This window comes from Podarcis raffonei, chromosome 2, assembly GCF_027172205.1.
Source record: "Podarcis raffonei isolate rPodRaf1 chromosome 2, rPodRaf1.pri, whole genome shotgun sequence".
Lineage (NCBI taxonomy): Eukaryota > Metazoa > Chordata > Lepidosauria > Squamata > Lacertidae > Podarcis > Podarcis raffonei.
Genome location: NC_070603.1, coordinates 117816745 through 118066536, shown reverse-complemented (window position 1 = coordinate 118066536; position 249792 = coordinate 117816745). Strand labels below are relative to the sequence as shown.

General features: G+C 47.3%; 13 protein-coding genes and 3 long non-coding RNA genes across 28 annotated transcripts; 6 read left to right on the top strand and 10 right to left on the bottom strand.

Moving 5' to 3' along the window:
• Positions 1-3788: 3788 nt before the first annotated feature.
• LOC128409252 (zinc finger and SCAN domain-containing protein 21-like) lies at positions 3789-11840 on the top strand. Of its 2 annotated transcripts, none has more exons than XM_053379579.1 (4): positions 3789-3883; positions 7432-8316; positions 9688-9802; positions 11170-11840. In XM_053379579.1, the coding sequence occupies exons 2-4, from the start codon at positions 7555-7557 to the stop codon at positions 11826-11828; spliced, it is 1536 nt and encodes a 511-aa protein (XP_053235554.1). In that variant the 5' UTR covers positions 3789-3883; positions 7432-7554; the 3' UTR covers positions 11829-11840. The 2 variants fall into 2 exon arrangements, with proteins under 2 accessions (XP_053235554.1, XP_053235553.1); XM_053379578.1 differs by having other exon boundaries at positions 11167-11840.
• A 10165-nt stretch (positions 11841-22005) lies between these two features.
• LOC128409306 (zinc finger protein 436-like) lies at positions 22006-40935 on the bottom strand. The gene is made up of 5 exons (XM_053379659.1): positions 40859-40935; positions 39914-40367; positions 37980-38115; positions 35227-35952; positions 22006-22685 (listed from the first exon to the last, which is right to left on the bottom strand). Exons 2-5 carry the CDS (start codon positions 40322-40324, stop codon positions 22165-22167), a joined length of 1794 nt encoding a protein of 597 aa, XP_053235634.1. The 5' UTR covers positions 40325-40367; positions 40859-40935; the 3' UTR covers positions 22006-22164.
• LOC128409298 (uncharacterized) lies at positions 23247-28796 on the bottom strand. The gene is made up of 2 exons (XM_053379650.1): positions 27973-28796; positions 23247-23362 (listed from the first exon to the last, which is right to left on the bottom strand). The coding sequence occupies exons 1-2, from the start codon at positions 28673-28675 to the stop codon at positions 23340-23342; spliced, it is 726 nt and encodes a 241-aa protein (XP_053235625.1). The 5' UTR covers positions 28676-28796; the 3' UTR covers positions 23247-23339.
• A 1291-nt stretch (positions 40936-42226) lies between the features above and the next one.
• Positions 42227-53700, bottom strand: LOC128409282 (zinc finger protein 879-like). Of its 4 annotated transcripts, none has more exons than XM_053379630.1 (6): positions 53260-53700; positions 50347-50468; positions 48660-48786; positions 44871-44966; positions 43848-43958; positions 42227-43211 (listed from the first exon to the last, which is right to left on the bottom strand). In XM_053379630.1, exons 2-6 carry the CDS (start codon positions 50419-50421, stop codon positions 42544-42546), a joined length of 1077 nt encoding a protein of 358 aa, XP_053235605.1. In that variant the 5' UTR covers positions 50422-50468; positions 53260-53700; the 3' UTR covers positions 42227-42543. The 4 variants fall into 4 exon arrangements, with proteins under 4 accessions (XP_053235605.1, XP_053235603.1, XP_053235604.1 ...); XM_053379628.1 differs by having other exon boundaries at positions 50347-50471; positions 53260-53699; XM_053379629.1 differs by lacking the exon at positions 53260-53700 and adding an exon at positions 52792-52929 and having other exon boundaries at positions 50347-50471.
• Positions 53701-55669: 1969 nt separating this feature from the next.
• On the top strand, positions 55670-61644 carry LOC128409224 (zinc finger protein 271-like). Of its 2 annotated transcripts, none has more exons than XR_008329203.1 (2): positions 55670-55916; positions 57466-57645. XR_008329203.1 is itself a non-coding variant. In XM_053379516.1 (2 exons), exon 2 carries the CDS (start codon positions 58666-58668, stop codon positions 60673-60675), a length of 2010 nt encoding a protein of 669 aa, XP_053235491.1. In that variant the 5' UTR covers positions 55846-55916; positions 58655-58665; the 3' UTR covers positions 60676-61644. The 2 variants fall into 2 exon arrangements, 1 of the variants encoding a protein (XP_053235491.1); XM_053379516.1 differs by lacking the exon at positions 57466-57645 and adding an exon at positions 58655-61644 and having other exon boundaries at positions 55846-55916.
• Positions 61645-63080: 1436 nt separating this feature from the next.
• LOC128409314 (uncharacterized) lies at positions 63081-64027 on the top strand. The gene is made up of 2 exons (XR_008329215.1): positions 63081-63201; positions 63743-64027. It is a non-coding gene; the product is annotated as an uncharacterized LOC128409314 (long non-coding RNA).
• Positions 64028-65427: 1400 nt separating this feature from the next.
• SURF2 (surfeit 2) lies at positions 65428-66754 on the bottom strand. Its single transcript, XM_053379639.1, has one exon. It carries the CDS (start codon positions 66737-66739, stop codon positions 65897-65899), a length of 843 nt encoding a protein of 280 aa, XP_053235614.1. The 5' UTR covers positions 66740-66754; the 3' UTR covers positions 65428-65896.
• A 2518-nt stretch (positions 66755-69272) lies between these two features.
• LOC128409222 (zinc finger protein 250-like) lies at positions 69273-81008 on the bottom strand. 2 transcript variants are annotated; one of them, XM_053379510.1, is made up of 5 exons: positions 80845-81008; positions 75765-76392; positions 72469-72595; positions 71202-71321; positions 69273-70947 (listed from the first exon to the last, which is right to left on the bottom strand). In XM_053379510.1, the coding sequence occupies exons 2-5, from the start codon at positions 76293-76295 to the stop codon at positions 69590-69592; spliced, it is 2136 nt and encodes a 711-aa protein (XP_053235485.1). In that variant the 5' UTR covers positions 76296-76392; positions 80845-81008; the 3' UTR covers positions 69273-69589. The 2 variants fall into 2 exon arrangements, with proteins under 2 accessions (XP_053235485.1, XP_053235484.1); XM_053379509.1 differs by having other exon boundaries at positions 80849-81008.
• Positions 81009-83229: 2221 nt separating this feature from the next.
• On the bottom strand, positions 83230-85190 carry LOC128409315 (uncharacterized). Its single transcript, XR_008329216.1, has 2 exons — positions 84733-85190; positions 83230-84283 (listed from the first exon to the last, which is right to left on the bottom strand). It is a non-coding gene; the product is annotated as an uncharacterized LOC128409315 (long non-coding RNA).
• Positions 85191-86361: 1171 nt separating this feature from the next.
• Positions 86362-105274, bottom strand: LOC128408793 (uncharacterized). The gene is made up of 7 exons (XM_053378815.1): positions 105062-105274; positions 102251-103215; positions 100929-101055; positions 98467-99308; positions 89397-90320; positions 87944-88070; positions 86362-87673 (listed from the first exon to the last, which is right to left on the bottom strand). The coding sequence occupies exons 2-7, from the start codon at positions 103031-103033 to the stop codon at positions 86820-86822; spliced, it is 3657 nt and encodes a 1218-aa protein (XP_053234790.1). The 5' UTR covers positions 103034-103215; positions 105062-105274; the 3' UTR covers positions 86362-86819.
• A 1393-nt stretch (positions 105275-106667) lies between these two features.
• LOC128409305 (zinc finger and SCAN domain-containing protein 2-like) lies at positions 106668-127988 on the top strand. The gene is made up of 5 exons (XM_053379658.1): positions 106668-106951; positions 109458-110352; positions 111625-111754; positions 111913-113242; positions 127220-127988. Exons 2-5 carry the CDS (start codon positions 109609-109611, stop codon positions 127899-127901), a joined length of 2886 nt encoding a protein of 961 aa, XP_053235633.1. The 5' UTR covers positions 106668-106951; positions 109458-109608; the 3' UTR covers positions 127902-127988.
• LOC128409307 (uncharacterized) lies at positions 116078-118816 on the top strand. Its single transcript, XR_008329207.1, has 3 exons — positions 116078-117378; positions 117932-118270; positions 118632-118816. It is a non-coding gene; the product is annotated as an uncharacterized LOC128409307 (long non-coding RNA).
• A 6265-nt stretch (positions 127989-134253) lies between the features above and the next one.
• On the bottom strand, positions 134254-142222 carry BRS3 (bombesin receptor subtype 3). Of its 2 annotated transcripts, XM_053379620.1 has the most exons (4): positions 142123-142222; positions 141496-141937; positions 137814-138165; positions 134254-134660 (listed from the first exon to the last, which is right to left on the bottom strand). In XM_053379620.1, exons 2-4 carry the CDS (start codon positions 141927-141929, stop codon positions 134265-134267), a joined length of 1182 nt encoding a protein of 393 aa, XP_053235595.1. In that variant the 5' UTR covers positions 141930-141937; positions 142123-142222; the 3' UTR covers positions 134254-134264. The 2 variants fall into 2 exon arrangements, with proteins under 2 accessions (XP_053235595.1, XP_053235594.1); XM_053379619.1 differs by lacking the exon at positions 142123-142222 and having other exon boundaries at positions 141496-142007.
• A 23920-nt stretch (positions 142223-166142) lies between these two features.
• Positions 166143-207552, bottom strand: LOC128409199 (adhesion G-protein coupled receptor G4-like). 3 transcript variants are annotated; one of them, XM_053379441.1, is made up of 23 exons: positions 207416-207552; positions 204809-204880; positions 202342-202797; positions 199772-199866; positions 198686-198750; positions 197135-197174; positions 194462-194487; positions 193218-193360; positions 190952-191084; positions 188452-188570; positions 184667-184877; positions 181105-181270; positions 180698-180847; positions 178652-178765; positions 176733-176778; positions 175142-175245; positions 173949-174061; positions 172888-173156; positions 171314-171410; positions 170351-170640; positions 168745-168843; positions 167283-167426; positions 166143-166286 (listed from the first exon to the last, which is right to left on the bottom strand). In XM_053379441.1, exons 1-23 carry the CDS (start codon positions 207540-207542, stop codon positions 166159-166161), a joined length of 3207 nt encoding a protein of 1068 aa, XP_053235416.1. In that variant the 5' UTR covers positions 207543-207552; the 3' UTR covers positions 166143-166158. The 3 variants fall into 3 exon arrangements, with proteins under 3 accessions (XP_053235416.1, XP_053235418.1, XP_053235419.1); XM_053379443.1 differs by having other exon boundaries at positions 178688-178765; XM_053379444.1 differs by lacking the exons at positions 171314-171410; positions 172888-173156.
• A 9543-nt stretch (positions 207553-217095) lies between these two features.
• Positions 217096-246208, top strand: LOC128408792 (uncharacterized). Its single transcript, XM_053378814.1, has 10 exons — positions 217096-217431; positions 221735-222730; positions 225187-225286; positions 226822-227566; positions 236023-236593; positions 239111-239257; positions 240447-240529; positions 241706-242000; positions 243010-243130; positions 243711-246208. The coding sequence occupies exons 2-10, from the start codon at positions 221873-221875 to the stop codon at positions 244721-244723; spliced, it is 3933 nt and encodes a 1310-aa protein (XP_053234789.1). The 5' UTR covers positions 217096-217431; positions 221735-221872; the 3' UTR covers positions 244724-246208.
• Positions 235489-241551, bottom strand: LOC128409211 (zinc finger protein 436-like). 4 transcript variants are annotated; one of them, XM_053379488.1, is made up of 4 exons: positions 241429-241551; positions 238922-239795; positions 237936-238056; positions 235489-237153 (listed from the first exon to the last, which is right to left on the bottom strand). In XM_053379488.1, the coding sequence occupies exons 2-4, from the start codon at positions 239684-239686 to the stop codon at positions 235691-235693; spliced, it is 2349 nt and encodes a 782-aa protein (XP_053235463.1). In that variant the 5' UTR covers positions 239687-239795; positions 241429-241551; the 3' UTR covers positions 235489-235690. The 4 variants fall into 4 exon arrangements, with proteins under 4 accessions (XP_053235463.1, XP_053235460.1, XP_053235461.1 ...); XM_053379485.1 differs by lacking the exon at positions 241429-241551 and adding an exon at positions 240660-240781; XM_053379486.1 differs by lacking the exon at positions 241429-241551 and adding an exon at positions 240458-240633.
• Positions 246209-249792: the final 3584 nt, after the last annotated feature.

Genomic DNA, 249792 nt, shown 5'->3' with positions numbered 1-249792 from the left:
TCCTGGCTGCTGTGCACATAAGTGGGACATGCACAAGTCCGTTCTGCTCCTGCCCCGCCCCCTTTCGGCACCCAAAACTGCACATCAGCAGACCACCATGTGCTGATCGCACGTGAGTGGCAAGGTGCCTGTATTACTATATCAGCACTGACTCTGAAGCAAAGCTGCAAGCTGCCCTTCGCGTTGGCACCTTTCATAGAATTAGAAATACATTCAAAATCAGTTCTTTGGTAAAAAAAAAAAATTCTTAATAAATCCAAATTAATGCATGTATAAAAATATATCTGCCTATGAGACAGCAGGGACTATAGAGTTTTTCCAAAATCAGTGCTGACTCATAAATGACTCATAAAGGCAGTTTCAAAGCTAAAGTCGCCCATAGGTGATGTTACTGATACAGAATTATGAGAAACTGAACTTTCCATTACAGGTTCTGGCACCCTTTTGCTGACTGAAACAGGATAACAACCCAAAATCTTGGAATGTATAAGAAATCCAGAACAAATACAGTGGTGCCCCGCAAGACAAATGCCTCGCAAGACGAAAAACTCGCTAGACGAAAGGGTTTTCCGTTTTTTGAGTCGTTCCGCAAGACGAATTTCCCTATGGGCTTGCTTCGCAAGACAAAACGTCTTGCGAGTTTGTTTCCTTTTTCTTAAAGCCGCTAAGCCGTTAATAGCCGTTAATAGCCGCTAAGCCGCTAATAGCCGTGCTTCGCAAGACGAGAAAACCGCAAGACGAAGAGACTGGCGGAACGGATTAATTTCGTCTTGCGAGGCACCACTGTAATAGCCAACCCACACAGCCCAGCTGCAAAAGCTAAATCAGGTTATTCTGCAGAAACGCTGAAATAAAATAGCAGTTATGTAACAGGATGAGGGGCACACGGGTGGTGCTGTGGGTTAAACCACAGAGCCTAGGACTTGCCAATCAGAAGGTTGGCAGTTCGAATCCCCACGACGGGGTGAGCTCCCGTTGCTCGGTCCCTGCTCCTGCCAACCTAGCAGTTCGAAAGCACGACAAAGTGCAAGTAGATAAATAGGTACCGCTCTGGTGGGAAGGTAAATGGCATTTCCGTGTGCTGCTCTGGTTCGCCAGAAGCAGCTTAGTCATGCTGGCCACATGACCCGGAAGCTGTACGCCGGCTCCCTCAGCCAGTAAAGCGAGATGAGCGCCGCAACCCCAGAGTTGGCCACGACTGGACCTAATGATCAGGGGTCTCTTTACCTTTAACAGGATGAGAGAGATTGAAGGACATGGGGAAACAAAAGCAAGCTTTTGCTTGGTGCCAGGAAAGCACAAAAACAGGGTCCATGTTAGCCTCTTCAGAGAGAGCATTCCTCTTCCCTCAAAACCACTGTCAATTTCATTTTGAAAGGATGCTCGATGGAAAAGGCTATAGATGGCCAATAGATTGATTTTTACTCTACTGACTCTAGGATCAGATGCAGCCCATCTCTTCATACCAGTTTCTGGGGTACAGGAGCAAGAAAGGACTATTGTGCACATTCCCTAATTGTCAGCTACTTCACAGAGGTATATTATCGAGTTGGCCACTGTGGGGAACAGGATGCTGGACTAGGTGGGCTGCCTGGTGCAGCAGGCTCTTTTGATGGGCTAGAAGTGTGGGGTAACCAGCCTCCTATAACCAACATGCTTAAGTCTAATTAATGCATGAAGGGGTTAAGACCGTAGAGAAAGCTATCCTGCCAGGTTTAGCTCAACCTGGGAGGAACTAGGTAATCAAGCCTTTGTCCTCCTTCCAGTCTACCTGAGAAGCTCAGTGTGTAAAGAGGTCTGAGCTGGGGCTAGAAATCCAGCCAGATGGGTGGGCTATAATAATTTATTATTATTATTATTATTATTATTATTATTATTATTACTACTACTACTACTATTATTATTATTTATACCGTGCCCATCTGACTGAGTTTCCCTAGCCACTCTGGGCGGCTCCCAACAGAATATTAAAAATGTGATAAAAGATCAAATATTAAAAACTTCCCTAAACAGGGCTGCCTTCAGATGTCTTCTAATAGTCAGATAGTTGTTTATTTCCTTGACATCTGCTGGGAGGGCATTCCACAGGGCAGGCACCACTATCGAGAAGGCCCTCTGCCTGGTTCCCTGTAACCTCAATTCTCGCAGTGAGGGAACCGCCAGAAAGTCCTCGGAGCTGGACCTCAGATCTAGGCTGAACAATGGGGGGTGGTAATAATAATAACTATTATTATTATTATTATTATTATTATTATTATTATTATTATTATATTATTATTATTATTATTATTATTATTATTATTATTATTATTATTCCAAGCTCAGACTGCATGGCTCTAAGAAGCCATTCGTGAGTAAACCATTAACTTACCAAATGTGTCATCTTTTTCTATGTTGGGGGAAGAGGGAAACTTTGGAGGGAACTCACAAGGAAATCTTTTTTTTAGTTACTCTACAGCAGGTATGGAGAACCTTAGGCCCTTCAAATGTCACCAGTAAGCATGGCCAAAGGTCAGGGATGGTAGGATTTGCAGTTTAGCAACATCTGGAAGGTTGAAGGCTCCCCCATGGATGCTGCAGGGGGTAGGATCCAAACCAATGGCTTCAAATACCAACAAAAAGAGAAATTTTGACTTAACGTTTGGAAGAACTGAAATGTAAATGCTACTTTTGACAGTGGAAAATACCATCTTGGCAGGTGCCGGGCTCTCCTCTGTTAGAGGCCAGATGCCAACTTAGCCAGGATCATAGCTGTCAAAGTTTCCCTTTTTAAAAGGGAAATTCCCTTATTCCGAATAGGATTCCTCGGAGGAAAAGGGAAATTTGACAGCTATGGCCAGGATGCTGTAGCTGTGCCTTGCCCCTGCCTTGCCAGCAGGATGGACTAAACAGCCTTTGAGGATCCCTCCCCAAGTCTATGATCCCAGGACTTTCAAGGTTTTGATACCTAAATTTAAAAAGGTACTGCCACTGAGAGTCCAGAGGGGATGCAGTTAAGCCAGGGATGGGGAACCTATGGCCCTCCAGACGTTGGGGGACTCCCGTCGGCCAAAACCAGTATGGCCAATGATCAGGGATGATTGGAACGGGGAGTCCAATAATATCTTGAGCACCACAGGTCCTTCGCCCTTTATATAAATGACAGTGATCGCAGCCAACAGGGGACATGAATGGGAAGGTGATCGCTACGTCAGAGACCTCTAGCTTTTTCGGACTCACAGTGCAATTGTTTAAGAAAGGTATCATTTTTATATTTTTATGCTGTGAACTGCCCTGAGATCTTCGGATGAAGGGCGGTGTATGAATTAAATCAGTCTATCAAATTGAAATATCAGAAGGGGGAGCGTGCAAAAGGCGTACAAAGAGCCCCCTGGATTAGGCCAAAGGCAGCCAGCATCTGGTTCTCACAGGGACCGACCAGATGCCCGGGGGGAGCCCCAGAAAGAAGGCTTTTCTCCCGCCTTACAGCCCCCAGCCCTTCCCTCCTCCGCCTGACACCCTGCAGCGCTGCTGCCAGCCAGAGCAAGCAACACTGGGTCAGGCGGACAAGGATTCTGATCGGCACAAGCAGGCTTCCTATACACCCCAAAAAGAGGCCCTGCGTGGTTCTCTCTCGCAGCTCATAATTCCAGAGCTGCCAGGAAGAATATTTCAGCCATCAGTAGCAAACCCCGCTTTGTATTTCATCTAATTGAATTATTCGCTTTCCAAGGGGTTAAAACGAAAGAGAGGCGCGGTGTGGTTTCCTAGAGCGGACCGGATGTTGTGGCCGGAGGGCGGGATGTAAACAGTGGCGGTCACTTCCTGCCCCGCCCACCGTGGCTAAGTGGCCTTTGAATTTCCCAGATCCTTCCGTGCTTGTTCCTGGGGAGGGGGAGATCAGGTGAGTTGGGGTGGGGTGGAGCGGGTAAGTGATCCTCTTGGGGGGCAGTTGTGGGGGGAGGGATCCAGGGTGGGAGGTGGGAGGTGGGCAGGAAGCCCAAGGGAGCGGGGGGGGGGGCTACTTTGCAAGCTCAGAGGTTGCCAACTTCTCCCTTTAACTCCTGCTCCTCTGCCTTTTAAGAACTGCTTGATTTGCAGAAGGCGGTGCACTTTCCTCCCTCTGTGCTGTTTGATCAAGGCAATATGCAAATTAATTAACATAAAAGCCCTCAAACTTCAAATGCTGCTGGTAAGTTCTGGGCGCTGCTCTTAAAGGAGGATGTGGCCACATTTGCAGTGGGGTTGCAGGAGGTCTTGGATGGACCCTGGCCAGGGGGTATGAGTTGTGGACGCCGGCAGGTTCAGGGCATAGCTGTCAACTTACAGATTTGAAAATAAGGGGCCAGCAGCCTTGAAAATAAGGGATCAGCCGCCAAAATAAGGGATTTTAGTCAACCTGCTGAAATACGAAGTTAAAAGGGACCAGATAATTTGGGAGAGCAGCATCGCTTTTTAGCCCTGCGTTTCCAGAGGTCCTGTCCTGTGCTCACAGGGGCTAACCAGAATCCTCATAGAGAAGCCCAGAAGCAGGACTCGACTGCGACAGCACTGTTCTCCTCAACTTGTGATTCCCAACAACTGACATTCAGAGGCACAAACTACCTCCGAACATAAGAGGAGCTTGGCAGTGGGGCCGATTTCCTGGTTTGAAAATGGAACCAGTTACAGCAGGGAAGGGCATCTGCTTTGCATGGAGAAGTTCCCAGCTTCGAAACCTGATTATCTTTGGGTAGGGACGCCGGTGGCGCTGTGGGTTAAACCACAGAGCCTAGGACTTGCCGATCAGAAGGTCGGCGGTTCGAATCCCCCGACAGGGTGAGCTCCCGTTGCTCCGTCCCTGCTCCTGCCAACCTAGCAGTTCGAAAGCACGTCAAAGTGCAAGTAGATAAACAGGTATCGCTCCTGCGGGAAGGTAAATGGGGTTTCCGTGCACTGCTCTGGTTCACCAGAAGCGTCTACGTCATGCTGGCCACATGACCAGCTGTACGCCGGCTCCCTCGGCCAATAAAGCGAGATGAGCGCCGCAACTCCAGAGTCGGCCATGACTGGACCTAATGGTCAGGGGTCCCTTTACCTTTACCTAGGACTGGGAATAGCATAGAGAGCTGCTGCTGGCAAGTTTAGACAACACTGAACTAGATGGACCAACGGTCTGACTCGAGATAAAGCAGGTTTGTACAGGGTGAGTCTTTTAAAAAGAGGCCTCGTGGAACATGTGTACTCCGTATCCACAGGGCCTCTTTTAAAGGACTCACCCTGTATATACCTAGAGCAGTGGTGGAGTCTCCGTTACTAGAAGTCTTCAACCAGAGGCTGGGCAGCCATATTTTGGGGAAAAGTTCTAGTTCTGGATTTCTGGCACCTAGCAAGGGGTTGGACTAGATGACCCACAGGTCTCTTTTCACTTCCATGATGTGGATGTGAAGCCTGTGCTTCTCTAAATATTGCTGGACCACAACTCCCATCACCTCAGATCATTGGCCAGGCTGCTGAGGCAGATGAAAGTTGCAGTCCAAAAAAACCAGCTGGAGTCACAGGTTTTCTGAGCCCTGCATTATATCTTGGTAGAAATTAGTTGGGCAGCAAAGCCAGTCCAGTAATTGACAGCTGTCCTTGGAAGAACTAGTGGAGATGAACATAACTCTCAAATAAACATAAAAATCCAAGGGTTGTGGGTAGTGCAAGTTGGATCTACATAGATACTTAGGTTCTGAACTGACTCTTGAGTAACTGGGAAAGAGATCTGGGAGATCTGTTTCTTGTATGCATTTGTTTGCTAAATAGGTTAAAATGATGGTTTGCTGTATTTGTATTGGGTTGACCTGTGGGTAAACAGAGTTTTATTCCTTCAAAATTCAGTAGTAAATAAAAATAAGGAGTGACGTTCATAAAATTCTGCATAATGTAGGAATTGGATAGCTATGTCTCCGCTCCTATTATTAGAAGGTAAGGTTATTTATGAGTCAAGAATCAAAAGAGTTGAGAGGAGCTTTGTATGCCATCTAGTTCAATTCCCTTGCTTGAAGCAGGAAACCCAGAACTAGATTATTCCCAACCAGAAACCTCTGCTTGAAAACCTCCAGCTGGAGGGAGAGCACCAGCCTCTCTAGGAATTGGTCCCATTGTGCGACTGCTCTTACCATCAAGAAGTTCTTCCTGTCCTTCAGCTGCAATCAGCCCTCCTATAACCTGATCCCATTAGATCTAGTCCTCCCCTTTTCTATGCGACAGCTTCTCAGGTGTTTGAAGAGGGTGTCTTGTTTTCTCAAGGCTAACTGATGCACACCACACTATTTAAAGCTCCTGACTCCCCCTGCGGAAGAATTCTGGGAACTGTAGTTCATTTAGGGTGCTGGGGATTGCAGTGCTGTGAGGGGAGAATTACAGGTCCCAGGATCCTTTGGGGGAAGCCCTGTGCTGTAAATGGATGGTGTGGCTGTGACATCAGCTCTTTCGAGGGTTCTCCATAGGACTTATTTTCCAAACCCTTGGCCACACTGATTGCCTCTAAACATGGAGGAGAAGGCTACTGGCCATGATGGCTATTGTCTGCCTCCACGGTCAGTTGCTTGAAACTACTAGTGGGTCGTGTTTGCTTGGGTCCTGCTTCTTGCAGGTTTCAAACAGGTATCTGGTTGTCCACTGTGGGAACAGGATGCTGAACTACAGGTGAAACTTGAAAAATTTGCATATCGTGGAAAAGTTCCTTTATTTCAGTAATTCAACTTGAAAGGTGAAACTAATATATGAGATAGACTCGTGACATGCAAAGCGAGATATGTCAAGCCTTGATTTGTTATCATTGTGATGATCATGGCGTACAGCTGATGAAAACCCCAAATTAACCATCTCAGAAAATTAGAATATTCAATGAAATCAGCAAAACAAGGATTGCAAACAGAGCAATATTGGACCTCTGAGAAGTGGAAGCATACCTCGCTTTGCATGTCATGAGTCTATCTCATATGTTAGTTTCACCTTTTAAGTTGAATTACTGAAATAAAGGAACTTTTCCACGATGGCCTAATTTTTCAGGTTTTACCTGTATATGGGCCATCAGCCTGATCTGGACTCTTCTTATGCTCTTAAATTCTCCAGAACAGTAGCTTTTTTCTGTTGAACTTCAAAAAAAAGGCATCAATATGCTTTCCTGAGAATCCCAGCACACCCAGTGGAGCTTACTCCTGAGCAGACCTGTGTAGCCTTATGAACTCTAATCTGAGCTGGCCATGGGAAGAATTGGAAGCTGGGCAGTTTTTATTTCAGATTAAATGATCTATAACATTATTTGCCTCTGGCTGTGCCCACCATCAGTCCTGGCTCTGACCACTGACCACCTGCAACCCGCAAAGGATGACCTCTGAGGCAACCTGGCTTTTGGGTAGAAAAGGCTGCCCGCCCTTGACTAAGCTTTCTCTGATTCTGGCCTCTGGTTTTTCTCTGTTTCAGGGGCCAGGCCTGTTCGCCGTTTGCTTCCCCCTGCACACAACTTCCTTGCGTTGAGAGTTCAGGACTTGGTGGCGCTGCCAGGGCTGACCGACAGAATCGACGGAGGGTGGGGTGGGGGTGGAAATGGCTGCGGAGTCCAGAGATACGTCGGCGCCAGGTCTTCAGCAGGCCGAGCAAGAGAAGAGGGTGGGGGAGCAGAGCCCCGCGGGGCCCGAGGCGGGGAAAGACGGAGGGAGGGGGCCTTGTGTCATCCGTGCGGAGAGCATCCGAGATTTCTGGGAAAGAACTGTCCCCGAGGAAGCGATCCGGGAGCCCCGCAAAGGCCTGCAGCAGCGGTGGGAATCTCAGCTGCAGGAGTTCCTGAAGGCCTTGGAGTCCCCCCATGCGGTGGGGGGCAGCCCGCAGCTCCCGAGAAACAGTGCGCAGACTTCCCTGACCCCTTTTGACAGGATGGCTGACACCAGCCGGCGGCCTAGGTGGGAGCCAGACTCCCAAACCCTGCCTGGTCTGAGCGGAGGAGCCTCCCAGGCCGAGAGGGGCCTCCTGGCCAAAGACAAGTCGGACTGCAGGAAGGCCCAGGAGGCTGCCAGCTCACGGGAAGAGTGCCGCCTCTTCCGGCGGTTTGGCTACCAGGAAGCGGAAGGGCCCCGCGAAGCTTGCCGGCACCTCCGGAGGCTTTGCCACCAGTGGCTGAAGCCGGAGAGGCACACCAAGGAGCAGATCCTGGAGCTGGTCATCCTGGAGCAGTTCCTGGCCATCCTGCCCACGAAGATGCAGAGCTGGGTCCGGGATTGCAGCCCCCAGACCTGCACCCAGGCGGTGATTCTGGCGGAAGATTTCCTGCTGAGGCAGCGGGAGGACGAGGGGCGGGTGGGAGAGCAGCAGGTGAGTGTGGCTGGCCCTGGAGGTGGGGAGGGCACTGGGGACCGGAGGTTTCTTGGGAAGAGGGGAGGGGCAAGCTTTGGGTTTAAAGCGGGATGGGGAGCGAAGAAGACTCAAGAGGAAAACGAAGGCAAGAGGAGGAGGAAGACTTGCGATTCTGGATATTATGAAGTGCTGATTTAGGCTCAAATGAAATATGCCTTGCGCCAAGTCAGGCGTTAGTTTTTCTAGCTGCGCGTTTTCCACGCTGACGGCAGAGCCTCTCCAGGGATTCAGGCGGGGGTCTCTCCCAGCCCTCCTGAGATTCCAGGGCTTAAAACGGGGGCTGTCTGCACAGAGAGCAAATGTTCTACCCTTTGAGCTGTAACCTCTTTCCCTTGGTTTCCCCTCCCTTAGCAGTGCACTTGAATGATTGAGGGCTGTCCAGAATAGAAGGCTAGATGCTGCTAGTTTTGCCACTACTCCATCTAGGCATCTAGTGGGTTGCCGGCCTGACTTTTTGCTTGAAAGCACTCCTTGGCTACACTGATCTGGAAAATGCTGTTATTATTATTTTTAAGAACCCCACTCTCTTTCTATCCCAATGCAATTTCCCATTGGTGACAGATCACTGCTCTGGTGTCACATTTTTATAACACACGTTTAATGTTATAACGCACCAGTTGTCAAGTACAGGAGCTCCCTCATCCCTTCTTGGTAGCTCACCGATAAAAATTAATGAGTATTTGGTAGATTTGTAGTCTTTTTATTATAGTATCATGTTGTAAGCACAGAGTGGCTACTCTCTGCAAGGATAGCAGTTGCCTACTCTGACTCCTCCCCACTTCTGCAGCAAGAAGGGCACAAACGGGATGTCCCTCTTCTGTTCTCTGACTCGCTCAGACTTCTGAGTTTGGGGGGGAAGGAGGGAGCTCCCCCCACTCTCAATTGATGTATTGCCCAGCTGCTCCCTCCCTTCTGGTTGCTTAGCTACTATCTCAAAGCTGGGTAGCTCCTCCCTCAACTCTGCAGCTTCTGTCTCTGCCTGTTTCTCTGCTTCTGGAAACGCTGAGAATGGGGGGCAGGGATATTCCTCTTCCTTTTTTGTTAGGAGCTGCTCTCCCTGTGATTGCATTCCCCAGTCTTCCCATCCAGATCAGCCCCTGGCACCAGTGTAGTTTAGTTCCTTGTTTGGATAAGCGTTTGCTCCAACACAAGGGCAGCCCCATGGGGAATGTGCTGCAGTAATCCAGCTTGAGAGTTCAGTAGCGCCTGAACCCCTGCAACATGATTCCTCCTTTGTGGATGTGCTGCTGGCAAGGTAGTCATGGGGGGGGGGGAGAATCCATCCACTGTTCCTGCCCCCTTGAACGAGATCCTCTTCCCTGTTTTCAGGCAACCCGCCCGTTTGCGGAGGAAGACTCTGCGGAGAAGGCTCCTCTGAACACCTGGCAGAGGCCGCTGCTTGGAGGGATGAAGGAGGAAAGCGAAGGAGACGCCCCCTTGCTGCGTAAGGATCTCTGAGGGGTCGTGGTTGCTTGGTGGCCAGCTGAGCATCGTCATGGCCTCCTTTGCATCCCAGTGACTGGGGACATGGGAGGCAGGAGGCTCCACCGGTCTACCTGGCTCAGAATTGTCGACATTGATGGCCAGTGGCTCGGTGGGCAGGGAAAACTCTTCCAGCCCTACCTGGAAATGCTGGGGACTGAATTTGGGACCTTTGGCTCTTATTTGGGTACCATGGCCAAAAGCTGGGAAAGCACTAACTGGGCTTTGGAAAGGAGGCAGGAGGACCCTAGCGCCCTGTCAGAGCCCTCACACCTCCTTCTGAAACCCCCCTTGTGCCCAGTGTGTGCTCCTGCTCTGATTCTTCCCCCTTGTGGCCTTTGGGAGACGTCCTGCCAAGCCTGATAGCTCAATGCTGTCCTTGTTTTCTCGCGAGTAGGGAAGAAGGGCAGCCTGATGCTGGCATGTGCCACTTCTGACCGTGCATATGTGTTTGTGTGTGTATGGAATGTGGCAGAGGGAAGCTTGGAATCTTAAAGTGTTAAACTTGGAAAGGTCCCCCAAGGGTCATCCAGTCCAACCTTGGATTGCAGGAATCACAGCTGCAGAATCCCGGACGGAGGACCAGCCAACCTCTGTTTAAAAACCTCCAGTGCTTGAGGGTCCATCGTCCCCCAAGGGAGCCCATTCCACGGTCAAACATTCTTCCTTGCAAAATTGGATGCTCCTTGATACAACTCCCCACCCCAAATCTTAGTACTCAGAACAGCAGCATGGCAGGGAGAAATCTAGGCTATTGAGCCCATTTCCCTGTGTTCTACTCTTCTATGTGTGGGGATTTATTATTACAGTGGTACCTCTGGATGTGAACGGGATCCGTTCTGGAGCCCCGTTTGCATCCTGAAGCGAATGCAACCCACGTCTGCAGGTAGCAATTTGCCACTTCTGCGCATGACGTCATTTGAGCGTCTGCGCATGCGTGAGTGGCGAAACCCGGAAGTAACACGCTCCGTTACTTCTGGGTCACCACGGAGCACAACCCGAAAACGCTTAACCCGAAACTACTTCAACCCGAGGTATGACTGTATTATCATCATTATTATTTTCATATTGAAAAGGACTTCATCCTAGAGCCACTGCCCACACTGGGGGCTGATGGGAGTTGGTGTGTGACAGACTCTTTATCTCACGGCCCTGGGTTCAAGCCCCACATTCGGCAAAAGACTACTGCAATGCAGGGGGTTGGACTAGATGGCCTGCGTGGTCCCTTCCAACTCCTATGATTCTTTGTGTCTATGAACATTTGGAGGGCTACAGGCAGTTCCCCACCCCTGTCCTTAATGAACGCCATTCCTTTGCCCTTTCTAGCAGGTGACGAGAAGTTGTGCAGCCCGGAGAAGAATGACCCGGAAGCTTCCGGAGAGCTGGAGCCACGTTGGATGTTGTCTGGAAGGGTCGAACAGACCGTTCCCCACTGCCCCGGTCCAGGGGAACCTTCCGAGATGCTGTATGGTGGGAACTGCCTGGAGCGGGAAGCAGGGAAGTTCATCAACTCCCAGGGGACGTACGAGGACTTGGACGAGAGCGCCTTGCAGCCGGGGACCCTCCTCTTCCACGGCGAGAGGGACAACGCCTGCCATGTGTGCGGGAAGGTCTTCCGGCGGCGCTCCAACCTGATCGCGCACGAGAGGATCCACTCGGGGGAGAGGTGGTACAACTGCTCCGAGTGTGGGAAGAGCTTCGTCAGCCGGGCCGCCTTCCTCATCCACCAGCGGGTGCACACCGGGGAGAAGCCCTACAAGTGCTCCTACTGTGGGAAGGGCTTCAACACGGGCTCCAGCCTCATCCGCCACAAGAGGATCCACACGGGCGAGAAGCCCTACAAGTGCCCCGATTGCGGGAAGCGCTTCAACGACTACTCCAACTTCATCGTCCACAAGAGGATCCACACGGGAGAGAAGCCCTACGAGTGCTCTATCTGCGGCAAGCGCTTCAGCGACAACTCCAACTTCATCAAGCACCACCACTGAGAGGTCGGCGGGCTGTGGGTGGGGTGGGTTTTTTTGGGGGGGACTGGGGGGTTGTTTTGTTTGTACTAAACAAAAACTGGTTACAGACTGTATAGCAAGACTACAAATGAGCATCTCTGTGAGGGCCGTGGCAAAAAAGAGGTGCCCCAAAGCCTCTGTTGCCTTTGAAAGCAATCGATCGGGTAGTGAGGGGATGTCTGGGAGCCGACAAGGAGAGCAGGTTGTTTGCAGATCAGAGAAAAAGGAAAGCAAAACAAAGAATACATGGAGTCTTCTAAAGGTTGCTCCTTCTTGATGAAGCAGTTGTCCGGACTGGCCTGTAGCTCCCCCTTCACTCCTTGGGCCTCTGTGTCAGGCCCCTCCTTCTACCTACGGTGAGCTGCAAGGGACCCTCTCTGTGTCTGCCTGGCTCTCTGTTCGGCAACATGCAATAAATGCCTTGTTCTGGGGCGGGAGGGACCTGCAAGCTGTCAGCAGAGAAGCTGTAAAGAGTGGCTCTGTGGGAGAACTGCCAAGTCTAACTCCTGATTCAGGTAGGTAGCCATGTTGGTTTGATGCAGTCAAAATAAAAATAAACAAAGAATTGTCCAGTAGCACCTTATAGACCAACTAAGTTTGTTCTGGTATAAGCTTTCGTGTGCATGCACACTTCTGAGAAATACCCCACCCCACCCTCCCTCTATATATAAGGGTCTGGTGACTTCTTTTTCAGTGTACAGTCATATCTCTTGTTACGTTTGCTTCAGGTTACACAATTTCAGGTTGTGTCCCGTGGTGACCTGGAAGTACCGGAAAAGGTTACTTCCGGGTTTCGCTGCTCGCTCATGTGCAGAAGCACAAATGACGTCAGGCACATGCACAGAAGCGGCAAATCGTGACCTGCGCATGCGCAGGTTGCATTCTTCTCATGTTGCAAGCAGGGCTCCGGAATGGATCCCGTTTGCAACCAGAGGTACCACTGTATCTGAAGAAGTGTGCATGCACATGAAAGCTTATGAGAGCCAGTGTGGTGTAGTGGTTAAGAGCGGTAGCCTCATAATCTGGTGAACCTGGTTCGCGTCTCTGCTCCTCCACATGCAGCTGCTGGGTGACCTTGGGCCTGTCACACTTCTCTGAAGTCTCCCAGCCTCACCTCACAGAGTGTTTGTTGTGGGGAAGGAAGGGAAAGGAGAATTTTGGCCGCTTTGAGACTCCTTCGGGTAGTGATAAAGCGGGATATCAAATCCAAACTCCTTTTCTTCTTCTTACATCAGAACAAACTTGGTTGGTCTATAAGGTGCTACTGGACAATTCTTTATTTTGTTTATTTTTAAGTCTAACTCCTGTCCCTGCCTTGTGCTGCAGCACCTGTCTGATTCTGCCTCTTCACTATCCCTCGAACTCCTTGCCTCCAGTATTTCCCAGCTCATCCCCTCCTCTGGGATGGTGGCCGGTTTCCCATCACCAAGAGCCAGGAGCCAAATCCCCTCCCTCTGCACTTTCCATGGAGGGGGGGGTGGACTCTTGGTCAGACGGCTTCCCCAACTGCTCCTCATCCAGCCAGTCCCTGACAGGGGAGCTGGTCCAAAAGAGGCAGTGGGAGGTGGCAGGCCGGACTCCTTCCCCACTTCTGTCACCTTCCTTGTGCTAGTTTCCTACCTACCCCCCCTCCCCCATGTTCCCTTCCATCTAGGGCTGGCCCAAGACATGTTGCCACCTGAAGCAAAACAGAAAATGGCGCTCTGCTGCCACCTGAGGCGACTGGAGGCAGAAAACGGAAACCCCTGTGTGCTGAAAAGGGAGAGAATACGATGCTGGAGAGGATGTGGCCCCGCTCTTCCCAGGTCACACAACAGGAAGCAGCAAGTGGCGCACTTCTGGGGGGGCCCAGATCCGCTACCCCTCTCAGCTTATCTCCGGCCTGCCGCCTGAGGCGACTGCCTCACCAAGCCCAATGGGTGAGCGACCCTGCTTCCGTCATGCTTTCTGTTCCTTTTTCCCACTGTCTGCTAATCCAGCTGCTTGCTCTGGCCAAGAGGAGCATTTCTCAATGGTTTGAAGGAGGAGGGAGGGACTTCTGTGCTTCCTTTGTGGTGTAGTGGTTAAGAGCGGTAGTCTCGTAATCTGGGGAACCGGGTTCACGTCTCCGCTCCTCCACATGCAGCTGCTGGGTGACCTTGGGCTAGTCACACTTCTGTGAAGTCTCTCAGCCCCACTCACCTCACAGAGTGTTTGTTGTGGGCGAGGAAGGGAAAGGAGAATGTTAGCTGCTTTGAGACTCCTTCGGGTAGGGATAAAGCGGGATATCAAAGCCAAACTCTTCTTCTTCTCTTCTTCCTCTCCTTTCTGAGCCCCTTAACGGCCAGCAGCCATCTCTCTTCAGCAGGTGAGCAAGCCTAATCTCCCCTTGCCCACCTGTAGGCCGGGATCACAAACCCAACACCAGTATGGGGGGCAGCTCAAATGCCTGCCAAAAATACAACCAGCCAGGCAGAGAACGGAGGCTGGAGGGGCCAGAACCTTCCTACCCCCATTCTGCCCCTCCTGATTCCTGCCTCCTCAGTGGTGCACATAGGCTGTTTAGGCTGTGGACAATGTTCATGCTGCAGAAGGGTGGCCCAGGGAACATCCATTTTGGAGGGAATGTGTATTTCTTTCATAGGTGGCAAGCCGGCCGCTGCTGTGTTTGGGTATCCCTCCTGCTCATTCTGCTATGTGAGGCTCCAGACTGCAGGGCCCAAATGCCAGCCCTGATGGTGCCACAGTTCTGAGACTCCCCATAGCAATTTCCGCACCTGTGGCGGCTGCAGAGAAGCTTGCAACTGGCTCTGTGCTTGCTGCAGGCTCTTCCTCGGCCTCTGCTGCCCCTACAAGGGTCTCGCAGCCCATCACATTCTTCAAGAAAGAGGAAGGGCTGTAGGACCAGCGGTTAGAGTACATGCTTTGCATGCAGAAGCTCCCAGCTAAAACCCTTAGCACCTCCACCTGTGTGGCAAGGTAAAAATTTACTTCCACACTGCTCTGTTCATGACGCAGGTGAGGGACCACCTTTTAAATAAAAAATGGGTCCCAGGAAATTAATTCCAAGTCCAGCATCGAGGAGGGGCCCGGCGTTTATTATTATAGATACAGTGGTACCTTGGGTTACATACGCTTCAGGTTACATACGCTTCAGGTTACATGCGCTTCAGGTTACAGACTCTACTAACCCAGAAATAGTACCTCGGGTTAAGAACTTTGCTTCAGGATGAGAACAGAAATCCTGCTCCGGCGGCATGGCGGCAGCAGGAGGCCCCATTAGCTAAAGTGGTTCTTCAGGTTAAGAACAGTTTCAGGTCTTAACGGACCTCCGGAACGAATTAAGTACGTAACCAGAGGTACCACTGTATTGCCATAGGGCAGAGCTCAACTTAATGTGGCTGTTCTAGCCGAACCGCCACCTAAGAAGAAGTTTGGCGCAAGGAGCATCAGAACAAGGGCTTCATAGGCGGCACACAAAAAGCCACAAAACATCTAAAAATTCTTGAAACATAAACATCCTTCTACATACATCAGGAAAGGTTACAGGACATCAGAACTAAAACACACATGGCTCCATATCGGTATCTTCACCCCTGCAATCACCTTGGAGTGGCCCAAATGTGCCACTCAAATGTCCTCCTATCACAGTTTCTCTAGCAACCAAGTCTTCCTTGGGCTGTTGACATTCTTTCCCTTATCTGACTTCCCTTCCTTCTCTTTTCTCCTAGGAGGTTTTAATGAGAAGTTTGGATTTACACTGGTGCTAACTAGAACACCCTTAATGATGATTTGTAACAATTTCAGGGTTAGATAGAGATGGAATGCAGTATAGGAGAGAGGCTTGCGAGTCTCAAAATACACATAGGAATCATTTGTGGAAAGGTTAAATGCAATTAATACTGAAATATTATTAAAGTAAACAAAACACTACACTCTGGGTTACTTATTCTTACATCATTGGGAAGGACCTACCCTTGCCAGAGACCCTTTAGAAGTACTTCCATATATATATAGGTAAAGGTGAAGGTACCCCTGCCCGTACGGGCCAGTCTTGCCAGACCCTAGGGTTGTGCGCTCATCTCACTCTAGAGGCCGGGAGCCAGCGCTGTCTGGAGACACTTCCGGGTCACGTGGCCAGTGTGACAAAGCTGCATCTGGCGAGCCAGCGCAGCACACGGAACGCCGTTTACCTTCCCGCTGGTAAGCGGTCCCTATTTATCTACTTGCACCTGGGGGTGCTTTCGAACTGCTAGGTTGGCAGGCGCTGGGACCGAATGAAGGTAGCGCACCCCGCTGCGGGGATTCGAACCGCTGACCATGCGATCAGCAAGTCCTAGGCGCTGAGGTTTTACCCACAGCGCCACCTGCATCCTATATATATGGAGCCTGCTCTTCATCCAAAAAGGCTCCTGGAGTGGCTTTACATACAAAGAAAAAGTCAATCCTGACCCAGCAGGCTTACAATCTTTAAAACAAAGCACGACACACGAGGAAAGGGTGACAGGGAGGGAAGAGGAAAATCAAAGCTCAGGCTTTGATTTCTAAACAGTTGTTCCCACCATGACCAGCTGGCATGGTACAGGAGAACCGACCTTTCCACAGCCAAAAGAGCTACGTTTCAGGACGTACTTCCAAATGTTTTGTTGAAATCTCTCTTTGTTCTTATGTGAATCTGTTGGTTTGGGTGCTGTCCCCTACAGCAGAAATGGAGGAGCCTTTGCCCCTCCCTATGTTGCTGGACTACAAATCCTATCATCCCTGACTGTTGGCCATGCTTCCCGGCAACATCTGGAGGCCAAAGGTTTTCCATGTCTGCTGTAGAGCAACAGAAAATAAATTGGCTCCATCGTCTACCTGACAGCATTTAAGACTTGCAGGTTTGTCTCCTGTAATCACTTCATTGTTACTGGGAAAATGCCCCACAGGAACAAGGAAGTGGTTAACTGGGACCTGGGATCCAGTGCAGAACTGCGGGAGGCAGCGGAAGACAGGGGTGCCTGACGCGCTCTGGTCCATGGGGTCACGAAGAGTCGGACACGACTAAACGACTAAAGAACATCTCTGCCATTGATCTCACTGGCCATGTTCAACACTGACACAATCACATTGGCTCATCTTGACTCTCGGCAGCAGAGCGTGAACGGTTTTGCTTGTGGATTAGCAATAAATCGACTTTTTAAAAACAGTCAAAAGGGTTCTACATAGAACAAATCCCTTCTAGGCCTTTGGAAGAACCAATGACATGAAAAAAAATCACAGATTAAGTACATATTGGGTGGTGCAGTGGTGGTTTTTTAAAAAAATAAATGCAGTAGCCAAAAGAATATAAGTAGGTTGTTTTGTTTTGTAAGCCTACGCACTTAGCCCAGAAGACCTCCCTAAAAGCCACTGATGGAAAGCCCTTCAAGGGCTTTTGTGGTCTCTGACATTGTTCTTCTGGCCTTATTTTAGTTGGCTTACCAAGATTGTTTATTCTCAAGCAATATTTAATACCTCTGCTCAGTGGTCCAGAGGGAAAACAATTGTTGGCGCAGCTGCGATAGCATCGCCCTTGGTGCCTGGCTTAAGATTGACTGTGTGGACAAATCTGATGCATCTGGTGGACAGGATGAAGGAAGGAAGGAAGGAAGGAAGGAGAGAGAGAGAGAGAGAGAGAGAGAGAGAGCGAAATCTACATGCCTTTTGGGAGCATGCTAATCACAAGACACCTCCAGACCAGTGGTATTTTTTGTGTGTATAGTTTGCAGCATGACATTGACACAATAATAGAGCATGAAATGGAAAAATTATACTGGACCTTCCACACATCGTTCCATGTTATCAATTGTTCTGCAATGCCTCCCGATGTTATGGCACAATTGCTGTCTAGAGGGGCATTCTTATGCTGTGGTGGAACCAAAACAAGTTGCAGGATTTCCGCAGAGAGTTACAGGATATACATTCCTATAACTGTAGCGTTGGAAGGGACCTCGAGGACCATCTAGTCCAACCCCTTGCAAAGCAGGAACTTGCAGCTGCCCCGTACGGGGATTGAACCTGCGACCTTGGCATTATAAACAAGGCACTCTATATCCACCCCCCAAAAAACCTTTTCCAGGTGCAAAGTGCAATCATGTATGTTGTTGTTGTTCAGTCGTTTAGTCATGTTCGACTCTTCGTGACCCCATGGACCAGAGCACGCCAGGCCCTCCTGTCTTCCACTGCCTCCCACAGTTTGGTCAGACTCATGTTTGTAGCTTCGAGAACACTGTCCAACCATCTTGTCCTCTGTCGTCCCCTTCTCCTTGTGCCCTCCATCTTTCCCAACATCAGGGTCTTTTCCAGGGAGTCTTCTCTTCTCAGGAGGTGGCCAAAGTACTGGAGCCTCAGCTTCAGGATCTGTCCTTCCAGGGAGCACTCAGGGCTGATTTCCTTCAGAATGGATGCATTTGATCTTCTTGCAGTCCATGGGACTCTCAAGAGTCTCCTCCAGCACCATAATTCAAAAGCATCCATTCTTTGGCGATCAGCCTTCTTGATGGTCCAGCTCTCACTCATGTATATGCAATCATGTATAACAAGCACAAATCATTGTAAGGGCACAATATAAGAGATGTCTTCCGGGCCCAACATAGTAGATCTGTTGAAAGCAATGGACTTAAAAAATAATTAAGTGGGTTTACTCAGAGTAGCACCCAGTATACCTTGAAGTGGGTCTGGTAGCTCACTGGCAGGACTGGTGGCCTAAAATCAGAGCGCCTTCTCTGTCACCCCAGACAGAGCCCTGGGTTCAAATCTGCAAGTTTATGCAGCGAGCTTAACTGTCCTCACAGGGTTGTGAGGCTGAAAGGCAAGGCTGGTGAATTGGGTCTGTTGCTTTCTTGGAGGAAGGGTGGTTATTAAACCTTTTTAAATGATTGACATGAGATGTATAAGCCTGTAGAAAGAGTAAATAAGTCCCCCCCCCCCCGCTTGCTGTGAAAAGCTGGACTCAGCCCAGTGAAATTGGCAGGGGATGTGGCTTCAGGGAATGAAAAAAGGAGCCCTCCTTCACACACTAAACTTCCCTGGGATTGAATTCTGTAAGGTGCTATGAGGGCTGCTGCTTAGATGCCTTTGAACAGTTCCTGTTGGCTGGGGCTGAGGGGAGAAGTCGCCAAAATTATCTGGAGGGCACCCGGTTGGGGAAGGCTGGTAGACAACATGGAAGAGAGCTCTCTTGAGAGGCTATTGGCTGGCGATGCCTAAGAGTGGCGCCTCCTTTCCCAGAGGCTTCTGCATACTAAAAGGTTGGGGGTCCACCAAGTCCCCAGTGGGGAGCGGCCATCTTTTCCCCCCACGCCTTTCCTTACACCTTCCTCACAAGCTTTCCAGAAGCAGCGATCTCAGGGTAGCAAAGCAACCCGAGTTACATACAATTTCGGGGTAACAATACAACTGGTTTGAAGAACAGGTGGGAACAAAAAAGGATCGGACTTCCTTGCAGCACGTCGTTTGAGTGTTTATAAAGAAATAAAAATGTTTTGCTCAAGATGGTGTGCTTCATCTTTTCCTTTTCCTTTCGTAATGGTTTGTTTTGTTTTTCTGCCATTATTTCAGCTTCATGGTCCACCTGAGACCCTTTGGGGGCCGGTGAGATTTCCCCGGTCCACCAAGTCTTTTCCCCAAATGGTCTAGGAACGTACAGGGGCAGGAAACGTCATGGCCCTCCAGATTTCATTAGGCCCCCAACTCCCCTCAGCCCCAGCTAATGTGGCCAAAGGGCGGCCATGATTGTGGTTGCAGTTCAGCAACCTCTGGAGGACGCCTGTCAACTGTCTGAGAATGGGAATATATAGTCATACCTCAGGTTACAGACGCTTCAGGTTGTGTTTTTTCAGGTTACGGACTGCCGAAAGCCGGAAGATGCGCCGCTGCGGGTTGCGAATGCTGCGGGTTCCAAACATGCATCCCGCATGGATCACGTTCGCAACCTGAGCATCCACTGTATATACATACAGTCATACCTGTGGGTTGCGCGTTTTCGGGTTACAGACCGCGCCGAATCCGGAAATACCAGAACGGGTTACTTCCAGGTTTTTGCACTCGCACATGTGCAGAAACGCAAAGTAACATCACGCGCATGCGCAGAAGCGCTGACTCATGTCACGTGCGTGTGGCGCTGCAGGTTGTGAATGCTGCGGGTTCCGAACATGCCTCCCGCACGGATCATGTTTGCAACCCGAGGTATAACTGTATATATAAGGCATCAAAAAAGAGGGGGGAAACAGACAGCATTTGTTTTTAAAAATTTATTTTCACAAACACTTTTCTAGCTTCCCCCCACTGTGCAAACACTAATAGTTGAGCGAAATCTCCCTTTTGTGCAATGCGACAGCTGATACTAAGCACATGACAAAACCTGTATGGGGTGGCAGTGGGGAGAGTAAACCTTTTACCAAAGTGCATCTGTTGGGAGCCAGCCGGCACCAAATCACACAGGGTAAGCCAAAACTTAATTAGGATTAACAAGGTCTGCTCAGGAGCACCCGGCCCAATGAGCACAGCAACTCTTCTTGGTAAGTCAGTTGAGGTGCAAAACTCTGTTGACTAGCTATATATAGACTGCAGATGGGGACACACTTCTGCCAGCATGTAACTGTGGCTCTCAAAAGCTTGGGCTGGCTGCTTGGATGCTACTGGGCTCAGTTCAATATCCACATAATAATTTAAAAGGCCCTTAGCAGCTTGGGGCCAGGATAACTCAAAAGACTGCCTAATCCTTGATATTCCTGCCTGGTCTCCGAGATCTGTAGGGGAGTCTCCCTTAGTGGTTCTCCCCGGCTCAGATGTACAGCTCACATCCCCTAATTTGTGGGTCCAATTCTGTGGAACACACTCCCAGCTGAGTTTAGGAAGACCCCTCTCTCCCTGTTGAAATTTCAGGTGTTTGACGAAGGCCTTTCTGTTTGAGCAGGAATGTTAAGTTTCCTCCCATGATTTTCTGATTTATTGTAATTGGTCCTGTCCATTGTATGCTTTGGAATGTGAAATTTGGGGCTTCCCTTGGGCTTGATCCAGTAGTTGCAGTTGGTGCTGAATGCTGCAGCACGATTGCTGACAGGGCGGAGGCATTCTCAGCGTATACTCAGAGATCTGTGCTTGTTGCTGATTTGCTACTGGGCCAAGTTCAAAGTGCTACTATTAGTATACAAATAAATCCCTTTTAGAGACCCTATCCAGATTCGTAGAACAAGGATGTGTATTTTAACTTGCTTTTTAGTTTCTCACTGATTCTTTATTATTAATGTAATGTTTTAAATAGTTGTGTTTAACTTTATTATTTTCATGAACCTCTTTAAGGTTTTTTGCAATCAATGGTGTATAAATTTATGAAATGAATAAATAAAATTAATTTGGATGTATACCACTTAGAAACTTTGGCAATTAAGCAATATATAAACCCAGTCAGATGGGTGGCATATAAATAATAAAAAGTTTTATTATTATTGTTATTGTTTCCCTTTCATTGCTTGTCCGATGATAACCAGTAATGGCTGATTGCCTTAAGTAAAGGACCCCGCTTAAATCTTACAGTGGCAACAGAAGCAAGCAGGAAAAGGCAGGCAGGAGGACGACGATTTGATGAGTGTGTCAGGAAAATGCTCCATGAAAGGGGAGGTGTTGGATCGTGCTGAGGAGGGCTGCAATGAGGAGGAATGGTGGGAGCCTCTCCCTGCTCCTGATCAGGATCCTGACTCTTCCCAGGAGCAGGAGGACAGTATAGATTTGGAGTGGTGGTTCGCAGAGGGACTCAGTTTACAAGGCAGAAGCTGGGACATACTGGATGGGGAACAGCTAGGAGGAGAAACATTGGAAGAGAGAGGGTTAACAGATTCACAGTCTCTGGACAGCGTTCACCCTCCTTCTCCAAAGTCACAGAGAGCTCAGAAGGTGGCAGCACAGAAAGCACAGTGGTAGTGAGATCAGGTGGGTGACTAGGGAGGAAGTGGGTGGAACCCTTAATTGGAAGCACCGTCGTTCCTAGGAAATGGATTCTTTGTTCTCTTGCTGTGATCATTAAAGTTTCTAACTGGTGAGAAGACTCCTTTTCCTTTGTTCTGCTTATCTACTGCCAAAGGTGAAGCAGTTCCTGTGCAAGTGCTGCAGATTTGGCACATTACTCTAAACAGCTGTTCTCAACCTGTGGGTTCCCGATGTTGTTTGACTACAACTCCCATAATCCCTGAGCTCTGGCCTTGCTAGCTAGGGGTGATGGGAGTTGTAGTTCAACATCTGGAGACCCACAGGTTGAGAAAGGCTGCTCTAAATCCATATGGAAAAGAAACAAGTTTACTGCTGCTCAACAGCCCGACCACTAAAGAAGCCCCCCTCCTGAATGAGTCCTCTCGTGGATAACCAGGTGCGGCCGCTGGCTGAAGCTTTTCCCACAGTTTGTGCATGTGTATGGCTTCTCTCCCGTGTGGGTCCTCTTGTGCGTAATGAGGAATGAGCTGCGGGTGAAGCTTTCCCCGCACTCGGGGCATTTGTAGGGCCTCTCCCCTGTGTGGGTCCTTTCATGCACGGTGAGGGCTGAGAGCTGCTTGTAGCTTTTCTCGCAGTCTGCACATTTGTAGGGCCTCTCGCCCGTGTGGGTCCTCTTGTGCTTGACAAGGACGGACCTCTTGTTGAAGCTCTTCCCGCAGTCCGAGCATCTGTAGGGCCTTTCCCCCGTGTGGGTCCTCTCGTGGACGATGAGGGTGGATCGCTGAATGAAGCTCTTCTCGCAGTGGGAGCATTGGTAGGGCCTCTCTCCCGTATGCGTCCTCTTGTGCACTGTCAGTGTCGACTTGTGTTTAAAGTTTTTCTCGCAGTCGGGGCATTTATACTGCGTCTCTTCTGGACAGGGGTTCTCATGTGCCGGAAGGCTGGGCTGAAATAATTTGTCCCCTCCTGGACAACTCCTCTGTTGGCTCTCAGGGGCTGTCCTGTGCTGATCCAGACAGTGCAAAATGTGTTGTTTGCCCCAAACGCCACACAATTCCAGTTCCCCAGAATTCTCCGGCCTACTCGTCTGCCACTCCTCAGGCTTCTCATCACCTCCTGGAGCAAGAAAAGCATCTTAACATGAGTTTGGCTCATCCCCCAGTAAGAATAAATAAGAAAATCTCACAAAGGGAGAAGCTGCAGTAAAGAGCAACCCAAATAATGAGCAGGCTCGTGAAACTCTCCTAAGAGGAAATGTTAACAAGTTGGTGGCTTTATAGTTGTGAAGTTCTCCCTATTGGCAGTTACGCAAACTGCAGCGTGACAATAGCCTTACCTTTTTATGTATATAGGAAGAAAGGTCTATAAAATTTTGCATGGTGTGAAGAAAGTGGTTAGGGAGAAGTTTTTCCCCTCATGCTAAAGTGTAGGTGCCTTAAATAATAAATAACAACACACAAAGCATTACCTGACAGAGTGGCGTCTGCTTCATCTTCTTGTTTGACCGTGTCGAAGAGCGTCCCTTCCCAAGCCTGTGAGAGAGCTGTCTCTGTGTTCGGAAACTCATCAGCTTCCTCTTTGAACGGCGTCTGAGTAAACAGAAATCAGGGTCAATTGGGAGCGATTATGGCCTAGCACTACTGTTTGGCAGAGTGAGAAGGCCTGCCTCTATATACTGCCTAGGCTGTGAAGCTTAACAATAAGCCTTGAGGAAGTTCATTTCTTATTGCACCAAGTACCAGGACAACCTTCTCGTCAAGCGGCACAAAACTCTTCAAGCAGTCCAATAATGAGATGAGAACTTTATAATCAACCCTGAAGCTCACTGGATGGCTTTGGCCAAATCACCAAATCTGCTAGTGGCATTTATAACCCATATTCTTTCTGAGTTGTACAGGAACAGCAATAGGAAATAGAAATGCCTTTTTTTGGCATGGCAGGCCAGATTATTATTATTTATTAAATTTATCAACTGAGCTTCATCCAAGGATCACGGGGTGGTTTACAGTATAAAAACACAAAAAATATATAATATGATGACAAACAAAACCGCCCCCAACACACAGTTTAAAAGGCCTAGATTGTTTATTTAGTCAGAGGCCTGGGTGAAGAGGAATGCTTTTGCCTGCCACACATTTGTCCCCACCCTTCCGGAAGTGATGTCATCATGATATCAGGTGATGGACAGGTGGGCTGCTCCCCCCCACCCATCAAAGTTCCTTGCACAGCTGGTGGCCAGGTGCTTGGGAACCGCAGCACAAGGCGTTATGCTCAGTGAGAGGAAAGCACTGAGCACAGGGAGGACAAAGCGCTTTGCACAAGGCTTCAAAAAACACAGGAACTTGGTCCACCGGAAACTCGTGTGCAATCAATCCATCAGGCTTCAACTCAGCACCCATCAGTTGACGACTTGACCCCTGCTTTCTGTAGGGAGCAGCTGCGTGCATGATCAGATTCCCACAGAGAATTCAGCAGATCCAGCCACAGCTCTACATGCCTCCACCTGATGTCATCTATGATGTCTTAGGTGACGTGATGGCCTGGGTATCTGATTCAGAGGCTGAACCTGAGGAATCCCAGCCTGCACAGGAGTCCCTGCCTCCAGGGCCGACTGAGTCGGGGCAGGGGCTTGAATCTAAGGGCCCTCACCTGTGCCGGATCCTCAGGAGCAGACACCAGCTGAATCCACTCTGGCTCTGGAGGTGGTTGAGGACCCATTGCCTGCAGGTGCTCCTCTCCCAGCCCTGTCAGGGGAAGGTGAGGTTGCCTCTGGGTCCAGTAACCCTCCAGCCTCTCCTGAGCTGCAGAGGCTCAGGGCACAGAGGCAGAGGGTTCTCTCAGGAGGAGTGCTTGCCTCCAGGCCAGGGGAGGCGAGGCACCTGTGGACCAGAGCTGCCCTATGCCTCGGAGGAGATAAAGGCCAGCCCACCCAGTCCCAGGTTGTGGGAGCAACATCGTTGGTAACCTGTTCCTGCCGGCACCCTGACCTGCTCTCCTGAGTTCCTGACCATGCCCGACTCCTCGCTTTGGACCTCGCTTCGCCCCTGACGGACAGCCTCCTTACCCTTGACCTAGGACCGGACTTAGACCACGCCGCACGGTAAACCACCCCCAGGAACAGCACAGGTGACATGAGGTAGCCGTGGTTTGGTGAAAACAGCCTCACAGGCCAAATAGGGACCAATTTTGGGCCCCACTTTACTGAGGTAGTGTCAGGCTTCAAGGAATTGGCTTCCTCCCCCCTTGGCAGTAGATAAGCAGAACAAAGTTAGAAGTCTTTAATAATCACAGCAAGGGATAACGAATGTCTCCCTCTAAGAGTGGTGGTGCTTCTAATTAAGGCTACACACACACCCATCCCTCTCAATCTATGTCACCCCTACGTCTGGTAACCTCAGCTTGCGCTTTCTGTTTGGCAACTTTCTCAGCTAAGAAGAAGAAAAAGAAGAAGAAGAGTTTGGACTTGATATCCCGTTTTATCACTACCCGAAGGAGTCTCAAAGCGGCTAACATTCTCCTTTCCCTTTCTCCCCCACAACAAACACTCTGTGAGGTGAGTGTCGGAATTCATACCCCACAAAAATGCCTCTGGCATTCTTTACTCCACCTGGAGCTTCTGTTCTCATATGAGACCCAAACACCTTGAAATGGGCAACAGAAGGTTTTCTGTGGAACAGTTTCTCAAAAGGAGAACTTCCCAACTCTTTTGAAACCTTTCTCATCTTCGTATAACAGAACGACATTAGAGACTCGGCCCAGTACTCATGTGGCAGATGTGAACTTAGCAATTGCGCTTCCATCCCCTTTTGCAATTCTCTGTTCACCCGTACACAGACACCCCTGTTCCACGCTTCCGCTGAAACAGCAATCTTGTGTCTGATCCCCTTCTTCTGCAGGAACCTTTGGAAATCCTGTAAAAGAAAAATCTGCTTCTCATCTGTGAATAGACAATCAATGTTAGCATCATGCATACTCTTAACTTTGTCACAAAACTCCTGAAACCTCTCCAAGGCTTCCTTTGGCTTTCTCAACACATAAACCCAGACATAGTTAGAGAAATGATCCACACACACAAGATAATATCTTGCATTGCCTCTAGATGGTTCTAGAGGACCAATCACATCAGCATACACCCGCTGAAATGCTCTGTTGACTCCGGTCTTCTTCTTGCTCACACCTGCAAGAGAAACTAGGTTAGACACAGATGAATTACATTCCATGTAATCACTTTGTGCAAAAGTCAACAAATAAAGTCCATCCTTCTCCCTGGCTGAAAGAAATAGCTCTCCATCTTTGTAGATCTTGCAGCTCTCAGCATCGTAGAACAATTTCAGTCCTTTCTTTGCAATCTGCGAAACACTCAGCAGATTGAACTTCAATTCAGGAACCAAGTAAACATTGTTTATTGTCAAGTTCAGACTCTTAAGATAGACAGTCCCCACGCCGGCCGCTTCCAGCTCCTGACCGTTGGCCTGTGTCACAGTGAAGCTTTGCTTCTTAAACGTTGAAAAGAGTCCTCTGTGTGGGGACATATGAACCGTCGCTGCAGTGTCGATAATAAACGCGTTCCCAACATCTGGCGTGGTTCCTTTCGCCATCAATGCCTTTCCAGGTCTCACCGAAGTCTTGGTATGACCTTTGCCTGACGCCTCAGGCTTTGCTGAGCGGCCCTTCGCTCCTTTAGGCTGACGTGGCTTCTTGCAGTTCCGCTGAAGATGCCCAGCCTGTCCACAATTGTAACATCGGACAGTGTTCAAAGCTAGAGCTTTCTCTCCAGTAGCTTCATCTGCGGGGGAATTAGAACTCCGTTCCTCCCTCCCCCTGTCCTTTTCTTCCAGTGCAGCAAGCCGGCTGTGTTCATCTAGAACCACGGCATTCAGGGGAGGTGGACACGTTAACTCTCCCCCCTCCTTGGCATCCATGCTGAATCCAAGGGTCAGCTTTACACTCAATCTCAAGCCAGCTTTCACTTTTCAAGTCAGTAAACTCCAAAAGTCTCTCGGCTGTTTACTGCTTCACTGGCAGGCAAACCTTTGGGCTGTTTTCAAAATCCTTGCACAGCTGCGCAGATACACTTTCGATTTCCCAGGCTCTTTTTAGGCCACTCAGTAACTGGCAGACGTTGCCTAGCAACCTGCTCAGGACGGAACTCCTTATCTGACCACAGGAATTCCTGGTATGCAAGCCTGCTCTTTCAGAGCTGTTTTTCAAACGCAGCTATTGTGAACCAGAAAATAAGCCTTTCTGCGTTCATTCTCTCTAGCTCAAAATGCAGCATACCTTTTCTTGGTGCCGTTGCCTTGAAACACACTCCTCTCGGTGTCCAGCTTGTCTGTTCAGCTTCTGGCTGCAGGCAGACGCTTTTCTTTATCTCCTTAGGTGCAGAGGATGGCAACGATTCATCGACCTCTCACCTCTCATGCAGATTCTCATAGATCAGATAACCATCGGTCTGCTACCAGATGTCGAAATTCAAGCGAGCAGAGCCTCCAGCTCTTAGGAATTTGGCCACCCTCCAGGTGCCCGGCTTGAATCCTTGTGACCTCCCCTGCCAGCGTCTGCCGGCAAGATCAAGGGAGGTCTCTTCGGCGATCCTTTTCAAACGTGAAAAGAACACACCACTCCTCCCCCAGGGAGGGGGAAAGAGACAGACAGAAATATATTTACATGTCTTTATTTCTGTCTTTCAGCAGTACAGAGAAACATGTCTGCACTCTCTGATTGCAACTGCAGAGAGAGAATAAACTCCACCCATGTACTTCCAGTACAGGGTCATGTGCTGCTCTGAGGTAACATCCGGCTCTCAGAGCACTTTACAAACTGTCCCTGGTTCCCACGGTACAATCCAATAGCATCCACATCCTGTTTACCATTCCAGCCACCTGGTGCTTGCTTCTGCATTGCTCCTTTTTCGTAACAGTGAGTGGGGCTGAGAGACTTCAGAGAAGTGTGACTGGCCCAAGGTCACCCAGCAGCTGCATGTGGAGGAGCGGAGACGCGAACCCAGTTCACCAGGTTACGAGTCTACCGCTCTTAGCCACTACGCCACACTGGCTCTCCGTTAGATGGGCAAGTGACAGGGCACTTGTTGCGCTGACTCCATTTCTGGGACGCTTTAGAACAGCTCCTTTCCTCCATGGCTTTTCTCCATGGCCCAGGCTCTCTGCCCTATGGAACTGCCAGCATCAAAGCCTCTCACCTCCTCCTCCTCCTCCAGCCGCCTCAGCAGGAAATCCTCGGCCAGGGACACAGCCCGCAAGCAGGTCTCCGGCCCACCTTCTAGAACCCGGGGTCCGGATTTCACAGGGCAGGATGGTCAGGAATTGCTCCAGGATCACCAGCTCCAGGATCTCCTCCTTCGTGTGCCTCTCAGGCTCCAGCCACCGGTGGCAAAGATCTCTGAGCTGGCTGCACGCCTCTCGGGGGCCTTCGGCCTCCTGGTAGCGGAACTGCCTGAAGGATTGGCGCTGCGCTTCCAGAGCCCCGACCTCCTCTGGAAGCTCCTCCTTCAGCATCTTGCAGCCTGCCTTGTTTTGGGCCAACTGGCTATTGTTGGCAACCTGTTGGGCTGGTCTCTCCCCTCCAAGCTGCTGACCGGGTTCAGCCGCCTTCCTGGCACCATAAATGGGTGAGGTTCCCTCTTCCGATTGCCTGGACTCCACTGCCTTCAGGAAACGATGCCACTGGGCTTCCCAGCGCTGTTGCGGTCCTTCCTCTGCTTCCCCTTTCGCCTCCTCTGAATTATTTGTTCTCTCCAAATCCCCCAGGCTCTCCGCCCAGGCGGCAGGAGGGCACTTTGCTCCAAGCGCTGCAGCGTCTGATTCTTCCCTCTTCTTTCCTTTTTCCAGCACAGCTCGGAGGTGGAGACCCAGGGCTGCTATTTCCCCAGCCTCGGTGGCCATGTTGTCTTTTCAGGACATGTGGTCGTGAGGTCAGCGCTCAGGGCTGAGCAAAACAAGAAAAACTGGAATTAAGTCTTGAGAAGTCCCTTACCAAGAAAAATAAATAAATAAAAGTGTTAAGCATTCCTGTTACCGGAAAAATCCGAGGGCTCCCTTGGACAAAACAAAGACACCAACCAGGATAACTTGGAGCAAAACAGCAGCCTGTAGGCTTGGCCTTTATTGAACTGTTGCAACAGGGTGTTCCCCTCACTTGCAAGAGAGAGGAAAGACCAAGAAGAATAGTGTGCAAGGTCTTATAAAAACTTTTGAAATTCCCCTCCTCTAGGTCAAGCCCACCCCCAGAAACATCATGCATACATTACAGAAAGGAGGGGTTGAGGGAGGAGCTGGTGGTAACCTGAGTGTCCTGTCACCTGGCTGGTTCCTCCTTTCCCCCTCCCCATGAGTCATTTTCAGAGGACAAAAGGTAGTCACAGTTTCCTGCCCCCTGAGGGAAGATCTGATCATTGTCCTTTGTTTCAGTCCATGCTGAATCCACTCCCATATGCAAGTTCTTTGTGATCTTGTCTTCTGTCTGGGATCATCAGGGTTGGCATAGCAACTGGGCAGGGCTCCTGTGGATGTGCTGGGATGGTGAAGGGATTATGGCTGACCAGAACCAAGCCACCCCCTTTTGATAGTCCTTGTCACATGGAGTAAAATAAAAATGGAACAGTGCAAATCCAATGTATGGTTGATTTTTCTATGAATTTATAACAGAAGTGTGGCGTATGTAGTGTGTGAGTGTGAGTGTGTGTGAAGTTTGTACAAACAGAATGATTGGGGTGGGGGTTTCCTGCTACATTCCCAAAGGAGGAGTAGGGTGGGAGCACATAGAAGAATTTGATCCAGGTTGCATTTAAAAGCAAACGGGACCTAATCTGCCCTTTCTGAAATGACATGAGAACCAAACCGCAGCTCTCTTTGGAAATGTTTTCTGAATTTTGCACTGCTGTTCTTCAGCCATGCATACAAAACATTTGCTTAAATACATCTATTAGAGAAAAGAACATGTTAAAAAGCATTGCATTAAGGAGAAATGTTTATAGCGGGCAGCTTTGCATACAAACATGCGAGGAGCGATTCACAGCGAGGGGAAAGGACAGATTTGCCCCGTCCAGCTTCTGAGAAGACATGCACAGGACTGTGCTGTTGATTTTGCTTCTGAAAATTCAAATAATGGATTGCAGGGGAAGTGCAAGCTGTCAGACACATTTGATTAACACAATCCAAGGTTTGTAAGCTAGCAATAAACCATGGCTTATGAACATGGTTTGTGGTTAACAAATTATGGTTATACCGTTGGTGGCATGTGTGTTCAGACATTCAAATAAACCATGGTTTAGTGCAACATACAAACCACTGAAGGCTATTCTCCTCAGAGAGCTGCTGCTAACAGAGTCTCCTATGAAGAGAAATCGACTGTTAGACTACTCTAAGAACTGTAGTTCTGTGAGGGGAAAATTGTGTCTTTTAACAACTCTCAGCACCCTTAACTACAGCTCCCATGATGCTTTGGTGGGAAGCCATGGCTGTTCATATAGCATTGCTTTAAATATATAGGGCAGGTGGGTCCTGTATCTGGACTTTAATTAACATTTGTTCTGATTTCTTCATGGGACAGTTATTTGACAATCAGTCTTTGTCCTGCATTCATCCTTATTTTGCTTGAGAGTACCCATTCATTTATACTATGTTTTTCAATACATTTCCTTGTTGTTCTCCTAACCACAAAAATTCCTCTCTTTTATAAAGTAGATTTGCTGCTTGAGAGAAACAGAGCCCTTTCATCCACTTTCAAATGTGCAAACCTAAAGTTCTGATATGCACTTAAATCCCTCCTGCAAATAAGCAGCAGGCTGGTTGCCAACCACACATTCAAAGCCCCCCATCACAGGACCACTGGGAACTGTAGTTCGCCCCTTGTGATGCTGCAATTCGCAGCACCCTAAGCAAACTATAATTCCTTGGATTCCTTGAGGGAAGCCAACTGCACCATAAATTTAACACACATTCAGGCCCCTCCCAAAAAATAGCATGGAAACTGTAGCCCCTCACACAGCTGCAATTCCCAGCACTCTGAACAAACTACAGGTTGGGGTGGGTGTGGGCTAATGCACTTTAAATGGTGCGATCTGGAGGCACCTAAGGACAAATACACAGATACCAGACTCATTGGTCAGTTTTACTGACACAGCCGCTCAGCTGCCAAGGAAATCATTTTGTGAAATTTTAGTGGGTGCAAATGAAAGCACTGCCTTGGCAGCAGATGCCCACCCTGCCCGCTATCCTGCCATCCCAGGGGACCAGCCCAGCCACCTGGGTTTCCCAGGGGGCCACTCAGTGTGGACCAGTCACCTGACTCAGTCTAAGTAAGGGGGCATCCATGCAGCTGAATAGGAGTGGAGGGTGGGGGCAAAGCTTCATGGTCTTTAAACCCCCTGCCTGGATATTTCCCCCTCCCCTGGAGCCCCCACTCCTTAAAACGCCCCCTACCCTCTAAACTCACCTGATCCCCTCCCACTGCTAGTGAAAAAAATATCTCCCACTTGAATCCACACTTGGGAAATTCAAAGGGCAGGTCACGTGGGCAGGCAAAGTAGGAAGTAAATTCCAAGCAGCCCTCTTCTCTCTTTCCAGGAATGAGAGGCATCCAGGCCTGTCTAGGAACCGACTCGGTCATCTTAACTCTTAAAAGACCGAGGCTGTGGCCAAAACCATACACTGAAAAGCACATTTCACATTATGCAAAGAAGCACCTCTGTGGGGAGGTGAGACTAGATGGCTGGTTTACAAGACTGCCCTCCAATTTGATCATTTTGCTTTTTAAAGGAACTCCCAACAGGAACAGTCTCTGCTTCAGCTTCCCGGGGGCGTGGCGCGCGTCCTGGGGGCATGGCGCCCACCGGGTCGCACTACCTGGACGATGTGCTCCCTCCGCACTCCTCTTTCTCCGCCAGTGCTTAACAACCAGATAGATTGACATGTCTGAGCTCTTTGTTCCCTCCTCCCTCGGGGGCTGAGGAAATGCACACATCAAACGTATCTACTTATTTATTTCATCGAGAACCTACAAAGCAACACTAGATGTTGTGCTATATCGAGATTAAAAGGGGAGTGGGTTGCCTGCCTCTCAGGCTTACAATCTAAAAATAGGTCACATTTTTAAGATGACATTTTGGAAAGCTTCTCAACAGTCAGTCTAATATTTATCAGGCATTGTGATGTTACCGTGTTTGTTTTGCTGTGTTAAAAGTCTTTTTTGGGGGTGGGAATAGATGAGAAATGCAAGAATTTGGAATAAACCTATTAAACAGGCTTATAAAACCTGCTCCTCAAAACCACTAACTTGCCAAGAGGCTAGTTAGCTTGTGTTTTCATGTTGGCTGAGTAAAAGAGGGGTGAAGGATTGTAGCCTGTTAGCAGGCAAGTAATACAGTGGTACCTCGGGTTACAGATGCTTCAGGTTGCAGACTCCGCTAACCCAGAAATAGTACCTCGGGTTAAGAACTTTGCTTCAGGATGAGAACAGAAATCGTGCTCCAGCAGAGCAGCAGCAGCAGGAGGCCCCATTAGCTAAAGTGGTGCTTCAGGTTAAGAACAGTTTCAGGTTAAGAACGGACCTCTGGAACAATTTCTTGAATCGGGAAGTCAGGAAGGGAATTGGAGATAAGTCAGCCTGAGCTACTGATCCAAGGACATGTTTGTTTTTTAAAAAATAATGCAGAAACCGTTGTGTTGAACCTGAGGTACCACAAAGAGCCTTTTACCAAACAGACTGGCATCTAAGCAGCCCACCTTTCTGCAAACCCATTCACACACATGGAATTCCTGACTACCAAGGTCCACCAGGAAAGTGGTCAAAGAACAAGGCTGCGTTATGTTAGGCACACCTCACTACTTATTCATGCAGGGCCTCGAATAAGGAGGCCACACAAAAACATGGTAGTGGAAGGTTAACTAAGGTTTGGTTAAGTGTTATGAATCAAACGAACCATGGTTACAGTCAGCTTGCAAATCAAGATCAGAAACCGTGGCTTGAAACGGATTTGTAAACCATGGTTTGTGCTACGACCCCCCAAGAGGGAGAGTTTCAGCAAGCTGAAAATGGCAGCAAACAAGCAATTCTGAAGGATGGTTTGGATTGTAAACCATGGTTTGGCACAAACGTCTCAGCTAAGGCAGTGAGAAAGGGATTCAGCTGACAAGTGCCCCCAAACAGAAGCTCGTGTAAGGACTTCCGATAGCACAACGGGGCTCCCCCTTCTCCCCCAGAAACTGGTTTGGGGGACAAAGAGGAAGGATCATTCAGTCTGCCAAGCTGAAATGCTTGCCCTGATGGAACAGTAAGACCTAAATTCCTTTCCTGAAGCTTCTGTTCATTTTCTGCAAGGGAATCCTTGCACACCATACTTTTTTAAAGTACCATACAGCTTTTTTTGCTTTTTTTAAAGACACCCTTTGGTTTCAAATCCAGCACTGATGTAACAGGGAGGTAGGATTGCCATCTAAGTGCAAAACACCCTTAGGCACACACAACATCCCAGAAGGAGGTTCTTCAGATCCTCCTGGCCAAAGGTTGCTTGTCAGAGTGAATTTTGCCATGAGCCGATTTCTCTTAGGGCCGTTCAACACAACGGTTTCTGCATTATTTTTTAAAAAACAAACATGTCCTTGGGTCAGTAGCTCAGGCTGACTTATCTCCAATTGCCTTCCTGACTTCCCGATTCAGGAAAACCAGAGTTTATTACACGCTAACCACCAAACTGTGGTTAACAGGAAACCTGCTTAAACGGTGGTTTGTCCAAAGCAGGAAGTGAGAAAGCAGGAATCTACCAGCCATGACGGCTATGCTGTACATCCACAGCCGGGGGCAGTATAAGCTTCTGAACGCCAGTTGCTCTGAATCATGGAGGCTAGTGGTGTTGCGCTTGCAGGCTTCCCATTGGCGGACCTTGTTGGCCAATATGAGAACAGAATGCCGGACTAGATGGGCCCCATCTAGCAGGACTGTTCTGGATCCAAGCACGCAAGGTGGCAGCGCTCAGCACCAAAGACGGCCGAGTCAAGGGTTGTTTCCAAGGCTGGTCCCACTGAGAGTAGACCTACTGAACTAATGGACGCAGCTAATGATCTAGGTTCATTAGGGAAGTTTTTAATGTCTGATGCTGTATTGATGCTGTATTGTTTTTAATATTCGGTTGGGAGCCGCCCAGAGTGGTTGGGGAAACCCAGCCAGATGGGCGGGGTATAAATAATAAACTATTATTATTATTATCATTAGTTTCTCTGCACAGAACTCCACAGATTACATCAGTGTTTCCTAAAGTGGTCGATACCGCCTTCTGGGGGTCGCTGGAATGATGCAGAGGTGCAATTGGGGACCTTGAATAAAAACAGAGGGGGTGTGGAAGCATATGGAAAGAAGAAAATTTTGAAAAACTGTTCATACACATTTCATCTGTTGTGTATTGATGTTTACCGCCACGTTGGGCACCGTTGCAGGACGGTGACAACCCCTCCCCTGGAACCGGTGGTCATGAGGGGCTTTCCCAGGTTTCGGTGACCCCTTTCTGGCTTCACCCAGGCCCAAGAAATGGATCACAGCTTACCTGCCTATTTGGCCAATGGCAAGTGAGCTACGGTGTCAGCCCGACTCCTGGGGTGAATCAGAATGAGCCTGCAGGCTTCACTCTGGTCCGCCACCCCATGAATTTTTAATCCCAGGGCCTAGTCAATCTCTTCGTCCAGTTTTCACTGCATCTTTCTGTCTGTTTGTTTAAATTTGAAAATAGATTTCCGGTAGGGGGCAGCTCTGAGTATTTTTTTTTTCCTGAAAAGGGGGAGATAGGCCAAGTAAGTTTGGGAACCTCTGGGATACATCCAACGGATTTGGCATCTGAACCAGCCCATTATGGAAACCCAGTGGGTCACCACTAAATGTGCATTTAACCGAGACCTATAACCAATCTTAGGTCTCTCTGGTAAGTCTTACTTTCCTGATTACCTGTAGAACACACTTGTTTACTTAACTCACACATTACATTTTCCCAATGTACAAAAGAAGCCATCAAATACTTTAAAAGGTGTGGGGGGTGTTAAGCAGCCTTCTGTAAGGCTTCTTCTATGCAAAACCTTCATTTTTTAAAAAAACCAACACCCAATTCCACAATATATACAGTCATACCTTGGGTTAAATATGCTTCAGGTTGAGCGTTTGCAGTTTACGCTCCGCGGCGACCCGGAAGTAACGGAGCACGTTACTTCTGGGTTTCGCAGCTCGTGCATGCGCTCAAAACGGCGTAGCGCGCATGCGTGGAAGCGGCAAAGCACGACCCACGCACGCGCAGACGCGTGTTCCGTTCTAACTCAGGATGCAAACGGGGCTCCGGAATGGATCCCGTTCGCATCCAGAGGTACCACTGTACCGTTATGAACTCTGAAGAGAATACAGAATAGGGGAAAAGGGCAGCTTCACAACCAGTCAGCGCACTGGAAGGCCTTCTCACGGGTGTGCAGTTTCTGGTGGGTCATGAGGATGTCCCTGCGCCCAAAGCTCTTCCCGCACACCAGGCACTTGAAGGGCTTCTCCCCGGTGTGGGCCCTCTCGTGGATAACCAGGCAAGTCCTCTGGCTGAAGCTCTTCCCGCACTCGGAGCACTTGTAGGGCTTCTCGCCCGTGTGGGTCCTGCGGTGGGTGACGAGGAACTGCTTCCTGCTGAAGCTCCTGCCGCAGTCGGGGCAGATGTAGGGCTTCTCTCCCGTGTGGGTCCTCTCGTGCTTGATCAGATCTGACTTGGAGATGAAGCCCTTGCCGCAGTGCGAGCAGATGTAGGGCTTCTCGCCCGTGTGGATCCTCTCGTGCTTGATGATGTACGACTTGCGGCTGAAGCTCTTCCCGCAGTACGAGCAGGCGTAGGGCCTCTCCCCGGTGTGAGAGCGCTGGTGCTCTATCAGCTCCGACCGCCACACAAAGCCCTTCCCGCATTCTGGGCACTTCTTCAGGCGCTCGTCTTGGATCCGCGGCTGCACAGCCACTCCTCCCTTGGCCGGCTGGTAGCCCTGCGGCCCACAAACCAGTTTGTCCTTCCCATTCTCCGGGCGGCTTCCCGGCAGGCTCTCGGAGGCTTCCTCTGGATCGGGACTGTTCCACTCGGCAATCCCCAAAAGCATCTTGTGAGGCCTTGGATCTGCGGAACGGTCCGGGTCGTCCCCCCCGCACGCTCTCTCGGAAGCTGCCGGAAAGGAGGAAATCAAAACGGAAGTCATTCTGCCAATGAATTACAGTGGTACCTCTGGATACGAACGGGACCCGTTCCGGACCCCCGTTCGCATCCTGAAGTAAACGTAAGATGCGACTGCGTGCCTGCGTTTTGCCGCTTCCGCGCGTGACGTCATTTTGAGCGTCTGCACATGCGTGAATGGTGAAACCCGGAAGTAATGTGCTCCGTTACTTCCGGGTCTCCGCGGAGCGCAACCTGAAAATATTCACCAAACAATTATTTTCCCCAAAATGGGAAATGTTTAAGAGAGACTTACAAAAAAATAACAGTGACATATTATCTATGGCTTGTGTACATAAAATATTAAGAAATAAAGGAAAATGGGTACACTAGGTTGTAAGAAAGTATTAGAAAGTATATTAAATGTAAGGTAATAATTATAAGCACATTCAAAATCACAAATGTCAACTATATCGGGAAATGATGGGAAGTCTATATTTATTTTACTTCAGTTTGTTGTTGTTGTTTTGTTTTATTTTATGTACCATTATATGATTTTAGCTTAGCTGATATCTAAGTGGAATTAGAAGGTCAAATTAACATTCTAAGTTAAACTAATTTAAGAAAATAGATGATAGATAGATAATAGATAGATAGATGATAGATAGTATGTGTATGTGTGAAGTTAAATCTGTAATGACATTAATGAATTTCAATAAAGAATTTTTTCATCCAAAAAAACAAAACAAAACAACTCAAGTCATCCCCTGATATGGGGGGGGGGGGTTCTCAAGAAAGCTTACACACTGCCTGTTGCAGCATCTGACTAGAGACTATGAGGTAAAAGGTAAAGGTAAAAGGTAAAGGACCCCTGGACGGTTAAAGTCCAGTCAAAGGTGGCTATGAGGTACAATGCTCATCTTTCTTTCAGGCCGAGGGAGCTGGCGTTTGTCCACAGACAGCTTCCCGGGTCATGTGGCCAGCAGGACTAAACTGCTTCTGGCACAATGGGACACTGTAACGGAAACCAGCGCGCACGGAAACACCGTTTCCCTTCCCGCCAGAGCGGTACCTATTTATCTACTTGCACTGGTGTGCTTTTGAACTGCTAGGTTGGCAGGAGCTGGGACAGAGCAACGGGAGCTCACCCCATCACAGGGATTTGAACCGGGGTATTTTGGGGTTATTGTTTCTATTTGGATTTTATATACTGTGATCTTTTTATGTGAACCACCCTGAGACCTCCGGGTATAGGGCAGTATATAAATTCTAATAATAATAATAATAATAATAATATAAACACCACATACAAATAAATAAATAAATAAATAAATAAAATGAGAGTGCAATGCAAGGCTGTATAATTTAGAATTGCTCAAGCAATTGAAATATACATTTGTTAAGAAACCAGAGGCTTTTCTCTTAGGAATTGTTGGTGATGAAATAAATAGAAAGGATCATAAAATTTTCCAATATGCAGTGACAGCGGCAAGAATATTACTGGCCCAGAAATGGAAACAAGAACAAATACCAACGTTGGAGGAATGGAGAATGAAGCTGATGGACTATGCGGAACTTGATAAACTGACTGGAAAGATTAGATATCAACGAGATCAAAAATTCATCGAGGACTGGAGAAAATTAGTGGAATACTGGGAATGTATAAGTGATAACGGAATAACGTTAGTGGCATTTAAAGAAGCTCTGTAACAGAATAAGAAACATTGTAAAAAAGCAAAATATAAGAGGGGGGACGGTATAAAGGCAATATTGAAATTTGGAAATGTGTATTTAAAAAAATCAGAATTTGAATGATTGGCAGAGAAGCCGATGGAAGTCAAAAAACCGAAAAGTTTAATGTAAAATGTTAATGTGGCATAAGTGTATGGAAAATTAATAAAATATATTAAAAAAAAAAAAGAATTGCTCAAGCAAGGCAACCTCTCACTCATACCACCACTGCCTGACCTCACACCTCTTTAAACCACCAATACATGAGTCACTCACACTCAAAACAGCACAGAAGGAGGAGTCCTCACCCAACAAGGCTGAGTCTCTGTCGTCGTCCTCCTCCTCCTGCTTCATCTCCCCTAAGACGACCCTCCGCCAGGTGTCTGAGGAAGAGTCTTCAGCGGTGGGGAAATGAGCAGCCTCCTCTTTGAACGGGCCCAACATCTGAAACAAGAGCACAGGACGTTGAAAGGAGACGCGGCTGGTTGCTGGCGAGTTCAGAGGGGTGGTTTGAGTGAGCCCTAGAAAGCTTGGTACCTGGATACCTGAAAAATCATCTCTCCCTTTAGTGACCCAACCAGTCACTGCCCCACCTGCAGATACAAACTTATTTTATTTATTTGTTGCATTTTAATCCCACCTGTTTTCCTCAGACTGATAGAATCTGGCTTTGTCACGGTGTCCCGTTGCACCAGAAGCGGCTTAGTCATTCTGGCCGCATGACCCGGAAAGCTGTCTGTGGACCAACGCCGTCTGCCTCGGCCTGAAGCGAGATGAGCGCCACAGCTCCACAGTCATCTTTGACTGGACTTAATCGTCCAGGGGTCCTTTACCTTTTAGCTTAGAACTGGAAGGGACCCAAAGGTTCATCTAGTCCAACCCCCTGCAATGCAGGAATTCGTGCCCTGGGTGGGCAAGAACCACTAACCTTCTGGTTAACAGTCAGACACGTTGAACCACTGCACCAGCGGGGGAAGAGGATGCCTGTGGAATACCCACAAGCAGGACCCAAGCACAGCAGCCCTCTCCCCTGCTTCAGACTCCAGCAAACTGGTATTGAACGTGACCCGGAAAGTACAATTAATCCAGAATGCAGCAGCTAGACTGGTGACTGGGAATGGCCACCGAGACCATATAACACTGGTCCTGAAAGACCTACATTGGCTCCCAGTACATTTCATAGCACAATTCAAAGTGTTGGTGCTGACCTTTAAAGCCCGAAATGGCCTCGGCCCAGTATGCCTGAAGGAGCTTCGCCACCCCCATCGTTCAGCCCTGAGGTCCAGCTCCGAGGGCCTTCTGGTGGTTCCCTCACTGCGAGAAGCCAAATTACAGGGAACCAGGCAGAGGGCCTTCATGGTAGTGGCGCCCGCCCTGTGGAACGCCCTCCCAGTAGATGTGAAGGAAAGAAACAATGACCTGACTTTTAGAAGACATCTGTAGGCAGCCCTGTTTAGGAAAGTTTTTAATGTTTGATGTTTCATCGTGTTTTTAATATTCTGTTGGAAGCCGCCCAGAGTGGCTGGGGAAACCCAGTCAGATGGGTGGCATATAAATCATATATCATCATCATCATCATCATTTATAATATATACCCTGCCCATCTGGCTGGGCTTCCCCAGCCACTCTGGGTGGCTTCCAACAAAATATTAAAATATAGTAATGCATGAAACATTAAAAGCTTCCTTAACAGGGCTGCCTTCAGATGTCTTCTAAAAGTCTGGTAGTTGTTGTTCTCTTTGACATCTGGTGGGAGGGCGTTCCACAGGGCGGGTGCCACTACCGAGAAGGCCCTCTGCCTGATTCCCTGTAACTTGGCTTCTCACAGTGAGGGAACTCCCAGAAGGCCCTTGGAGCTGGACTTCAGTGTCCGGGCTGAACGATGGGGGTGGAGACGCTCCTTCAGATATACTGGACCGAGGCCGTTGTTTATTATTATTATTGTTGTTGTTTTGTTGTTGTTGTTGTTGTTCAGAAGCGTTACCACTTCCAACTGTGGAGACAGAGCCGGACCACCACGCTAGTAGCCATCGGTGGTCCAATTCATGCATTAGTGCAAGACAGTGTGCTTCTGAGTATCAGTTGTTGGAGACTTCAAGAGGGGAGAGATGCTGTCGCAAGCAGGTCTTGCTCAGGGGCTTCCCATCGGAGCATCTGTTTGGCCACTGTGGGAAACAAGATGCTGGGCTAGACAGAGCCCCTTTGGCCTGACCTCTTCCTGGGTCCTTCCCAACATCCTTACCAGCTCTTCCTGCCTCTCGTCCTCCTGCTGCCGCAGCAGGAAGTCCTCCACCAGGGCCACCGCCTGGGAACAGTTCTCCGGCTCCACGTCCCTGACCCAGTTCTGCACCTCCGGTGGCAAGACGGCCAGGAACTGCTCCAGCACCACCAGCTCCAGGATCTGCTCCTTGGTGTGCCTCTCGGGCTTCAGCCACAAGTTGCACAGCTCCCAGAGCTGGTTGCACACCTCCCTTGGCCCCTCGTTCTCCTGGTAGCCGAACTGCCGGAAGTGCTGTCGCTGCGCCTCTGAGCTGGCTGGCTCGTCCTCCAGGACCTCCTCCTTCACCTTCAAGCAGCGGACTTTGTCGCTGCCCCACAAGCCGCTCTCTGACAGCTGGGTTTCTTTACAGAGGTCCGGCAGGAGGCGGGCCATCCTCTCGCTCCCCTCCGAGATGCTGACAGGGGCGACAGCTGTGCTGTTGAAGGGAGAAAAGAAAAATTGGAGCTGGAAATATTCTTTGGCCAAAGGCTACCTGCCAGAGTAGGGGGAGCCTTGCATTAAGGCACCAGCCTGGTAGCCACAGAATCATAGAATCATGGAACTGTAGAGTCGAAAGGGACCCAGAGGGTCATCCAGTCCAACCCGCTACTATGCGGGAATATTTTTCCTGAACCCATGACCTTGAGATCAAGAGTTTCATGCTCTGTTGACTGAGCTATCTATCGGGCAGTGTGGAGGAGTTGTGGAAGTTTCTGCCTGAACTCTATGGAACGCAAATTGAAGTAGGATCAAGTTCAACGTAAGAAATAAAAGAAGCAATAAAAATATAACTAAAAATTGTCAGGACGTCTAGCACAGGGCATTGCATTTGCTACAAAAGGCAGAAAAAATAATTGAGGTGGTCCTCCATCAGCGGAAGGGGGGTGGGAAGTTTGGAAACCACTGGTGTAATAAACACGACTATACCTATGTCTACAGGAAAGATGCTCTTTATTTTAAAGAACGTGGGGTAGCATTCAAAGGCATGACAACCTGAGAGAGGAACCAGATTGCCACCCCCTCATTCTGCACAAAGACTCACTCTCTGCTCCACCTGAAGTGTGCATCATCCAAAATAAATAAAAAATCGAAGGGCTCCTCATTTTTCTGCCGCTCTCCCCTACCTGGCAGGCAGAAATCCAACCAAGGATGTTTTCCCAGCCTTCCTTCTCCTCCCCAGCCCCACGGCAGGGAAAAGCTTCTCCAGTTGCACTTCTGCCTGCCATGGAGCCCATTCGAGGCCCAGCACACCCTCCCTTCTCCTCCGTCCTTCCCACCTGCCTGGTTCTTTCGCAACCACCGGAAAAGTCCTTCCGAGCCCTGATTCTCTGCGCGTGGGAAAATTCAAAGGCCACTTTCCCATGGGAAGCGGAACAGGAAGTGGCATTTGATTGTTTTTGTTCCCCCTTTTCCTGCCGCAGAGGAGCTTCCGGTCTCTCTAGGAGGCGGTATTCCCTCACCTTAACCCTTTGCGGAGCAAAAGTCTTAATGCAGATTTGTGACAAAGCTCGCTGACATGGGAGCCCTTCAGCTGTTGCTGAACTACAACTCCCATCGCCCCTGGCTGGGGATGGCGGGAGCTGCACTCTGTTAATGTCTGGAGGACATGACATTTGAGACTAACACTGGGTTGGGAAACCTGTGGACATTGCTGGACTCAAGATTGCGTACATATCATACATTTTGAGTACATCTTCTTCCCCACCAAAGGGGGGCTGGTGAAACCCAGCCAGATGGGCAAGATATAAATAAAATTATGATGATGATGATGAATTATAGGAGCTGTAATTTTCTATGGGTGCTGGGAATTGTAGCTATTTGTGGGGTAAACTGCAGTTCCCAGGATTGGGGCATGTGTGTGGTTTAAATATACGGTTGATTCCCATCAACCCCAGCCAGGATGACCAACAGATGGCATAAAAGAGGCATAGCTGTCAACGTTTTCCCTTTTTTAAGGGAAATTTCCTTATTCCGAATAGAATTCCTAGCAAGAAAAGGGAAAAGTTGACAGCTATGAAATGGGGAGAGGAGACTTAGCTTCGCACAGGCACAGTCTCCAATTGCTTGGGAAAAACCCTGGAGGGGAGGGAACTTTCAGTCTCAGCAAGGGGGACGACCTGCCAGAGATCAGTTGCTGTGCTTATTAGGCCTGACACACCTGTGTTTATAGTGTTTTTGCTAATAAAGAGTTAACTCCAACTTGCTGAGTGTGTGTACATAGCACCTCCCAGGGCCTAGCTGCACTCCCGAGGAGGCTAGCGCATGGTGTTTTAAAAACAACAACCAGTAAACATATTTCAGTACAAAACCATCATGTATTTAATGCAAAAGTCAGAAACCCCATAAAACCACCCAGTCAAACCTTCATAACGAAACCAGATTCCTGCCCCAGGAGAAGGGCTTGCTTTCAGCACCCAAGGCAAGCCCTGCTTTTGGCAGTGATCAATGCTGCTCAGGAACTTCATAGCAGAACCAAGCACAGTGGGGCACGGCCAACAGTCAAGGGTCCAAGGAACTTGAGTCCAATAACACATTGAGGGCCACAGCTTCCCCTTGCCCCCGTAAGACAGGAATGTCCTAAGTTCATGACCGAGGTGGCCAGCCCATCTCTCTCAGGTGGATTCTCTGATGTCCTGTAAGGTTCCGCCGCTCCCTGAAACTTTCCCTGCTCCCAGAGAAGGCCCTGCCTTCTCCACCAAGTGGGTCATCTGATGCTTGGAGAAACTCGACCTGTTGCTGAAGCTGCTCCGGCACTCCAGGCAAGAATAGGACTTGTTCCCTGTGTGGATCTTCTCGTGGGCCGTCAAGCTGGAGTGGTGCTTGAAGCTTTTCCCACACTTGGAGCACACATACGGCTTCTCGCCCGTGTGGATCCTCTGGTGGTTCTTCAGGTCGACGTGTTGGCCGAAGCTCCTCCCGCACTCGGAGCACTGGTACGGCCTCTCACCCGTGTGGACCCTCTGATGGCGTGCCAGGATGGGCCTCGTGCTGTAACACTTCCAGCAAACTGGGCACCTGTGGAGCTTCTCCCTCGGAGGTTTCGTTTCCCGTGGGACGAGGAACGACTTCCACCGGTAAGTCCTCCCAGAATTGGTCCACACCTCTTCTCTTTCATCTATGAGGAGGCCTCCAGAGGCCTCACCTTTCTGCTCTAGTCTTCCCAAAGATTCCTCTTGTGTTCCTGGGTGCTCAGAACGGAGGAGTGGATCTTCAGCCTCGCCAAACATTCTTTTATTGCACAAAGAGGATGGGGAGAGACAATCCCAGCTCCAAGACTCCTCTGCAGAAGGGAGAAGAGCAGATTGCACCTTACTTGTCTCGGGGAAAAGTTTAAAAGGGAAGCTATCTCTGCCTCAGAAACATTCCCCACCCCCAAAAAAGTATCCTGCTCCCTTAAATAGCTCTTCTTCAAAAAGCTCTTGGTAACGATTACCAAAGGGACGCGGGTGGCACTGTGGGTTAAACCACAGAGCCTAGGCCTTGCTGATCTGAAGGTTGGCGGTTCGAATCCCCGCAATGGAGTGAGCTACTGCTGCTCAGTCCCTGCTCCTGCCAACCTAGCAGTTCAAAAGCACGTCAAAGTGCAAGTAGATAAATAGGTACCGCTCCAGCAGGAAGGTAAAGGGCGTTTCCGTGCGCTGCTCTGGTTCGCAAGAAGCGGCTTAGTCATGCTGGCCACATGACCCGGAAGCTGTACACCGACTCCCTCGGCCAATAAAGCAAGATGAGCGCCGCAACCCCAGAGTTGGCCACGACTGGACCTAATGGTCAGGGGTCCCTTTACCTTTACTTTAAGGATAACCAAATGATCAAGGGGATGGGTCAGCTCCCCTATGAGGAAAAATTGCAGAGTTTGGGGCTACATATGGACTTATCCCTTCTCATTTCCCCCGTAATGTTTTTAATGGGCACTTACTTGAAAAAGAAACATTATTCTGGGATCTTCTCATGAAAGTCTTGTTGGCTTCGAAGGAATAATCTTCTGGCCAAAGAGGCTTTTGCTTGATCTCACTCACCATCCCACCACCTTTTGGAAGAGAAGAACAAATATATTCACAAATGACAATTTAAAAACTTGTGAGACCGCACACACGCAGCACAACCATAGCTACTGGCTTCCAAAGCAGGTGGCCATTGTTGGGAATGGTTAGACTAATTCATGGAAGAAGATAGGTTTATAAGCCATGGCAACTAAATGGAGCTTCCCTGTTCCAAGGCAGGTTATCTCCAAATGCCGTAAGTACGTCAACAATATGGCCAGGGCTGTGGGTAGTGACGTCATCCAGCCAAGATGGCTCTCTACTCCTTTCTTTCCTTATATTCCAGCACCAAATGAACTGAATTAACACCTTTCCACTCACAACGGCACCGAGAATAAAGGTTTGTGGCTTCTGATACAACTCAGAAGTCTCACGGATCTAAAGAAAAGGACTTGCACTCTAATTTTGAATCCTGAGACTCACTTCTGTCAGCGGAGGGGGAGACCAACCAGGCAGCTGTCAATACAGCTCCAAAGAACATAAAAGGCAGGAAACTCAGTTTAGATGTCATGCCTGCTCTTAAGAGTTAAACTCTAGCTCAGATACACAAGAATACTGCTCTCTCTATGGAGCAGAAATAAAAAATATTTCAAGATAGGTCGCTGATTTCAAAAACCATTAATTGAGCAAAAGATCAGAGCATAAAGAATAAAAACCACTGTCACCAGACCAGCAATAAACTATATGGCTGAGGCTGATGGGAGATGTAGTGCAAAACATTTAGACGGCACCAAGTTGGAAAGGCTGATATATACATACTTTTAAAAACCAACCAACCCTGAGATACATGTTTTCTGGCTTTACATCTATCTTGTCAGGAAAAGAGTTCAGGAAATATGATGTTCTGACTGAACTAGGAAGATTCAAGCCTGCTGGCCACGTTCTTTGAACGGCATTACCTGAAATTCTCTCCATTTCCTTGGAGTCCTGTACACAGAGATTGTTGGTGCCTTTAGGCCTGGAAATGAGGGTCAGCTTGGGAAATAAACATCCTCCTTCAGAAGGGAAGACAAAAATACAAGTGGAATTAGGAAAAATTTACTCCTTCTGACACACTTCTCAATACCAACCTAGGTCCTAACCAGACCCTGAGATCATCTTTGGGGGCCCTTCTTCGTGTGCCTCCTCCACGAGAAATCCAGAGGGTGGCAGCACGAGAACGGGGCCTTTTCTGCAGTGGCTCCCTGTTTGTGAAAAGCTCTCCCCAGGGACATTTGCCTGGCGCCTTCATTATACACCTTTCGGCGCCAGGCAAAAACGTTCCTCTTCAACCAGGCCTGTGGCTGATGAACATTCTGTGTCCTTTTAAATGTGTTTTGTGGGAAGGAGGGATATTGGTTTATTTCAGTTTTCGTTCTCGTTTTTATTATGCATTTCGTGTTTTTATTTTGTATTTTTATGCTGTGAACTTGCCCGAGACCTTCGTATGAAAAGGTGGTATACAAAATGAAAAAACGAATAAATGCAGCTCCCAGAATTCTTTGGGGGAAGCTATGCCTGCTAAAGGGGCATAAGGGTAAAGATGGCGGCACGTGTAGATGCAGCGGCTGGTTGCTCCTTAACCCTTTATATTCTCTACACGTACGATTGTGTCGCTGCTCACCCTAGTAATAGGGTTGTCAAATTTGCAGATGACACAACCGTGATTGGGCTCATCCCTGAAAGGGAGGGTGAAACGGATTATAGAGATGAGGTGGAGCGGCTGACAGAGTGGTGCAGAGCTAACAACTTGCTCATAAATACAAGGAAGACAAAGGAGCTTGTGGTGGACTTCAGGAGACAGAAGAGCAATGTCCAGCCACTTTTGATTGATGGGGTCTGTGTGGAGAGGGTAACAACGTTCAGATTTTTGGGCATTGAATTACAAGAGGATCTGTCCTGGAGTGTCAACACAAGGGGGCTTGTGAAGAAGGCGCAGCAGAGACTACTTTTTGAGAATTCTAAGGAAAAACCATCTCCCGCAGAAACTGCTGCTTGCCTTCTATCACTGTGCCATTGAGAGCGTGCTCACTTATGGCTTATGTGTGTGGTACGGAAGCTGTACTACCCAGGACAGGATGGGGTTGTGCAGAGTTGTTAAGGCAGCAGAGAGCATTGTTGGCTGCCCACTCTCCACCTTAGAGCAGATTTATGCCACAAGGTGCCATAGGAAGGCACTGGACATAGTAAAAGATCCATCGCATCCTGGACACTGTCTCTTCGAGCTCCTGCCGTCGGGACGGAGATACAGGACGATGAAGACAAGAACGAGCCGTCTTAAGAACAGCTTCTTCTCCAGAGCGATCTCAGCCCTGAATGGGAAGCCTGGACTTTGAAAGTCATCTAATCTTCCTTGCTGTATTATACTGTATTGTTTTAATTAGTGTTTTTATGGAGCAGTCAAGTAATTTCGTTGTCCCTGAGAGGGGGCAATGACAATAAAGATATTTCTATTTTTCTATTCTAAAGGGACCCCTGACCATTAGGTCCAGTCGTGGCTGACTCTGGGGTTGCGGTGCTCATCTGGCTTTATTGGCCAAGGGAGCCGGCGTACAGCTTCCGGGTCATGTGGCCAGCATGACTAAGCCGCTTCTGGAGAACCAGAGCAGCGCATGGAAACGCCGTTCACCTTCCCACCGCAGCGGTACCTATTTATCTACTTGCACTGGTGTGCTTTCAAACTGCTAGGTTTGCAGGAGCAGGGACCGAGCAATGGGAGCTCACTCCGTCGCGGGGATTCGAACCGCCGACCTTCTGATCAGCAAGTCCTAGGCTCTGTGGTTTAAGCCACAGCGCCACCCGTGTCACAGGCTAAAGGGGCATAAGAATGCTTTAAATGCAACCCCCCTTTTTTTCTGCCTATCTGACGATATAAATTCATTCCCTAGTCTTTTGTTAATCAAAATTTTTTTATGTCTCCTTGCCACATGTGTTTCTTGTAAACAGATAATGTCCAAATTTTTCTTCCTTAGAAATTGTTCAATTTTATTTCGTTTTCTTTTATTGTTCATCCCATTTATATTCCAATTCCATAATTTAAGAGTCATATTGAAATCGAATTAAATAAATTTAATTTAAATTTAGTTATAATCTATCTTCTTTTCCTTCTTCTTCTTCTTCTACTTCCTCTTCTTCAGATCTCTTGCCCTGGTCTTCATCTTCTTCCGCCGACTCTGACTCATCTTTAGATCCTGCTCCTCCTCCTGCTCCCTTTTCCTCCTCATCTTCCACTTGCAGCTCTTTATATCTTCTCGTGAACTTCCCAATTTCTTCTGGGCTAGTCAGCCTGCGTTTCTTAGATTTGTAAAAGAAGGAGATTCCTTCTGGATACTCCCATCTAAAATCGATCTTGTTTCTCTTCAGCATCTGAACCAGCGGTTTGTAGGGGTCTCTTCGTTTCAACAACCTTATTGGTATAACTTTAAAGATAATTATATAACTTCCGTTGATATATAATCTTTTCTCTCTATTTTTTTGCAGAATCAAATTTCTCATCTCTCTGTCTTTAAACGTAATTAAACAATCACCAGGAAATTTCTTTGCCTTCGTCGTTCTTACTCTCATCCTAAATGCATTTTGTACATTTTCCCCCACTTCCTCTACTGGCAGCTCCAACCACTGTGCAATTTCTGTTATTAATCTCTCCTTAATATTTTCGTTCTGTGTTTCCGGTACTGATCTCAGCCTCAGATTAACTTCCCTCTGTCTCAATTCATTCATTGCAATTGTGTCCTTAATCTCCTCCTGAGATTATATACAGTCAAACCTTGGATCCTGAACGCCTTGATACTCGGATGTTTTGGCTCCCGAACACCGCAAACCCAGAACTGAGTGTTCTGGTTTGCGAATGTTCTTTGGAACCCAAATGTCCCATAGGGCTTCCGTGGCTTCCGATTGGTTGCAGGAGCTTCCTACAGCCAATCAGAAGCTGCACTTTGGTTTCCAAATGTTTTGAAAGTCGAACGGACTTCCGGAATGGATTCCGTTTGACTTCCAAGGTACGACTGTACAACAACAGAGAACATACAAACCTAAATAGATTAAAATTAAGCTCTATGAGTTAATACACGATAAATAATTCAAACTGCTAAAATATATAAGTTAAAGCTTTAATTGCTAATTTAAAACATATTAAGAAATTGGTGGTTAGATTCAGTCAACCTTGTCTCTTTAATTGTATAGCAGCAGCAGAAAATTTAGCCACTTTTAAGGTAATCTACAGTTCCCTGTCCTCTATTAAGTATTTCAAGTAATAATCATCAGTTCCGCTTGGGGTTTGCTGCATGATTTGAGCAATAAATACAGTGGTACCTCAGGTTAAGTACTTAATTCGTTCCGGAGGTCCGTTCTTAACCTGAAACTGTTCTTAACCTGAAGCACCACTTTAGCTAATGGGGCCTCCTGCTGCTGCCGCACCGCCAGAGCACAATTTCTGTTCTCATCCTGAAGCAAAGTTCTTAACCTGAGGTACTATTTCTGGGTTAGCGGAGTCTGTAACCTGAAGCGTATGTAACCCGAGGTACCACTGTATAGAGCGTATAACCTTGTAATAGTGACAATGTATGCAAAGCAAGTGCTCTAGCCACTGAGCTATGGCCCTTTCCTTACTCAAACTGAGAGATGGGAAAAGTAGAGCTATTATATGCTTCCTAGAGCCTTCCCAAGCCCTCTCAACACCGTTTATTGAGCAGCAAAGAAGGGATGCATACCCAGAGAGGCCCAGTTGAAGTTGTTCTCTACCATGACATCTATATAGAGAGCTCTTTGGTCCGGATCCAAAAGGGCCCATTCTTCCTCACTGAAGTGGATCGCTACGTCCTGAAAGGTCACCAAAACCTGGAAAGAAGACACAAGAACTTCGGAAGGGGCTTCATCCGAAGTCAGGTCATTGATCCGCCTAGTTCAGCAGTTTATAGACTGACCAACCAGAGGATCTCCAGGGTCCCAGGCAAAGAAATTGCATAGTACAGAGTCAGATCATCGGACCATCTATTATCTATGCCGGGGTAGTCAACAAGGTGCCCAATTAACATTTTGCTTCACTACAAATCCCATCATCCCTGTCCATTGGCCATGCTGGCTGGGGCTGATGGGAGTTGGAGTCCAAAAACAAATCCAGAGGCCACCACAATAGCTACCCCTGATCAATGCTAACTGGGTTTCAAGACAGGGCTTTTCCTGGGATGTGCTACATACAAAAGAGGTGCTCTACAATTGAGCTATATATCCCTTCCCCAAAGGACTTGATGCCTTCGCACAAGCCACACAGCTGATCCATCTAATTAATTTCATTTACTGAATTTACAGTCGCACCTCGGAAATTGAACGCCTTGCGAGTTGAATGTTTTGGCTCCCAAACGCCGCAAACCCGGAAGTGAGCGTTCCAGTTTGCGAACGTTCTTTGGAACCCGAATGTCCAATGCAGCTTAAGCAGCTTCCGATTGGCTGCAAGAGAGCTTCCTGCAGCCAATCGGAAGCCGCGCCTTGGTTTCTGAACATTTTGGAAGTCGAACGGACTTCTGGAATGGGTTCCGTTTGACTTCTGAGGTACCACTGTAAATACCGCCCTATACCCGGAGGTCTCAGTGCAGTTCACAGAACAAAATCAAAATCTAAAACCACAAAACATATAATCAAAATAAAAACAACAGCCCAATAACCCCCTCCCCAACCCCCCCCCACATTTTTAAAGGGCATAAGGTAAAGGGACCCCTGACCATTAGGTCCAGTCGTGGACGACTCTGGGGTTGCGGCACTCATCTCGCTTTACTGGCCAAGGGAGTCAGCGTACAGCATCTGGGTCATGTGGCCAGCATGACTAAGCCGCTTCTGGCAAACCAGAGCAGTGCACGGAAACGCCGTTTACCTTCCCGCTGGAGCGGTACCTATTTATCTACTTGTACTTTGAAATGCTTTCGAACTGCTAGGTTGGCAGGAGCAGGGACCGAGCAACGGGAGCTCACCCTGTTGCGGGGATTCGAACCGCCGACCTTCTGATCGGCAAGTCCTAGGCTCTGTGGTTTAACCCACAGCGCAGCATGTCTAATTAAGTATTTTCTACACTGATTGGCAGAGAATCTCCAGGTTTTGGGGTAGGGTCCTTACCAGCTTTATCTGAAGATGGCAGCAGTTGTTTATGGGAGACTCTCAAACAAAGTACTTGTGTTAGAAAATCCAACACATTCCCACTGCTCCTCTAACGAATTAAGTTCTTAACCCGAGGTACCACTGTACAATCAAAATCCAACAATTCCCATCTCTCCTCTAACTACTACACCTCACTGTCTCTCCATAGAGCTTCTCAGGAGCAGCAGGTGGGGCTAAGGCCACCTTTCATACTGAAGCGAAGGGAAATTGGTAGGTTGTCGCCCCAGAGCCAGTTGTCCCCTTGCCCACCTGAGCTGGAACCAGAGCAACTGTTGCCACACCAGCAGGAAGAGGGGCTGGCCCAGAAAGCGTCAGGGATGCCATCCTTCTGAACGCGGTGGTGAAAATGGGTTTGTTCCAGTGGTTGAGCGCTGCTGAAAGAAACAGAAGGGAGACAGCAGGAGAGGTACGCCTCGAGCATTGCTACAAAAGGGAATGAGGAAGGCAGAAGAGGCAAGCCTGAAATATTGCCATGGAATAGGAATGGGGACAACAGAAGAGGCAAGTTGCAGAGGTGAACCAGGATGGTGGAAGAGGCAAGCCTGGAATATTGCCATGGAATAGGAATGGGGACAACAGAAGAGGCAAGCTGCAGAAGTGAACCAGGATGGTGGAAGAGGCAAGCCTGAAATATTGACATAAAACAGAATGGGGACAACAGAAGAGGCAAGTTGCAGAGGTGAACCAGGATGGTGGAAGAGGCAAGCCTGAAATATTGACATAAAACAGAATGGGGACAACAGAAGAGGCAAGTTGCAGAGGTGAACCAGGATGGTGGAAGAGGCAAGCCTGAAATATTGACATAAAACAGAATGGGGACAACAGAAGAGGCAAGTTGCAGAGGTGAACCAGGATGGTGGAAGAGGCAAGCCTGAAATATTGACATAAAACAGAATGGGGACAACAGAAGAGGCAAGTTGCAGAGGTGAACCAGGATGGTGGAAGAGGCAAGCCTGAAATATTGACATAAAACAGAATGGGGACAACAGAAGAGGCAAGTTGCAGAGGTGAACCAGGATGGTGGAAGAGGCAAGCCTGAAATATTGACATAAAACAGAATGGGGACAACAGAAGAGGCAAGTTGCAGAGGTGAACCAGGATGGTGGAAGAGGCAAGCCTGAAATATTGACATAAAACAGAATGGGGACAACAGAAGAGGCAAGCTGCAGAAGTGAACCAGGATGGTGGAAGCCTCTGTTTTTCTGGCTCATACAGGCATCTTAGGAACCCATGACCTTGTAACTTTCTCCACACATCCCCCGAGCCACACCTGGGTCACATGCCCACAATTTATTCAACTCTTGACACAAACAGCGAGGTGTCATCCCGAATGGCGATTTACAGTATTTACACCATGTCATTATATTTCAAATGCCCCTACAGATTCTTGGCTCTCCTCTTGCATTGCAAATCCTCTAAGTAACCCTCCAGAACCCCCATTTCTTTTCAACAGAGCTATTAAGCATGTTTTAATAAAATGCCTTAAAATCAGAATTATAGCATTACAAGGGATCCAAAGGGATCCCAACCCCCTGCAATGTCATGAATGTCCGTCTGCTCATTCCCCAATCCTGTAAACCTACAATAAGCCTGCCATTCTCTCAGAGGCTGCCTCCTCGCAGTGCTGCTGTGCTTTTGACAGCTTCATAACAGGCAGAAATGCTTCAGGTGAAGCTTTCCCCCAACATATAGAAACAGTGAGCAGTTTCTGTTTTTTAAAAAATTTAGAGCTGCAAACTCCACCTTCCCCAAATTCTGGAAGTTTTGCCGTAGAGGTCCCATCAGCCCTGGTTGGCGTGGAGGTTGATGGGAGTTGTAGCGCCATCTGGGACTGATGGGAGTTGTAGTCCAAAAAATTTAGAGAGTGTACCAAGTTGGGGGAGCTTTCTCTAAATCCATTTCTTTGCAAAGTGAATTATGGTTGCCACATTTGTTCTGGCATGGCAAAGTCACTCTGTGCTGGTTTGTTTAGCAATTTGGTTTAAGAATACAGTGGTACCTCGGGTTAAGTACTTAATTCGTTCCAGAGGTCCGTTCTTAACCTGAAACTGTTCTTAACCTGAAGCACCACTTTAGCTAATGGGGCCTCCTGCTGCCGCCGCGCCGCCGGAGCACGATTTCTGTTCCCATCCTGAAGCAAAGTTCTTAACCCGAGGTACTATTTCTGGTGCTGGAGGAGACTCTTGAGAGTCCCATGGACTGCAAAAGATCAAACCGATCCATTCTTTAGGAAATCAGCCCTGAGTGCTCACTGGAAGGACAGATCCTGAAGCTGAGACTCCAGTACTTTGGCCACCTCATAAGAAGAGAAGACTCCCTGGAAAAGACCCTGATGTTGGGAAAGATAGAGGGCACAAGGAGAAGGGGACGACAGAGGACGAGATGGTTGGACAGTGTTCTCGAAGCTACCAGCATGAGTTTGACCAAACTGCAGGAGGCAGTGGAAGACAGAAGTGCCTGGTGTGCTCTGGTCCATGGGGTCACGAAGAGTCGGACACGACTAAACGACTAAACAACAACAACTATTTCTGGGTTAGTGGAGTCTGTAACCTGAAGCGTATGTAACCCGAGGTACCACTGTAAAAGGAAAACTCCCCTGCCTAAATCCAGGTTTGGGGCACCAACTGCAGCTTCCTGAAAGGCATGCAGAATTAGGAAATTGAGAGTAGAACAACGCCTGCCACCTGGGCTCACCAAAATACCAAATAAATCCAGCTAGGCGTGCTCCACTTTCGCTTGCCTCGCTCTTATTTCATAGAATGACAGAATCATAGAGTTGGAAGGGGTCCCAAGGATCATCCAAACCAACGCCCTGCAGTGCAGGAATCTCAAAACGCCCCCCCCCCATTTGAAACCATACAAGAGACCTTGCTTGTGCCAGAAGCCAATTGTTTAGTCGCAGGCTAGAACCTGAAGGCTTCAGCACCGCCCAGCCCTGCAAATTGCCAGGCGATAAAGGAGAGCTGTTCCCGGCTCATGTGCAGAGCGCTGTTCGATTCCCACCCACGTCTCGCTCGCGAGTGAGCCTTGCATGGGGCGTAGACTTTCGGGGATGATCGGGATTACAGAAAATAGATCTCCCGCTCCCTTAAAAACAACCCTCCGCTCTGTGATCTGCCCCGCCTGCCCGGTGCCCGATCCCTTTCTCTCCCCAGGATCTACCTCCGCTTCCTTCCTCGCCCCTCGTGGCGCAGGGCAGCGGGCGTCTTGTTCCACGCAGTGTCTCCCCGGGGTTGGCCTCCGCCTGCCCCCCGGCTACCCTCGGGGAAATCGAGACCACAAAGGAGCTGGAGGAGGAAGAGGAGAAGAAGTCACCGAAGCCCCGAGCCGCTCTGTTATGGATGAGATTCCTGCATTGCAGGGGGTTGGGCTAGATGACCACCAGGGATCCCCGCTCCCAAGTCTACAGTTCTGTGCCGCGCTTAAAACAGCTGCTTCAGGCTTCCGGTTCCCAGCTTCCGCCTCATCTTTGGCCATCCTGCTTCCGGAGAGGGGAGTTGGCTGGAGGAGGAAGAGGAGCGCAGGAGCTGCCTTGCCACCGACCTCTGAATGCTTTCCAAGCCGCAGCTCAGAGCAGCGCCGCCTATCTCCTGCGCATAAGCATGAAACTCTGGAAGGGACCCCTGGGCATCATCCAGTCCACCCCCTGCAATGCAGGAATATGCAGCTTTCCTCTTGCAACCTTGGCATGATCAGCACCATGCTCTAAGCGGCTATCCTCTACCTCGCCGGCTGTTTTGTGGCTGGTTCCTGGGAGGGGATTTGGTGAGTCCATAGGCAGGGAGTCCCAAAGTGTAGGTGCTGCCACACTAAAAGATCAATTTCCTTAATCCAGTTCACCGGTAATTTATTAGGGACTTTCCATCACTAGCTGCAAACTGTGGTTGCAGGTGAAAAATATAAGATCTCCTTCACCAGGCCCAGCTCTTGAATGTTCTCAGCCCGGACACTGAGATCCAGCGCCGAGGGCCTTGTGGCGGTTCCCTCATTGCGAGAAGTGAGGTTACAGGGAACCAGACAGAGGGCCTTCTCGGTAGTGGCACCTGCCCTGTGGAACACCCTCCCTTCAGATCTGAAGGAAATAAGCAGCTATCCTATCTTTAAAAGACATCTGAACGCAGCCCTGTTTAGGGAAGTTTTTAATATTTAATGCTGTACTGTTTTTAACATTTGATTGGGAGCCGCCCAGATTGGCTGGGGAGACTCAGCCAGATGGGCGGGGTATAAATAAATTATTATTATTATTATGTATTATTATTCTCTCGACTTCAGTCTGGCTCCAACCGGAAACCCACACCCAAGATAACAGATCCTGCAGCTGCTCATCGCAGTACAGTCCCTTGACTGTCTTGGAAAGGTCTTATATTATTGAAGACAGACAAAAAGCAGTCTTATTGTTGCTGATTCCTGCATCGCAGGGGGTTAGACTACATGCCCCTTAGGATTCCGTCCAACTCTACAGTTCTATTATTCTATTATTCGTTAATTCATCACCTTCCATGCAGACTCCCTTGAAATGTGTTGGACGCTCATTCACTGGAGGTTTTTAAACAGAGGCTGGGTGGCAATCTGTCAGTGATTCCTTATCTGAGATACCTGTGTGACAGAGGGTTGGACTAGAGGACCTTCGGAGAGTCCCATTCAAAACACTACTATGATTCTATACAATCATCTCAGCTGTACTCTTACATTTGTATAGAAGGGAACTATTTCTGGCAGCATATTGGAGATGTAATAAAGATAATGCTTCTTCGATACATATGTTTATGCAATATCCTATGCTTATGAAGTTTTGGGAGAAAGTCCCTGATTGTTATATTATAAATATTACTTTTTTGGCACGGGGGGGGGGGCGGGGTAGTACTGTCAGAGGATAACATTATTTTAAATTACGTTGGATTTGACAACCTGTCAACGTAAATGGTTTTGCTGCGCCCTCGCTATGGCTAAAAGACTGAGTCAGTGGAATGGTAAATCTATAGTCCCCTTTATTCTGACAACTCTTGCAACAGACAGACAGATAGCTTATAGACACAGATTGTGTCTGGACAAATAGAATGACATTTGGAATACATTTATTAAAAAATACAGTGGGTTAAATAGATAGATAGATAATTTATTACAGTCGGAGACCAGCTTATAAAACACACTTGGGGGTACAATCCCAGAAAGAAAACGAACAGTTAAAACAATGTACAACAATAAATTATAAATTTATAAATGTGATAAGCATATAGACACTTAAAACTTTAAGTTAAGCTACCGCATAGATATGACCCAGAGTCACCCATGGAAACGAGTTTGGGGGTTTTCTTCACGAACTAGTTTGAGTCGGGGGATGGTCTGCGCCTACAGATCTGTACACAGTGGGTTACAAATAAATGTATATGTATTAGAATAATAATTTCACTCATATACCTTTGTATTATGGAATTGTAGTGGTTGTTTCTTTTAATGCTCCTTTTCCTTTTTTCGCGTTATTTCGCTCAATCGAAATGTTTTCAATAAAACAGAGTTAAAATAAATAAACCAGCAGCAACATCATACTAAACGAACACTCAGGGCAAAGCTCCATGGTGCTGATGGGAGGGCACCAGCTTGGGGAAGGCTGCATCGTGGCATCTTACGTTGGCAGCCTTTCAGCTGTCACAAGACTCTGAAAATGCTTCTCCCACCCCACCGCCTTCCCCGCCTCCCGTTAAAAGGGTTAAGGAGAGCGAGCCTTCGTTCCTAGAGAGGGCGCGAGAGCCTCTTCCGGCTTCGCTCAACCTTGGCTGGAGGACCCGAGAGAGCAGGGCAGCTGGTGGGCGGTGATGTCGGTGAGTGTGAAAAGCGCCCGCTTTCGGGTTCAGCAGAGCCCTTCGTCAGGCTGGAGGCTAAGCAGAGCAAGGGGCAGAGGAGAGAGGAGAGGGGTGGGGGAAAGGCCCTGGCAATGTTGCGGCCACAAAGCCCGCATTTAATGCACTTAATCCCAGTCTTCTATGGGGAGGAGACTGCAAGCTCAGTTGGGTAAGGGCGTAGTAGTTTGCTCTGCAAGTTTCAGGTTACACCCAGGGCTGCTGGGAGAAAAGAACACACAATGGCTGACTCCTCGTTTGTTTTAAAATTTATATAGATAAAATAGATAAATAAAATTGACTTGTCTCCACAGCCCCAGATGGAAATCTGCAATCTCCTCCAACCCTCCCTCTTAAAGCTGTTACTAAATACTATATTTAATAACGCACACCTTCTTGTTTGCTTAGCAGGCAGTCTCTTGACAGCAGAAAGCGGAAAGGTTGGCCTCTGTTTTCCGATATTTTGGTTGTTGTGTCCAAATCGATGCCTTGCTATGTGGATCGTTTGAGAGGTCTTGGGATCGCTTCCAGACTTTCACTATTTTTGAGTGTTTGGGGGATTAAGCCACATCGGTACAGCCAATAGAGGTTTCCCAACTGACTTCACTGGCTCAAAGCGCAGCAAAATTTTTACAGTGCAGGGAGGAAACAGCAAAGTCATCAATTTTCTCATCTGAAATTGAAGTTTTTTTGTGGGGGCGGGAATGCAGATGAAAACACAGACATTCATAATTCAACAGCAACAACAATCTCTTCTTAAGATTTGGAAACATGCATTGTCACTCAATATTGACCTTATTCTTTGTTTCCATTTGGCAGAAGCATTCCCCATGAAGAATATTGATTTATGATTATACCCTGCAGAGAGAGGGTAATATTTTCAGGCAATGCATTGATTTTTGGAGGGGAAAAGAAGAGAGAGGAGGACCTTTAAAAGAAAAATATCTGCTTCAGATGGGAATTCCCTGAAGGGATTTCCTTTACTTATAAAGGCAAAAAACAGAGGTGTGTAGATTTAGACAGAACTACAGTCATACCTCGGGTTAAATGTGCTTCAGGTTGAGTGTTTTCAGGTTACGCTCCGTGGTGACCCGGAAGTAACGGAATGCGTTACTTCCGGGTTGCACCGCTCGCGCATGCGCACTCAAAATGACATCATGCACATGCGCGGAAGCAGCGAATCGTGACCCGCGCACGTGCAGAAGCGGGTTGCGTTCGCTTCAGGATGCAAACAGGGCTCCAGAACGGATCCCGTTCGCATTCAGAGGTACCACTGTACGGAAAACAGATTAAAAAGAAGGGAAATTACCAATTGCTTTTTTTATATATGATGTCCAACTTCCCCTCCCATCAGGGCAACAGTCAAAGCTTTCCCCCAAAGGATCCTGGGAACTGTAGTTTGTTAAGCATCCTCAGAGTTCGTAGGAGTCCCCTCCCCATATTTTCCTCACAGAGCTATAATTTCCAGAGTGGTCCCCTTTCCTTTTCTGCACCTCTTTACTGAACAAGATCTCTGCTGCTCTGTTGCTAGGTTCTGAGTCCGCAGAAGCAAGAAAAAATGAATCTCCCCGAGACAGAGGACGCTCTTCAAGACACTTGGCAGGGATTGCTCTTTCAGGATATCAAGCAAGAGGCCGATGATGGAGCTGCCACCTTCTCAGGCAAGGATCCTCTTTGCTTGATTTGCCCTCTCATCCTATCCTGGGCCTCCCCCCCCCCCAATTTGACCCCAAATTTGACCACTTTGGGAAACTGTGCTCTAGAGATGGGGAACGACAGAAATTCTGCTGTTAATCACCATGATTACTGGTCATTTACAGATCTAATCGCCATGAATTTAGAGTCACACATACCCTGGTTGGTTTGTTTTTAAAGCCGGAGATTATTTAATTATTTGATATATTTATTATCCCACCTTTCCACCACGGCAGCTTACAGGTCAGTACAACCAAACCTCGACTCCTGAACGGCTCTGTTTTCAAACGTTTTGGCTCCCGAATGCTGAAAACCCGGAAGTAAATGCTCCAGTTTTCTAATGTTTTTCGGAAGCCAATCGTCCGACGCGGCTTCCGCTTGAGTGCAGGAAGCTCTTGCAACCAATCGGAAGCCGTGCCTTGGTTGTCGGACGTTTCAGAGGTCAAATGGGCTTCCAGAATGGATTATGTTCAACAACCTGAGTTTTGACTGTATCAAATACAAAGAAGTAAAACTATCCTGACAAAAAACAATAGTTTAATGTACATTGAAACACATTTAAAACCAGGCTTAAGATGCAGTTTGCCCTGACAGAGGCCTAGGGGTCTGCATCACCTGCACCTTGGTTTTCAAAAGCCTGGATTAATAGGAAGACCTTAGGATAACAATAAGGAAGGCAGTTTAACATCTCCTGAGAGGGAATTCCACAGTGTGGGGGCTGCCACAGAAAAGGCTCTGTGCTTCTGACAGAGAGAATGGCCTCACCTGAGGATCTCAGCACCCAGGCAAGTTCGTGTAGGGAGCTATGATGTTTCAGGTGGGGCTTCCAAGCACATTTCAAAGGCAGCCCCACATAGAGCAGGTTACAGTCGTCCAACTGGGATGTAATTCAGCACAGTGGCCGTTTGCATGCAGCTGCTCCTAGTGTGTAGCCAGACCTCCTTGCTTCCTTCCTTCCTTTTTCTTCCCCTCCATCTCTCTCCAAAAAAAAGACACACATTGCAATTCTGTTCTTATTCCAGCAGATGACGCGTGGATGTGTGGAAATGAGCCAAATCAGGCTGGAAATCCTGCGGAAGTGGAACCACATGCGATGCTACTGAGAGGAGCGGAACAGAATTTATCTTGGAGCCCCAATCTGGGAGATGAAGCCTCTGAGAGCCAGCAGGGAAACTGCCTAGCAGAAGAGGAGGACAACTTGATTGATCACCAGGGCAGGTACGAGGAACTGGAGGACAGAATATTCCAGCAGGGTCTCCCCGAGGATCAGCACGAAAAAGGACCCCTTGGGTGTGTAAAAGTCTTGAGGGAGACGTCTGATCTTCTGGCACATGGAGTAATCCAAGCCAACAGAGCTCTGTTCAAATGCCCAGATTGTGGCCAAAACTTTAACAATAGATCGGTCCTCATTAAACATCAGAGGATCCACACGGGAGAGAAGCCTTTCAAGTGCTCCGTTTGTGGGAAGGGCTTCCGCCAACACTCTCACCTTGTGAACCACGAGAGAATCCACACCGGAGAGAAACCGTACAGCTGTCCCAGCTGCGGGAAAAACTTTGGTGACCCCTCGCACCTCATCAGGCACAAGAGGACCCACATGAGAGAGAGGCCGTACAAGTGCTTGGTGTGTGGAAAGAGTTTCTGCACAGGGAACGAGCTTCTTATGCATGAGAGAATCCACACGAGCAAGAAGCCGTGCCAGTGCGCTGCCTGTGGGCAAAGCTTCACCAGGATGTCGGTCCTCATTAGCCACCAGAGGATGCATACAGGGGAGAAGCCACACAAATGCTCCGAGTGCGAGAAGTGCTTCCAATACAATTCGCAGCTCGCAAAACATCAGAGAATCCACACAGGAGAGAAGCCCTACGAATGCTCCGAGTGCGGGAAGTGCTTCCGGCAGCATTCCCAGCTCGTGAACCACCAGGGCATCCACACGGGCGAGAAGCCCTACAAATGCCCCGAGTGCGGGAAGTGCTTCCGGCAGCAGTCGCAACTTGTGAAACACCAGAGAATCCACACGGGAGAGAAGCCCTACAAGTGCGCGGAGTGCGGAAAATGCTTCCGGCAGCACTCTCAGCTCGGGAGCCACCAGAGAATCCACACAGGGGAGAGGCCATATGCGTGTTCAGATTGTGGGAGGGCCTTCAGCGACCCGTCTCACCTCAACAGACACAAAAGAACCCATACCGGAGAGAAACCTTGCGAGTGCTCTGTTTGCGGGAAGAGCTTTAGCACCAGTGCCTATCTTACTACTCACATGAGAATCCACACAGGAGAGAAACCGTATCAGTGCTCAGAGTGTGGGAAAAGCTTCAACCACAACTCAGGTCTCCTTGCCCATGAGAGAATCCACAGGGGAGAGAAACCATATAAATGCCCGGAATGTGGCCAAAGCTTTAGCAGCAGATCAGTCCTCATTAAACATCAGAGAATCCACACGGGAGAGAAACCTTTCAAATGCTCTATTTGTGGGAAGGACTTCCGCCAGCACTCGCAGCTCATGAACCATGAGAGAACCCACACGGGGGAGAAACCCTTTAGCTGCCCCGACTGCGGGAAAAGCTTCGGAGACCCCTCACACCTGATCAGGCACAAGAGGACCCACACACGAGACAGGCCGTACAAATGCCTGGCTTGTGGGAAGAGCTTTTGCACAGGGAACGAGCTACTCGTGCACGAAAGGACCCACACGAGCGACAGGCCGTGTCGGTGCTCAGAATGCGGGAAGTGCTTCCGGAGGAGGTCGGCCCTTATCAGTCACCAGAGAATCCACACGGGAGAAAAGCCCTACAAATGCTCCGAGTGCGGGAAGTGCTTCCGAGAGCGCTCCCCGCTTGTGAAACACCAGAGAATCCACACAGGGGAGAAACCGTACACGTGTTTGGAGTGTGGGAAATGCTTCCGTCAGCTCTCGCAGCTTGTGAACCACCGGAGAATCCACACGGGGGAGAGGCCGTTCGTGTGTCCCGAATGTGGGCGGAACTTCAGCGACCCCTCGCACCTCTTCAGGCACAAGAAAATCCACCTAGCACGAGAAACCTTGTAAAGGTTTGCATCATCTGCCTTCTTCCTCATCTGAGAATCCAAATCATTGAGTTAGGAGAGAAACCGTATCAGCAATCCGAGAGTGCAGGGTAAAAGCTTCAACCACGTTTATGGCTCCGCAGCAGAGAGAAACTGTACAAAGGCACAGATTGCAGGAAAAGCTTCCATGGTGGCTGACGGATCATCGCACACAGGAAAGCAAAAACGGTGCAGAAACAAGATTACAGGGGCAGATTTTTTTAGCCAGGCTGAGCTAGTTTCTCACCAGAGCAGGGTTGGTCCCAAAACTGTCCACCTCCAGCAAACACTTAAAAGGGCTGAAACTTACTTAACCCACCAGCAACAAACGAGAGGCCCACCGGTCACAAGGTGCGAGGGCAGAGCCAGTCGCAAAATGGTGGCAGATCTGAGATGAAGTTCAGCACAATCAGCTGAAAACCACTGCTCCCTGATCTCCGTTTCTAAATTCTTTGCCTTAGCAATTTCCTCGTGACACAGAGTTCCACAGTTCAGCTTTCCTCAAGCTGTGAGCAGCATCATGTAAGTATCATGATAGCTTTGTTTTAGGCAGAATTTTGCTCTAAGTGGAGAAATCAAATTATTTTATGTTTCCTTTCTCTCCATGCACCTCTCACAAGTACTTTTATTCATCTCCTGCTATTTCTTCTCCTTTCCTCCCTTCACCGTTCCCTATGCCCACTCCAAGCTGCCAGTTTCTTTCATTCCTCCTGTAACAGCTTTCTTTCTTTTTTCCTTTCATTGCTATTCTCAGGTGTGTGGGGATTTCTTACGGGAAGGGCGAAATATTATTATTGTTATTTGAAATATTAACCTTTGAATATTTGATTTCCCTTAATATTTCCTCTGGCCGTTTCCCTCCAGAGGAAGGAGATCTTCATTTCTTCCTGCTCCTCTAAATTTCTGTCTCCCAGGAAACTTGACCCGGTGTGCAATAAAATTATGGTGCTGACATTGGTCCAACAGTTTGGGAACCAGGCAGGCGAGTGAGGAGAAAGCACTGGGCAGGTGATGGTGCTGAGCTCCACCTGAGAGTGGATTGAGATTCCTGGCCCGCTGTTTTAAGAAATAAGGTTTGCCCATGGGCAAAAGAAGCCTGATGGACTATTCCAAGTTTAATGAACACCTGTTTACACACAGAACATAGGAATAGCCTGCTGGATCAAGCCAGGGGCCCATCTAGTCCAGCATTCTGTTCTCACAGTGGCCAACCAGATGCCTCAGTGGGAAGCTGGCTAGCAGGACTGATAAAACGGTCCCTAAATCAGTGGGTGGCACTGTGGTCTAAACCACTGAGCCTCTTGAGCTTGCCAATCCTAAAGTTGGTAGTTTGAATCCCCATGACGGGGTGAGCTCCCGTTACTCTGCCCCAGCTCCTGCCAACCTAGCAGTTTGAAAGCACACCAACGCGAGTAGATAAATAGGTACCACTGTGGCGGGAAGGTAAACGGCGTTTCCGTGCGCACTGGCACTCGTCACGGTGTCCTGTTGCGCCAGCTGTTTAGTCATGCTGGCCGCATGACCCAAAAAGCAGTCTGTGGACAAACACTGGCTCTCTTGGCCTGAAAGCAGAAATGAGTGCTGAACCCAAAGTCGAATTTGACTGGACTTAACCAGACTGGACTTACTTTTACCCCAAATCGGCCATAAATATATAGGCGAAAAAGGTGTGGATTTTGGACTATTGCAGAATGGTAGGGTGTGTGAAAGTATGATGCTGAGACTGTTGTGGGTCAAAATTTTAATACCTTGGAGTTGGAAATAGATTAAAATTTTGATCCACAACAGTCTCAGTATCAACTTACTGGTGCTGATATGGTTGTTCAGGGTGGCTACGTAGTATGAATACAGAAGTCACACAATCCCTGCTGGGTTGTAAAGCTCTTCCTCCAACAAGGATGAGCCTGACAGGCTCGATTGGACAGGAGGCCCAGCCAGCATCCTGCTTTCCTAGTGCCCCAAAACGGAACCCCAAAAGCCGGACCTGCGTGCAATAGCACTTTGCCCACTTGCCATTCCCAGCAGCTGTTATCCAGAACTACCTCTGGCAGTGGAGGTAGAACTTAGCCAGCTTTATGCCCCATTAATGTGATTTAAAGCCATTGCATCCTGCAGCAGCGAGTTCCAAAGTTAAACTCTGTGCTTGCCCTGAATCTTCCAACTTCCTGCTTTGCTGGATGTCCCCGAGTTATTAAAACGTGTTCGGAGAATGTAACATCTGGATCAGGCCAAAGAGCCCATCTGGTCCAGCTTCCTTAATTCCTCCAAACATCCAGCCAGAGTCCTCTGGGTGGGCCATAGCTTAGCATAAAGGACACAGCCCTCCTGTGCAACCAATACCCAGAGGTAGATTGGCCCTAGAGATGGAGTCTCCATTCAGCTGCCTTTGCTTAGGGTTGCCAAAAGTTGTTGAGCTTTTAGACAACCCCCAGATTCAGGACAAAGCGCCACCATTCAGAGATTCACCCCAGACATCAATTCCACCTTTGAAATGTGAAATCCCAGTAATGTCCGGGAAAATCAGGATGCATAGCAGCCCTATCTTTGAAAAACATTCTCCCACACATTAGTTATGTGACTGCCACCTTTATTCTAGATTTTTTAAAAACCATTTCTTAACAGGTGTGGGTAGAGAAACCCCTGTAAGCTCATGTCAGATTGGAGAATTGTTCCTTTCCCAGTCATGAGAGCACTGTGTTGGTGGTTCAGGAGGGAGAAACTTGCAGGTGTGGTCCATTTTGAATTATTCCATATTTCTGAAGCTATGTATAATCCATGGAGAAATAAATATTTGCAGGGGGGGAATTCAGCATGAGTTTGACCAAACTGCGGGAGGCAGTGGAAGACAGGAGTGCCTGGCGTGCTCTGGTCCAGGGGGTCACGAAGAGTCGGACATAACTAAACGACCAAACAACAACAAGGGCGGGGGGAATTCGCTTTCAGGCACTCAAAATTCTTCTAGAACCTTTGGGGGAAGTTTTGCTACCTAAATAAATTATCATCTTGCTCGGCATAACCTAGTCTGCAGTTTATTTCTATTTTGCAAAAAGATATGGTAAATTATGGGGAGAAGGAAGGAGATATGCCGGACCCTGCAGCTACCTCCCAGCCCTGGGATCTGATGGACCCTTACTGGGTTCTGTGATTTCAGCAAGCATCACCCACATTGTCTTTCAAGCAACTCTGAATCCACAAGGACTAGAAATTTGCATTTTTAAAAGCTGAGTTCCTTAGGAGACTTGAGTTGTGTCTTTCCTCATATTCTCTTGGTGTGCCTACATTCACAGCCTGTGCAGAACTGTACTTCTGGTTTAACACACCATCCACAAATAAAATATTCTGGAAAGAGCAGCACAGATTTGTGTGTGTGTTTTCTTACTGCCAGTTTCGTAAGCTTTCTTCCAGCTCCCACCCAATTATATAACTCTTGATTTGTTTTTCTGCATTTTCTGTCCTGTCGTTGAAGCTGCAGGTAGTGACAAACTACCCAGACCTGGTTCCAGCCTCCATGTTTCCTAATATTTTACAGTGGTACCTCGCAAGACGAATGCCTCGCAAGACGGAAAACTCGCAAGAAGAAAGAGTTTTCCGTTTTTCGAGGTGCTTCGCCAGACAAATTTCCCTATGGGCTTGCTTCGCAAGAAGAAAGCTCATAGGGAAATCTCCGGGTACCTCTTTTAAAATGCTGGCAGTCGGGAGCAAAGACTTTCGCCCACCTCTTCTGAAGGCCGGCGGGGGGCAAAGGTCTTTGCTCCCGACCGCCTGCCTTCCCGGGATAGCGGAGAAGCGCAGCGCGTTTCTCCGCTATCCCGAGGGCTTTTGAAGTCTTTGCTCCCCCCCCGCCTGCCTTCCCGGGACAGCGGAGACTTCTCCGCTGTCCCGGGCGATCTTAAAATGCTGGCGGGTGGCAGCGAAGCCTTCGCTGCCGCCCGCCAGCATTTTAAAATCGCCCCGGGGAAGTCTCCGCTGTCCCGGGGGCTTTTAAAATGCTGGCGGTCGGCAGCAAAGCCCTCCTGTCCCCGGAGCTTGCGGGGCGGGAGGTGGGGAGAAGGGCTTTTCTTCCCACCGCCAGCCTTCAGAAGGCTGGCGGTGGGAAGAAAAGCCCTTGTCCCCCCCCCCCAGCCTTCAGAACAGGTCGGGGGACACACTGTCCCCGGACCTGGTCTGAAGGTGGTTTCCATAGGAACGCATTGATTGATTTTCAATGCATTCCTATGGGAAACCGTGCTTCGCAAGACAAAAAACTCGCAAGAAGAAAAAACTCACGGAACGAATTAATTTCGTCTTGCGAGGTACCACTGTATTACATTTTTAAATCCTGAACTGGGAGTTCTCCACACCGCAACATTTTATTGCAGAGCCCATTTGCTCCCCTCCCCTTTAACCAGATAGAATCATAATTATAAATGCAGCAATTGGAGTTTGCTTTAAAAAGGAATTCATTCCAGTTCAAATTTGACCCTTTACAAAACAAAGTTCACAGTTCATCTAAAATAGGGTTTCCCAAACTTTGGTCTCTCTCCAGCTATTTTTTGACTATAACTCCCATCATCTCTAGCTAGCAGAACCAGTAGTCAAGGATGATGGAAATGGTAGTCCAAAAAAACAGCTGGAGACCCAAATTTGGAAACCCTGATCCTTGGCAATCTCCCCCCAAAAGTATTCAGAAGTTCACATGCTGCTGGGCTGAAGTATAAAATATACTAAGACTAATAAAACATTGCCACACACACAGTGGAATATGAATGGTTTATTTCCCCCCAACAATTGCAATCTGTAAACTTAAAAGGCCCAAAGGGTTGGATTTCTGAAATAATGCCATGGGCCTCAGGTTGTGACCTGACAGATGGTCCGATGAACTAGAAATCACCCAAGATTTTTGAACTAATTCACTGAACACTGTTCAACCAATGCACTTAACCAGGACACATGGGAAGATGCCTGTTTTCCAGCTGGGGTTCATTTTTTAACCCTTAAGGTATGAACAATATCTACAACAGCCTCGGGCCTCCAGCTAAGGCTGGACTACAGTTCCCATCATCCCTAGCCACTAGACATGCATATATACATTTTGGGGTTTTTTTTACAAAATTAGGCCAGACGAAACCAGTCTTCTTTCCCCAGCCCCCGGCCGCACACAATCGGTGTTTTGTGGTGTCAAGAAACGTCTCCTTCCCACCGACGTCTCTCCCAAAGCTCCGATTTCAACTTTTGAACTTCTTCTTGCGGGGGCCTGCTTGTCTCTTTGCCCTTTTGGTGCCTGCTTGCAAATCCACCTCCATGGGATCCCCCCTCTTTCCCCCCGCGACACTTTTATCCGCCGCTGGCTCTGCCACCTCTCCGCCGCCGCCCCTTCCCTTGGCTGCTGGCTTTTTCTCCGGGAAAAGCTCAGGCGGGTACAAGTCGCTCATGCTGTCGTCCGTTCCGCTGCTCTCGCTGCTGGACGGGTGCTCCCAGGATCCCTTCCGATCGGACTGCCGGTGGATCCCTGCCGGTGGATCATCCCGGGCGGCACGGGGCTTCCGGAGCAAGCAGGCGGGGACGTACTTCGTGCCCTCCTTCTCGCATTCTTCGTACCGTCTCAGCGCCTTCTGATAGCGCCGGCCTTGCACGTGGCGCAGGACGTGCGCCGGGATCCTGTTGATGTGGCGGAGGGTGAGCTTGCAGAAGAGCTGCGCGGGGCTTTTGGTGCTGGGCACGATGTGCGGCCCGTACTCGCCGTAGTCCAGCGCCCCGGCCGCCCGGACCAGCCGAGAGTACTTCTTGCCATTCGTGTAGGCCTGGAGCTCCGGCAGCCGGCAGGGCAGCTCGTGGCCGGTCAGGGCGCAGCGGACTTTGTCCCCCGCGGGCAGGAGGCGCAGCGCGGGATGCTCCCGCAAGAAGCGCCGCACGGCGTCTGCCGGACCCTCGCGCGCCGCCTCGCACATGGCCGCTGTGGGAGGGGCTACGGCGGCCGCGAGGGAAATAAGGAGCGGCGGCAGCCAATCAGGGCTACCCAGGCTGCCGGTCCTAGAGAAGTGGGAAACGATCGCGGGCCTGGCATCCATCAACACCTCCGGCTCCCTGCCCTCATCTGCGCCATATGCGGGACGAAAAGCGAGGGTTTATGACGAGGCGCCCTTCCCTCCTGTGTGCGTGAGGACATGGTTTCTCAATAATAATAATAATAATAATAATAATAATAATGATGATGATGATGATGATGTTTGGGTGACAACTCTGTACAGGAATCTTGAAGAGACTTAGGCGGCGAAGTGGTTCCCTGTGTGTTTTGTTTATTGTTATTGATTAAATTTGTATATAGCCCTATACCTGCAGGTCTCAGGGTAATTCACTATCTAAAATCACAATATAAAAACAAAAAATGCGTAATAAAAACAAAAACAATCCATTAACCCACCCCATTTTGTGGCAGAAGCAATCTCCTCAATCCTTTGTGTTTTAACTTTTTGCCTGGGTGGGATTCTTCTTTATTTTAAAGAAATGTATTTTTATTCTAGATTTTTTTTAAAAAAAAATGCTGGTTTTATATACGTGTGTGTTTTTGCTTAAAATATTTTAAGTTGCTTTGAACTGCTGTGTCAAAAAACGGCTAATAATTTTAATAATAAGAGGGACAGATAGTTAACCCCCTCTAAAAACCACAGATCTGTGAGAATGATAGAGATCACCCAACACGCACCTTTAACAAACAACAGGTTCCCAATATTCTTTAAACAGTCCCATGACTGTAGCAACCCTGTAATGTTGCCCAACTGAGCATCTGGAGATCATTTGCTTCCTTTTAATCCGTTATTCAGGGTAGCAGACAGGGAAATGTGTGACTGGGGTGCATCAGGACACACTGCCTACAACGCATGTGCTTAAAAATGGGTCTGGGACTCAGTGAAATAAAATTCCTAATTGGCTGAATATTAGAAATCAAAAACTTTGTTTCCAGAAATGTGAGGCTGGATACCAGTAGTAAACAATATTCAATGATTTCCCAGGGCTGGAAATGTCTTCCTATACACATGAAAACGCAAGGCTGTCATTACACTACCGTTTATATGACTACCTCTCGGGGGACAAGCTATCTCCAACACAAAACAGCACGGCAGGCAGCTGAACGAACAAGCAGCGCAGACGGCAGGCAGCTGTTTAAAGAAGAGTGGGAGGTGCGCTGTGTTAAACACAGCTGCTGCCATCTTTAAAAGCCAGGGAGGTGCTTCTGAGATCCATAGAATTACGTATAAAATTGTAGAGCTGGAAGGGACCTCAGGGGTCATCCAGTCCAACCCCGTGCATTGCAGGAATCTCAGCTAAATCCACGACAGATGCCCATCCAACCTCTGCTTAAAAAACTTCAAGGAAGTCCACCACCTCCCAAGGTAGACTGTTCCCCTGTCAAACAACTCTTACCGTCAGGGAGATCTTTCTGATGTTAGTCAGAATCTCCTTTCTTGTAACTTGAAGCCATTGCTTCAGATTTTACCCTCTGGAGCACGAGAAAACAATATTGCTTCATCTTCCATGTGAGAGCCCTTGAGATATTTGAAGATGGCTATCATACTTCCTCTCAGTCTTGTCTTATCCAATCTAAACATACCCAACTTCCTCAACTGTTCTTGTTGTTTCCACCAAGAGCTCCTGAAGGAGTTTTAAACTCCAAAACCCACAGAGCAAGCTGCAATAAAGAATTTTGCTTCACCGGACACCAGAGCCTGCCCCCCCCCCCACTTTTTTTGTCCTGTCCTTTTAAGGTGTTTTGCTCCAGCCCCCATTCTGCTGCATACTCAAATCTTAGAGGCAAAACAAGATGTAATATGCATCCCTTTTAAAACAAGATCTTTTTATTTTTAATTTCCAGATTTCCTTAGTTTCAGAAGCTGCAGTCTTTGCCTATAGATACCAGGCTGCTTTGTAACTGATCCAGCACACATTCAAACTGAGGCACTTGCACCAAGGCCACCTGCACACAATCCATTTATAATGCACTTTCAAAAATCATGGCTTCCCTCCAAAGACTTCTGTGAGTTGCGGTTTGCTAAGGGTGCTGAGAGTTGATAGGAGACCCCACTATTCCCCTTCCAGAGTTACTATTCCCACAGTTATTATTATTATTATTACTATTTATTAAATTTGTACATCTGGGGGTGGAGCAAGGGTCTCCTAACAACTCTTTAACAAACTACAGCTCCCAAAATTATTTTTGGGAAGCCGTGACACTTCAAAGTGGTATCATGGCGTCTTAAAATGTGTGGCATAAACATGGCCAAAGTTCTGAAACTTAACAATTATGACTTGGGGTGGAAATGGGCTGCTAGAACTTTCTGGGGGTTCGAGGAAAGGCAAAACCAGGGATTGGGGGGTGGGTGGCCTGCTGTGAGCACTCTAAATGTTGCTGAACTACAATTTGGCTAAGGGGGGTTCAAATGGATAAGCGGTCTGAGGGGATGTGGCAGGTTTATAAGAAACAGCTTCTACCCCAATACAGTGGTACCTCGGGTTAAGAACTTAATTCGTTCCGGAGGTCCGTTCTTAACCTGAAACTGTTCTTAACCTGAAGCACCACTTTAGCTAATGGGGCTTCCAGCTGTGAGATTTCTGTTCTCATCCTGAAGCAAAGTTCTTAACCCAAGGTACTATTTCTGGGTTAGAGGAGTCTGTAACCTGAAGCGTCTGTAACCTGAAGTGTCTGTAACCCGAGGTACCACCGTACAAGAGTTTGTATTTCATTGACACAATGACCCTCTAGGTCTGTGTTGGACTCCAACTCCCTGGCCAGCATGGTCAGTGGTGGGGGAGGAAGGGAGTTGTAGCCCAGCAAAAATAATTGGGGGGGGGGGGGAAATCTGGAGCTCCACAGGTTCCCTTCCCCTGCTCTTATGTGACTTCCTTCTCGGAAGCCTCCTCCTTTAGAACGGCTGTTGAGCTGGAGTTTCCCTGCAACTGGGGCTGCCCCAGAGAATCTCCCCCATGTGGGTTTCTTCCTGTTTAATGAGCTGGGCTGGAGCTGGAAAGCTCTCCGGAAGCGGCTTCTCGCCTGTGTGGGTCAATTTGTGCCGCCGGAAGGACGTCCCGTCTCTGTAGCACCTCCCGCAGTCCGAGCACTGATAGGGCTTCTCCCCGGTGTGGATCCTCCGATGCCTCCGCAAGGACGTCCGGGTGCCGAAGCATTTCGCGCACTCGGCGCATTCGTAGGGCTTCTCCCCCGTGTGGGTCTGCCAGTGGATGACCAGGTTGGTCCTCTGGCTGAAGCTGCGCCCGCACTCCGAGCACCCAAAGGTCTTCCCGGCTCCCGCGCGTTTCAGGGCGCACTTGGCGAGCGAGCCTTCGCTGCACCCTCGGCCCTCACGCCCCTCCCTCGCGCACACCGGCGATTCCTGCGCGGCCGCTTCTCCTTCGCCAGGGGAGCCTCTCTGGTCCTGCTGCTGCTGCTCGCGCCGTTCCCTCACGTGCGTTATGCCGTGCCGGAAAAGGTACTGCGCCTTGCTGAAGCCTTGCGCGCAGACCGAGCACGTGTAGGGCTTGTCGCTCGGGTGCCCCTCTTCGTGCTTCAAGAGCTCCTCAAGGTTCTGGAAGCCCTTCCCGCAGTCGGCGCACTTGTGGGCTTTGCTGCGCATTTGGGCCGCAATGTGCCTCCTGGCGGCCGTCCAGTCGCTGAAGCGGCGCCCGCACTCGGTGCACTCGTAGGGCTTCTCTCCTGTGTGGATCCTCTCGTGCCTCTTGAAGGAGGTCCTGTCGCTGAAGCTCCTTCCGCACTCGGCGCACTGGAAGGGCCTCTCCCCCGTGTGGGTCCTTCGGTGGCCGCTGAGGTGCGCCTGCTGGCTGAAGCACTTCCCACAGTCGGAGCAGGCAAACGGCTTCTCTCCCGTGTGCGTCCTTTCGTGGATGATGAGTTTCCCTCGGCTGGCCAGCCTTTTCCCGCACACTAAGCACTGGTGCGTCCTCCGTCCCGGAAGACTCGCTTGGTTCGGGACAAGGAGGTCAGGATTCTGCATGAAGGCCTTCATGCTTTCGAAAGCCCCCTCACTCTGGAAGAGTCCCAGCTGGGCCAAATAATCCTCAGGCTTGCCGTAGCCTTCCAGGCAATTAAGGAACTGGACTTGGCTTTCATGCGAGCGGCTCTCCAGTTGCCCCTTGGCGTCTCCGGCCCATGCGCTACCGAGCGCATCTTCTGGCTCAGGTCTTCTCAACAAAACCTCACTGCACAGTTCCACGTCTCTAGAACTTTCCGGCCCATTCGTCTGCTTCTCATACCCCTTCTCAACCCCTGCCGGAAGAAGCAGAGAATTGTGACATAAGATTTTTGTTGGTTTTTAAAAATCTTCTGTCTGGTTTTTTTTTAACGCTGCCTGGTGTTTTGTTTTATTCTGCTGATAGCTTAGCAGTGTGTGTGTGTGTGTGTGTGTGTGTGTGTGTGTGTGTGTCTGTAGTTTTCATGTGGTTTGGACTTTCTGTAAGCCACTTTGGGAACCTATTAAAGAGCAGTGTGTAAATCAAATAAGAGTGAATACAAATAAATACCCAAAGAACTCCTTCCTCTTGATCTCTCCTCTCTTTCAGAAGCTCCCTGGACAAATATCTCACTTTCTTCTTCCTCTTCATCCAGCCAGGAGACGAATTCGGGTTTCAGAAGCCAAAGTCCTTCAGATGAAACAAAACGAAAAACCATCAGCACAACCTTTTTACTTTTGTGACTTCTCGAAAAGGGCTCCACTCAACCTTACTGGCCCTCTTCAGACACCAGAAAAGTGGCTAGGCTCTTCCACAGGAAAGCTACCTGATGCATGGGTCCATTTATCTCAGTATTGTCTTCACTGGCTGGCAGCAGCTATCTGGGGAATCAGGCAAGGAGCCTGTCCTAATCCTGCCTGGAGGTGCCAGGGATTGAAACTGGGACTTTGTGCTCAGCCACAGAGCTGCAACTCTTCCCCACTTTGCCATGTCCACCCTCAAACGTGGAGCTGACCCCAGCCACATTCCCCTACACATTTAAAGAATTCTTATACCCCTTCAGCAGCCACAGCTTCTGCACCCAAAACATCCTGGGGACTGTGGTTGGTTAAAGGTGCTGAGAGCTGACAGCAGACCCCTGTTCTCCTCACAAAGTGACAATTCCCAGACTGGTTTAACAATCAAGCCCTCTTCCCAGGGAATTATGGGACTTTTACCTCTGTGAAGGGAATAAGGTAAAGGTAAAGGGACCCCTGACCATTAGGTCCAGTTGTGGCCGACTCATCTCGCTTTATTGGCCGAGGGAGCCGGCGTACAGCTTCCGGGTCATGTGGCCAGCATGACTAAGCCACTTCTGGCCAACCAGAGCAGCACATGGAAACGCCGTTTACCTTCCCGCCAGAGCGGTACCTATTTATCTACTTGCACTTTGACGTGCTTTCGAACTGCTAGGTTGGCAGGAGCAGGGACTGAGCAACGGGAGCTCACCCTGTCGCAGGGATTCGAAACGCCAACCTTCGGATCGGCAAGTCCTAGGCTCTGTGGTTTAAGCCACAGCGCCACCCACGTCCCTTTGCGAGGGGAATAGGGGCCTCCTAATAACTTGTAGCACCCTTAATAAACTACAGATCCCAGAATTCTTTGGGGGCAACCATGACTGTTTAAAGTGCTATCATAGAGCTTTAAATATGAAAGTGTCATCAGTGGGGTCCGGTGGATTATGAATCTCCTGCCCCCAGCAGGGAAGGTCTTGAAATTCAGCTGCCAAAAACATCTTGAGATGAACCAAACCAATAACCAGTACTCATATTCTGTGCTTTTTGAACAGCGTCCTTACCCAGGGAGACCACGTTCCCGTAATTCTCCAGCATAACTTCCCTGTACAGGGCTTTTTGGCCGGCATCCAGGAGACTCCACTCGGCGCTGGAGAAATACACAGCCACCTCTTCAAAAGTCACCTGCTCCTGAAAGGAGAAAGCTCCGTCAACTTCTCAGCAGCGCGATTTCTCATTCGCTCACAAGCGAGGGCTGTGCCACTGTTTGCAGGGAGTGTAGGAAAAGCATGGGATGTGGAGCTGAGCAAAGAATGCAGCTTCCGCGCTTGTTTAAGGTTCTAGTCCTCATGGACACCGGTCTTGAAAGACCTACATTGGCTCCCAGTATGTTTCCGTGCACAATTCAAAGTGTTGGTGCTGACCTTTAAAGCCCTAAACAGCCTGGTCCAGTATACCTGAAGGAGCATCTCCACCCCCATCGTTCTGCCCAGACACTGAGGTCCAGTGCCGAGGGCCTTCTGGCGGTTCCTTCGCTGCGAGAAGCCAAGTTACAGGGAACCAGGCAGAGGGCCTTCTCGGTAGTGGCGCCCTCCCTGTGGAACGCCCTCCCACCAGATGTCAAAGAGAACAACAACTACCAGACTTTTAGAAGACATCTGAAGGCAGCCCTGTTTAGGGAAGCTTTTAATGTTTGATGCATTATTGTATTTTAATATTTTGTTGGAAGCCGCCCAGAGTGGCTGGGGAAGCCCAGCGAGATGGGCAGGGTATGTATGTATGTATGTATGTATGTATGTATGTATGTATAAATAAATAAATAAATAAAAATTATTATTATTATTATTATTATTATTATTATTATTATTATTGCAAAGATCTGCTAGAAAGCAGGCAGAGCTACAGTTCCCAGAGTTCCCCGTGAAGAGGGATTGCATGTTAAACCGCTCGGGGGATTGTAGCTCTGTGGTAGATAGGGGCCCCCTAAGAATTCTTTTTCTTATTTTTTAAATAATACTTTTTATTAGTTTTCCATTACAATCCAATAACAGCCTCATTACAGCCAGTTTACAATACAATTACCAATACAAATCATTCAAATACTGAATTATATAATTTAGATAAAGTGGGCCCCCCACATGCTAGAATTGATGGTTGATGAGTTTCTTTATTTCTGTGTTCCAAAATCTTATTAATTTCAATTACATGCCGGTCATAATAATAATCCCATTATACAACAACTGCAATATTAATAACTTCTATTCGTGTTGACACATTAAATGATTTAAAAAACTACAAGTGAAGCGCTCAAATTATAACCTTGTTCTTCCTGTGTGTGGAAATTATTCTGTCCATGTTATTTCTTCCTGTCATTGTAAAATATTACCGTATTTTTCGTCCCATAAGACGCTCCATCCCATAGGACGCACCTACTTTTTTGGGAGGGAAATAAAGGAAAACTTTTTTTCCTTTATTTCCCTCCCCCCCAAACCAGGTCGGAGAACAGCGGGATGGCGGCGCTGCGCCTCCCCGCTGTCCCCTGAGCTTGTGGGGCTGGCCGATGTCTGCCCGAAGCACGGGACTCTCTGCTTCAGCGTGCCCTGCGCTCTGTGCAGAAGGCTGCTATCCGCAGCCTAGGGAGTCCTGCGGGAACTCCCGCAGGGCTCCCCAGGCTGCGGATATCTGCCCGGTGCAAGGGGCGCTCTGCTTCAGGGCGCCCCGCGTGCCGGGCGGCAGGCTGCTATCCGCAGCGTAGAGAGCCCCGCGGGAACTCCTGCGGGCTACCCAGGCTTGCAGATAGCTTCCTGAAGGCTCTCCAACCGACCTGCACCGACCCCTCTCGCTCTCCAAGCTTCAGCGAAGGCCTGTATTCGCCCCATAGGACGCACACAGATTTCCCCTTCATTTTTGGAAGGGAAAAAGTGCGTCCTATAGGGTGAAAAATACGGTATGTCTATACGGTTGTTGCTGTTCTCCATCATGCCTTGGGCGAAGCTGATATTCCACTGTTGTTCCAGAAATTTCTCCCTCGCTCTGTCCTGTGCTTCGTTGTTTTGCAACAACAGCTGCAAATATCACTCTGTCCCAATAAATAACCTGTTTTCGCCATTTTCTGCAAACTGCAGATGACTCAATAATGAACCTTATCAGTTCCCTGGCAAGTTGACAGACTCCTTCCATCCTACCATCCCTGGGAAGTGTTTTTTTGGGTTTTTTTAGGATGCCCAGAATTGCCCCCTAACAATTCCGGGCATCCTAATAAACAACAACCCACTTTCCATGATTCTTCGGTTGAATTCATGACAGTCTAAAGTGGTGTCACAGCGCTTCAGAGGTAGGGCTCAAATGTCACCTAAGAATGCTCATTCCTCTATGGGAATATTTTGAGATTTTTCCCCTTTCAAGGTTTTCTGCACCCCCTTATACAGTGGTACCTCGGGTTAAGAACTTAATTCGTTCTGGAGGTCTGTTCTTAACCTGAAACTGTTCTTAACCTGAAGCACCACTTTAGCTAATGGGGCCTCCTGCTGCCGCTGCGCCGCCAGAACACGATTTCTGTTCTCATCCTGAAGCAAAGTTCTTAACCCGAGGTAATATTTCTGGGTTAGTGGAGTCTGTAACCTGAAGCGTATGTAACCCGACGTACCACTGTACATTCAAAGCAGTATGATACCACATTAAACAGTACAGTCGTACCTTGGTTCTAGAACGCCTTGTGACTCAAACATTTTGGCTCCCGAACACCACAAACCTGGAAGTGAGTGTTTCAGTTTGCGAATGTTTTTTGAAAGCCAAACATCCAACACGGCTTCTGATTGAGTGCAGGAGGCTCCTGAAGCCAATCGGAAGCTGTGCCTTGGTTTTCCAATGTTTTCGGAAGTCGAACGGACCTCTGGAAGGGATTCTGTTCAAGAACCAAGGTACAACTATAATGGCTTCCCCCAAAGAATCCTGGGAAATGTAGGTGGTTAAGGGCGCTGAGAGCTACTAGGAGGTGTCCTATTCCCCTCTCAGAGCTACAGTTCCCAGAGTTCCCGTGGAAGAGGGATTGATTGACTGTTAAACCATTGTTAAACTGTAGCTCTGTGAGGGGAATAAAGCCGTGTCGTCATGTGTGTGTGGAGTCTGTAACCTGAAGCATATGTAACCCAAGGTACCACTGTAAAGCCTTTTTGTACTTCTGCGGATAGACTGGGGTTACCTAAGCCTGCTGGTGCTTCCACCTTGTGGCTGGTGCTGTATTGGCTACTTAAGGAATGGCACCCATTTCCCGAAAATCAAGAAAAAGAGGAACGGCGCAACAGTGGTCAGCCAATACCTTCTCAACCCCTTCAGATTGCTTGCAGCAAACTGTTCTTACCTCTTCTTCTTGCTCCTCACCGCTTCTTTCCCTCGGGAGGAAATTGTCGGCCGCCGCCGCTCGCGAGCCACCCTCTGGCCCAATCGCCCTGACCCAGCTCTGCATTTCCGGGGGCAAGGCCCTCAGGAACTCCTCCAGGGCCACCAGGTCCAAAATCTGCTCCTTGCCATGTCTCTCAGGCTTCAGCCACCGGCAGCACAGCTCCCAGAGCTGCCGACAAACTTGCCGCGGCCACTCGGCTTCGTGGTGGCTAAATGGCCGGATATATTGATGCCAAGTGTTGGAGATGCTGCTGGTCCCATTCGGGGTATCTTCCCCGCTTCTCCTCTCAAGGCCCCACATGCTCCCGGCTTGAAGAATGCAAGGACCCGCAGCCCTGCCGGCAAGGTAGCTGGCCTGCTCCTCTTCCGCCATTTTCGCCCCCACTTTCGGATCCGCCGGCAACTGGAAGCTTGGGGTGTTGGCGCTGCCTTGTTCAGTGGCCATTTTGTGTCTCAGGCCAAGCCGGGCATGTGCAACCGGGGTGACCATTAGTCCAATGTTGACTTTTGGAAGGGTGGTTAGGCACCTCAAAACAACACACACCGCAGGCCAAAGAGGCCCAAATTTGTTCCCGGTGAACTTCTCCCTAAGGGAAGGAATAAGCACCATTAAAAAGGTTAGGAGAGACTAGAAACATTTTTATTTATTTTTAATTTCTATATCGCTTTATATTTTTAAGAAAAATCTCAAGGCAGTTTAAAGGTAAAGGGTAAAGGGACCCCTGACCATTAGGTCCAGTCCTGGCCAACTCTGGGGTTGCGGCACTCACCTCGCTTTACTGGCCAAGGGATCCGGCATACAGCTTCTGGGTCATGTGGCCAGCATGACTAAGCCGCTTCTGGTGAGCCAGAGCAGTGCAAGGAAACGCCGTTTACCTTCCCGCCGTAGCGGTACCTATTTATCTACTTGCACTTTGACGTGCTTTCAAACTGCTAGGTTGGCAGGAGCAGGGACCGAGCAACGGGAGCTCAGCCCGTCGCGGGGATTCGAACCGCTGACCTTCTGATCGGCAAGTCCTAGGCTCTGTGGTTTAACCCACAGTGCCACCCACATAAATTCACCCACTGTAAAGCGGTTTACAGCATATTAATTCAATAAAACATAAATAAAACAATCTGAAGAAAGTCAAATATAGAGTATACAGTCAAAGCAACATTAACAGAAAACTAAAATATTATCTTAAAGATTTCAGAATAAAACTTGCTTCTGTCTCCCATGGGAATCTATGGGACTTTGAGATCAAAATCAGATTGCAATGAAATCTCATCCCAGCTAACTTTACAATGATATATACTCTCAATTATTTTTTTCTGAAAACTATGTTGGCTCAGGTAGCCTAAGAGCATAGTACAAACCCTGGAACTGACCTGAGTTAGCTGTGCTGATGCCAACCAACCAACATGAGGCGAGGAGAGAGAAATGTCAGTGCAAAAGACCAGTAGTTGCAAAACCACCAAAGTTCATGGTGTTAACATATTATTATTATTATTATTTAAAAAATTAATTTTCTATTTAGAAATTTAAAATACTCATTTTAACATCCTTATAATATCAGTGACTTCTCTTCTTTCCATGGTTCATTTTACATATCATAAATCCTGCATATTTTATGTAAACTAAACCATTCAGTACTCCATTATTACATCCATCTAAACTTATTTACACTGTTGAATTTATCTTAATGCTGCCACTGTTTTCAGGTATCAGAATTCTTTCCCCATATATTCAATAAAAAATTCCCAATCTTCTCTAAACGTATGTTCTTCTTGCTTTCATTTTCTATACGTTAAGTCTGCAAGCTGCGTATATTCTGTCAACTTGAGTTGCTGTTCTTCTTTAGTTGGGACTTCACTCGTTTTCCCTTTTTTGGGCTAACAAAACACAGGCTACAGTAGTAGCATACATAAATAACTTTTTTGGGGACACTTGGGCATATTACTTTATTTTAAAATCTGCATTTACTGTTGTTTTGAACATGCATTTTACATTTGACTTCCTTTAGTAATGTTTTCTTTTGAAAAGCTTCCAATTTATTTTCTGTTGTTATCTTTGCTGCATTAAATGTGCATTCTGGAGCTGGCCTCCTTTCCAATGTTTTATTTTGATATCCTTAAGGTATTTTACCTCTGACTTTCTTCAGCAACATTTTATCCTGGATTTTTTCCCTTTAAAACTGTAAAGCAACATAGAACTGAAATAAACAATAACAATAATTAATATTAACTGGAGTCCCTGATAATTGAACCTGGAGCCTTCTCCTGTAAAGCAAATGTTCTGAGACACAGCTCACATCAGAAATCTCCCTCAAAGTTCAGAGTGGGGTGAGTGGAGAAGAAGGGCTTCCCAAATTCTGATAATCTCTCACATTCCAAAAAGAAAAATAAGAGTCAGTGTGGTGCAGTGGTTAGAGCATTGGACTAAGAACAAGGAGACCAGGGTTCAAATCCTGACTGGTCCATGAAGCTCAATGGGTGACCCAGGGCCAGTCTCTGCCTCTCAAAGTAACCTAACTCCCAGGGTTCTTGCTGGGGATTAAATGAGGGAGAACCATGTACGCTCCTTGGAGAAAATGGTGCGATACAAATGCAATAATAAAAATTCAAGACAATTCACCAGTTATTTCCTAATCTTTTGCTCCCCATGGGGGGGGGGGAATACCATTCACTGGGGATTATTAACAATCTATTTTCCTGACGAAAAGTATTGCGTCTGGAAGCAAAAGCAGGCAAAACAAAGGTTTAAGAAAGGCTACAATTTTACACACACCTACCAATGAGTAGGGACGCGGGTGGCGCTGTGGGTTAAACCACAGAGCCTAGGACTTGCCGATCAGAAGGTCAGCAGTTTGAATCCCCGCGACGGGGTGAGCTCCCGTTGCTCGGTCCCAGCTCCTGCCAACCTAGCAGTTCGAAAGCACGTCAAAGTGCAAGTAGATAAATAGGTACCGCTCCGGCGGGAAGGTAAACGGCGTTTCCGTGCGCTGCTCTGGTTCGCCAGAAGCGGCTTAGTCATGCTGGCCACATGACCTGGAAGTGTACGCCGGCTCCCTCGGCCAATAAAGCAAGATGAGTGCCGCAACCCCAGAGTCGGCCACGACTGGACCTAATGGTCAGGGGTCCCTTTACCTTTACCTTTACCAATGAGTAAGCCCTACTGAATACTGAGGAAATTACTTCAGAGTAATTATGCAAACTGATTGGTTCAAAATTGGGAAAGGAGTACGACAAGGCTGTATTTTATCTCCCTGCTTATTTAATTTATATGCAGAATACATCATGCGAAAGGCTGGGCTGGATGAATCCCAAACTGGAATTAAGATTGCCGGAAGAAATATCAACAACCTCAGATATGCAGATGACACAACCTTGATGGCAGAAAGTGAGGAGGATTTAAAGAACCTTTTAATGAGGGTGAAAGAGGAGAGCGCAAAATATGGTCTGAAGCTCAACATCAAAAAAACGAAGACCATGGCCACTGGTCCCATCACCTCCTGGCAAATAGAAGGGGAAGAAATGGAGGCAGTGAGAGATTTTACTTTCTTGGGCTCCATGATCACTGCAGATGGTGACAGCAGCCACGAAATTAAAAGACGCCTGCTTCTTGGGAGAAGGGCAATGACAGGCCTAGACAGCATCTTGAGAAGTAGAGACGTCACCTTGCCAACAAAGGTCCGTATAGTTAAAGCCATGGTTTTCCCAGTAGTGATGTATGGAAGTGAGAGCTGGACCATAAAGAAGGCTGATCGCCAAAGAATTGATGCTTTTGAATTATGGTGCTGGAGAAGACTCTTGAGAGTTCCATGGACTGCAAGAAGATCAAACGCATCCATTCTTAAGGAAATCAGCCCTGAGTGCTCACTGGAAGGACAGATCGTGAAGCTGAGGCTCCAGTACTTTGGCCACCTCATGAGAAGAGAAGACTCCCTGGAAAAGACCCTGATGTTGGGAAAGATTGAGGGCACAAGGAGAAGGGGGCGACAGAGGACGAGATGGTTGGATAGTGTTCTTGAAGCTACCAGCATGAGTCTGACCAAACTGCGGGAAGTAGTGGAGGACAGAAGTGCCTGGCGTGCTCTGGTCCATGGGGTCACGAAGAGTCGGACACGACTAAACGACTAAACAACAACAAAAATTATGCAAACAGAATTGGTTTCCAAACAGTCCCCTGGAACACATTTCAGAGAGGCTGACAGGTTTTCAAAACTGGTTTTAGTTCATTTTAATTATTTTTAAATGTTTTAAGCATTTTTTGTTTGTTTTTTATTTAAAAAACCCCTAATTTTATGGTTGCATTTTTCCGTAAGCCTCTCTGAGATTTGATGACAACCGAGCGTTGTGAAATTTAAATTAAATTAACTGGTCACCTATTCTTCAGAACAACCTTCCCTAAGCTCCAGATGCCCTCCAGATGTTTTGGACTGGCGCTGGCTGGAGTTGTACCCCCAAAACCTCTGGAGGGCATCATGTTGGAGCTACAGCTACCCCCAGCCCTACGAAGCAGGGCTGTTGGGTGTTGTAGTTCAAAGCATCTGCTGGGCACCAGGTTGGCAATGGCTGGCATTTTGTGGATTGCAGTCCACTCCTTCTCGTGCATGAAGTGTTATTTTGTCGTCATTATTATTATTATTATTATTATTATTATTATTATTATTATTATTTTCTGTCACATCCTTGGCTACCCCCCTGCACTCCCCCAGCTTTGGGGTCGCAGCACATTAAAGCCGTATACTGCTCCTGGATGAAAACGGGGCTGGCGAATCCCTCCCCTAAAACTCGGATTTTTTTAGTTTTTTTTTTTGCAAACGCCTTTTCTTCCAACCGCCTCCCGCTCCTCTTTCATTAGAACCATTGCTTTGTTCATCGCCTTCCAAAACCACGATCTGCACATAATTGAAAACAGCTGGAAACATGAAAATAATAAGAATATATGCATGCAAAAGTCCCTCCAGCCCCAGATCTTTTGCTCTCTCGCCTCCCTGGACTTTTCCCAGGAGCTTTGTTTGAAATCCCTCCCTCGGCAATTGCAACACGCCTTGCACTCACCGAGGAGCTTCTTGCAAAAGGTGGAGGGGGCGGGCAGGAGGAATCAACGGGGCATCGTGCCCCCCAACCCTCTTGCTGGGCTGCTACTTGGGGGGGGGCAAAGGACCCTGCCGGTGCCCCCAACCCCACGCCCCCTATGGCCGGCAGGATAGGAAGTGATGTCCTCGGTTCCTCTCCCTCCCCTTCCTCCCAGGCTGTTCTGGGAAACAGGAATCTGTCGCCTTAACCCTGAGAAAGTCATTTCCACCCCCCCAACTCCCCCCAACTCCCCAAAAAACCACAACCCTACTGGATAGGACCCCAAAGGCTCGCCTCTCCTTAAAAAGCCCAGCCTCCTCTTCTGACAGAAGACTGCAAGCGCAAGAGCCGCCGCCTCCTTTTTCTGTTGCAAGGATTTAGAGATAGACTGCCACTGGCCCTGGAGGCTCCATTTAGCCCTTGGGGGGGTCGCTAGCTGTTGTAAAATCCTGGCAAACGACATCCTGGTCGAATTCAGACGGTCGTGACATTTATGCTCTTGTTTTTATAATATTGGCATTTTAGTGATTTTTGTGCAAAGAATGTGCAATAAGGCCGGGGGGGGGGTGGACGAGGAGGAAGATAAGGAGATGAACAACTATATCACCTTTAGAGGACTGAAGCATAGCTGTCAACCTTCCCTTTTTTTCCAGGAAATTCCCTTATCCCAGCGCTGTTTCCCACTGCTATCCCGGATTTTTAGATATCCCGTAGACTGTCCCCGGGACAGGTGAGGCTGCTGATCCCTTATTTTCGAGGCTGCTGATCCCTTATTTTCAAATCTGAAAGTTGACAGCTATGATCTGAAGGCAGCTCTGTATAGGGAAGTTTTTAAATGTGTATTGTGCAATGTTTTACAGTGGTACCTTGGTTTGCATACGTCTTGGTTTGCATACGTTTTGGATTACAAACACGTCAAATCCAGACGTGTTTGTCCTGGTTTGCAACCTTTTTTTGGATTACAACCCTTTTTTTGGGGGGGGGAATACAATTAAAATTTTTTTTGGAAGCCCCATTGGCGAAAGTGCACCTTGGGTTACAACCTGTTTTGATTAGAAACGGACCTCTGGAACAGATTATAATTGTAAACCAAGGTACCACTGTATTATGTTTTTATATACATTGGAAGCCGCCCAGACTGGCTGAGGCAACCCCGTCAGATGGGTATGGTACAAATAATAAAATTATTATTTATTGTCTGTAAGCTGCCAGGGAAGAAGGTGGGGTATAAATAAATAAATGCACAACAACAACAACATTATTCTTGGCATCCATCTGTGGCTGTAGAGACCGATAGGGGAGAGACATGTTTTGTTGCAGCTGGGGCAGAGGAAGGGGTCCAGTTGTGCTGCTGCAGAAGCACTGCAACGTTTCTTCTCTCTGCACTCCTCACAGCGGCCATTCCTCCTCTGGTCACTGCTATGGATAGATAACCTCACTGTTTGTTTCCAGTCACATCCATTCAAGAAAGCGACTGGGGTCTGTTCAATCTGGCACATCTCTGCACCAAGAGGAAAGTGTCGCTGGTCCTTATCTGAGAGGGGTTGTTTGCAGATGACACAGCCTTGACCGTGCACTCTGAGGGAGCCCTACAGAGACTCATCATAATAATAGTAATGATAGTCTAACGCAGTGGTGGCAGCAGGCCCGGTGCCCTCCAGGTGTTGCAGCTTCAACTCTCATCAGCTCCCAGGGATGATGGGAGTTGTAGTCCAGGCACCTTGAGTAAGCCTGCTCTTTATAAGTTGCACTGAGCCTTCTCTGTGGTGGCCCCCCCAGTGATGGATTGCTCCTCCATAAAGGACCTCTTTGTTTCCAAGTGGATCTCAACTAGATCTGGAAGGTTCCACAGTGATTACCCTAACTCTAACCACTGCACTGACTCTCTTAACAAACAAACCACCACAGTATTAAGAGTTTACAATGATAAATACACTTTTCCTTTTCAAAGATATAATAATAATAATAATAATAATAATAATAATAATAATAATAATAATAATTTATTTGTACCCTGCCTCATCTGGCTGGGTTTCCCCACCCACTCTGGGCGGCTTCCAACAAAGATTAAAATTAAATTAAAATATCACACATTAAAACTTCCCTAAACAGGGCTGCCTTCAGATGTCTTCTAAATGTCAGGTAGTTGTTTATCTCTTTGACATCAGATGGGAGGGCGTTCCACACTACTTTGACATCAGATGGGAGGGCGGGTGCCACTACCGAGAAGGCCCTCTGCCTGGTTCCCTGTAGCTTTGCTTCTCGCAGGGAGGGAACTCAGTGTCCAGGCAGAACGATGGGGGTGGAGACGCTCCTTCAGGTATACTGGGCCAAGGCCAAGTATATCATGTCCAAGCCATACACATTTTTTAAGAATTCCTTTTTATTTGTTATAATCAGTGTTTCTTACATGTCCATAAAAACATTTTCTCTAAAATTCTTGGATTGGGAAAACAAACCAAATCTGATCATCGTAGAACCCCTAAGCTACCTAGGAACGAAAAAAATCTAATAGCTATGTGAGTCATACGTCTTTCTAATGACAAATTTCCCTATCCTAGGGCAAAGCTAATCCCAAAACATGGAGCCACTCCTGGAAGAATTGCTGACACAGAGGCTGGGCAGTGGGGGAGAAGAGAAATCTTAAGTTTAAAACTCTCTGCATATATACAAATCAGCATTCGTCAGCATCGCATTTCGTACTCTTCGCCCTTCAAACCCACCTCCCTCCTGCTAGAAGTGGCAAGGAACGTGTACATGCTACGGATTTATACCCTACAAACTTAAAATCTACTAGAAACTTCAGCCTGTACCCCTAACCGCTACTAAGCTACTACTAGGGTTTCGTTCCCCTTGCTAAAAGACATGTGTCAAAGGGGCAGTGGAATTGTGAACCGCACGCCACCGCTGCTGCCGTTTGCTTGAGGACTAGTCTCTTTGTCAGGGCTGCGGAAGCTGCGACCTTCCAGGTTTTTGTTGGAATATGACTCCCATCACACCCTACCAGCTCTGTGTACTTTTCCACCATCTCGCAAGAAAAGAGGGCCTTTCCTGAGTGGAGAGTCACAGGTGCTCAGTGGTCAGCAAAGCTTTCCACTTCTCCAGAAATCAGGCTGGAAGTTTAGCAGAGCAGAGGGCAGGAGGGAAAGGGCAGTGAGGAACCACTTAAGATGCCGTAGCCATGAAGTCTGCATTAAGTCACACGGCCTGGGCACACCTCGGCTTAATGTGGACTGTGAATCGCTTGCTCATCCTTTAATGATCCATGCCACAGTCACCTCCAGGCCTGATTATTGTAACTCGATCTATGCGGGGCTGCCCTTGAAGCTGACCCAGAAACTCCAGCGGGTGCAGAATGCTGCAGTGAGGCTCCTTACGGGGTCCTCGCCGCGGGATTACATTCACCCGGTGCTATACCTTTAAAGCCCTATACGGCCTAGGACCCTCGTACCTACGGGACCGCCTCTCCTGGTATGCCCCACAGAGGAACTTACGATCTTCAAATAAAAACATCTTGAAGGTCCCAGGCCACAGAGAGGTTAGGCTGGCCTCAACTAGAGCCAGGGCTTTCTCGGCTGCGGCTCCAATCTGGTGGAACGCTCTGTCACAAGAGACTAGGGCCCTGCGGGACTTGAGATCTTTCCGCAGGGCCTGCAAGACAGAGCTGTTCCACCAGGCCTTTGGTGAGGGCGCAGCCTGACTCCCTCCTTTGGCAATCTTTACAAAACTTTAGTTTATGGTTACCATCAATTTTGATTTCAATTAATTTTTATAATGTTGCACTATTTTAGTGTTGTTAGCCGCCCTGAGCCTGGCTTCGGCTGGGGAGGGCGGGATATAAATAAAATTTATTATTATTATTATACCAGCTGCACTGGCTCCCGGTGGAGTACAGGGTCAGGTTTAAGGTGCTGGTTTTGACCTTTAAAGCCCTATGCGGCCTAGGACCCACGTACCTACGGGACCACCTCTCCTGGTATGGCCTGCGGAGGACCTTAAGGTCCACAAATGACAACATTTTGGAGGTCCGAGCTTCAAGGAGGTTAGATTGGTTTCAACTAGGGCCAGGGCCTTTTCAGCACTGGCCCCGACGTGGTGGAATGCTCTGTCACAAGAGACTAGGGCCCTGCGGGACTTGACATATTTCCACAGGGCCTGCAAGACAGAGCTGTTCTGCCTGGCCTTTGGTTTGGACTCGGTCTGACCCTTATGTTTCCCTCCCCTTATGGTTTTGATTTATCAGCTACTTTAAAATGAGGCTGCATTTTAACCTGTATTTTAAATTATTTTTTCCCTCCCCCACCCTCTTTCCCCCCTATTATGTTTTTACTGTGATTTTATTGGTGTTAGTTGCCCTGAGCCCGGCTCTTGCCTGGGAGGGCAGGGCATAAATAAAATGTATTATTATTATTATTATTAATCCCCCCTCGTCCGTGTGGTGTTCTCCTCCAAAGGCTGCTGTCCCACAATTTCTCCTCCCTAATCCCAGAGATTCCCTGCGCATTTGCTGCGGCTTTCCTATTCGGATTTTCAAAGCATGTGACTTTGCGGCTAGACAGTGACCAAGCCGGCGATTCCCTCCCTCCCTCTCCCTCCTGCTTTGCTTAACGTCCAACCCGATGGAAGAGTTCTGTGGACCTTGAGAATGGCTTGCGCTTTTCTGGCATCTTGGTCGCCCTGATAAAGCTATTTATTGCCTGGTTGTGGACATGAGACGCTTTCTTGGTCTTCCCACTCAGCCATTTTGGCATGTGGTTCATATTAAAAGGCAGAAAGATGCATTTTTAAAAAGAGTCTGGGCGTAATCAGGGTGGGCCGTAAGGCAACTACAGCCGCATTCACACCTCTGCCGGATTCAAGTTACAAAAAAAGAGATTCCAACTAAACACCAGGAAGAACTTTTTGACAGTAAAATCTGCTTGACAGTGAAACGGTCTCCCTTGGGAGGTTGCGGTCTCCCCTTCCTTGGAGGTTTTTGAGCAGAGTTTGAATGGCCATCTATCATGGATTCTATAGCTGAGATTCCTACATTGCAGCGGGTTGAATTAGACGACCCTCAGGACCAACTCTACAATTCTGTGGTTCTATGAACAGTCATGGTTTCCCCCAAATAATCATGGGAACTGTGGTTTGCGAAGGGTGCTGAGAGGCCTCTATTTCCATTGCAGAGTTACAACTCCCAGAGTGGTTTGATATTAAGCAGAGGGCCTTCTTGGTAGTGGCACCCGCCCTGTGGAACGCCCTCCCCTCAGATGTCAAGGAAATATACAACTATCTGACTTTTAGAAGACATCTGAAGGCAGCCCTGTTTAGGGAAATTTTTAATGTTTGATGTTTTACCATGTTTTTAATGTTCTGTTGGGAGCCGCCCAGAGTGGCTGGGGAAAGCCAGCCAGATGGGTGGTCTATAAATAATAAAATTTCTTCTTCTTCTTCTTCTTCTTCTTCTTCCTCCTCTTCTTCTTCTTCTTCTTCTTCTTCTTCTTCCTCCTCTTCACAGGGAACTCTGGGAACTGTGGCTCTGTGAAACGAATAGAGGTCTCGCCTAACAACTCTGAGCACCTTTAACAGAACACAGCTCCCAGAATCCTTTGGGGGGAAGCCATGACTGTTTAAAGCGGTACCATAGCACGTTAAACGTACAGTGGTACCTCGGGTTACAGACGCTTCAGGTTATAGACTTCGCTAACCCAGAAATCGTACCTCGGGTTAAGAACTTTGCTTCAGGATGAGAACAGAAATCGTGCGGTGGCAGCGGGAGGCCCCATTAGCTAAAGTGGTACCTCATGTTAAGAGCAGTTTCAGGTTAAGAACCGACCTCCAGAACGAATTAAGTACTTAACCTGAGGTACCACTGTACGTGTGAGTGGCGTACATGTGTGCATCAAAATGTCATTTCCAGTAAGGAACTGTGAAACTCCAGTTTATGTGTTGTTCCCCACCACCACCTTTTCTAACACTTCCCCTCTTGGTGGGTGCTCTGGTGCCGCACGAGAAGCAAGCGGTCGCTGAAGATCTTCCCGCAGTCCGAGCACCTGTAGGGCTTCTCCCCTGTGTGGATCCTCATGTGGACCCTGAGATTCGAGTTGCCGCCGAAGCTCTTCCCGCAGTCCGTGCACGTGTAGGGCTTCTCTCGCGTGTGGGTCCTCTCGTGGACCAGGAGGCCCGAGCTCTGGCTGAAGCTCTTGCCGCAGTCCCTGCACTTGTAGGGCTTCTCCCCCGTGTGGATCCGCTGGTGCCGGATGAGCACCGGCCTCTCCCGGAAGCTCTTCCCGCAGTCCGTGCACTTGTAGGGCCTCTCGCCCGTGTGGGTCCTCCGGTGGACTATCAGGTTGGAGTTGTCGCAGAAGCTCTTGCCGCAGTCCGAGCACTGGTACGGCTTCTCGCCCGTGTGGATCCTCTCGTGGGTGATCAGGTACGCCCTCGTGCTGAAGCCCTTCCCGCAGACCGAGCACTTGTAGGGCTTCTCGCCCGTGTGGGTCCTCTCGTGGGCCTGCAGGTTGCACTTCAGCTGGAAGTCCTTCCCGCAGTGGGCGCAGGACTTCTGCCTCTCGTGACCCGGCTTCTGCGACTCGCTTGGTGCAGGGACGGCGAGCTGGGCTGCATTCCCATCAAATTCCACGTACCTGCCCTGGGAATTTATAAACTTGTCCCCTTCTTTCTTGGGGTACGCTTCCTCCTGGCTGGCAGACGCTTCGCCCCGATTGGGCCAGCCAGAGGCATTCTGCCCACCTCTTCCTGACAGCACCCAGTGCGGTTCCCGTTTCCTGGCATCTTCTTGTATGTTCTGCTCCTGCCCTCCTCCTGCTGGAATAAGGAGAGAATCTCAATGTTATTTGCTGTTTGCCTGTTAGCTACGAAGCCATGTTCAAAGGCTTGCTATTAATGTGCAGAGCCCTGGGGAGCTTGGCACCAGGTTACCTGAAGGACAATGTTCTCTGTTTAGACTTTGTTCAGTGTGAGGGCCACATTCCCTTCTGCAGAACCTTCTGAGGGCCATATGCCAGTGCTGGGCAGGACCAAAGGAAAACATGGGAGAAGCAATGTGGTTAAAACTCTGCCACCAGGAATCCTTACCCAGCAAGGCTGCTTCTCTCTCGCCTTCCTGTTTGATCTCTCTGAAGAGAGGCCTTGGCCAGGCACCCAAGGGAGACGCCTCCACTTCAGGGATCTTGGCAGCCCCCTCCTTGGACACCCCCAGCACCTGAAACAGAAGGAGAGATGGTTCTTACTTATCCAAACCCAGCCCGGTGGGCATGGCGCTTTGCCCCTGCCCCAAAGAGCTTACACTAATTTTTTTAAAATAAAATAAAATAGGTGGGTGGGAGAGGAAGGGGAAAATGTGTGATTATTTTAGTTACTGTAGGGCGTACTCAGACCATTCACAGGCTGGAAGCACACACCCACACCCTGGGTTTCAGATACCTGGGACCTTCGGCTTGCTAAGTGTGGACAATGAATTAAGTCTCTTCCCCATCTAGCTTAGTGTTGTCTGTTCTGACTGGCAGCAGCTATCGAGGTCACATGCAGAGAAGAATTATTCCCATCCCTTGTGGTCAGGCCCTTTTTCGAACTGAAGTTACCAGGGAATGAACCTGTGAATATTTCTGTATCCGAAGTAAGAGCTCTGCCTCTGAGCTGCCGTCCGTCCATTAAGGCCAATGTTCACCCCACTTAAAACACTATGAGACCATGTTGAATAGTCATGGCGTCCCCCAAAGAATTATGGGAGTTTGTTATGGGCGCTGAGAGTCGTTGGGAAGCCCCCTTTCCCCCTCGGAGGCCGTCAATTCTCAGAGCTCCCTGTAAAGAGGGATTGACCGTTAAAGCACTCTGAGAACAGCAGCTCTGTGAGGGAAACGGGGGTTTCCGAACGACGCTCAGCATCCTTAAATCACAGCTCCCAGAATCCTCTGGGAGAAGCCATGACTGTTATAGTGCCTTAATGTAGGCTGTGAATGTGGCCCGTCTCTGCCTCTCTGCAACTCCAAAAGCCTCACAGGTAGCAGGGAGAAGCAGAATACTCTTTGCCACAGGAGCGGCAAGGATCCTAACTGCTAAAGACTGGAAAAAAGAAATTGTGCCAACGAAAAAGGAACGGCAAGACAAACTGTTAGAGTATATTGAACTGGCTAGATTAACAGAGGCAATTAGAGACCACACTAGACAAGAGTTTCAAAAAGCATGGGGAAAATGCAAAGAATACTTCACAAAACAGTGCCTTAAAATACGTACCTGGACTTGTTTCGATTAATGTCTGCAGGAGACTTTGTGGATATTTAAGTTATAATTAGAAAAATCTTAATAATTATTCATAAAGGAAACAGCTTATAAGAAGTAAATAAGGAGGCCAGCTACAGGATAAAGGAAGTCTTTTATTTGGTTGTTTGTATTGTTGTATGTTATGCTTATTGTACGTTATGTTCACGTTTAATGAGGGTGGATTTCTGTATTGGGGGGGTTATGTTATGCGGTAAATAAAACTTCCAATAAAAGAAGAGGAAGGTAGCAGGGAGAAGCAGACACTGACCTGCTCGGGCCGCTTCTCCTCGGGCTGCTGCCTTAGCAGGAAGTCTTCCGCCAAGGCCACCGCCCGCAAACAGCTCTCTGGCCTGCCTTTCCTGACCCAGCTCTGCATCTCCGAGGGCAGGACAGCCAGGAACTGCTCCAGGATCACCAACTCCAGGATCTGCTCCTTGCTGCGCCTCTCCGGCTTCAGCCACCAGTGGCAAAGATCCCAGAGGCGGCTGCAAGTCTCTCGAGGCCCCTCGGCCTCCTGGTAGCCGAACTGCCGGAAGCGCTGGCGCTCGGCGTCCGTGCCAGTGGCCACGCCGTTCTCCTCCTCCCCCAGGACCTCCTCCTTGACTTTCCCGGACTCTCCTGTCTCTTTGGCCAAGAGGCTGTTAGCTGGCTGCTGGGCTTCTCTGCAAGACCCTGGCAGGAGAGGGGTTGCCAGTTCTCTCCTCAGATGCGGCCTGGCGCCATCCATTCCCACCGAAGGAGGCAGGACGGGGTGGGCCTCGTCCCGCAACACCAACGTCCGCTGCTGCAGGTTTCTCCCGTCGGAGTGGGAAGACTCCATCGCTCTGAGGAACTCCTGCAGCTGGGCCTCCCATGGCTGCTGCAGCCCCTTCTGCGGCTCCTGCTTGACGTGGCCCGACACGTTTCTCTCCCAGAATTCCCTGGTATCCCTGGCCTGCATGACGTGCGGGCCGTTCCCCACTCCTGGGTCAAGGGCTGCTAGGTCCGGTTGCTCCAATTTCACTCCCTGTTGAGGCCCAGCCTCAGGTTGGAGACCCAGGACCAATCCGTCCCTCGGCTTGGCTGCCATTTTATTTCTTCCCAGCAAATGTCCACCTGAGCCCAAGTTACCAGTTCTTTCTGCAAGCCCAGGCTGTGAAGCTTTTGACCTCACTGGGGTGCAGGGTATGCAGACATGCAAGCAGTTTGGAAGGGAAGTTTAAGCTTCCTGAGGAGGAAAAAAAAGGAGATATATACTAATTTCATAAGAATACAAGACAAGCACTGCTAGATCAAACCAAGGCTAAATATATGCACTTAATACCATTCCACATTCATGGCTTTCTGCAAAGAATCCTGGGAACTGTAGCTTGCTAAGAGTCTCCTAGGGACACGGGTGACGCTGTGGTCTAAACCACTGAGCCTAGGGCCTGCCGATCAGAAGGTCGGCAGTTCGAATCCCCACAACAGGGTGAGCTCCTGTTGTTCGGCCCCTGCTCCTGCCAACCTAGCAGTTCGAAAGCACATCAAAGTGCAAGTAGACAAATAGGTACCGCTCCAGTGGGAAGGTAAACGGCGTTTCCGTGCGCTGCTCTGGTTCCGCCAGAAGTGGCTTAGTCATCCTGGCCACATGACCTGGAAAAACTGTCTGTGGACAAACGTCGGCTCCCTCAGCCAGTAAAGCGAGATGAGTGCTGCAACCCCAGAGTTGTTCGCGGCTGGACTTAACTGTCAGGGGTCCTTTACCTTTACCTTTAATAGTCTCCTAACAACTGTCCTTGACTCTTAAAATGGAACAAGAGTGTTTTCAAATGGCGTGAATGTCATTCTCCGTCACCCCAGGGGATCGGACTAGATATAGGGCTGCCACATGTACTAGGATTTCAAATGCAGAATTGAAAATTTGCCCTTGATCTTAGGCAAGTGAATTGCAGAACCGTGGTTTTTTTGGAGGTTTGGTAAGAAAAAGGCTCAACAACTTTGGGGTCTTCCTAAAAAAAATCAATAACTTTTGGGATTTCCTGGTTTTTACTTTTTGAAATATGGCAACCCTAGACTAGAACCTGTAGGAGGAAACCGCAGGGAAGATGCAGATTTTGGATAAATATCACAAGAAACCAACGGCCTCTCCTTCGCTGGAGATGTTTAAGCAGAGGCCGCACAGGGACGCATTGAACAAAAGCATTGAATAGATTACCTCCCTGTTCATTTCTAGCTGTATAATTCTATGAACCTGGGACTTTCCACATGCAAAGCAGGGGATCTACCCCTGAGCTATGACATTTTCTTCATTTAGCAGAGATTTATTTCACCCTCCTGCCCATATTTCTCCTTCCATGCCTGTGTTCATACATATTCAATACAATCAACACCCACAGCTCTTTTAGGGAATAACACTAAGGCATGTTGGGCCAGGACCTGGGAGACCAGGGTTCAAATCCCCCTCGGCCATGAAGTTCACAAGGTGATCTTGGGTAAGGTTACCAGACGTCCCCGTTTCCCAGGGACAGTCCCCGGATTTACAAATCAGTCCCCACACAAAATCAATTGAAGTTGAAAAGTGTCCCTGGATTCATTCAATCTGGTAACCTTAATCTTGGGCCAGTCAGCAATTCTCAGCCTAGCCTACCCCCCAGGGACTGTTCTGAGGATAAATTGGAGAGGACTATGTCTTCCACCTTGAGTTCCACATAACACCGGTCTTGAAAGACCTACACTGGCTCCCAGTACGTTTCTGAGCACAATTCAAAGTGTTGGTGCTGAAGCTAAACGGCCTTGGTCCAGTATAGCTGAAGGAGCGTCTCCACCTCCATCGTTCTGCACAGACACTGAGGTCCAGCGCCGAGGGCCTTCTGGCCGTTCCCTCATTGCAAGAAGCCAAGTTACAGGGAACCAGGCAGAGGGCCTTCTCGGTAGTGGCGCCCGCCCTGTGGAACTCCCTCCCACCAGATGTCAAAGAGAAAAATAGAACGTTTAGAAGACACCTGAAGGCAGCCCTGTTTAGGGAAGCTTTTAATGTTTAATAGGTTATTGTATTTTAGTGTTTTGTTGGAAGCCACCCAGAGTGGCTGGGAAAATCCATCCAGATGGGCGGGAAATAAATAAATAAATAAATAAATAAATAAATAAATAAATAAATAAATAAATAAATCTTCCTCATAGGTAAGGTGGGATATAAAATATAATTAGTAAATAAATGGCCCATCTAGTCTGGAATTCTCTTCTCACAGTGGCCAAACCAGACACCCCAATGGGAAACCCCAAGCAGGACATGAGTGTAACAGCACTGACTCCTCCCACTTGTGATTCCCAAAAATTGGTACCAGAGGCGTACTCTGCCTTTGCCAGTGCAAGGAAAACACAGACACTGCGGCTGGCAGCCACTGAATGCTTTATCAAGCCAAGAAGCATAAAATCACAGAATTGCAGAGCTGGAAGGGACCACAGGAGTCACCTTGTCCCACCCCCAGCAATTCAGGATTTTTGCCCAAAGTGGGTGTCAAACCCACAACCCTGAGATTAATCATCTCATGCTCTACCGACTGAGCTATCTCCCTAGGTGCTTGATTCAGAGCGATCCAACAGAGGAAGGGCGCGTGCGCGTGCAAAAAGGCACCATCACCAGCTCACCCCAGTGCAGAAATCCATCAGGTGCAGCTGCTCCCAAACACAGAAATGCCATGATGGAGGAAAGCTTCACCTGTTCAGCTTCTGCCTGCCACCCAGTTACGAAAGGCACAGAAGCCCAAGCGGAGAATCTCTCTACTGAAATTCTCCATCTCTTCCTGCTGCAAACCCACTTTCCCCCACTCACCTGATCTTTCCTAAAAAGAACAAGGGAGGTGGGAGATCAGCACCGCTGCTCCTCCTGCAGCGCCTGGGAAATTTAAACCCCTGCTTTCCCACAGTAGGCGGGGCAGGAAGTGAGTTGCGCTCTCTTCGCATCCCTCTGCTCCCAAAGCCGCTTAGTATCTCTAGGAAATGCAAGTCTCCATGAACTTAACCCCTTTGGTGAACGGCCATAAAGCAAATTGCTCAGAAAGCGGAGGACCATTTCTGTTTAGCATCCCTTGGGACCACAGCCCAGCATCCTGTTTCAAGTCACAGTGGCCTGTGGGAAATCTTCAAGGAGGACCAGAGCAAAAGAGCACTTCGCCCCCCTCTGTGGTTTCCAGCAAATGGTATTCAGAGGCATTATTGCCTCTGCGTGGTGTAGTGGTTAAGAGCGGTGGTGAACCGGGTTCGGTTCCCTGCTCCTCCACATGCATCTGCTGGGTGACCTTGGGCTAGTCACACTTCTTTGAAGTCTCTCAGCCTCACTCACCTCACAGAGTGTTTGGGGAAGGAAGGGAAAGGATATTGTGAGCCGCTTTGAGACTCCTTAAGGGGACAAACCTAGACAGCATCTAAAAAAGCAGAGACATCAGCTTGCCAACAAAGGTCCGTATTGTTAAAGCTATGGTTTTCCCAGAGCGCCGAAGAATTGATGCTTTTGAATTATGGTGCTGGAGGAGACTCTTGAGAGTCCCATGGACTGCAAGAAGATCAAACCTATCCATTCTTAAGGAAATCAGCCCTGAGTGCTCACTGGAAGGACAGATCCCGAAGATGAGGCTCCAATACTTTGGCCACCTCATGAGAAGAGAAGACTCCCTGGAAAAGACCCTGATGTTGGGAAAGATGGAGGGCACAAGGAGAAGGGGACGACAGAGGGCGAGATGGTTGGGCAGTGTTCTTGAAGCTACCAGCATGAGTTTGACCAAACTGTGGGAGGCAGTGGAAGACAGGAGTGCCTGGCGTGCTCTGGTCCATGGGGCCACGAAGAGTTGGAAACAACTAAACAACAACGCTTATTATTATTGACTATACTGTTTATTCTCCCCTGGCCCCAGGGCACTGCCATTGGGTCTCACACCATCCTCACAGCGACCCTGTGAGGTAGGCTAGAAGCAGAGAGTTGCCCATGCAGGGGAAAAAAGCAGGTTCCTCTGGGGACAGCTTGATTTACGTCCGATCCCAGTGCTGGGGAATAGGGGGGGGCAGATAGGTGGGGTGTCAAAGGTTTACAGTTCCCCAGTGTGGAAAACTGGGGCTAGGGAGTGTTTCTGGATCTGTATTCAGAAATGTGGAGGGCCAGAGGCTCTGCTTCAGTCAGCCTTCAGCCCTCCAGATGTCCAACTACAATTCCCATCAGCCCCAGCAAGCACTGGCAATGGCCAGGGATGATGGGAATTGTAGTACTGCAACTTCTGGCGGGACAATGATTCCGCGCCACTTTGTACCTGCTGCATTAACTCACATCCCCTTCAGTTGTAGCTGCAGCAGAGCAGCTCTGTGCAGAAATTCATGGGGTGTGTAGGCAGCAAATGTTTGGGGAAGTGGCACTGGTCGAATTTCTGCCTGCACACATTCCGCCGCCACCACTCACCTAGTGGGGTGCACAGAACCCGATTTGGAACACAGCAAGGGCAGAGAACCATTTTCAGGTTTTCCCTTCTGGGGGCCACATGCAAGTGGTGGGAGGGGCCGGAGGCAGAAGTGGGTGGAGCAAAGGTGAACATTGCCTTTGCACAGTGGGCTGGTGTCCACACATGCGCACACGACCCTCTCCACCCTCCATCCAGGCAACCACTGGAACTCGAGGACACATCAGCCGGGCCCCAATACCCAGGGAGAATTTGAAGCAAAGTCAGCTGGAGGCATGGCCTGGGAGAGGCTGAATTTGCCCCCTCCCCACTGTCACTGATCATCATATCTGTCAGTGATGCTTTAGTTGAGATTCCTGCATTGTGTAGGGCGTGTTCTATGATTCTATGATATGTGAACGTATTTTCTGTTTTAGCAGAGCCAGCATGAAGGCAGGCGTCTCAGGCTGTGATCCGAACCCCACTTACCCGAGAGAAAGCCCCGCCGGATTCCATCAGGCTTCCTTCTGAGCAGATTTGCAAGGACTCTGTGTTGTTGATCTTTCCCAATAGATACCCTCTTTGCGTCACAAGTGAAAATATGCAAAACTTTTAAGCCACATGACTTTGGGAACCCGTGACAAACTGAGGAAGCTACCAAGCTGATTTTGATTGTGTTCTCTACAGAGACTGCCAGGGGCTCCCCAAGGTTTGAGAAGGGGAGGTCTCTCCCAATGTTACCTAGAGATGCTGGAGTTTGAGTCAGGAACCTTTCTGCAGCATCAGGATCCCAGGAGCTCAAGGTGGTTGAACTAGGTTTCCCTTGGGGTCCCAAATCTATGATTCTACGGTCCCAATGCTGCGTGGTAGCTTAGGCTGAGAGACAGTGACTGGCCAGCGAGTGTGATGGCCGAGTGGGGATTTTAACCCTGATCTCCCAAGTCCTAGGTCAGCACTCTAACCGCTACACCGCACTGACTATTTGCAAGTCAGATGCTCTACCACCTTCCTCATTGCCTGAAAGTCCAGCCAGTCAGATTCGCTGGATGACCCCTGTTTCTAATGTTATGAGAGAGAGAAAGCTTTTCGAGGCTTCATACAAGACACCATCTTTAAAGCACATTCAGAGCGCATTCTTCCCACCTCAAAGAATTCTGGACACTGTAGTTTGTTAAGGGCTGCTGGGAATTGTAACTGTGAGGGGTAAACTACAAGGCCCAGAATTCTTTGAGGGAAAGGATGTGCTTTAAAGGTACAGTGTATATGCAACCTTGTTCACCTTCACCATACGAGTCATGGTTTTCTAACAAACCCTGAGGTGTATATTTTCAGGACTCAACTTATTTTTTGTAATTTCAAGTTGTTTTACACTCTTTCTAAAATTAATGATGTTTTTTAATTGCTCTAACCTGCCTGGGATCTTAGGGTGAGGGGCAGGTAATAATTTATAATAATAACAGTACTACTACTATTACGAATACCCATGTAGCAGTTCGAAAGCACATCCAAGTGCAAGTAGATAAATAGGTACCACTCCAGCAGGAAGGTAAATGCCGTTTCCATGCGCTGCTCTGGTTCACCATAAGCGGCTTAAGTCATGCTGGCCACATGATCTGGAAACTGTATGCCGGCTCCCTCGGCCAATATAGCGAGATGAGCGCCGCAACCCCAGAGTCGTCCGCGACTGAACCTAATGGTCAGGGGTCCCTTTACCTCTTTTATGTCACACAAAGAAACACCAAAGCGGAGGAGAAAGAATCACAACAGAAACATTTGAGAAAGTGTGTTACTAATTTTACCAGCGTTTCCTAAACTGCACATAGAAGCACCAGCTCACAATGTTATGGATTGAGACCAGGGGGTTTGGGAAGGCACCCGCCAGTTCAGATCCAAGTTTTTCTCTAAAAACGTTCCCTGTGGCCGTTCATGCTTCCACCGTTCAGCTGTGATTCTGCGGTCAAAACGTTCTGAAGCCTTTCTCTCCATTATCAAGACTTTTAAAAGTGACTCTTGTCCAAGGCAAGTCCACATCTGGCCCTTGAATGGTTTGAGTGGTTTCTGTCACTGAAGTCACTGAAATCTGTTGGTGGTCGGCTGTGTAAATTGCTTCTCAAAATGTTTGTCCACTCAGCAGAGGGTCTCCCTGCTCAAATTAGCCAGAATAGCTTAGTTTGCACAAACAGACCATCATTCCTCACATTCAGACAAAAAAAGAAATGCACAGCTGTCTAGCCTTATGTGGCTACAAAGATTTTGAGCATACAAGGCTAACCAAAACGAGGCGATAGGTTTTATAAGCAGTTATAAACAGGATAATAGGAAGATGCCTTCTCCTGAACCTGGCTGTTGTTCCATCTACTTCAGTAGTGTCTACACTGACGGGCAGCTGCTGAGCAGGGTTTCAGGCAGGGAAACTCTTCCCTGCTGTACCTGAAAATGCTTTTGGCCAATTGAACCTGGACCTTCTGCATGAAAGGCGGATGAGACAAGGCCGTTCCACTGAGCAAGTGGATTCTCTCATGTCTGCAGGCTGGTGGGATTTTGGGGGCCTCAGGAGAGAAGCCCGGTGGCTGTGGTGTCTGACAGTGCCAAAGGAGAAGTGGATTTTTATCATGGAACGATAATTGTTCCTGGAGGAGTATCTCCACCTCCATCATTCAGCCCGGACACTAAGGTCCTCCTCTGAAGGTCTCCTGGCAGTTCCCTCACTGCGAGAAGTGAAGCTACAGGGAACCAGGCAGAGGGCCTTCTCAACAGTGGTGCCTGCCTTGTGGAATGCCCTCCTATGGGTGTAGCAGAGAGGGCAGGAGGGCAGTTGCCCCCCCCCCCAATCAAGTAAATAAATAAAACTTCTTAAAAGAAATAATCAGAATATTTGAAATTGGAACGCTCGCTGAGATCACTTGGAAGATGTGGTGCATTCTAGCAACTCAACTGAGCAATCGGCATGGCTTCCGTGAACTGACCAATCGCGTTGCAGATGGCTCAGTTCTGGAAGCTTCTCATCGTTTCCGGCATTTTCTCCTGAGAGCGCGCACCAGCAGGGCCAACCTAGAAACAACTGGAAGTTTCTATACAGCAGAAAGCCCTCAGCCGATGATGTTAATTTTTTAGTTAACTTCCTAGCTTTCAAATGACTGAAAGCTTTGACAGATTTTTCCCAAGCACTTGGGGTCAAAAGAAAGTACAGTGGTGCCTCGGGTTAAGTACTTAATTTGTTCCGGAGGTCTGTTCTTAACCTGAAGCACCACTTTAGCTAATGGGGCCTCCTGCTGCCGCCGCGCCGCCGGAGCATGATTTCTGTTCTCATCCTGAAGCAAAGTTCTTAACCCGAGGTACTATTTCTGGGTTAGGGGAGTCTGTAACCTGAAGCGTATGTAACCCGAGGTACCACTGTAATTTAAAAGAACGGTTGTTGAGACGTTTCATTCCGAATCTGCTGGACAGAGCCAGACAGAGGAGGATGACAGGAGCGTGTCCCTGCCCCCCCAAGATAAATCCTGGCTACACTCATGCAGCCTGCCCTCAGATGCCAAGGAGATAATTATACGACTTTCCATAGAGATCTGAAGGCAGCCCTGTGTTAGAAAGCTTTTAAGTGTGACGACCGTCTGTGGTGTTTTAGTATACAGTGAGTGGTACCTCTGGTTAAGAACTTAATTTGTTCTGGAGGTCCGTTCTTAACCTGAAACTGTTCTTAACCTGAGGTACCACTTTAGCTAATGGTGCCTCCTGCTGCTGCCGTGCAATTTCTCTTCTCATCCTGAAGCAAAGTTCTTAACCCCAGGTACTATTTCTGGGTTAGTGGAGTCTGTAACCTGAAGCATCTGTAACCTGAAGCGTCTGTAACCCGAGGTACCACTGTGTTCTGTGGGAAGCTGCCCAGAGTGGCTGAGGCAACTTGGTCAGATGGTCAGGGCATAAAAATTAAATTGTTATAATTATTTCTCCCTAGAGGATCCTGTCGCTCGTGTGGAGTCTCTGGTGTTTGGCGAAGTTCGACACATAGCGGAAGACCTTCCCGCAGTCCTGGCACTCGTAGGCGCTCTCTTCCGCGTGGACCCGTTGGTGCTTGGCGAGGCTTTGCTTGCTGCAGAACCGCCGGCGGCACTCGGCGCACTCGTACGGCTTCTCTCCGGTGTGGCTGCGGTGGTGGGAGACCAGGTGGGCCTTGCTGATGAAGGCCTTGCCGCAGAGCACGCACCCGTAGGGCCTCTCGCCCGTGTGGATCCTCAGGTGCTTCACAAACTCCTCCTTCCAGCGGTAGGTCTTCTTGCAGGCCGGGCAGGCGTAGGGCTTCTCGCCGGTATGGATCCTCTGGTGGTTGGTGAGCTTCCCCCTCTCGCGGAAGCTCTTCCCGCACTCCAGGCAGACGTGGGGCTTCTGCCCCGTGTGGATCCTCTGGTGGCGGATCAGCTTGTCCCTGCGGCGGAAGCTCTTCCCGCACTCCAGGCAGACGTGGGGCTTCTCGCCCGTGTGCATCTTCTGGTGGCGGATTAAGGTCGATTTGTGCTGGAAGTTCCGGCCGCATTCTGGGCAAAGGTACTTGACCGCCATGCTGTGGAGCGCCGCCTCAGGAACAGGCCCCTCGGCTTCCGACCGTTGCGACGGCTCCTCCCATGTCGCCGCGGGAAGCCACTCCTGCTGCCGCTTCGATCCGCAAGCTTCCTCAAAGCTCTCGCACCTCAGCGTGAGGCGGCCGGCGGATTTGCCCAGGAACATCCTGCGTGCTTCCGCTAACTCCGAATCTCTTTGCTGACCAACCTCTTCCTCTTCCTGGGACGTCGTACAGCTGTCTGAAGGAAAAGACACGGTTGAGTCATCGACACTCACCCACCCTGGCCAAATCATTTTTAGTTTTATTTAACAAGATTTAGATGCCAGTTAAGAATAGTCCAAAAACTGAAGCAGTTTCCCATCTAATGTCACTTCTTCCCGCCTTATACAGTGGTACCTCGGGTTAAGTACTTAATTTGTTCTGGAGGTCCGTTCTTAACCTGAAACTGTTCTTAACCTGAAGCACCACTTTAGCTAATGGGGCTTCCCGCTGCCACTGTGCTGTCGCCGCACGATTTCTGTTTTCCTCCTGAAGCAAAGTTCTTAACCCAAGGTACTATTTCCGGGTTAGTGGAGTCTGTAACCTGAAGCGTATGTAACCCAACGTACCACTGTACATTCAAAGCAGTATGATACCACATTAAACAGTGCAGTCGTACCTTGGTTCTAGAACGCCTTGTGACTCAAACATTTTGGCTCCCGAACACCACAAACCTGGAAGTGAGTGTTTCAGTTTGCAAATGTTTTTTAAAAGCCAAACATCCAACACGGCTTCTGATTGAGTGCAGGAGGGTCCTGAAGCCAATCGGAAGCTGTGCCTTGGTTTTCCAATGTTTTCGGAAGTTGAACGGACCTCTGGAAGGGATTCTGTTCAAGAACCAAGGTACAACTATAATGGCTTCCCCCAAAGAATCCTGGGAAATGTAGGTGGTTAAGGGCGCTGAGAGCTACTAGGAGGTGTCCTATTCCCCTCTCAGAGCTACAGTTCCCAGAGTTCCCGTGGAAGAGGGATTGATTGACTGTTAAACCATTGTTAAACTGTAGCTCTGTGAGGGGAATAAAGCCGTGTCGTCGTGTGTGTGTGTGTCTTAACAACTCTTGGCACCTTTAACAAACTACAGTTCCCAGGATTCCTTGGCGGAAGCCATGACAAGTGCTTTGAATTAGTGGTGTGGCCTACTTTTCGCTTACAAGTTTAATAATAATAATAATAATAATAATAATAATAATAATAATAATAATAATAGTAATAATAACAATTTATTTATACCCTTCCCATAGAAGAAGAAGAAGAGTTTGGATTTGATATCCCGCCTTTCACTCCCTTTAAGGAGTCTCAAAGCGGCTAACAATCTCCTTTCCCTTCCTCCCCCACAACAAACACTCTGTGAGGTGAGTGGGGCTGAGAGACTTCAAAGAAGTGTGACTGGCCCAAGGTCACCCAGCAGCTGCATGTGGAGGAGCGGAGACACAAACCCGGTTCACCCAGATTACCCAGTGCTCTTAACCACTACACCATACTGGCTGGGTTTCCCCCAGCCCCCAATAGAATATAAAAAACACAATAAAACATCAAACATTAAAAAATTCCCTAAACAGGGCTGCCTTCAGGTGTCTTCTAAAAGTCAGATAGTTGCTTATTTCCTTGACATCTGGTGGGAGGGTGTTCCACAGGGTGGACGCCACTGCCGAGAAGGCCCTCTGACTGGTTCCCTGTAACCTCACATCTCACAGTGAGGGAACCGCCAGAATGCCCTCGGAGCTGGACCTCAGTGTCCGGGCTGAGCGATTGGGGTGGAGACGCTCCTTCAGGTATATTTTTAGCTCCTCCCCCTCCTGCTAGTTAAGTGACTCCATACCGAGTGTTTCTGAATCTCTGTCACCCTTCTGCTTGATGTCCTTGAAGAGCGGTCTCTGCCAAGCATCCGATGGAACTTGCACTCCCTCGGGAGAATTCACCATCACCTCCACGAAGGGTCCCAGCTCCTGTAAGAAGAGTGGAAAGGTTTCTGTCAGAGCTAGGACAGGGAAAGGATCCACTAGAGGCAGCAGGGAGACCAGAGTGGGAGGAAATTTCCCCCAATTTTTGTTAAGAAATGCGTCATTTCATAAAGTAAAATTGCAATGGAATGTTTGTGATGGAGCAGCAAAAAGCAAGCTAATGCTATTCTAGGCTGCACCAACAGAAGTCTAGTGTCCAGATCAAGGGAAGTAATAGTACGGCTCTATTCTGCCTTTGTCAGAGCACACCTGGAACACTGTGTCGATCTGGGCACCACAATGAACCAATGGATTCAAGTTAAAAGAAAGGATATTCCAAAAAAGAAAAGAAAAAGGAGATTCCGACTAAACATCAGGAACGACTTTCATTGGAGCAGAGCTTGAATGGCATTATAGCTCTGTGAGGGGCAAAACTACAGCTCCCAGGAATCTTTGGGGGGATGGTAAAGGTAAAAGTAAAGGGACCACTGACCATTAGGTCCAGTCGTGACCGACTCTGGGGTTGCGGCGCTCATCTCGCTTTACTGGCCGAGGGAGCCGGCGTACAGCTTCCGGGTCATGTGGCCAGCATGACTAAGCTGCTTCTGGCGAACCAGAGCAGCACACGGAAATGCCGTTTACCTTCCCGCTGGAGCGGTACCTATTTATCTACTTGCACTTGGACATGCTTTCAAACTGCTAGGTTGGCAGGAGCAGGGACCGAGCAATGGGAGCTCACTCCGTTGCGGGGATTCGAACCGCCGACCTTCTGATCGGCAAGTCCTGGGCTCTGTGGTTTAACCCACAGCGCCACCCGCACCATGACTGCAAAAAGTGTGATGAATGTGCTTTGAATGTACAGCATGAGACTTTTAACCTCCAGGTCGTTGGTTTGAGCCCCATGTTGGGCAAAAGATTCCTGCATTGCAGGGGGTGGAAACAGATGGCCCTCGTGGTCCCTTCCACGTCTTCCATTCTAGGATTCTACAGTGTTTACTGTGGATGTGGCCAGAGTCCAACCACGACACCACCCTGCTCTACACACTATACCACACTTCCAGTTCACTCCCTCCCCCCCTTTGCCCCACCCACTCAGGTTAAACTCTGGTTTACCAACAGATCCAGGCACTCGGCCCCCACCTAATCTAGCAAATTCCCATGTGAACCTCCCAAACTTCAGACCGACCACCGCCCCAGTCACCTCCTGCCCCAATTGTTCTGCCTCTTGTTGCCTTAGCAGGAAATCCTCAGCCAGGGCGATCATGTGGGCGCAGGTCTCAGGCTCCCGTTCCCTGACCCAGCTCTGCATCTCCGGGGGCAGGACAGCCAGGAACTGTTCCAAGATCACCAGCTCCAAAATCTGCTCCTTCGAGTGCTTCTCCGGCTTCAGCCACCGATGGCACAGGCTCCGGAGTTGGCCGTAGGCGTTGTGCAGTCCCTCCGCCTCTTGGTAGCAGAAGCGCCTGAACTGCTGGCGCTGGGCCTCTGCCCCGACCGCACCGCTCAGAAGAACAGTGGCCTTCCCTTTCCTGCTGCCCCTCCTCGTTCTGGCACCGTTTGGCGTGCCAGTCGCTTGCTGCCCTTCCATTTCGGGGACGGGTGTCCTCTGTCGAGACCCCCACTCTCTGGCCAGCCATTTGCAAGTTGTGAGAGCTCCCTCAAAGGAGGCAGGGAACACTTTGACCCCGTCCCAAGGCAGGGCCTCCTGACACGGCGGCAGGCTTCCCCACCCTGAGCGAGGGGATGGCCTCGCCTTCAAGAACACCTCGTTTTCTCGGGTTTCCCAATGCACTTCCTCCAGTTCCGGCTTGACATGGGTTGAGGCAGTCCACCCATGAGGCTCGCCAACGCACACCATCTGGATATCGTGAGCGTCGGCGTCAGCCGGGTCCTGAGCCTCTGTTTTTATCCCGCCGTGCTGTTCGAGCGCAACCCGGAACTGCAGGCTCAGGGATGCTGAGGCACTTCCTTCCTCAGCGGCCATTTTGTCTTGGCCTTCCCTCAGCCGTGGCTCTCAAACTCGCAGGGCTTAGCACACATCCGAGGGAAACATTGTGCCGGGGCAGATGGCTAAGCATCCAAACATGAGAATCGGAGTCTCTTTTTGCCAAACTGGTACCGAAAGAGAAGTCGGGGGCCCTCTCGACTGGCGACTGGGCCTTCTCCCTGAAAGAAGAAAACCGAGAGAAGGAGAAAGAGCTGTTAAAGTGCTGTTACTTTTGGAGCAGACTGCTTTTGGCTTCTCACTGCAGTTTATTCAATTTCTCCTGTTATTTTGCGCATAATATTTGAGCTGCAATGCAATGGCATCGTTTAGCACTTGTTTCCGTGTCATTTGATTCCCAAATAAATCTGTTTGCACCCCCCTCAACCTAGTGGTGTTTCTCATTGCAATTTTGCCACCTTTTTCATGGGTTCAGGCCACTGCCACTCATGTTGCAAGATGTGAGGCGGCATGCTCTGCGCCCTCTTCCCATTTCAAGGTTCACACCTCTTTGTTTTTTGCCTGATGAGAAAGCATGACAATATTTTGGTGTACATTGTCATGCTGGAAAGGGAATTATCTGGCAATTTCCTTTTTAAAAAACGTTCCTTATGAAACTTTGTTACTGCCCATTTTACCTAAAGTAAACCTCTTTCTATGCATTTTTGCCTAATATGTACATCTTGGCAAGCGACTTTCACAAACAGAACACATTTTTGCTATATTCTATGTCTCACAAATATATGCAGTTTCGTACATATCCTTTCGGGTGGGGAACGGCACTGCAAATTTCGGATAAGTGCACATTTTGAAGGATCCCAGTGTTTTGGTCACATATTATTTCCTGGAAGTGTAAATTGGGAGGGCAGGGGGTTATTGGTTTGCTTTGTTCTTGTTTTCATTATGCATTTGTGTTTTTATCTTGTATTTCAATGCTGTGAACCTCCCTGAGATCTATGGATCTCCATGAGATCTATGGTATGCAAATGTAACTAATAATAAAAATTTGTGAACCAAATTTCTACCCTTGCCCTAGATGTAGAGCTTTATATACAGTACATCAGCCTTCTCCAGCACCCTCCTGACATTTCGTTTTGGACTACAACTCCCATCAGTGCCATCCTGCACTGGCTGAGGCCGATGGGAGTTGTAGCCTGAAACACCTGGAGAACACAAAGAAACAATAATGATAGTAATAAAATACTCTCCAGGTTTCTAGCTTTCCCCTTTTAAGGGAGAAGTATTCAAGACCCTTCTAGGAGAATATTTATTCATTTATTCAATACATACTCTTCCCTTCCCCCAAAGGAGCCCAGGGTGGAATAGGATGATCAAAATATGATTACAGCCGGGAAAATAAGTTTCTACAAAGAGAGAAGGAAGAAGAAAGGGGGATCAAAATATGTAGGGGCCACCTGAAGCCTTATATCCTGGCTCAGATCAGAGGGATCACATCCAGGATGAACTGAGAGCAGCAAGAAACGGGAGCCTTTAGGGTCATTGGCCCAATCCTGTGGAAGGCTCAGTAGAGACCCAATGGCTGCCTTCTCTTTAATCATTAAAAGTCTGCTGCGAACTTTCCCATGCTGCCAGACTTATGCAGACTACTAAAAATAGTTAGTGGGTGATCTTGGGTTTTCATTTTTACATGTTTCTTTAGTGTGTGTTTCTGTGCACTCGTTTGTTGTAAACCACTTTGATATTTTTTAGCGGCATACATTTTTTTTTATCGATCAGATTGGTTTTGTCCGCCTGCCAAAATATTTGACCATTTGCCTTTCTGCCTTATGATAGAACTGCACACCACCCTGTTATGCCAACGAAAGCAGCTCAAAAGGAACAGCGCAGCAGCCATGTGCCAGTAAATACAACTTTCTCTTTCCGGGCACATTTGGGAGGAATGTCCCTCTCTCTTTGCACGGAGCAAAAGGTAATCCCTTTCCCCCCAGCTGATTCTTTTCCTCTCCAACCCCAGTGAAACCTCCTTCCCCCCACAAAGACCCCCCCATTCTCCTTCCTCCAACTCACCAGCTCCTTGCAGCAGCTGCTGCCCTGCAAACCCTCTTGGGAATGTCCTGCCAAGGCTCTGGTTTTCCTCTGTGGCAAAACACAGGAAAGGATTCCTCGCCAGGGCATTGAAGGGAAGAGGAAAGAAGATCTTCCCTTGCAGCCTCTTGCCTTTCCTGGCCTCTCTAGGAAGCAGAGAACTGCCTGGGTGATGCTTTATTTTTTTAACCCTTATTGCAGACATCTCTCTCTCTCTCTCTCTCTCTCTCTCTCTCTCTCTCTCTCTCTCTCTCTCTTTCTGGGACAAGCAACCATCACTCTCACAAAGCCAGGTACTCCTTAAAAAAAAAACAAAGCCCTGGCCTTGAAGCAGCAGCGTGACAGGCAGACATTTATCAGGTGCAGCCAGGCACAGCATTGCATTTCCATGCCAGGAGAGAGCTTTGCCTGCTGAATTTCTGCCTGCCACTGTGCTATGAAAGACGCAAGATCCCTTAGTACTCCTTAAAAAATAAACAAAGCCCTGGCCCTTAAGTAGCACCGTGACAGGCAGACATCTAACAGGTGCAGCCAGGCACAGCATTGCATTTCCATGCCCGGGGAGAGCTTTGCCTGCTGAATTTCTGCCTGCCACTTGAAAGACGCAAGATCCCTTAGGGGAGAGGATGGTGGAAACCCCCATAACTCAGGAAGGGCTGTGTTTGATGTGCACTGCTAGATATTTATAATTTTATATTATAATTTTATTTATAATTTTGCTTATACCCCACCCATCTGGCTGGGTTGGCCCAGTAACTCTGGGCGGTTTCCAACACATGTAAAAACATAACAACAACAAATTGCATTCCCCCCACCTTCTTCTCTAAGGAGCTCAAAGGGGCATACAGCATGGGTAGGCAAACTAAGACCCGGGGGGCTGGATGAGGCCCAATCACCTTCTCAATCCGGCCCATGGACGGTCCGGGAATCAGCGTGTTTTTACATAAGTAGTATGTGTGCTTTTATTTAAAATGCATCTCTGGGTTATTTGTGGGGGCTGCCTGGTGTTTTGACATGAGTAGAACGTGTGCTTTTATTTAAAATGCATCTCTGGGTGATTTGTGGGGCATAGGAATTCGTTCATTATTTCCCTCCCCCCCAAAAAAATATAGTCCGGCCCCCCACAAGGTCTGAGGGACAGTGGACCCTGCTGAAAAAGTTTGCTGACCCCTGCTCTAACCACTACCCCACACTGCCTCTGCGTGAAGGTTTGGTCTTATTCGGACGTTCATGATGAACTAAGAAAGTATCACGACAGGCCGGGTGGTACCGTGTGGTCCTAAAGTTGCGTTGCTAAGCTTGTTCATTGGTGATTTAAAAGAACTAGTGTTTATTTAATTCCTGCATTGCCTTGGGGCAGGGCCAGAACCTGAGCTTGCTATTGATTTTTATTGCCCCTCTTAGCTATGCCCATGACAGCAACAATTAAAAGCCCAGCACTGAAAAGCAGCAGGCCAGTCTATAGCAGGGCGTGTGGCTGGAAAGAGTCTAAATGCAGCAAATTCAGGGATATAAATGCAACAAATAAATAAAACTCTGGCTGGCAGAGAGCGCTCCTTCTCCTCGCTCTGCCAATCTCCTTGATCCTTTTAACTGAGCTCTTGGCATGCTGCAAAGAGTTAAGTCAACAGAGGCTGTAGTTGCTAGAGAAGGGCCGGAAATCTGTTGGTTTTCCTTTCTTAAAAGTGTTTCTCTCTGTGTGTGTGGATGGGGGGTGGAGAGTGGGAAACCCTCCAGTCTCCTTCCTGCTCCACCTTCTCCAGGAGGGAACCTGCCTTTTGAATCGCCAGCCTCAGTTTGCACTGCGTTGCTTGGCTGATCTGCAAAGGAGTCTTGCTCTGGATTTATTTCTGCTGCACCTCTGGAAGGGAGGTGAGTTTTAAAGGGGTGGGTGCAAGACCAGAAAGGAGGGGGGGGCGACACCAGGAGAGGGAGGTAATGGGCTGCAGGGACCAGGCGCCCGCACCCACCCACCCTCCAGTCATTTAAAAAGCAAACAAACACCTAGACGCATCTGTGCAAATTTCACCTGCCACAATCAGCTTCTGCTTGGTTATTTCACCTGCTTCCTGCTTCCACTATGTGCTTTGGAGTCATCATAGCCGAGTAAGATTGTCTTCCATGAACACAGTCTTAACAGTGAGACAGTAAGTGACTGTGGAGGCCAATTCTGGATCCACACATCCTTCTACAGTGGGGACATTGGTTTCTGGGCAGGAGTTGATCACGGTGAGGGTTTGCCAAGCGTGCCTTCCTCCTAGCACGTTTCTCCCTTGCGTCCTGAGTTCGAGTGTCTTCACAGCCCATGACACCTTTGGTAAAGGCTGTTCTCCAATTGGAGCTCTTGCAGGCCAGTGTTTCCCAATTGTTGGTGTTTATCCAGTGGTATCTCTGGTTGCGAACGGGATCCATTCCGGAGGCCCGTTCGCAACATGAAAAGCCCGCAGCCTGAAGTGCCGTATCTGCGCAGGTGCGCGTGGCGTGATTTGGTGGTTGTGCGCATGCACAAAGCGCGATTTAGCACTTCTGCACATGCGCGAGCGGTGAAACCCAGAAGTAACCTTTCCAGTACTTCCGGGTCGCTGCGGGGCGCAACCTGAAAAAATGTAACATGAAGCAAACATAACATGAGGTATGACTGTATTACATTTTAAAAGATTGCCCTCTTTTGTTTTTAAACTTCTTTTGTTTTTGCCACCAGCATTGTGCTTTCCATTCTTAAGCTGGGAATAGAGTAGTTGCTTTGGAAGACAATAATCAGGCATCCGCACATCATGAATAGTCCTACGAAGCTGGTGTTGAAGTATCTTTGCTTCGACACTGGTATCTTTGCTTCTTCCAGTACACTGACATTAGTTCGCCTGTCATCCCAAGTGATGCGTACAATTTTTCAGAGACACCGTTGATAGAGCCTTTCAAGGAGTTGGAAATGGCGTTAATAAGTGGTCCATGTTTCACAAGCATACAGTATGGTTGGTAGTACAATAGCTTAGCATTTTGGTTTCCCTGTGAATATCCTGGTCCTTAAAATTGGGATAAAGCTGTGCTCGCAGAGCTCAGGCAATGCCAGATTTTGGCATCCATGTCAGCCCTGGTGGAAAGATACCGGTAACTGTCCAGGTAGGAAAAGTGATTCACACTTTTCAACGTTACACCATTAAGCTGGATTTGTGGCATTGCAGAGGGGTTGTTTTGTGCTTGTTGGTGCAGCACTTTGTTGTTGCTTTTTTAATTTTGAGCAATAGGCCAGGCTTTCCGCAAGCTTCTGCGAAGATACTGGTTTAGAGGTCATCCTCTGAGTGTGCGCACACTAGTTGTCATCAGCATACTGAAGCTCTATGAGGGAAGTTACGGTAACCTTCCTCTTTGCTTTCAGCCTACTCAGATTAAAGAGCTTTCCATCTGTTCAATATATAATTTCTACCCTGGTGGGGAGTTTCCCTTCAACAATGTGTAGGATCATGGTGATGAAGATAATAAATAGAGTAGCAGCTGGGGAGAGCAGTGCGCTTGTGTTCAGGTCTTACTTAGGTGTAAGAACAGGATGCTGGACAGGACTGGATCCATGGCTATGTCCTCCCTCCACTGTCGGAGGCAGTATACTGGGACTTGCAACAAGTGTGTAGAGACCCATCTTAACACACTTTAATCCCCGTCTTAACACTGGCAAAGATGGCACCTTTCCAATTTCACTATTTGGCAAATTACTTTTTGAGGTCTCTATTCTGATAAGCAACAATAGAAAATACATCTTAAAAGGGAAGAAAACTTTTAATTGTTAACTGGAGTATTGTTTACTGGAGTATTGTTTACTATTTGTAACTACAGTATACATGTATGTATACGTGTGTGTGTGTGTGTGTGTGTGTGTGTGTGTATACACACACACACACATACACATACACAAACTGTTTTATTTATTTATTTATTTTAAAATCTATTTTTATCAACATTGCTTTATTTCTGTGAAATTATTTTTATATATCATACAACATATCTCATACAAGTTGCCTCATACAATTTATATACTGCTCAAAGCAATACAAAAAGAATGAAACTAAAAGTGATCAGTAAAAACAGCCAACAGCAGTTAAAAGCAGCTGCTTAAAACATTCAATAATAATAAAAATTCGCTAAAAACAGATTAAAACACATGTAAATAGTCTACATATCTAGGTAGGTTTGCCTAAAGAAAAATGTTTTCAGCAGGCGCCAGAAAGAGTACAGTAAAGGGACCTGCCTGATGTCAATGGGATGGAGTTCCAAAGTGTCACACCAACAGGTCAATGGTTATTTTATATATATGTTCTGCATATATCATATTAATATATGAATAAAAATTAAAACAAACCAAATCCATGTCTCTTTCTCTAAGCAGGCCCATCATCTGTGAGTGCAGCTTGTTTGAAGGACAGAAGTAAGGTAGAGACACGAGCCATTTATCCGAAAATCTGAAGTTATAAAAAGGCGAGGAAGAGTGGTGTGAGGCTTGACTTGCGATAAGCCTGTCCCGTAGCTCAGGAAAGAAAATGGCCGACCAGCAAAGGATTCTGGGAGGCCAGGCTGCTCTGGATGAAGACAAAATGGATGAGGAGGACCTCACGGGCCCTGAACAAGTCGAGGGATCCGGAAGATGTGGGAAAGCACCTCAACCCATCCTTCATCCCAGGAGCGTCAGGAGAGTTATGAAGAGGATAACGATCCCCCGGGTTAAAGAGGAGGCAGAGGAGGGCCTGCTCCAGAGCCAGGGGTCCGAGTGGCTGGAGTCCCCCGGGGGGAAGCAGGCCCCTTGCTTGCAGCCGACAGAGCCCGCCATGCCCTGGGGAGACATCAAGGCCTTCCTGGCCTACTTTGAGGGGGCCGGCGAGGCCAACCAGTGGGCCACCCGGCTGGGAGAAGCAACTGAGGAGGGCTTGGGTGGCCCCAACGCCCGAGAGAGTTACGGGAAGATGAAGGCGGCCATCTTGCGCGGGGAGGCCAGCTGCAGGGAGTGGCAGCGCCAGCGCTTCCGTCTCTTCTGCTACGAGGAGGCGGAGGGACCCCGGGAGGTTTGCGGGCAGCTGCGGGATTTCTGCCACCAGTGGCTGAAGCCGGAGAGGCGCAGCAAGGAGCAGATCCTGGAGCTGGTGATCCTGGAGCAGTTCCTGGCCATCCTGCCCGTGGAGATGCAGGGCTGGGTGAAGGGAAGCGGCCCGGAGACCTGCGGGCAGGCGGTGGCCCTGGCGGAGGAGTTCCTGCTGAGGCAGCGAGAGGGCGAGCGCCAGGAAGAGGAGGTGAGGCTGCCAACAGGGAGAGGGCAAAGCCTGAGAGCTGCTGTTGCTCTGTACAGACCAGTATTGCTGGCACTGGTTGGCCAGCGGCTTTCCCAGCCGGGACCGGAGATGCGTGAGGCTGAACATTTTGCATCTGCTCTGCCCCTGAAGTTATGGTGCTTCAGACATGCAAGCTGGGCTGCCTTTAGCTCAGGGGTTGGGAACCTCAGGCCTGGGGGCTACTCACAGCCTCTGCTTGCCCCAGGCCACCTCTTCACTGCTCCTGCTTTCTAGTACAGTGGTACCTCGAGTTAAGTACTTAATTCGTTCTGGAGGTCTGTTCTTAACCTGAAACTGTTCTTAACCTGAAGCACCACTTTAGCTAATGGGGCCTCCTGCTGCTGCTGCACCGTCCATCGCTGCGCAATTTCTGTTCTTATCCTGAAGCACAGTTCTTAACCTGAGGTAATATTTCTGGGTTAGCAGAGTCTGTAACCTGAAGCGTCTGTAACCTGAAGCGTATGTAACCCGAGGTACCACTGTATTGTTGTGGTTGTTGCCTTCTCCCTAACTCAAGAGACATTGGAGTGTGACGACCTCGGGGCTCAAGCCTAGGTTGTGTGTATGGATGCCCTGGGCTGCCCAGACAATATGATTATTATCATTATATATTCATTCATATCCAGCTGTTTTTGGACTACAGCTCATTCAAAATACAGTCATACCTCAGGTTACAGACACAACCTGAAGTGGACCTCCGAAACCCAGAAGTACTGGAATGGGTTACTTCCGAGTTTTGGCAGTCGTGCATGCGCAGAAGTGCTAAATCGCACTTTGCACATGTGCAGAAGCCCTGAATCACAACCTGCGCGTGCACAGATGTGCTGCTGCGGGTTGCGGATTCTGCGGGTTGCGAACGTGCATCCCGTTCACAACCCAAGCGTCCACTGTATGCACTTCTCTGAGTTTTGCCATACAGTTCTCTGGCCAAGTGGCACGTACAGAAATGCATATGTCGGGGTAAAGAAGTATGCATAAAAATTAGTGAAAATAACAGCCAAAAATGCATTATATTGTTGTGGGGGGGCGGGGGAATGCGCTGCAAAAAATGTGTATTTTATGCAAACTTGCATACAAAAGTGTGTTGTGGTATCTCGTCCAGAAAAATAATAATAGCAAACTGACAAAGGAGAGTGAAGAGCTGAACTTTCAATTAGAAAAATGGGGAACTGAGAGGAACTGTAATTGACAGATTTGCCCGTCCTTACTGTTGGGTTCTTGCTGCCTTTCCAGGTCTTGGGGCTGTTTGAGGAAGGAGCTGGGGATTCCCTCGAGGATGAGCAGATCCTGTTGGATTCCAACCAGACACAGTTGGACAGTGAACTTGAGCAAGAGAACGACCCAGCAGATGAGAGCATCTGTGGTAAGTGCAGTACATGGGTTAGACTTCCCTTTGTGTTGCTTTGAAACCTGCCTTTGCAACCATGAAAGCTAGAGACTTCCTTTGCCCTGCTGGGCAGAAACAGAGCCCCAGGACCTTGTCACTCATGCAGATCTCTCTTTGGATGTTGTCTCTAACAGGTGACCTCGAGGGATCCAGTGAAAACGAGGCTTCCGTGGGAAATCCAAAGCAAACAGAGGTTGATGGAGCCTTGCTCAGAAGAGAAAAATGTGTTTCCCAGCACCATCCAAAACCAGGACAAACTTCCAAGAAATGGCTCAGGACAAGGAGGAAGCAGGAATGCAGCCCAGACAAAAGATCAGGTGCCTCTTTCCTTGGAGTAGACGATGTCAAGGACACCCCAGCGAGGCCTGCGTTCGAGAAGGTGGAGCCCTGTGAGGAAGATGGGGGTGATTTTGGTGACGATGCAGACTTCTTAATCGATGCTGAGGGCAAGCCCCACAAACGCTCAGAGTTTGAGACGCCCAGTCAGAGAGCTGAGTTTATGAAGCATCGCGCGGGAGCCCAAGGGGCAAGTGAGAAGATTTGCTGCTGTTTGAGCTGCGGGAAAAGCTTGCACTCCGCTTTAAGCCCAGCTGAGCACGAGGAAAGTGACGCACAGGAAGAAGAGGCTTGCAGATGCTCAGACTGCGGGGAAAACCTCGACAGGGGCTTGGCCCTTGTTAAGCGCGCAATAATTCACGCAGGAGAGAAGCGTTACGCGTGCTTAACCTGCGGGGAAAAGTTTAGCCTCTATTCAAGCCTCATGAAGCACAAGCGCACCCACGCTGGAGAGGAGATGTATGCACCCTTTGAGGCCGGGAAGCGAATCTGCCGGAGCGACAGCCCTCCTTCTGTGACAGAGAAAATTCTGGCGGCAGAGAAGCCTTACACATGCCCAACTTGTGGGAAGAGCTTCAGTAAGAGTTCCGGCCTCCGTTTCCACAAGAGAATCCACACCGGCGAGCGGCCTTATGCATGCGGGGATTGTGGGAAGAGCTTCAGCCAGAGGTCCAACCTTATCCTGCACCAGAGGACCCACACCGGGGTGAAGCCTTTCCGGTGTTCCGAGTGCGGGAAGAGCTTCCTGCGCAGCTCGGACCTGGTGAGGCACGAAATCACCCACACGGGAGAGAAGCCGTACACGTGCGCCGAGTGTGGCAGGTCCTTTGGCCACAACTCAACGCTCATTGCCCACGAGAGGACCCACACGGGCGAGAAGCCGTACAAGTGCTCCATCTGCGGTAGAAGCTTCCGGCACCACTCGGGCCTTATCAAACACGAGAGGACCCACACCGGGGAGAGGCCGTACACCTGCCCAGCTTGCGGGAAAGGCTTCAGCCAGAGCTCAGGCCTCACGCTCCACATGAGGACCCACACGGGAGAGAAGCCTTACCAGTGTTCGGCTTGTGGGAAGAGCTACAGCCAGAGGTCAAAGCTTACCAAGCACGAGAGAACTCACCTGACAGAATAACTTTACATTTTCTCATTCAGGGGGTCCGGGTGTGAGGTGGGCAGAGGTTGGACCTCAAACCTCTGGTGGGGTGTTTATGGGGTAAAACTTGTGGGGGGAAGCATCAGTTACATGTGAGGGCTGCCAAACAGGGGGCTCTGTTAGCAAACCTGATTGTGGGCGCATCCCCACAGCAGTGCCATGTGGCACATTTTGACCTGTGTCCACGCCAGGCGTCGCCAAACAACACCCACAGGAGACAGTGTGCCCTCCTGTGGCACCTATGGAAATAAATAAAGCACCTCTCAAACATCCACAAGTTGAAAGGGACCCTGCCCTCCCTGCTCAGTTCCTGCCTGCACTGTCTCAGCCCCTCCTACATTGAATGCGCCTCTTTATAGCTGCCCACATTTCATTAGGTGCCAGGGCTTCAGAGAGATGTTCTGAATGGGAGAGAAGAGCAACTACCTTCTCTATATAAGTGGTGGCAGATGTAGGCGCCTGTTTTTTCTTGAGGGGGAAGGTGCATGCCTGCATCTTTTTGCGGCCTTGTCTCTTTTCCTGCTCTTGTGGATGTGCCCGCCATTTTGTGCTTTGCCACATCCTCACAGCAGCCATTTTGTGACAGGTGCCGCTGGCCGTTTCTCACAATTCCACTGGCCCAAAAAATGTGGCCGACCACACGCTATTGTCCTCATCAAAATGCTACCCTGTATAATTTTCCCCTTAATTGAGACATACTATCCCTGTGGAAAACCTGTTGCTGTGGAATTTAATCCAATAAATTTAAAACAAACAAAGAAGCTGTAAAAGCAGATTAAATTGGGCAGGGAGGAAGGGACGTCATTTGGTTGAGGATGACATGGTCAAGATGCTGTGGAAAATGTGAACAGTACCAAGTCCACAATAAGTGAATTGCATTTCTCAGGGCTTCAGCATGAATTGTGGGTGGTCCTTGTAGCCCCCAACAACTCAAGCATCTCCCATTTGAATGTTCATTCAAACAATAAGCTATTCCACAGCTTTTGTTGTTGTTCCAGTAAGCGAGGTGTTTGCTCTTTATTTTTCTAATCCCAACTTGTCTTTTTCTTAACATGGTTTTACCTGCCACAAAGGGCGCTTCCAGACTCTCGCTATTTGGTGGGCAGGATTCCTTCATATACCAGCAAATGCAGGTTGCACAGTTGCAGTTGATGGGGAGGTCTTGTGCCACAAATCCACTTCCATCCCTCCAAGAAAGGATTAGACTTCTTTCGGGAAGGAAAGTGATGGGGAAACTCACTGAGGTAACCCTGGCTTGGACGCCATCTTATGTAGCCTTCCCACAAACAAAGCAAAATTCATGAGAACGTAGGAAGCTGCCTTATCTACCAAGTTCAGACTTGGAAGGGCAGCTATACCTCACACCCTGTTTGTGTCCAAATGTCCATCTCACATTTGCTTATGACTGAAAATAGTTGTCTGGAAGGGGGAACGCATACTGTCTTCGTTTTTTCAATGGTGTATGTACACGTGCTGGGGATTGAGGGGCACCCCCTCATGTGAAAAGGAAAATACCTCACCTAAGGTGGTGTCTGTTGTATGCTTTTTTCACTTGCATCAGTATTAAAAAAAAGAATGGATATTTCTTTTAAAAATGGATGGTTAATTGGGATGCGTATTTAAAAGAGCTGTGGGGTTTTTTGGGGGGGCGGCAATAAAATGTTTGATTAAAGCAAGAGTGGCAAATTCCCATTTAGGCAGATTTCTGCCCTCCACATCTTTTTCTGGCCCCCCAAACACTGATTTTGGCAAAGGTAATGTCAGTCCTGCTATGAGCAGACCCCGGCCCTCTTGCGAGGAAGAGAAGAAGAGGAGTTTGGATTTGATATCCCGCTTTATCACCACCCGAAGGAGTCTCAAAGCGGCTAACATTCTCCTTTCCCTTCCTCCCCCACAACAAACACTCTGTGAGGTGAGTGGGGCTGAGAGACTTCAGAGAAGTGTGACTGGCCCAAGGTCACCCAGCAGCTGCATGTGGAGGAGCGGAGACGCGAACCCGGTTCCCCAGATTACAAGACTACCGCTCTTAACCACCACACCACACTGGCTCTCACCAGTGGATAAAAAATGGCCCCTCCTCAGGCATCAGCACCATAGTTTGATGAGCACAGAGCGTATGGTAACCCCAGCCTCCCTCAGCTGATCAGCATGCACAGTCTCTCGGGTATTGTGATTTTATGAGGGAATATTTACTGAGACCTGCAGGTGCCATCAGGGGGTACTGGCACCCGCAGGCCCCACTCTGGCAACCCCTGCGGAGTGACAAATCCAGAAAACATTCCAATTAAAGCAATTAAAACATTTTATTGGTATTTAACCTTCATCAACAATAACCAGAACAAAAGAATGACTACAATAGATTCCGACTAAACATCAGGAAGAACTTTCTGACTGTAAGAGTTGTTCGACAGTGGAACGGTCTCCCTCAGGAGGTGGTGGGCTTCTTCCTTGGAGATTTTTGAGCAGAGGTTGGGTGGCCATCTGTCACGGATGCTTTAGCTGAGATTCAGGGGGTTATACTAGATAACACTCGGGGGGTCCCTTCCAACTCTACAATTACAGGGTTCTACGCTTATTCAAAGGTTAACTTAAATTTGTCACTTCCAGTTCCCTTACATGGGCTGTGTTTTGGTATTGAAAGTAAAGAACAGCTAAATGAGCAAGTGAGGACGCAAAATTCACAGCTGTCCCTTAGCTCCGGTGGTTTTTTGGATGTGCCGCTGGCGGATTATGTCCAAATTATACAGAGTTTATACAATTATACAATTCCAAATTGAAAAAAATAAATAAAACATTTTTTAGAAGGCCATTACAGGAACAGGGTGGTGGTGTTGTTTGCTGTAATGTTTCTAGTAAATAGAAGTCAAGCATGGAGATGTGGTTTGGGGGTGAGAAATGTTAACTGTCGGCTTCAAGGCCAAAGCAATACAAATGGCCATCGGAAGGGGGTTGTGGGACCAGTAAGTTCAGGGCTAAATTTAACCAGCAAGATGCACTTTGACTTTGCAGGTCCCATCTTCTGATTCTGGTTTTAACATTGCATTTGTGAGGGCTCCCTTGGACAAGAAACAAGGACACCAGCCAGGAATACCAGAGCAAAACAGCAGCCAGTAGGCTTGGTCTTTATTGAAGACTGTCGCGACAGGACTCCCACCTGCCACAAGGTGGAACAAAATGAAAGCCCCAAACAAAAGAGCCCCCAAACTTTTATTAGCTGCTAATCCCCATGTTACCCCCCCAAACTACATCACTCATACATCACAGTTACATCATGAAAGGGGAGGTCTGGTGGCAGTAATCTGAGCATCCTGGACCCTGCCCCATGGTTCTCCTTGCCCTCCACCAAACACCCATCAAGTGTAACAAAAGAGATATTTACATTTCCCTGTTTCCCAGCCAAGTTATAATCACACCCTTTTGTCTTCATCTGGGTTTGTTATTTCTGGAATGGCACTCAGGTATCAGGATGCCAGGGATTATCACTCAGGCAGAGGGGCTGCTGAGTAGCTGAGCTCACGTCTATATGAATTTCTGAAGTTTTCCCTGTGAGCCAGTACATTTATCAGTGAATTCTTACATTTGGTATTGTGCAGCAGAGACCCTTTGAATAGATAGGAAGAAACTGTGATGAAGTGTTTTGTGGGGACAAATCACAAAAGTCACAAAAGCGATTGTGCTGATTTTGGTAGTGGGCTGCATGTGCATGATTTCTGCTGGAGGGGCAACCCCCCCAACCTATACATAAATTCCTGCAACACATTTTAATATTGCAGCAACTGCTTAATGCACAGGTCAACGAGGTGCAGGAGCCCTGCCGCTTTTGGCAACGAGGCGCCTTCAATAGGAGGAGCACAAATCTCAATCAAACCTACTGGGTGCGTTTTAAAACGATTCCGGAGGGGTGGTAGGTGTGAAAGGGTTAAGGGTAAAAAAAGATAAAGCGCGCCTCGCTTTCTAGAGCGGCCCTGAGAATGAGTGGGCACGTGGGTGTGCGCCGATTCGTGTTGAAGGTTCCTTCCTGTTCCGCCTTCTGGACCCTCCCGCTGTTGGCAGAAGTGGCACCTGGAGTTCAGCTGCAGCAGCGACCTTGCAGGGGTCGCCCTCAAAAGAGGTGAGAGATGCGCGGAGCCTCCCTTCTCAGCGGGGTGGAAAGCGAATTCAGCATATATATTTTCAGGCCGAGGTAAACAGTGGAGCTTTTTATTTTGCAGTTTCCCCTTAGTTTGGAGTCCCAAAAGGACCTGCAAATTCGGTTGGTTGGTTGAAAGCCACTGCGGTGGGGGGGACAATACAGATTTTCTCTCCTTCCCATCCCACACCGTTTCCCTTTCTTTTTAAAGCTAGGGTGGGGTGGGTTGCTAATGATAATAAAAATATTTTATTTATATCCCACCCTCCCCAGCCGAAGCCGGGCTCAGAGCAGCTAACAACAGTAAAAGTAACGCAGTTTACATAAAATCACAATCAATTGATAGAAATGCATTCTAAAATCAATTCAGTCTAAAATCAATTCAGAATCAAATTAGGAGTGTAACTTTGGAAGCACAGAATTGGAAGGGGACCCGAGGGTCATCCAGTCCAACCCCCTGCAATGCGGGAATCTTTTTGGCCAACATGGGGCTCAAATCTAGAACCCTATACTGATCATTTTTTTGACCATCTAGCTGAGCTGGCTGCAGCTCTCGTGAGGTTTCAGGCAGGAGAAATTTCCAGCCTTTAACATGGAGATGCCGGGGACTGAACCTGACAGTTATTGATGACTATGCTTGGCTATGCTTGGAGGAAATAATGCTTCTGAATACCAGTTGCTGGAAACCACAGGAGGTGAGCATGCCCTTGTGCTCGGATCCTGCTTGCAGGTTCATCTTATTTGAACATCCTCAGAGCCTTCCCTCAGAGTGGAGACCTGGAGAAGGGCCTCAGAAGAAGATCTAAAGGTCTGGGTAGGTTCATATCAGGAGAGACATTCCAGAATATATTGGGGTCTTGAGCTGCGTCAGCATGTAAGAAATCTGAGTTTGTAAGAAATATTTTATTTAAAAAAACATTTACAATATACAATGCAGCTGTTTCCAGAAGTATTTTATATTCATTAAGAGCGAGAGAGAAGGCTAAGGGATGTCTAGCAGCCCCCCCTCTAGGGCCCGGAGGGGGGGGGAGTGCGGTCTCCAAAGGCCGATTGATTGCCAAATGACTGATATTTGTGGAACACAGTTTAATATTGCAAACAGTTTTGCCTAATAACTTAGTTTGGAAGATACTGGTTTGATAAAGCTCAAAAGGAAGGTTTGGACAATTATAAAAAACATTTGTTTTCAAATAGGGGCGAAAATGTGCTGAGGCTTTTCTTTTTCTCACAAACAGGGAGAATTGAGCTTGTCCTGAGCCTATGGCATCACTGCCATTCCTTTCCAAAACTGTGACACTGCAGAAGGTCGCATCTGTGGCATCGGATCAGCCTGTTGAATGAGCATCAGGGTGAGCATCAAACTCATGGGCTGTGGGACGGCGAAGACTTCATGGTGGGCTCTTCTGAGAGCAGCTGTAAGCCTGAGCTGGCGTTTGGAAACTGGAAGGGAGACAACGGTTGACTTCAGAGATGTCTCTTGTGGAAAGAAAGAGGGTGTCAAAATGGGAGTCGGCAGGAAGCCAGGACCAAGATGTGCCTGAGAAGTCAAGAGCAAAGGTGGACAAGCTGGACCCAAAGGGCTGTGGGCCAGGGGACCAAGCAGAGGAAAAGCAAGAGGGGAAGGAAAACCCTCGAATTATCCAGTGTGGAGCCACTGAGGACTTGCTGAGATGGCCACCTCTCCCTCAGGTGAAGCAAGAAGCAGATGACAAACTGAGTGAGCACTGGGAAGCCCAATGGCAAGAATTCTTGAAGGCCACACCATCCCTTCGCTCGACACTTGAAGACCCGCCGGCGTGTCCGCCATGGAGCAACTCAATGGCCTTTCTTGCCTCCTTTGAGGGAGCAGCTACTGTTCGCCGCTGGGCTCGAGGAGAGTGGGTGACCCGTCTCTCACCTTCCTCCGGCAGAGAAGCTTCCAGCCCCCTGAACATCACCGAGGTGGGGTCCTCCGGGAAGGGTAGGGAAGACTTTGTGGGCACAGAGATGCAGGACCCACAGCTGTGTCCACAGAAGGCCCAGGGCCTCTGGGAGGTTTGCTGCCGACTCCGGGAGCTTTGCCAGCAGTGGCTGACGCCCAAGACACCCATGGAGGAGCAGGTGCTGGAGCTGGTGGTCCTGGAGCAGTTCCTCTCCATCTTGCCGCCGGACATGCAGAGCTGGGTCAGGGAGCGCTGCCCAGCAGCGTGTGCCCAGGCAGTGGCCCTGGCTGAGGCCTTCCTCTTGAGGTGTCGAGAGGCCGAGAAGCAGCAGCGTGAGGTGAGCATCTCTTTTTATTATTTTTATTATTTTTTTTTATTGGTTTTCACATTACAATACAGATGTACCGAAGCCAACACCATTTCCTCCCCATCCCCCCATACATTCACATTTCTATTTCCTCAATTCATCATATTATTCTTTTCTCCTTCCTCCCACTTCCCTCCGCCCCCACTCGATTTCCTCCACATTATACAATTTACAATAATCTTTGCATTCTACAATCTTCTCAAATCATCTATATATTCTTATTATCTTTCCTTACTAATTTTTCTTCCATCCAGTATTTCACATTTTAATCTAGGCATATTAGCATATCTTTTTTTGAGCAATATTTTGCCATATATTCATCAAAACATTTCCACTCCTTTTTAAATTTTTGATTTGACTGATTTCTTATTATAGCAGTTAATTTTGCCAAAATTAAATATTCATTTAGTTTACAAATCCATTCCTCCTTTGTGGGTATAGTTTGTGACTTCCATGAGGCGAGCATCTCTTGCCCCAATGGAGAGAGGACTGGCATGGATTGCAGAGCAGATCTGAAGTGTCAGAAGGCAGGCTTCTGGTGGGAGAGAGCAAGGATGGGTTCTGTGATGATGTGTGTGTGTGACCCCCCATCTCCCTGCAACTGGAAGGGCCGTAGCTCAAAGGCAGTACATCTACTTTGCATGCAGAAGGTTCCAGGTTCAATCCTCAGCATTGCTGGGAATGTATCCCAACTCCAACCTTGCAGAGCCACTTGCAGGTAGACAATAGTACAGGTAGACCAGGGGGCAGCAAACTGTTTCAGCAGGGGGCCAGTCCACTGTCCCTCAGACCTTGTGGGGGGCCAGACTATATTTTTTGGGGGGGAAAGAACGAATTCCTATGCCCCACAAATAACCGAGAGATGCATTTTAAATAAAAGCACACATTCTACTCATGTAAAAACACCAGGCAGGCTGATTCCCGGACCGTCCGCGGGCCAGACTGAGAAGGCGATTGGGCCAGATCTGGCCCCCGGGCCTTAGTTTGGCCTACCCATGAGATAGACAATACTGAGCTAGGTGGACCAGCAATTGCGTGGCTCAAGATAATGTAGCTTTAAACATTATTTCATATTCTATGCTACTTTACCTGTCTAGATCTACTTTATTTGTAAAGGTAAAGGTAAAAGGACCCCTGGACAGTTAAGTCCAGTCAAAGGCAACTATGGGGTTGCGGCTCTCATCTCGCTTTCAGGCCGAGGGAGGCAGCATTTGTCTGCAGACAGCTTTCTGAGTTAGGTGACCATAATGACTAAACCACTTCTGGCACAACAGAACACTGTGACAGGTACCAGAGCGCATGGAAACGCCGTCTACCTTCCCACCAGAGCGATACCTATTTATCTACTTGCACTTTGATGTGCATTTGAACTGCTAGGTTGGCAGAAGCTGGGACAGAGCAATGGGAGCTCACCCCGTCGCGGGGATTTGAACCACCGACCTTCCGATTGGCAAGCCCAAAAAGCTCAGTGGTTAAGACCACAGCGTACAAGAGTTACTTCCTACATAAGGAAAACAAGTGAGGCAGAGCTACAATGCGCAGAGTGGTTTAAATATCAGTCCCTCTTTTTGTAGCTGTTTGAGGACAATAGAGGGTTTCTTAACAATACTCAGCACCCCAGCAAACTACAGTTCCCTCGATGCTTTGGGGGAAGCACTGACTGTTTGACGTCATATAATTCTGTTTTAAATGCAATGTGCAGATGCGCCAGAGTGCAGTGTGTGTTGGAAACCAGCTATTAGACCCATTGCTGCCCTGCTAACTTGTAATGTTGCTCGCAAAGGCATTCACAAGGGTGACTTTGGGAAGGGGCGCATGTGTCGGTATGTGTGCCATCTGTGTGAGCGCACGGCATCCAGCCCTTGCCTGTAGCTTTTCCCTTTTCAGCCCCGCCCCCCTGCACTGATGCAAGACCTTCACTGCTGCTGTTGCAGGTCCCGGGGCCTCTGGAGATGACGGCTCTGAACTTCTCAACGGCTGAGTGGACGCTTTCCAACATCTGGCAGAAACACCTCAGCAGAGGGAGTAAGCTAGAGGTGGACAGAGATGCCGGCTTGCTGGGTAAGGAGAGAAACATGTCATCGGCAGTAGACAGCAACATTAATAATGGGATTTCGGTGCTGGCTCTTTTTAAATATGCAAGTTAAGTTTCTAGTCCTTCGTGCTGTCTTCCTTGGGACGTTATCGGGTTCTTCTTCCTGCCACTTGTTGGGAAAGGGGCTCTGGATTTTTATTTTTATTTTGTACTTCTGCAAACTTGGGTACAGTGGTACCTCAGGTTAAGTACTTAATTCGTTCCAGAGGTCTGTTCTTAACCTGAAACTGTTCTTAACCTGAAGCACCACTTTAGCTAATGGGGCCTCCCGCTGCCGCCGCGCCGCCAGAGCACGATTTCTGTTCTCATCCTGAAACAAAGTTCTTAACCTGAAGCACTATTTCTGGGTTAGCAGAGTGTGTAACCTGAAGCGTATGTAACCTGAAGTGTATGTAACCTGAGGTACCACTGTATATCCCTTTAAGAATGGATTGTTCACCTTTCACCTTTAATTCATTCGTATGTTTAGTGAGTTTCACCCCCACCCTTCCTCCCAAAGGCAGGAAACAGCGAGTGATAAAAAAGAATTTTAAAAAATCGTAAAACTTCTTTGTTGTTGTTTAGTCATTTAGTCGTGTCCGACTCTTCGTGACCCCATGGACCAGAGCACGCCAGGCACCTCTGTCCTCCACTACCTCCCGCAGTTTGGTCAGACTCATGTTTGTGGCTTCGAGAACACTATCCAACCATCTCATCCTCTGTCGCCCCCTTCTCCTTGTGCCCTCCATCTTTCCCAGCATCAGTGTCTTCTCCAGGGAGTCTTCTCTTCTCATGAGGTGGCCAAAGTACTGGAGCCTCAGCTTCACGATCTGTCCTTCCAGTGAGCACTCAGGGCTGATTTCATTAAGAATGGATGCGTTTGATCTTCTTGCAGTCCACGGGACTCTCAAGAGTCTTCTCCAGCACCATAATTCAAAAGCATCAATTCTTCGGCGATCAGCCTTCTTTATGGTCCAGCTCTCACTTCCATACATCACTACTGGGAAAACCATGGCTTTAACTATACGGACCTTTGTTGACAAGGTGACGTCTCTACTTCTCAAGATGCTGTCTAGGCCTGTCATTGCCCTTCTCCCAAGAAGCAGGCGTCTTTTAATTTCGTGGCTGCTGTCACCATCTGCAGTGATCATGGAGCCCAAGAAAGTAAAATCTCTCACTGCCTCCATTTCTTCCCCTTCTATTTGCCAGGAGGTGATGGGACCAGTGGCCATGATCTTCGTTTTTTTGATGTTGAGCCTCAGACCATATTTTGCGCTCTCCTCTTTCACCCTCATTAAAAGGTTCTTTAATTCCTCCTCACTTTCTGCCATCAAGGTTGTGTCATCTGCATATCTGAGGTTGTTGATATTTCTTCCGGCAATCTTAATTCCAGCTTGGGATTCATCCAGCCCAGCCTTTCGCATGATGTATTCTGCGTATAAATTAAATAAGCAGGGAGACAAAATACAGCCTTGTCGTACGCCTTTCCCAATTTTGAACCAATCAGTTGTTCCATATCCAGTTCTAACTGTAGCTTCTTGTCCCACATAGAGATTTCTCAGGAGACAGATGAGGTGATCAGGCACTCCCATTTCTTTAAGAACTTGCCATAGTTTGCTGTGGTCGACACAGTCAAAGGCTTTTGCATAGTCAATGAAGCAGAAGTAGATGTCTTTCTGGAACTCTCTAGCTTTCTCCATAATCCAGCGCATGTTTGCAATTTGGTCTCTGGTTCCTCTGCCTCTTCTAAATCCAGCTTGCACTTCTGGGAATTCTCGATCCACATACTGTTTGAGCCTTCCTTGTAGAATTTTAAGCATAACCTTGCTAGCGTGTGAAATGAGTGCAATTGTGCGGTAGTTGGAGCATTCTTTGGCACTGCCCTTCTTTGGGATTGGGATGTAGACTGATCTTCTCCAATCTTCTGGCCACTGCTGAGTTTTCCAAATTTGCTGGCATATTGAGTGTAGCACCTTAACAGCATCATCTTTTAAAATTTTAAATAGTTCAGCTGGAATACCATCACTTCCACTGGCCTTGTTATTTGCAGTGCTTTCTAAGGCCCATTTGACTTCACTTTCCAGGATGTCTGGCTCAAGGTCAGCAACCACACTACCTGGGGTGTACGAGACATCCATATCTTTCTGGTATAATTCCTCTGTGTATTCTTGCCACCTCTTCTTGATGTCTTCTGCTTCTGTTAGGTCCTTACCACTTTTGTCCTTTATTATGGTAATCTTTGTACGAAATGTTCCTTTCATATCTCCAATTTTCTTGAACAGATCTCTGGTTCTTCCTATTCTGTTGTTTTCCTCTATTTGTTTGCATTGCTCGTTTAAGAAGGCCTTCTTGTCTCTCCTTGCTATTCTTTGGAAATCTGCATTCAATTTCCTGTATCTTTCACTATCTCCCTCGCATTTTGCTTGCCTTCTCTCCTCCGCTATTTGTAAGGCCTCGTTGGACAGCCACTTTGCTTTCTTGCATTTCCTTTTCATTGGGATGGTTTTCGTTGCTGCCTCCTGTACAATGTTACGAGCCTCCATCCATAGTTCTTCAGGCACTCTGTCCACCAAATCTAAATCCTTAAACCTGTTCGTCACTTCCACTGTGTATTCATAAGGGATTTGACTTAGATTGTATCTTACCGGCCCAGTGGTTTTTCCTACTTTCTTCAGTTTAAGCTTGAATTTTGCTATAAGAAGCTGATGATCTGAGCCACAGTCAGCTCCAGGTCTTGTTTTTGCTGACTGTATAGAGCTTCTCCATCTTTGGCTGCAGAGAATATAATCAATCTGATTTCGATACTGCCCATCTGGTGATGTCCATGTGTAGAGTCGTCTCTTGTGTTGTTGGAAAAGCGTGTTTGTGATGACCAGCTTGTTCTCTTGACAGAACTCCATTAGCCTTTGCCCTGCTTCGTTTTGATCTCCAAGGCCAAACTTGCCAGTTGTTCCTTTTATCTCTTGATTCCCTACTTTAGCATTCCAATCCCCTATAATGAGAAGAACATCCTTCTTTGGTGTCACTTCTATAAGGTCTTGTAAGTCTTCATAGAATTGGTCTATTTCAGTTTCTTCAGCACCAGTGGTTGGTGCATAAACTTGGATTACTGTGATGTTAAAAGGTCTGCCTTGGATTCGTATCGAGATCATTCTATCATTTTTGAGATTGCATCCCAGTACAGCTTTCGCCACTCTTTTGTTGACTATGAGGGCCACTCCATTTCTTTTACGGGTTTCTTGCCCACAGTAGTAGATGTGATGGTCATCCGAACTGAATTCGCCCATTCCCGTCCATTTTAGTTCACTGATGCCCAGGATGTCAATATTTATTCTTGCCATCTCATTTTTGACCACCTCCAACTTACCCAGGTTCATGGTTCTTACATTCCAGGTTCCTATGCAATATTTTTCTTTACAGCATTGGACTTTCCTTTCGCTTCCAGGCATATCCGCAACTGAGCGTCCTTTCGGCTTTGGCCCAGCCGCTTCATCAGCTCTGGATCTACTTGTACTTGCCCTCCGCTCTTCCCCAGTAGCATGTTGGACGCCTTCCGACCTGAGGGGCTCATCTTCCAGCGTCATAACTTTTATATGCCTGTTGTCTTTGTCCATGGAGTTTTCTTGGCAAGGATACTGGAGTGGCTTGCCGGTTCCTCCTCCAGGTGGATCACGTTTGGTCAAAACTCTCCACTATGACCTGTTCATCTTGTGTGCCCTGCTCGGCGTAGTTCATAGCTTCTCTGAGTTCTTCAAGCCCCTTCGCCACGGCAAGGCAGTGATCCATGAAGGGGAAAACTTCTTTCAGCAGAGATCTTTCCCAGTGTGCATGTGCCGGAATTGTTTTTAAGACGCTTTAAAGAAGAAAACTTCTTTAAAGCGTCTTAAAAACAATTCCGGCACATGCACACTGGGAAAGATCTCTGCTGAAAAGACTGGCTGGTCTTCAGCAGACAGCAAAAAGACAGCAGAGATGGGAGGAGATTCCCCCCGCTGCACTACAGGCCTGATTCCTACATTGCACAGAACAGAACTTATAATAAGGTGGCATTTGCAGAAGCCTCCCGCCCCCTGCAGAATACAGCAATCAGTTGAGAATATAGGAAGGAGAGGATCTTTCAGGTATCCTGGCCCCAAGCTATATAGCCTTTATACACCCAAGCCATGTGAGTTTTAATCTGTTTTTAGTCTCTTGCTGTTTTAATTTTTCAAATGTCTTCAATTGCTATTTTTCTTTGTTTTGTTTTGTTTTTTGTAATCTGCCTTGGTAGAGAATGAGAGAGTTGTATTCCACGATCAAACAGCTCTTAACCGCCAGAAAATTTGTCCAGCTGGTGGTTTTGGTCTTGTTTTACAATCAAGAGGTTGATTAATTTTATGAAATACAGTGGTACCTCGGGTTACATACGCTTCAGGTTACATACCCTTCAGGTTACAGACTCTGCTAACCCAGAAATAGTACCTCGGGTTAAGAACTTTGCTTCAGGGTGAGAACAGAAATCACGTGGCAGCAGGAGGCCCCATTAGCTAAAGTGGTACCTCAGGTTAAGAACAGTTTCAGGTTAAGAACGGACCTCCAGAACAAATTAAGTTCTTAACCTGAGGTATCACTGTAAATAAACAAACCAGCATCTTGAACTTGGCCTAGTAGCTAATTGGCAGTCCATGTTGCAGAATAAAAAGGTAAAGGTACCCCTGACCGTTAGGTCCAGTCGCAGACGACTCTGGGGTTGTGCGCTCATCTCACTCTATAGGCCGAGGGAGCCGGTGTTTGTCTGCAGACAGCTTCCGGGTCATGTGGCCAGCATGACTAAGCTGCTTCTGGTGAACCAGAGCAGCGCATGGAAACACTGTTTACCTTCCCGCTGGAGCGGTACCTATTTATCTACTTGCACTTTGACGTGCTTTTGAACTGCTAGGTTGGCAGGAGCAGGGACCGAAGAACAGTTCACCCTTTTGCGGCAATTCGAACTGCCAACCTTCCGATCGGCAAGCCCTAGGCTCAGTGGTTTAGACCACAGCGCCACATGTTGCAGAATACACCCACAAAAAAAACCACTGCCCTGCCCAGGGCAGGGGAGCATCTCTCCTAGGCACAAGGTATGACTCACGTGCCGACTCCCTTTTATTTTTACCTTATTCCAGGTGGATGGCGAAGCGAGGATGAGAAAAACCTCTTACTCAGAAGAAGCGAGCAGATGACGACCCTGAGGCAGGCCAAGGAGAACGTGGTCCAATGTCCTAACCAGGGCGATGCCCTTAAGAATCTGGACAGGCCAGAGAGGAAGCAGGAGCCCCTCAGAGGGATCAAGTCCAATAGACTGTCCAGCTGCAGTGGAGAAAAGGACAGTGGTGACCTCAGCGTGGCTGGGACTCTGCAAGGACTTTCCAAGGGTGAAAGCGAGGACCTCTCGAGGGTGTGTCCCGACCGCCCAGCGCCCGAGGAAGTGAACGCCGACGTGAAAATATACAACTGCGCGGATTGTGGGAAAAGCTTTTCCCGCAGCTCGAACCTCATGAGCCACCAGAGGACCCACGCAGGCGACAAGCCATACAAATGTTCGGACTGCGGGAAGGGCTTCACCCGCAGTTCGAACCTGATCAACCACCAGAGGACCCACACAGGAGAGAGGCCTTACACATGTCTGGACTGCGGGGAGAGCTTTTCCCGAAGCTCGCAGCTCATCAGCCACCGCCGGATCCACACGGGCGAGAAGCCGTACCAGTGCGCCGAGTGCCGGAAGTCGTTCAGCTTGCGCTCCCTCCTGATCCGCCACCAGAAGATCCACACGGGCGAGAAGCCGTACCAGTGCGCCGAGTGCGGGAAGAGGTTTATCGAGAGCTCTGAGCTCATCACCCACGAGAGGACCCACACGGGCGAGAAGCCCTACAAGTGCGGCGTTTGCGGCATCAGCTTCTGCCAGAGCTCGAACCTCTTGGCGCACACCCGGACCCACACGGGGGAAAAGCCCTACCGGTGCGCCAGCTGCGGGAAAAGCTTCAGCCGCAGTTCAAACCTCATTGTGCATGAGAGGACGCACACGGGCGAGAAGCCCTACGAGTGCTCCTACTGCGGGAAAGGCTTCAGCCAGAACTCCCGCCTTCTCAGCCACAAGAGAATCCACACCAGGGAGGCCGTGTGAAAAGCGCTCTGCTCTCTCTCGAGAGAAAGCAAAGTCAGGCACGTTTCGGACAAATGGGGACGTCGAAAACTACGGCTCTGTTAGGCACAAGAACAAAATGGAAGCGGGGGAACCTCTGGGACCTGCTGAACTAGAACTCCCCTTGCCCCTTCTCACAGGGGCGGATGGGAGTTGTAGCTCAGCAATGTTTAGAACAGTTTCCCAAACTTTGGTTTCCTGCTGTTTTTGGACTACAACTCCCATCATCCCTAGCTAGCAGGGATGGGAACTGGACGATGGGAACTGTTGTCCAAAAACAGCTAGAGACCCTGGTTCAGAGGGCCACTGTTCCTGATGCAAAAGGGCATGGTTAAGAATCAAAATAGTTTCCGGTGGCTGCAGGGAGAGCTCTGCAGGGTGGGGACCTTGATACTGCAGAAGCTGAGCTCTTGTGCAGACAGGCCTTGCTCTGCCTCGTCCCAAGGATCCTGGCTCATCATCCCCAGATTGAGCCTGATCCGAGACTTACTCTGAAGCAGAGGTTTCCAGTCGCCCTCTGATGAGCACTCCCCGGACTGAGACATCTTATGAAACTCATATACCGTTTTGGAGTTCCTGCTTCCACCGGGTTGACGTTCAATGGTTATTTTATTTGCCCCAGTGGAGTTACTTGAAATCTGCTTATGACTTTGCTTAATCCTTTTCGTTGCTGCTTTTGTCCTGAACAAGTTTGAAATGTTGCAGAGTTTGAGATACTTGAAACAATTTAATAAAATTCCAACGGAAAAAATAGAATAAGAAATGTTTATAGTACATTACTTATTTCCCTCTCTCTCCTAGTCAATAATTTATTGATGTTGGATTAGGTTCAGGAAGAAGATAGGTGGCTCAACTAGAATTGGTCGGCTCCGCTGGTCATTGGCTCTCTGGCGCCACCTACTGTCGGGCTCCCTGCCCTCTGCCCTATCATTCTCGATGGACATCAGCCGCTGCTGCTCATCATGTTTCTCCCTTTTTTTTGCTTCCAACGGTGGCCCTTTAAAAGGGTTAAAACCACAGAGCACTGATTCTCAGAGAAGCCAAGAAATTTGAAAAGGAGGAGGGTGGGTGGACTCTAAATACTGCAAAGTCCCTTCCTCCTCCAGCTCCTCCTTTATAGAGAAAGGATAGCATTCTCATCCAGGCGTCTGCAACACCCACGAAAACAAACCCCATTATTCTGTTCTGCTACTGTTCCCCAGCCTCTTTCCCTTTTGTCTCTTATAACAGAGGGCATGCCCACAGATGTAGTTTGTGGATGAAATTCATTCTGCTATACAAGTCTTAAAGGGGCAGGAGCTCCAGTCACCTGTCTGAACAATACTACCTCCAATTGCTGTGGTCTTTCATACAATTAAATGCACCTCCATCTAAATAATTTTTAAAAGCTGCACATGGCTGGTACTCTTCCTGTTAACATGATAGCTTTCTTTGTTCAGGTAATTTGTTTTAAATAAAATAAAATATAAAATAATATAAAATAAAATATAAAATAATATATACCCTAAAAGTCTGAAATTTTTGATATTATGATATTTAACAAATGCATTTAAGTCCTGCCCAGGGTGCTAATGGTGCGGTTCAGAAACAGAGCATGATAATAGCTGTAACTTTTCTCGAAAAGTAATTGTTATGTACTGAATAGGATCCAAAAGGCAGCAGTCTGATTGGTCCTAGAACAATAGGATTCAGAATGCAGCAGTCTGATTGGTCCTAGAACAATAGGATCCAGAATGCAGCAGCCTGATTGGTCCACAGGAGCCACCCAATCCAGCTCCAGGTGGAAATGAATCCGCAACCTGATTGGCCTACAGGAGAATTCTGGAATTAGCCAATCACGTGGGGCCCATTGTGTAAATAATGTATATAAAGTAGACATTCTGGGGGAACTTCCATTCCTCCTCACCAATATGAGCTGAATAAAGAGCATGAAATCCACTCTCAACTCCAAGTAAATTTCAGTAATCAAACTCCTGATTTATTCCTCGTTCTGCACCTGTAATATGTGCAGTTCCGGCACTTTGGCTACCGGGAGGCTGAGGGCCCCCGCGAGGCCTGCAGCCGCCTCTGGTTCCTGTGCTACCAGTGGCTGAAGCCGGAGAGGCGCACCAAGGAGCAGATCCTGGAGCTGCTGATCCTGGAGCAGTTCCTGGCCGTCCTCCCGCCGGAAGTGCAGAGCTGGGTGAAGGATCGCGACCTAGAGACCTGTGTTAACAGAAAAATCTGAGGGCTCCCTTGGACACCAACCAGGATAACTTGGAGCAAAACAGCAGCCTGTAGGCTTGGCCTTTATTGAATACTGTCACGACAGGACTCCCACCCGCAACAAGATGAAGCAAAATGGAAGCCCAGAACAAAAGAAGACCCCAACTTTTATTAGTTACTAATCCCCCAAACTACACCCCTGAGACTACATCACAAAAAGGAGGGGTTGAGGGAGGAGTTGTGGTGGTAACCTGAGTGTCCTGTCACCTGGCTGGTTCCCCCTTCCCCCTCCCCATGAGTACTTTTCAGGTGACAAAGGGGAGCTTGCAGTTTCCTGCCCCCAGAGGGAAGAGCTGATCATTGTCCTTTGTTCCAGTCCATGTTGAATCCACTCCCATATGCAAGTTCTTTGTGATCTTGATGGTCTTCTGTCTAGGACCATCAGGGTTGGCATAGCAACTGGGCAGGGCCTCCTGTGTATGTGCTGGTATGCTCAAGGGATTATGGCTGGCCTGTATCAAACCTTCCCCATATTGTAGTCCTTCCTTCATGGAGTAAAATAAAAGTGGAACAGTGCAGATCCGATGTATGGTTGATTTTCTATGAATTTATAACAGAAGCGTAGGGTATGTAGTGTGTGTGTGTGTGAAGTTTGTAGAAACTGAATGATGGGGAAGGGGGGTGTTTCCTGCAACACCTGCGTCCAGGCGGTGGCCCTGGCAGAGGACTTCATGCTGAGGCAGGAAGAGGAGCCCCTGGGAGCAGGCGGTGAAGTCTCCAAGTTTCTCAGAGTGGGAGAGAAGGGTTTTGGGGCGCTGTTGCCTTTGCAACATATGGAGAAAGTGGTATGGGTCAGCCTTTCCCCTCTGCTTTGCCTCTCCACCCCCCCCCAACTTCCCCTCTTCTTCTCATTTTCCCTGCCTGGACTTTCCTTCTGCTCCAAACCTAAATTGTCTGTTACCTAGACTAGGATTTTTCAAATCTTCTAGTCCCAGGCCCTAGTTGATGGGCCTGGAGATTTCTGAGAAATAAATGTTGGCGGATGGAGGCAGAGTTGGGTATAATCAGCGGGGAAGGAATTGGGTCATTTTCTCTTGCTAACCCCTCTTTGCCAGTTGCCGAAGGATCTTCCTTTGCCGTTGTGGCGTTTGCCCGTTCGTTTGAAAATATTTGTACAGCGGGAGAGAAAGGGTTAATATATAGACCAATAGGAGAGCCAGAGGCGGAGCCTACCTGTTTATAAAAGGGCTTAGCCCAAGGTTTGGGTGGTAGTCGTTGGTTGGCTGGCTGGCTGGCTGGCTGGGAAAGGCAGTTGGAAAAGCAGTTGGCAGACAGTTGGAATTAGAGAAACAGTGAGTGCAGTTGGCTCTTGTGTGAGGGGAGGTAGAAGAGTTAGAGACAGGATAAAAATAAGACTAAGATGGTAAAGAGTAACAACGTTTTGTTTTTTTTTAATTATGTTTATTAAATTTTCAAAAAAAAGTATAAAAAAAAACAGAAAAGAAAAAAAAGAAAGAAAAAAAGAAGAAAAAACAACAGTTGAAAATAATTACCTTAATTACATTCCATACCCAATTTCCTTGACTTCCCCACACCTGCCCTTCTTGTATTCCAATTCCAATTTTTAGCTCAGCAATTTTTATCCCCCCCCTCTTTACCTTATTTCCTCTAATTCAATTTACTTAATCAATTTTAACTTCTAAACCTCAATCTTTATATTTCAAAACTTATTCTTAAAATACTTTTCCTAAATTCCCTCATCAATTTAATTAACCTATTTTAACTTAAAAATCTCAGTCTTTATACACCAACACTTATTCTTAACAATCTTTTACTAAGGTCGGCCCCAAATCTCTCCCCAGAATCCCCATTTTTATGTTAGTGGCAAAAACCAACTTAATTAAAACAGAATTATATTTTTACACCCTTTGGATTCCCGAAGCCCTACCACCCCCTTTCCCGGTTTCGATCCCCAACCAAAGTCCATCAGTCCATCCGAACTCAGCCTGGCGATCTCACATCCGAGGCACTTAACCCTCTCTCAATTTCTCTCTGCCGGTTTTCTTGATAGTCCTTTATTTTAAATTCCGAATCTCGAAGAGGCTCTGTTCCAATAAGGTCCATGTTTCTAAGAGTAACAACGTTTTGAATGCAGTTAAAGTTTATTTGTGTTTGCAATAAACTACACTCTTCTTTGGGACGCAGGTGGCGCTGTGGGTTATTGATTATAGTTTATAAATTATTTATCGTAACTGTTAAGGATGAATTTCTCTTTAACTTTTATATGCTGATATTATTTTATACTATTCTGATGATTGTTGAAGGGATGCGGGTGGCGCTGTGGTCGGCGGTTTGAATCTGCGCGACAGGGTGGGCTTCCGTTGCTCGGTCCCTGCTCCTGCCAACCTAGCAGTTCGAAAGCACGTCAAAGTGCAAGTAGATAAATAGGTAAATAAATATCTAAATAGGTAGATAAATATCTTCTCCGGCGGGAAGATAAACAGCATTTCCATGCATTGCTCTGGTTAGCCAGAAGTGGCTTAGTCATGCTGGCCACATGACCCGGAAGCTGTACGCTGGCTCCCTTGGCTAATAAAGCGAGATGAGCGCCGCAACCCCAGAATCGGTCACGACTCGACCTAATGGTCAGGGGTCCCTTTACCTTTACCTTTTTTACACTGTTCTTTGTTAACTTAAGAACCTGACTGAGTCTAAGTGATTTACCGGGGAGGACCTGGTTCGTGGCAGAGGATTAGTGGTGTACGGGTCAATAGTCCGTGAGACGACCGGGGGCTCCATACAAATGCCAGAGCCATGTACACACATTCACAGCACATCCGCCCGCCCCCTCCACGAAGAATCATGGGAACTGTAGTTTGTGCTGGGAATTATTTGCCACTCACAGAGGTCCAAGCAACAGTTCCCAGGATCCTTTGAGGAGAAAGTGTGCTCTAAAAACCTACACAGCCCTTGTGGCAAGGAGTTCCATAGCTCAGCTCAGGTATTAGCTCTGGGAAGTGTTGTGACTCCAGGTTGATGGCTAGTATTACCTCTTATGGGTGCATGTGCCACAGTTTTAACTAATCCAGCCATGTGGATATTGAGAGAGTGCGGATTCCTGAGGTCAAGCTATCCTAGTCCACAAACAGCTGAAACTAGCAAACCAAGGGGGGATTGTATTTGCCAACTAAAGAGGAGTGGCAGGTTAAACTGTCTGAGTACACAGAATTCATGATTATGACAGAAAAGGTCAGGGACCGATCGACCCAAAAGTTTAAAAAAGAATGGAACATCTACAGACTATATCTAAAAGAGCATTGTCCCCACATCAAATCTTTAATATGCTTTGATTAACTGTTGTAATAACTAAAGTTAAAATGAATATAAACTACATGTAATATTGTTTAAGTTTATTGAAAAACAGATGCAGTTAACAAGGAACTAAAAGAACCACGCAGAGGAGGTCTGAAGTCATCAGGCAGAGAAGAAACTGCTGTACTTTATTGGATGGAGAAAAATAATCATTTCCTTAATAACAATTTAAACAATTTATTTAACTAAAACAATAACATGTATCCATGTTTCTTAACTGATGTGTTTAAACAATTTAAAAAAAACTTAGACTGAGATTTAGCACACATGAAAAACTTAAAACAAATCCTTATTTCCTGATGAATAACGTTTGGACTATAATGTAACATTAAATATATTTAGAAAGATTTTTCCTCCAAAAGCATTTTATTTTAAAAATCCAATTTAAATTAAAAAATTCAACTTTTGGAAGCAAGATTGGAAGGACTTTATTGCATATATGCAGAAGCAATGTACACAGCTTAATACAGTAGCAGGATTTTGATTGGACCAGAAGTAATTTTAATGATTTCATAATTTAAAATAGACATGCAGTAGGATGATAAACAATGGAACCAGGGAAGGGAATAGGGGAAAGTCAACTCTGTTTTTTTCTGTGTTTGAATATGTATTGTTGCTTTATTTTTGTTGGTTTTGGAAAATTAATAAAATAAATAAAATAATATTTTTTAAAAAGCAAAAAAACAAAAACAAAACCTGGCTTTACCTCTTTCCTGCACCCTGACATGCTTTAATCTCGGTGGGCCTTGGCCCACAGGCCGGGCAGAATTAAACACTCTCCTCTTCTTTAGTGATGCTATAATCTGTCAGCAGAGTGACACTGATTTCGGAGCCTGTGACCGACATGGCCCTGGTGGGAGTTGCACTCTGGACGATGCGGGAATGGCCCGGAGGGGTCTTGGCTTGGCAGCACAGGACTTCCTTCTTAAAATGTTGGCGGAAACTTTTGCTCAGCCAGTAGAGAGCAAAGGGGTTGACGCAGGAATTGCTGAAAGCCAGAGCCCGGGAGAATATTGTGGCAACGAGGTGGAAGGTGGATGTGTCGACAGAAGCGTAGTAAGTGAAGGAACGATAAAGGTAAAGGACATGATTCGGGAGCCAACAGAGGGCAAACAGGCCAACCAAGACCAGCACAGTTTTGGCGACTCTCTTGCGAGACTCAATCTGCAGGGGGAAATCGTTGCACATGTAAAAAACCCCACATTTTTAAATAAAAAAATCTGCAGGCGAGAGTCACAAAAAGCAATGTGTACGCCAGATACCCCCACCCCACCCCGTGTACATCAAGAAAGGGAGCCCTCTGAAGAAGGTCGTCGATCCTTAAACTACTGTCAGGAAGCATTGTGAACAGATTGAGAAATGTGTGAAAGCTTGGGAATGTTTAGAGGAGTGTACAGATGAACTCTTTGACTTCTTGCATGCTAGAGACCATTGTGTGGCTCACAAACTCTTCAGCAAATTGAAATAAATGTTAATATAAGCCTGTGTCCTCCTCGTGCATAGCTGATGAAAACCTGAGTCAGTTCAGTTTGAGTAAACACGCAGCTCTGCACCTGTGATATGAAAGTGAATGCAGCTAGCTCTGTGGTAATTCTGGGAGAATTTAAGAGTTGCCATCAGGATACATCTATGTTAAGTAGAAGATTTGTGGCTGCTTGACAAAGTGTTTCTGTAGACTTCTGATATTAAAGATAATTTCCTGTCCAAAAAAAATTTAAATCTGCATACAATCTCTTTTTTAAAAAAATTAATTTTGACTAAAGATTTTCCTCGTTCACAAAACCACATGCATTGCCTCTTTCTTCAGGTTGTGTTTCCTACAGATCAGTTTCATTTGTTCTGAGACATTGGCGTCATATGCATAATAAGGTTAGGAAGAATGCATAATAAGGTCATATGCATAATAAGGTTAGGAAGAAAAGAGTGGGGGTGGTAAAGCTTATGTTCCTTTACTTAGTGTATGTGTGGGGTTTTGTGTCAGCGTCAGCTGGGTAGGTTCTTCTTTCTATTTGTTTATTACATTTCCTTGGTAGTGAGAGGTATTGGGGGCCAGGGTGTGGTTGGTTGTCTGTGATTGGCTGCAGTGGGGTTTGTTTGCATTTGTGGGTCGGGTGGGTGTTTTTGAATCGGGTTAGCCATATTGATTCGTTTGCTGATGGTGGATTCTTGTCGTTACCTTGTTGGGTTGTGTATGTGATAAAGGGAACCAAACTGGGATGAAGGCGTCTTCTTCTTTTTGTCCCTGTGGTAGCTTCAGTTTATTGGTTAATTTTTCTAATAAGGCTGTTCCCCATACAATTTCATACCATTGGTCCATGTTTATTCCTGACAGGTCTCTTCAGTGTCTGGCTGTGAAGCTTCTGGCTGCTGAGAGTAAATGGGTTATGAGCTCTTTATGAGTGGGCATTATTATCTTGGAAGATGTTCAGTAGGGCCAGTTCTGGGGTGACGTCTAATACCTGTTTAATTACAGTCATACCTCATGTTACGTCCGCTTCATGTTACATTCTTTCAGGATACATCCCACGGTGACCAGGAAGTACCGGAAAGGGTTACTTCTGGGTTTCGCCGCTCGCGCATGCATAGAATCACAAAATGATGTCATGTGCATGTGCAGAAGCGGCAAATCACAACCTTTTCATGTTGCGAACGGGCCTCTGGAACGGATCCCATTCGCAACCAGAGGTACCACTGTATTTTGCTCACATCTTCTATGACTGCTATCCAGAAGGGTTGGATTTTAGTGCATTCCCACCACATGGGGAGGTATGTGCCTGTGGAGGTGCACCCTCTCCAGCATTTTGGTGAGGTTCCTGGGCGTATTAGCGCTAGTTTCCGTGGTGTTAGGTGCCACCTGTAGGTGAGTTTCAGAGTGAGTTCTTTTCTTTTCGCTGATGTGGACTTTAAGGGAGGTTTAGACCACATTCTGGTCCATTGGGTGGGGTTAATTTCATAGCCTATGTTGTCCTCCCATTGTTGAGGAAAGCGTGCAATTGGTGGTGTGTTAGCCAGGGTATTTGGGTGTCCTTCTGCATACAATCTTAAAAGAAAATAGCCCCAAATCAACATGGCAGTAAAGGCTAGACCATTTTCCCTGAACTTGGTGCCCAGTGAGTTCTGCTAGCTTAGGATGATGGGAATTGTATTTTAAAACATCTGGGAGGCACCAGCTTGCGGAAAACTGTATTGAAGTTTCTTTGGGCAGGAGCTATGGTTTATGTGTTGGAGGAAACAAAATGAACTCCCCATCCTGCAATTTTATTTGCAGAAGGTTAGGAGATTTTAATAGTTCAAGAAGATTTGAGTGGCTGACCAACTTAAATGTCAAACATTGGCAATGTGTTTTTAAAGTATTGACTTTTCTTGGAACAACAACAAAAATGCTTTAATCGTCAAAATATTTGTTACCTTGGTGAATTGCAAAAAGCCTAGGGTACTCCCTTACCGAAGAGTTTCCCACTGAATTCAATGGGACTTACTTCTGAGTACAGGATTGCACCTGCTCACTTTGGAAAAAACAGTAGAATTCTTCTGTTGCATGCTCATTAATTATGGTCAAAACCTTGGTCAAGGCAAGGTTCAGACAAACACCAAAAGCATTTTATCAAATGTATTTTGTTCACTGGTAGCAGAGACATCCAGAATTACCAATTCAACTGTACATTTTTTGGGGGGGATGAAATTAATTGTTTAATCCTGTAACGAACCACAGCTGCTTCAAGCTGCACGTGCAAATGAAGATTTGTCCTTTGCAGGCAGGCCTTGATACGGCCTGACTCACACAACTTCATCAGTATATATGAGCTTGGCTAGATATGACCAGAGATTTGCCAACCAAACCCTCTCAGTGGTGGAGGAGAACATGGGTGGCTTTCCGTTCCATACCTTCTCAGCACAGACGATCAACTGGGCATAGCCTGCCCCTGATAAACTGGGTGAGAGTTAAAAGAAAGTAAGGTTTGATGCAGGAGATGTGTGAAAGCGATGTTTCCCATCAATGAACAGAAATCTGGCCTTCAACTCCCTGAAGCAGATGACCACCAGTAGTTAAAAACTACGCCTCAAGTCAGCACAACATACGTCTCAGTAGCACAGTTAATTAACATTGCTGATTAGCTACTTAATTAAGCAAAGTGGTGCTTTCTAGGTGCATGGCTCCTCCCTCACCTATTGATACAACCTTTGTTCCATAAGTGAATAAGCTTCTACTATAGGCTTCTAGGGAGATAGACTCTCGATCAGCCATGTGCCATAGCAACAACCCCAAACATCTGGAGGGCACCAGCTTGGTGAAGGCTGCCCTAGATCTCTACTTACCTGCTTGCGAGCATGGCTGTGCTCTTCTGCCGGCATGTTGGATGTGCTTTTGTACAGCGCCTTTGCAATGAGAAAGTAGTAGATCGATATAACTGCCAGCGGTATGATATAAAACATCAAGAAGCACACCAGAGAATGAGCTTCCTGGATGATTCTCTCGGAGACGGGGTAAGGAGCGCAGGTCTCAAAGGAGCCGTTTTTATCAGGAATGTGAAAGGCGTAGAGGTCGGAGGACACGGCCTCTGGAACGGCTAATAACATGGAGATGATCCAGACGGCCGCGGCTTTGCAGCAGGTCTTCAGGACGGCATCAGCCCTTTGCAGTTCCAAGGGCTTCACAATAGCCTTGTACCTGGAATGGCAATTAAGGTTGAAGTGTTGAAAGCAATGAAAGCACAGAGCGAAATCAAAGGAACACCCCGTTTCCCAATAACAGTCTCCCTGGCATTCTCTGTGCCCCATCAGACTCCGGGAAATGTGTTTGGCTTCCAAGCTTTTGGAACAATCTGTTACAAATGCCTAACTCTTAGGTGCATATGGGAATTAATGAAATTGAACGCAGTTGGCTTAGCTGATCTCAGCCTGTTTGGCCAAATATATTGAGCCTTGGAGATTCTATTCTGCCTTTTGGTTTCGGCTTCATCTACACCATGGGTAGGCAAACTAAGGCCCGGGGGCCGGATCTGGCCCAATCGCCTTCTCAATCCAGCCCACAGACAGTCTGGGAATCAGCGTGTTTTTACATGAGTAGAATGTGTGCTTTTATTTAAGATGCACCTCTGGGTTATTTGTGGGGCCTGCCTGGTGTTTTTACATGAGTAGAATGTGTGCTTTTATTTAAAATGCGTCTCTGGGTTATTTGTGGGGCATAGGAATTCGTTCATCCCCCCCCAAAAAAAATATAGTCCGGCCCCCCATAAGGTGTGAGGGACAGTGGACCGGCCCCCTGCTGAAAAAGTTTGCTGACCCCTGATCTACACTGATAAATGGGCTGCAAAGGTTTTCTGTCAGTCTTACACTTCAATTTTTGCTATTCCTGAACTGCTTTAATACACCACTAGGTGGCATCAAGACACAGCTTACTTTCTCCTGCCTTTTGGCACTTGGTTTGTATCATCATCCATTCTGAAGGAAATCAGCCCTGATTGCTCACTGGAAGGACAGATCCTGAAGCTGAGGCTCCAATACTTTGGCCACCTCATGAGAAGAGAAGACTCCCTGGAAAAGACCCTGATGTTGGGAAAGATGGAGGGCACAAGGAGAAGGGGACGACAGAGGACGAGATGGTTGGACGGTGTTCTCAAAGCTACCAGCATGAGTTTGACCAAACTGCGGGAGGCAGTGGAAGACAGGAAGGCCTGGCGTGCTCTGGTCCACAGACACGACTAAACAACAACAACATTGTATCATCATCATCACCACCATCACCATCGTTATCACTATCATATAAAGTGGGAAACGTTGTTCTTCCAGATGCTAGCAGTTTAATCATTTGGGATTGTTCCAAATATTCCATGTCACATTCAGCGTCCGTTATTCAGGAATCAAGAGTTAACATTTTACATATCTGAGACAAATTGCTAAAAAATACAGTTGCTTCCATTAACATAAAGGGAGGTCTTAATCTCCAAACACAGACTGGAAATACAAAGCTTTGAAATAATGGGAAACAGGGACATCAAAAGCTCCCATCACCTTGGCTCTTGGCCGTGCTGGTTGGGGAGGTGGAATCCAATACCTGGTGGAGTGGGGCACAGGCTCAAATCCCCCCCCCCAGGCTAAGGGGTCGTTTCAAAGACTGTATACACATTGTACATTAAAAGCACATGACATCCCTCTCCGCCCAAATGATCATGGGAATTGCAGTTCACCCCTCACAGAGCTACAATTCCCAGCCCCCTTTACAGGTAAAAAAAGGTAAAGGACCCCTCAAAGAACCTGGGAACTGGTTGTAAGTTGCTTTAGGTTTCCTTGAGCAACATAAATTTAATTAATAACAGCAACAACAGTAACTACAACCATAGAGAGGCAGTGTGGCATAATGGTTAGAGCGACCAGGGTTCAAATCCCTACTCAGCCATGAAGCTCACTGGGTGACCTTATGCCAGTCACTGCCTCTTGGCCTAACCTACTTCACAGGGTCGTTGTGAGGATGAATTGGGGGAGAGGGAGAAAGAAGCATGTACACTCTCTTAAGCTCCTTGGAAGAAAAATGTGGTCTATGAAGGTAATTGGACAAGGGTGGCACTGTGGGTTAAACCACAGAGCCTAGGACTTGCCGATCAGAAGGTCGGCAGTTCGAATCACCGCGACGGGTGAGCTCATGTTGCTCCTTCCCTGCTCCTGCCCACCTAGCAGTTCGAAAGCACGTCAAAATGCAAGTACAGTGGTACCTCGGGTTAAGTACTTAATTGGTTCCGGAGGTCTGTTCCTAACCTGAAACTGTTCTTAATCTGAAACACCACTTTAGCTAATGGGGCCTCCTGCTGCCACGGCGCCGCTGGAGCACAATTTCTGTTCTCATCCTGAAGCAAAGTTCTTAACCTGAAGCACTATTTCTGGGTTAGCAGAGTGTGTAACCTGAAGCGTATGTAACCTGAAGTGTATGTAACCTGAGGTACCATTGTAGATAAATAGGTACCGCTCCGGCGGGAAGATAAACGGCGTTTCGGTGCGCTGCTCTGGTTTGCCAGAAGCGGCTCCGTTATGCTGGCCACACGACCCGGAAGCTGTATGCCGGCTTCCTCGGCCTGTAAAGCGAGATGAGCGCCACAACCCCAGAGTCATCCGCAACTGGACCTAATGGTCAGGGGTCCCTTTACCTTTACCTTTATGAAGGTAATAATTAAATAACAGTTTTGACCTCCTCCCAGCTTTACAATTCCCAACACCCTTAACAAACCACTGTTACCAGGATTATTTTGGGGGCAGGGGCTATGGGACAACACTCTGTAAATGCTGTAAATGCTTTTGTTAGAAGGCGGTTTTTAAAATGAGAGGTGATAAATACAGGGTGCCATGGCGCCTATAGATTATTTCACTGGTGTCCCTGTGCACGTCTTGATCCTAGAATTTCCTGCTTTTCCTTAAGACCTCCCTATTTTCATCAGAGAAATGTTGGAGGGTGTGGAGTTATGCGACCCCCCCAAGCCAAGTTGATTGGAAGACATCTGAAGGCAGCCCTGTATATGTTTTATTATGTTATTCTATATGCTGGAAGCTGCTCAGAGTGGCTGGGGCAACCCACTCAGATGGACGGGGTAGAAACGAGAGGTGGAAAGGCCTGGGGGAAAAACCAGAAAAATGGAGGGGACACACACCAGGTTTTTTCCGCCCTTCCCCAAAGCCATCTTTTCCAGGAAAAACTGGGAAAAAAAGTTTGATATAGTTTTAATATTCCATACATCCTCCCCCCCCATTTTTCCTGGAGGGAAAAGGGACCCCCAGGGAAAAATGGGGAACCCCTGTTTTCCTCCTATTTTTCCAGTCCCCCCCCAGGCCCTCCCATCTCTAGTAGAAAGAATAAAATTATCATTATGGAATGGGCGTCCCTATTTTTTTACTGGAGAAATGTTGGAGGGTATGCAAGACTCAAAACTCCCGACTCAGAACTCAGCCCCATCCAAGCCAACGCGCGAGCAAACCCCGCCCCGCTGTCAAATTCTTGGTCCTTCCAACTTACCTGTCCGCACTGAGCACGGTTAAAGTGAACACGGAGACGCCGACAGAGGTCCTCTGGATGAAGGAGAGCAGCTTGCAGCCCATTCTTCCGAACAGCCAGGTGTCCACGATGTAGCACGCAGCATCCACAGGGACGCAGGTGAGCAGGAGGAGCAGGTCTCCGAAAGCCAGGCTGGTGATGAAGATGTTTGGGACGGTCTGCATCGACTTGATCTTGAAGAAGACTTGAACGAGGATCACATTCCCCAGGAGACCCACGGCAATGATCGCGGCGTATGCCACGCAGATTGTGCAGAGCACGCCCAAGCCGAGCGAAGTGTCTTCGAACCACCTGCCCTCCGCAGTTTGATTCCCCGTGGCAGGTGCCGGGTGGCCAGTTGCGTTCGCAAAATCGGGAGGAGCCGCGTTCATCCCCAGCGGAGGTGCCCTGGACATTTTGCCAGCTGAGGGTGGAATTAAATTGGTCAGAAGCATTAATGCTGCTGAGAGAGAGAGAGAGAGACAGACAGAGACAGAGAGAGAAAAGAAGAGAGAGAGAGAGAGAGAGAGAGAGAGAGAGAGAGAGAGAGAGAGAGAGAGAGAGAAAGCAATTGGCTGCAAATCCAATTCCACAAGATGTTTTACTCACATCTCCTCGCTCTGGAGTCTCAAAGCATGTTAGGAATGGATGCTCACAGATTCACTGCTGAACTGTGTGGGAGGTGTGGAGCGTCTTTATCTTTTTTTTTTAAAAAAAATATGCCTTTCAGCAGCTACTGTGGGGGAAAGAGAGAGGAGGAGGAGGAAATTGGAGTGGGGGTGAGGATTGATGGCTTTTTCTCCCTGGTTTCCCTGTCAACAGTACTCTGCTATTTCGATTGGGCTGGCTCTTTGCACAATTTGCACGCCGAATTGACTTTCTCCATATTAAAAGTGTCTATGGCGCACCGGCTGAGTGCCTATGTACCCAATGTAACATTGTAACAGGGGGAATTAGGGAACACCTTGTCTCAAAATAGAGGCAAACAAGAGAAACTGTGTTTGGCTCTTGATTTACTCAGTCCTTATATCGAGTTCTAAAAGACTTCACAAATGCAATCTCAGGCATCATTAAAAAGGTAAAGGACCCCTGACAGCTAAGTCCAGTCGCGAACGGTTCTGGGGTTGTGGCACTCATCTCGTTTTCCGCAGACAGTTTTTCTGGGTCATGTGGCCAGCAGGACTAAGCCACTTCTGGCGAAACCAGAGCAGCGCACAGAAACGCCGTTTACCTTCCCGCCGGAGCGGTACCTATTTATCTACTTGCACTTTGACGTGCTTTCGAACTGCTAGGTTGGCAGGAGCAGGGACTGAGCAACGGGAGCTCACCCCGTTGCGGGGATTCGAACCACGACCTTCTGATTGGCAAGCCCTAGGCTCTGTGGTTTAGACCACAGCGCCACCCGCGTCCCTCACACCAGTGTGTTATAAGAAAAACTGCTCCCTTTCCCTTATGGGGTATTCCAGAGCCCGAATAGAGTCCTTAAGTGGGTTCCCTGTCGGTAGGAGAAAACAAAGGCCAACCAGAGTATATTGAGAAGCAAATTGGATATTAAGCCTGATCTTTATTAAAGGAACTGCTGCAACAGGGTCCCCACTCCCCACATGCAGGAGGGAGGAAAGAACCCAGAACAATGGTGTGCAAGCCCTTTTAAATTGCCCACCCTTTAGCCCAAGACCCCCCCTCAAAACATCATACATCACAGAAGGAGGCACTCTACAGCAGAAATCCTGCCTGACAGGATACCTGATAACGGTCACTGATTGTATTACCTGGGCAGCTTGGCCATTCTTTTGTGATGGTTAATACTTTAGTTCCTGAATCCAGGTCACAGGCTCACCCTTATTCATACACAAATGTGGCCTTAAGACAGGATTTGCAAGCAAAAAGACAATGGGAAGGCTCTCCCTATTTGCCTCCCTTAGGGCAGAGGAATATTTGTGGTCATTGGGAGAGTCGAAATGGCTCCAGGATTGCTCTCCCATACTATTTCAGACTCATGGTTCATATATTTAGATATGTGTGCATTTATGAATATTTATTCTATCTTTGAGACCTTAAAGTTCTTATAAAAAGTGCAAGTAGATAAAAAGGTAATGCTGTGGAAGGTAAACGGCGTTTCCGTGCACTATGGTTTCCGGCACAGTGTCCCATTGCACCAGAAGAGGCTTATTCATGCTGGCCACATGACCCAGAAAGCTGTCTGTGGACAAACACCGGCTCCCTCAGCCTGAAAGCGAGTTGAGCGCTGCAACCCCATAGTCGCCTTTGAATGGACTTAACTGTCCGGGGTCCTTTACCTCCTTGAATATGCCTAATCTTTTAAAGCCACCAATTATTGTTGTGGGAAAGTACATGGGGAACGGGATTTCTTCCGTGGCCTCCAAAGCAAGACGTTGTCCAATACAGGCCTTTTAGTAGCCAGGGAGAAAGTATTGCGCACTTGTCTGTCGCTCTTGGTTCCATGTCATTCGCTTCTTCGTGCACTTATTAAAAACCGTCTTCTGCAGCTTTTACCTTCCCTTATTACAATGCTTTCTTCCCACATTCTCCAGATTTTGCAATTGAACAAAGTTTAGATGAAGAAAATGTCTGTTTTGCAAGTTGCGCATTTCTTTCTTTCCTTCCAGAATGAATCCTGTCCCCCATTGAGACATCATTGCTCCCCCTCCCAGTTCCTGCATAATGACTTCTATTGTTCTTCCTGCTGCAGAGATACTGTTCCCCAGAGGGAAAAGGGCGGTGGCTTTTATCAGAGCGTTTCCAGAAGCCAGGAATGCTTCACCCCATCTCTTCAGAAGAGAAGCTCTTCGGCTTGGCTTGGAGGGTCAGCTTGCTGCCTTTGCTCTCCTCTGGAGAAAGATCCATCAAGGAAAAAGACAACACCTTCCTTCCCACTTGCTCACCCTCATTTCAAGCTGACAGCAGGCCCTCTCTGACGCGTAGCCAGGCTTCAGGCTCAGTTATGCCCAGCTAAGCTGAGTGACAGCCAGGGACAGTGCACAAAGGTGTCTGAGGGAGGTGCAAATGGCACCATGCTTTGTGGGAGGTGGGGGCCTTGCACCTCTTTCCCTTTGGGGGATGAACCAATCAATACCATCTGTGAGTTATGCCTGGCGGTCAGGGCAGGGTCACTGCAAAACCCACTTGGAACCTCATTGCTCAGTCCAGCTAGCGCAGCACTGTCCACACCAGCAGTTCTCAAGCCTTTGTGGGCCACTGACCCTTGGTTCCACAAACTCATCCCAGTGGCCCCTGTGCAACCCTATAAAAAGCATTTACTTTGGCCACCTCATGAGAAGAGAAGACTCCCTGGAAAAGACCCTGATGTTGGGAAAGATGGAGGGCACAAGGAGAAGGGGACGACAGAGGATGAGATGGTTGGATGGTGTTCTTGAAGCTACCAGCATGAATTTGATCAAACTGCGGGAGGCAGTGGAAGACAGAAGTGCCTGGCGTGCTCTGGTCCATGGGGTCACGAAGAGTCGGACACGACTAAACGACTAAACAACAACATCCTTTCCCCCGTGCTTTTTAACATCTACATGAAGCCGCTGGGAGAGATCATCAGGGAGTTTGGGCTGGGTGTTCATCAGTATGCAGATGATACCCAGCTCTACCTCTCTCTCAAATCAGAACCAGTGAAGGTGGTGAAGGTCGTGTGTGAGTGCCTGGAGGCGGTTGGAGGATGGATGGCGGCTAATGGATTGAGGTTGAATCCTGGGGGACAGGAGGCGGGTGGGTATGGAGGACTCCCTGGTCCTGAATGGGGTAACTGTGTCCCTGAAGGACCAGGTGCGCAGCCTGGGAGTCATTTTGGACTCACAGTTGTCCATGGAGGTGCAGGTCAATTCTGTGTCCAGGGAGGCTGTCTACCAGCTCCACCTGGTACACAGGCTAAGACCCTACCTGTCTGTGGACTGTCTCGCCAGAGTGGTGCATGCTCTGGTTATCTCCCGCTTGGACTACGTGGGGCTACCTTTAAAGGTGACCCGGAAACTGCAATTAATCCAGAATGCGGCAGCTAGACTGGTGACTGGGAGCAGCCGCCGATACCACATAACACCAGTCTGGAAAGACCTACATTGGCTCCCAGGATGTTTTCGAGCACAATTCAAAGTGTTGGTACTGACTTTTAAAGCCCTAAATGGCCTCGGTCCTGTATACCTGAAGGAGCGTCTCCACCCGCATCGTTCAGCCCAGACACTGAGGTCCAGCTCCGAGGGCCTTCTGGCAGTTCCCTCCCTGCGAGAAGTGAGGTTACAGGGAACCAGGCAGGGGCCTTCTCGGTAGTGGCGCCTGCCATGTGGAACGCTCTCCCATCAGATGTGAAAGAAATAAACAACTATATGACATTTAGAAGACATCTGAAGGCAGCCCTGTTTAGGGAAGGTTTTAATGACTGATGTTTTAATGTAATTTTAACCTTCTGTTGGAAGCCACCCAGAGTGGCTGGGGAAACCCAGCCAGATGGGCGGGGTAGAAATAATAAATTATTATTATTCAGAATAGTGTTTTGCAGGACCCCCTAAGGAACATAACAACACAATAGAATTCAAAACAGTAACAAGCTAGCAAAGGGCAGCTCGTGACTCAAAGCAGGATGTCTGTCCATCCTCTTCCTCTCATGCCCCAATGAACAGAGACAGGCAACTTCATTTTAGCATTGCTGTTTGAGATGAAGACACACTCTACACATTCAGTTTCATTAATTAAGAACATTGCAACTTAGGACATATTTTACTCAAAGATGCGGTGGCGCTGTGGGTTAAACCACAGAGCCTAGGACTTGCCAATCAGAAGGTCGGCGGTTCGAATCCCCGTGATGGGGTGAGCTCCCGTTGCTCGGTCACAGCTCCTGCCAACCTAGCAGTTCAAAAGCACATCAAAGTGCAAGTAGATAAATAGGTACCGCTCCGGCGGGAAGGTAAACGGCGTTTCCGTGCGCTGCCCTGATTCGCCAGAAGTGGCTTAGTCATGCTGGCCACATGACCCGGAAGCTGTACGCCAGCTCCCTCGGCCAATAAAGCGAGATGAGCGCCGCAATCCCAGAGTCAGTCATGACTGGACCTAATGGTCAGGGGTCCCTTTACCTTTACCTTTACCTACTCAAAGAGGGATCATCCGGACATTCTTTTTTTGCTTTGTTTCTAGCCACAGGGCTGTGCTTTAAAGCTTGTGCCTAAGCATTTTCCTTCCTTCCTTCCTTCCTTCCTTCCTTCCTTCCTTCTTTCCCAGCACATTCCCCAGGAAAACCTGCTTCTTACCGCTGAAAACAATTCTGCAGAAAACCTGAATTGTTGTTTGTTCCAATTCAGCACTGAAGAGCAGGTTTTCCAGCGGAAAGTAGCAAAGCAAAGAAAAAGAAAGAAAGAGAGAGAGAGAGAGAAAGAAAGAAAGAAAGAAAGAAAGAAAGAAAGAAAGAAAGAAAGAAAAGTGTTTGGGCACATCAGGTTGAAATGTGGACCCGTGCCTAGAAATTGTAGGGCAAAAGCTAAGTGTGGATGAGTTCTAAATTGCATGGGCTTTCCAGAGATGGGCATGTGTGGGCGTGTGGACACGCAAATAATATGTTTAGAGTCTGAAAGTTCTTTAAAGTTCCTTAATTGCATAACACAGGGCCTGTTAAAAGCCTATCAGTAATCTGAATTGGGCAATTCATCTCTGGTATATATTAATATTCTCAAGGTTTGAGTCACTGGGATAATAGAAGATTGCGCTCACTCTTTCGAAAAGGCTAATCAAATTCATCGTTGCTTTGTTAGCCCACATTTTCTGGAGCTGGTGTGTGTAAAAGCTGAGAGCAAGAGTGTGGGTAAAGGGGTAGAGAGATATTTCTCATTTTAAAAATTCTTTTGGAGATTGGCTGGAGAGCTGGAGAGCTCAGCTCAGGCCCTGATAAGGAGAGAGCCAACTTCAGAAGGCCCAAACTAGAAACCAGGTGTTAATTGCAAATGCAATCAACCTGCATGCTTTCAAATATGTAAATAGGGATCCTGGATAAGCCTGAGCAGTCTCAGAAGCAGGGGGGTGGGAGGAGGTGGAGATGGACAGTTTAACTCTTTATTGTGTGCCACCCCAATCTCCAAGCAGGGTTAGATCCCAGCATCGCCTGAGCTCTGTGCGTTGAAGTGCAGAGTGTTTGAGGACCTGAACATTCGCAGGGAAACCCAAATGCTTGTTTACAAAGCTATTGTACTACCAACCTTTCTGTATGCTTGTGAAACATGGACCACTTAAAACGCCATCACCAACTCCTTGAAAGATTCCATCAACGGTGTCTCTGAAAAATTGTACTCATCACTTGGGAAGACAGGCGAACTAATAACAGTGTACTGGAAGAAGCAAAGATCAGCAGTGTTGAAGCAATGATTCTTCAACATCAACTTCATTGGACTGGCCATGTTGTGCGGATGCCTGATGATCGTCTTCCAAAGCAACTACTCTATTCCGAACTTTAAAATGGAAAGCATAATGCTGGTGGTCAACAAAAGAGGTTCAAAGACTCTCTCAAGGCAAATTTTAAAAAAAGTGTTAAGTTGTGGGCGAACATATCAGATGACACAGCGATTCTTCAAACAGCTCTTGTTTATTCAAAAGGCCAGAACAGAACAGAACTGAGGAGCTCTGTCAGCCTGCTTATATAGAGCTCCAGAACAGTGTAACTGTTGCAACTTTCTAAAACTATCCAATCACTGAACGTCACTTTTTGATCCTTCATTTGCATACAAACTATCCAATCACTGAACGTCACTTTCGATCCTTCATTTGCATAACTATCTACAGTTTTCCCCCTGCTGGCCCAGGGTGAGAACTTCAGTACATAACAAAAAGTATAAACACCAACAACTGGGAAACACTGGCCTGTGAGCGCTCTAATTGGAGAACAGCCTTTACCAAAGGTGTGATGGGCTTTGAAGATGCTCGAACTCAGAACAAAAGGGAGAAACACGCTAAGAGGAAGGCACATTTGACACACCCTCACAGTGATCAACTCCCACCCAGAAACCAATGTCCCCACTGTGGAAGGACGTGTGGTTCCAGAATTGGCCTCCACAGTCGTTTACGGACTCACTGATAAAACCGTGTTTATGGAAGACAATCTTACTCAGTTACGAGTGATCGCCAAAGAAAGAAGAAACAGAGATCCCAGTGTCTCCAGGCACCATTTACACAGACGTCATTGAACCTTGGCGCCCATCACGGTTAACCTGCAGCCTTGCTGGCTGGGGCTGGTGCGCACTGGAGGCCAAAGGCTCACCCTCCCTTTCCCCCCCACATGTACATCCCATAATAGGTAAGAGGTGTCATCATGACATCAAAGGTGTCTCTTATATCTTTGGCAATAGAAGATCCTTTTAGCTGCGCAGGTGCTGTTAGCAAGGCATTGAGGAGGGGATGTTTTCAACTCCAGTGTACAGTAGAAAACGGTAAACATGCCATTTAAGAGTAATTTGGATCACTTCCAGCTTCATGCATCCACATCATAAACACATTCCCAGATATCACCAGCCCCCTGCCCCCCCCCCGCAACTGGTTCTCTGTTGCCACCTCTGCCTTTGGGTGTATCTTCATGTTCACATTTGAATATTCTTTGAGGTGATCAGGAAATGACTCGAGATGAATTCAGCAGGTGTTATTGTCTCTGCTCCTCCATACCTGTCGCAATGCCCCCCCCAATTTTGCAAGGAGGCATCAGAGAGACAAATGAGAGGGTGCCAGGTGTAGAGAGAGGCTGATTCACGCCCCATCATAAAATTATATGCCTTCATTCCACCTGACAACTTAAACAATGCTGCGTTTGAAGTTTAAATGAAGCACTCTTGAGTTATGGAATGAGGGGAGCAGTTGGGGGGGGGCTGGCTTAGATAGAAGATAGCAACAGGGACCAGCCAAAAGCTCCTTTCTGCTCTTATTTTTCCCCACAGAAACCAAAAGGCCTGTGTTTTGCTTTGGCTTCTATTTGCTTTTAAAGACAGGGTTTAAAATAAATGTGCCCAAAAGTAATAATTGAAATACTTTTCTTTACCAAGACACACACATCCTTTCCCCCAAGTGTGCTGTTCTTCACGAAGGGACGTGGGTGGCGCTGTGCACTAAACCACTGAGCCTCTTGGGCTTGCTGATTGGAAGGTTGGCGGTTCAGATCTGAATGACGTGGTGAGCTCCTGTTGCTCTGTCCCAGCTCCTGCCAACCTAGCAATTCTAAAGCACGCCAGCACAAGTAGATAAATAGGTACCACTGCGACGGGAAGGTAAACGGCGTTTCCATGTGCTCTGGTTTCCGTCACTGTGACCTGTTGCACCGGAAGCGGTTTAGTCCTGCTGGCATGACCCGGAAAGCTGTCTGTGGACAAACGCTGGCTCCCTCGGCCTGAAAGCAAGATGAGAGCCGCAAACCCATAGTCACCTTTGACAGGACTTAACCGTCCAGGGGTCCTTTACCATTTTACCTGTTCTTAACATAAGAAGGGGATGCAGGTGGCGCTGTGGGTTAAACCACAGAACCTAGGACTTACCAATCAGAAGGTTGGAGGTTCAAATCCCTGCGACGGGGTGAGCTCCCGTTGCTCGGTCCCAGCTTCTGCCAACCTAGCAGTTCGAAAGCACGTCAAAGTGCAAGTAGATACATAGGTACCGCTCCGACGGGAAGGTAAACGGTGTTTCTGTGCGCTGCTCTGGTTCGCCAGAAGCGGCTTAGTCATGCTGACCACATGACCCGGAAGCTGTACGCCAGCTCCCTTGGCCAATAAAGCGAGATGAGTTCGCAACCCCAGAGTCTGCCACGACTGGACCTAATGGTCAGGGGTCCCTTTACCTTTACCTTTAACATAAGAAGAGCCTGCTAGATGAAACCCAACGAGGCCCATCCTGTTCTTCCAGTGGCCAGCTAGGCAGGACTCAAGCACAAGAGCAACTCTCCCTTGCTCCCTAACGCTGCTTTCACCTTGTGCTTTCTTTTTCTCTAAACTAGAATGTCCCAAGGGCAGTTGCTCCATCCCCTTGACCATTTGGGTTGCCTTTTCTGAGTTAGGAAGTTTAGGAGGTTGAGCCCAATGTGCTAAAGGATACATTGGTGTGCACCATTTCTTCACTCAATTCTACTCCACTGTTGATGTGAAAGTTAACTTTCTCAGACTTCCGGGTCAGCGCCATCGTTAATGGCGGACTCCCTCTGAGTCTTGGAGGGACCAGCTCCGCGGGATCAGGTCTTACAGCTGCGGCAAAGCGGAGGCCCTTTAAAAATCACAGGCGGGGGAAGCCTGTGAACGTGGGGACTCGGCGGGCACCATTTGCTGTGTTACTGTGTCTCGCTAGAGGAGGATTGACATTGTTACAATAAAATTCCATTTCAAATCAAACTTTCAACTGTGGGATCGACCTTGAATTCTCATGAGAGTGTTATGGCAGATGGGAGAGGAAAGTTAGAGCTGGCGCAGGAAAAAACTACTAGGTCTGGCAGACACTATCGGACAGACACTGCGCAGCAGTGAAGGGCCTCAACATCTGGAGCATCTGGAACATCAGGGGCTGCTCCTCCACAGGTCAAACCAAAAGTTATGTCGTCCGAAGACGTTTTGGCACATGCACTTGGAAAAATTAATGAATCTTTGGAAAATTTAGCTAAGCAGGTAGCTGAGACAAATAAACAAGTAGCTGAAGCATCAGTTAAAATTGACTTGAATACTACAAGCATTAATAATTTGGGACAGAAGGTGAATACCAATACAGAGTCTATTGAAAAATTATTACAGGAATCTGCTTCGACCCGAAAAATAGCTGAAGAAGCAAAAGATATTGCAACTGCTACTCAAGAGAAGATACCACCAGTATATAAGCAATTGGAGGATCACGGTTTGACATTGTCTATGATTGAATTGAAAGAGAAACAAAGAAATTTAAGAATCAGGGCTGTACCAGAATGTGAGAAAGATAATCTGGCTGACTTTCTTACACAGGAATTTACTGATTTTTGGCAACAGGACTTGGGGAAGGAAGAATTTAAGATAGTGAATGCATTTAGACTTGGAAGAGGACAAAGGAGGAACAAGGTGAGGGACTGCTTGATTACGCTTCGAACAAAAGAGGAGAGAGACAAAATTTAGAATCTGCACTATCAAAGGACTTTGGAAATTCACGACTCAAGTGTGGAGATATTTAAGGACATTCCAAAACATCTTCTGGATTTAAGGCTTAACTACAGAGACCTAGTTGCCCTGTTGAGAAGATAGAATTCTCTTTAGGTGGGAATTTCCTCAAGGCCTATCCTTTAAATACAAAGGAAGAAAGATAAAAATAAGATCAGTTAACGATAAAGACAGGTTTCTGAAAGATCACGAAGAAGATCTACAGAAAGAAGCCAAATCCGGAGAAGAGCCAAAAGCACTGGAAAAAGGAATACTAGACATAGCAAACTTATCTTTTGGATTGCACGGTCCAGAGAAAGAGACACCATTGACAGAACAAGAACAGACACTTGGTGCAGTAGGAGCCAAAGCAAAGTAACCCCATCATGGCTCTGCAACTTTTAAGTTGGAATTGTAACGGTCTGAACTCTCCTCGAAAGAGAAAAAGTGTTTTTCATTTACTAAAAAATGAAAAAAAGGAACAATTGGACTTGATTTGTCTACAAGAAACACATGTAACAAGGTTACACAGGAAACTACTTATTAATAAGAGATTGGGACAGGAGTTTATCTCATCTGACAAAGTTAAAAAAAGAGGAGTTGTGATATATGCAAAGGAGAGATTATTACCGAAATTAATCTTTAAAGATGAACAAGGAAGATTCCTGGCAATTGAAATTCAAGTTCAAGGAGAGAAATTTCTGATTGTAGGAATTTATGCACCGAATGAGGGGAAATCTGAATTTTTAAAAAAGTTGCATGAGACCTTACTGGACTATTTGGATTACAATCTGATTTTGATGGGGGACATGAATGGAGTAGTATCTACAAACATGGACAAGGCACAAAGACCTGGCTTGAGAGGACTACATGTGAAAAGGATCTAGGAGTCTTGGTTGACCACAAACTAGACATGAGCCAACAGTGTGACGTGGCAGCTAAAAAAGCCAATGCAATTCTGGGCTGCATCAATAGGAGTATGGCATCTAGATTCTGCCATGGTCAGACCTCACCTGGAGTACTGTGTCCAGTTCTGGGCACCACAGTTCAAGAAGGACACTGACAAACTGGAACGTGTCCAGAGGAGGGCAACCAAAATGGTCAAAGGCCTGGAAACGATGCCTTATGAGGAACGGCTAAGGGAGCTGGGCATGTTTAGCCTGGAGAAGAGGAGGTTAAGGGGTGATATGATAGCCATGTTCAAATATATAAAAGGATGTCACATAGAGGAGGGAGAAAGGTTGTTTTCTGCTGCTCCAGAGAAGCGGACACGGAGCAATGGATCCAAACTACAAGAAAGAAGATTCCACTTAAACATTAGGAAGAACTTCCTGACAGTAAGAGCTGTTCGACAGTGGAATTTGCTGCCAAGGAGTGTGGTGGAGTCTCCTTCTTTGGAGGTCTTTAAGCAAAGGCTTGACAACCATATGTCAGGAGTGCTCTGATGGTGTTTCCTGCTTGGCAGGGGGTTGGACTCGATGGCCCTTGTGGTCTCTTCCAACTCTATGATTCTATGATTCTATGAGGTTGTTACCAAGGATGGTAGACTACCAAAATTTTTTTTTGAGATGACAGACAATATGGACTTAGTGGACATTTGGAGATTAAGGAACCCCTTGGGAAGAGAGGGAACCTTCTTTTCTGAAGCCAAGATGACATGGACTAGAATTGACCAAATATGGGTAACTAGAGGAATGGCACCAAAGATAAAGAAAGTGGAAATCTGCCCAAAAACTTGCTCCGACCATAACGCTGTAAGGATGGAGATGAAGCAAATATCAACTGGCTCCTTCAGATGGAGGATGAATGACACCTTATTTAGAGATTAAGAAGTGTATAAAAAGGCCCAAAAAACTTTGAGAGATTATTTTGAAATAAATATGAATACCAATGTAGAAAAAAGAGTAATCTGGGACGCAAGCAAAGCTGTTATGAGAGGGTTTTTGATACAACAGAATGCAATAAAGAAGAGAAGTCAAAATGAGAAGAAAGATAAAATTTTGGAGAAAATAAAAGAAAGTGAGAAGAAATTGAGAGCAAAACCAAAGTCACAGGAGATTTTGAGAGAAATAAAATTATATCAAGTACAATATATGGAAATGATGAATCAGGAAATAGAATGGAAAATTAAACAAATGAGACAAAAAACATTTGAATCAGCTAACAAATGTGGGAAATTGCTGGCTTGGCAAATGAAAAAAAGACAAAAATTAAATACTATTACAAACTTAGAAGTGGAAGGAAAGAACATACATAACCCAATTGAGATTAGAAACTGTTTCCAGAGGTATTTTAAACAATTATACACACAAGGGCAACAGAAAAAAAATGGACATAGACCGATTTTTGAAGACAAATGGATTACAAAAAATTTCCCAAGAAAGCAAATTAATCTTGAACTATAAAATATCTGAACAGGAAGTAGAAGGTGCCATTCAAAACATGCAATTGGGCAAATCTCCAGGACCTGATGGGCTGACTTCTAGATATTATAGATCTTTGAAAGAGTGGCTACTACAACCTTTGAAGGAAGTCTGCAATGAAATTCTGGAAGGGAAAAGGGCACCAGAGTCGTGGAAAGAGGCTTATATTACACTTATACCGAAAACAGAGACTGAAAAGACTCAGCTTAAGAACTACCGCCCTATATCGTTACTTAATGTCGATTACAAAATTTTTGCTGACATTTTGGCCAAGAGATTGAAAAAAGTATTGATGGAAGAGATTAATAAAGACCAAGCAGGCTTTCTCCCGGGAAGACACTTGTCTGATAATTTGAGGAACATAATTGATATTTTGGAAAAACTAGAAGTGAATATAAACACTAAAGCAGTTCTGATATTTGTGGACGCGGAGAAAGCTTTTGACAATATCTCTTGGAGTTTTATGAAGAAGAACCTACAGGGGATGGGGGTAGGCCAAGGTTTTGAAAATGGTATAGGTGCAATATACTCTGAACAAAAGGCTAAACTAATTGTAAATAATGTGGTGACGGAAGAATTTAAGATAGAAAAAGGGACACGACAGGGGTACCCAATTTCCCCATTGCTTTTTATATCGGTCCTGGAGGTTCTGCTGAATATGATTAGAAGGGACCGGTTGGTTAAAGGTATACAGGTCGGAGCCAAACAGTACAAACTGAGAGCATTTGCAGATGACTTAGTATTGACGTTACAGGAGCCAGAATCTAGTACTAAAAGGGTTTTAGAACTAATTCAAGAATTTGGTCAAGTGGCAGGATTTAAACTGAACAAGTTAAAAACTAAGGTCTTAGAGAAAGAGAGAGGTTTCAGAATGAGACAGGCTTGATTATGGTTAAGAAAGTGAAATACCTGGGGATTAATATGACAGCCAAAAATGGGAACTTATTTAAAGATAATTATGAAAAATGTTGGACGGAAGTGAAAAAAGACTTAGAAATTTGGTCGAACTTGAAGCTTTCACTGTTGGGTCGTATTGCTGTGATAAAAATGAATGTATTGCCCAGAATGCTGTTTTTATTTCAAACATTGCAAATTGTGGACAAGATGGACTGTTTCAAGAAGTGGCAGAGAGATATTTCTAGATTTGTCTGGCAGGACAAGAAGCCCAGAATAAAATTTAAGATATTAACTGATGCAAAGGAAAGGGGTGGATTTGCCCTGCCAGACTTTAAACTTTACTATGAATCAGCAGCTTTTTGCTGGTTGAAAGAATGGCTGCTTCTGGAAAACACAGACATTTTGGACTTAGAAGGTTTTAACAATGTATTTGGATGGCATGCATATCTGTGGTATGACAAGGTCAAAGCGCATAAAGTATTTAAAAACCATATTGTCAGGAAAGCATTGTTTAACGTTTGGATAGGATATAAGGACTTATTGGAAAATAAAACCCCAAGGTGGCTGTCACCAATGGAAGCAAAAGCCCAGAAAAAGCTCAATATGGAGGCCAAATGGCCGAAATATTGGGAGATTTTGGAACAAGAGGGAGATAGACTGAAACTGCAGAGTTTTGAGAAACTAAAAAATAAAGTGCGAGATTGGCTTCATTATTATCAGATAATGGAGGCATATAATTTGGACAAGAAAATTGGCTTCCAGGTGGAAAAATCAAAATTAGAAACAGAACTGTTAGAACCCAAAACTAAGATTTTGTCAAAGATGTATAACTTGCTGTTGAAATGGAATACTCAGGATGAAACGGTGAAATCTGCTATGATTAAATGGGCACAAGATGTTGGACATAACATTATGTTTGCTGACTGGGAACAGTTATGGACCACAGGAATGAAGTTTACGGCATGCAATGCCTTAAGAGAGAATATTATGAAGATGATATACAGGTGGTACATGACCCCAGTCAAGCTGGCAAAAATCTATCATTTGCCCGATAATAAATGTTGGAAATGTAAAGAAACTGAAGGTACATTCTTTCACCTTTGGTGGACGTGCCCAAGGATTAAGGCTTTCTGGGAAATGATTTATAATGAAATGAAAAAGGTATTTAAATATACCTTTCTGAAGAAACCAGAGGCCTTTCTTCTGGGCATTGTCGGCCAATTGGTGCCAAAGAAGGACAGAACTTTTTTTATGTACGCTACAACAGCAGCAAGAATACTCATTGCAAAGTATTGGAAGACACAAGGTCTACCCACTTTGGAAGAATGGCAGACGAAGGTGATGGACTATATGGGATTGGCAGAAATGACTGGCAGAATCCGAGACCAGGGAGAAGAGTCGGTGGAAGAAGATTGGAAGAAATTCAAAGATTATCTACAGAAATATTGTAAAATTAATGAATGTTAGAATGATGTTGGATAGAAATTAAGTGGTTTCCAGCTGTAATGCTTTAAGAGAATATGAAAAATGTTCAGTTTCTGTTAATTGATTCTCATGAAAACTTACAGATTCTGGCTTCACACAATTAACTCAAGGCAGTGTCAATTTACTCTTGGCAGAAAGCCAAGGTCAGCTTGACCTAGAAACTACTTACTCTGATTGGTTAACGACCAGCACTCAACTCTGTTATCTAGGAATGCTAGCACAGTTTGGGGTTAGGTGTGTTAGGAGTAGGAGTGCTGTGTATGGTTAAGAGAGAGAGAGAGAAAGAAAGGATTTATTTTGCTTTGTTTTGTATGCAGAAACTCTCCTGGTTTTATTTTCCCTTTCAATAAATCCTGTAAATAGTTATTCTGAGTCTAGCTGACTAGTCATTTCCACCTCAACTAGCTTCTTCGCTGTGCAGGAAAACTCTGCTACGTTTGGGCTAAAGCCATTAGAGCTATGCCTGACACTTCAAAGTTCCATGAGTTATAAATAGGTAAAAATCTAATGGTAAGGATTTGCTGAACCAACAATTTGAAGTGGAATACAAAAAAGGGAGGTATGAGGAGGTCCGGGAAACAAGCTAAAGGAAAATAAGCAATGGAAAATCTGTGTGTTTTTAACTATTTTTATTTTGTATTTTGGTTATTTTTTTCATTTTTATTGTAATACTTTAAAAAATCTTAATAAATATCTTATATAAAAAAAGTTAACTTTCTCTTCTGTCGTTTAGAGACACACGTTCACCTTGGACACTCTTATTCTTGGGTCTCTTCCCTCCCCTTCATTTCAATACGGTCCTGATCCAAAGTTTTCCCTTGGCTCATAGACTTGATAACTCCTAAGGATATAGTTTTAAGGATCAATTCCTGTCTCCTAACCCAGTGGTGTAGCGTGGGTTGCCAGTGCCCAGGGCAAGTATTGCGCCCCCTGTCAGGGCAGGGTGGCAGCAGGGTGGTGGGGAAGGGTTTTCCCAGCAGAGGGGAGCTAGGGAGGGGACAGCGGCAGTGGCCGTTTATTTTATTATTGTTTCATGACATTTTTACGCCACCTGGTTGTTTAAAAAAGCCACTCAAAGTGGTTTATTTTTCTTGGTTTATTTCCCAGGGCAACAGCCCCTCTAGCCCCCCTCACGCTTCGCCACTGTCCTTCTGGCTGCTCTGGAAGATTTATTTCATTTTATTAGTTACCGCATTCCCATTCCACCTTATTCTTCCAGGAGCTGAACATGGTTCCCCCCTCTCCTCAATTAATCCCCAGAACCGCCCTGTGAGGGAGGTTAGGCTGAGAGAGGCAGTGAGAGGATTTGAACCCTGGTCTCCTAGGTCCTAGTCTGACACTTTGCCACGCTGGATCTCAAAGGGGCAGAATTCAGGGATGCTGAATATCCTCCTCGCAGATCTTCTCTGTACATCTTAAGACTTTTAACTTGGTTTTGTTTGTTTGTTCACTGCCTGCATCCAACCTCTCTGGTTGGTTTCCTTCCTAAAATGACCCACAAAAACTTTTACATTGCCTTCCTTGCCAGTTACAGCCCAATTCAAGTCACTGCGTGATCGGCCTGGGAGCTCTTGCTGCTGCCTTCAGGGAAAGGTTCTTGCTGAAATATTCCTCCTCTCCTTCTCCCCAGTCATCACTAACTGCTTCTGCGTGGGAATAAAAGAGCCTTTTGTATTTTGCTCCCCTATGTGGGGGAGACTCACTCAGCTGCCATCCCTGCTAAGGCAGCTCTGGGTACCAATGATGAGCAACTATCGAAAGCCTTCATGGGTGGGAAGTGGGGCTGAACGGAACAGCCAGCAATCATATTCACTTCCATAGGCCATACAGTGGTGCCCCGCAAGACGAATGCCTCGCAAGACGAAAAACCCGCTAGACGAAAGGGTTTTCCGTTTTTGAGCTGCTTTGCAAGACGAATTTCCCTATGGGCTTGCTTCGCAAGACGAAAATGTCTTGCGAGTCTTGCGATTTTTTTCGCTCCCCCCCTTTTTCTAAGCCGCTAAGCCGCTAATAGCCTTTTAGCCGCTAAGCCGCTAATAGCGCTAATCCGCTAAGCCGCTAATAGGGTTGCTTCGCAAGACGAAAAAACCGCTAGACAAAGAGACTCGCGGAATGGATTATTTTCGTCTTGCGAGGCACCACTGTATTTATTAACCATCATACATATCCTCAGGGTGAAATAAACTGTCTTCAAGGGGAGGGATCTGCTCCCCTCCCCCAAATCAATAAAAAATAGTTAGGTATTTTTAACTTAACTAAAGTAAAGTGGGACACAGGTGGTGCTGAGCTTGCCGATTGGAAGGTCGGTGGTTCGCATTCCCGCGATGGGGTGAGCTCCCATTGTTTGGTCCCAGCTCCTGCCCAGCTAGCGGTTCTAAAGCACCTCAAAGTGCAAGTAGATCAATAGGTACCACTCCAGCGGGAAGGTAAACAGCGTTTCCGTGCGCTGCTCTGGTTCGCCAGAAGCAGCTTAGTCATGCTGGCCACATGACCCGGAAGCTGTATGCCGGCTCCCTCGACCAGTAAAGCGAGATGAGCGCTGCAACCACAGAGTCGTCTGCGACTGGACCTAACGGTCATGGGTACCTTTACCTTTACTAAAGCAAAGTGGATACAGAGAACTCTCTCTCTCTCTCTCTCTCTCTCTCTCTCTCTCTCTCGTGTTTGTGTGTGTCCATCTCCTGGTCTTCCCATGGAAGCGACTGGCAGGCACGAAGGAGGAAGTTCTTTGCACAATTAAGAACTGACCTGCAGAATTTTCCGCCATGAACTGTGTCGACGGCTACTAGCAGGTAGCTTTGTAAGAGGCTCACTTGAGTTCATAAAGAGAAAACAGGTCTTGCAGTGGCTATAAGCCTTCACGGTACACCTCTGAATACTAGCAGGTGATGTGTGTGTCAGGCGGAGGCAATAAAGAGCAGGTGCCCCCTAGCCCTGCTTGCGGGCTTCCTGTAGGAAGCCTGATGTTGGGCGAGATGGGCCTTTGGTCCAATCCAAAAAGGCTCTTCCACGTTCTGAGATCTCCCTTCCCTCTCCTGCCAATTTGGGAAACTGTGAGATCACTAGAACATGCAGAGAAGTCCAAGGAAAACGTATAAAATTCAGCTTGTGATGTTCTTTTAGACTGCTGCTTTAGCAGGAGACACACACGCAGAAAGAGAGAGTCATAGAACTGTAGAGTTGGAAGGGACTCTAGTCCAACCCCTTGCAAGGAAGGAGTAATGCAGACAGACTCCACACACATGCACCCCTCAGCAGTGCTTGGGAGCAGCTGGATCAGGCCAGAGGCCCCTTTACCAAGCACCCTGCCTTCAGGGGCAGCAGCCAGTCAAACACAGGCATGTGCGCCCACGCGAGCCCCGGGGGCAGTCCGTGAGCCAGTGCGGCCTTGCAACGTCTTTAAATAAAATGCGGAGCTCAGTGTGTGCCCTTGAGCCAGCCACCACCTTTCAGCCTAGTTCTTCTGAAGCATGAAGTCGAAGGCAAGGGGGAGGAAGAACCACGTAAACTGCCCTGAGCTCTTGGGAAGAAAGGTGGGATTTGAAAAACACTAATGAATAAGTGGTGGACGAGGGTGCAATCAAAGGGAAGGCGTGTTTATTGTTTTCTTGCAATGGGCCTTCTAAGCAAGAACTGGAGGTTTTGGAGACAACTGACTTTGACACCGACCAATCAGCCAACCTGGTTCTTCACTTAGGATTTTATATTGCACTGGTCTGTGTGTATTTTGCTCCTGCTCTCTCACTGTTGAATCCAGGACCCAGGGCCTTGCAGAGCCAGGCAGAGGCCCAGGCCAGGTAGATAATGTGCCCCCCCCTTTTTTTTTACCCTGGGGATAACTGAAGTCTTATAAATAAGTACAGTGGTACCTTAGGTTACATACACTTCAGGTTACATACGCTTCAAGTTACACACTCCGCTAACCCAGAAATAGTGCTTCAGGTTAAAAAATTTGCTTCAGGATAAGAACAGAAATTGGGCCCGGCGGCAGCAGGAGGCCCCATTAGCTAAAGTGGTGCTTCAGGTTAAGAACAGTTTCAGGTTAAGAACGGACCTCCAGAACGAATTAAGTACTTAACCCGAGGTACCACTGTATATAAATAATTTTCACAAAAGCTATGCTGACAAATAATTTTATTTCAAGGCTAGAACCATATCTGCATATAAAATGGAAAATATAGATATACAATAGTCCCCTGCGGTTGTGAATATGCTGACGGAGGCCCCCTTTGGAATCGGAGGCCCAGGCCAAGTGGCCCATATGCCCCCCCCCCCCGTCTGGGCCTGCCAAGACCTGTGTGGTTCCCTTTCTTTCTCTGAGCCCTGAGTTCCCGTTGTTCAGGTGAGCCCTGATCCATTCTGGCAAAGCACAGCAAGAGCCCAGGTGAGGCTTTAGGTTATCAGGACCCCAGGCAGCTGCTTACCAGATGCAAGGCAAGCTCAAAAGCAGAGACATTTGAGTGTTGCTCCACCAACAGAGTCCACCACCTGCTGCAAACTTAAATAGGTGGCTGTCTGCCCCCCCCTTCCCCTAAAGGAAACACATACACACATTCATATCACCCTATCATAATTTGCCCCCCTCATACTATAGCTAAAACTACTGCTGCAAACTAATACCGCTGATATTACTGTACTATCTCCCCTCTCTCTTTCAACTCTCTTTTTGTCTCTCTCTCTCTCTTCTCTTTTACTCCAATCTCCCCTCTCCCCCCCGCCTCCCCCCTTCTTCTTTCTTTCTTCTTCTTCCCTTTTCTCCCTCCACCCTTTACATATAGCCTATTTGTCTGTCTCTGTTTCTAAGCGCACTCCCAACCCCAATTTCCACCTTAACTGGACCCCAGTACCCCTTTTGGGTATATACAACCCCCTCCTAAACACATATTTCCCCTGGCCCCACCCCTCTAATCTCTTGCATCTCTACCTGCTAACCCCCCTCCCCTTATATGAACTGTCTGTCCGTTAGTCTACCCATCTCTGCTTACCTGCCCTCCCCCCCAGCCTCGGCGGCATCGCTGAGGCAACTACAGAAAACCCAAGAGAAGTTCTTAAAACACAGGCTAGAAGTGACACAAATGACCACCTAATCCAAACGCTCTGTAAAAGCCACCAGCCAACAAAGCCTGATCAGCTCAGCAACCCAACAATACTCAGGAATCACCACTGCCACAACTCCTAACCACCACACGCCCTACCCCAAGTGGACGCCAAGCCAACCTCAAACCAAAACTATCAGGGAGACTGAGATGACACCAACCAGGGAGATGGCAAACAATGCTAAGATGGTAACTCCCCTTCAAGATGATGACCACCCAATAACGAAACGAGATCTGAGGGAAATGGAAGCGAGATTAGAAGCACGATTAGAAGAAACACTGAAGGCCACAATGGCTCCCATGCAGGTACTAATCAACAACCTAACCTCCAAAGTGGAAGCTCTAGAGAACAAAAACCAAATGCAAGAAAGAATAATAGAGCAATACCGGGAGGAGAACGCACGTGTGAACAAGAAACTGGACGAACTGGTAAACCAAATGGAAGCAGAACACAGAGAGATGAAAATTAAGCAAGCCGACCTTGAAGACCGCAATAGACGTTGTAACATCCGCTTCCGCAACTTTCCTGAAAAAACAGAGGAGAAAAGCCCAGCAGACCTAATTATACGCTGGCTGAAAAACACAATCCCAAGCCTGAAACTTGAGGCAGATGACTTGGAGAGGGCTCACAGAGCCCTAAAACCTATGCCAAAACCCAGCGCCCCCCCAAGAGACATCATTGTATGCTTCACACGCTACAAAAAGAGAGAGTCTCACAAAAACCCTCCAAAACTACTTCAAGGAAAACAATGTAAACAATATAACAACCCCCCTCCTATGGGACACAATGAAAGCGGTCACCAGAGGAGCTTGCATAAAAGAGAAAACATTCCTTAAAAAACAAACCTCCTCAAAAATTAGCAAAATAGAACAAGACATCACAGCCCTCTCATCACGCTACAAACAAACAGGATCTAAAAAACTCCTCAAACTTATAGAACAAAAAAGGAGAGAACTAGACTCCCTAGAAATTAACAAAACAATGATCAACATTCTATACTCTAAACAACGTTTCTACGAATATGGAGGGAAAAACTCCAGATTACTAGCAAATAGATGTAGGAAAAAAGCACTCAAAACAAGAATACACTGCATCACCAAAAAAGACGGCAACATAACATTCTCCCCCGAAGAAATAACCTCAGAATTTGCAGAATTCTACTCCAACTTATACACCTCCCATAACCCACCAGAGAAGGAAATCAGAACATTTCTAGCAGGACTGACCATGCCTACCCTAACTGATGAGGAACAGGAATTCATGGACAGCCCTATCACCCCAGAGGAAATAGATGCGGTCCTCAAAAACCTGAAACCACACAAAGCCCCAGGCCCAGATGGCTTCACAGCAGAATTCTATAGGAAATTCAAAGAACCCTTGATGCCCTACATGACCCGCCTATTCAACGACATCATAAAAGGGGGCCCCATCCCCAAAACCTGGACCCACTCCAAAATAGTCTCCATCCCAAAACCACTAAAAGATAGCCTCAAAGTAGAATCATACCGCCCAATCTCATTAATAAACCAAGACTGCAAGATATTCACATCAATCTTGGCCAACCACCTAAAAATCTTCCTACACAAGTTAATAGTCCCAGACCAGACTGGCTTTGTCCCTGGCCGCAATATAACAGACCCCATCAGGAAACTACTGAACCTGATCGAACACAGCAAGGCAACCAAACTCCCATTGACAATTATGTCCCTAGACATCCTCAAAGCCTTTGATTGCTTGGAGTGGAAATACATATTAGCAGTACTAACTAACATGAAATTTGGCCCCAACTTCCTACAAATCCTCAAACAAATATACTCCCAAGCCTCAGCAAAATGCAGAACTAACAATATGGATTCTAATACTATAGCTATCCAAAGAGGCACGAAACAAGGATGCCCACTGTCTCCCTTCTTATTTATCCTGGCTCTGGAACCCCTAGCAATCCGCATCCGAGCAGCCACAGACATCAAGGGAGTGGAAATAAAAGGCAGAACCTATAAATTAGGGCTCTTTGCAGATGACCTAATGGTCACAACACCAGACCCCATAAGCACAGCAACCTCCCTAATCAGAGAACTCAACACATTTGCAATGGTGTCGGGCCTACAGGTAAATTTCACAAAGTCAGAAGCTATGTGCTTCAACACCCCTCCTCACACCCAAAAAGAACTCATGAAGGTCACCAAAATAAAACTTTGCCACACCAAGTTCAGATACCTAGGGGTACAAATAACCAGAAACCTCAATAAATTGTACCTCCACAACTACAAGCCCCTGTGGCGACAAATTAACAAAGACCTAAAGAGATAGAATAACATGAATTTCACTCTCTCAGACAAAATAGCCATGATCAAAATGATCACACTCCCAAAACTAACCTACCTATTCCAAACCCTCCCAACCTGGATCCCCTCAACCCAACTTCGCAGTTGGCAGAGAAAACTACACTCTTTCATTTTCTCACATAAAAAACCAAGAATAAGCCCCAAATACCTGCACCTCCCCACCTCAGAAGGAGGATGGGGAATCCCCAACACAGAAGCATATTACAATGCCAACCAAATATGCCATATAATCCCATATATACTAGAAGATGAGACAAAACAATGGGTACACCTAGAGAGTGACACAATTGAAAACACCTGCACCACAACATACCCACTCCTCCCAAACAAACTAAAGAAAATTACCACAACACTTAACAGGTACACACAGACCATGCTCAAAGCATGGAAAACACAAATAGGCAAACTATCCCCAACCCCATCCCCACTAATCCCCCTGGCGTACCACCCATTATTCCACCATGCAGCACAAAACCTCCAGATAAAAACCTGGCGAACCAAAGGCTTATATCGCCTAATAGACTTTTTTAAAAATAACAAACCCTTGTCAACACAAGAAATACAAGACAAACTAGAAGACACCCAAATGACCTGGTTAACACAACACCAACTACATGCCCTCTTAAACAACCCAACAGTAAAATCAGCAGCAACTAGGCCCCTGACAACCTTCGAAAACCTCCTCCTAACAACAAAGGGAAACGGTAAAGGGACGGTATCCGCAATATACAAAATACTACTCCAAAACCCCGCAAATCCCCTAGACGCAATGAAAAAACAATGGGAGAATGACATAGGCTATGAGATTAACCCCACTCAATGGACCAGAATGTGGTCTAAACCCCCCTTTAAATCCATATCAACGAAAAGAAAAGAACTCACACTGAAACTCACCTACAGGTGGTACCTAACACCAAGGAAACTAGCGCTAATACACCCAGGAACCTCACCAAAATGCTGGAGAGGGTGCACCTCCACAGGCACATACCTCCACATGTGGTGGGAGTGTCCCAAAATTCAACTATTCTGGACAACAGCCATACAAGAAATATGTAAAATAACTAAGCAAGTAATAGACATCACCCCAGAATTGGCCCTACTAAACATCTTCCAAGACAACAATGCCCATTTACACCACAAAGAACTCATAACCCACCTGCTCTCAGCAGCCAGAAACACCATAACCAGACACTGGAGAGACCTGTCAGGAGTAAGCATGGACCAATGGTACCAAATAGTATGGGAAACAGCCCTACTAGAAAAATTAACTAATAAACTGAAACTGACACGGGGACAAACAGATGACAATAATCCACCAACAGCATACAAATCAATATGGCTAACCTGATCCAAAACACACACACACCTCACTCACACACAAAAACAAAGATCACCACAGCCAATCACAAGCAAACAATCACACCCTAGGCCAACCCCAACCTCTCTCACCACCAAAGGAACACAAGTGAACAACACAAGCAACGCTGACACCAAACTCTACATACATTAAACATAATAGAAACACCGCCACCCGACCCCACCCCCATCCATCTTCCCTCTCTCCACCCCCCCTTTCTTTTTTCTTCTCCCCCTAATGCCTCAACAAATGAAACGGATTTGTAAAAATGTTACATGGAAGAAGAAGAAAAAATACGAGGCACTACACTTCTGTAAAACAAGAAAATCCTTAATAAAAAATATTTTTTTAAAAAATAGGTGGCTGTCTCAAGCTCCACCTCCTCAGAGGAGAATTTAGGATTAGGGTCAGGATTAGAGGTCAGACTTCTTCTTTACTTGCTTATATATTATATTTTATTGAGTTTTCCGATTTAATAATCCAATAAGAAACACATTATAACATTCCAAATTACAATACAATAAAAAAGCCGAATATATTGCCAAATTATATATCTCTGGGTGACTTCCCATGCTCTGAATTTTGCGGAGGGCTAATCATCTAATATCACATTGCACTTCTTAATTGGTCAATAAACGATTCCGATGTTAATCCTTCACTTAATTTTCATTTAGGTTTGCAACCACTGGTCTGTCCAAGTGTTCGTCTTCATGGGGCATAGGTTGAGAGCTTGCCTGCTCAACTGCTAGGCTTTTCTAAATCCTTAACTGAAACTAACTCATTGAATTGGCTCAGAATACTTTGAGAAGGGTGGAAGGAGCGGCTGAAAGAAGATCTTCAGCCGACCGTTGATTTGTCACGACTGTAAAGAGCAGACTGGGCAGCCAGAAACCCAGGAAGAACCAGACAGGCCCTCAAGGCAAAAAACTCGTTTTCTGAGTGCAGTGAAGCTCTGCATCCATTGGTGACATTCTCCTCACGTGAGGAAGCCTGACCTTCTGGTGAGTAAAGGATGCGTGGCGGGTGCTGTGCAAAACTTCATCTAGGAAATAAATACAGAGGGAGTCAACCACCCCTCCAATGATTCACGCCATTTGAAAATAATCCAGGAAAGCTGAAGCTGGAAATACGATTTTTCTTTCTGCGTTTTCAAGATGTTCTGCAAAACCTAGGAAACTATTAGGAACATTTTTTTTTTTTTTAAAGAAAGGAAGATGCTTCACCCACAAACCCACCCACCTCGCAAGCCAGTGCCAGATTTGCTCAAGAGACAGGCTAGGGAGGGTCTGCTTCCGGCACCAGACAAGGAAACGCATAAAAAAATAAAATAAGAGGGAGATAAATTTCTGAAAGAATCTGATATTTCAAAAAAAGTATCAAAGCAGCCATCGTGGCAGGTGGGGGAATGAGAACTTTATGACCTTTTGTGCTAGCTTTCTACTTTGGGGGAGTCTTCTCAGAAAAAGCACTCAAAAACAGGGTGCACTAAACCCCCTCACCTTGAGATGCCATCCTCCATAGTGCCAGTTCCAGACTCTACCGCCCACTTCCCATCTCGTTCTGCAGCACTGGTAGCCTGTGGCCTACGATCCTATCTATCTATCATCTATCTATCTATCTATCTATCTATCTATCTATCTATCTAATCTATCTATCTATCTATCATCTATCTATCATCTATCTATCTATCTATCTATCTATCTATCATCTATCAATCTATCATCTATCTGTTAAGTTGTGGGTGAACATATCAGACGACACAGCGATTCTTCAAACAGCTCTTATTTATTCACAAGCCAGAACAGAACTGAACTGAAGGGTTTAGCCAGCCTGCTTATATAGAGCTCTACTAGAACGCAACAGTAACCATTTTCTGTAACTATCCAATCACTGAACGTCACTTTCAATCCCTTATTTGCATATGTGGACCTGAGGGAAAACTATCTGCAGTATTCCCCCTGCTGGCCCAGTGTGAGAACTTCAGTACATAGCACTATCTATCTATCCAGCTATCTGGGTATATATAGTTCCTACTCACCAGTCTCAGGAGCAGTCCCTGGTAAGCTTCCTGAACCATTCGATATGGAGCTGGTGGTACAAGAGCTCTGCGACTTCAGAGAATGGGGTGACGTCCTCTGCGAGTGATGGTGATACCCCAGAGTTGCGGCAGAGCTGCTACAATCTGAAACAGCATAGGAGGACAGGTTTTGGAGGGTATGAAAGCATAAACGGTCTCCTGCCCCCCCTGAAATCCATTTTTTATTTGCTGCCATTTATGCCTAGAACTGCCTCCCAGAATGCCTCCGCACGACCTCTTCTCTAGTCTAGATTACTTTAGGTCTTTCTTCAAAACTCGGCTTTTCCCAGAAGCCTTTGGGGTCATCCCACTAGTTCCCCATGCCTTATTGTAAACTAAGCCAAAGAACGTGGAATTAAAGCCGTCAGATATTCTTTCCATAGCTTCCTTCACCTCCTTCTCATCTGCCGCTGCCTCCTCTGTTGTTTAGCTGTGTCTGTATGAGAATGGAATCCCCCCGGGACAAGGACTGGTCATACTTGGAATTTATAAAGCCCTAAAAAAACAGAACCATCACACAGAGACACAGAGACAGAACCTGTGCCTCCGCTTAACTTAAATAGATTTTTTTAAAGGCTTGTTGTTGCTTTGTTTTCCCTTTAACTGCTGTTTCACTCTATTTAAAGCCCTGTATATGAGGTTCTTGGGCTTTTTAAATAACTCATTTTAATTTTTGTTGCATTGTTTTAAATCATTTGGTATTTTGAGCCTTTGTTGTTGGTCACACTTAAATCTATTTTTTAAAAAAGATTTAAAAATGCGATGTTCATTTTAAAATATAATAAATAATAATCCTAACACATATCATAAGGGACGCGGGTGGCGCTGTGGTCTAAACCACTGAGCCTAGGGCTTGCCGATCAGAAGGTCGGTGGTTTGAATCCCCGCGACGATGGGGTGAGCTCCCGTTGCTCGGTCCCAGCTCCTGCCAACCTAGCAGTTTGAAAGCACGTCAAAGTGCAAGTAGATAAATAGGTACCGCTCCGGCGGGAAGGTTATGGCGTTTCCGTGCGCTGCTCTGGTTCGCCAGAAGCGGGTTAGTCATGCTGGCCACATGACCTGCAAGCTGTCTGTGGACAAACACCGGTGAGCGCACAACCCCAGAGTGAGGTGAGTGCACAACCCCAGAGTTGACCGCGACTGGACCTAACGGTCAGGGGTACCTTTACCTTTACCGTTAACACATATCATAGCATACAGGATTGGTGGATTGTATCTGAGGACTTTCGTAGGGGGTTCAGTTCCCTCACTCCCTGTGCTATAATGGCCTCTTACTGGGCAAGGCAATGGCTGGGCTGCTTCATCCCAGTCCCTCCAGTACAGGCAGGGGGCAGCTCAGATGACAACAAGTGCAAAAGCAGCCACAGAGAACAATGTCAGCCCATACCCAAGGGTTGGTTTTATATATATGAGAATGTCATACCAGAACAGCTGAGCCGGAACTTTCCCAAGCAGAAATGCACTCGGCATTGTTTCCTCACGTTCTCCTTCATGAGACAGTGGAACACGAAAATGAAGAATCCTAGAGGAAGGAGTCAGGGGGCGGGGAGCAGGAAAAACATTCATTAGATTATACCCCCCTCCCCACTCCTCTGGCCACCATTTTGCCATCATCTCTTCAACTACAGAATGGGTCAGAGTCAGACCAAGAGATTTTGCTGCCAGCAGAGAGCAAGGTGGCCGTAATGCTTCTGAGTTTTAGTGGCTGAATTACTACTGCTACTACTACTACTAATAATTTATTTATACTTCACCCATCTGGCTGGGTTTCCCCAGCCACTCTGGGAGGCTTCCAACCGAATATTAAAAACACAATACAGCATTAAACATTCAAAACTTCCCTAAACAGGGCTGCCTTCAGCTGTCTTTTAAAAGTAAGATAGTTGTTTATTTCTTTGACATCTGATGGGAGGGTGTTCCACAGGGCAGGTGCCGCTACCGAGAAGGCCCTCTGCTTGGTTCCCTGTAACTTCGCTTCTTGTAGGGAGGGAACTGCCAGAAGGCCTGAACAATGGGGGTGGAGATGCTCCTTCAGGTCTACTGGACAGAAGCCGTTTGGGGCTTTAAATGTCAGCACCAACATTTTGAATTGTGCTTGGAAACGCATTGGGAGCCAATGCAGGCCTTTTTCAGGACCAGTGTTATATGGTATCGGCGGCCGCTCCCAGTCACCAGTCTAGCTGCCGCATTCTGGATTAGTTGCAGTTAGGGTCTCAGCCTGCGTACCAGATGGACCTGGTAGACAGCTGCCCTGGACACAGAATTGACTTGCGCCTCCATGGACAGCTGTGAGTCCAAAATGACTCCCAGGCTGCACACCTGGTCCTTCAGGGACACAGTTACCCTATTCAGGACCAGGGAGTCCTCCACACCAGCCCGCCCCCTGTCCCCCAAAAACAGTACTTCTGTCTTGTCAGGATTCAACCTCAATCCATTAGCTACCATCCATCCTCCAACTGCCTCCAGACACTCACACAGGACCTTCACCACCTTCACTGGTTCTGATTTGAAAGAGAGGTAGAGCTGGGTATCATCCGCATACTGATGAACACCCAGCCCAAACCCCCTGATGATCTCTCCCAGCGGCTTCATGTAGATGCTAAAAAGCATGGAGGGGAGGATACTGCTTTTTATAGGGTTGCACAGAGGCCACTGGGATGAATTTGTGGAACCAAGGGTCAGTGGCCCACAAAGGCTTGAAAACAGCTGGTGTGGACAGTGCTGTGCTAGCTGGACTGAGCAATGAGGTCCCAAGTGAGTTTTGCATCCTCCAGCCGCCTCCAGGCACTCACACAGGACCTTCACTGCCCTCACTGGTTCTGATTTAAAAGAGAGGTAGAGGTAGAACTGCAGGAGGGGAAATAGAGCTCCTCTTGGACTCATGTCTGGCTTGCAGGTTTCCCATAATGGACATCCCATAAACGGCCACTGTGAGAACAAGAGGACAGACTAGATGGGCCTCTGGCCTGACTCAGCAGGCTCCTCTGGTCCCTCTTCTGAAGCCCAGCCACCTGTGTGCGAACGCTTACCTTGGAAGGTGTTGCAAATGGCAAAGAGGTAGGAGAACAATGTCTGCATGGACCCCAGCGAGAAAAAGGCAAAACCCCACGTTAAGCTGAGCAGGACCATTAAGCTGGCCACTCGCTTCAAGCTGTGGAGGAAGCTGTGGTTCCAGCTGCTGACTCGGCCAGGACTCTTCGTTTTCATGGTGTGAATCTGCAGAAGGACCGCGATGAACATGATGGTGTTCATCAGGAACACCAAGCAGAAATAGGCCAGCACAGAGATGTAAAACACAAGGTCATCACGGATCCAGCAACTGTAGCAGACAAGGCGAGGAGGGAGAGAGACGCTGTTAAGGCTGCCGGCAGGGCCATTTCTTTCAGATGGGCTCATGATAGCTGGAAGTCTCTCTTGAGGCTTTTCAATGAGACACCCATCAGTGGTGGTTAGTTAAATTCATATCCTGTCCTTTCCCCCAAACAAATGATAAGACAATAAACACATCTTAAAACCAATCCCAGGGCAGAAGCAGACTCAACTTAAAAGCCTTGTTGAAAAGGAAGGCGCTTAAGACAACAAAAACTGACTAAGGCTGGATACAATCCTCAATAAACAAACTTGAATTTTAAGTTGGTAATTGCAGAATAAGTTCTAGAGTGGGTTATGCAGTAGGCCAGGCTTCCTGGTTACAAATCCTACATGATCTTAATATATATGATTTGCAAAGCGCTAAAGGAATTGTAAGCTTCGGATGTTTGGGCATTTTATGCACGCAGCTAAACAGACAGAGGAATCTCCTTGAGAAAGGCCAGGACCATAAATTGACCCATCAGATGGAAGGGAGTGAACAGCTTGGTGTACCGAAAAGCAAGGAAGGTTGAATTCTCCTCCCCCCCAAAAAAAATCCAAAAAGGGGGGGGGGAAGGAAGGGGATATAGGTATGACCTCCTTCCTGCTGATCTGAGGAGAATCAAAGCATAGAGACTTACAAAGGTGTGACTGGACTGCTGCTTAGGGGGTCGCTTAAAACCCCATAGAAGTCTCTGCTTATAATGAGAACCGTGGAAACGATGACCGCAGGAATTCCTAATGGCAAAGGGGGAGAAAGAAGAATGGGTTAGCCGGAAAGGGAAAAGACCAGCATGGATGCAATTGTGACCCGTCTGAGGAAGACGAGAGTCCTCAAGAAGACCTGTATCACCAGGGGAGTGCGGGGATGGGTGACAGCAGAGGCACATGGCAAGAATTTAATTCAGCTTATGACATTTCACTTGGGAGAGTCCACTGAAATAAACACAATGCTGTTGGCTCTGAGAATACGTTGAATAACAATAATAATTTATTATTTATACCCCGCCCATCTGGCTGGGCTTCCCTAGCCACTCTGGGCGGCTTCCAACAAAATATTAAAATACAGTAATGCATCAAACATTAAAAGCTTCCCTGAACAGGGTTGCCTTCAGATGTCTAATAAAAGTCTGGTAGTTGTTGTTCTCTTTGACATCTGAAGGGAGGGTGTTCCACAGGGCGGGTGCCACTACCGAGAAGGCCCTCTGCCTGGTTCCCTGTAACTTGGCTTCTCGCAGTGAGGGAACTGCCAGAAGGCCCTTGGCACTGGGCCTCAGTTTAGGCCGTGATTGAACATGCTTTGAAACAGAAGAGGCAGTGAGGGATTTTGCTAGGGAGTGAGCTCCCTTTCCCTGCCCTTGCCATTTAGAGCCTCTGGATCAAGAGCTGTCTCCCCACCCCCAGGCCGGCTAAACGTCCCAATGGAAATCCCACCCCAAGCAGGACTTGCAGAAAGCAGCGGCCCCCGCCACAGCCGCTCCCCAGGAACTAGTGTGCCATCGCGACCAAGAGACACGGACAGACATTTCTCCCACAAATATATCCAGTCCCTTTTGGGAAGTTCAGGAGGCAAGTGATTCAGCCGCGATTGCTGCACTGCAACTCTATGATTCTAGCTGGCCTTTCAGAGATAGTTCTCTGCTGCTCCTGCTCTTTTTTGTTTTGTTTTTGTGACTGTGTGGAACCCAGTCCAGCTACTGATTGATTGATTGTCTGGCGGTAGTACATTGTTTATCGCTTTTATTTTACGGATCAATGGTCTCGTTAGATAGTAAAATTCATGTTCAATTGCTGTTTTAAAAAGGGGTTATTTTTAAAATGGATTAATCCGTTTTGCAATACTTTCTATGGGAAAGCACGCCTTGGTTTCGGAACGCTTTGGTTTTGGAACGGACTTCCGGAACGGATTAAGTTTGATAACAAAGGTACCACTGTATTGATGGAGACAAAGAGAGACAAAACAGATAGAAGGACAGACAGAGAGACAGAGAGAGAAACACACACAGAGAGAAAGAGAGAGTGAAAATCGGGTAGAGAGGCGGAGAGACAGATGGGACGCCCCTCTGCCCTCTGCAGGGTCTTAATGCCACCTCCTGCACCAAGGGGGAAATCACATATCCCCCCTCGGCCCACTGCTGGTATATGGCCCCCAGAAGATTCCCTGTGAAGTAATATGGCCCTAAGATGGGAAGTGCCCCCCCTGCCCTGCACTTACCCCAGCCAGCCAGGGAAACCTTGAGCATGTAATGCGGGACGTAAGTGTTGAAGACCCTGACCAGCGCAGAGTACATGTGGACGGCTTCCAGGCCCATCCAGGTGAAGGCAGCCAGCAGGAAGTAGTGGAGAGCCACGGACACGGCGATGCAGAGGCTGCGCACCTGGAAAGAGGCCAGCCAGGAGTCCAGCAGGAAGGTGAGGTTGAGCATCAGCAGCGCAGAGCAGAGGTGGACGAGGATTCTGGATGGGTCGTCCCCACGGAGCTTGCTGGAACGAAAGAGGTGAAGGGCTCGTTCACCCCCTGTGCCCAAGACGCAGCCCCTTTAAGTCCCCCGTGTGAAGGGTCTAGAGCAGGATGCAGCCCCGGAGTTAGGGCATCGCAGACACCAGGGGAGTGGAGCCAAACAACAACAACAGACCTATATTTATACCTGCTGAGATAAGCTCCATAAAAAAAAGCAATGGTACCAAAATGAATGGACACGGGTGGCGCTGTGGGTTAAACCACAGAGCCTAGGACTTGCCGATCAGAAGGTCGGCGGTTCGAATCCCCACGATGGGTTGAGCTCCCATTGCTCGGTCCCTGCTCCTGCCAACCTAGCAGTTCGAAAGCACGTCAAAGTGCAAGTAGATAAATACCGGTAGGTACCGCTCCGGTGGGAAGGTAAACGGCATTTCCGTGCGCTGCTCTGGTTCGCCAGAAGTGGCTTAGTCATGCTGGCCACATGACCCGGAAGCTGTACGCCAGCTCCCTTGGCCAGTAAAGTGAGATGAGCGCCGCAACCCCAGAGTCGGCCACGACTGGACCTAATGGTCAGGGGTCCCTTTACCTTTACCAAAATGAATTATTGTGAAAATAAGAAATTTGGGGAGGGAGGTGGCAAATTTTGTCCTTGCTCAGGGCACCGTATTGCCAAAGCCTGCCCCTCCTGCGTGGCAAGAACCCCACGCCGCTTGCTGCAAGGATGGCGAACGACAAACCAGGCTTATGTAGCTATATAAAATCTAAGTAAATAAATGTTGCTGTAGTATAGAAAATGGCAGGTGGGTCCTACTTACTCGATGGAAAGGTACACCACTAGAGCCAAGCCGAGGAAGATGGAGGAAAAGCCACATCCCACGTGGGAGACCAATGTTAAAATCTTATCCTCACATCCCGTCCGGTATACGTCCTAGAAACCAGGGTGGAAGTCAATAGCCTCTCATTGGAAGAGTTGGTGAGGAAACAGACCCAAAATGATATCTGTTTGGGCATTGCTGACTGAGGTGTGAATTTTTTGGCTTCTTTGGATCATGATTCCCCTGCCCCACTCCCCCCCCCAAAAGTATTCTGTGAAATTTGGAGTGAAAGGAAAGATTCACATGGGACCTTAAGGCTCAGGGTGAACCAATTCTTTCTTCAGCTCATCCTTGTTCCTGCGTTCTGAAACCTCGCAACTCATGCTTCTTTACTGCAAATTGTGTAATGCCTGTAAGTGATAGATTGTATGTGTACGAAAACAGTTTGCAAAACCCTCAGGAGCAAATTTTCCACGCAATTTTGCAAATTCCAGAAATGTAACCTCCAGAAGTAGTATCACAAGTTCTGGCATTTCACCAGTGTGTGTGTGTGTGTGTGTGTGTGTGTGTGTACACAAGTGAGTGATTTGGATCAGGCCCAAGGCACTACGGGAGAAGGTTTAATCCTTTCGCCCTGTGCCATTTTCCTGGTTGAAATTGTTTCCCAAAATCTGCTGTTTGAACCAGCAGATATAAACGTAAAGATCTCGAACTATTACAACTAATACTAGTTTGTTGCTTCAAAATGATACAATGACATCATGGCTGTGGGGTGGGATTTCACTTGAGGGGCATGGGCAGGGGGGCACATTTTTTAGCCACTATACCAACTCTACCAGGCCAAAGGTATTGAATCCGCAACTGAACCCCAGCCTTCTTTTCTGATGTTGAAGATAGGATTTAAAAAGAAATACAACCGGTGCTTTTTTCTGGGGGGACGCAGTGGTACACATGCCCCTAAACATTTGGCGAATCTTTGTACTTTTGTCCATTTGCTGTATTTATTTTCCCCGATTGGAACTATAAAATGGTGATTTTCTTGAGCCAAAATGAGAGTACCCCTAAACATTTTTTTAGGGGGGGGAAGCACTGAATAACAACTATAGAACTGAACGAAAAGAGACATTCCGCCGTGTCCTTTGCAGGAACCACATGGGGCAATTGGTTCTGACAAAACAGTGACAAAAGCTTACCAGCAAGACTCCAAAATGGGTCAGGTGGCTGCAGTTGCAGATTGTGTAATTTGCGTTTGTGCGCTGCACCTCACACCCTGATGTATCCCAGCCTCCTTGGTTATCTGCGCAGCAGGGAAGAGAAGATATTTCATCTGCAGTTACTCGTCCCTCACCATTTATAGATCTTTCCCAACAGAACACGGGGGATGTGTGACTCTCTGCAGAGACTCCTGCTAACTTGGGGCTTAGCTGCAACCATCACAGGGAGGAGCGGAGAGGCGCTAAGCTTCAGATGCTCCCACCATGCACTTCTCAGATCGCCCACTTAAGAGTGGTGTTGGTAAACTCGTGGGAGAAAGAAACCTTGAAAGTTGTGCTTTACTTGGCTGCATCCCATTTAAACAGAGGCATAATTCTCTGCTGCCTGGAGCTGTTGCACTGGAACTTTGAAGTACAGACGCACATTTGAATGCATCAAAATATTATTTCAGTTACAGCTCCCCTCAAGCTGCTCCTTCAAATCATGCAATTCTCGGCTAACTTTGAATTTGCTGCATTTTTGCCTAGAAGTCTTGACCTAAATACTACATTTGTTCTGGGTTTAACGAAAGAGGGTCATTCTGAAGTGACTCGCTTTGGAGCAAACCTAACATTTCGCCCTCCATCCCGGTTTTAAATAAGTGATGATTTGCTGTCTGTGTACAGCTGGTGAAGTGTTAAATGCTCTCATGGGCAACAGCTAAAACCATAAATCAGAACTTAACTGCTTATTATTACAGTGGTATCTTGGTTCTCAAACACCTTGTTTCTCAAACAACTTGGAACCCAAACACTGCAAACCCAGAAGTAAGTGTTCCGGTTTGCGAACTTTTTTTGGAAGCTGAACATGCTCCATTTTGAGTGTTACGCTTCCGATTTGAGTGCCACACTTCCGTTTTGAGTGTTACGCTGAGGTCTGTCTGTTTTTGCTATTTATTTTGTGTTTTTGTTTTGTGGCTATTTTTTGTTTTGTTTTTGTGACTGTGTGGAACCCAGTCCAGCTACTGACTGATCTGGAGGGCCGAGGTTGAGGAAGCCTGGTTTATCGCTTTCATTTTATGGATCAATGGCCTCGTTAGATAGTAAAATTCACGTTATATTGCTATTTTTAAAAGGGGTTGTTTTTAAAAGTCTGGAACTCTGGTTTCTCTTCAGATCTTTCGCCTTTTGCCAATGTAGGTCTTTCAAGACCGGTGTTATGTGGTCTCGGCGGCCACTCCCAGTCACCAGTCTAGCTGCCGCATTCTGGATTAGTTGTAGTTTCCGGGTCACCTTCAAAGGTAGCCCCATGTAGAGCGCATTGCAGTAGTAGTTAAAGTTAAGGCAGCTGCATTTGACACAGCTGGCTTCTGCTGGAGAGGACAAGACGGGCAGACTCTGGATTAAAAGGAGACCCCCTGGAGGAGAAGATACCAATGCAATGATGCCCTGTTTGCATAGCGCTGGGAAGCAACAGCAGGGAAGGCCTGTTTGCCTTCAAGTGCTCTCTGTGGGCTTCCCAGGGATGCCACGGACTAGATGGACCTTTGTTCTGGCCCAGTGCCGAGCTAGTTATATCCTTCATACTCACCGTTCTTCTTAAAGTTCCAAAATACACAGTGCACAGACTCATTGCCCTGAAAAGCAAAAGGAAAGGCTTAGGACAGTGGTGGCGAACCTATGGCACATGTGGCAGAGTGGGCACTCGGAGACCTCTCTGTGGGCACTTGCACCATCGCCCCAGCAGGGCCGTTGCTGGGGGCTGGCAAAGTGGGCAGCCGCTCCCCCCCCACTGCAATTGAAAACAGACAGACCAATTGGTTAAGAGGCAGATAGCTATTTATGTTGTTAGCTGTTATGAAGATAATAAGCCGAAGGTGGATGCACACATGAAATAAAGCCAGCCAGGTACTACCAGTCCCCAAGCAAGTTCAGCCTCCAAAATCAGTATCGGTACCTCTAGCCAAGCAGCCCCCCAAAAATTAGAATGATAGCATTCTTCTGCAGGACAAATAATTCAGATTTTAACTTGGTTGTTGTCAGTGCTTCTCCGCAAGAAGAACATTGCAAGAAATCTGTTTCGAGAGGGGCAGCAGTTACACCTTTACTGAAGAAGCCTCCTCTCAGCTTGGTGATTTTGGAAATTACAGACCAACAGTTTTGGCTAAAATGGTTGAGCGAACAATGATTCCATCTCTTTATGATTTAGGGTTGACTTAGGGCTCATCTGCTTGACCCACCACTTTCCCCAGGGGGGAACCTGTTCTTTCCCTCTGGATCACAGCAAAGTCAAGTGGGTTCTCTGTGGAGTGATGTTTATCCTGATTTAGAGCTGAATAACGGGTTGGGAAGGCGAAACCACCTGGCCCTGTGCTTTTCCTTCTCTAGGTGACCTGTGTAGCCTGACATGTACCTTCTTTCAGCTGATACTATTCTTTCATATAGGGGTAGCCAACATGGTACTCTGCAGATGCTACTGAATTATAACACTTCTGATCTCTGCCTATTGGCCATGCTGGTGGGGCTGGGAGTCCAGCAACATCTGAAGGGGGCAGTCATGGCCGGACGCCGGTGGGGCAGGGAGGACGGAAGATGCGAGTGGGGCAGTGGGCAGCGGCCTGAGGAGAAGACAGGATTTCTCTCTTCCCCTCCCTTTATCCCTTTCACCCCCACCCGGAAATATCTGTGGCCCAGGACTAGACAGAGCCCGACCCCTTTATTTCGACCCGTTTTAGGGTCTATTGCTTTGACATTTGTTTTTTGGGGGGTGGGAAAGAGGTTTAGGAAGCCCTTCAGGCCGGTAACGAGGTGTGGGGGGCACAATGTAAGAAGGCCGTGATGAGGGACCCCTGAAAAAAAACATCTGAAGGGCACCATAATAGCTGCCCCTACATACACCAATAGCCTGCCTTTCCTTCATCATGGGGTTCTTAGGCAAACTCTCATCAAACAGCAAAACATCATCATCATCATATATTTATACCCCGCCCATCTGGCTGTGTTTATTTATTTGTTTGTATGTGCGCATGCAGACAATCGTTATCATCCCATATTAAATGGCCGTGTTGGCACTTTGCGATAAATAAGTGGGTTTGGGTTGCAGTTTGGGCACTCGGTCTCTAAAAGGTTCCCCACTACTGGCTTAGGAGGTGTTTTGCTTCCAGAAGTTGGGAAGGGCCGCAGGTGAGCAGCAGAGCGCAGTGGCGAAGCTAACTGCTCGGGCAGCGGGAGCAGCGTACATCGGGGTGTGTGGCGCGTGTCCGGGGGGTGCGTGGCAAGCAACGCACGCCCTGGAGAGCTGCTGCTGCCAGTCAGTGTAAACAATATGGAATTAGATGCACCACTGGTCTGGCTCCGTGTTCAGGCAGCTTCCTGCGTTCTTGAATTCCAACAGCTGCCCTTTAGCATCATCCCCAAATCAAAGCAAAGCATCTCTATTTGCCAGCAATCAATGCGCTCTAATGCTGCAGAACCAACACTTATGGAACTGGAGACAACAGGATACTATACCGTCGTTGAGTTTATATGTTGCAGAATTATATTCACTGGCTCCGAGAGGTTTTGAACAACCACATTTTCAACACTGGCGCCCACAACATAGGTGATCAGTTTTTTATTCTTTTCCTGTAACAGACAGGCGCAAAGTTTCATAGCTTGGGAGGCAACCATTAGTAAACAAAACAAAACAAAACAAAAAACAAAACAAAACAAAACCCCTCTTTTTCTCTTATACATTTTCAGTTGAATGAGCAATTTGCAAAATATCTGAATTAACTGTCAACCCTACCAGCTCTTCCTCTCCCACCCACCTCCTCTTTTTCTTTTAAATTGTTTTTTATTAATTTTGGGAAAGAACAACAAGAAACTGTACCCACCAAATTTCTAATAAGTCTACATCCAAACATCTTCCAATATTTGGCTATAATTAAACAACCACTGCCATCAAAAAGATGATCAATTCTTTGTTTCTTAAACTCTTATTATTTTTAAATATAGAAAGCAAATAAAGCATTATTTTTAAATATAAAATGCAAAGTTTTTTTCGTCCCCCCCCCCCAACTATCACTCTACATTCTGCAGTTACTGAGCATGCTTACTCCTTGCTGGACTGATTTGGAAGAATTTTTCACCCCCTTTTAAGATTTTTGGTGCTACTTGCTTCTTGTCCTTACTTGAGCTACAATTCTGGTGGGCCTCGTCACCCAAATTAGCCATTATAAGGAGTGCTGTTAAACTGCAACTGTTAGCAGATGGTTCCTCGGCCCAATTCAATCTGTCTTCAAAGACATTCATGGTCTGGACTCCCAAATATCTTCTGCATGTACCCCACCAGCAAAAGCTGTTAAAATCTGCCAGCAAAGCCCTTTCTCCAGGCACCATCCTCTCATGAGGTGAGAAGGCTACCTGTCAGTAGCCTGTGGTGGCCTCTGGGGCAACCTTGAGAGACGTGCTCTATCTTCCTCCCCAGCCTCTTTGACAGAAATAAGGCATGTGGAAACTGAGATTGTCTGATTGTTGATATGCCTGTTTTGGATCTGTTTAGGGATTTTAAGAACTGTGTACACTGCCTTGTGAACCTATTGTTAGGATATTTCCGTTCCACCTTAAAAGGGAGCAGGATGTTTGTATAACAGCCTGCGCATTTCCTGTCTCACAGGATGTTTCTGTTGTCTGTTCCTTTCGTTTTCTGCTGTTTGCCTGAGCAGTCGGAGCAGACGGTCATGTCTTCTTTTGTTCTGACCAACGCTGAATAAACTGTAAATATGCTTTCCTGCTGTGCAACTTTTGCTGTGTGAATTCTGCTGAAAGAGTGTGCACAAGTTCAAGAATGTGGCTATCTTTTCTTGAGGCTTCGTGCCGCTGATTGCTGATATTGCCTGACTACGGGAGGTCGATGGATCGTCCGGCACCGAGCTTGGGGCTCAGATGGACTTTATCTCCCTGGCAGTATCCCAACACCTATGTGGAAAATCGGAAGGAAGGAAGGAAGGAAGGAAGGAAGGGCAGTCAAAAGACTATGCTGAAGGCCAACTGAAATGTGTGAGAATATTTAGAATTAGCCAAATTGACAGATATAATAAGACAAAAAGTGAAGTGAAAAAGGAATGGGAGTGCCTAAATGAATACCTTAAAAATCAAGGTTTGAGGACAGAAATCCGGCTGAGTCTGGAATAACCTTGTGAAGTGAAAGGATAAGAAAGAGGGATTTATATCTAGATGCTAGGATAGAGATGATAAGGAAAACAAGAAAACAGGAAGATACAATGAGAGGTAAAGGAAGTGCTGTGGGATTGGTGGAAGTCAATGTTTGTTTTTCTTTTTAGTGTTTATATTATTAACTTGTAAGATATGGATTTGTATTTTTGGATGCTGGTTTTTGTGTTTTGTATATTGTTATTTTTTGATATTTTTCGTGTTGTTGTTGTTGTTGTGTGGAAAATACTAATAAAATTTACTTTAAAAAAAGAAAGAAAAGTGTGTGAGAGGGATTCTGGAGCTTCCTCTTGCCATTTGCTTCCTGATCTGCCTCTGCCATTCAGCGGTGGCCATTTTTACCTGAAACGGCGAAGTTGTTCCGAAGAAAGAAAACTGGATCTTTGTGTGATCTTCTGGCTCAAAGGACTGGGCCTCCAAGTAATCCTTCAGCAGTTCTGGCAAAAATATGGATGCCAGGGCCGTTTCAAAGGGTGCCTGGCGGATATCAATCTGCGTGGAAGAGAAAATGTTTGGGGGGCTAGAGTCACCTCCAGACAAAACTACAGATGGTCACATATCATCCTCCTCCTCACACCTGTGTGCCTTTCCAAGTCCGCTATGTACATCTAAGCCACAGTCCAGAGAGCAAAGCCTATTTCCCCCTCATTTTTCAGTGGAAGAATGGGAGACTTTGACTTAGCAGCCCTCTGGACCTGCAGGAACTGGTCGTGGGGCAGAAGGACAGAGTCAAAAGAAGGGCCTCTTACCTGTGGATCCATTGCAGAGTCATAGGATATGACCCCAAAAGCAACTCCCTTGAAATTCATGGGATCTGGGCGCATGAGAGCCAAAGCCAGCCTTGGGAGAACGATGGACTCACTTTTCCCACTGAAGTTCAGCTTGAAACCTATTTGTTCCAGTACCTTTAAAATGCTAAAGAACAAAGGGAACAAAACAAGTGAGCTTTGTTTTATGGCTCTCACAACTAGACGGTGGGATCCCCTTCTCTCTCATTATCGACCCATGTATTATTCTATTTGGTCCTTACTACACCAACATACGTGGGACGCGGGTGGTGCTGTGGGTTAAACCACATAGCCTAGGACTTGCCGATCAGAAGGTTGGCGTTTCGAATCCCCGCGACGATGGGGTGAGCTCCCGTTGCTCGGTCCCTGCTCCTGCCAACCTAGCAGTTCGAAACCACAAAGTGCAAGTAGATAAATAGGTACTGCTCCGGCGGGAAGGTTATGGCATTTCCGTGCGCTGCTCTGGTTCGCCAGAAGCGGCTTAGTCATGCTGGCCACATGACCCGGAAGCTGTACGCCGGCTCCCTCGGCCAATAAAGCGAGATGAGCGCCGCAACCCCAGAGTCGGCCACGACTGGACCTAATGGTCAGGGGTCCCTTCCCCCTTTACCTGTATGTATGCATGCATGTATGTATACATTTATTATTTATTATTTATTTATTATTACTACCACTGTGAGAATAGGCTGCTGGACTCGATGGGCCATTGCCTGTTCCAGCAGCCAGTCTCTTCTGACGCTCTCACTGAATTAAGTGGGCAAATGGAGGACAGGAGCAAATCATGCCTCCTCGTAGCATTAGGAAGCCTGCCTCCAGTTTCACAGTTTTTCACACCATCTGCTATCCAAAAAGGTGCTGAAGTGAGAAACAAAAAAAGGAAGAAAAAAAAGAAACTTGTTTGGTCCTGGTTTGGAAGCAGCCTTCAGATTTTTCAATTCAGCTTGTAGCAATTGCAAACTACTTTCCTAGTAAGCGCTTGCACGCTCTTGCATGCATCTTGGATCTAGTTGTCCTAAGGGTGAAGGGGAGGGGCTAGAGCAGCCCACATGCCCCATGTCTGGATCCCTGGGATTCCGCTACCCTAGGAATCTGTCTATCCTGCCTATGACCCTGATGTGAAGAAACAGCCTAATTTAACTAGAGAAAAGGTGCTGTGTGAAAGCTGCTACTCAGATCACTACAGCTTGGGAGGCTACAGTAGGAGGGGGAACGCTGTGGGGAGAATCACGACACAGCCCAGCACTTTTCATTTGGCAAATCTATAGTCTATTTTCAGCCCCACAACATAACGTTTGATTCCCACGTGTTAAAAAATGAGAGGCTGAGGATCCCACATTGCATTTCAAAGACCCTGACAATTTTGGGCACCGCCTCCATATCCCAAACTCATCCCCCTACCACGAGATTGGTTTAGGTCCAGGGTTGAACCAGCAGCCCTTGGAGTGAATCTGGCTGCCAAAATTGATTTGGTCCACACTCAGCAAGCTTTAAATGAGTTGCAGCATTTTGATTCAATTGCCTCCCCCATTCTGAGCATTTTCACCAGGGGGGATGATAGCGCTTCCACTGCTCTTGGGGCCTAGTTTCACCACCCGCCATGATTCTGTGGAGGATTTCGCCCCGTTGGGGATTCCTAGCTTGCAGGATTCAATCTGTCTTTAACATACAGGGTGACACCACTTCCGGCACATCCTTCTCTGTTCTTCTTAAAAAGTTAGCATCCAGAGATAACAGAGTCCCACTGGTTCTCTCCATTCCAACAGGTTTCTGTTGTGCCCACTATATTGTTATAGATTTGGGGGGGAACCCCCCTAACCCTAGAAATTAATAAATGGTATAGATTTTGATGTTAAAGCTATGGTTTTCCCAGTAGTGATGTATGGAAGTGAGAGCTGGACCATAAAGAAGGCTGGTCGCCGAAGAATTGATGCTTTTGAATTATGGTGCTGGAGGAGACTCTTGAGAGTCCCATGGACTGCAAGAAGATCAAACGCATCCATTCTTAAGGAAATCAGCCCTGAATGCTCACTGGAAGGACAGATAGTGAAGCTGAGGCTCCAATACTTTGGCCACCTCATGAGAAGAGAAGACTCCCTGGAAGAGAACCTGATGTTGGGAAAGAGGGAGGGCACAAGGAGAAGGGGACGACAGAGGACGAGATGGTTGGACAGTGTTCTCGAAGCTACCAGCATGAGTTTGACCAAACTGCGGGAGACAGTGGAAGACAGGAGGGCCTGGTCCATGGGGTCACGAAGAGTCGGACACGACTAAACGACTAAACAACAACAAATGGATTTTGATTATTTTTGAGTAGTGAAGGGAAGATTGGAGGCCAGTGGAAAAGTACAGGCTAAGCTTCCTTTCAAAGCCAGGGCCTCACCTGGAATTAGAGACATTAACGTGACAAAAAATGCTGATGGCCCTTCTAAGAGGATCTTGGGCCTGGGAGAAAGAAGGTTGCCAGGGTAACTGGGTGTGAAGTGACAGGAAAAGAGAGTCTTTAGCTAGGTGTGCTGGGAAGAAGAAGGAGAAAACCAAGAGAGAGATCCATCTTGGGCAGGCTGGCTGAAGGCTGGCTGGGAGAGATGCTTTTGACTGCTGTGGGGAACAAGTTCCTCTTGAAAGGACCATGCTGTGAGATCCAGACTCCCTCCATGTAGACTGCATGCCATGAAGGAGGGCCCTCCTACACTAGCCCTTCCCTGACAAAGTTTCCTTTATGAATGTTGGGTTTGGGGGGAAGGGGTTAATACAAGGGAGTATTAAATCCCCTAGCCAGGCTTTGCAAAGCTTGTCCCCTCTAAATGTTTGTGAACTACAACTCCCATCAGCCAGCATGGCTGTATAATGTGGGGGCCGATAGGCGTCAGAGGCAAATGGGAACGGAAGCACAAAAAACCCTGGAGAATAAGCAGCTGGGCAAAGAGTTTGGATTTGATATCCCGCCTTTCACTCCCTTTTAAGGAGTCTCAAAGCGGCTAACATTCTCCTTTCCTTCCTCCCCCACAACAAACACTCTGTGAGGTGAGTGGGGCTGAGAGACTTCAAAGAAGTGTGACTGGCCCAAGGTCACCCAGCAGCTGCATGTGGAGGAGCGGAGACGCGAACCCGGTTCCCCAGATTACGAGACTACCGCTCTTAAACACTACACCACACTGGCTCTCCTAGGCTGTCCTAGTCACACTTTAAAGTCACACAAGGATCCTTCTTTCTGCTGCTCCAGAGAAGCGGACATGGAGCAATGGATCCAAACTACAAGAAAGAAGATTCCACCTAAACATTAGGAAGAACTTCCTGACAGTAAGAGCTGTTCGACAGTGGAATTTGCTGCCAAGGAGTGTGGTGAAGTCTCCTTCTTTGGAGGTCTTTAAGCAGAGGCTTGACAACCATATGTCAGGAGTGCTCTGATGGTGTTTCCTGCTTGGCAGGGGGTTGGACTCGATGGCCCTTGTGGTCTCTTCCAACTCTATGATTCTATGATTCCTGTGTGGGTAGCAACGGATTCTCTGGCAAGACCCCTTACCTGTTGATCTGTCCTTGCAAGCCCTGAGCGTTGGTAGCCTGTGTCAGAATGATATCTATTATTTGTAATGCTTTCCTCGCCAGCGCCTCGCTGATCTCCTCACAGTTGGCAATTTCAGTGAGCTTGCTCACAAGGACCTCGATTTTTTCCTTACTCAGCTTAGAAGAATTCAGCAGAATCAAAATGAGATCTGCCACTTCCTCAGCGTTTTCTGCAACAGAAAAAAAAATGCAAGTAGGTTTTTCTTCCTCACGAATGAAGGCATCACCAGGAGGCTACTTGGTATTGGTACAGTGGTACCTCGGGTTAAGTACTTAATCCGTTCTGGAGGTTCGTTCTTAACCTGAAACTGTTCTTAACCTGAAGCACCACTTTAGCTAATGGGGCCTCCTGCTGCCGCCGCGCCGCCACTGCACAATTTCTGTTCTCATCCTGAAGCAAAGTTCTTAACCCGAGGTACTATTTCTGGGTTAGCGGAGTCTGTAACCTGAAGCGTATGTAACCCAAGGTACTACTGTATTGGTATGGGGACGAACATGCCTTTCTTTCTCTCGAAGGAGGCAGACCTGGGAATGGTAGTCAATGAAGGATATAGGTTTATAAGGATCTAGAAACCTGTCTGAACAAGTTGCCTTGCCCAGGGACCTGAAAGACCTTGTTCTCTGGTCTGTGGCTCCTGACCTTGTACAGGTGAGGCAACTCCTGGCCAAATTTTATGGGTCTCACCATTATCCCAAGGCTCCTTGCTGGATTTCCATCCCCCAAACCTTGTGTGAGCTTGGCCACAGGCAGGGCACCCAAGAACGTGGACCAGTTGTTCACCCCACCCCCAGAGAGCCGCGCTCATGAAGTAAGCACAAGTTCAGATTCCTAGCAAAGTTGAAAGCTGTAGTGTTCAGGTGGGATTGCTATGAGGAATTTAAAAAATATGGAGCAAGCCATTTGCGTCAGAAATGAAAGCATTGCGTTGACTGGGCTTGAGCCATTTGATATGATTTCTGATCAATCGACGCCTCTGCATCTCTGTCCTATTTCTCTTGCTTGACAAGTCACGTACACAGACCAGTTGCCAGTTGCTTCACCAGGCATAAAGATATTAGGTAGCTTTGATTTAGCTTCTCTTGGTTTTGTTAATCTTAGGGCCAGGAAGAGAGTTCACAAGGAGATGATAAAGATGCCTATCTTTCCATGCCATCCTCCCTCTCCTGTTTACTGCTGTTTATGACCTCCGGGGTCTGCTAAAAGCATCCCTCCTTGATTCCTATTTTATTTACTCCTATGTATGCATGCTCAAGGACGCGGGTGCCGCTGTGGGTTAAACCAGAGAGTCTAGGGCTTGCCGATCAGAAGGTCGGCGGTTTGAATCCCCGTGACAGGGTGAGCTCCTGTTGCTCGGTCCCTGCTCCTGCCAACCTAGCAGTTCGAAAGCACGTCAAAGTGCAAGTAGATAAATAGGTACCACTCCGGCGGGAAGGTAAACGGCGTTTCCGTGCGCTGCCCTGATTCGCCAGAAGTGGCTTAGTCATGCTGGCCACATGACCCGGAAGCTGTACGCCAGCTCCCTCGGCCAATAAAGCGAGATGAGCGCCGCAACCCAGAGTCAGTCACGACTGGACCTAATGGTCAGGGGTCCCTTTACCTTTACCTTTATGCATGCTCAAGTAGGAAATCGTTTCTTTGTAGTTACAAGGATTTCTCTGATCTGACTTCGTCCCACATGGGGATGTTTTTGAAATGCTCAGAGGACATCTGATTGGTTCTTACAAGCACTGTGTTAAAAGTTCTTTTGTTAATAAAGGGACCTGGGCCAGGGCGTGGCAGATTATTATTCGCACTTCCTCCCAGAGTCTTGCTGGCCAAGCCTCGTGTGTATTCTATTAATCAGAGTCCAATCCTTCCTTGCTTTTGGAACGCAACAAAAGCCTCCCGGGAGAACCAGCATAAGAGGAGCCTGCTGACTCTGAGCACAAGATCCCTCTCCTCCCTTGAGTTTTCCAGAAACTGACATTCAGAAGCATTGCTGCCTCTGACTGTGAAAGCAGGGCAGAGCTGTCATGGCTAGTGGCCATCGATAGCCCTCTCCTCCTCCATGAATTCCTTCAATCCTCTTTTAAAGCCATCCAAATTGGTGGCTATCGCTGCCTCTTGCTTCAACAAACTCCATGTGCTGCATGAAAGAGGACTTTCTCTTATATGTCCTGGAAACCCCTGACCATTGGTTACGTGGGCTGCTAGAACTGCAGCCAAGCAACACCTGGAGGTCTACAGGTCCCCTGTCCCTGGTGTTTGAAGGAACGGACAAACAATAACCTCATGACATCATGGATAAGAGGATACAGAGAGGACATATGATAGCCAGTGCTTTTCTCCATGGTACTCACCATGAAGCTGCTACAGTAAGTGCCACACATTTAACCAGTGCTTTTCTTCTAAAGACAAAAAGGTGTCGGTACTGTGTACCTTTGAGCACCCCCAGAACCAAAGCTATTGGCAAAACCTATTGGTGTTTCGCAACTTTCTGACTAGTTGCAGGACCTTAGCGAGACCTAGCAGGGTAAAGGAAGAATCCACGGAAGCAATTGGCGACATGGCTGCAGACAGGATAGACGAAGCAGGAACCAGGAACTTGTAGTTAGGTGTTTATTATATACAGTGGACTATTTACAGGAACAGAACACGGATCTTTTGCTAGCTCTCTCATACACAACTCACAACTCCTACACTGACACACAGAACTCTGAACACTGAACTCTGAACTAACACATTCCAGTTAGTAGGCCATTAATTATCACTCCTCAGAGAGAGCTTGACCAAGAAGGACACTGACAAACTGGAACGTGTCCAGAGGAGGGCAACCAAAATGGTCAAAGGCCTGGAAACGATGCCTTATGAGGAACGGCTAAGGGAGCTGGGCATGTTTAGCCTGGAGAAGAGGAGGTTAAGGGGTGATATGATAGCCATGTTCAAATATATAAAAGGATGTCACATAGAGGAGGGAGAAAGGTTGTTTTCTGCTGCTCCAGAGAAGCGGACACGGAGCAATGGATCCAAACTACAAGAAAGAAGATTCCACCTAAACATTAGGAAGAACTTCCTGACAGTAACAGCTGTTCGACAGTGGAATTTTCTGCCAAGGAGTGTGGTGGAGTCTCCTTCTTTGGAGGTCTTTAAGCAGAGGCTTGACAACCATATGTCAGGAGTGCTCTGATGGTGTTTCCTGCTTGGCAGGGGGTTGGACTTGATGGCCCTTGTGGTCTCTTCCAACTCTATGATTCTATGATTCAATCAGGGAGCTGTCTCCATGCCTCTGTTTTCACCAGGCAGGCTTACTCCTTCAGATTGCCTTCTGGCTGTCTGCCAAACCTTAATTGACTCTGTGTGAGTAGCTGCACGTATTCAGATTTCCCAACAAAAGCCTGATGATAGCCATCTTCAAATATCTAAAGGGCTGTCCCATGGAAGATGGAGCAAGCTTGTTTTATCCTGCTCCGCAGAGTAGGACCCGTATCCCAATTTTTCCAGTTACAAAAAAAGGAGGAAATTCCAACTAAACATCAGGAAGAACTTTCTGACAGTAAGAGGTGTTCAACAGCGGAATGGTCTCTCCCAGGTGGTGGTGGACATTCCTTCCTTGGAGGTTTTTAAGCAGTGGTTGGATGGTCATCTGCCATATTTAATCTAGTTGAGGTTCCTGCATTGCAGCAGGTTGGACTGGATTACTCTTGGGGGTCCTTTCCAACTCTACACTTCTATGATTGCATGTCAAGCAAAGAAAACCCACTTACCCACTGTGATGGTCATGTTTTTCAGTTCCATGATAGTATTAGGTAGCGTTTGCACCAGCTGGCACACAGTCAGGTTTTGTCTCCTCCAATAAGCATTTCCCGTGTTGATATTAATCACACTTCAAAATGTAAAGGAGAGAAAGAGAAACCAAGAGAAATTAAGAGCATGCATTACCAAGACCACATAACACCGGTCTTGCAAGACCTACATTGGCTCCCAGTACGTTTCCAAGCACAATTCAAAGTGTTGGTGCTGACCTTTAAAGCCCTAAACAGCCTCAGTCCAGTACACCTGAAGGAGCGTCTCCACCCCCATCGTTCTGCCCAGACACTGAGGTCCAGCGCTGAGGGCCTTCTGGCGGTTCCCTCACTGCGAGAAGCCAAGTTACAGGGAACCAGGCAGAGGGCCTTCTTGGTAGTGGCACCCCCCCTGTGGAACACCCTCCCACCAGATGTCAAAGAGAAGAACAACTATCAGACTTTTAGAAGACATCTGAAGGCAGCCCTGTTTAGGGAAGCTTTTAATGTTGAACAGACCACTGTATTTTATTACTTTGTTGGAAGCTGCCCAGGGTGGCTGGGGAGACCCAGCCAGATGGTCGGGGTATAAATAATAAATTATTATTATTATTATTATTATTATTATTATTATTATTATTTAAGCAGGACTGTCAGGAACCGTGCTGTATCATTCTGGGCCTGGGGAACAAGGACAGCAGTCGCAGGCTTCAGAGAGCACAGAGGTGCGTCGCATAGAAGCATGATGAAAGCCATCTTAAAATATCTCAGGGACCTACCCATGGAAGAGGGAGCAAGCTTTTCTTCTGTTCTGGAGAGTAGGGCACAAACCAATGGCTTTGAGTTACAAGAAAGGAGATTCCAACTCGACATTAGGAAGACCTTTCTGACAGTTAAGAGCCGTTCAACAGTGGAAGGGAGAACCTCAGAACATGGTAGACCATCCTTCATTGGAGGTTACTAAGCCGAGATTGGATGGCCACCTGTCAGGCATTGTTTAGCTGTGATTCCTGCACTGCAAAGGGTTGGACTGGATAACTCCAACTCCAATGAGTCTATGCATTTAATCTTGTCTTCCTGTTTGGCGGCCATGGCGAACGGCTGCCCATTGCATCAGAGCTGTCTCACACGGAATCTTTTGAGGATGAGATGGGAGTAATCACCCTCCCAAACCCCCCAGGGTCGGGGGGGCAGCTCCACCCACAGATCGCCCAACACTTGCTCCCAGTCTGGAAGGAATGAGGGGGCTGGGGTGGGTGGGTGTAAAGCACCATGCATTTCTTTGGCAACTCTCCAAAGCTGTCGCCATGAGCAACAAACACTTGCTTTTTAAGATGAAATTTGGACTTAATTAACGGGCATGCTCTGAGCGAGGGGAGATAAAGAATTCTGCTAACTGATTCAGCCATTGGGGTACCAAAGGATTCGAGTGGAAGAAGGATTATCATCATCATGGGACTGGTATGTCGGAACGGAAGTGGGGTAAGCCTCCTCCATTATTTCCTTTTGTTATATTTTCCATTTGCTATCTTACTTGGCAAATCTCCCTGGAAGGACTGACTGCCTGAAAGAAAGATTACTTCATTATTGTTATGATTAAGGTTTAACTACAGAATTAACTGTGTGGAATTGGTTTATGAATTTTGCAATTACTTTTAACGGATCAATAAAAGAATAGACAATGGAAATTATGGTTTCTAGCTAAAGTACAGGCTTATTTGTCTTGGAAGGAGATAAAACAAAGAAGTTTGGATACCGTATTTTTCCATCTATAAGACGCCCCCAAGTATAAGACTATTTTGGGGGACTCAGATTTAAGAAAATGGGGGGAAGACATTATATTTTAGGGAAAAAGCCTAGTCTTATACGCGGAAAAATACGGTATATGCCTGGTACAAATAGCGGAAAGCCAGATTTCCTCCAGCTTGGGATGTGTTACAGTGGAATTTACAGGAGTGAGAAGTGAAAGTGAATTGCCACGGACAGATTGTTGGAGTAGAAAGAGGTAAACAAAGAAAATAAACATGAAGGATTTTTTCCCACACAGAATCATACTATATTGGTCTAATCCGCCTGCTAGACGAACTCAGAGGCTGTTAAAAACAAATGAAGGATCAATATCGGAATGTCTTATTGGAACTACCTGGACTAATTAAGAGAAGCAGCAAAATTGTGAGTGAGATCATTGCTCCCCGAACCTCAGAGCATGGGAAGTCAACCAAAGACTTATAATTTGGTATAAAATTTGGATTGTTCAATTATTTTATAATTTGGAATTTTTTAATGTGGCTTTTATTGGATTGTTAAAATGGAAAACTTAATTAAAAAAATTTTTTTTTAATCTTGTCTTGTAAAAGGCCTTGAAAGCGCTGTTGCTTTAATGTAAACTGCCTTATGAACCTTCACAGAAAGGTGGGGTATAAATGCATTCATACAGGTGAAATGTGTTGAGGCTGAGGAAGGAGAAGGACCCACAACTCACCATGCTCTGGTAGCAAATTGGTCTCTGTTCATCTTGCAGGGCTGAGATGCCACAGTGGCAGGAGCTGTCTTTGGCCACTCGTAGGTCCCCTTGTAGTTGGATGGTGGTGTGTGCTGAGAGCACGTCTTTGGGTCTTGGAGCAAGAGCAGACAATGAGAGCCAATTCCACTGGACCCAGCCAATCCAGCATTCTTTCCCCCAACAACCTCCAGAGCATGAAGGCAAGAGCCCTTCCCCCTGTTTTGCTGCCCAGCAAACGAATAATCAGTGGGAGCCGGCTTCTAAAAGTGGAGATTCTAGCTGTCATGGCTGATAGCAGTTAGTCCAGCCCTGCATGCATTTGTCTTAACTCCCTTCTAAAACTGCCATCACATCCACAGTATACTGCTATTGAATTGTATATATACAGCAGTGAATTTACCAGGCGATGGTAAAGAGATCTCTTCATATATAGTGGTACCTTGGTTCTCAAACTTAATCTGTTCCGGAAGTCTGTTCCAAAACCATAGCATTCCAAAACCAAGGCACACTTTCCCATAGAAAGTAATGCAAAACGGATTAATCCGTTCCAGACTTTTAAAAACAACCCCTAAAACAGCGATTTAACATGAAGCTTACTATCTAACAAGACCACCCATCCACAAAATGAAAGCAATCATCAATGTACTGTACTATAAAATAAATAAGACAGCATTGTAGATGATAAAAATTAAAATTGTTATTTTTTCTTAATTGCACTGACGATAGCCATTCTTTGGATGGGGGGCTTTTATCCATTTCCACAGTCACACAATCAAATAGTCAGTAGCTGAACAGGGTTCCACACAGTCACAAAAACAAATTAACTAAAAAAGCCTCAAAAACAAAAATGCAAAATAAATAGCAAAAACAAAAGCGCCAAACTTAAACCCTTCCGGAAGTCCGTTTGACTTCCGAAATGTTTGAAAACCTAGGTGTGGCTTCTGATTGGTGCAGGCGCCCCAGAAACAATAGCTGATAGCTGCATCGGACATTCGGCTTCCCAAAAACCTTCGAGAAACGGAACACTTACTTCCAGGTTTTCAGTGTTTGAGAACTGAGGCGTTTGAGTACCAAGGCATTTGAGAACCAAGGTACCACTGTATATATACAACAGTTAATTTACCAGGAGATGGTAAAGTGATCTCTTCACACACAGAGATTTATATTGGCCGGGGCTCCGCTCACACCCACCACAATGAAATTTGCGTTTCCCTTTTCCTTTGAGGGCACAAAGTGCAAAATTGCAACCCAGCAATTCCTTTATTGGAGAGAGAGCCAGCGGCGTGCAGAAACTGGCATGCTCACAGCAACAGATGTTGTGGCAGGGCTGCACCACTCACCTGACCTCTGTTCAACTGAGCCTTGAGGCCACAGACAGCCGGGTTCAAATCCCCTCCCAGCCACAAAGCTCACTGCGTCATCTTGCGCTGTTCACCATCTTTCAGCCTAGCCTACCACGCAGGGTCATTGTAAGAACAGAAAACGGGAAACTGGGTGTGCTGTTTTGCGCTCCTTGGGGGCATAGCTGTCAACTTTTCCCTTTTCTTGCGAGGAATCCTATTCAGAGTAAGGGAATTTCCCTTTAAAAAAGGGAAACGTTGACAGCTATGCTTGGGGGATGGTCAGGATTAAGAAACCACCATTTTCTGTTTTAGTAGTGTGCCACTTTCCCACAGAGTTGTGCCCAAAATGGCTGACAACAACAAACCAAACAAGCCTTCATTCTAACAACTATGTTCTCAGCAGGCATTTCAAAGAAGGTTTTTTGCCCCCTGGTTTTGTGCTTAACTTTTAACTGATTTCTGCAGTGTATTCCTGTATTATAACCTCTCCTGCATTTCTGCTGTAAAGTGCTTGGAAGCTGAGGGGTTGAGCAGTAGATAAAATTGCTAAACTGAAAAATGTACTAGAAGTAACCTCCACAACAGTGAGTAAATACAGTGGTACCTCTGGTTACGAACTTAATTCGTTCCGGAGGACCATTCTTAACCTGAAACCTGAGGTACCACTTTAGCTAATGGGGCCTCCCGCTGCCACCACGCGATTTCTGTTCTCATCCTGAGGTAAAGTTCTTAACCCGAGGTACTACTTCCGAGTTAGCAGAGTCTGTAACCCAAAGTGTTTGTTACCCGACGTACCACTGTACACACACACACACACAATCAATCAATCCATGCAACACCGTATGACACAGCACAAATAAGCCAACCTCGATTTAACAGCTTAAATCTGATGGATACATTACCTAAGTAAACAACGGCGACACCTTTAGATTCCATTGAAAGAGGCTTCTCAGTATGATTGCCATTCAAGGCAGTCTGTAACATTTCCCTGATGTTTTCTCTGGGTTGGTCAGATGTGGCCTTGATGACAGACTTTGAGGAAAAGCTGAAAGCACAACAGACAGACAGACAGACAGACAGACAGACAGACAGACAGACATTGCACTTTGTATTGGGGCTCAACCTTGGCATCTCTTTCCAATACAGACTTCTACCTTTGCCCCCAAGCCAGGGCAGAGAGGATTTCCCTCATTTCTGAAGACACAAAGGGAACCCTCACAGATCAGGGATCAGGGGAGGTTCTTCTTGCTCAGAGGATGCCCAGTCGATCAATCATTTATTATACAGTCGCAAGGGCATTAAGCTCAAAGGGTGTTGTTGCCAACGAACGTCCCATCAACGTCTTGGTGAAACTGCAACCAAAGCTGGGGCAGCCTTCCACCAGCACTAAGACACTAATGATGTAGCTGGTTTGGGAAAGGAGGAGGAGCGTCTCTCATAACTTCCAAGGGGCTTTAACAGGGTTTTCACATTAAGTCCTTTCCGAAGGTTGGTTCCAGTATGTATCTGAGCACAATTCAAAGTGTTGGTGCTGACCTTTAAAGCACTAAATGGCCTCGGCCCAGTATACCTGAAGGAGCGTCTCCACCCCCATCGTTCAGCCCAGACACTGAGATCTAGCTCTGAGGGCCTTCTGGCGGTTCCCTCATTGCAAGAAGTGAGATTACAGGGAACCAGGCAGAGGGCCTTCTTGGTAGTGGCGCCTGCCCTGTGGAACACCCTCCCATCAGATGCCAAAGAAGTAAACAACTATATGACATTTAGAAGACATCTGAAAGCAGCCCTGTTTAGGGAAGTTTTTAATGACTGATGTTTTAATGTATTTTTAATCTTTTGTTGGAAGCTGCCCAGAGTGGCTAGGGAAACCCAGCCAGATGGGCGGGGTAGAAATATTATTATTATTATTATTATTATTATTATTATTAAACCACCCCCTCTTCATCAACATGCCACTTCCTGGAAGCATTTGTGGCACGTTCTAAGCGCTTGACATTACATGGGCTAATGGTGAGGCCTATGGCAACATATCCCAGAATCCTCAGCAATGTGCATGTAGATTCTGCAGCATGAGTGCAGTGAATGTGCAAATCACTTTCCGGAGACAGAAAGTATAGAAACAACTACTTGAGGAAAATGAACAGCCTACCTTTCAGGAGCCTGCTTCTCATCTCTCTTCAGTTCACAATATGCAAAGTACCAGTAAAAAAAAAATAATCAAAAAGAGGCGATTACTAAGGAATGATATCTTAAGTGCAAGAGCTCAATCAAGATGATTTGGCAGAAGAAAGGCAGCTAATTAGCTCATACTTGTTGCAATGAAATATTCTAACGTCAATTGCCCTCCATGTGCCATGAATGCCTTTGGCACGACACCATGTTTCTCTGAAATCACACGGCATTTTGAGTAGTCCCTTAGTTTGACTACTAAATGCTCTGATAATTGCATTCTGCTGTTTTTCACTCTGTGATGAGGAAAAACTGAAAGTCACTCCTGGAACATTTGGAGCAATTTAAAGCAATTTCAGGTTCCTTGGATACAGGAAATCTCAAAAGGGTGACTTTGGGGGTTGGGGGGGGGGGGAGGAACAGGCAGTTCTGAAAAATGGATGTACCTGAGGATGGGAAAGGAAGATTCTATGAAGCAAACCAAAACCAAAACCATTTATATTGTTACACGATTGGGGCCAGGGGTCAGTCTGGATTATATCTGTGGATTCCTTCAGGGCCTGCTACTCTAGTCTAAAATCTAGCAGAAAAGGCCGCTGAACCGGTCAGACCAGTTTCTTTGTAAGATAATGACTTTAGTTGTCTAGTTAAGTACCACCATTGACATGTCCAAAGAGGCTGCTCTGTTGCCATAGAGACAAATAGAGGCAGGCATAAAGACAACAGGCAGGATGCCACATCATCCTAGGATGGAGAATAGGTGTTTGTGAGTTTTGGCTGATGCTGGAAGTGAGGTATACAGGGGCTTGTATTGCTCTGTGCTGGACCCGAAGCTGGACTTGGGGCTTCCCTGGAAACCTAATGCAAAACCAAGATCTGTTGGGGTGTTAATGCTGTGAGCCCCTCCATTCTACAGTCAGTTTGTATATAGGTGGAGATTAAACCATATATCTTAAAGACACCACAATCTCCAATTCCCTTCATTGTAAGTAAACAAATTCTGAAAAGGCGCAGGCATCCCTGAAGTCTCTCACCACTCAAGAGACTGGAGTGAGCACAATAATATTTCCAGTATTTGAGATGTAGACCAGAGAATATTATGCATGCTTAAATTCCACTGGAAACCAAGAAGACAGTTTCCAGTAAGCTCCAAAGCAGACATTACAATGGATGCAAGAACGCTCTTAACCACTCAACTCCTTCTCAGCGTACGGATTTCTGACGGAAAGGCATCACTCACACACAGAAGTTGAGCTATCAGCAGGCTTGGGAGAACTTCAAAGTCTGCAGAAGCACAAAAGGTATATGTGGGGGGAACCCTAAAAGGGAGGAGGCAATATTCCATAACAACCCAGTGAAAACCAAGCATTATTCAGAGAGCATGGTCTGGTGCTTAACGGTGGGAGGAGAGAAAAATGGTCCATCTTGTATCTCCAAAAATACCTGGCACGACATCATCGTGCTCAGAGGTGCCTTGCCTTGACACACACACACACCTTCCTCATCATTGGTAGGCAAGGGAATTCTGAGCACGATGACATCACACCACCCAACTTCTCTAGGTAGGCAGATGTTACTGAAAAGAAAGGCAGCGCTGCTACTCTTGGTAGTAACCACATGACTTGCAAAATCACCATATTTTTCGCTCTATAAGATGCACCAGACCATAAGACGCACCTAGTTTTAGAGGAGAACAAGAAAAAAATATTCTCTCTCTCTCTGCGCAGCGCCTCTCCCGCAAAGTGGGAGGAGAAAAGGAAGGGGCTTCGTTTCTCCTCCCACTTTGCTGAAGCGGCGCTGTGCAGAGAGGGAAAGCTGCGCAGCGCCTCTCCAGCAAAGCGAAGTCAGAACAGCAAGAGGGATCGCTGTGCAGCAAAAGCAGCAAACCCTCTTGCTGTTCTGGCTTCTGGAATAGCCATGCCAAGCCTCTTCAGGGCAGGGGGAGCGTTCGTCCCGTTGCCCTGAAGAGGCTTCGCGCGGCTATCCCTGAAGCCAGAACAGCAAGAGGGATCAGTGCGCACCGATCCCTCTCGCTCTCCTGGCTTCAGGGATAGCTGCACAGCCTGCATTCGCTCCATAAGACGCACACACACGTCCCCTTACTTTTTAGGAGGGGAAAAGTGCATCTTATAGAGCGAAAAATACGGTAGTTACAAGTCCGAGTAGGTTTAAGATGGCCTTTGCAACTCCTCCCATGATGCCTTGCCATTGTCCACTCTGGCTGGGGCTGATGGGAATTATAGTTCCAAACACCTGGAAAGCAGCAGTACGAGGAAGCATCATGTCTCCGTTCTGGCTACTGTTGGCCCATAGTTGATGGCAATAGAAGTGGCAGAGACAGCTTGAATTGGTCTGGACCAGTTGCGTAAAAGATTATATGCCACCGTTGTTTATCTTTGCATAATGTACAAAAGCAAGACATGTTTACCATTAAACCTCCTCAAACCAGTTGCCATGGCGCATCCTTTACTGCTGCCATGGCAATCCCCCCTTCAGGCGCCAGAACTCCGTGAGAACTAATTTCCTAAAAGCATGAGATGCAAAGAAGAGATTGAAGAAAAGAGGAAAACAACACCCAAGTGACTATTTTACGTAAGAAGGAGAAGGGGGAAGAGGCTTTGTGCAAACTATGGTGCATAAAATGCATACATACCCCAGTTCTCATGCGCTCCCTCCTTTGTGGAATAGGGACTCTGGATCAAAAAGCAGTGAGGGGGGGGGGGACAGAACAGACAGAAACAGGGGGGGAGGCAAACATCAATATGGGAGGGGAGGACGCTCAGCAACCCTGCATGGTATTATGGGCTGGGTGTATGTGTCCAGTCTAGATGAAACTCTGGGTTCCTTCCAAAACCTGTGATCTATATCTGTGAGGCTATGGTGTATGAGGGAACCTGGTGGAGCAGCCAAACTAGTCCCTTTGTGAAGGCAATGACCATGGGTCGGCAGACTAAGGCCCACGGGCCAGATCAGGCCCAATTGCCTTCTGGATCCGGCCTGCGGATGGTCCGGGAATTGCCACGTGGATCGGCAACGCACTCATTCTTTCCCTATCCTTCCTTCGGCGGCGGTGGCAGTGGCTCCTCCCTCCCTCCTCCTGACTTCTTCCTGCCCTGCCTAGAGGAGGAAGGGGGCTGGCCTCTGTTGGTGCCAGCAGCAGCAGCCCTCCAGCGACCGCCATTTTAAGCAGCCCCTCTCCAGAGCCCTTTCGTGGACCACTCATTGTCCCTCCGCTGCTAGCCCCTGCCACTTGGAAGACACAAGTAAGCAGCCACTGGGGCTCATGGTGTAATAATAATAATGATAATGATAATGATAATGATGATGATGATGATGATGATAATAATAATAATAATAATAATAATAATAATAATAATAATAATAACTTGTTATTTATACCCCACCCATCTGGCTGAGTTTCCCCAGCCATTCTGGGCGGCTTCCAACAGAACACTAAAATACAATAACCTATTAAATTTTAAAAGTTTCCCTAAACAGGGCTGTCTTCAGATGTCTTCTAAAAGTTTGGTAGTTGTTGTTCTCTTTGACATCTGGTGGGAGTGCGTTCCACAGGGCGGGTACCAGTACTGACGCTCCTTCAGGTATACTGGACAGAGGCCGTTTAGGGCTTTAGGGCTTTGTTCTTGCATCATTCTCCTCCCCAAAAATATAGTCTGGCCCCCCACAAGGTCTGAGGGACAGTGAACCAGCCCCCTGCTGAAAAAGTTTGCTGACCCCTGGCAATGACCTTAGCTGCTCAGCTAAGCACCAGACACCTACATCTTAAAAGCGTTGGTTCCATCTTAAATGAGTGATCTCCATGGAAACACTGCCCTCCTCCCCATCCTGCTCACCTGGCTGATATATGTGGCATATTCTTACCCTCACAGCAACCCTGAGAGGTAGGTTAGACTGCTGAGAGACAGTGATGGGGCCCCAAGGTCACCAAGTGAGCTTCAGGGCTGAGTGGGGATTTGATCCCCCGTCTCCTGATCACTACACCACCCTGGATCAGAGACAGCAGATCCTAGAGGAGAACTCTCTCTCCCCCCCTGGAATATAGTACTGTATTGCCCATACTGCTGCTCCTTAGTAATGTGAGTTTTTAGTCTGGTTTTAAATGTATTCTTGCTAACCACCTATTCCTACATTTGATAAGAGTGGCAGAAAGCAAAACAACCAAACAGACAAATAAAATACTCACCGAGCGTTTGCCTTGATGTTATGGTTTGTAACAACAAATTCAGAACCATGGAATAAACTCATCAACTGTAGGAGAGAGAAAAAGTTAACTACAGTTTGCTTCCCTGGGTAAAAATTGTTCAGCATTTTGTCTAACGATGGTGATCCTCTGTGAAAAGCCAACCATTAAACGTTGCGGTAGTAGCTGCCTAAAAGAGCTGATTGCTGCTAAACCATTGAGCTTGCCCCACAACTAGAAACGAATACACCCACCCCAGAACAGACCCCTAAGCATTCACACATAGTAGTGCACATACATGGTAAATGCTGTTCTGTAATTAAGTCTTCCACTTGCAGAATGTAGTTTTCCCTCACTCTCCTTCCCCTGTGTGTGTCCCCTGCCTGCCCCAAATCTGCTCCAGTGGGTTGGGGGAACCCCTAAACCAAATGGGGGGCAGGCCTGCAGGGTCACCAGGGGGAATAGGGGCAGAGGAAGTTCTGTTGGGCGAGTGGAAGCCATCCCACCAGGGCAATAGCTCAGTGCTAGATGAAAACCAGAGGCCTATACTTTGGGTTATGGAAGTGAGAGCTGGACCATAAAGAAGGCTGATCGCCGAAGAATTGATGCTTTTGAATTATGGTGCTGGAGGAGACTCTTGAGAGTCCCATGGACTGCAAGAAGATCAAACCTATCCATTTTTAAGGAGATCAGCCCTGAGTGCTCACTGGAAGGGCAGATCGAGAAGCTGAGGCTCCAATACTGTGGCCACCTCATGAGAAGAGAAGACTCCCTGGAAAAGACCCTGATGTTGGGAAAGATGGAGGGCACAAGGAAAAGGGGACGACAGAGGACGAGATGGCTGGACAGTGTTCTCAAAGCTACCAGCATGAGTTTGACCAAACTGCGGGAGGTAGTGGAAGACGGGAGTGCCTGGCGTGCTCTGGACCAGGGGGTCACGAAGAGTCGGACACGACTAAACGACTAAACAACAACATAGTTTGGGTTGACTTTGTGCTCCACTTTCTGTATGGTGGAATTGATTATAATCTGCTAACATGTAAACCGGTGTTCAGGGATGGGCAGGAGAAGAATTAGTACAGTACTCACCCACTTTGTTGAGAGCTTCTTAACATCGTAGTAATCAAATGTCTCTGGAGGATTGGAGAACACAGAGAAGTTCATCTGGATGTTATAGAACGTTACTGCAACAAGAGAGAAAGGAGAATTACATCCGCATTGAATTTCACAAGTGACTTTTCCTACACATCATCCTTTGTGGGGAACACAGCTAATTTTGGGGACGTGGGCATTTAATCTGCTGAATGCAAAGGTGTGGCTGATGCCCTGAGATGGTGGCTTTGTGTATGCTGTCCCCCCAGCGGTTCCTGTCACTTATCTCTCCTTATTGCTCTCAGACTTTTTAGTTAAGTAAATGGATGAGAAAGACGCACTGGAAGAATGGCAGACCAAGGTGATTGACTACATGGGACTGGCGGAGATGACTGGCAGAATCCGTGACCAAGGGAGAGAGACGGTGGAAGAAGATTGGAAGAAATTTAAAGTTTATCTTAAGAACTGTTGCAAAATTAATGAGTGTTAAAATGTCTTGGGTCATGTAAAATAGAATTGCAGGGACAAACAATTGGATATGAGAAAAAGGACTTAAAGGAAAAAAAGTGTTATAAGTTGAAATTAGGGGTTGCTGGAAAGATTTAAAACAGGGATGCAGAAAAGGGAGGTATGGGGAAGTCGATGAAAGAAGGTTTAAGAAAAAAATGTTAAGAAATCATACGTGTTTATATGTTTGTTTGTTTATGTATCGTCTTGTATTGTCTTTTAATATGTGTTAAAAAACCAATAAAAATTTTATAAAAAAAAAAAAGAGAAAGACGAAGAAAGTGATATTTAGGATGGGCGTCTTTTCTGAAGTCTTGGGCAATTATGGGCTACATAAAACTCAAATATTTTTGCTCTCCAGAGTTTAGTAGGCTTGTATCTATGTTATCCAAGAACTGCAGCTACCAGTCAAGTCCTCTATTATTCAACTGCCCTTCAAATCATGGAATCACCACAGCTTCACGCTTGTACACATTAATCGTCTCCAAATAATAGGAGAACATCCATATTCGCTTCTTCTAATGTGCTGCTTACTGCATTGCTAATGGCTGACTGTGATTGCGCGGAGCGGAATGACGTATTAATTCTCCTGCTACTAAGAACTCTCCTGGAAAGGTCTCCCAAATATTTTGTAGTGTTGGGGCTTGCCAGTTGTAGTGTTGGGGGTTGGCACCCATTCCTGGGTGCCAGGTTCTTCCCATAATTTCTAAAATCGGTAAATGTCAAGCCTGTTTTCCCAGGAGCTTGGCTTAGAGAGGCATCATCAGAGTAATGGCAGACTCATTACTTTGACAAAAGGTGGGACATTCAGCTTTAGATATGAAGAGGAGGGCAGTCCCTCCTCCAGCTGTATGTTAATTAGCAAAAGACAATAACGGAGTTAAGTGCTGGTTAAGTGCCATGGGATGTGGGTGGTGCTGTGGTCTAAACCACTGAGTCTAGGGCTTGCCGATTGGAAGGTTGGCGGTTCAAATCCCCTTGACGCCAGCTCCTGCCCACCTAGCAATTTGAAAGCATGTCCTGTTATGGGGTAGCTGTTAATATTATTATTCTGCTTAAGGAATCTTTTCTCTTTTGCCACTGAGAAGGTTGACAAATAAATTATCACTTCAGTGCAGATAAGGAGAAATTTTCTGTTGGACTGTGAGGGGGTTTTGGTCACATGAGCTGAATAAAACATTAAGTTTTATTTTATTTTCCCTTTTTTCCCTTTTATTTTGCAATATTACATTCAATTGCACCCTTAATCATTCTTTGCAATACATACTATATCATCTATCTATCTATCATCTATCTATCATCTATCTAAACTATCTATCTATCATCTATCTATCTATTTTCCATATTTGTACCGTTGTGACTTCCCTCTACCCATGCTCAGCTTCCATTGTTTTTCATTCCTTTAATATTGCGTTAAAGAAAGTTATTTACATATTGCCCATTAATCCCTTTTCTTCTTTTAACCTTAACTTTATGAACTTCAGTCAATGCATATCAATAAATTTGTTTTGGAACAATGTTTTGTCATGTATTCTTCCACACATTCCCCTTCTTTTCTTAATTTCTGATTTGATTGTAATCTAATAGCTGCTGTCATTTTGGCCAATTTAGTGAATTCACAAAGCTTGTATTGCCACTCTGCTACTGATGGAATCTTGTCCCCTTTCCAATTTTTAGCTATTAGCAATCTGGCAGCGGCCGCAGCATATAAAAACACTTTTTTATTGTCACTAGGGATGTCCTTTGAAACGAAGCCTAATAGAAAGGCTTCTGGTTTTTCCTCAAATGATGTTTTAGACATATTTTTTTAATTTTTCATGAATACTGCTCCAGAATTTTTTTAATTTTCCCACATCCCCACCACGCATGACACATCGTTCCCTCTACCTCATGACTTCTCCAACACTTACTTGATTTTAATTTGTATATTTTGGCTAGTCTGACGGGAGTCATATACCACCTGTACATCATCTTCATCTGGTTTTCTCTAATTGTGTAACAGGCAGTAAACTTAATATCTTGCTTCCACATTACGTTTTAATGGAAATCCCATCTATTACCTGAAACTGGCATGGTTCCTGTGGGTGCTGGTGTAGACCAAAAAGTCTCCAGCGTGGTCTTGGCATTTATATCGATGGTTGATGCTTTCGATTCAGTGATAAGTTTTGTATTGGTAAGATGAGGAACAGATACGGTTTCAGAAGCCTGATGTGTCGTCCCACCGTATCTAGAGGTTGAAGAAACCTGGGTAGGTTTGGAGGTGGGCACAGTCCAGGTGCTTTTGGGAGCTGTCTCAGCATAATGAGAAGTTGGCATGTACCAGGTGGGTTGTGTTGCGACGCCCGGAGGGGTAGCTCCATTGGGTCGAGAGGTGGATGCAGTCAACTCCTCTTGATGTGTTGTTCCATCTCTGTCAGAGGTTGGTATTTTCACATAAGAGTTAGAAGGCACCCCATCAGCTGTTGATGCTGTAGGTTCTGCTTTGGGTGTGGCTTCATCAGACCTGGAAGGAGACACTGTCCATTTGGTTTTATAAAATTATAATAATACAGTGGTACCTCAGGTTACAGACGCTTCAGGTTACAGACGCTTCAGGTTACAGACTCCGCTAACCCAGAAATAGTACCTCGGGTTAAGAACTTTGCTTCAGGATGAGAACAGAAATTGTGCTCCGGCGGCACGGCAGCAGCGGGAAGCCCCATTAGCTAAAGTGGTGCTTCAGGTTAAGAACAGTTTCAGGTTAAGAACAGACCTCTGGAATGAATAACCAGAGGTACCACTGTAATAAGAATTTATTATTTATACCCCACCCATCTGGCTGGGTTTTCCCAGCCACTGGGTGGCTCCCAATCAAATATTAAAAACACAATACAGCATTAAACATTAAAAGCTTCCCTAAACAGGACTGCTTTCAGATGTCTTTTAAAAGTAGGATAGTTGCTTATTTCCTTGACATCTGATGGGAGGGCATTCCACAGGGCGGGCGCCACTACCGAGAAGGCCCTCTGCCTGGTTCACTGTAACCTCACTTCTTGCATGGAGGGAACCGCCAGAAGGCCCTCAGAGCTAGACCTCAGTGTCTGGGTTGAATGGGGGTGGAAATGCTCCTTCAGGTATACAGGACAGAGGCCAGGACAGAGGCCATTTAGCACTTTAAAGGTCAGCACCAACACTTTGAATTGTGCTTGGAAATGTACTGGGAGCCAATGTTGGTCTTTGAGGACCGGTGTTATGTGGTCTTGACGGCCACTGCCAGTCACCAGTCTAGCTGCCGCATTCTGGATTAGTTGTAGTTTCTGGGTCACCTTCAAAGGTAGCAACACGTAAAGCGCATTGCCGTAGTCCAAGCAGGAGATAACCAGAGCAGGCACCACTCTGGTGAGACAGACTGTGGGCAGATAGGGTCTCAGCCTGCGTACCAGATGGAGCTGGTAGACAGCTGCCCTGGACACAGAATTGATCTGTGCCTTCATGGACAGCTGTGAGTCCAAAATGACTCCCAGGCTGCGCACCTGTTACTTCAGGGGCACAGTTTCACCATTCAGGACCAGGGAGTCCTCCACACCAGCCCGTGAAGGAACTGTCCCAGAAGAGATTCATGGAAGACCATCGTCCGGAAGTGTGGCTGTAGACTTAGAGGTTGTTGCTAAAGAAGACAGAGGCACAGTTACAACCATATCAGAGTTGGCTGTTGGAAAAACCTCCGTTACTCAGGATTTCACTGAGTCTCAGGAGGCCAATAGGAAATGTGGTAGAAGCTGTACTGGGGTCCTTGATAACTGTGGCTTCCAGGGTAGCATTTCCGGTGGGAATGAACATCTTGAAATACATGTCATCTCTGTCACTCTACAAAACCCACTCAAATCTGATGGCTTCAGCTGTTTCGGAAGGAAGGTTCAGAAATACGCCATATTCTGAATTGAATCTACCTGTGCTTGTGGTCTAAAACAGGGTGAAAATCTTGTACATATTATTACATATATATTGCTCTTTACATAATGCATTGAGAGAGCAATACTTGGGACAATTTTTTTTATCTATGCCAGGCAAGAGAAATACGCAACTTAGAAAACTGGGCATTTTTAAATTTGTGATAACTGATGAGAGGAGAATATTATCAAGAGAATTTTATTATTTATTTTATATACATTTTTGTTAGCTACCTTGGATGATTCAACAGCTTTGAGACAGTGATGATGATGATGCTTTTACTACAATCAATTGGTATATAACGTATTTTGTGATATAAATAAAAAGTGGATATAAATTTAGCAAATAAATAATCGTAAGAAGACCCAGCCAGGGTCCTGCTATCTCCCTGTAATGCAGGACTTGGGACTGGGCCCACCATCCTCCAGATGCTGCCGGACTCCAACTCCCATCAGCCCTGACCATTGGCCATGCTGGGTGCAGGGGCTGATGGGAGTTGGAGCCCGACACCTGCAGGGCCACAGGTTCCCTGTCCAGGGCCAGCTGTCCATGAGGCAAGATTTTAACCCGGATCACCCCATTCTGTTCGCTACGTACCTGTGACTGAGGGGTCAGGGGCTTTGCTTGTCAGTGGTGGAGCTAAAGATGTATAGTTAAAGTCACGTGACCCTGTTGAAAAGAGGGAGAAATGCACAGAGACGAATAAATACAAGATTGAGAAATGCATAAATACGAATAAAGACAGGGTTCACCAATACACCATTCACATGGATGCCAACTCTTTGAAAATACCAAGATCTTGGAGTCTGAGTAATAGGTTAATGAAATAATGCTTTTAGATATCTCTGGAGCCCAACTCTGGTGCAGGAGAGGAGGACAGTGTCATAAAAAATATGACATAAAAATATGGGAACTGCCTTAGGTCCTAACCTAGGAGGGCGGCCATTCACAACAGGTAGATGTTTCGCGGGTAGCCTAGGACTTGCCGATCAGAAAGTCAGCGGTTTGAATCCCCACAAAGGGGTGAGCTCCCGTTGCTCGGTCTCCGCTCCTGCCAACCTAGCAGTTCAAAAGCACGTCAAAGTGCAAGTAGATAAATAGGTACCGCTCCGGCGGGAAGGTAAATGGCGTTTCTGTGCGCTGCTCTGGTTTGCCAGAAGCTGCTTTGTCATGCTGGCCACATGACCCGGAAGCTCTACGCCGGCTCCCTGGGCCAATAAAGTGAGATGAGTGCCGCAATCCCAGAATCGGTCACCACTGGACCTAATGGTCAGGGGTCCCTTTACCTTTACCTAGATGTTTCATGTCATTCAAAAATAGATTAAATAGGTGTGGGGCAAGAATACAGCTTTCTATGGCAGGGAGTTGTTGAGATGGAATAAAATCCCACAGCTTGAACCCCCTACAAGTTCCCTGAGGGCTATTTCTTGTGATGCTCATGAAAGGGCAGAGCTGCCTTTCGGTGAACAGCAACAGGACCTCAGAGGGGCTCTTATCTGCTGGCCAGTCATGCGCTCCAATAAACTCAACCACCTGCTTGTTGTTCTCCTGCTTTCTCCTTATTCCCCATTATCTGTTCCAGGTACTATCAGCTTTTCATAAATTTCAGGTTGTCAAAAACAGCCATAAAAAGCAAAGGAGGAAATTTATAGCTTGTGCAGAAGTTCCCACACGCCACAGCAGAGATTTCGCACGGCAGATTAATAAATAAAGCTTTACCGCTCTGTCTCCAACCAGGATCTCAAAAGCTTAGTCAGAGAACTTGTCCACCCTGGAGTTAGGTGGGTTTGCACTGGCCTGTCTCCCCATTGACCTAGTGACGTACACCCCACCCTAGTGTCGTCCCAAGGCTCTTGAATTGAATTAGGGTTTTGAAAAAATCCTGGCCATTTTGGACTTCCCAAAGATTCCTCCCCCCCCCTAAAGTTGTGATTCCTGCATTGCAGAAAGTTGGACTAGAGGGTGTTTGGGATCCCATACAATTCTATGATTCTGTGATATGATTCTAAAGGGTGGAAGATCTGGGATAGTGCTGGCATGGGAAGGGAAATTCCTCTACACTGATGGGGAGGCAGGCTGGTGTGAATCTACTTTCAGCTCCAGTGCAGACAAACCCCTAGATAACAAAGCATTTGGTTGCATGCCACCAGCCATCCTAGGATGGGGAACAAGAGGCCAAAGCTGTCTGTGCTTGAGCGTTTTGGCTGATGCTGGAAGCTGGAGAGACAAAGGCTTGTCTTGCTTTGTGTGCTGGACCCAAAGCTGTGGCTTGAGGATCTCCCTGGGAATCTAATGGGAAACAAGATCCACTGCAGGATTAATGCTGTGAGCCCTTCCACCCCATGTTCAGGTTGTAAAGGTAAAGGACCCTTGACCAGTTGCGGACGACTCTGGGGTTGCGGCACTCATCTCGCTTTACTGGCCGAGGGAGCTGACATTTGTCTGCAGACAGCCTCCGGGTCATGTGGCCAGCATGACTAAGCCGCTTCTGGTGAACCAGAGCAGCATATGGAAATGCCGTTTACCTTCCCGCCGGAGTGGTACCTATTTATCTACTTGCACTTTGACATGCTTTCGAACTGCTAGGTGGGCAGGAGCAGGGACCGAGCAACGGGAGCTCACCCCGTACATATGGGCAAATAACACCATATACCCTAAAGATGGACGCAGGTGGTGCTGTGGGCTAAACCACAGAGCCTAGGACTTGCTGATCAAATGGTCGGCGGTTCGAATCCCCGCGACGGGGTGAGCTCCCATTGCTCGGTCCCGCTCCTGCCAACCAAGCAGTTTGAAAGCACGTCAAAGTGCAAGTAGATAAATAGGTACCGCTCTGGAAGGAAGGTAAACGGCATTTCCGTGCGCTGCTCTGGTTCGCTAGAAGCGGCTTAGTCATGCTGGCCACATGACCCGGAAGCTGTACGCCGGCTCCCTCGGCCAATAAAGCGAGATGAGCGCCGCGACGCCAGAGTCATCCGTGACTGGACCTAATGGTCAGGGGTCCCTTTACCTTTTTTACCCTAAAGACACCATAGTCTCCGCCAACCTTCATTCCGAGGAAACTGAAACCCGGGTGAGTGCAGGCAGCACTGGGGTCTGCTGAGGCTCAGACATTGGGGTGTGCGCGTGAAAACGTATTGTTCAAAATGATGGGCGCAAACAAGATGGAGGAGGCTCCTGCGCAGGCTCTGTTGGCATGATACTCACCACAATCTTGGCGATGGTCGGACTCAAGTGTTGCGCCGTTCAAGGACCAGTAATCGCCTTCCCAGCTAACGACATCTCCAGAGGAACACTTCTTCATCTGCTGCTCCTCCAGCACGGAACTCCACATTTGGAAATAATGCAGGGTGCCCACGAAGCGGAAGGGCGAAACCATGTCTCCAGCCTGCTTCTTGTGGAGGCAGCCAATCACAAAAGTCCCACAAGGCTTCAGGTGCTTGCGTCTGAGCTCACGGAACTCTTTGCTCATCATCCTGCCCCCATCATGGAAGACCTCGAGCAAGCTCTTGTTCCCGTCCCACACACAGCACATCTGGTGCATCTTGGGGACCATGATATCTTTCCCCAAATCAACCGGGGTGCCGAAAAGGGACATTTGCAGGGTATAGTTATTGGCAAACAAAGCCAGCTCCACATCTTTGGGGTCCCTGGAGGAACTGCTGATGTCATAAGAAAAGGCTGCCCAAGTGCCCACACTTTTATTAGTCTTGCTCAGATAGATGCACACGGTAAATACGTGCAAGTCTTGGGAAACGCAGCCGGCCAAGGAGGGGTATTTCTGTGTCTGTCCAGACAGGACCAGTTGCTTCCCTTTCAGAGAAGCAGCTTCTGTTCATGACATGGGTAGCAAGAGAAATAAGAGAAGAGAATGATGACATTTTTCAATCAATCCATCAGCTGCATAGCCTAGCCTTCCCTAAGCCGGTGCCCTGAATGTATCGACCAGCAACCTGCACCAGCCCCAGTCAGCACAGCCCCAATCCGTTCAGATGTTTTTAAGATTAAGCACTATATAAATCCTTTTAAATAAAATATGTAGACTATCTGGAGCACACCTGGTGTGTGTGTGTGTTCTGGGGCAGCCAGTGATTTTTTTACAGAGATCCACGACTGTTGAAATATAAAGCATAACAAAAGAAAAAGAAAAAAAAGTTGCACATTACAAACGTAGTGACTGAAGTGCAAAAAAAAAGTGCTTTCACATAAACTCTGAACTGGAGGTGATGGACCTGGAAAGAGACTCTGGGGTTATAGTGGGTGGCCCAATGAACAGGTTGACTGCCACTTTCATAATGCTATTCTACAAATCCATGATGTGACCCCTTTTGGAATATACTGTGTACAGTGGTACCTTGGGTTACAGACGCTTCAGGTTACAGACTTCGCTAACCCCGAAATAGTACCTCGGGTTAAGAACTTTGCTTCAGGATGAGAACAGAAATTGCATGGCGGCAGCAGGAGGCCCTATTAGCTAAAGTGGTACCTCAGGTTAAGAACAGTTTCAAGTTAAGAACGGACCTCCAGAATGAATTAAGTTCTTAACCCGAGGTACCACTGTACTGTGTTCTGTTTGCCTCATCTCAAAAAGGGTCTTGAGGACTTGGAAAAGGTCCAGTAAAGGGCACCCCGAAAAATGATCAAGGGGATACTGTGATCCTTTTGTGGGAACCGCCCTGAGGGTATAGGTATATAAATCCAATAAATAAAACATAAAAATAATCATTCCTCCACAAAGTCCTTCTTCATGCAGTACAGAGTTAAATTATGGAATTCCCTCCCCCAGGAGGTTGTGATGGTCAACAACTTGGATGGCTTCAAAAGGGGGTTGGACAAATTCACGGAGGAGATTCAGCCCCTTCATGGCTCCTTCCCAGGAGGGCTCTGCTCTGCCTCTGCACTCGGAGGCAGCTGGAAGACGCCAGAGGGAGAAAGCTTGGAGTTGCTTAAGAAGAAGAGTTTGGATTTGATATCCTGCTTTATCACTACCCGAAGGAGTCTCAAAGCAGCTAACATTCCCTTCCTCCCCCACAACAAACACTCTGTGAGGTGAGTGGGGCTGAGAGACTTCAGAGAAGTGTGACTGGCCCAAGGTCACCCAGCAGCTGCATGTGGAGGAGCGGGGAAGCAAACCCGGTTCACCAGATTACGAGACTACCGCTCTTAACCACTACACCACACTGGCCCTGTGGCCCATCTAGTCCAGGATCCCTTCTTCATTATTATTAATCACTACTAGTATTCATTTGTTCATTTCCCACTCGACACCCTAAGGTCACAGGGCAGGTTACAACACTGCAAGGCAGGGCCGGATTTAGGTTTGATGCGGCCCTAAGCTACTGAAGGTAATGGGGCCCTTTATATGTCCAGCTGTCCTTTGTCAACAACAAATTGTTGCTGTTTTTTGTGTTGAATAGAGTGGTACCTCTGGTTGTGAACAGGATCCGTTCCTGAGGCCCGTTCGCAACCTGAAAAAACGCAACCCGCGTCTGCACGTCGCGATTCGCCGCTTCTGCGCATGCGCGTTATTTCATTTTGCGTGTCTGCGGTACTTCTGGATCGCCGCGGGACACAAGCTGAAAACGCGCAACTGGAAGCAAACGTAACATGAGGTATGACTGTACAGTGGTACCTCGGGTTAAGTACTTAATTCGTTCCGGAGGTCCATTCTTAACCTGAAACTGTACTTAACCTGAAGCACCACTTTAGCTAATGGGGCCTCCCGCTGCTGCCGCTGTGCCACTGGAGCACGATTTCTGTTCTCATCCTGAAGCAAAGTTCTTAACCTGAAGCGTATGTAACCTGAAGCGTATGTAACCCGAGGTACCACTATATATGTTATATGGTAATTTATGGACCTAATAGGTATCTAAAGCCATTTGCACATCACAAAAGATGTATTTTATCAAAGTAATTGTTGAACTGAAATACAATTAAGAAGAAGTACATTAATAGTGAACGGGCCCTCGTACTCCTGAATTTGTAGGCAAATGAACAGAAGCACTGGGAAAACCTTTACCTGACAGAAGGAACAAGCCCACAAGAAGGACAACCAGGCTGCAGAGGATCTTGTCTGAAGAACTTCCAGCTAAACTCCCCATTCGCCCTCTCATCATCTAGACACGCTTTGAAAGGCAGAAGGGAATTCTGCGAGGCACTTTCTGGAGTAGGGAGGGACACACAGAAGAAGAAGAGGTGAGGCTTGCTCGATTCTGGATCAAATCAAAGCTCCCTTGGAGAAACTGGATTACTTGTGCATGTTAAGGGGGATACACCCATTTCACACTTCTAGAACCAAAACACAGCTAACCTTCAAAACTTAATTTTTGCAATGCACGTCTTCAGCCAAACTGTACGTCCAGAAATGCATATATTTGGGGGAAATGTGGATTAGAAATGCAGACTAATTAAGGAATGAGGTACCACGTGAGATCATTGCTCCTCGATCTCCAGAGCATGGGTGGTCATCCAAAGATTTATAATTTGGCATAAAATCTGGACTGTTTGATTGTATTATAATTTGGAATGTTTTTAATGTGGTTTTTATTGGATTGTTAAAATGGCAAATTTAATAAATACTATTATAAAGAAAGAAAGAAATGCATAGCCTCTGCAGACCACCTTGAGCTAAATCATGGGTAGGCAAACTAAGACCCGGGGGCCAGATCCGGCCCAATCACCTTCTAAATCCAGCCCGTGGAGTAGAATGTGTCCTTTTATTTAAAATGCATCTCTGCATTTTTTTGGGGGCTTGCCTGGTGCTTTTATATGAGTAGAATGTGTGCTTTTATTTAAAATGCATCTCTGGTTTATTTGTGGGGCATAGGAATTCATTCATTTCCCCCCTAAAATATAGTCCAGCCCCGCACAAGGTCTGAGGGACAGTGGACCGGCCCTATGCTGGAAAAGTTTGCTGACCCCTGAGCTAAATGGTCTAAGGCTATTAGGGTAAGAACATAAGGTCAACGGCAGCCTTGCATTTTAATATCCTCCTCAACCAAGTTATTGCACATTTTTGATTCGCTTATTCATTCATTCATTCATGTCTAAATGAATTCATTACAAGACACTTTGCAAAGCTTCAAAAACAAGACCACTTACCTAACAAGGAAGCCACTAATAAGATCTCCTATGTTATTTTGCCAGCTCTAGTCCCTTCTGCAGGCCATACAAATGAGCTACTTGCCAATCTGTGTTTTCCCTTTTTTTGCAGAAAGACAATTTCAATGCCGCTCTAGTGTTGCAAATGGGACCCTCCCTGCCAGTGTGAAGAAGGACTTCCCCTTATAGGCTGGCAGGAGATGTAAAGGCCAAGAGATCTGCCCTGCCCACTTTATATTTTACAACACTTGCTGCCATTCCCTGTCCTCCCTCTCACTCTGCTTTTTAACTATGGGCTCATTTCCTTCCCCCCCTTTTTATGGGTAGCAGTTATCTGTTATCTACCGAGATTTTAAAGATAAGAATTACCGTATTTTTCCGTGTCTAAGACTAGGGTTTTTTTTTACCAAAAAGTTAGGTTTAAAATTGGGGCTTGTCTTATACATGGGGGTGTCTTATACACTGAAAAATGTGGTACTTCTGTGTGAAGCTGACCTGCAATCAACTCCATGGATCAGAGATACTGGGAAACTAAAAAGCACCAAGTCAGAAGTTCTCCAAGGGATGAGAGGAGGGGGGAAAATTCAGCTCATGTTTGGAACCAAAGTTGCCAAATTCACACTTTCTGAAACAATGTGATAACCAAAACACACCCATTCTTCTCATATTTGCACTTCTCTGAATTTTGCAGTGCTGTTCACCAACAAGCCAAAGTTTACAAAAAGCATCTATTAGGCAAATGTATATGCGCTATGGGTTAAACCACTGAGCCTAGGACTTGCTGATCAGAAGGTCGGCGGTTCAAATTCCCGCGACGGGGTGAGCTCCCGTTGCTCAGTCCCTGCTCCTGCCAGCCTAGCAATTCGAAAGCACGTCAAAGTGCAAGTAGATAAATAGGTACCGCTCCGGAGGGAAGGTAAACGGCGTTTCTGTGTGCTGCTCTGGTTCGCCAGAAGCGGCTTAGTCATGCTGGCCACATGACCCGGAAGCTGTATGCCGGCTCCCTCGGCCTATAGAGCGAGATGAGCGCCACAACCCCAGAGTCGATCACGACTGGACCTAATGGTTAGGTGACCCTTTACCTTTACCTATATGTAAATTGAATGTATTAGTGAAAGTAGCATACAAAAATGCATTATACTGGGGGAAATCGCTTGAAATGATGTTCGTGTTAGTCAAAACAGCACACACAAAAATGTGCTGATTTGGAGAAATCCACACTAAAAGGTTGGTATCTGAAGAAGTGTGCATGCACACAAAATCTTATACCAAGAACAAACTTAGTTGGTCTCTAAGGTGCTACTGGACAATTCTTTTATATTTTTTTATATATTACACTAAAATGCTGCAGAATTCCTATGAGGGTTTCTGAAAAGGAGGTTTGAAGCAGGGGTAGGCAACCTGAGGTGTGTGGGTCGGATCCAGCCCAATCGCCTTCTAAATCCGGCCGGCGGACGGTCCGGGAATCAGCGTGTTTTTACATGAGTAGAATGTGTTTATTTAAAATGCATCTTTGGGTTATTTGTGGGGCCTGCTTGGTGTTTTTACACGAGTAGAATGTGTGCTTTTCTTTAAAATGCATCTCTGGGTTATTTGTGGGGCATAGGAATTCGTTCATTATTATTATTTTTTCCAAAATATAGTTTGGCCCCCCACAAGGTCTGAGGGACAGTGGAACGGCCCCCTGCTGAAAAAGTTTGCTGACCCCTGGATTGCTGCAAAAATGTAGAAAACCAGATTTAAGAGTGGGAAAACCAAGAACCGAAGGGAAATGAAATTGGAAGACCCCCATCCCCACTCCTGCTGCAGGTGAGGCGCAGACAGGACAGCTGAGAGTTAACAGTGGGAAGAACCACCCCTTATACCTGACCAATGCCCTTCCTTTGTGCCTCACCCTTATCTAACCCCCCCCCCAGTCTGCCCAAACCTCTTCTTCCTCTCCCACCACACCTCCCCTCAGACAGGGTGGATAAAAATCAATGATTTTTTTAAAAATTAAATTAAAAATCAGGTTTTTTTCTTTAAATCAGATTTATTTTAATTGGATTTTTAAAATAAAATGCTTTTGGAGGAAAAATCTTTCTAAAGATAGTTTTCTATTTAAGTTACATTATAGTCCAAAGGCTATTCATCAGGAAATAAGGATTTGTTTTACGTTTTTCAGTCTAAGTTTTTGGGGTTTTTTAAATTGTTTAACCACATCAGTTAAGAAACATGGATACATATGCTATCATGTTGTTATTTTAGTTAAATAAATTGTTATTAAGGAAATTATTGTTTTTCTCCTTCCAATAAAGTGCAACAGAAAAGTTGTCCAAATATAAACAGTTAACTTATTAAGCCTCACAATAACTTCATAAATATCTGTCTATGTATTTCTAACAGTATAAACAAATCAGTAATTTTTGATATAACTGTTAAAACTACCCTGAAAATTTATTTTTCCAAAAATGAAACCTTCATCTGGTTGTAAATATTAAGATTATACCAGCAAGAATGAGTCTTTCTGTAAAATAATGATTTAAATCATGTCTTACTGACTAGTGATTTAAATCGTGATTTAAATCAATTGGATTTAAATCAAATCCACCCTGCCTTCAACCCCTTTTAAAGCACCCCTCTCCTTTAAACATTGATCCAGTGTTGTTTTTAATGGAGAGAGGAAGGCACTTCAGTTTGCCATATACCACGCTCTGAAGCACCTCCCTCCCTCCTTTGAAAGGCTCACCTGGGCCACCTGCTCCACCTGCTCTTACTTGCCTACCTGCTATTTTGTCACCACACAGGAGTTATCATGGCCACCTGTTGGGGGCATTGCAAATGACAGCATGATGACAGCATTACAACTTTATGATATAGTAAGATCATATTAAGTTTTCAAGGTCTTTCTGCAATTATGAGGGCTAGAAGCTTGGGTTTCTTAGGCTGATTCTCAGAAAAGCTTCCAGATCCCCATGTACTCTAAATTAAGGCAGACACTTCAAGCTGTTAAACTGTTCTACTCTGCAAAGTTTAACAGATTGGGTAGTACTGACCTCTGACCGCCAACCTTTACAGTGTTTAACAACCATAGAAATACCAATGTTAAGTTACATATATGCTCATAAAATGTAATCTTGCCAGAAAGCTGTAACAAAGATTAGATTAGAGTAATAAAATAAAGGAGATTTGAATGGGCGAGATTAACAGCATCTCAGTGACACATTTGTGGTTGTGTTTTTGTTTTTTTAATAAACTCCTGTACTTTTCCCAGCTCCATGGGAGAAATTATTGGCAAGGCCATAAAATGTTGAGGAAAGCTGTTCCAGTTGGATTCTTTCCAGCCACATCGCTTGCGCATCTCCCTATGGGAAGAGGTGAGCCCTGTGAGCCTTGTCATCTGTTTCACAGTGGATGGACCAGGAGAAGAAAAAACACAGAGAGGAAACACTGGGAACTGTAATGTCTACTCTGACTGGCGTTTCGTGCAGGGAATCTCTCCCAACCCTACCTGGAGATTCCATAGGCATAACCCAATAACACGCCCCCTGAAAACAGCCACATTTTAAAAGGGTATATAGGATGTTGATCAGGTCAACCAAAGGCCTGGTAAAAAAGGAACGTTTTTGCCAGACGCCTAAAGGTGTTTAATGAAGGTGCCAGGCGAACTTCCCTGGGAGGAGAGAATTCCACAGACAGGGACCCACTGCAGAGAAGGCCCCGTTCTCGTGTTGCCACCCTCATGACCTCTCAAGGAGGCGGCAGACAAAGGAAGGCCTTGGAAGATCATCTCAGGATCCGGGTAGGTTCATATGGAAAGAGGCGGTCCTTGAGGTACTGCGGTCCTGAGATGTTTAAGGCTTTATATAGGTCAAAACCAGCACTTTGAATAGGGCTCAGAAACTAATTGGTTGCCAGTGCAGTCGGACCAGGATGGGTGTAATATGCTCAAACCATCTTGCTCCGATGAGCAACCTGGCTGCTGAATTTACTGTGTTTGATGTTTTAATTTGCTGGAAGCTGCCCAGAGTGGGTGGGGCAATCCAGTCAGTTGGGTGGCATGTAAATAAATTATTATTATTATTATTATTATTATTATTATTATTATTATTATTAAGCAGCTCAGTATTGTCCACACTGACTTGCAGCAGCTGAACAGAATTTCTGACAGGGAGTCTTTACCCAACCTTGAGTCCTACCTAGAGATTGGGCCTTCTGCAACCAACTCAGATGCTCTGCGACTCAGCTACGGCCCCTTCCCTTGTCCTAAATCACAACTGTTATGTACAGTACTGAAGTTCTCACCCTGGGCCAGCACTCAGGTCCACATATGCAAATAAGGGATTGAAAGTGATGTTCAGTGATTGGATAGTTTCAGAAAGTTGTTACAGTTACGTTGTAGTGGAGCTCTATATAAGCAGGCTGGCTGAACCCTTCAGTTCTGTTCTGTTCTGGCCTGTGAATAAACAAGAGCTGTTTGAAGAATCGCTGTGCCGTCTGATATGTTCACCCACAACTTAACAACAACCTCAAACACATCCCTGATGCCGGGAGACTTTGGGATTATTGAGTTACGCCTATCTCCTCTTCTTGGGATTACTGATTTACATCTCTCTCTTGCCCTTCCAGTCTCTCAGGCCGCTTCTGCAAGAAATCCTCTGCCAGGGCCACTGCCGGGCACAGGTCTCAGGCCTGCCTTCCCTGACCCAACTCCCCATCTCCTGGGGAAGGACCAGAAAGAACTGCTGCAGGATCAGATTTGCTCCTTGGTCCGCCTCTCCGGCTTCAGCCATCGGTGGCGAAGCTCCCAGAGCCGCCTGCAAACCCCTCGGGGCCCCTCGGCCTCCTGGTAGCAGAGCTGCCGGAAGCATCGCCGCCACGTCTCCCTACTGGAAAGATCCTCTCCGGGGGTTTCTTCCTTGACCTTCTCATCATCACCTTGTGCCTGGTGGATGCCTTCCGTCAGCTTCCTTTCCGCCTCTCCTCGAAGGGACTGACCAGTCTCTGCCACATCTTCCCTCGGGGCCGGAAACAACTTTGTATCTCGCAACAGTGCGGGATCTAAACGTGGCGAGGCGGCCAACTCAAAGCGAGGGCACTCCACTGCCTTTAGGAATTCCTGCCACTGCGCTTCCCACCTCTGTGTCTTCAGCATTGTCTACAGGCACTGACTGGCAGCTCCTCTCCAGGGTGAGAGTTGGGGAGCATTCCCAGCCCCACTTGGCGATGCGCTAAGGACTGACCCATGGGTGCTTTAGTTGAGATCCCTGTGTTGCAGGGGGTTGGACTAGATGACCGTCGGATCTCTTTCCAACCCTTCTCTTCAATAATTCTATGAACTCCTCGCTGACTCTGACACAGTGAATCTACAGTTCTGCTCAGATGCCCCACAATGGAGGCTGGCCCATTAGGGCAACCCAGCACCAACCTCAGCCTGCCCTCAGCCAGCCCCTGGCCAGCGATCTCCTTCCTTTAAAGCAGGGGTAGGCAACCTAAGGACCATGGGCTGGATGCGGCCCATTTGCCTTCTCAATCTGGCCCATGGACGGTCTGGGAATCAGTGCGCTTTTACATGAGTAGAATGTGTGCTTTTATTTAAAATGCATCTCTGGTTTATTTGTGGGGCATAGGAATTCGTTCTCCCCCCCCCAAAAAATATAGTCCGGCCCCCTACATGGTCTGAGGGACGGTGGACCGGCCCACGGCTGAAAAAGGTTGCTGACCCCTGCTTTAAAGCCATTCCAGGGGATGGCTCTGCCGGTCAACCTCCTCCTCTTCCCCAGCGTTGCGTTTGCAAAACCGGGCAGGGAAGAAGATGGGTGGCTCAACTAGAATTGGTCGGCTCTGCTGATCATCGGCTCTCTGGCGCCACCTACTGTCGGGCTCCCTGCCCTCCGTCCTATCATTCCCGATGGACATCACCCGCTGCTGCTCATCACCATTTCTCTCCTTTTTGCTTCCAAGGGTGGCCCTTTAAAAGGGTTAAAACCACAGAGCACCGATTCCCAGAGAAGCCAAGAAATTTGAAAAGGAGGGGGGGGCGGACTGTAAATACTGCAAAGTCCCTTCCTCCTCCAGCTCCTAGCTAAGCTTGTGCTGTGGAGCTATTGTTGTGTTTTCCTTGCTGCAGACCTGAGGTGGGGGTGAGTTTGAAAGGCTGGAATAGGACCTTTCAGTTGCAACAAATAAATTCAAAGGATAAAATTTGCACTGGCCCATTCGTAGGATTATGCCACCTTTTAAAATAATAATAATTATAATAATTAAATTGATCTGCTCTTTGCAATCCAAGCGTTACAAAATGAATTAGGATCTCTCAAGGCTCTCACTGCAACCTCATGGGAATTTACCTAGTTGCTTTGAAATGCGCAAATATTTTCCTGTGCTTTTAAGCCACACCATAACTGCTGCGGGGAAAGGTGGGATTAAAATCTCCTCCGTTTGATTGCTATTGTGTCCACACACCCCTTTTGTTTTATATATATATCGCCAGGATTCTCTGTTCTTTAGGACTCATTCCACAATATATATCATTTTATGCCGTTCCCATTGAGCTGGCTGTGTTTTCATGCTTTGTGGCCGGCCACCTGATATGTTGACTTAGAATTAATTTTATTAATAGCAGCAAATGACACATGCCCTTTGGGGATGAGAATCCTAGACTGCAAGAATCCTATACACACCTGGGAGCAAGCTCTGTTGGAAATGACGGGGTTTGCTCCTGAGAAAACCTGGATAGGATTGTGATATTCGTGTTGGGATTTAAGTTTTATTTTTCCGGACGGGTGTTAAATCTGTGCCAAAGGTGGGCAGGTGACGTGGGAGAGGGCTCCTGCGCCTTTAAAAGGGAAATGAAGGCAAACATTTTTGGGGTGCTAAATTGGATCTGGAACACACATATGTTTCTTGATGCCTTTTGAAGAGAGCCTGTCACTGTGGACTACCCTGGTCTGACTCCCCACAAGGAGTCCTGTTTAAACAGCTGCCCATGAGGACTAGAAACTTGCTTTATCTTGAAGGGGACCCTAGCTCAGTGGCAGAGTATTGGCTATGCATACAGAAGATGTCAGGTATAGCGCTTCTGAGGTACGGAAACATTGATAGTTTATTGATTCAAATAGAAGCCATTTATATAAAGTATAGAAACCATTTCTCGTCTATCGATTCAAGCACAAGTTTCTGGTATGTTCTCTGCATGTGGCACAAGCTGGAAGTTTCTAGCTGGTTTGCAAATTTCCATTCTGCTAAGAAGCATGCAGGTGCTATTTTGGCTGTGAACCTTAACACGTTTCTCAAGGCCAAGATGTTTTTAACTGTCTATTATTAATTTACAGGCTGGGAATGACTGGTTTCTCGCTTCCCTTCGTTCCGTCTATCTCTTCTCTTCAGTTTGTTTCTCTCATTGAGTGCGTTGTACATAAGTACGTTAAGTTTAAGGTTTCTGTTTTTACTGTTAAGTCTTACTGCAACTGGATTTTAAAGAGTTTTTCTGCTATCCAGGGATCTGGATCTTGTTATGTGAATTTCCCTGAGTAAATTTTGCTAATGAAGTTGGCTGCATCTGAGTCGTTTTTTGAAACCACATGTTGTTTTGGAATCTGCACTGCTTTTTTTACTCTGCTACAATTCATACCCTGGGACAGAAAATCCCTGGCTCAATCAATCTCTGGTGGCATTTCTAGGTTCCCATTTTGAAACCCTGGAGAGCAGCTGCTAGCTAGGTAGACCAGTAGTATTGACTCTGTTCATCCTTATGTTCTATCTCACTATGTGATATACCATAGTTCTTTTAGATCTTATTTTTTTGTTTGTGTCTCCCATATCCTTGTACTGTTTGATATACTCTAGTGCTTTGCATGTGACATTATTATTATTAATAATATTAATATTTCCAGGAGGGCCTAGATAGCTCAGTTGCTTAGAGTGTGATGTTGATAATGCCAAGGCTGCAGGTTCAATCCCTGTATGGGACAGCTGCATGTTCCTGCCTTGCAGGGGGTTGGACTAGATGATCCAAGAGGTTGCTTCTATCTCTATGATTCTGTGGTGATTCTATGATTTATTAGTCGCTTCTTACCAAGCTCTCCAAGTGGCATGTTTAAAAACAGAAACACATTATACCATGATAAATTCACGAGAAATCATAGAATTTATTTATTTATTTATTTATTTATTAATTATTATTATTATTATTATTATTATTATTATTATTATTATTATATTTATACCCCGCCCATCTGGCTGGGTTTCCCCAGCCACTGGGCGGCTCCCAACAGATTAAAAACAGAATAAAACATCAAGCACTAAAAATTTCCCTAAACAGGGCTGCCTTCAGATGTCTTTTAAAAGTCAGATAGTTGTTTATTTCCTTGACATCTGATCGGAGGGCGCCACCACTGAGAAGGCCCTCTGCCTGGTTGTAGAGCTGGAGGGCAGATCAACACTTGTGCAATGCAGGAATATACAACTGCTCACATGGGGATCGAACCTGCAACTTTGGCTTGATCAGCACCAGGCTCTAACAAAACTGAGCTGTCCAGCCCTTAAAAGAACGTTAAAAGGCACCACTGTTGTCATTTCCCTCCCTCTGCTTGAATTTTGGATCCTGCTCTCGATTTCATTTGGCTGTAGTACTTCCTCGTTTTGACCTCTTAACTCTTGCTGTCAATTTTTGCCATTTCCACACAATCCATTAGTTTTGAGATCCATTCTTCCTCGGTTGGAACTCCCCCTTCCTTCCATTTCTGCACATATAGGATTCTGGCTGCTGTTGCTGCTTACATAAATAGTTTAATCATCCTCTTGGGGACATCCTTCCCTAGATAAAGGATAGCATTCTCATCCAGGCGTCTGCAACACCCACAAAAACAAACCCCATTATTCTGTTCTGCTACTGTTCCCCGGGGACGTGGGTGGCGCTGTGGGTTAAACTACAGAGCCTAGGACTTGCCGATCGTCAGGTCGGCGGTTCGAATCCCCACGGTGGGGTGCGCTCCCGTTGCTTGGTCCCAGCGCCTGCCAACCTAGCAGTTCGAAAGCACATCAAAGTGCAAGTAGATAAATAGGGACCACTTTATAACGGGAAGGTAAACGACGTTTCCGTGCTCTGCGCTGGCTCGCCAGATGCAGCTTGTCACGCTGGCCACGTGACCCACAAGTGTCTTCGGACAGCGCTGGCCCCGGCCTCTTAAGCGAGATGGGCGCGCAACCCCAGAGTCGGACACGACTGGCCCGTACGGGCAGGGGTACCTTTACCTTTACTGTTCCCCAACCTCTTTCCCTTTTGTCTCTTATAACAGAGGGCGTGCCCACAGATGTAGTTTGTGGATGAAATGTATTCTGCTATACAAGTCTTAAAGGGGCAGGGGCACCAGTCACCTGTCTGAACAATACTACCTCCAGTTGTAGTGGTGTTTCATACAATTAAATGCACCTTCATCTACGGTAAATAATGTTTAAAAGCTGCACATGGCTAGCACTCTTCCTGTTAACATGATAGCTTTCTTTGTTCAGGTAATTTGTTTTAAATAATAAAAAATATAAAATAATATAAAGTATAAAATAAAATAATTTATGCCCTAATAGACAGTCTGAAATTTTTGATATTATGATATTTAACAAATGTATTTAAGTCCTACCCAGGGTATTAATGGTACGGTTCAAAAATAGAGCATTATAATATCTAGCTTTTCTCGAAAAGTAATCAAACTCCTGATTTCTTCCTCGTTCTGTGCCTGAAATATGAAATATTTGGGAATTTAGCAAACATAAAAGAAATTATTTTTTAAAAAGCAATGAGGGGGAGATTTAAATGTTTGCTGTATTAACTTTCCATATGGTATTCTGCATGAGCCCGGAAATTCCTATCGGTGGCAGAATTTAGTATTTCAGCTTCCATTTCTGGGGGTGGGGGTGCGGGGGACACACCAAATTTTTATCCCTTATGACCCTGAAGAAGTGAGGCATGGTCTGGCAGAATGAGAAATTGGGATGTCTAGAATCAAAATAATATTACCCCTAAAGGTTTTGATCGAATCCCCGTGACGGGGTGAGCTCCCGTTGCTTGGTCCCTGCTCCTGCCAACCTAGCAGTTGGAAAGCACCTCAAAGTGCAAGTAGATAAATAGGTACCACTCTGGCGCGAAGGTAAATGGTGTTTCCGTGCGCTGCTCTGGTTCGCCAGAAGCGGCTTAGTCATGCTGGCCACATGACCCGGAAGCTGTACGCCAGCTCCCTCGGCCAATAAAGCGAGATGAGCGCTGCAACCCTAGAGTCGGCCATGACTGGACCTAATGGTCAGGGGTCCCTTTACCTTTCAAAGGTTTTGAGTTTTATCTGCTCTCCTTCATTTCTGTGTATATTTTTATTCCTTAGGAAGACAGCTGTTGAACCAACCTCTACTGTTATCGGCTCAGAAATAAATGAACCCCTCAATTATATTTTTCAGAGACCCTTGTGGATTCTGCTGCTGGGGCTAGCCTGGGACAAGAAGCCAAGTAAACTTAGAAAGAAGAAACTCCCCCCAAAGCTTCTTGTTTGTGTGTGTGAGAGAGGCGAATTGGAGTAAAGCCTTGGCCCGAGAAAAATGGCTGCCGAGCAAGGGATTCTGGGAGATCTGGTTCCCCGGTTCCAAGCCGGGCTACAGCCAGGGGAGGAAATGTTGCAGTGTGGACTCCTGAGCCCCAAACCGGAGGAAGAATTGGAGGGAAAAAGTGAAACGTCTCCCAGGATCCCAACCGAACTTCCCCAAAGAATGACGTCCCCGCACATCAAAGAGGAAGCCGACGAAGGTTTGGCACAGCAGTGGGAGCCTTGGTGGCAGCACTTCCCAAGGGAGCCACGGCCCTTTCACACAATCTGGGGGGGCGCGCCCTCCCCCTGGGGCCATGCCGAAGCTTCGCCCTCTTCTTTCCAGGGGTCAGGTCAACCTGGCGACCGACTCGGAGGAGAGCGGGTGGCCCAGCCGTGGCCTGGCCCTGGCAGAGACGTTCAAGTGCTGGCTGGCGGGCCGCTAGCCGACGGTGAGGCAGCCTGCGGGAAAGTCAAGGAGAAGGCGTCCCTGGATGAAGAGGCCGCCGACACGGAGAAGTGCCGCCGGCGGTTCCGGCACTTTGGCTACCGGGAGGCTGAGGGCCCCCGCGAGGCCTGCAGCCGCCTCTGGTTCCTGTGCTACCAGTGGCTGAAGCCGGAGAGGCGCACCAAGGAGCAGATCCTGGAGCTGCTGATCCTGGAGCAGTTCCTGGCCGTTCTGCCGCCGGAAGTGCAGAGCTGGGTGAAGGATCGCGACCCGGAGACCTGCGTCCAGGCGGTGGCCCTGGCAGAGGACTTCATGCTGAGGCAGGAAGAGGAGCCCCTGGGAGCAGGCGGTGAAGTCTCCGAGTCTCTCAGACAAGGAGAGAAGGGTTTTGGGGCGCTGTTGCCTTTGCAACATATGGAGAAAGTGGTATGGGTCAGCCTTTCCCCTCTGCTTTGCCTCTCCATCCCCCCGACTTCCCTTCTTCTTCTCATTTTCCCTGCCTGGACTTTCCTTCTGCTCTAAACCTAAATTGTCTGTTACCTAGACTAGGATTTTTCAAATCTTCTACTCCCAGGCCTCAGTTGATGGGCCTAGAGATTTCTGGGATAGATCTCAGAAATAAATGGTGGTGGATGGAGGCAGAGTTGGGTATAATCAGTGGCAAAGGAATCGGATCATTTTCTCCTGCTAACCCCTCTTTGCCAGTTGCTAAATACCTTGCCAAAGGATCTTCCTTTGCCGTGTACGCACATTCACAGCACATCCTCCCGCCCCCTCCACAAAGAATCATAGGAACTGTAGTTAGTGCTGGGAATTATTTGCCACTCACAGAGTTTCAAGCAACATTTACCAGGATCCTTTGAGGAGGAAGTGTGCTTCAAGTGTGCTCTAAACCTACACAGCCCTTGTGGCAAGGAGTTCCGTAGCTCTGGGAAGTGTTATGACTCCAGGTTGGTGGCTAGTACAGTGGTACCTCTGGATGCGAACGGGATCCGTTCCAGAGCCCCGTTCACATCCTGAAGCGAACGCAACCCACGTGCGTGGGTCGCGATTTGCCGCATCTGCGCATGCGCATGACATCATTTTGAGCGTCTGTGCATGCGCGAGCGACGAAACCTGGAAGTAACGCATTCCATTACTTCCAGGTCGCCGCGGAGCGCAACCCGAAAACGCTAAACCTGAAGCTACTTTAACCCGAGGTATTACCTCTTGTGGGCACATGTGCCACAGTTTTAACCAATCCAGCCATGTGGATATTGAGAGAGTGCGGATTCCTGAGGTCAAGCTATCCTAGTCCACAAACAGCTGAAACTAGCAAACCAAGGGGGGATTGTATTTGCCAACTAAAGAGGGTGGCAGGTTAAACTGTTTGAGTACATAGAATTAGTGATTATGACAAAAAAGGTCAGGGACCGATCGACCCAAAAGTTGAAAAAAGAATGGAACATCTACAGACTATATCTAAAAGAACATTGTCCCCACATCAAGTATTTAATATGCTTTGATTAACTCTTGTAATAACTCAAGTTAAAAGGAATATAAACAACATGTGATATTGTTTAAGTTTATTGAAAAACAGATGCAGTTAACAAGGAACTAAAAGAACCACACAGAGTAGATCGGAAGTCATCAGGCGGAGGAGAAATTTACTTTTATCTTTTTTTCCCCCAAGATATTTTGTCTTGTTTGGTATTGGTGGCGGGCTGCTTGTTATAGTTTTGTGTTTTTGTGTTTTGTGTTTTGTTGCAAGCAGATTGGATGTATTGTTTATAAACCCATAAAGAATGAAGTGAGGGGGGTGGATTGCTGAGGCCGAGCTATCCTAGTCCATGAACAGCTGAAACTAGCAAACCAAGGAGGGATTGTATTTGCCAAGCCCAGTTACCAATCTCACTGGCCTATTTCAGACCAGCTGAAGGTAGACCCCATGTGTAATGCATTGCTGTTATCCATTTGTGATTATGGCAATACCTTATCTTTCTCAGGCGTTCGGTTCCAAGAGCTATGTGTGTACATGAAAATATAGAAAATATTTCTGTATGCAGCTGGTGTAGTGAAGGAGACAGAGAGCACTCTCAACTCTCTCAAAGCCACTTCACTCCTAACAAGACAGGTGTTGCCCAGCAAGCAAGACTGAGAACTGAAAAGCTCTTTTTGTACCAGGTCCACTTGGGGTTACTGGTGCGAAAAGAGCTTAAACGGCCTCGATCCAGTATACCTGAAGGAGCGTCTCCACATCCTTCATTCTGCCCGGACACTGAGGTCCAGCGCCGAGGGCCTTCTGGTGGTTCCCTCGCTGCGAGAAGCCAAGTTACAGGGAACCAGGCAGAGGGCCTTCTCAGTAGTGGCGCCCACCCTGTGGAACGCCCTCCCACCAGATATCAAAGAGAAAAATAACTACCAAACTTTTAGAAGACATCTAAAGGCAGCCCTGTTTAGGGAAGCTTTTAATGTTTAATAGGTTATTGTATTTTAGTGTTTTGTTGGAAGCCGCCCAGAGTGGCTGGGGAAACCCAGCCAGATGGGTGGGGTATAAATAATAAATTATTATTATTATTATTATTAAACTCTCAGCCTTGCTTGCCAGGCAAGGCCCTCTCAGCAGACCAGCTCTGGGAGTGCTGGAGATGCTCTTGCAACATCTCGCAGGGCAACTCGACTTCCCGCGAGATCTTGCGAGAGCATCCCCAGCAATCCCAGAGCCAATGTGCCAAGCAGGCCTTACCTGAGAACCAAGCTTAAAATCTCTCTTCGCACCCAGTCCCCTTGAGTTGCACAGTTTCAGCCTTCAGCCATATACTGTTGGTTTCGCACAAGTCATTTGAGCGTAAAATGAGGTACTGCCATATTCTGCCCTGGCTATGCCCTTTGTGTTGTTCCAGGTGTCTGGGCTTCTGGCGGAGGTCTGCCTGTATTCTTCCAAAGCGAGAGGCACCTTCAAAACGGACAAGCAGGAGAGCGGCAGAGATGCTTCTTTGCAGGGTAAGCGTTTGTGGCGCCTGAGTGGCTCTCGCTGCTGCCACCTTTCCCAGAATGCCTTGCTCTGAAGGAAGACCCACGCGCCTTGACCATTTCTCAGAGCCAGGCCAGGAGGCAGGGGATGAGAAGCACTAGCTGCTGCTGTTCCTGCGGCTGCTATGACGACAAAAAGGAATAAAATGTAAGCGATGTGAGGAGGAAGAGAGAAAGGGCAGCATCTCCCACTGCCCACCTGAGCCAGCACAAACTTTTATTGCCACAACAGTGTTGGCCTGAAACAGGGTGTGTGGCCTGCCCCTGTTGCTCTATCTGGCTAAAACAAAACTTTTTCTTTTCTTCTATTTTTTTAAGACGTAATTTTTTATTGATTTCCATATTTACTTCTATTTCAGTGTACAATTTTTCTAAAATTTTGACTTCCCACCTTTACTCCCATGATGGTTCTATTCCTGTCTTATACCTACTGCTTTGTATGACATACTTTAATCTAATACAATTATAATCTCTTCCACTTATTGCTGTTTTCTTTTTTTCTTGCTTTCATTTATTTCTTTATTTTATTTATACCTTGCTCAGGGCTCAGGGCTGCTAACAACAAATTTAAAACACTTAATTGTAATACAACATAGAAGCAGCATAAAATACAATATAAAAGCATGAATAACAATAAAATTCAAAGTTCAAAAATCAATTTGGGGGAAATCCATCCAATAAACATTAGATGGTCACCAGGGTTAGTCCTACTTGAGCCAGCAAGGAGGCCAGAGGAGAATTAGCTGTGGGGTCTCAGAGCGGGTAATCTTCATAAAAGGGGAGGGAGAGGGAAGAGAAGGGAAATAAAAGATCAGGCTGAATTCAAATTAAAGGTCAGACAGAAGGAGATCAAATCCTGCAGGGCCCTGGTCTCATGGGACAGAGCATTCCACCAGGTCGGAGCCATCACTGAGAAGGCCCTGGCCCTGGTGGAGGATAATCTGACTTCCTTAGGGCGTGGGACCTCTAAACTATGATTATTCATGGACCTTAAGGTCCTCCATGGGGCATACCAGGAGAGGCTGTCCCGTAAATATACTTTTATTAAGTTTTACATATCAAATTTAAATTCTAACAAATCATTCACCTCTTCATTTAGGATTCCCTGAATCTTTTGACATCCCTCTGCCCTTCCGTGGTTACCATGATCAATCTTTTTTCCCCAACTGCTTATCTTATTTGCTCTAATTTGTTTAAAAAAAAAGCAGCAATCATTTTTTCCATGGTTTCTCGTACATTACAAGCATTGCTCAAACCCTGCCAAAGTTTTTAGTTGTTTACAGTGTTCTCTTAAGTACATTATAATTTTTCCCCATTCCTTCTTAAAATTCTTCTCTTCCTGGTTTCTGTTTTTCCCAGTCAATTTTGCCATTTTGGCATAGTCCATCATCTTCATCAGCCATTCCTCATATTCCACTTATCACTGTTTTCAATCTGCTGCTCATAATTCGAACCCTGCCCATGTTTTCATTTGACTCTGTTTTATTGTCTTTTTATTGATGCAGATCTTCCAGCAGATAATTTGCCAGAGAAGGAGGCCTCGGCCGTTTTGCCCCAGGAAATCCCGAGGCAAGAGGATCCGTTGCGAGACTGCGGGAGGGACTTTGGTGCCGGTTCAGACGTGGCTGAGCGCGAAGACGCGCCCCCTGGCCTGAAGCCTCACAAATGCTCCGAGTGCGGGAAACGGTTCCATCAGATTTCCCACCTTAACAGGCACCTAAGAATCCACACCGGCGAGAAACCGTACAAGTGCCTGGACTGTGGGAAAAGTTTCACGCAGGGCTCTTGCCTACTGGGTCACCAGAGGATCCACACGGGCGAGAAAGCCTACTCGTGCTCCTACTGCGACAAAAGCTTCATTTGGAGCTCAGGGCTCCACCAGCACGAGAAAATCCATCTGGGCGAGAAACCTTACAAGTGCTTGGAGTGCGGGAAGAGCTTCCACCGGAGCTCTGCTCTCACCGACCACGTGAGGTCCCACACCGGAGAGAAGCCGTACACCTGCTCCGACTGCGGGAAAGGCTTCAGCCAGCACTCCAACCTCATTGTGCACCGGCGGGTCCACACTGGGGAGAAGCCGTACACCTGCTCTGTTTGCGGGAAAAGCTTCACCCGCACGGCGTTGCTCATGGCGCACCTCAGGATCCACACAGGAGAAAAACCCTACAAATGCTTGATCTGCGAGAGGAGCTTCAGGGAGAGGCCAGCTCTTACGAAACATAAGAAGGTCCACATGAGAGAGAATTTGTAGCGCGTCTGGACTTTTGTCGAAACCTCTGTGTTGGCTTTCCTTTCTGGGCATAAAGTAGCTTTTTGCATCCCTTGGCCATTTCACACATGGCCACACCATCAAGTTAAAAGTGGTCTTACACCGCTTGAACAGCCGCGGCTTCCCTCAAAGAATCCTGGGAACTGTAGTTTGTTAAGGGTGCTGGGAATTGAAGCTCGGTGCCAGGAGTTGTTAGCTGTGTCCTGACCACTCTCAGCACCCCATAACAAGCCGCAGTTCCCAGGATTCCTTGAAAGAAGCAGTGTAAGCGTTTTAAATGGGTGGTGTGAATGTGACCTTAGAAATGGCTGATAGGTCAGAGCTGCTGTGATGTCATGGAATGGTTTCAGTCGGGGAAACTGTCACTAATTGTACTTTGGTAAGAGCGAAGGGAAGGGAAGAGTAAGGCCAACATAACTAGGTGGGGAAAACCAAGAAACCACTGGATGCTGGAAAAGAAGTTTTTGAGAGTTGTTTGTTGTTGTTTCGGGGGTGGGGGTGGGGCTTGAGGGATGAAGAGCCAAAATGTGAGTGAGGCCAAACATGTGATGTCTGAACACTGAATTTCACATAATAGCTTTCAGCTCACCAGCTGCATCTTAAGCTGTGGGTGCCATGGACAAAATATTTGACAGAAAGTGGTACCCAGCAAACTCGCACGCTGAAGAGAACAACCTCCTGATGTTGGAAATCCCAGTGCAGAAGCGACTGGCCTGCTCCTGGGTCCTTCTTGCCCGTTTTTCCATTTACAGGGTTTTTCTCCCCTACAGATTTTTTCCAGTGTTAGAATTCTATCCAAACTCAGGGACTCTGAAGAGCTGCTCAGAAACACCTGTCACGCAAAATAAAGTTGGGAGTGGTAGGTTGTTATTTTTTTGAGTGATTAGAGGAAAGCAGTTCATTGTGGAAATGTTTGTAATGGGTTCAGGCATATTGTTGATCGCCGCCTTCTTTTAAGGATGCTGTGCTGAATATTGAACCATGAAGGTTTGGTGGGGTGGAGGAACATACCTCTGGGTCAGTGATGGCCAAACTTGGCCCTCCAGCTATTTTGGGACTACAGTTCCCATCATCCCTGACCACTGGTCCTGTTAGCTAGGGATCATGGGAGTTGTAGTCCCAAAACATATGGCGGGCCAAGTTTGGCCATCACTGCTCTAGGTGGATAGCTTGCAGTCAAAGTTTTTTTTAATCAATACATCTATCACATGCACCTGATCCAGGCTTGGTGCCCGGGATTGGCATTATTGGACACAAAGCCCACATCCTTGCAATAAGTCCCACTGCCAGCCCTCAGCTTCCTCCCTGCTGAGAACCTCTTGGTCATCTTCACGTCATCTTCACACATGCCAGGCAGACTCAAAATTTAGGAGATGGCTGTGGGTTTTAGTGCAGAAATAAGGAGCGGAGGGCCGATAGAGAGAGGCATGATTATACATAAAATGTGTGCATGGTTTGGAGAGAATGTCAGGAAACAGTATACCAGGCCATGGGATACCCCTGTCTGTTGTTTGTTCAGTAAAGGAGCAGAGTAGCGGAACATGGGATTCCAAAAAGACACAGCAGGCCGGAAAAACCATTACTACAAGTTTACTGTTTTTTTACCGTTCAGTACCAGATCCCTGGCACGGCAAATCTTGGCTTGTGCAGAGCAGAATCCAGTTTCTGTGTAAAAATACACCACACAAATGCAAAAATGTAAAATGAACAGAACAGTAGAGTGAAAAAATGAGAGAGAAAATGCTCCCAGCGGACAATTGATACAGCTTATCCCGGGAGTGAACGGCCTTGGACAGAGATAACACAAGTCAGTGCACAAAACTGTGCTGTCTCCGCCTTCTAAAAGACTGGAGAACTTTTAAACACCAGAATGTACCAGAAGGCTTCTGTTAGTTTCTATACATCACCATTCCCTGGCAAAAAAGGCAGAGAGAACGTCTTTCTTTCCTTCTCGTAATACTAGAGCCCAGCGGGTTCATCCATTGAAGCCTAATGTTGGAAGAGTCTGGAGAGATTAATAATAATAATAATAATAGTTTATTACTTATACCCCACCCATTTGGCCGGGCCTCCCCAGCTACTCTGGGTGGCTTCTAACAGGACATTGTTGTTGTTTAGTCGTTGAGTCGTGTCCGACTCTTCGTGACCCCATGGACCAGAGCATGCCAGGCACTCCTGTCTTCCACTGCCTCCCGCTGTTTGGTCAAACTCATGCTGGTAGCTTCGAGAACACTGTCCAACCATCTCATCCTCTGTCGTCCCCTTCTCCTTGTGCCCTCCATCTTTCCCAGCATCAGGTTCTTTTCCAGGGAGTCTTCTCTTCCCATGAGGTGGCCAAAGTATTGGAGTCTCAGCTTCACGATCTGTCCTTCCAGTGAGCACTCAGGGCTGATTTTCTTCAGAATGGAGAGGTTTGATCTTCTTGCAGTCCATGGGACTCTCAAGAGTCTCCTCCAGCACCATAATTCAAAAGCATCAATTCTTCGGCGATCAGCCTTCTTTATGGTCCAGCTCTCACTTCCATACATCACTACTGGGAAAACCATAGCTTTAACTATACGGAACTTTATTGGCAAGGTGATGTCTCTGCTTTTTAAGATGCTGTCTAGGTTTGTCATTGCTTTTCTCCCAAGGAGCAGGCGCTTTTTAATTTCGCGGCTGCTGTCACCATCTGCAGTGATCATGGAGCCCAAGAAAGTAAAATCTCTCACTGCCTCCATTTCTTCCCCAGGATATTAAAAACATAAAAGATCAAACATTAAAAACTTCCCTAAACAGGGCTGCCTTCATGGGAAGGAAATAACTTATATTTTCTCCCACAATATTGCATTGCAGGGGGCTGGACTGGATGACCCTCGGGGTCCCTTCGGACTGTATGATTCTGATTCTATGATTGTAAGATGTAGGGATGGCTGGCAAACATAGATGGCTTTAAAAGAGGATTAGAAAAATTCATGGAGGATAAGTCTGTACCTATCAATGCCTGTGTTCTCCCTCCACTGTCTGAGGCCATACAGTATATACCCCCAAATACCAGTTCCTGGGAATCACATGTGGGGAGTCCTGCTGTGCTGACATCCTGCTTTCCAGATGTAGCCAGTTGGCAACTGTGAAAACAGGATGCTGGTCTCTCCAACCTTAAACTTAATCCAGCAGGGTTTATACTGACATGGAAGTAAACTTTGCAGAGCATTTTAAGTCTCTTGCCCTCTCTGCCACCTTTCATCCTGTCCACAACAGAAAAAAAGGACCACAATCAACCTCTCCCTAACCCATTCATCCTGTCTTCAGCCATAGCAGATGTGCATGGATGCCATGTTGGCACCTGCCTGTCTCAAGAGACAATGGAGTGTGCCTCCGGGGGTGAAGTTAAAACTCCTGTGATAGTGACCTCCATGGGGCAGTGTGTCTGGAGGTCCTGGGCTCCAGATGACAAGGTCTCCTGTCTCAGCCTCACTGATGTAGTCCAAAGGAAAGCAGAGCAAGACGTTTGGCACCAGCTTGGCTGCAGGAGTTGTCAGAAAGACATGGTGGAAGTGGAATGAGCATCATTTGAACCTTTCTGGAGAAATTTGAAGAGTTTTATTAGTTAATATATCCAGTTTCCAGCAGTGCCCTTCCCACCCCAGTAACACAGCTTCAGAAGGGGTAGATTCTGCTGCTGCTGTTGTGAACATCTGAGTACAGTGGTACCTCTGGTTACATACGCTTCAGGTGACAGACTCCGCTACCTCAGGTTAAAAACTTTGCTTCAGGATGAGAACAGAAATCGTGCTCTGGCGGCGCGGCGGCAGCGGGAGGCCTCATTAGCTAAAGTGGTGCTTCAGGTTAAGAACAGTTTCAGGTTAAGAACAGACCTCCGGAACGAATTAAGTACTTATGGTAACCCGAGGTACCACTGTAATAGGATCAGGTGTCTCCCCATCTCTTTCTTTTTCCTCTGGGCTTCTACCTGTGTGCTGTTTCATGGCAGGGCTGCAATCACTACCAAATAGCCTTGGGCCTCTCTCCTTTCCTAAATGTTTCTCCTTTCCTAAACATTCCCTGAAAAGCCTTCAGCATTCACTGAAGCCTCCAGCCCTGCTCTGCTACCAGAACGAAATCTGAGGGTTGCAGTCCCATACTCACTTGCCTTGGAGCAAAACCGCTGGACTGCTTTCTGAGTAAATAGGTATAGAAAGGGTGGAGGGGCCTTTTTTTGTCTTGAGGAAAAGTAGCAATGACTACCAACGTGGATCTCCTGCTCTGAGGGTAAGACTGAACCAATGCATTCAAGTTACAGGAAAAATATTCTGACTAAACATCAGGAAGAACTTTCTGACGGTAAGAGCTGTTTTGACAGCGCAACGGTGTCCTTCGGGAAGTGATGGTCTTTCCTTCCTGGGAGGTTTATAAGCAGAGGTTGGGTGGCCTTCTGTCATAATAATAAAGATTTTTAAAAGTGCTGATTGTCATCTGTCTTGAAATTCCTGCATTGCAGGGAGTTGGACTAGATGACCCTCGGGTTCCCTGCCAACTTACAATTAATTGATTCTAACTGGGTAGGAGATTCTGCTAACTATAATGCCTATGTCTGCCAGCACACAACAGCCAACGACAGTTTCCAGGGTGCTTTGAGCAAGGTGCCTTGACTGTTTAAAGTGGTATGACTATCCTTCCAACCTCGCATCATTTTTTTTTTCCTGATTAAGCAGCACTTACTTGAATCTCTGTTCTTTTCTCTGTTCCCACATCCCAACCCCCGAAGAGCACTCCATAATGACACAAAATTATACACTGCCCCCCCTTTTTTGGCCACTAATACTTTTACAATTGTTTCTCTTCCATGGGTACTCTGATGTTTCCTAAGATCAGATCCAGCATTTTTTGCTTCCTCCACAAGCACTTGTGGACAGGGTTCCGTATCTGCTGGATTTTTGGGGTTGTTTCGGACATTCCCCACAGGCAATCCAGATTCTAACATCATGACAATGTTTTGCTTCTTCTGGCTGTGAAGGGAACAAAGAGAGCAACTTCAAGGAGCCTTCCCTAAGAACAGAAACCTATTTCTGACCCCCAGTTTTACTTGTTCTGTTTGTTAAGCCTATTGCTGTACTCGTGAAGACCAGAAACCAGCTTTTTAAAAAACCATTTCCCATTTTTATGCCACGTTCCCAAATGTTCATTTGGCATGACTACAGATTGCATTAGAGCCCTTTTATAGATTAATTTCCTCATGTACACTGAAGTCTGAACAATTCCAACCTTCACCCCCTCTGCCATAAGATATTTCAAAAGTAGGGCTGCAACAGATTTTTAAAAAATTGCTCATAAGACTAGCTCTATTTAAAGATGGTAAAGTTCAGCACCCCGTTTCTTACAGCAGCCAAGCAGATTTCTCTTGGGAAGCTTCTGAGCAAACCATGAAGACAACAGCAGCCCATAGAACCAGTGATCTAATTATATTGGAGCCCCCTTCCCCAACCTGGTGCCCTCCACTTGTTTTGAACTAAAACTCCCATCAGCCTCAGCCAACAGAGTGCCTATGGAACCTACATGCCCAGAAGCTTAGGGCCCTCGTATCTACCGGACCCCTCTCCTGGTATGCCCTGCAGAGGACCTTAAGGTCTATGAATAACCATAGTTTAGAAGTCTCGGGCCCTAAGGAAGTCAGACTATCCTCCACCAGGGCCAGGGCCTTCTCAGTGATGGCTCTGACCTGGTGGAATTCTCTGTCCTATGAGACTAGGGCCCTGCAGGATTTAACCTCCTTCCGCAGGGCCTTTAATTTGAATTCAGCCTGATCTTTTATTTCCCTTCCCTTCTCTTCCCTCCCCCTCCCCTTTTATGAAGATCACCTGCTCTGAGACCCCACAGCTAATTCTCCCCTGGTCTCCTCGCTGGCCCAAGTAAGACCAATTCAGCCAGCTAGCCCTGGGGATTATCTAATTGATTTTTGATTTTTATTGTTATTCATGTGTTTACGCTGTATTTTATACTGCTTTTATAATTGTTTTAAATTCGTTGTTAGCTGCCCTGAGCCCTGTTTTTGAACCAGGAAGGGCAGAGTATAAATAAAAAAATATTATTATTATTATTAAACAGTCTACCTCCAAATACCGGGCCCTGGTGATGAGCAGCAGGGAGAGGGCCCTTGCCTCCTTTCATGACAGAGGCCGAAGTAAAAGGCAAAGGGGTTTATTTCTATAAATTCCAAGGAAGCAGCAAGATGACTTGAAGCAGATCTGCCTGGGCCGAAGCCAGACCTCGCCAACCTGTTCCCTGCCAGGTCTTGGGGCTACAACTCCCATCATCCCTGGCTGGGGCTGGTGGGAGTCCAAAACACTTTGAGAGTGCCGGGTTGACAGTGGTGGGCCTAAGCCAAAAGTGGGGAGCCTGTGGCCCTCAGACGTTGAGATGGACTCCAGCTCCCATCAGCCCCAGCCAGCATGGCCAATAGCTAGCCATGATGGGAAATGTAGTTCATCAACCACATCTAGAGGGTTACAGAGTTCCCACCGCTTGCCTAAGTAGTCTCCCGGGGCAACTTCCTGCTTGTTAGCTGCTCTGAGCCCGGCTTCGGCTGGAGAGGGCAGGATATAAATAAAATTTTATTATTATTACTCCTCCTCTTATAAGCACCTTCCTTCTTCTGGCTGAACTCTCAGCTTCCTTCAGGGAACATTGACAGCAAAATTGCCCCATTTCCATGCCCCCTATGTGTGGGTTTCCTGCAAGCATCTGACCACTGTACAGCAAAGGCAACACCATGAGATGAAGCCCCTGGGAGGGCGAGAAAAAGGGTTTCGCCATCTTGCCCTCCTCCCCAGCCACCTGCCTTTGGCTGCCGTCAGCTTCCTCTGCAGAGACATGAAGGAAGTGGCCATCCCAGGAATAGCTAACCTGAGGCCTTCCAGATGCTGATGAACTACAACTCCCAGCAGCCCCAAGTAATGGGGCCAATGCCCAGGGGTGATGGGGGTTGTAGTTCAGGAGCGCCTGGCAGGCTGCAGGTTAGCCAACCTTGATCTCGCCTGAAACCCCACCTCACCGATTTGAACAGCATTTATAGTATGAACTGCTGTGGCTCCTTAAAGGGCAGCAAGACTATAGTTAGCTGTGGAGAAAAATCAGGTTTATACTACTTACGTACAGTGGTACCTCGGGTTACAGACACTTCAGGTTACAGATGCTTCAGGTTACAGACCAGAAATAGTACCTTGGGTTAAGAACTTTGCTTCAGGATGAGAACAGAAATCATGCGGTGGCGGCGTGGCGGCAGCGGGAGGCCCCATTGGCTAAAGTGGTACCTCAGGTTAAGAACGGTTTCAGGTTAAGTACGGACCTCCAGAACGAATTCAGTTCTTAACCCAAGGTACCACTGTATTTACGTATTCACTTCAGTTACCCTCCTGCTTTTGTATTAAACCTAGATTATTCCATTGTGATCCTGAATTTATCCCGTGTTTTACTGAACTGTTGATTTTGCCACATTTGAATTTACTGATATGTGGTGCAGCAAATTGGGGTGGGCATGTTTTAAAATGTCAGGCATCTTTATAATTATTCAGCTCTACAAAGCTATAATGTTCATTATGAGCTGCTTTGGGACAGGGGTTCTTGCGGAAAAGTGGCATTTGAAGAAATTAAACTAAGCTGCGGTAAACCTGCTGTTGGGACTCAACAGCCCTTTGGGTTTCCTGATGTTCTTAGGTGCTTTTTTCATCCCTGCAGGATTTAATTACTGAATGATACGGAAAGGACGTTCGCAATAAGGTCTTGCCATCTACAATGAGACACGACTGCGGCCCAATGCCCTCCCCTTCCTTTTGCACCAGATAAAAAGCACACACTTCTCCTAATATTCCTCATTGCCAACTGATAATGGCGGTAAATGCCAAGAAACTGGAGATCTCTAAAAGCAGACAGGTGACCTTATTTTATTGTTCAGCCATTTGCTCCTCCATGGATGCCCAGGGGGACAGTACTCCCCACCCTCTAAGCCAATGTATACATCATCATCATCATTATTATTTATTATTTGTACTCCGCCCATGTGACTGGGTTGCCCCAGCCACTGTGGGCGGCCTCCAACAGAATATAAAAATACAATGAAACTTCAGATATTAAAAACTTCCCAATACGGAGCTGCCTTCAGATTTCTCCGGAAAGTCGTGCAGTTGTTTATCTTTCTGACCTCTGAGGGGAGGGCATTCCACAGGGCAGGCGCCACTACTGAGAAGGCCCAATGCTTGGTTCCCTATAGCTTCACTTTTCACAGTGACGGAACTGCCTGAAGGCCCTCCACGGAGCTGGACCTCCATGCCCAGGCTGAACGATGCGAGTGGAGACGCTCCTTCAGGTATACGGGGCCGATGGCTTCTTGAATGCGAGAGGAGGCTTGACTTCTGAGTGAAGCCCTTTCCGCACTCCAGGCACTTGTATGGCTTCACCCCAGTGTGGGTTCTTTCGTGCTTGAGAAGGTTGGAGCGATGGCTGAAGCTCTTCTCGCAGATCGAGCAGTGAAACGGTTTCTCCCTCGTGTGCGTCCTGTGGTGAACGACAAAGGCCGACTTGTCCCGGAAGCTTTTGGGACAGTCTGGGCACTGGAAGGGTTTTTCTCCCGTGTGGATCTTCTCGTGCTGAACCAGGCCGGCGTTCTGAGAGAAGCATTTCCCACACTCGGCACACTTGTAGGGCTTCTCGCCCGTGTGGGCTCGCTTGTGTTTCATGAGGGACGAGCTTTCGACAAAGCTCTTATCACACACCGTACACTTGTAGGGCTTCTCTCCCGTGTGGAGCCTCTCGTGCGTGAGGAGGTTTGTGCGATGACGGAAACGCTTGCCACACCCAGAGCACGGGTACGGTTTCTCCTCGGTGTGGATTCTCCGGTGCACGACAAAAGCCGACCTGTTCCTGAAGCTTTTGGGACAGTCGGGACACTGGTGCGGTTTCTCGCCCGTGTGGATTCTCTGGTGTCGGTTAAGGTCAAATCTCTGCCGGAAGCTTTTCCCGCAGTCTGGGCAATGGTAGGGCCTCTCTCCCGTGTGGATTCTCAGATGAGCCGCAAGCCCACTGTGCCCTCTAAAGCTCTGTCCGCAATCTGGGCAAACGAAGGGCTTCTCTTGCCTGTGGGTTCTCTCATGTGCCGTAAGATGCGATTGCTGGCTGAAGTTCTTCCCGCAATCTGAGCAACTGAAGCGGTTCTCCCCGGTGTGGATTCTCTGATGGGCAACCAGGACACTCCTACTGCAGAAGCTCTTCCCACAGTCGGAGCAGATGTAGGGTTTCTCTCCTGAGTGCATTCTCTGGTGTTCGGTGAGCTCCGCCTTGCAGCGAAAGGATTTTCCGCACTCAGCGCATGTCTCACCCTTGAGGAACCTTTGCTGGACTGGCATGGCAGGGAGCTGGAAAGGAACGGATTTGCCTTCTTCATTATGGGGGTGAGTTTCCTGCTGGTTTTCGGATGCTTCTCCCCAGTAAGGATAACGGGAAACTGTCTGTTCTGATCTCCCTGGCAGCATCCAACGTAGTTCAGCTCCTTCAGAATTGATTGGCAGATTCTTCTTCCAACATGCCCTTTCACTGTCTGTTGGAAAAAACAGAGGATCCTTACAAAGGGAGATTTCCCTTCACCAGGATAACATTACACAGCTTGGATAACATTACACAGCAAAGAAGGGGTTTGGGGCCCAGTTATCAAAGATCCTGCTTGCTAGTGCATCTATAAGGTCAGTTAGATTACCTGGCTGTGAGTCTTGAAGGCTGCTCCCTGCAAAGCCCTTTCCACCAGGCCTAGGGGGTGGGGCCCACACTCACCAGCTCTGCTAAAGAGGCTCCTGGTGAGAACCAGAAGGACATTGCTATGCCTGACAACAAACCCTAACAGTTGGATTCTTTTGCCCCATCTTTTTGTGCCTGCCAAACAGCAGTGTCATGCTTATGATAATATTTTATTCTCTTGTTAATTATGCTGTTTCAAATGTGCATTTTATATTTTACTTTACTTAGCAATGGTTTTTTAAAAAATGTTTAAGTTTTTATTTTGTTAACTTTGTTTGTGTTAAATATGTATTCTGTACTTGACCTCCTTTGTAAAGTTTCATTTTATTATCTTTAAGATCACATTTTAGTTTTCTGTTAATTATGTTGCTTTGGCTGTGTACTCTATATTTGACTTTCTTCAAATTGTTTTATTGATGTTTTAATATTCTGTAAACTGCTTTGAGATTTTTCTTAAAACTATAAATCATAATGATAATCATAATAATTGGTGTGCACTAGATCTGTGGGCAGAGCCTTTTTTGTGGTGGCCCCTCATTTGCACAACCTGCTCCGCAAGAGAACTCCCTCCAGCCAAAGACTCCTTACCCAGCCAAGGGGCATCAGCAGCCGAATCCTCCACTTTGGTGAGCGGCCACTCACCAGAGTCTGACAGAGCCCCGTCAGCCTCAGGGGAATCATCCGCTTTCTCCTTGAAGGGCCAGAGGACCTGAAACAGCAGAAAGAACAAGACAAAGAAATGGGTGCAAATCGCCTGAGATTCAGGGGTGGGGAACCTCTGGAGCTTCTCCAGATGCTACAGGACTCTAATTCCCATCAGCCCCCAGCCAGCATGGCCAAGGGTCAGGGGAGTGGGAGTCCAGCAACATCTGGAGGGCCAAAGACTCCCTGCCTTTGACAGGGTCAGGCCATTGGCCCATCTTTCACAGCATTGCCTACACTGACTGGCAGCAGCTCTCCAGAATCTCAAGGAGACCTTCCTCAGGCAAAGGCTGTCCTGTGCGCTGCCTTTGAAGGGGGATGCATTAAACCAGCTGGGGCAGGATGTGGCAGCCCATCTCAAGACAGGGACTGGAGCACAGGAATCCATCACTCCTGTGTCCACATAGCTTCTCTCCAACCAACACTGACTGCCTGTCCACAGCAGTGGAAGCTGGTCCGTTAGGGCAGAGAGTGCACTGTCCACCATCCTTAGTCTTCCCCCAGCAAGTGGCGTTCTAAGGTACACTGCCTCAGAACCTGGAGGTTCTACTTTGCCAATACAGCCAACCCCTGCTGATTCGGCCAGATCCCATTTTCGAACCATCTAGGGCAAGCATAGGCAAACTCGGCCCTCCAGATGTTTTTGACCTTCAACTCCCATGATCCCTAGCTAGCAGGAGCACTGGGTCAAGGATGATGGGAATTTTAGTCCCAAGACATCTGGAGGGCCCAGTTTGCCTATATCTGATCTAAGGGAACAGTCAGTCCAATGCATATTTACAGTCAGCAAAAACTGCCCCAATGGCTAGTCCTCCGGGCTCCTTGCCATCGCTCCTTTTGTTCTTCCCAGGACTGATCTCCGGCCCTCTCACCTGTTGTATTTCGTGCTCGTTTTCTTGCTGCCTCTCCAGGAAATCCTCCGCCAGGCCGACTGCCTGACCGCAAGTCTCCGGCCCGCCTTCCCTGACCCAGTTCTGCATCTCCGGGGGCAGGACAGCCAGGAACTGCTCCAGGATCACCAGCTCCAGGATCTGCTCCTTGGTGCGCCTCTCCGGCTGCAGCCACCGGTGGCAGAGCCTCCACAGCATCCCACAGAGATCTCGCGGCCCCTCGGCCTCCTGGTAGAGGAACTGCCTGAAGCACAGGCGCTCCACCTCCTGGCTGGGAGCCTCCTTCTTCACTTCCACACGGTCCAGGGCCAAAACGCTGTGGGTGGGCTGGGGGATGTCTCCTCCAGGGCCAGGCAGGTGGCGGATCACCCTGCCTCGCCCAGACTGCAGCCCAATGTCTGATCGCCCCTCAAAGGAAGCCTGTGTGTCCCTTGGGCCATTGCTGGCCAGCTGAAGGTTTCCTGGTTCAGACTGTGGAGACCGCACAGCCTTCAGGAGCCCCTGACACTGAGCTCCCCAGCACTCCTCCTGAGGCCCTTCCTCGGGTTCCTGCTTAATGTGCTCTGTTATGGTCCCTTCCCACAATTCCTTGAGGCTCTCTGAGCGGACAGCCAAGGGGCCTGTTCCTGCAGCCTCCTCCGGTTCAGACTCCGATGCCTCCTCCTGGGCCTCCGTCTTCACTGTGTCCTCCAGCAGGGCATCTCGGGGGACAGCCCAGACAGCTGCATTCCTGCGTTCGGACGCCATCACCTCTCTTAACTCCGGGGCTTGGCAGGGGTCACTCACACACTGCTATCCCATGTTTCTCTGTGATGTCAACTGCCAGGTCCAGGGTTGTTTATAAGGCCCGGTGCCTCTGCAAGGAAAGAGAATCAGTGGGATCTGCAGCAAAAGATTGCAGCGTGGAACACTCCTGTTCAGGATACTCCATTCCATTCTCTGCCCCCATGTTTTCCATCCCACCAATCATCAGTTCGTATTCTGTGCATACTGAGCATGCTCAGTCCTCTGGGAACTGTAGCTGTGAGGGGAATAGGGGGCTCTCCTCTCAGCACTCTTAACAAACTACAGTTCCCAGGATTCTTTGGGGAAAGCCATGGAAGTTAAAAGTGGAATTACATTGTGCTAAATGCATAGTGCAGACGTCACCCTGATTACAGCCCTTTCACTCAAGGGTCCAGTCCTGGTTTCCCACTGCGCTTTCTCACATTCAGAAACAGTTCCTTTCATTTTTGCAGGGCGAGAGAAAGAGTTGTTGCTACTATTTCTAATCAACTGGCAATCAAGGAGCCTTAGACACACTTAGTGATCTACTGCAAATCCCGCCCCCCATCTGACTTCTGACCGCCCCTGAAGACATATCAAGCAAGATATAGACAAGACATAGCCATGATGAAGAATAGTTCTTGATAGACTTTATGTTTAAAAGGGCTGGGGGGTGGAGATAGAGAAATCCACAGAGGGTGTTCTAAAACTCATCACAGCTCCGTGGAACCTGCATGTTCAGGAGCAGTTTACCTGCAAAGTGCTGGAAGCAGAGAGCAGCAAGAGGTTTGCTGCTGCCTCGCCGCCTCTGAGCATCCCAGAGAGGTCTGGCTGCCCACTGTTGGGAGCAGGAGGCTGGTCTGGGAGGGGTCTGTCTGATCCAGCAGATCCCTAAAGCAAACCTTCCTATTCCAGGCCAGCTCTCTGCTCCTGCCTCAGGGCGCTTCTCACTTACCGGATTCCCTCCCCGGAGCTGAAAAATCTCTTTTCCCAGCCTCTACTTTGCAGCAAAGAAAAGTACCATAGAGTCGCTAAGGGGGAGAAAAGGAAGAGGAGGGCCTTCAATAGTCAGAACAATTTCCGTCCGAAGTGCCGCTCTAGAAATCCCGACTCTCTCAGCTTAACCCTTTGTGACAACCAGAGCGCAGAGGGGCTTTCCTTTGTATTTTTGAATACCCCTCGCCTGTGTCAAATTGGAAGCATGTTGGTCTGACAGTGCAAATAAAAACCTAAGTGTGCATGCATTTTAGGGGCTGTAGTTCGGTGGCAGAGCATATGTTTGACATGCAGAAGGTCCCCTTGGTATCGGCCACTTAAAAGGCGAAGGGAAGGACCTTTCTGTGCTGGAGACCCGAGAGAGCCGCTGCCAGCCCGTGCAGGCAATACTGGCCTTGGTGAACAAATAGGCTAACCTCTGGTATGGAGCAGCTTCGCGGGCAAACATCTTGCTAGCTGTGCGCATACAAAAAAAGAGAGTTAGCAGAGTCAGGCCAATGGCCCATCGAGTCCAGCATCCTTTTCCCACAGTGGCCAACTAGATGCCTGTGGGAAACCAGCAACCAGGATCTGGCCTCAAGAGCCCCCTCCTTTCCTGTGGCTTCCAGCAATTGGGACCCCTTACTCTGTGGACTTTGGGCACAGAGGCGAGATTTGAACTGAGGTCTTCGCCCTGAGCTCCTCCATTGCAAAGATTTGATGTGCTAATTATAGTATTTATTTCTCACCTTTATTTCTTCAATAAGTGGTGCTCATGGTTCTCCCCCTCTTCGTTTGATCCCCACTACAACCTTGAAAGGTAGGCTAGGCTGAGAGGCAGTTGCCTGTCCAGCTTCCTGGCCCAGGAGGGATTTGAACTCAGGTCTCCCCCGGTCCTAGTCCAGCACCCTTAAATACTACATCACATTGGCTCTCGTGTGTAGACATCATACATTAAAAGCACATTCTCCTCCCCCCGAAAAAAACAAAAACATAAGAACTGTAGTGTAAGGGTGCCGAGTGCAGGGCAAACTACAGTTCCCAGTATAAAACTGGGTTTGCCTCGTTGCAATCCGGCTTAAGGGTTAAAGTGTGCGAGTTTGCACCCCTAGAAAAGCGAATTGGCAGGAAGGAAAGATCTGCAATGGGGCTGAAGTCATTTCCTGCCCCGCCTCTTGTAGGGAGATGGTTGTGTGTGTGTTTTTTAGGGGTGTTGCTGTTCATTGAATTGTTTCGTGGTGGAGATCAACGCCTGCGGAGCCTCTTCGCTCAAAGAGGATTTAGGAGAGAAGAGTCGAGGCGGGGAAGCAGGAAGGCAAAAGTGGGGGTTTTCATGGAATAATATGCAAAGGATGATGGCTAGGAAGATTTCGTAGTTTGTGGATCCTGAACAGCAGGATTTTGCAAGCAAGCAAGCAAGCAAGCAAGCAAGCTGTTCAATCAAGTGATTTATCCTGCTTGTCTTTTTTATAAAATGTTCTTACTTCTGTTCAAATTATAAAAAGGTTTTATCCTGTTTTTTAAGATCCTCAAAGGTTTTGTGATGCCAATAGGGCTGCATTGTATTATTATTATTATTATTATTATTATTATTATTCCCAGGCACCCCCAACATCTGAGGAGAGCTGGTCGGGGGTTGCAAACTTGCAAAAGGTGCACTTATTTCTTGACACCTCCCACGTGTGTTTTTGGAACCCACCCAGTTTTCGGTGTCTGAAATCTGTTTAAATTATTTTTAATTCTGGATTTTAAACGGTTGTAACCTGTCCTGCTACTGAAGGTATGGCAATAAACAAACACCACCACAGTAATCCTAATAATAATATTATTAGTAACAAATGTTTCTCGCCATTTTTAATTTACGAATTTACTTCTTCTGTTAGCTGCCTTGAGACCTGCTGGTGAAGGGTGGGCGATGTGATGCTCAAGAGCAGCAGGGACACTTAATCCATGGCTCTGCCTATCATTCTCCTGCTTCTGATGACACACACTTCCCTTCCCAACCTAGGAAAGGAAGAACTCAAAAAACACACCATTTTTAAGGACCATGCGCCAAGATGGTGCTTTTTGCATATAGGGTGGCTTTAAACCTGTTCCAAACTGCCTCATTGAAGGCTGAGGGCACCCCCTGGTCAAGATGGCCCGTTTCTCATAGAATTGTAGAGTTGGAGGGGACCCCAGAGGTCATCCAGCCCAACCCCCTGCAATGCAGGAATCCTGCCCACAGCCATCCCTGGGTGGGCTTGAACCAACAACCTTCTGGTTAACAGCCAGGCGCACTGACCCATTGCCCCACCGCTTATCTCTCTTGGGATCCTTAACCGTTTCAGGTGTCGGTGCTGTTGATGGATTGGGCCGCTACCTTCCCCGAGGCAGAGGATGCTCCTTCAGACAGTGCACAGAGGCTCGTGTCCCAGGGAGTCAAGCAGGAGGATGGCCAAGATTCACTGGGTAAGGTGAACGTAGAATCGTAGAGCTGGAAGGGGGTGGAGACACTTGTTCAGGTATACTTGTTCAGGCCTCGGTCCTGTATACCTGAAGGAGCGTCTCCACCCCCATCGTTCAGCCCAGACACTGAGTTCTAGTGCTGAGGGCCTTCTGGCGGTTCCCTCATTGCGAGAAGTGAGGTTACAGGGAACCAGACAGAGGCCCTTCTCGGTAGTGGCGCCCGCCCTGTGGAACGCCCTCCCTTCAGATGTGATGGAAATAAAGCAGCTATCTTGTCTTTAAAAGACACCTGAAGGCAGCCCTGTTTAGGGAAGTTTTTAATATTTAATGGTGTATTGTTTTAAGACTTGATTGGGAGCCGCCCAAAGTGGCTGGGGAAACTCAGCCAGATGGGTGGGGTATAAATAATAAATTTATTATTATTATTATTATTATTATTATTATTATTATTATTATTACTGTGCCGAGGCCCAGATTATCTGTCAATAGGGAATGTTTGCTTCTTCTTTTGGGGACTGATGAAATAATGTTCCAGTTAACTGGTGTCTCTTCCCCTTGGCTCTCATTTCTTTCTTGGCTCCAGAAGGAGGACGCTGGGAGAGGGAAAACGAAGGCGAACAAGGAGGAGCGTCTACAAAAATGGAAGATCTAGACGTGGATGTCAGCACCAGTACTCAAGATGAAGCCACGAGGCAGCAAGGCAGGAAAACGTCCACCAGAGATAAGCGCGGCAGTCCGTCCAACGCTAGCAAAGATGGGGAGGCCCACGAAAACCCAGCCCAAGTAGATGTGCAGGAGGAAAAGAGAAGGAACAAGTGCCCTGTGTGCGGGAAAATGTTTTGTTCTAAGTCACGCCTTAACGTACACCAGAGAATCCACACCGAGAAGAGGCCCTATCAGTGCTTTGAGTGCGGGAAGGGTTTCAGGCAGAGCGGGCATCTCTCTCAGCACCAGAGAATGCACACGGGAGAAAAACGATACAAGTGCTTGGAGTGTGGGAAGAGCTTCAGCCAGAGCACCTATTTTATCCTCCACAAAATAACCCACACGGGAGAGAAGCCGTTTACGTGCCTGGAGTGCGGCAAGAGCTTCAGTCACAGCAGGCGGCTGACCATCCACCGCACCATCCACACAGGGGAAAGGCCATACAAGTGCAAGGAGTGTGGGCAGAGCTTCAGCCAGAGCACGCACCTTACGTCTCACCAGAGAATCCACACCGGGGAGAAGCCCTACAAGTGCCAGGAGTGCGGGAAATGCTTCAATCAGAGCACGCACCTCACTTTGCATCGAAGGATCCACACCGGGGAGAAACCTTACCAGTGTTTAGAGTGTGGGAAGTCCTTCAGCCAGAGACCACACCTTACTTTGCACCGGAGAATCCACACAGAGGAGAAGATGTACAAATGCTCAGAGTGCGGGAAGAGCTTCCATCGGAGCGACCACCTGACCTCGCACCTGAGAGTGCACACGGGAGAGAAGCCGTACCAGTGCTCACAGTGCGGGAAGAGCTTTAGCCGAAGCGCAATCCTGACGAAGCATCAGATAACCCACAAAGGTGGAGAAACTCCCGTGGGAACAGATGAAGGCTCTGCCTGAGCATTTCCTGAGAAATTCCGGCCAGTTGTGACGCACTGCTGTTCCAGTTGTGGTGCCGCTCCAGAGAGAGGGTTGACGTGTGATTACACTGTACAGTGGTACCTCGGGTTACAGATGCTTCAGGTTACAGACGCTTCAGGTTACAGACTCCGCTAACCCAGAAATAGTACCTCGGGTTAAGAACTTTGCTTCAGGATGAGAACAGAAATCGCGCGGTGGCGGCAGCAGGAGGCCCCATTAGCTAAAGTGGTACCTCAGGTTAAGAACGGACCTCCGGAACGAATTAAGTTCTTAACCCCGAGGTACCACTGTATAGCAGCACAATCCTTGGGCTTCCTGGATCAAATGGGATGTGCTTCAAATGTCATTCATATGCTCTTTACACTAGAGTTGGAGAATCCCATAGCTCTCCTCTGGATCAAGTCCCCTTAAGCCCCAGTCAGCATGGCTGATGGTCAGGAATTATGAGTGTTGTAGCCCAACAGCTTCTGAGGGCTCACGGGTTTCCCTATCCGTACTGCAGATCAGCGGTTCCCAAACTTTTTTCGGGCCATTGTTTTGATAAACTTGTGCCCCGTGCCCCAACCCATACTGTTTCAAAATCATTATTCAGGATAGCAGTTTGCACAATTTCCTTAAGATAGTAACACAATAAAATAATTCCGGCTTGGGAATGACTTAGTTTAATTTATTTTAACAAACTGGTGAACTTGATCCATTTTGTTGTAGGTTTTTAAACAGGTTAGATGATTGTCTGTCGTGGATGCTTTAGCTGTGATTCCTGCACAGCAGGGGGTTGGTCTAGATGACCACTGGGGTCCCTTCCAATTCTCCTGTTGCCTCTTAGCCCTCAGCTAGGAAATCCCACCCCCACCCCAGGGGATGGTACTGCCCATTTTGGGAACCACTGATCTCGATTAAAGAGCTCACATAGGTGGAAAATCCTGTAAAATGAAAATTGTATGCTCACAGAGGACATTCCCAGCCACGCTCTTTATTAGCCTTTTTTAGCCTAGTGCCCTCCAGATAATTCAGACTATTTTGCTGCCTCTTTCTCTGCAAAAAGTCATCTGGAGTTTGAGGGATCCTTTCCTCCTCTCTGTCCTGGTTTGTCGATAAGCAGCTAGGGTACTTCTTCTTTCAAGTAGATGGGCTGGTGGAAGTAAAATGTAGAAAACTGCCTTATTTCATCCTTTCTTTGTCCAGTCATTACAGTTTTATTAGTTTCAGACTAAGACCTGAGAGATCTGGGTTCAGATCCCCACTTAGCCAAGAAAGGGAGGCAAATATTGGCAACCTGCATCCCGGGGTGGTTGTTACGAATAACACAATCACAGTTGTTCAAGACCCTGGAAGTCAGTTCTTGTCGCACCAGGGAATGTATATTCTTCAAATGAATTTTTTTAAGAACTAGGAAGCAAATCCTGCTATTTGTTATTATTCATTTGTACATGGTTGGTGATATTAATAAAGAAACGAGCCTGTCTTGGGTAGTAAAATGCATGACTGGAAAGATTGGAATGGGGGAAAGAGAACTGTTACGATGGGATTAGGGTGGGGGAAATGGTCCTCGCCTTGCGCAACCAGCTTCCTGTATTTGCAATAGGATGGTAGTTATCATACACTTCTAGTCCCAGGGAGCATTTATTCAGGAGAGAAGTGAACCAGGCAAAGGGCATTCTCAGCTGTGGCACCCTCCCTGTGGAACGCCCTACCGTCAGATGTCAAGGAAATAAACAACTCTCTGACTTTTAGAAGACATCTGAAGGCAGCCCTGTTTAGGGAAGTTTTTCATGTTTGACATTTTATTGTGTTTTTATACGGTGGTACCTCGGGTTACATACGCTTCAGGTTACAGACTCCACTAACCCAGAAATAGTACCTCGGGTTAAGAACTTTGCTGCAGGATGAGAACAGAAATCGTGCTACGGCGGCAGCAGGAGGCCCCATTAGCTAAAGTGGTGCTTCAGGTTAAGAACAGACCTCCGGAACGAATTAAGTACTTAACCCAAGGTACCACTGTATTATTAAAAGTATTATTATTATTAGGCCACATAGGTGCTCCTGTCAAGGTGGCTGGCACACACACATTCACAGAAGGACATGTTCATTGCTCCATCAGCCTTCCGATCAATCTTGGGTAACTTGGACAAGCCACAAAGGGCAACGTTCAATTCACAGTACAGCCACACACGCCAACTGATACAACACAAACTTGCGCCATGTTCAACAGTAAGTCAGAAAGTGAGAGAAGCCTGCAGGAGGTCAGTGGTCCATCAAGTTCAGTTTCCTGTTCTAAGGGTGTCCAAGCAGATGACTCAATTCCGCAGGTCTCTGCGCCGTTCCCAAGATAAAATCACAATATAAAAACACAAAGAAAAAATAAAAATAAGAACAGCCCATAACCTCCCTTCCCATGATGCAGCAAGTGTGTGAGGAACAGGAAAGGCTTCACTTCATCAGACAAGAGGCAGCGTGGTTTGGCTGAGTCTAGGAATCTACTCTTGGTTTTTTTTAATCCTGTATGACAGAGATAGGGATGCGGGTGGCGCTGTGGGTTAAACCACACAGCCTAGGACTTGCCGATCAGAAGGTTGGCGGTTCGAATCCCCGCTCAGTTTGAATCCCCGTGACGGGGTGAGCTCCCGTTGCTCAGTCCCTGCTCCTGCCAACCTAGCAGTTCGAAAGCACGTCAAAGTGCAAGTAGATAAATAGGTACCGCTCCAGCAGGAAGATAAATCGCGTTTCCGTGCGCTGCTCTGGTTCGCCAGAAGCGGCTTAGTCATGCTGGCCACATGACCCGGATGCTGTACGCCAGCTCCCTCAGCCAATAAAGTGAGATGAGCGCCGCAACCCCAGAGTCGGCCATGACTGGACCTAATGGTCAGGGGCCCCTTTACCTATGATAGAGATGGGAAACTTCCAGCCTTTGAGCCAGATGTGGTCCTCCAGGACACTATGTGACCCTTGGGGACATGTCCCTCACCAGCCTTGCTCCCCCCTCCCCCTCAGGTGCTTTTGTCTGACTGGAGAGTCCTATTGCTCAACTGTCCCAATTTGTCTGGGACATCCCTGAATTACAGAAGCCATCGTGGCTTCTGATTGGATCCCAGAATGTCCCGTTTTTTGGTCCCACACTCTCGCCTTGCACCTGTGCACCACCACCTCCTCCTCTGCGTCCCGTGGCCTGGGCGGCGCAGGCTTCCAGAACATTCAGCTTCGTTGGATGACAACAAGAGTGACTAGTGGGGTGCCACAGGGTTCTGTCTTGGGCCCGGTCTTATTCAACATCTTTATCAACGACTTGGATGATGGACTCAAGGGCGTCCTGATCAAATTTGCAGATGACACCAAACTGGGAGGGGTGGCTAACACCCCAGAGGACAGGATCACACTTCAAAACGACCTTGACAGATTAGAGAACTGGGCCAAAACAAACAAGATGAATTTTAACAGGGAGAAATGTAAAGTATTGCACTTGGGCAAAAAAAATGAGAGGCACAAATACAAGATGGGTGACACCTGGCTTGAGAGCACTACATGTGAAAAGGATCTAGGAGTCTTGGTTGACCACAAACTAGACATGAGCCAACAGTGTGACGCGGCAGCTAAAAAAGCCAATGCAATTCTGGGCTGCATCAATAGGAGTATAGCATCTAGATCAAGGGAAGTAATAGTGCCACTGTATTCTGCTCTGGTCAGACCTCACCTGGAGTACTGTGTCCAGTTCTGGGCACCACAGTTCAAGGACACTGACAAACTGGAACGTGTCCAGAGGAGGGCAACCAAAATGGTCAAAGGCTTGGAAACGATGCCTTATGAGGAACGGCTAAGGGAGCTGGGCATGTTTAGCCTGGAGAAAAGGAGGTTAAGGGGTGATATGATAGCCATGTTCAAATATATAAAAGGATGTCACATAGAGGAGGGAGAAAGGTTGTTTTCTGCTGCTCCAGAGAAGCGGACACGGAGCAATGGTTCCAAACTACAAGAAAGAAGATTCCACCTAAACATTAGGAAGAACTTCCTGACAGTAAGAGCTGTTCAACAGTGGAATTTGCTGCCAAGGAGTGTGGTGGAGTCTCCTTCTTTGGAGGTCTTTAAGCAGAGGCTTGACAACCATATGTCAGGAGTGCTCTGATGGTGTTTCCTGCTTGGCAGGGGGTTGGACTCGATGGCCCTTGTGGTCTCTTCCAACTCTAGGATTCTATGATTCTAAGTTTCCAGTGCTTTCTGTACACTGGGCAAAATTGTACATGCCTCTAGCCTGTTCCCTCTTCCTCACCTTTCCCCTCAACCAAAAGACCCCAGTGTTGCAACTTTTCCACATAGGGGAGTTGCTTCCCTTATTCATTGTTCCCCTTTTCTGGTAAGGTGTGATTGATGCCAGAAGCTTTTTCCACAGACAGCATTTATATGATGAGTCTTATTTCTGAGTCAACATGTACAGGATTATCCTGTTAGAAAATTTAAGCAAAGTCTGGAGAGACATCTGTCAAGAGATGGTGTAGTTGCATCCTGTATTGAGCTAGGCTGGATTGGAAAAGACCTTATTTACTCTTATTTAATTTCTAAACTGCTTTATTGGTTTTTAAAAAAAAACCTCTAAAAATTTAAATTATTGATAAAACCAAAATTCAAAAGATTAAAATCAACAGGTTTTTTGTTTTTTTAAAAAGATAAAACTTAGGTAACTTCTACATGTCTGGCTATGCTTGCCTCACAAAAATGTTTCAAGCAGGTGCCAAAAAGAATACAGCAAAATTGCATGCCTGGTGTCAAAAGTGTAAATGCTGCCATGTTAAAAGATTTCTTACACAAGCAGAATGGGTATTACCGTATGTGGCACCCCTAACAAGTGCTGGTTCTGCCGAATGAAGCGGTCAAATATGGTAAGGCGATCTGGAAAGCAAACTGCTCCCAAGGTGTTAAGGGCCGAATAGCAACACCTTGAACTTGGCCTGTTTGCAAATGGGCAGATCTCTGAGTGGAGCCATCATATGCAGGCAGGATCTCACTCCTGTCAGTAACTGAGCGGACGCATTTTGCGCTAGCTGCAGCTTCTGGATCAA

Coding starts and splice junctions, on each gene's coding strand:
- LOC128409252 (XM_053379578.1), top strand. CDS start 7,555: ATGGCTGCGGAGTCCAGAGATACGTCGGCGCCAGGTCTTCAGCAGGCC. Junction 8,317..9,687: donor GGCGGGTGGGAGAGCAGCAG/GTGAGTGTGGCT, acceptor CCCTGTTTTCAG/GCAACCCGCCCGTTTGCGGA. Junction 9,803..11,166: donor AGGAGACGCCCCCTTGCTGC/GTAAGGATCTCT, acceptor TGCCCTTTCTAG/CAGGTGACGAGAAGTTGTGC.
- LOC128409298 (XM_053379650.1), bottom strand. CDS start 28,675: ATGGCCACCGAGGCTGGGGAAATAGCAGCCCTGGGTCTCCACCTCCGA. Junction 23,363..27,972: donor GGCTGGAGGAGGAGGAGGAG/GTGAGAGGCTTT, acceptor CTGTTTACTCAG/ACGCCGTTCAAAGAGGAAGC.
- LOC128409306 (XM_053379659.1), bottom strand. CDS start 40,324: ATGGCCCGCCTCCTGCCGGACCTCTGTAAAGAAACCCAGCTGTCAGAG. Junction 35,953..37,979: donor CAGAGACTCAGCCTTGTTGG/GTGAGGACTCCT, acceptor CCTTTCCGGCAG/CTTCCGAGAGAGCGTGCGGG. Junction 22,686..35,226: donor CCACCAGAAACTGCACACCC/GTGAGAAGGCCT, acceptor ACCCCTGTCCAG/AAGAGACGCAGTATAAATGC.
- LOC128409282 (XM_053379630.1), bottom strand. CDS start 50,421: ATGGCATCCCTGACGCTTTCTGGGCCAGCCCCTCTTCCTGCTGGTGTG. Junction 43,959..44,870: donor GGAAATGGAGAGAATTTCAG/GTAATGCCGTTC, acceptor CTCTTCCAAAAG/GTGGTGGGATGGTGAGTGAG. Junction 43,212..43,847: donor GAATAATGTTTCTTTTTCAA/GTAAGTGCCCAT, acceptor TCCCTTCTGCAG/AGGAGTCTTGGAGCTGGGAT.
- LOC128409224 (XM_053379516.1), top strand. CDS start 58,666: ATGTGTGGAAATGAGCCAAATCAGGCTGGAAATCCTGCGGAAGTGGAA.
- SURF2 (XM_053379639.1), bottom strand. CDS start 66,739: ATGGATGCCAGGCCCGCGATCGTTTCCCACTTCTCTAGGACCGGCAGC.
- LOC128409222 (XM_053379510.1), bottom strand. CDS start 76,295: ATGGTCACCCCGGTTGCACATGCCCGGCTTGGCCTGAGACACAAAATG. Junction 72,596..75,764: donor GTGAGGAGCAAGAAGAAGAG/GTAAGAACAGTT, acceptor TTCTCCTTTCAG/GAGCAGGTGACTTTTGAAGA. Junction 70,948..71,201: donor AAGAGGAAGGAGTTCTTTGG/GTATTTATTTGT, acceptor TTCTTCCGGCAG/GGGTTGAGAAGGGGTATGAG.
- LOC128408793 (XM_053378815.1), bottom strand. CDS start 103,033: ATGGCCGCTGAGGAAGGAAGTGCCTCAGCATCCCTGAGCCTGCAGTTC. Junction 101,056..102,250: donor CAGAACAATTGGGGCAGGAG/GTGACTGGGGCG, acceptor CTCTTCTTACAG/GAGCTGGGACCCTTCGTGGA. Junction 90,321..98,466: donor ACACGAGCGACAGGATCCTC/TAGGGAGAAATA, acceptor GCTTAAACTTCC/CTTCCAAACTGCTTGCATGT.
- LOC128409305 (XM_053379658.1), top strand. CDS start 109,609: ATGGCCGACCAGCAAAGGATTCTGGGAGGCCAGGCTGCTCTGGATGAA. Junction 110,353..111,624: donor GCGAGCGCCAGGAAGAGGAG/GTGAGGCTGCCA, acceptor CTGCCTTTCCAG/GTCTTGGGGCTGTTTGAGGA. Junction 111,755..111,912: donor AGCAGATGAGAGCATCTGTG/GTAAGTGCAGTA, acceptor TGTCTCTAACAG/GTGACCTCGAGGGATCCAGT.
- BRS3 (XM_053379619.1), bottom strand. CDS start 141,968: ATGCTTCTGACCAATTTAATTCCACCCTCAGCTGGCAAAATGTCCAGG. Junction 138,166..141,495: donor ACCGTGCTCAGTGCGGACAG/GTAAGTTGGAAG, acceptor TTGCCATTCCAG/GTACAAGGCTATTGTGAAGC. Junction 134,661..137,813: donor ACAGCCATGCTCGCAAGCAG/GTAAGTAGAGAT, acceptor TTCCCCCTGCAG/ATTGAGTCTCGCAAGAGAGT.
- LOC128409199 (XM_053379441.1), bottom strand. CDS start 207,542: ATGTGGAGTTCCGTGCTGGAGGAGCAGCAGATGAAGAAGTGTTCCTCT. Junction 171,411..172,887: donor GGTTTCCCTGGCTGGCTGGG/GTAAGTGCAGGG, acceptor CTTTGCCATTAG/GAATTCCTGCGGTCATCGTT. Junction 168,844..170,350: donor CATTTGCAACACCTTCCAAG/GTAAGCGTTCGC, acceptor TCCTTCCTCTAG/GATTCTTCATTTTCGTGTTC.
- LOC128408792 (XM_053378814.1), top strand. CDS start 221,873: ATGGCTGCCGAGCAAGGGATTCTGGGAGATCTGGTTCCCCGGTTCCAA. Junction 225,287..226,821: donor CAGAGATGCTTCTTTGCAGG/GTAAGCGTTTGT, acceptor TTATTGATGCAG/ATCTTCCAGCAGATAATTTG. Junction 243,131..243,710: donor GGATGGCCAAGATTCACTGG/GTAAGGTGAACG, acceptor TCTTGGCTCCAG/AAGGAGGACGCTGGGAGAGG.
- LOC128409211 (XM_053379488.1), bottom strand. CDS start 239,686: ATGGCGTCCGAACGCAGGAATGCAGCTGTCTGGGCTGTCCCCCGAGAT. Junction 238,057..238,921: donor ACGAGCACGAAATACAACAG/GTGAGAGGGCCG, acceptor CTGCTGTTTCAG/GTCCTCTGGCCCTTCAAGGA. Junction 237,154..237,935: donor TGCTGATGCCCCTTGGCTGG/GTAAGGAGTCTT, acceptor TTTTTCCAACAG/ACAGTGAAAGGGCATGTTGG.